General features: G+C 42.0%; 4 protein-coding genes and 1 long non-coding RNA gene across 18 annotated transcripts; 3 read left to right on the top strand and 2 right to left on the bottom strand.

Annotated features, from left to right (window-relative positions):
• Positions 1-15474: 15474 nt before the first annotated feature.
• LOC133387975 (uncharacterized) lies at positions 15475-31114 on the top strand. Its single transcript, XR_009763608.1, has 4 exons — positions 15475-15600; positions 26094-26295; positions 29303-29430; positions 30623-31114. It is a non-coding gene; the product is annotated as an uncharacterized LOC133387975 (long non-coding RNA).
• A 2582-nt stretch (positions 31115-33696) lies between these two features.
• Positions 33697-45181, bottom strand: THAP1 (THAP domain containing 1). 3 transcript variants are annotated; one of them, XM_061633961.1, is made up of 4 exons: positions 43791-45181; positions 40794-41068; positions 35246-35441; positions 33698-34229 (listed from the first exon to the last, which is right to left on the bottom strand). In XM_061633961.1, exons 2-4 carry the CDS (start codon positions 40841-40843, stop codon positions 33834-33836), a joined length of 642 nt encoding a protein of 213 aa, XP_061489945.1. In that variant the 5' UTR covers positions 40844-41068; positions 43791-45181; the 3' UTR covers positions 33698-33833. The 3 variants fall into 3 exon arrangements, with proteins under 3 accessions (XP_061489925.1, XP_061489945.1, XP_061489935.1); XM_061633951.1 differs by having other exon boundaries at positions 40561-41068; positions 43791-45179; XM_061633941.1 differs by lacking the exons at positions 40794-41068; positions 43791-45181 and adding an exon at positions 40386-40480 and having other exon boundaries at positions 33697-34229.
• Positions 43892-54277, top strand: LOC133387959 (transcription factor Jun-like). Of its 2 annotated transcripts, none has more exons than XM_061633927.1 (2): positions 43892-45837; positions 48720-54277. In XM_061633927.1, exon 1 carries the CDS (start codon positions 44290-44292, stop codon positions 45550-45552), a length of 1263 nt encoding a protein of 420 aa, XP_061489911.1. In that variant the 5' UTR covers positions 43892-44289; the 3' UTR covers positions 45553-45837; positions 48720-54277. The 2 variants fall into 2 exon arrangements, with proteins under 2 accessions (XP_061489911.1, XP_061489901.1); XM_061633917.1 differs by having other exon boundaries at positions 48620-54277.
• A 42683-nt stretch (positions 54278-96960) lies between these two features.
• On the bottom strand, positions 96961-142635 carry RNF170 (ring finger protein 170). 9 transcript variants are annotated; one of them, XM_061633835.1, is made up of 10 exons: positions 142081-142509; positions 138578-138619; positions 126826-126923; positions 125686-125787; positions 124209-124352; positions 123257-123332; positions 112904-113012; positions 112243-112316; positions 102959-103063; positions 96961-101296 (listed from the first exon to the last, which is right to left on the bottom strand). In XM_061633835.1, exons 4-10 carry the CDS (start codon positions 125697-125699, stop codon positions 101027-101029), a joined length of 792 nt encoding a protein of 263 aa, XP_061489819.1. In that variant the 5' UTR covers positions 125700-125787; positions 126826-126923; positions 138578-138619; positions 142081-142509; the 3' UTR covers positions 96961-101026. The 9 variants fall into 9 exon arrangements, with proteins under 9 accessions (XP_061489819.1, XP_061489828.1, XP_061489809.1 ...); XM_061633844.1 differs by lacking the exons at positions 138578-138619; positions 142081-142509 and adding an exon at positions 142543-142635; XM_061633825.1 differs by lacking the exon at positions 138578-138619.
• Positions 141841-274384, top strand: HOOK3 (hook microtubule tethering protein 3). 3 transcript variants are annotated; one of them, XM_061633790.1, is made up of 22 exons: positions 141842-142546; positions 164811-164896; positions 179044-179116; positions 187146-187196; positions 189117-189249; positions 195922-195989; positions 200039-200101; positions 207243-207326; positions 210980-211143; positions 212621-212761; positions 221902-222103; positions 223663-223773; positions 231355-231442; positions 234385-234454; positions 234712-234852; positions 236336-236423; positions 253701-253735; positions 254100-254182; positions 257520-257620; positions 258277-258381; positions 259158-259229; positions 266216-274384. In XM_061633790.1, exons 1-22 carry the CDS (start codon positions 142490-142492, stop codon positions 266354-266356), a joined length of 2157 nt encoding a protein of 718 aa, XP_061489774.1. In that variant the 5' UTR covers positions 141842-142489; the 3' UTR covers positions 266357-274384. The 3 variants fall into 3 exon arrangements, with proteins under 3 accessions (XP_061489785.1, XP_061489795.1, XP_061489774.1); XM_061633801.1 differs by lacking the exon at positions 187146-187196 and having other exon boundaries at positions 141841-142546; XM_061633811.1 differs by lacking the exon at positions 200039-200101 and having other exon boundaries at positions 141841-142546.
• Positions 274385-278821: the final 4437 nt, after the last annotated feature.

The following is a 278821-nucleotide window of genomic DNA, read 5'->3' as shown; positions in this document are numbered from 1 at the left end:
AAAGCCTTATACAGCTTGGGACCAGGATACCTGAAAGATCGTCTTACCCCTTATATACCCAGTCTATCACTGCACTCTGCACTCTCACATGGAGACAGGAAAATATAAAGCTGCTTTTTCTTGCCTGGGACTCACTTCCACAGGTCTTCTGGTTGTGGCCTGCTGCTGGCCTTCTTCACTACACACTCAGGAAAGATTCCTCTCTCAAGGCCTGGCCTCACACCATTCTTTTGCCTTTCTCTGTGGTAACAGCCACAGAAAATTACTCTCTAGTAGCACCTTGCCTGGAAATCTTAGGTGGTGTTCACTCATGCACTCACTCCACTGATTGTTACCTATCGCAAATGACATCAAAGTAGAAACTGAAAAAGAAGCATACTTTAGAGCTAATTGAAGGAAGATCATTTTCATAGATAGCACCCAAACAAGCTGTAGAACGTTGAAAAACAGGTTGCAGACATGTGCTTTTTGCCACACTAGCTCACTGCAGACAGTTCATTCATAAAACACAGCCATTGAACTCAAATTGGTGCCCCCTTCAGCTGAGCATGACACCCCCCTCAGCTCAGCACCCCAAATGACCGCTCAGCTCACCCACACCTAAGGCCAGCCCTGGCTGCAATTACATAATTCACTATTGTTACCTGCAGTTGAACACTGGATTGCTGTTGACAACAGTTTCGATTTATCCATTAAATAACACATTATGTGCTGCAGGAGAAAAATTCAGGGGAGGGGATTCAACACATTTGGCAACCATTTCTGGAAATGTTCTCTAGTTCTGCATTAATATTTTGGCTAGATCTCACCCATTTGGCAAATAAGAGTTTCCCCCCATGTACACACCTTTTCTTGTATTTTCTTTTCTTTTCTTTTGGGGCTCAATGTTCCTCACTCGCTTTCTGTTAATTATACTCAGTTGGGGGCATTGACAAAGAGTGTTTGGGGAGGGAGGTTCTGCTTACTCAGAGGTAATCGCACTGCTGGGCTTTTTTATACCACTATAGAAATTTATGTTTATCTCCTCTTAGAATTCAATAAAAATATTCATAACAAAAACAGTTGGGCCTGCCTTTGATTTCCAGCCAAAGCTAAAAATATTTTAGGCATGACCTTCTGTACTGTTCTCAGGGAAACAGTGCTTATGTTTGATGGTCGTGTGCATAACTATTTAAATCAAAGATTTATTGCTCCCCTTTTCCCCCAATAGACAGAGAGCCCAATAATATCTATCCATCTTCTTTTCAAACTCAGTTTTTACTTCCTCTGTCTCTGAAACAAAGTGTTATCATCGGAATTACTCAATATCCCTTTTAGAATTTTGTACAAAGGAGGCTTTGATCTGAGTTGCTCTGATCTATATCACGTACTTTTCAGCAGCAAGTTTAAAGGAGCAGCAACTGATCATCAAGATAGAAGGTTATGATCCAAAAATGAAAATCCGCTACCAGAGCAGGAACAGGAAACCTGTGGCCATGTAAATGTTGCTAGACCACAATTCCCATCATCCCTATTCGCCAGGATGGCTGGGGCTGGTGGGAGTCCAACATCTGGAAAGCCACAATTTCCCCGACCCTGCACTAAATGATGGATACTAGAGCAAGCTGAGGGAGTACTTACAAGAAACATCAGCTGGAGGGTATAGGGCTGAGAGTCAGAGCCTCCCAGGCATTCTGGTCTGTTTTATGTTGAAAGGAAATGACAAGGACAGATAAGGAGCTGCAACTAAATTTTGGACATTTCAGTCACTGTGGTGATTAGTAGGACTCAAGTGTCAGGGGAATGCTTTGACAGACTCTCAGTACCGTTGGCCTAACCCCAGTTCCAGTTTGACAGCACGTTGGCTGCTCATAATACTCTCGCAGCACTTAGCAGCTGGCCGCTGGTCACAGAGCTCTCTCGATAGTTCTCATATTCGCTGTCTGCATGGGCATGACATCCAGAGTCTGCCAGTTTGCTGAAAACAGGATACGATGTGGCAAGAGATACATAGACTTGTGTTTAAGCTCAGCTTGCATGAGATAGTGGCGAACCTCACAGGTTTTAGAAAAAAAGAAAAAGCTAATGCTAGATCTGCCAGTGTGGTGTAGTGGTTAAGGTGTTGGACTACAACCTGAGAGACCAGGGTTTGAATCCCCACATAGCCATAAAGCTCACTGGGTGACCTTGGGCCAGTCACTGCCTCTCAGCCTCGTGAAAACCCTATTCATAGGGTCGCCATAAGTTGGAATCGACTTGAAGGCAGTACATTTATATTTAGATCTGCATAGAGAACTAAAGAGAAACAGAGCACCCCATCCAGCCTCATCACCCTAGGACAATCTTTCTCGAAGGACCTCATCAAGTATATAGGGCCTCACATTTTGCCGTCTTGTACCGGCGTAGTTGACTAGCATATACTTTTTGTTTGTTTGTTTGTTACATTTATAGTGTGCTTTTCCTTCAAGGAGCTCAAGGCAGAGTGGAACATGAGTCACGACCTAGTGTTCCCAAAGCCTTGTGGCTGGTTAATGTACAACCCAATTATCGTATAAATTCATCTTCACAGCAATGCTATGAGAAAAGTACACTGTAGGCTCTGGCAATCAGTGGCTCCCTGTCAGTGGGGTAATGCCCAATGCACACACTTTTGCAAGCAATTTCCCCTAGTATAATGCGTTTTGTATGCTTTTTTCCTAATGTATGCGTTTTTATGCCCATTTCCCCCAGATATATGCAATTTTGTACAAATTGTTTGGCTGGAGAACTGCCTAGCAAGGTTCAGAGAAGTGCAAATTTCAAAGGATGCCTGTGTTTCGGTTCACATATTATTTCGGAAAGTGCAAATTAAATAGGTTTGCCTTTGCATGTGAGCCAAATCAACTTTCTCCTCCCTCCCTGCTGCCAGGTTGCTTGTTGGCTCTCTTGGCGCCTAGCAAGCAGGTGAGAATAACAATGAGAAAGAGGAGCAGCAGTCACCAGTAATAATAGCTGCGGATGTCAGTGGCAGGGTGCCCTGCCCAAGGACCCCCCAAAACCAGAAGCCAGCCCAACTGTCCAGTTTTCTCTGCTCAGACTGGCAGTCTCTTTTTCAGATTAATGAATTGGGAATTGTTGTAGCAGAGTCCCAGATATCTTTGTACAGAACTCATGTACTGGGGCGGGGGCGGGGGCAGGGGGAACAAGGAAAACATTGACTTTGACTGTGGGCACACTAGTTGCTTCAAAACACAGCTAGAATGGTTCTTCCGGCTGCAATTTGAAGTGATTCTGCCCTCAGCTGGACGCATCTCCCTGCCCCACTGGTGACTTAAGACCTTTCAGGACCACCCACAGCAAAGTGTTAGGCCAATCACTGTCTCTGCCTGAGCCTGCAGCAAAGCGTTTCCATTGGCCACACCTGCAGGGGAAACTGGTTGATCTACCAATCAATTGAGAAATCTGTCTGAAGCTGATTTTAAAAAACAAAAACAATCAAGCTGATCCCACCAGGTTTTAAAGTAAAAAGGGGTGGAGTTTGACTAGCATTGTGTGCCCCCATTTTCAGAAAAAAGAGGTGGAGACACACTGGAACCGGCACAACAGTAAGTGTCTCTACTCCCCGACTGGACTAGCCAATGTGGTGTTCTTCAGATCTTTTATTTATTCATTTATTAGAGTTCTATCCCACGCCTTCCTCCAAAAGAGCCCAGGGCAGCTCCAATTTCCATCAGTCCCAACCAGCAGAGCCAATGATCACAGATGATGACAGCAGTGGAGGCTGGTCCATTAGGGTGAATGTGATACTGCCCCACCAACTTCAGTCTGCCCTCAGCCAGCCTCACCTGTCTGCCTGCCTTCTTACAACCAGTATAGGGGATGGCCCTGCCTCTCAGCTTTCTCCTCTGCCTTAGTCTCAGTGTTCTTTCCTTGTAGAACTCAGCAGGGAGGAAGATGGAGACACACCTAGAATCAGTTGGCTCGGCCTCTCATTGGCTCTGGTTCCACCTGTTGTTGGGCTTCCTGTCTCCTGCCCCACCAGTCCCAAAGGACACCAGCCGCAACTGGATGGGAGTTGTAGCCCAGCAACATCTGGAGGGCACCACATTGGCTACCCCTACCTTAGAGAAACCAAGTGGGAAGCCCTCTTCCTCACAAGCTGCTGCTGCTGGTGGTGCTGGTACTAGTGTTCAGGGCAATAACAGTGCCAACACTTTCACAAGTGCGACTGGTGGGGACACGAGATAGGGCCTTTTCGGTGGCTGCCCCTAGGCTCTGGAACTCCCTCCCTAGGGAGGCAAGAATGGCCTCCTCCGTACAGTCCTTCCGCCGACAGCTAAAGACTTTTTTCCGCCGGCAGGCCTTTGGAACTGAAGGCTTTAAGGGTAGTGACTGAAGAGGGTGCTGTATGTTATTGTTTTACTTCTATGCTCCTAAACTGGGTTGCAGTATTTTAAGTGTATATCTAATTGGTTTTAACATCTTAATAGTTTAATCCTGTTTTGATCCTGATTTTATATGTTTATATGTTTTATATGTTTATAGGTTCTTAATGATTTGTACTTATTTTTATCTGGAAGCCGCCTTGAGTTCCAGTTTGGAAAAAGGGCGGGGTATAAATAAAGATAATAATAATAATAATAATAATAATAATAATAATAATAATAATAATAATAATAATAATAATAATAATAATAATAGGAAGAGAAAGCAGTCCTGTCTGCAGCCATGCCGATCTCTTCTGTGCGCCGCCCCTTTCCTCTGAGACTTGCCAGCCGTGCTAGCAACTGAACTGCTGTCCTCCCCAAAACAGCTGTCATGTAGAGGTTTTGGTACCCCATACAGAGGTTAGGGCTCTGCACAGCCCCCTGCCCCCAATCTGCCCTGTGGCTCCGATCCAGGGTTGCATTAGGCCGACCTGACTGGATTGATCCAGGGACCACTTGCCCTGCCTAGGAGCCACTCCCAAAAAAGTTCAGGGTGCGGGATTAATGTTTAATTATGATTTTTTAAAAAGTTAAACATACAACCCGAAGGGGGGCAGGAGAAGGAGACATTGCGTATCCTTTCCCCAGCCCCTCCTGACTGAGCGCAAGGGTCAATTTTGCAGGGTGGTGTTTTGCAAGGGGCTTTCCTTTAGAGAAGCCTCTTTCATCAAAGCAGCATCTGCACCCTACAGGATCTATGCCACCACTCAACAGCTGTTGAGTGGAGGCATTGATCTGTGGGACAGTGCTCAGGCAGGAAGGAGAGCCACCACACTGGGCCTACCTTTCTCAGCCTTCTTATGGGTTTTCCGCCTAATGGCTGCCTCTTCTTCCTGACTGGTGCCCTGACCCTTGACTGCCCCGGATCACTCTGGGGTTATCCAATCCGACCTGTAGCAATCCGTGGCTGTCTCATTCTGTCTCAGCCAAGCCCCAGAAACCTCTGAATAGGCCCAATTTGGCTCGGGACTCAGTGGAATCCAGTGCACAGCCCATGCAGAGGTTGTTGGTTGTTCTTCATATATGAGAATCCTTTGTATATCTGTCAATACTGCTTCCTGTATCTGTAATTCAGGACAGTTCTGGACAGGTGCAGCTATTCTTGGGCTCCATGCACACTGTACATTTCAAGCAGTATTATACCCCTTTGAACAGTCATAGCTTCCCCCCAAGAATCCTGGAAAGTGTAGTTTGTTAAGGGTGCTGAGAGCTGTGAAGAGACTGCTATTCCCTTCACAGAGCTACAATTCCAAGAGTGGTTTAACAATCAGTCCCTCTTTCTAGGGAACTCTGAATTAGGGTCAGCCCTAGCCAAAGTTCAGTTCAACCTTAAAGCCTAACAAATGTATTAAGGCATACTTTTTTTGGGGGGGGGAGGTAGAGAACACCCTGACTACATCAACAGGAAAGTTTAGCATGGGAGCTGCTAGAAAAGGAAGTGGGGACACCTAGTGGAGCTTAAGCAAAATTGCAGAAGCATCCCTCTGATCCCAAGAACACAGAAAATTCAGCACTGATTCCTATTAGTTCCTATCTTATCTGGAAGTCTTATTTAGGGACTCATTTCATAATTTTTCAAAACAAAAGTAACAAAATCCCAAGCAGCCTCAATGACTCTGACCACTATGGGATTTTTTTTATCACTTACTATGTGCTGAAGCAAAATTCCACCTTTATACATTTTCCCCATACTTGGAAAAACATTGCATAAAGTACTAGTTCCCCTCTATTCGGCACTGGTTAGGCCTCATCTCAAGTACTGCATCCAGTTCTGACACCACACTTTAAAAAGGGTGCAGACAAACTGAAACAGGTTCAGAGGAGGGCACAACGACGGTTAGGGGACTGGAAACAAAGCCCTATGAGGAGAGACTGAAAGAACTGGGCATGTTTAGCCTGGAGAAAAGAAGACTGAGGGGAGATATGATCACACTCTTCAAGTACTTGAAAGATTGTCACACAGAAGAGAACCAAGATCTCTTCTCAATCGTCTCAGAATGCAGGATACAGAATAATGGGTTCAGGTTCCAGGAAGCCAGATTTTGGCTGAACAATCAGTCAATCAATCATTTTTTACGGTCAAAGCACAGCAAGTGGATTGGATTGTGAAAGACCAACCCAAATTGTGTTTGCATTTTGACAAATTTGTAGGACAGTACAATATCTCAGAGAGGAGGTCAGGTCTGCTGCCCTGGTGCATTCACTATAGCTGCCCAATTTCCCTGCTTTTTAAAGTTTGATAGAAATATATATGGGCTATAGGTATGTTCTTAAACTTCAAGGTTTTTTGCCTATTAGTGAATTTCCCTGCTTTTTAATCCAGGAGGTAAGAAATGGGATTCTGTGCAAGTTTGCTGAGAATGGATTGATCATTTGCATGCTTATTGAGTTCAGTGGGATTTACTCCTCTGCAATCATGCTTAGGATAGGTGAAACTGACCACAGGGGATGGGGAAGGGAGGAGGAGGACGAGAGAGGGGAGCAAAGGCAAAGGGGAGGACTGGGATGGGAGCAGACAGGAGGGGGATGGGAGAAGGACAGATTTGATCATTTGCATGTTTATTGAGTTCAGTGCGATTTACTCCTGTGCAATCATGCTTAGGATAGGTAAAACTGACTGGGGGAGGAGGAAAGGAGGGCTGAACTGGGCAGGGGAGGAGGAAGAAGAGGGGAGGGCAGGAGGAAGTGAGAGGAAAGCAGAAGGAGGGGAAAAGCAGGTCTGATCATTTGCATGCTTATTGAGTGCAATCAGAATTACTCCTATGCAATCATGATTAGGATAGGTAAACTGACCATGGGGGAGGGAGAAGGGGAAGGAGTGCATTGGAGGGGGGCAAAGGAAGGGGGAGGAGAGGGGAGGGCAGGTTTGATCATTTGCATGCTTATAGAGTTCAATAGTATTTACTTCCATGCAATCATGCTTAAGATAGGTAAAACTGACCATTCAGGAGGTAATGCTGGCAGATTTTGATCCCTATATAACTGGTATTTTTCGGTTAGGGATTTTTTCATGTCAATACATTCATGATCAAACCAGGGCTTGGATTTACTAAAATTTAGTCTTACCAAGGTGTTAGCTTGCAAACAATTTTGTAGAGAGGAAGTCAGTTCTTGAAACAAGATTAGAACTGCTCTCAGGGAATCTGCTGTTAACATAGCTTCATGATGGCATAGACTTCTGAGTACAACAACTCTGTTAAAATGTGCCCTATCTTATTTGACCATTTGACACGTGTAGCTCTTATCTCTGCCTCAGAGATAATCTGCGTAAATGTTTTGAGATCCTGGTTTCAAGGATAAAACCATGGGTAAGTGCTCACTCTCAATAAGCTTGCCCACCTTGCAACAAGACGCTACATTTAATAAATCATACGAAACGATGAAATAATCAATTGTAGAGGCTCCCAGCCCTGAGGACGCGATAGTTAGAGCTCCGTAGCCACGCTGTTCTGCTATTCATTTTACCATCTATTTTAGCACTATTTTTATTTCATTTTTATCAACTTGGTGCATGGAGTTGAGTGGTAGTTCTTGCCCGTTCTTGCCCCGTTTTAATTAATGGAAGTTTGTTTACCTCAGGGCGTTGGGACGAAGAGTGCTGTGCAGGAGTGATTGTGGCAGCGGAGGAGATGGGAGACGAGCGGCGGCGAGCGGGCATTGTGAAGGAGCGGCTTGGCGGTAGTGAGAGTACCGCAAAGGAGCGCCCGGCTTTTGAGAGAGCTGCGGGAGAGCGGCGGCGAGAAAGCACCGTGTGGGAGCAACTCCACGCGGTGAGAGCGCTACGGAGGAGCCCCTGGTGGCGGTGAGAGCGCCGCGGGGGAACGCCCGACGCCGATAGAGACCGCGAGAAAATATCGTGGAGGAACGACTCCGCGGCGGTGAGAGCGCTGCGGAGGAGCGCCTGACACCGACTGTGGCCGCAAGGGAACATCGTGGAGGAACGACTCCGTGGCGGTGAGAGCGCTGCGGAGGAACGCCTGACACTGACTGTGGCCGCGGGAGAGCACTGTGAAGGAGCGCCCGACAGCGGTGAGAGCTCCGCGGGACGGGAGTGCCTGACGACGAGAGTGGCGGCGAGAGAGTGCCGTGAGAGAGCGACTTGGTAGTGAGGAAAGGAGCGCCCGGCAGCGGTGAGAGAGCCGTGGGAGTGCGGCGGTGAGAGAGCACCGTGTAGGAGCAACTCTGCGGCAGTGCGAGCACTACGGAGGAGCCCCTGGTGGTGGTGAGAGTGGGAGTCGTGTTCCATCGTTGGCATCTTCAGCCTCTGGCGCCGCGGCCTCGAGTTGTTCCTGGATCTGGCACTGTTTTCCGGGTTGGCTTCATTCATCGTATTCATTGCTTTTGGGCCCATTTACCATCTATTGTCGTTTGCCAACCGTCGTCATTGTTGTTGTCTGGTTGTATGAGTGGTTTGTATGAATGTGGGTGTGTTTGTGTATAGATTATGAGTTCTGTTGTTTATTTTATTATTATTTTTATTATGTGCCTGGGCGGGAGGATAGGGTGTGGGGAGGGAGGACCAGAGGGGGCCCCTATTAGCGTAGTGACGGGTTATGGGAGGTATGGCATTGTGAGGAGGACATGCCAGTTTAGGGGAACCCGGCCCAGACAACTGGTTGCTGTACCGTGTTCCAGTCCTCTCCACATCCACAGGATTGCTGGTAGTTCAATCAGCCAACTCTCGGATCTCCAGTTGCTGCTTCTTAATGCCAGATCGGTAAATAATAAAACCTCCCTCATCCATGATTTAATTATGGATGAGGTGGCCGATCTGGCATTTATTACTGAAACCTGGGTGAGCGATCTGGGAGGCATTAATCTCTCCCAGCTATGCCCACCTGGGTATTCGGTTCAGCATCTGGGTCGATCCAAGGGTCGGGTAGGGGGAATCGCTGTGGTCTATAGAAGTTCAATCCCTCTTGTTAGGCACCCTATCCAGGTGGCTAATGGTCTGGAGTGCCTTCACATTGCGTTGGGTCAACGAGACAGATTGGGAATACTGTTGGTGTACCATCCACCCTGCTGCCCAACAGCCTCCCTAACTGAGCTGGCGGAGGTGGTCGCGGGCTTGGTGTTACGATCCCCCAAACTTTTGGTATTGGGGGATCTCAACATTCATGCCGAGACCGCTTTGTCCGGGGCGGCTCAGGACTTCATGGCCTCCATGACAGCCATGGGGCTGTCTCAATTTGCTATTGGCCCTACGCATATTTCGGGGCACACTCTAGACTTGATTTTTGCCACTGGATCAGGGGATGGTGATCTGGGAGTGAGGGATTTTACATCTATTCCTTTGTCATGGTCAGATCACCACCTATTGAGGTGTAGACTCACAATGTTTTCTTCCCTCTGCAAGGGTGGAGGACCAATTAAGACGGTCCATCCCCGGAGACTAATGAATCCTGAGGGTTTTCAGAAGGCTCTGGGGAGTTTTCCGGCTGATAAAACTGACGCTCCTGTCGAAACCCTGGTCCATCTGTGGAATACAGAAATGACCCGGGCAGCTGACACGATCGCCCCAATGCGCCCTCTCCTTTGCAGAGCTCAACTGGCTCCATGGTTTACCCCGGAGCTAAGAGTGATGAAGCAAGAAAGGAGACGGCTTGAGTGCAAATGGAGACGAACTCCCGACGGCTGTAACCTTGCCCTTGTGAAGGTCTCTACCAAGCTCTATGTGAAGGTGGTGAGGGCAGCAAAGAAGCAGTACTTTGCTGCCTCCATTCAGTCATCTTCCAACCGCCCAGCGGAGCTTTATAAAGTTGTTTGGGGACTTTTACATTCTGGTCCTCAGAACGCAATAATATCATCAACAGCTCGCTGTAATGAGTTTGCGAGACACTTCCAAGATAAGATCACGAACATCCGCCGGGACCTTGACTCCAATATTGTAGCAGTTGATCCTAATGAGGTGTCCAGAGCACAGTCTTGTCCTGTTTTATTGGATGAATTTCAGTTGATACAGCTCGAGGATGTGGACAAGGTGCTTGGACAGGTGCGGGCGACCACGTCCGCTCTGGATCCTTGCCCCTCGTGGCTAATAAAAGCTAGCAGGAATGGAACAGCCGGATGGGCCAAGGAGGTTATCAATGCCTCTTTACGAGAGGGAGTGGTACCACTCTGTCTGAAACAGGCGGTGGTGAAACCGCTCCTTAAAAAACCCTCCTTGGACCCTGAAAATCTTGACAACTATAGACCGGTAGCGAATGTTCCATTCCTGGGCAAGGTTTTAGAGCGCGTGGTCGCTCACCAGCTCCAGGCTCTCCTGGATGAAACTGATTATCTGGATCCATTTCAATCGGGCTTTCAGCCGGGGTTTGGTACAGAAACAGCCTTGGTCGCCCTGTATGATGACCTCTGTCGGGAGAAAGACAGAGGGAGTGTAACTCTATTGGTTCTCCTGGATCTCTCAGCGGCTTTTGATACCATCGACCATGGTATCCTTCTGGGGCGACTTGCAGATTTGGGAGTTGGAGGCACTGCTTGGCAGTGGCTGTGCTCCTACCTTGAGAATCGTCTCCAGAAGTTGGTGCTTGGGGAGCATTGCTCGAGTCCCTGGGTACTCCAATATGGGGTCCCGCAGGGTTCGGTTCTGTCCCCCATGCTTTTCAATATCTATATGAAGCCGCTGGGTGAGGTCATAAGGAGATTTGGAGTGTGTTTCCAGCAATATGCTGATGATACGCAGCTCTACTTCTCCTTTTCATCTTCTTCAGGTGAGGCTGTTGATGTACTAGACCGCTGCCTGGCCGCGATAATAGACTGGATGAGAGCTAATAAACTGAGACTCAATCCTGACAAGACTGAGATGCTGTTGGTGGGGGATCTCTCTGCCCAGATGGTTGATGTCCGACCTGCCCTAGATGGGGTTACACTCCCCCTAAAGGAGCGGGTCCATAGTTTGGGGGTCTTATTAGATCCACTCCTGTCATTGGAGGCCCAGGTAGCCTCAGTGGCACGGAATGCGTTCTACCAGCTTCGGCTGGTAGCCCAACTACGACCCTATCTGGACAGGGAGAACCTTGCCACAGTTATCCATGCTCTGGTAACCTCTAGATTGGACTACTGTAATGCACTCTATGTAGGGTTACCTCTGAAGACGGTTCGGAAACTTCAGCTGGTGCAGAATGCTGCGGCCAGAGTCCTTACTGGGACTAAAAGAGATGATCATATAACTCCTGTCCTGGCCCAGCTGCACTGGCTACCAATATGTTTCCGGGCCAGATTCAAAGTGTTGGTTCTTACCTATAAAGCCCTTAACGGCATTGGACCGCAATACCTGGTGGAACGCCTCTCCCGCTATGTACCTGCCCATTCACTGCGCTTGACGTCGAAGGCCCTTCTCCGGGTTCCAATGCATATGGAGGCCCGGAGAGTAATAACTAGAGCTAGGGCCTTCTCAGTGGTGGCCCCCGAGTTATGGAACGCCCTCCCTGATGAGATACGCCTGGCGCCTTCTTTGTTATCTTTTCGGCGCCAGGTAAAGACCTACCTCTTTGCCCAGGCATTTTAAATTTAAATTTAATTTTAATCTGTCTCTGTCTTAATTTTGTTTATATATTCTTTATAGTGTATTGTTCTCATGTTTATTTGTATTTTAACCTGTTTTTATTTTTTGTACACCGCCCTGAGAGCTTGTTGCTATAGGGCGGTTTAAAAATGTAATAAAATAAATAAATAAAAAAATAATAAATAAATTCACCATTGCTGTCACCTTCTACACTCCCATTCAGAATTACTCGATCCAGTCTATTAATCATTTTCATTAGACAAAGGCCAGCCCTCCTCTTTGGACTGTCTATTGGGAACCATATGGGTCTCCTTGTGTTTGGGCAGACATTCGTGGAAGTGGGAATACAGCACATGATTGTTTTGTCTTCTTCTGGCATTTAGATCGCCTGCCACTTTCACAAAGGATTCTGGATACAAAGCGATCAATTTGGTAATATACTCTTCTAATTTGGACCAATTTTCCTTGCTGTTTATGTCACTGCGGGGGCAGGTAAACATTTATTATCAATAGGCTGATTGACCCATACTTGATAACCAAGGACGTTGCAAGGTGAACTAAGGGGGCTGGTATACAAGTGCCCACTCGAATGGTGGTGGATACCAGCACCCTAAGACCTCCTTTAGGGCGACCTCCCCTACAACTGGGGTCTGCATCAAGACAGCATGCAGCAAAGCCATTTAAAACCAGGCCCTCCTTTGCCCAAGTTTCTTGAAGCAATATAATTTCATGCATATTTATAAAGTCCAAGAAGGTAGAGTCAGTGACTTTATGCTGCCAGCCTGCGATGTTCCAGAACAGTAATGTCAGATGGTTCCTGGGCTCCTGTGATTTTTGTCACTCTGGGCCTGCCATAGGCCGCTGGAGATTTTTCTGGGTCTTCACACTTTGTGCAATTTGGTCTTTGTTCATATATCCCTCCCTTTGCAAGCATTGCCCACCCATATTTTCTGAGGAATGGTCATCCTTTCTCTGTTGTTTGAGGTTTTTTGTGGGGGGCATCTCGATGGTTCCAGATTCTTCCTCTAGGTATTCAATTGTTTCAAAACTAGATCTCAGCTTGATGACATTTGAATTTACCCTGGGTGCTTGATTTACTAAGCAACCAACAGGTTAGTTGACTTCTCCGGTGAGCCACGTTCCTCCTTTCCTAGGAATCTCATTTCAAGCCAAGTCGTAGGTTTGTTATACTCAGTGTTTGTAGTTGGTATTGTGATTATTAAGTCATTCCTAATGGGACTAATCCTTTGGTGGTAGATTGAGTTCTGCAGTAACTTGAAAACTCGAGGTGCATCTCTGTGCCACCAAGGTCCCTAGGTCAGCTTCTTCACTCCTTTTTGGGTTTTCAAGCAGTTGCGCTAAATCACCATGTTCCCATACTTTATTTGGGCAGCCTTTTGTCCTTATCTGCTGGTCTACCAAAAGTGATTTTGAAAGGTCTAGTCTCAGCATGATTTCATCTTGGGCCTCTAGAGGCAATGCACAAAAGGAGTCCAATAAAAAATTTTCTTCATTAACTAATTATTTCTCCTCGAAGAGGGGCTGCCTTGCTGCATGAGCCCAAGCATCTTTGTGCCCATCATGCTCACCAGTGTTCAGGGCTTCATTACTGTTAGATGTTTCAGTAAAGGTATCAAAATCGATTAGATTTTTGGGTTGACCGGTCTCTGTAACTGAGGTGGTTTCTGAGCTTATTTTACAGTATGTAACCAGAGCCTGGCAGGAAGCTAGGTTCTCAAAACTTGAAATTAAGATATTGCTCTCAATGAAGGCATCTCTAGAAGCAAGCACAACACTGACTAAACTCTGTTCTCTAAAGGTAGCCACTGCCCGTGCATGACTATAGTCATAAAATAGGTACTTCACGTGTACTATATCGGTTAAAGAAAATAGCCCCGGGAGAACTGTCTCCAGAATTTCCAAATTATGGGATTTACATTCGTGCTGAGTTAATAACCCATTGGCTTTGGGGTTAGGGTTGCCAGGTTCATGTCATGAGACTGATCCTGTATCTTTAGGAGAAGAGAAAGTCAGCCAAGTGCAGGTGTTCTTGCAACGCTGTAATGGGAAAACCACAAGGTGGAATTCTCCCTTCCCCCTGCACAACTTTTAAAGATACTGAAGACCTCTTGGAGGCTGGGCCTGGCAACCAAGAGGTCTTCTGTATCTTTAAAAGTTGTGGAGGGGGAAGGGAGAATTCCACCTTGTGGTTTTTCCCATTACAGGGTTGCAAGAACACCTGCACTTGGCTGACTTTCTCTTCTGCTAAAGATACAGGATCTGTCTCAGGCCATGAACCTATTTGGGGTAGTTGTTTAAAACTAACTTTTGACGATTCAGCACTAAATTCCAATTTTTGACAGTTTTGATCTGCTTTTGAAGTAGATTTCTTGTCAGCAGGATATGTGTCCAAGGATCTTGTATATCAGTCTTCCACACCTGGTCCTGCGATTGCATTGGTATAGTGTGCTGTGTAGAGGAGCCAGATTTAGTTTTAAAAAGGAACTTATAGTTGACCTCCACAAGTTCCTTACTCTTAACTCTCTCCCTGATATTTTGTTAACTTTCTGTTTAGGACTTTTCCTGGTGTTTTGTTCAACTTTTTGCTTAGGGCTTTTCTCTGATAATTTAAAAAGTTTTTCAAAATCCATTTTCTTACAGTGTGTTGACTTTATATTTTTAATATTTTTGCTCTTTTTAGAGTTATTTACCCCCTTCTTTGAGATACCAGTCCTTTTCATGATACACATTCTTCTACATGCTTTTCTGTTCGGCACAGTTTGCCTATTTGTTTCAAGCTTGGGGTTACACATATCACACAAATCCTTTTTCAAGCTTTCCCCTCCACTCTTCATTTTATGTGTTTCCACCAGAGTTGTTAGAAGACTGTTGCTCACAGATAAAAAGGATTTTATATGTTCAATCTCTTTCATCAGCAAATAAATGCAACCCTCAATTGATGAAGAATCACCTTGTGGTGACTCACTTTGAATTGATTGAGGGGTCATTTTGCTTTATCTTTTCCTCCTTGATGGCCAACTCCTCAAATTACTTAAGCATTAGGTCATTTAATTGGTGATTTGACTGACTGTCCTTTGCAGATGACTGAATTAACCCTATGGATGTCTTGTGCTCAGCAAAAGCCAGCTCAGCTGCTAAGTTTGCACAGGTTAAGATCTCACTATGAACTTGAGTATTTCCTTTACAGTCTAGAGTCCAATCTAAGATGGGACTTGGGGCATGTGAGGACATATGATCAAACATAAAAGAGTTATAAAAAAACTTCTCTGTTCACGAAAAATTGGGTGATTTTTGTCTGTTGCTTAAGTTTGTTTAAAGGGACATACCCTTCCAGGGGGACGATGCTCTGAGTCCTGTAGCCTTTTCTGGTGAGCACCATATCTTTTAATGCAGTTTGGCTTTTCAAGGTGAAAGTTTCAGCTATTTAAACTGTTTTCAGCAGTATAAATGCATCTGCCCCAATTTACACTGTTCACTGTTGCTTGCTGCTGGAAGGGCACCTTATCTCTTATTACTTCTCTTCTTCTACTCAAATCATTATGTTTACAAAAATATACAAAAAAAGACTTCTTTGTTTTCTCTTGTTAAGCTAGTAGAGCTAGCAGAGCTCGTTCCTGCAGCACAGAGGTGAGTATAGATAACAAATGTAAAAATATAATGTAAAAGGCTGCCATACACCAGATGTAATCATGTCGAACTCAGACAAAGTTAAAATAAATGAAGTAAAAGCCAAAAGTTAATTTTTTTTTTAAAAAATAAAAATTTAAAGTTTAAAAACTAAGTTTTTAAAAAGGTAGTAAAAGAAAAAGCATACATACACGCTCTCCTAATCAGTCTCTTATCAGCAAGTGTAATAAAATGTGGAGATTTGTGGAGCTCTGATCAAACACTCCTGCTCAGGCGCCAATTTCATTCTCGTTCCAATTTCAGCTGAACATCAGGAAAAACGTCCTGACTGTTAGTGGGGTATGACAGTGAAACCAATTACCAATAGGGATGTGGTGGGGTCTCCAACACTGAAGGCATTCAAGAAGCAGTTGGACAGCTTTAAGTTGGGTTCCTGCATTTAGCAGGGAGTTGGACTCAGTGTCCTTATAGGTCCCTTCCAATTTTACTATTCTATGATTCTATGAAAACTCCAGGGTTAAACTAGTTTACATTTGAGCCTAGTTGTTTGCAAATATTGTATTTTAAGGTGACCTTAGCTACTGTTTTCCATGATATTCAAAAGCACTACTGAGTATCTCTGTGATATTTGTTCTGCATGGGAATGCCATTGATACCAGACAGAATTCAGAAGTGAACTGAAACTGAATGGACTTTTGTGTGTTAGTGCATTTGCATTACAGACTGATTTACTAGAGAGTTCAATTAAGCTTCATATCTGAAATCTCTCTTAGTTCTGCAGTGAATATTTAACAGTTATCAGCAATTTAGGCAAAGATGCTCAAATTATAGGTTCCTAGTGATATTAAGCAATCAAAGATTAAGTTTTTAAAATAATCAGATTTCCCTCCAGATAAATTCATATTTCTCAAAACATAGTTTCCAATTCTTCTTTCAGCATATAGACAAAATATATAGCACGAATAGGATGTTGACCCTGTATAAACTGCTGACTTAGCTATCTATCATCTCCAGTGAATGGATTTCATGTTTTTCTTTCATCGTGCTATGCCAGACGTCTGGGCAGTGCAATTTCCTAAAACTTATTCCCAGATAAGTGTACACAGGATTACAACCTAAGTAATTTAATCACTGGTTCATGATGCATACATATTACTAGGTTATACAACACCTGATCACTCATGGCTGAATGTAACTGAATGTAAAGAAAGGAAGATAAACAGCTGTGGCTGCCTGCTTGCACAATGGACTTCTTCTCATGCAAAGAGAACTTCTAATTCCTCTCCTCCCCCTGCAGCCAACTGTGTGCCCCCAATATCTGCTCTGGAAGGTTGGGGGACTGGCACAACTTTAGATATCACCCACAATGTTTGAGATGTAAGAGGGGACATGATACAGGTGTATAAAAATATGTATGGCATGGAAAAAAGTAGATAGGGAGTAGGGTTGCCAGGTCCATGGCCTGAGACTGAACCTGTATGTTTAGGAGAAGAGAAAGTCAGCCAAGTGCAGGTGTTCTTGCAACGCTGTAATGGGAAAAACCACAAGGTGGAATTCTCCCTCCCCCCTCCACAACTTTTAAAGATACAGAAGACCTCTTGGAGGTCAGGCCTGGCAACCAAGAGGTCTTCTGTATCTTTAAAAGTTGTGCAGGGGGAAGGGAGAATTCCACCTTGTGGTTTTTCTCATTACAGAGTTGCAAGAACACCTGCACTTGGCTGACTTTCTCTTCTGCTAAAGATACAGGATCAGTCTCAGGCCAAGAACCTGGCAACCCTAATAGGGAGACATTTTTGTTCTTCATTCCTAATCCTAGATCTCAGGGACATCCCATTAAACTGAATGCTGGAAGATTTAAGACAGAGAAAAGAAAATATTTCTTCACACAGCGCATAGTTAAACAATGGAATTTGCTCTTATCAGATGTAGTGATAGCCTCCAATTTTGATGGCTTTGAAAGATGATTAGACAAATCATGGAGGGAATGACTATCAATGACTACTATCCACAATTGCTATTTTCTGCCTCCACTCTCAAAGAGGAAGAAGACTTCTCAAAAGCAATTGCTAGGATCACAATTGGGAAGTGTGCTCTTGCACTCAGGTCCTGCTTGTGAGCTTCCTATAGTCATCTGGTTGGCCACTGTGAGAACAGGAGCTGGACTAAATGGGCCACTAGCCTGAGCCTGTAGGGCTCTTCTTATAGACTTACATTCTTATCAGAAAATTCTATCTTGGGTGTAGGGTTACCAGGTCTCCAGTGTTTGGCCAGAGTCTCTGGTTTTTGGGGGTCCCCTCTGGTTCTCCGGCTAGCATCCCTTAATCTCCAGACTCTCAGCTTTAATATTAAAAAAAATTAAGTTTCTAGGTGGTCTGGTTCCTGAGATATACACCAAAACGTCAACTGCTCCCCACATGACTGTTAAATCTGTTTTACAGATCTTTATAACAGCTCCTAGCTCTAACAACAACTCCAATCAGCCCAATCCAGTGGCCATGCTGGCTGGGGCTGATGGGAGTTGTAGTTTTAAAAAGTAACTTTTCCAGGCTCTGGCTCTAACCCCACCTTTTCAGGATTGTAGCCAATAAATGAAGCCAGGGTTGTGACTTGTTGATCCAGACATGCCTAGGCTTAATTTCAATGTCAGAAAATGGTGGCTTTGCAGTTTGCGTAAGTAATATGGCTTAAAGGGTTTTTTTTTTCTCTTGTGTGCAAGAGTCAGTCCCTGGGCTATGAAATATGAAAGTATTTCATCCAATACTTGCTTTCCATGAACCTGGAGTAAACGCCATTGAACTCCATTAGGACTTACTTTTGAGTAGACATGGTTAGGATTGTGCTGTAAATTAATGGGACTTTTGAGTAAACATAGCACAGTCTTGTGTTTGTGTTGTAAATCTTTCTATCTCCCCCCCTCTCCAATCCTATTTTTAAAGCAATTAGGCAGGGTTTACCTAGGTATCATAGTTCTTATTATGTAGGAAACTAATACTGATTTTAAAAAATGTTCCTCAATGACCAACTGGTTTGACAATAAACTATTATATGGAGCCTTTCCAACAACCCTGTGAGGTAGGGTTGGTGATTGGAAACCAAGGCAGCTCACAATAAGAAATAAATCCCTTTAAAAACCAATAACCATAAAACAAGTATAAACAGTTGCAAAACAGCTTTAAGTGGCATGATTCCAATTTTTTTGGCTGGGTGAATGAAGTTTATTTATTTATTTTTATTTATTTATTATCTGATTTATATCCTGCCCTTCCTCCCAGTAGGAGCCCAGGGCGGCAAACAAAAGCACTAAAAACACTTTAAAAATCATAAAAACAGACTTTAAAATATATTAAAACAAAACATCTTTAAAAACATTTTTAAAAGCTTTAAAAACTTTTTTTTTTAAGAAAAGGTTTAAAAACATATTAAAAAGCAATTCCAACACAGACACAGACTGGGATAAGGTCTCAACTTAAAAGGCTTGTAAAAAGAACCTTATCACTTGAGGGTACAGTTTTCCCTGGTTGAGTAAGCCCCATTGAATACATTGGGACTTGCTTCTGAGTAAACAAACATAGGATTGCACTATAAATATCTTTACAGGTTGTTGTAAATAATGAACATATTTGATAGTCATGCTTATATAAATATTTTGTCATACTGTGCCCCAATAAGTATCTGATTTCACACTATGGTTGTACAATACTTCCTTTACATTTTAAGTATGCCTTGGGGTAGTCATGGTTCTCCATTGTTTTCATCCTGAGGGGCAGATAGGCTGAGAAATGGTGAGTAGCCCATGGTCACCCACTACAGTTTATAGCTCATTTCCATTTTGAAAAATTAATTAAAACAATTTACATGCAGGCAAAATTTATTAAGTGGATTCACACAATACGTTTAAAGCACATCCAACTCGCATTTAAAGCTCATGACTTCCCCTAAACAATCCTGGGAAGTGTCATTTCCCCTTCACAGTTATAGTTCTCACCACTCTTAACAAGCTACAGTTCCCATGATTCTGTGGTGGGATTCATGTGCTTCAAATGGGTGTTGAATGTGCTTTAAATGAATGGTGTGGATCTGCCCTAGGTATGATGTGCATTCAAGAGTGAATTGAAAAGAACAATTTTAAAAGATACTTCTTATTCTTACTCTTACTCATTTCTCAGACCTCTTTCTGAAGTGAAGGGTCAAATCTGTAAAGAGGTTTGGAGCAGCCACGTTAAAAAATAAGGGCAGGGCATTCCAGGCAGGGGGTTGCCAACCCTGCTTGGAGATGGATGTCTTTACAGAGGATCCCTAGTCAAGGTTTACCAACAGCACAATCCAAACTATATCTACTCAGAAGTCAGTCCTATTGAGTTCTATGGGGCTTAATCCCTTAGTAAGTGTGTTTAGAATTGCAGCCTTCAGGAGCATCCATCTTTACTCCCCAATGCTCCCATCTAACATCTCCAGAACACTAGGCTCTTTTGTCCCTACAGTGGCCTTCTGGTGACTGGCCTGGCCTGAAGGCACTTAAACCCTTCTTGCCGAAAGCAAGTAGGCTAGATTAAATGTTCCCTACCAAGGCTCCATCTTTTAGCGAAGATTTCTATTTTAATTTCCAATTAGATATTTTTTTTAATTGTATGCTCCAAGCAACTGTGATTGATGCTTAATGTATCGTGCTTAATGACATCACTCGGGCCCGCCCCATGACATCACTTGAGCCCGCCCCATGACATCATTCGGGCCTGCCCCGTGGCATCACTCAGGCCCGCCTCCATGACATCACTAGGGCCCACCTCTCAAATCTCAGGTTTTGGGATGCTTCTGACTTGGCAACCCTACTTGGGCGCATAATTTTGATGGTTCATCTACACACGCAAATGACCGCTTGACACTGCTTTCTCCTTGATTGAACATGCATATCTGAATAAGGCCCAGACTGCACACTTGATTTAGAAATGGGTCACACACATTAAAAGCATCAACCATACATCTCGGTCTAAAAGGTATACTTAGCATCAGCACGCACACACATCAACCTAAATTCAAAGCAGCTTCACACATTATTATTTTTAGATACATATGTGAGATTTTTGTAGAAATGTAATCCATGAATGAGACAGATGTATTGGAGCCATGTATATCACACAAACATACTCACCAAAGGCAGGACAGGCTGCAGTTTCCTGTTGTATACATATGATGGCAAACTCAGGTTTATTATTTATTTATTTTATTAATCACCTTCTATACAAGTATAGCAAGGCAATGTACAAGAAAAACATTTTAAAAGTTTAAAACACACACATACACACACACACTACACACGTCCATCCATAGCAGAGACCCATTCATCTAGCTAAGAAACCCCGAGGGAACAAAAATGTCTAATTATTTTCTGGAAGTGCAGACAATGGGTGCCTGTTGTATTTCGCCAGGAATGCTGTTCCACACAACAGGGGCAGCCACACTGAAAGCCTGGCCATGAGTTACTAAGAAGCAGACTTCTGAGATGTTTGGAACTTGCAGAAGTTCTCCTGCAGACCGCTTTGACCTACTGGATATATAAGGGGGAAAGTTTCTCAAGTGACCTAGTCCTGAGCTGTATAGAGCCTTGTATGATAGTACCAACTGTTGGGAATAAAGCATCAATGCTTGTAACAAGTAACCAAAACCAGTGAACTGGGGGAAGGGGGGAATAGAGAAAAAGGCAACCTATTCTTCCCTCCCTCATTTCTTCTTTAGAAACCACTTGTTGATACTTAGATTGTTTTTCTCAGGCTTTCCTCCCTTTTTCTTATGAGCTAGTGACTCCATAATGGTCACATGTACGTCTGCACTCAGAACGTACTCAGAATGCTTTTATTTTCCAGTAGTAACAAACCTTTTCAACCACCAGTCTTACCAGACTATTTATTTATGCACTCCACTGCTATATATACCAAACTCCATTGCCAACACCTTGACCCTGGCCTGGTAGTACATTAGCAACCAGTGCAAATTCCACAAGCAAGATGTTATATGCTGGCAGTGCTTGCCCCCGCAAGCAAACTAGCCACTGCATTCTGCACCAGCTGCAGCCTCCAGGCTAACCTCAAGGATAACACCACATAGAGTGCATTGCAGTAATCCAATTGCCATGCAATGTATGGAAAGGCCCTTAGTGATGAAAATGGGTTAAATAGTTTGCCATAATGTCATAATGTGTTGTCAGTGCCCTGCTCCTGTATTTTCATGTTCTTTTTCTTTTACCTTTTTTTCCCAGGGAGGAAACTCTACAACCCCCTCAAAGTCCCTGATTTCTATGTGTAGATTGACTGGGGTTGCCAGGTCAGAAGCATCCCAAACCCTGAGATTTCAGGGGTGGGTGCTAGTGATGTCATGCTGGCGGGCCTGGGTGATATCACGGGTGGCCCCATGTGATATCATAGGGGTGGGCTCTAGTGATGTCATTACGCTTGATACATTAAGCATCAACCACAGTTGCTTGGTGCATACAATTCAAACAAAAACATTTCTCTGGTTGGAAGTTAAGATAGAAATCTTAACTAAAAGATGAAGCCTGGGTAGGGAATATTTAATCTAGCCTACTTGCTTCTGGCAAGAAGGGTTTAAGTGCCCTCAGGCCAGGCCAGTCAGCAGAAGGCCACTGTAGGAAGAAAGAAGCCTAGTGTTGTGGAGATGTTAGATGGGAGCACTCAGGAGTAAAAATGGATGTCCCTGAAGGCTGCAGTTCTAAACACACTTACTAAGGGACTAAGCCTCACAGAACTCAATAGGACTTACTTCTCAGTAGATATGGTTTGGATTGTGCTGTTGGTAAAGCTTGACTAGGGATCCTCTACAAAGACATCCATATCCAAGTAGGATTGGCAGCCCCCTGCCTGGAATGCCCTGCCCTTATTTTTTAACGTGGCTGCTCCAAACCTCTTTACAGATTTGACCCTTCACTTCAGAAAGTGATTTGAGAAATGAGTATGCGTAAGAAGATTCTCTGCTCTTTCCTGCCTACCCTGTGAGTTACTATAAACTCACTTGGACAGCTAACCCAATACCAGTGAATAATAATTGACAAAGAGAAAACACACATGGCTTGGTCTACCTTCACAGGGAGCAGCTTGGGAACAATAATGGCAGTCACACTTCCCAGACTGTGAATTCTGTTTTACCACTATTGGGCAAGAAACAAACCGTCATGCAACCAACAAGGTGCATCATCAGTGGGTTTAAAGGGGTTCAGCTGAGCACAAGGAACCACTGTTGTTGCTTCTGTGGATGTAAGGGAGTGAGGTTGAAGGTAAATGAAATGCGGAAAAAAAAGACAATGATGATTTTCTAAATGCAATATCATACCAATCACAACAAGATTCCCATCAGTAAGGTAGAAAACTCAGTCCCCCACAACCAATCAGGATTCCTAACCAAAAATCAAAACTAAAAAAATCCTGGTAGCCAGTCAGCCAAGGTCACAGAAATCCCCATGCAGCACAACCTGACCCAGGGGCTGCAGTTAGTGCAGAATGTTGTGGCACGATTGCTAACATGAGTGAGATCCTATAAGCACATAATATCTCTGCTCTGAAATCTGCACTGGTTGCTGATGTGCTACCAGGCCATGTTCAAGGTGTGTTTTCCATGTGACGGGTTCCACATAGTATTTGTTCTGCTCTTGTAAGAAATCATTCCTTTAGTGTGGCAGAACCTACACTTTGGAACTCCCTGCTTATTGACATTAGATGCCTTCATTGTACTCCTTTCAGCACCTGCTAAAAACATTTTTGTTTAGGCAAGCCTACCCAGACACGTAGAAGCTATTGTGTTTTTATCTGTTTTTAACTCATTCTTGGTTTTATTATTTTGAATGTTTTTAAATACCTGCCTTTAACTGTTTTTGCCAATAAATTTTAATTCCTTCTGTAAACAACTTTGAGATCCTTCTGTAAACCACTTTGAGATTTTTTACAATAAAACTGTATATAAATGTTGTAAATAAAATACATAAATAAATTTTAGAGGCACTGCGGCCCTTGGGTCTCTTTCCATTTTTAGGAACAAAGGAACATGCCATACCGACTCAGGCCATTTGGTACCATCTAGCTCAGTACTGGTGACATAGACTAGCATTGGCTCTCCAGGCTTCCAGGCAATAGTATTGATTGGATTGGAGATTGGATTTTGGACATTTGCATGAAAAGCATATGCCTTCCTACTGAGCTATAGCCCTTCCCCTGTTTAAAAAAGTATCTTAAAATTGTTCTTTTTAATTCACTAATGAATGCACATCATACCTAGGGCAGATCCACACCATTCATTTAAAGCACATTCAACACACATTTGAAGCATATGAATCCCACCACAGAATCATGGGAACTGTAGTTTGTTAAGGGTGGTGGGAACTGTAACTGTGAGGGGAAACTACACTTCCTAGGATTCTTTAGGGGAAGTCATGAGCTTTAAATATGAGTTGGATGTGCTTTAAATCTATTGTGTGGATCTACATAATAAAGTTTGCCTGCATATAAATCATTTTAATTATTTTTTTAAAATGGCAATGAGCTATAATGTTTACTGGGTGACCATGGGCTACTTGCCATCTCAGAGCCTAATCTGCTCCTCGGGATGAAAACAACAGAGGGGAACCATGGCCACCCCAAGGAAGAAGGGCACACTTAAAATGTAGAGGAAATAATCATGTACAACCATAGTGTGAAATCGGATACTTATCAGGACATAATATGAAGAAATATTTATATAAGCATGACTGTCAAAGATGTTTATTATTTACACAGACTGTAAAGATATTTATAGTGCAATCCTATGTTTGTTTACTCAGAAGCAAGTCCCAATGTACTCAATGGGGCTTACTCAAACAGGAAAGCATGCACAGAACTGCAACTTCAAATGATAAGGAACTTCATTCACCCAACCCCAAATTCTGAATCACGCCACTTTAAGGTGTTTTGCAGCTGCTTATACTTGCTTTTATGGTTCTTGGATTTTAAAAGGATTTATTTCTTATTATGAGCTGCCTTGGTTTCCGGTAGGCAGCCCTACCTCACAGGGTTGTTGGAAAGACTCCATATAAACACACACACTGGAGATGTAATAATACATACACCACATGTAATAGTTTATTGTCAAAACCAATTGGTCATTGCAGAACTTTTTAAAAAATAAAATAAAATAAAATTGGTATTTGTTTCCTACATAATAAAAGCAGTGATACCTAAGTCCTGCCTAACTGCTTTAAAATAGGATTGGAGGGGGAGAGAAATATTTATAATACAAACATAATTCTTTGCTATGTTCACTCAAAAGCCCCATTAATTTACAATACTAACCATGTCTACTCAGAAGTAAGTCCTATTGAATTCAATGGGGTTTACTCCAGGTATGTGGGATTACTCCCAGAAAAGCAAGTATTGGGTTAAAGCTTCATATCGGGAAGGTTTTCAAAACACTGCCCTCTTCAACACCCCAGGAAAATTTAAACTTGTTTGATTCCTGCACACAAGAGAGAAAAAGACTGAAAGCTATATACTTAATTTATGAGATTTTCAGATAAACAGGAAAAAACAGCAGTTTTCTGGCCTTGCAATGGGGTCTATCTATTGCCTTGTCAATCACAAACCTGAATTCACTTATTGGCTACAAACCTGAAAGGGCGGGGTTGGAGCAGCCAGCTTTGAGTCATTTAACAGAAGTTGGGGGTGGCTGACATTCTGGCGTGTATCTTGGAAACCAGACCACCTAGCAACCTTATTTTTTAAAAGATGAAAGCTGAGACTCTGGAGATTAAAGTGACTCACTCAGAGACCAGCAGAGGACCCCAAAAATCCAGAGTCTCTGGGTGAAAAATGGAGACCTGGCAACCCTAAGATAGACCATGCTTGACTACATGATACATCATTTACAATCAAAACTGAATCTATGTACAGTTTCTCAGAGAGGCTTTTACTATGCACATGCACCTTTGGAGGGGCATCCTCAAGAGTTTTGCTTCTTCTTTTCAGATTTTAAGCGAACATCCTTTCCTTTCTGCATATTCACATGAATGAGGATCTGTGATGGTCTTGAAGCACTATTATTCTTGACCGTATAGAGTGCCTGCACCCCCCTGCTCATATCTCTCTCATATCCCTGGACCACGGCATTTGGGCTCAGCACCCGTATGGATATGTTAGGCTTTGGGGAAGAATCTGGCATGCCCTTCACCACTGCATATATATTAATATTTCGAATCCGTGGTACATTTTTGAAAGAAATAGTGCCTTTACGTCCCTCATGGAGGTCTGACTTTGCAGCAAAGATCTGGTGGATTTCATGCTCCTCGAGAGTCTGTCCCGACAATGCATGTTTCCAAGAGGTTTTCTTGATGGCAAATTTAGAACAGAAAGACTTTCTGGGTCTTTTTCCTGGACTTGCTTTCTGCCTGATTTGGTGCCCCCTCCAAGCAGCTTGGATTGTAGTGGCAGCATCCTGATATCTCCTATTCTTTATTCCAGTGGCAAAGACATTGAAAGAAGTGTAGGTGAACATTTCCGTATTGGGTCTGAGGGCAGACTCAATTTCAAAGAAGGTGACGTTCGGATTCAAAAGAGGGTAATCTTCTATGATGTTTTTTGGATAGTTCCTTGGTTTTTCGCTTGTGAGGAAGATGCTCTGGCTCTCAGGGTGTGCTTCAGATGCCACAACCAACTTCTGAAGGTAATTTAGGGGGCCTGGGAAAGACTTGCTCTTGTTTTCATCCCTCATTTTTTTCTTTAACATTCGCTGATCTGTCCTGCCATAACCATGGAATCCCAGACGCAATTCCTTCCGGGTCATGTAGCCTCTGAAAGCTGCCTTAATTTGGGTGGCAGCCTTATTCATTTTGTCAATATCCCTTCTGACTTGGCAACCCCTCCAGGCAGACTGGAGTGTGATCGCGGCCTCCTCTTCTCGTCGAAGCTTGTGACTTGTCTTTCGCTGACGCATTGGCAGCAGGGTGAGGACCTCATCCACACTTGTGTCGCTGGCAGTTCTTGCATAGCATGGATACTCCTGTTTATGAGTGAAACACATCTGGCGGGTATGATGTTTCATTCTTTGAGGAGACCTGGCCCTTCGGTCAACTTTACAAGAACAAACATACCTGGGAAGGGGCCTTGGTGCACACTGATCACCCAGAGAGTCTATGCTGTCTCCTGTAGAAACATTTGCTTTTCTATGGGAAACATATGGTTCATTTCTGTTAGCATGAGAAAAGGTATCATCTTCTTCACTTGAAGAATCCTGATCCCAAGAATCCTGATCCCAAGAATCCTCTTCAGTCATCTCAACAGAATTTTATCTTTCTTTTCCCACCACTGCAATCTTTGGGGACAAAGAAGCTAAGCCATTCCTACAGACAGATGTATCTTTCTCACTTCCTCTGCAAGCTGTCTGAATGGAAGAGAGAATTATTTTCATTTGTTTGACTTCTGCAGAAGGATAACTTTTCCACAAGATTATATAATCAGCTTGATGTTCAAAACTTTGATGAGAAAATGACTAAGGCTTCAAGCTTTAAATAGTTGAATCAAAAGAGTAATCAAAAACTTTAATTGATTCATCATTAGGAGTCCATTTTAATTGGTGAAACCAAATTTTAACCAGCAGGGGCACCAAAGTTGAGGTTGTGCTTGTTTATTTTTTTAGGCTATTTTAGTTCCACCTTATTAATATAATAGGTCAGGAAATTAAAAAAAGAAAATTGACGTGTGACAGACTAACATGGCCACACTTCTGAAAGGCGTTACCATGATAAGCAATAGTGTTTGTTTATTCAGTTGTAAGTAAAGACTCCGGAGGAGCAGGAGCAGGACAGTCTATCATTCTAACCAGCCACCCACAAGTATCTCCTAATGCCTCTTGAGTTTTGCTTAATGGTAGTCCCATTGTTTCTTTTGCTGGTGAAATCTATATCCATTTCCAGAAAAGTAACAATCCCCCAAATGCATTTTGCTTTAGGGTTGCCAGGTTCTTGGCCTGAGACTGATCCTGCATCTTTAGGAGAAGAGAAAGTCAGGCAAGTGCAGGTGTTCTTGCAACCCTGTAAAGGGAAAAAACACAAAATGGAATTCTCCCTCCCCCCCTGCACATTTTTTAAAGATACAGAAGACCTCTTGGTTGCCAGGCCCAGCCTCCAAGAGGTCTTTTGTATCTTTAAAAGTTGTGCAGGGGGAAGGGAGAATTCCACCTTGTGGTTTTTCCCATTACAGTATTGCAAGAACACCTGCACTTGGCTGAATTTCTCTTCTCCTAAAGATGCAGGATCAATCTCAGGCCAAGAACCTGGCTGAAGACATTATGCTGCCTGAAGCAGAATCAAAAATGGCACCCATGCACCCATGGGGCCAACACTAAAAAAAACACCTCACTGCACCCTTTGATTCCTGTATTTTATCTACCTCCTCCTCTCAGTGCTGCCTGAAGCAGATGATGTGACCCAACTGCTCCTGCTTAAGGTTAAAAAAGGCATCTCTATGCAACCAGAATCAGTCTCCAGCCTGGAAACGCTGCACTTGCCTTACAAACAATTTCTCAACTTTACTGTTTGTTTTTGCAAAGGGACTTATTGCAGCAATGTTCAACAGCACTGACGACTGCACTGGAGTGGCAGAGCAGGGATAGGGAGCATGGGGCTCCAGCTCCAACTCCCAGCAGTCCTTGCTAGCATGGCCAATGGTCAGGAAGCATGGGAGTTGGAGTCCAACAACATCTGGAGGGCCACACATTCTTCAGCCTTTTGGCAAAGAAAAAGAGAACTAAAGGAAAAGATGAGTAGGTCATCTTTTGTATGCAAGGGTAATATTTGAAGAGAAGCCACACTAGATTCTTCATCTGCTGTGTAAGCCCAGCTTCTTCACGGTTTCACAGTTTGCACAACAGACAGAGAGAAGCTGAACATTGGATCAGCCATCAGTCCCTTATGCTTCAGTTGGGTATCCCATTCTCAAATCCCCAAGTGCTTCAGGAGGGACATTTTTTTATGCATTCATCCGTTGCCTTAGGTTGTGTACACACATGGAGCCTTTGAAATGCACGGGGTTATTTGTTCACAATATGCTTTTATACATTGCGGATTGCAACTGTACACACCTTTACACAATAGCATCATCAAAAGTGGCAGCTTCTACCTGTGTTGTCTATACACTTAAGTGGGTGTGTTTTCAAGCTCCCCTCCATCAGTGTTTCCACAGACCTTTTTTGAAATCTATTGTTCACCGTCTTTCAAAATAGAGGAGCTGGAAACTAGTGTGTTGATATACTGATATACAGGGTTGGATAAGCAGCTAAGGGCATAATCCAACTTGCATTTACGTTGGACTGAGAGACGTTAGATGTGGCAAATCTCCAGCTGAGACTGCTGGGTCCTGGCTCAGCTGGCCTATGCTGGCAGAAGTCCCTCAGTTTGGCTGAGCCAGGACCCAGCCAGCTCAGCCAAGACCGGTTCAAGGGGAGCCAGCATAAGGCCCCAAAAGGTGGCATGTCGAGGACGTGTCAGGGGAGGGGCCAAGGTGAGGAGACTTAGGCCACATCCAACTCCTGCAGGTCCCAGTTCAGGCAAAAGTTACACCAGAAAAAAGGTCAGTCTAAGAAAATAATTGCAATAGAAGTTAATGGAGAGGGCTTACACCCCAGTAGGGGTATTTGGAAGAGCAGGCTTTTACTTTCTGGTCCCTGTGCACAGCTCCCAGCTAAGCCAGCTTTCGGCCAACCCAGGGGCTCCTGAATGGTAATTCGATGCGGCAGAACTTTACGCCAGCTTCTCTTGCTCCAGCACAACTTCCGCCGTCTTCCTCTGAGTTGGATTGCTCTGTAAGTTACTGTCTTGCTTCCTATTTTGCCTAGTTCATTCATAGACAAGTTAAACATGGTGAGGGGGAGTGGCACAGCTCTGCAACTTCAGTAGCTCAGCTGACCTGAGAAAACGTTCTCTGTGTACACATGTATGCAGCAAACGCTTGAGAAGTGCATTCTCAGCACAAAACAGATTATAACCATTCCAGCAGAATGTGCTTTACATTGACAAATAGTGTGGAACAAGGGTGGCATGAGAGTGACATGGTGTGTACAGCACTCCAAAAAAGTGCTTCCATCAAGCACTGAATGCCCGTGTCACACAGTATGTACATGCCCTTACTAAAAAATGAGAAAACCATTTCTAAAACTACTCTACAGAGTGGAGCAGTGATGTCCTGGTGGCAAAATATGCAAGAGAACTGGCAATGTCTGCAGCTTGCTTTTGCTGCAACTTTAAGGACCACTCTTTTTCTCAGTGCTCAACCCTGGAGAGAGAAAAATAAGTGCCCGAAACATGGTGAGGGTGATTACAAAGTGGCCCTACTGCTCTACAAAGGTTACATCTGTCTCCAACCGTGACCACTAGTAGCTGTTCACTAGTTGTTATCATTGTGCATCACCACTTTATAGCAATAATTAATACTTAGGAAGTGCTTATTTTCTAAGCACTTAGTACAGGGATAGCCTATGCGGTGCCCTCCAGCTGTTGTTAGACTATACCTCCCATCAGCCCCAGCAAGCATTTTTTCCAAATCATGCCCTCCAGTCCATCAGCTGATGTAACTTGTGACATCAGCTGATGGGCAGGAGGGTGGGCTCAATTTTGCATTGGCTGTGGATGCCTGTTCCCTGCTGAGAGCAGGCCCCACAGCCAATGCAGCAGGATTTAACCCCTCATTCCCGGTCAAATTTGGCCCACAAGGTGATTCTGGCATAGATCTGACCTGTGGAGCCAAAAAGGATCCCCATCCTGTTCTAAATATATTTATGTATTTATTCAGTTTATATCCCACTCTTCCCCCCAAAAGGAGCCCAGGGCAGCAAACAGGTGATAAAATATTAAAAACATCTTGAAAACAAAACCTCTTAAAAAACATATTTAAAAACGAAACCTCTAAAAAATACATGAAACGGCTAGGGTCATCCAGAGCCATGGAGCATGTTGTCAGAGGTGGCAGACCGCTCTGTTTCTCCTTTCCATCTGCAGATGTGGTCGTGGATGTGCCGGACTGGTGTCTGGCTTCAGTAACAGACTGGATGGGAGCCAAGAAACTGAAGCTTAGTCCAGAGAAGACTGAGGCACTGTTAACGTCTCCCTACATGAATCTGCCTAGCCCCCCTGCATTCATTATTTGAGGCCCTTCTTCATGTGCCCTCCCAGAGGGAGATGTGGAGAGCACCAACATTAGAACGGCCCTTTTCAGTATTAGCTCTCCAGCTGAGGAATGCTCTTCTCTGGGAGATTGGCCTGGTACCATCATTATCAATTTTTAGGTGCCAGATGAAGACAGGAACCTGTTTACCTATGCATTTAGGTTTTAATAGGGATCATATGGTATGCTGATACCCTAGCCTGTTTTGGTGTTCTTCTCTTAGTAGGGTGGAGTATGATCCTTCCTTTTACAATAGCGTTGGAGGAATTCGCTTCTAAATAATGTTGTTTTATGCCTTTGTTGTTTTAAATCTTTGTTTGTAATGTATGTTTTTTACAACTCTAAGTCACTTCAAGACGTTTTATGTAGTGAGCAACTAATAAATGTAGTTAATTATAATAATTGTAGTCCAGTGTCTGGAGGGCAGCACGTTAGCAATGCCAGACTTAATACCTATATTGAAAGATAAGACGACCTCTGCCTGCAGGCTCACGACGTCAGAGAAACAATACAAAAGCAAAAAAGAATGGAAAGGGGGAAAGGAAAGCAAGCATTGGAACAGCTGCTACTTATCCAACACCACTCACATTTTCTTAATGAGTATTCATGAAGCCATTTTTGAAGTCATAGTATAGGACATGCATGTGGGATAATCAGCTTACAATGGCTGATGATTGCTTCCTGCTCCTTACAAATCAAGTACATAATAAACAGTCTGAAAGGTTACCATTTTTAAGTGTATGCATAGCTATGGTCAATTCACAAAGCGGTGTATTTTTCCAATTAACTGTTTTCTTTTTAGTTTTTAAAAAATTCTACTGCAGTTTGATTAGGCCAGATAGTATAATTCACCATTACAATGAATAAAATATACTTATTTTACTAATGGGCCAGATTTTGGAGGGGGGGGAGAGAAGGAGAAAGAAAGAAGAGCACCTATTCTCTCTGCCCACCAGGTACATCTTCCCTACTTCCAGTGTTTAGGCAAGGTATAATGTTTGAATACCCTCTTCTCATGCAGAATCACATGTGTAGACCAAAATCACATGGTCAATTATTCTGAAAAAATGTGGTAATCAACCATCTATGCACGTAGGATACTATGTATTTAGAACATATTCAAATAACACTGGATGTCGGGGAGACTCACTAGATGAGTGGGGAAGGCAGACATGCTCCTGGTTCCTTTCCACGATAGGCTGGATCAGTTTTGGCAAATTGTCAGAACTATAATCAAATACTCTAAGGGAGAAAAAATGATCTAGTCTTGCTGCAGTGCTCTTTTCCTCCCAAGTGCTATTCCACATAGTCTTTCTACTTCAGAGAACTGCCCTCATATTGCTCTGCACAAGGCGCACACAGGATTGTGCCAATATTTTGTAAACAATGCATGGAGTAGCCTTGAAAATAGGCATCTCCCAGTATTCAGCTAAACATGATTAACAGCATTTATATTCATCTTCCCTTGTTTCTCCTATTACAAGTTGGCAATTTGTGTAGCTATTAAGTTTTTACATAATCATCTTATAATTATAGATTTGGTTTACCTTAACTTAGATGCCTTATCTTATGAAGAGCTCACCCACACAGGCTGGCAAGAAATCTATTGGAAACTTGGGCCAGATTATGACATCATCACTGACTAATTTAGATATCTCAGAGACCACATGGTTTGGGATGTTTATATTGCCAGATTTTTCTTATAATTATAGTCTTCTAAAATTAATTTGTTACTGACTGAACTCCACCAAAAAGGGAAAGTTCTCAAACATACCTAAGGCAAAAACATGGAGTAAAAAATGTCATGCTCAGTATTAGATGATCAGTGCTTCATTAGATGTTTCAAACTTTGATGAGATCAGAGCAGTTCCCTAGATTCTGGCAAGAAGGCTGCAGAGGGTAGTGAGGTGTAATCTTCTTCCCCATCTCCAAAAATGTCCCTGCAGAGTCCCTGGTTTCTTATCTCCCTTTTTGTTTTCAATGTGCATATGAAGCTGCTAGAAAAGAGTTTGTGCCAGCTGGGTGTCAATCAATATGCTGATGTCAGTCAAATCCGCTTCTTTTTCAACTGATTCTGTTCCTGGAATGCTATGCTTAGCTAGTATCTACTCCACTTTGAGTTCCAAATGAAGATGAGCTAACTGAGGCTGAATCTAGACAGGTTTGAGAAGGTGATGGCTGGCAGGTCTCATTATTTGATAGGGACATCCACTGCACATAGCATTCAGCCTCTTAAATTTGCAACCATGTGGAGCTTTAGGATCTGCAGCTGGACCTGCAAGCCAAGACTAGAGCAGAGACTAGATATGCCTTCAACAAGCTCTAGTGAAAAGCCTTTGAGCCTATGTATCTGATTGGGATTTAACAGTTATTCATACTTTCACAACCTCAGAGGCTGGTCTTATGTTTTACATGGAACTGCCCTTGACACTGAAAGCTTCAATGGTTGCAGACACAGCAGCCTATCTTTTTGGCGGTGGAGCTGATTTTGACCTTAATGGCTTGCCCCCTACATACCGTTGACACTGCTTTTCTCCTTTGTTTGATCACACCTTTATTGACCAATCAGAAGTGTCTTGACTGTGCCAGCTATTCAGCAAAGGACTGTGGCTCAATCCCAACTCCACTTCTCTGGGAGTAAGCCCCACTTAATTCAATAGAACTTACTTCAGAGTAGGCATGGATGGGATCATGCTGGAAGGTTTCAATCCTGTGCATACCTATTTGAATATACCCATTTGAATACAGTGAGATTTACATCTGAATAAAGATACATAGGATTATGCTGTGAGTGAAGTATGTTACTGTCAGAGGACCTTATCATGTAAATACCGCTACTATCATGATTGAGTAACCGATCAATAAAAATACCAAAAAGTCAAACCGACAAAGAATTCTTATATAGCAATATTTTTTATTATTATTTTCAAGGGCTGAAGTATCTTCTACACAGAACTAGAAAGCCATTGCATTTTTAAACTGAACTTCTGACTTAGTCTGATGAGGCTAAATTTGCCAGTACCCCATAAATATAGATGAAGCCTCCTAGGCAGGTACTTCTACAATTTCAAAATAGTCATTAGGTAGTATCACATAGCCACCTTTGCCAGACAACATGTCTTTTTCCTTCTGAAACTGAACAAGCTCTCGCAGTTTTTCAATCTGTTTCTCCTGACGCCTACATCGCTGCTGTGCAGTCTTAAGCTTCTTCCTCAGCTTATCCACCTGCTCTTCCAGCTGCTGAATTCTTTTTCTCTGATGTACTGTATCTTCTACAGTATAGTTGTGATCACAAAAAACAGCAATATTATTGGGAGTATGAAGCGGAGGCATTAATAATCCAATGCTTGGGTCTACTAGTCTTGGATCGGTTTGTAGCAGAGGTGGAGGTGAAGGAGAAGGGGGAGATGGTACTTCAAGTGGTTCTTGAGTGCCTTCAGACTACAAACAGCAAGACAAGACTGTTTTGTTAAAGGCATTTATAATTTTTAGGCAGCGACTACAGCAATTTACTATTCAATGTAATTTCTTTGAAGAAAATCATTTCACCCTTTTTCAGTTTTCAGTATCTATTCAAATAGCCAATTTTAATAATAGGTGGATAGCTTTATTTATCCATGGATATTTTGATATTATCAACTTTTACAATATTTAAAGACATATGGGCACCTCAGTCCTCCAGTTCCCACCCTGAACCAATACAAAACCCCGTATTCCCAAAAGATACCATTTCTTCTCACTACCAAGCCATACCTGAAATGCAACCACCACCAATAGCTTAATCAACACCACACAGACTTTTATGGTTTGAACACTTGTACTCCAACTTCCCTGTCTTGATGCATTATGTAGTACATCCATCTCATAAACCCAGGCACTTCTCAGGATGTATGGGAAAGAGAGATAAACCCTGTTATTAGAAAATCCTAAGGGACAGCAAAGAATGTTGGTGGCAGGAGTAATGCTGTTTCGCCAATGTACAGCAGCTTCTGGGATAAAAGCAATAATCAATTAAAAAATTGAGGATATTTTTGTGGGCATAGGAGTGCCTTCTTTTCAATTTTTCAGGTGTTCTCAAGCTCTTCTGGAATCCTACATGTTTGATTTATGGGGTTTAAAATTATCCTTTGCAGGCTAGAATGTCTAAAAGTGATAACAATACTTTCAAAGTTGCAGCCTATTGAAGAAGTTGCTTTCATGTTTTTTACAAAGAAGGTGTTCAATGAATAACTAATAAAAAGTATCCAGCACATGGAAGAAAGTGGTAGGTGGTATAGAGGCAATTCCAGTTAGCACATCAAGAAGCAGGAACTGAGTAATTCAGCCTTCTCCCATCTGGTACTGAGAACTGCTCTTCTCGCCACACAATATTTGTTGCTTAGAAGCACTGCTTATGCATAAACAAATGCATCTGTGAATAACAATTTTTTTGAAAAAAATCCACAAACTTCACTTACCTTCACATTTGGTTCTGTATGGCAAAATATTGTCGGCACAGCATTGTCTTTTAGTAGTTTGTTGTTGCATTCCCTTTTGAAGCAATCTGGAGTAAAATGTTCAGAACAAATGCTGCTATATTTTGTTGGTTTGAAATTTTTTCTTCTAACAGCAGCTTCCCATTTCTTACAGAGATCAGGTCTTGTGAGGGGAAACCTAAAAATAAAGCATACTTTCAGGAATTCTTTTATTTTTAATAGCTATCAAAACTTCCATCAGTATGGTTGATGGGACAGAGTTGTTGTTATTGCTGTTATTATTGTCATTTAAATTTATTCCCTGCCCTTCACCCCAGGTCCCAGGGTGGGTCACAACGGTTTTAAAGTACATCATTAAAATAGTTAACCACCACCTAAAATCACAACATCACAAACACAAAAACAAAGAATTACAAAGAATGCTGGAGGAATGGACTCTGTGCAGAAAAATTTTACGTTCCCATGGGGATCCTTAACATACTAACTGCACCCTGTAAGAAGAGACAAGGGATTAAGGCAGGTTTTGACTTTCATCCTTTTTCACTGTATCTTGATAACAAACAAGTTCATGATTTCCCTTTAGAAAACAACCACGCTATACTAGAGAGTTTATCTCATTTATGACAAGAATATATCATAACCCTGACCTTACCAATTACCAAAAAACTTACCTTACCATTTAAATTTTTAAAAGAATATTTTAATTGAAATTTTACAATACAGAAAATTCAAAGGAAATAAAAAACAACATGCAATACCTTATATGTAATACAACAAAGAAAATATAAATTGAACACCACAAAAAAAGAAAAATCCAATAAAATAAATTAGGATAGAACTTATATACATAAACTAAGAAAGCAATTCAGGGCATTTCATACCACTACAATGCAGGTTGCTATAACAAGATATTAATAAGTCCTTAAAGAATGTGACATCTTCTTCAGTAAAGATCAAGAGTAAAGCCCTAGGGGGCTTGGGATCAATTTGTGTCCAGTGATGAGTCCTATCTCATTGAAAACTTTTTTCCAGAAGTCTTGAATCACAGGGTATGTCCACCACATATGCAAGATTTATCAAATATTTTTCATATTACCCATATTACTATAATAAATGTGTATGAGCTATATTTTTAAGGATGCAGTCATAAGCAAACTTACTTGAAGGTAAATCTCATGGGAATTTAAGTAACCTAACTGAGAATAGGCAAGCCATTCCCTTTTTACCATCATCTAGCACCCAAAACATAGCTACCCACTAATATTGATAGGTCAGAAGTTGTTCTTATTTTAAGCGCTCATAAGTTTTAACCTGATTTATCTCCCAATTCTATTCTTTCTGGGTTTTCAAGTTAAACTGAATTCTTTTACCAAGAAAGCAAAAATTATTCCCCATCTCTTATTTTCCAACATTGCTACAAAGAGTTCAGCAAAACAATCCTATCCTTGGGTGATGTTGGTGGGGAGATCCCATGGCCAAGCAATTGCTGTATCCTTAGCCCTTCCAGTGAGGGAAAGAGAACAGAATGTCTCATTTTCCCTTTCACCGACTCCAGTGGGAGACAAATAAGTATGATAACTCCAAGGTTGGCATAGTTTGGGGCCAATTTTGTGAGTGTATCAGGAGAACCAGGAGGCTTTGTATCTCGTAGATCCACAGCGACTGCCAACACATCCCATTTCCCCCAACACTAGTGGATGAGCTGTCCACAGGTGTACCTGGGGCCTCTTAGGCATAAGAGCCATCCAAACCATGGACTTTCATTTTTGTCAGCAGGGTGGCACTTAATGCCACTTCCAAAGCCCCTCGGGTGGCCTTTGACCACTACATGGGACTGCAGGTGAACTAAAGTAAACTGATAAAGCAATGGGACTGCAATCTTAGAGAAATATTAAAGACAAGGTTAGGCAATTAATAGATTATTACATTTGCACACACTGCCTGTTCATCCTATGTGAACTAATATTTTGGGCTCTACAAGGCAACAGTAACAAACTACTCTAGAAGCTGGGTTCAAAGTGATGTAAAAATAAATAAAAACAGGATTTCCACACAAGCCATGCTTCTGGTTCCAATCAGAATTGTCCATCTACAAGAGACAAATGGTGTGAATACACAGGAATAATTGGAATATCTAAATAAAATATGTAGGGTTGGAAACTTCATTGTAGTGCTCTGAAATAACCATGCCCTTGAACCAAAAAATAATTCTGCTCTCTGACACTTAGATTATAATTATTAATTAGACTTTTAGTCCATCTTTCTTCCCAAAGGATCCCAGGGTGGCAAACAAATCAATAAAACAAGGAAAGGATTTTAAAACAATCAAATATCATCACTACTAATTCTCACAGAATAGAGCTCTGTGATTTGAAGAAATAATGAGGTAGCTGCCCTATCTGTGAGGGCAAAAAAGGAGGTCAACAGCAGAGAATGCTGGCATTCAGTGTATCCATTTTACTTAGCTGATTTATAAATAATAATTACAAAGAATATATTTTTTAAAAAAAATCAGGAACCTACTTCTTTTCAATCCAAATAATTCTAACCAACAGATTTACTTCCTCTCTGAAAAGAGAGGTTGTCATTGAGAAGTAAGAAAGAATAGTAAAAACAGAAATATTTTTGGCCAGAAAATGAGAAGAGAACTATCAAGCAGATCTTAAGCAAACTAAAGTGCATATTTGACTTGTTAAGACTAAAATAAAGGTGCTTTATGAGGAATGCAGAGAGCCACTGAAAGTTTAGAGGATTACACTTCAACTTGGCTCAACAGCAGGGCAATATGACCAATGTGACGGAAGATGATGTAGTTTCTTCAAGGTTATGAAATTTGCCACAGAGAACAAGCTGTGGACGGTGTGTATCCTAACAGTAAATGTTGGAGTGATCTTGAATGTTGGATGCGGAGACCCACAGATCTGCAAAATGTTGTGAAAATTTCACTGACCTCAAGGTCATAGATGTATAAGCCTAGAACTATTTTTAGTAAAAGGTTTGAAGAAAGGAGGTTATAACAGATGTTTTGAATGAGAGCAATAGATAACACCTCCACACAGAAAATACTGGTAAATCAGAGTGCAAGTTGTTTGCTCAATACAAAAGGAAATGTGGATTATGCTTCAATATTATGGAGTGTTGGACACTGGTTGGGAAAAACCACTTTAAAATGCTACATAACAGACACAAATTCAGTATGTTGCACTACAAATATCTTTATGATGAGAATATTATACTTGCTGAATTTCTCTCAGGCATACAGTCTTTAGACAGCTGTCCTTTTAGCCATCTTTAGTCTGCTTGTTACTTCACTAGAAAACATGGGATTGGATCCAGAGTAAGTTAGTTCCCATTAAAATCTATTGGAGCTTAAATTGTTGGATCTATCTTTCAAATTAATTTCCAAGGGTCCTCAGTGCAATGAATTTAGGCTGCAATCCAGTATGTGTCTACTCAAAAGTAACCTCCACTGGGTTCAATGGGACATACTCCCAGGTAAGTGTGTACTGGACTGCAGCCTTAGTTTAGTTCCGACCCATTATTTTTTCAAAGCACTGCAACAAAAGGAAACCTGTAAATTAATTTGTGTGCCCTTAAAAAACTAAGCAACATGTAGAACTTCAACAGGCAACACCTTTCTCATAACTGAATCTTCATCTGTAGAATTTCTGCTTGTCACAAGACTTTCCAAAGCCCAAGAAGCCTGCCAGGGGAAAAAAAAAAGCCATCTTTGCTTAGCTTCACATGTGGGCATAGTTATATTAAATAAGTGTAACAAAAGGGAGCCTGTAACCCCACCTACTCATTCTGAGTTCTGCATGAACTGGAAATCCTGCTAGAGAACTGTTTAGACTGCAGCCCCTTGACTGTGTGGGTGAGAGGGAGCATTTGAATTGCCCTACCTGTTGTGCCAGCCCATTTAGCAATTTTTGGAAAGCAACCTGGCAGCCGTGATTTGGCTAAAATGAGGGGAGTTGAGGATAGGGCTTGTGGATTTCATTAAAGCCCCTTTATATCACATCACCCCTCAGCAAAGTTGCCTGTGCTGATTTGCCAGTGAACGACTGTTGCTGCGTGAATCAATTGTGGACAATAATGGCCTTTGGCAGTAAAATTCCAAATGGTTGTTCTTGTGCCCATTTCCTACCACTTCATAGGAACACTAGGTATGGGGAACCTTCTGCCCTACGAATGTTACTAGACTGCAACTCCAGTCACTCCTGGCCAGAGCTGATGGGAATTGGAGTTCAACAGCATCTAGAGCACCACAGGTTTCTCACCTCTGATCGAGGGTCTACCCAAACGCTTAAAAATCACATTATTTATTATCAAACTTAGCAATGAGTACATCTTTTTAAAAGGGGGGTTAAAGGAAAAGGAGAGAAATGAGATATGAGGGTTCAAAGAAGAGTGGTCACTACAAAGCAGCACAGAAGCAAGAGGGGCAACAAGTGCAGCAAGACCTGCAGGGAAAGTCAGGAGAAAGGGGGCAACTGACAGATGGGGGTGCACAGACAAGTGGGAGGGGTGGAAACAAAAAAGGGGGAGAGTAAAAGACAGAGGTGCTGATCTGCACTAACTCAGAGAAATCTATGCAGTGGGAAATGAAAAAGAATAATAAAATATAGGGGTTCAGAAATAGATGGGGTGTTGCAGAACAGATAACATCCCAGGGTGCGTGTGCAGAGGCTATAAAAGGAACGAGGCTAAAATCCAGAGTCTGGTGGCATTTTTAAAGGCTTAAAGATTTATTTCAGCGCAGACCTTTACGAACCAGAACTCACGAAAGAGCCACAATACATCTGTAAAGTCTTCCAAAAAAAACCCCAAACCTCTTTTACTGTTGTTTTTTGTGCACACAAATATGAACGCCCTTAACCCCGCGGGTTAGAAACGTGAGCCAAACAATGTTTCTACATCGCTAATTTAGAGATACGGCCAATAACAAAAAAACAAGCAAACAAAATAAAAACAGCCCTCAGAGAGATTACAGTTGAGCTACCCTGTCAGTGACGGTTGAACAAGCGCACGCGCGTCCCAACACCGCTAATAAAGTACCTCTCCTAATCCCCCTCCTTTTTTTTAATAACCAGAACGCAATTGGCCCCGCCTTCTTCCCTACCTCTTCAGTGAAGGCCGCACAGTGTACTTTTTAACACCCCCCCCTTTTTGGAGCGCGCACGCGCTCTGACTCCGCCTCATGAAGCGAACGACATTTCTTTCCCGCCCGCTCAGACGGGTGGACGCGCGCTCTTCTCGCGCCCTCCTTCAGCTTTTCTGCCGCCGCCCCTACTCACTTGTGAAAAGAGACGGGCTTCTCTTTGTCGTATCGATTTCGGCAACGGTAGGCAGAGCAGGACTGCACCATCCTCTCGTTGCCGCCTCTCCGCCACCACTGTAATTTTTCGCGAGGTCGAAAACACAGTTAAAAACCTGCGTGGCTCTAAATACCTCCGTGAGGTCTTCGCGTCCCTTTTTTAAAATAAAAAACCCCGAAGAACGGCATAAGCTGGATGTGGCCTCTCCCTACCTCAACATGGCGGTGCCAGCTTCAGTCCAACTCTCGCGAGAACTCCGCATCGCTCTTTGGCTTTTGGTCACGCCTCGCAATGTTTGGGTGCGGGTGCGTCTCTAACTTAGAGCGGCCAATAGGAGCAGCAAGTCAGATTTTAACGTCCCTACTTTGGCTCCCTGCGCCTGTAAGCGTACGTGCGCCCGAGCAGTGGCTGGTTGCCTTCTTCAAATGGCATGGGTCGAAAGTCGAGCTTGCGCATCAAGAGTGGCCTCTACTTATTTGAAATAGTTCTGAAAGCGAAGTGAGATACGGGAGAAAGAATTAGACAATTTTTATAGTTCATTCTTCCTTTTAGGGTTGCATTCCTATTCCTACATCTTGGGAGTAGGTGCCGTTGAACTGAAGGGTACTTACTCTTAATTAACCAAGTAAAAGATGAAGCTGCAGATGTCCTTTAGCATTTAGAACTACTGTTCTCTGTGCCACCCTTCGCCTTCCTCAGGGAAGCTGTACTAACACGGCTTCGGTTTCAGTACACCAAAGTCACTAGAGTGGGGCTGCAGTACTAGGCACTTTTACGAGGGAAAATGCCCCACTGTTTTCATTTTGGCTTACCTGCAAGTAAATATGCATTTTCATTTACACATTTATATCCTGTCTTTTAAAGGCAGCTTTCAAATACACCAGAAAAAGGCAAAGAAGCATGGGATGGGGAGGGCTGTACAGCTGGTGATGAATTTTGTTGCTGGTATTGGTTTCTTTTCAGGGAGAAAAAAGGGTGTTACACATTTTTTTTTAAATAGACGGCATCATCCAGTGGATAACAAATGTTGAATCTAGACCTAGCATATTAACGGTCACTGATCCTAAACATAATGAGAAGTAGAGAGCAAGGGACATATCTTATTACACGGTCAGTCTTGTAAATCACTGCCAGGGTGGACAGCACCTCCACTGCTTCCCCACCATCACAACCCTATGCACCACCACACTTACCCCAAGAACCTATGCCAGCTGTTCAAAAAGCTGGGACTGACAACGTGAATTGCCTTGTGCACGTGCATGTTTCTAGCCTAAATGTAAAACAGTGGCACATTGATTCCGTGTATGTCTGTCTCTACATTTGAAAGCATGAATAAAAATGAGTTGCACACACACCCAGCCAACAGTCTCCTACATTGCAGTTTCCAAGCTGAAAATATACTGCAATGCTAGGGCAAGCTATGGATGAGGATATCTCATATCTACTCTTCTTGCCTTCAAGAACTGCTCATAAGGATTTTTGTAGCAGATTTTCCCACCCTTGGTGGGATGTAAATATAATAAACATTTCTATAAAAAGAGAGACATAGGATCTATTTCCAAGAAAACGTTAGATTGCAAATAGTGTGGTCTAACTTAAAGGATGCAATTCATGTGAGCTTTGCACACTGGGGTGAAACAAAATGCATAGTGAAAATAGGAAGTTTTCATATGAAGAGTTCATTGTCCTGCGTCTCCTTGCATGAAATGGTTCTATGTTGACATCACTCTTTTCTGAGGGTTACAGATGTGGGCATGGAAACATGCCAACGCCATAAGGGTGATGTAGTAACCCCTACACTCTTTGCAGCAGCATAAAGCTCCTTTCACACCTATGCGGTTTGCAGCAGCAAACACACCAGATGCAAGGACAAGAATTGAGATGTCCACAAGATCAGGATGCTTATCTAGGGTTAGATGTACAGCTGCACTGGATGGGATTATTCTCCGATGAAGGATCAGTTTTGTAATTTGGGGGATGTTCCAGGATTAAATATCGTCCTGAAGGCTAAGGAGTTGATGTGCAGGGAGTGCTTTGCTTAAAATGGGCTGGTGCACCAACTTCCCAAAGAAAACAGACATGGCCACTGCTAAACATGCCTTAGTCTAGTGGTTCTCACACTTTTTTCTCCAAGGAAGACTTGAAAATTGCTGAAGTTCTTGGCAGACCACTTAATTATTTTTCTGCCTGTTGTAGCAATTGAAATGTGCTGTGCTAAATGCTGTATGTTTAAAATTGTATTTTGATTGCTTCTTTTATTTCTTATATTGTACTTTATGGTATGATAATAATTCCATGCAAATTCAAATTGTAATGCAAGAAAATACAATAAAAGAAGCAATAAAATACAGTTAAAATCAGTATGAATATTTAATGCGGACATGTCACAAACCCCTGAATGAAGCTGACAGACCACAATTTGGGAGCCCTTGCCATAGTCATATCCAGATTACAATTGATTGCAATAGTCTCTTTTCCTAAACAGATTAGCCAGATTCATGGAGGATAAAGCTGTCAATGGTTACTAGCCTCCACTGTCAGACGCACTATGCCTTTGAATGCCAGTTGCTGGGAATCATAAGCGGGGAGAGTGCTCTTGTGCTCATGTCCTGCTTTCAGTCTTCCCACAGGCATCAAGTTGGCCACTGTGAGAACAGGATGCTAGACCAGATCGGCCTTTGGCTTGATCCACCAGGCTCTTCTTCTGAAGAAAGGAAAGTTCCATCTCCGTAGTACAGAAAAGAGACTGCAATCAGTGACAAAATTGTCACCTAAGGCAACAGCAAAGCAGCTTCAGCAATAACCAGATGCTGCTACTACCATCAACCTGAGAGGCAGCTTTAGTTCATGTTGCTGCAAGGTTGTTTTTTTGTTTGTTTGTTAGTCAAACACTGCTCTATCAGTCTGCCTGCTGTGACAAACTTTTTAAGTATCGTAACATGTCATCACTGTTTTTCAAAAGATCTGAAATGAAATCCACATCCCTCTGTGTATTAGGTTATTCTCTTGGTAAGGCACGTGTTCTGCCATTTGTCTCCAGGCGTTTTTAAAAGCTTGTGTGGATTAGCTCCAAAAGCGCCCTGGGAGATTTGTGACCAAAGATGCTCCGCAGGAACGACTAGTGACAAGGAAGAGGATATTCAATCTAAAAGGAACTCTTTCCATATATACATTTATTTCTTTTCTCTATGTCCCCACCCTAGACTTACCATCCCACAATCTATGGAGCAGTGGCGCCCTCTTTCCTTTTATTTTGTTTATGTTCGTCTCCTGTAAACAAAAAGGAGGGCAAGAACAGCAGAAGAGCCAGCCAAATGCCGCTTTGTCGTTCCGCCCGCCTCGGCTGCGCCGGAGCTAGAGGGCAGTGTGGCCGCGGCGGCCCCAGCCAGGAAAGGCGGAGCGGCAGGAACTACTAAGGCGAGGCGTTTTGACATCAGTTCCTCTGGCTGGAAGGGAGAAAGAGTTTTCTTCCCGAAAATGCCACAAGTCGAAAGCGGCGAGCCCTGGGCGGCTGCCCCGGGGCAGGAGATGGGGAGCCGGCCGCCACCCGTGAAACTCTGCTGCCGACGGGTTTGAAGCGGCGGACACGGACAAGCCTGCATCGCCACTTGCCCCTTGCTGGAAGCAAAGAAGTCTCAGTTAGTGGCGGCGGCAGCAGCAGCACCAGCAGCGACGTGGGCTCCGGGGCCGCTTGCTGTCCCACCCAGCATGAGCAGCGGCGGCGGGCGCACGGGCGCCCGCGTGGCTGTGAAAATGGAGGTGGCCCCCTTCTACGGCGAGGAAGGGCTGGAGCTACTCCCTGACTTCGTGCAACTGCCGGGCTTCGGGGGCGGGCCCGGCGCAGGGGGACCTTCGGGGCTTGAACCTGCTGAAGAAAGCGGGGCGGACCAGCAGCACAAGCTGCTCCTCGCCGGGAAGAAGCAGCAGCGGGACTTGGTAGCGGTGGCTTCTCCCAGCGTCGCCTTGCCACCGGCAAGTCCCTTCTCCTCGCTGCGCCCTCGGGGTGGCACCAGCAACGCCGTGCACCGCCTCATTCAGGAGGCGCCCGGCGGCGGCCCAGAGGTGGGCTCAGGCGTGTTGCAGCCTTTGCTGAAGCTGCCGGCGGCCGCCGATCTTGAACAACTGCTTATCCAAGCGGGTAGCCCGGGCCTTGCCGGTCCGGCCAGCCCCACCGGCGGAGGGCCCTCGGTGTCGGTAGCAGCAGCAGCCGGGGGTTCTTTCTTGTTTCGGTCCCCGCAGCACTCAGCCCAACAGCAAGCGGTGACGCAGGAGCAGGAGGGCTTCGCCGATGGGTTCGTGAAGGCTCTGGCCGACTTGCACAAGCAGAACCAGCTGCTCGGGGTGCCACCAGCGCCTCTCTCACCTACTCAACACCCGGGAGGGCCGTGCTGCCCTCCAGCCAGGCAGGAGCCCCCCGCCGTGTACACCACCCTGGGCGGCTTCAACCCTGCCAGCCCATCGGCCGGCGGCACTTTCTTCTCTCCCCAAGCTGTGGCTCGTCTTCCAGGGCCCGCCTCAACGGGCAGGGCTTTGGAAGAGCCGCAGACAGTGCCGGAGGCGCCCGTGGTGACGGTTCCTCCCCCTCCCCCTCCTGCGCTTTCCTCCGGGGAGTCCCCACCACCGCCTTCTTCCTTGTCACCTCTGGACGCCGAGAGCCAGGAGCGCCTGAAAGCTGAGCGCAAGAGGCTGCGCAACCGCATCGCGGCCTCCAAATGCCGTCGGCGCAAGCTGGAGCGCATCGCCCGCTTGGAGGAGAAAGTCAAGGCGCTCAAAGGGCAGAACGCCGAGCTGGCTGCCACCGCCAGCCTCCTGCGCGCCCAGGTCACGCAGTTGCAAGGCCGCGTCCGGAGCCACCTCTCCAGTGGCTGCCATATTAACGCCGCGGCAGCTGCTCCTACGCAGACCTCGGCGGTATCTAGCCAGCCCCCCGGCAGGGAAGGACCCACAGAACCGGAGACCAGTGCCTGCTGAAGCCACTCGACCCAGGACGGAGAGAAAAAGAGATGCATAAAACCTTGCCTTGGGTGGCAGCGGGGAGGATGGCCTCTTGATCCTGCGTAGAGGGGGACCATCCGTGACATAGCCACCTTCAGTTCCCTACTCTTTGGTTCTTAAAAGGTGCCATTCCGTCATCTCAAAAGCTGGGAAAGGGATGGGAAAAGAGATTCCACTTCTGCACGCCCATATGCACACCTGTGCCCTCTTACCAGCTCCTAATAGGGAGCAGCAAGAGAGACCCAACAGCCAGAGAGAAACGTAGGTGTACTAGAAGAAGGGAAAAGAGGTGTTGGGAGCAAAGGTCTCTGCTCTTCAAGGGATAGGATGGGACAACAGGAGCTTTGGACAGCCAGGAAGTGTTGTCTACTCCAGAAAGAAACTTTTAAAAAGTAGTCTTCTGTCAACCTTCACAAAATTGAGATAGTTTCAAGCATGTCCAGAAATTGATACCTTTCCTGCTAGTGACCCAAGTAATGAAAGTGACACTGAAGTGATTAATAACCAGATTGTGGTGGTGGTTTTTATTTATTTCAGGAGCACAGAGCAAATGCGCAAACTTCTAGGGAGATGAGGATGTGTGCCAAGCTGCACCAATTGATGCTATTCTGACAGTCCCCAGTTACATCAGGAAGCCTGAGGCTGGTGATCATCAGAAGCTCTAGCTTGAAAATGTGCTCACTTTTCTAGCTTCTCCAGTCTAAACATATATGGAAAGCTTTGCAGATCATACATTTTTAAAAAGTGTTTCTTGTTGCTGGAAGTCCAGAGATCTCTTCAAAGATTCCACCTGAGCTTTTGGTGTGGACAGAAGTTATCTTTGTGGAAGACTATACGTTTTTGAGATTCTTGAATTTATTTTCTGCAAAAGTTACCAGAGATGGTTTAAAAACTCCAGTATTTTTGGCTGCAGGCTTATTTATTTATTTCTATAAAAGGCTATGGATTTTCTAAGATAGGATATTAAGTGTCTGGTAAGGGGCATGTATGCATTCAAATTTAAATAGAGCAGGAATATCTTAACAGACAACAGTCCCTGCAGTTTGTCAATGGATAGTTTTGTGAAATGTTTCTTAAGAATTTGAGAGAACTGTAGCTAATGCAGGGCCATGTCAGTCTTATGTACAGAGAGATAACTTATTATTTTCTTGCTATAGATGTTTTCTAGAGTTGCTCAGAGATTGAGGGCCAAAATCTAAATGTTTAGGAGGAGACTATGTACTATAGAAGATGTGGCAGTGTAGTTTTTCTTGGTGTAATAAGAGAAAGTCTGAAAATGATTAGTTGCTATGAGAAGATTTTTGTTTCAGCTGAATTTCTGATGTGGGAATGAGCATTGCTGAAATACAGTAAAGAGGGTGTGCCACACAAAACTATTTATTTAAAACTTAGTGTTTTAAGAAAATGCTTTTTTCCCTAGATTTATGAGCTCCGTATTATTTCTTGCGCTAGCACAAATTTGGGGCATTGCTTATTTATTGTAATGCTTTAGAATGTTACATTTTCATTTTACAATGTGCAAAATGATAAAAGAAATGGTATTGGAAGAGTAAATACCAAATGCTTTGTTCTTCATGGTATACATTCCTGCTGTAATTGCTCTATATAGAAGTAAAGTACAATCCAATACGTGTCTACTCACAAGTAAACACCATTAATCACCAATGAGACTTACTCCCAGGTGTGTATTGGATTGCAGCCTGAGACTGTAACCCTGTGCTCACTTATCTGGGAGTAAGTCTTACTGAACTCAGTGGGGTTTACCGTTGAGCAAACATGTATAGGCTTGCACTGCCAGTGCTATGAAGAAAAGGGCTGGGGTTTTTTTTAAGTCAAAGCAGTTAATTCTACTGTAGTATGTTTGAAATAACTCAGAAATGTAGAAAAACTGTATAAGCTATTTTCTTGTGGTTTTCCTTGTAAAGTGTTTTCTAGCTCTCAGCGTGGGAGGAGGAAAGAGAAATTGGAAAAGCCTTGGTGGTTTTTTTTTAAAGTGAATTCAGCAAAGAAAGGATTACCTCTAAATTGTTTGAGAGTTTTGGTAGTTTTCTGGGCAAAGCAAGTCATGGATCATCCCCCCCCCCGCAAGCATAGTTTGGATGCTTCTCCAAATGCAGTTTTGTTATATCCTGTGATTTATTTTAATGAGCTCTAAAGATCCATGCAACAACAATCCTTGCCTGGAAATAATCTATAAAGAAAACGTAGTACTGTGACAAAATAAGTTTAAACAGATAATATGGATTATATTGTCCTGTTCCCACATGAGATTATCAGAGAAATCCTTGGAAGTAAGTTCCAATGAGTTCATTCAAACTTATTCCCAAGCTAACTATACCTAGGAGTGCAGGTCAGTTTAATGAAACTAGGAGCTTTTGTATTTGGATTCACATCTCTATAAACAGGTGAAATAATCCAGTTTATCGTTTTATAAATGGAGAAGGAAAACTCGAAGAAAACTTAATACTTATGATCATACCACCTTGCGTTAATTGCCAGTGTTTCATCAATAATATTTTTACTTTTACTATGTATCATAATTCTTCCCTTTTGGATGCAAGAACCTCCCTCACTTCAGTTTTCTTCAGCTTCACAAATAACCTTCCTTCAGTTTGCATGAGAACAATTTTTTTTCATAATTCAAAATCACCAATTTTTGAAGAAGTCATCCTTGAAAAGATGTATCTCATATATCAACGTTGCCAACTTTTCTCCTCCTTTTTTGCTGTCCCTCTTTTGATTATTTTCTAGTTCTTATATTTTGTGTGTCAGAAAAAGAAATTGAGCTTACATAATCACAAAAGATCATATAGGAAGGATGGAGACCTTATAAGCAGTGCCTTAAGTTTGATGCCTGAGAGATGCAAATTAGATAACAAGTTGTATTATAGGTATTCTGTTAACTAGGATAAGAACAGCTACTACATTTATACAAAGTTCAAAATGCATGATGTGTCAACATTTTCTCAGGTGGGTTCTGCTGGAATATTAAATCTCAGAAAAGAAGCTCAGGCTTCAATAAATCACGGTTGTTTCTTCTCAGTTGTATCCGGGACCTGCATCAAAACAGCAGCCTATTTCTTAACTTGTCTGAGGCTACAGAAGAACTCTGGCTTCAATAAATCACTGTTGTTTCTTTTCAGTTGTATCCGGGACCTGCATCAAAACAGCAGCCTATTTCTTAACTTGTCTAAGGCTACAGAAGAACTCTGGCTGTCTCAGAGGCTGGAGCTGAGACACTTCATTTTCTTACCTATTGCAATTGGCAAAGCTGCATGCTGCATCATTTCTGCCAAACGTGTATTTTGCTTCTTGAAATACCTGCAGTATTCTATGTGGTTCACTGTAATGTTGTCAATTACTTTGTATTTCCTATCTTTTTCCAGCCAGCTTTTCATAGTGTTGTTCACAGAATTTCTCTGAATGCTTCAAAACAGTTGGTTCCTTGATCTCATATTTGCAATATGACTTTTCCTATAGTTTTCTAAAAGTACCAACCATCTTGCCAGTGTTCCTGCAAACCTATTTAAATGCTGCATGTTTTAATTTCTGACCCACCAATAGCTCTCTTTCTGTTCCTCAGCCTTAGGCATTCAAGCTCATTTGGTGGTGTGTTTCATCTCACCCACCCGATTTCTGAGTACATCTTTTTTTAGCAGAAGCGAATTAGTACCTGGTTCATCATTCCTCTATGAAGTATTTTTCTCACCTATATCCCAATCTCCAGTTTGTTCTGGGTGCTTTTTGTGTGCAATGTGAATGGCCGTAATAGAGTTCTATGGTTTGTTTTCATTGACTCTTGCACTTTTAAGAACACCCTCCCCCACACACACACATGCACACACGGATGCAAAATTCTAGGCAGAATGGTACTCACCTGCATTAACACTTCATTAGGCAAATATTCCACAGTTTCTTGTGACCTTGGTGATTCAGGTGATATCCATTGTTGAACTGGCATGATGCTTTCTGCCAGTGAAAAGGAATTTGGGGATTTAAAACCTTTTCCTTAAATATAGAGAGGGCAGCTGGCTTTCCTGTGCACTTACACAGCCCACGCAAACACTCAGGTAGTAATTCACATAGTTGTGTGGCTAGAAGGGCTGACTAATTTGTTGCTAACTTAGTGAGTGACGATGTGTCACAACTCCTACCCAATTCCTCTTTTTAACACACTGGTAGAGTTCTGGCTCTCTTAGGGTTTTTTTCCTCATCATGGGGTAGGAGCCCAAGTTTAGGTGTGGAATTAAAATCTTAAAGTACTTGTGATAAGTTTTTGTAGAGCTAGATTATGAGGATGGTGTAAGTTTTTATAGCAAGCATGTTCTTCAGTTATGAGAAATGAATTGCTGGCTTTAACATTAAAACTGAATGGGGTTGGTGCTTTCCCTTTTTAACTAGTGCTGAACTGTTAACATGAACAGTACTAGGATAGTGTTTAGCGTTTGAAAGTACTTGAAATCAGTTCTTTGCTGACAATTGGAAAATCTACATACTTTTAAGTTCCATTAATAGCAGTCAGAGAGATTTAAGCATGTTCTTAACTCTGCCACTGAGATCAGTGGGATATAAAAGTACTAACTTTTGCTGAAACATCCCCTGGATTTGTATATTGCAGCCAGAATACATTTTAATAACATTTCTCTACAGAGGAAGGATATATAAAGCACACAGGGATATAAGTGAGGCTTATTATAACTTGCATTCTGTGCAAAAATGAATCCATTTTTAGTTATGCACTGTAACTGTTTGTTTAGACTGCTATTTAATGTTGAAGTGGCATGGCTCAGTGGCTGCAACTTAAAAGTAATTTCTGTTCTGGTTCAATTCAATTATTAGCCAAAAATAATAACTATTTAGCAATGATAGCCTGAACATAATTGGTTTCTTTAGTGCAGAGATACTTGATTTGATCACTAATCATAATTTCATGGATAACTAATGTGTATGTTTCCAGTCTGGCATTTGGATGCAGTCATTCCATGCATACGATGTGTCTGCATTTGTAAACACTATAGTAAGGAGTGTATACATTGGTTTTAGGTTGAAGGTTTAAGTAGGTTTAAATTTCTATGCATACTTAATCCTAGAAATGCTGATTAGCAAAGCTGCAACCTCTTGTGATAAGGCATGCGGAAGATCACGTTCGAGTGATTTTTTCAGAAGTAGGCACTTTGAGACCCAGTAATAGAAAATAGAAATAAAATGGGACCCTGCTTGGTGTTGGAATGGTCTGTGCATGTCTGTCAGCAGCTTCTAACATGTCATGTGCCTGATGAGCCTTAGCAGTGCAATACTAAATTATAGTATGACAGCTGACTAAACTGTTTTGAACCCAAATTAAGATTAATGGCTTGATATGGAACGATGTTCATGTGGGAAAAGTGTAAGTGTGACATTTTTCTTTTTCTATTTTGTAGCTTTTGCCCTTGAGCCCTTTTCTTATAAAACTTTTTATATAAAAAAAATACAACCCAACATTTCTTTAGAAGTAAGTCCTACTAAGCTCAAGGGGGCAGTACATGTGCACAAGATTGCAGTTTTTAGTGCAGAAGTGGGGAACATGTGGCTTTCAGACATTGTTGGATTCCCAATTCCCAGCAGCCCCAACCAACAGGGCCTGTGCACAGGATTGATGGAAGTTGTGGTCCAGCAACATCTGGAGAGCCGCAGGTTCCTCACCCCTGCTTTAGTGACTTGAGCATGGAGATGAGAAGGGTTGAATTTCTGGGACAAGGTTAAATAACAGTTGTACAGATTACTAGGTGCTAAATACACTCCATGCTCACCCATCTTTAAAAGGTACAAGTAGAGTCCTGCAGCTAGAGGAACACCAGTAGCTATACATGTAGTGGTAGATTGGGCTTGGACTGGAAGTACCTGGCTTCAAATCTCAGCTCAGCTGTGATAGAGCTCTCTGGGTGATCTTGGGTAAGTCGCTACCTTTCAGCTTAACCTACCTCACAGGATTTTTGTGAGGATAAAAGGAGTATACCTCCTGTACACATCTCCATTACTGCTTTGGAGGAAGGGCAGACTACAAACGTGTGAGAGAATTGTGTGACTTACCTGTCCTTTCAATGTTCCCCTGCACAGAAGTAGAGGATCAAGGGATGAGATAGCAAGGTCACTTTGGGGGAGTTCTGCCAAATAGTCTTTCCTCTAAGAAGGAAAGACTGTTGAAGGAACAGCTGAATTTTTTTGAGTGATTCCTTGGAAAATCCATTTCCTGCACTGATGACTTGAATGTTGCAACTCATGGCTGTTCACTGTTAATCAAGTAGTAGGTCATTTGGACTGTAGCCGTAGCAAACAAACCTTTTAAGTTATTCATAGCGATTCATAGCAGTTGAGACATGGCTTGGATTCTACAAAGTATTACACCCTATTCAAGTGGGATTCTTAATTGATGTGCAGGCTTAATTTTAATTTTTGAAAAGAAATCCATGGAAAAGTTGCTATAGATACTGTATGATTGAAGTATTCCTAAACATCACTTAAGATTTTATATACTCGTACCACAATATTTTGTTGCCATTTATCACAGTTTGTCTCATCTTAAGAACTTGTATGTTCACAGTAAGTTTTAGGATTAGGTCTTTAGCGCCAATTTTATAATTCAGCAGAATCAAATCATAAAACTTTTTGAGGATTGGACCTTTTCAGGCTGCAGGTTGGGGGTTGCATATCTGAATGCTCTTCTGTATGAGGGGAAAAACTTGCAATTAGAAAACTAGTGTATCAGGGACAAGGGTTCAGTGAAATCTTCTTGACGTTCTGTTTTTGGGGAGTTGAAATTAATTTTGTTTGCCATCTTTAGCCTGAAATTATATAATCCAGATAAAGATTTTTGCTACTTGGTTCTGCTTAACTGCCTGTTAAACATGACAAATTCTTCAGTCATCCAAAGTAGTACCAACTCTATCATCTGCTCGAACTGCAAAATGGTGACTCTCAACTTTCATTGGCCTCAGGAGTTGTAGTCCAACAACAACTTGACGGCTACAGGTTCCCCATCTCAGACAACCATTTGAAAAGTGATGACAAATCTTTGTATTACTTCAGACATTTAGATTATAATTCTTTTTTGTGAATCGTAACTTTTTTATATTAGATGCATTACTACTTGTGGGCTATGATTGAGAAAATGCACACCTGCGATGGAAAGAGCTTTGCCATGCACCGGCATTCACGAAGAAGGTTGTTGCTTGTTGAATCTATTTTCAGTTTCTACTTTTAAGACTAGTGACATCAACCTTCTTGATGGCCATTGGCTGTGCTGGCTTGAACTGATGGGAGTTGTAGTCCCACAGCATCTGGAGTGCTGCAGGTTAGTCATCTCTGGCTTAGGTGATGTGAAAAGGTGTTTTATCTGAGGGGGTATTCCCTGGGAATGTTTCTAGAACAAGGCTAGACATAGCTCAGTAGGGCTGTTCTCATACAACTAGTTGTTGCATAGTAACAAAGTCCTCCTAAACAGAAGTATAATAATTCCAAGCCTGTGATATAGGTAGCTGGCATCTGCAGAATTTTCCAGTTTAGTAGTAGTAACAAAGAAGGGAGAGTTCAGTTGCAAGAAAAAAATGCAAACGTTTACTTGCTAAGCTTAGAGTCCTTGAAAAATTGTAACTTAACATTTGTTTGGACATCTACAAGATATAGCCAGATTCTGAGGATGTGTTATGTGAGTTCCATTGATGTCACAGGAAATAAGGGTGTTTAGGATGGCTTGCAGTGCAATCTTATGCATGTCTAGTGGGAAGTAAATGGGAATTGCCTAGAAGTTCAATGGGAATTTGTTCAGTGGGACTTACTGTTAAGTAAGTGGTATAGGATTGCAGCCTTCCATATTTTAATAATAACGCTCTCATTCATGATTTTTGGATTGGATGGTGATGGTTTTATTTGTCAAAGAATGTGATAGAAAAATTTGACTGGGATGGAATATGTCACATATAAAACACAGGACTTAATGAAAATGCACCCAGGGCATGCCCATTGTGGCTTTTCAGCATTGCTGTTTATAGTGCGTAGAACCTGAAGATGTTAACATTAATTATTACTGAGGTAAGGTTTTTTAACTGATACTTCCTCTTGACTAAATGTACAGCTTGATTTTGTATTGTGTCGTATCTGTGTGTGACTTGGGAGGCAAAATGTACTTTGGGAATTGACTATTGATTTCAAGGATACTCCCAGTTCCTACTGCCAAACAGCAGTCAGCAAACCTCCTTTTTCTTTTTCTTTTGAACTGAGGTTGTGGATGACTTTATACAGTACAGCAAGTGGAGATTTTAGTCCTGCTGCTGTTGCAAAGAGGGCCTTTTGCCAATGACTTTATGGGAACAGGATCAGATCTCCAAATTTTTGTTGAGCACTTAAGACTGAAAGGCGCCTTGCCTTGTATGTGTATCTGATATGGTGCCCCAGTGTGTAGTGGCTTAAATGAACATTTTCTGGTTTTATCACCCTGTAACTAGGCTCTTTAAAGGAGACTGAACATTCTTAAGTGGGAGGTATAGGCGTTCTGGAATGTAGAACATTCTCATGCTGAAATTGTTTACATGAAAAAAAGATTACATGTATGACTTTGTAATCTGCTATGTGCAATTTTGTACATGTTGTGTTAAAACTAAGTTTATAAGATACTGTATGTATAAATACTTGACTGAGTATTTGATATAAATATCAGAACATTAAAATGGCTTTATATTCATACCATTTTTGTTGGTGTTACTTATTTTGCCTTCCCAAAGTGAAAGAGGTAAAGCTAAAATGGTTTGTAAATAATAATTCCCATAGTTACAGTGCAACAAAATTCACTATGATTATCCATTTAGAGTAATGACTAATTTTGTTACCTTTCATAGAACAAGTTTTAAAGTTAGGGGAGACCTTCAATAAAGATCTTCTCTCAAAACTAAACACTGACCCAATCTCTCTCTAGGCATTTCTGTACATAGCAAGCCATCTTGTGGGTAGGTGTTATTTTGTTTATGATGCTTACGCCTCTCTCTTCCTGTAAAGATCCTGGAGCATTATATATGTAGTTTCCAGGTAGCTGCCCATCCAAGCAGGCCCACACCCTGCTCATCTCCAGCAGTAAAACTCTTGTAGTGTGACTTGATGGTTCTTTTGACAATTACTTGTATGTGTCTTGCTTTGAAGGTACCTATTTATACTGCTCTGTACAGGGTAAATAGTTTATGTGCTAATAGGACCACAGTTGCTTCCACGCGATGCACATATAGAAGAAAACAGTAAAGTGAATGAAGTTCTGGCTCTTACATTTTTGTTTTGTTTAGCTACAGGTCAGTTAGACACCTTGAATGTTCCAAGTTAAGTTTTTAGAAACCTAGTTCTACAACACTGTAGCAGATTGATCTTTTTGATAGTGGTTCCCAAGTGTTCTTAATCTCTGGAATGGTCATAGCATGGCTCAATACCAAGCTATGTTAAACTTGATACAGATCCAATTCAGATGGAGTGCTAGATAGTTTCAGTAATAGACAGGTAACTTATTAAATGTAGAGATATGCAATATCTCTCTAGTGTTGGTCTGCGATTTCGTCTTGCAATGACCATGTGTTTGAGCAAGATGCACCACATAACTTCACATGTTGGTTCAAAGGATCAGAAAGGCCCAGGCCTTTAAAAAAGGCAGATACTTACATTGTACCTTTCCTCATAACAAATTACTGATGAAGGTTAAACTGAGAGATAGTGACACACCTCAGTTGGCGGCAGCACCTGAAGAAGGGCCTTCAATTAATATCGCAACAGAAGGGCAGGTCCATGTGGGCGAAGGCTGCTCCTCAGATAACCTGGTCTCAGGCCGCTCAGGGATTTTATGGCCAAAACCAGCACTTTGAAATGAAGCCTGGAAAGAAATTGATAGCCAGGGAAGCTCTTTCAATACTGACATAATATGCTCACAACAGCCATCCCAGTTAATAGTCTGGCAGTCTTATTTGGAACCAGCTGCAATTTCCAGGCTGTCTTCAAGGGCATACCCACATACAATCCATTATAGTTGCCTAGCCTGTATGTTACTTGGATCACATTTCTGTTCACATGGAAGTGCATTCTATCCACTATTAATAGGCATACACAACTTGCAACTCATCAGACCGAATGCATGGTGGCTTGCTAAATGCTTGCCAACTTTTGTATTTGCAGACTTTGGCCGGTTTTTTATGCCTGTATTGGAGCCACCATAGATAGGTTTGGGTTGGCTTGGTATTGTTCAATGGTGTTTCATTGCCACTTTTCATGACTTCCAGGTTGTATTCACAGCTTTTCTTACAAATGCTTTCCTTAGAAATGATGCCAAGGTTCTGGTGTTACTGGTGACATTACTGGAACTAGAAGCATCCACTGTGATTGGCTTGCAGATGGAAATTGTCACGTCCAATCTTGCTGTTGTTTACTCTTAGTTTATATAATAGCAAAGAAACAGTTATAAAATATAAAAACCATTCTTGCAATGTCTAATAATGCCAAACTTGCAGATACCAAGCCACAACTTATAAAGGGTTCAAAGAATGGCCAGTTTAATTAGGGTCAGAACTACAAGATGGCTACCTAGCAAATCCCTCCTCACTCTAAAATGTTATCTGTCTTAGAAGCAAAAGCTGTTTGCACACATTTCAGGCAAGTATTCTGTATGAAGTCTGGATAAAGAGGGTAGATTTACTGTAAATATCTCCTAGGTAGCTCTTCTCAAGCTGAATAGATGTACGCTGGAAGAAAGGGTACAGCCCCCGTGCACTAATATATATGGGTTAATAAATTCATGAATTTATTTGCAATGCTAGATTTACTTTTGAAGTGGTGGTGGTGGGGAGATGGCTAGTGTTACCAGGATCCAGAATGGTCAGGGTCTTCTCTTTCTACCTTTTTACAGATAACAGTTAGTGGAGAGATAATTTCAGAGAGGTTGCTATGCTTGACTGTTACAGTACTATTGCATGAAGTGTTAATAATAATAATAATTTAATTTATGTGTCGCCTATCTGGCCGATGGCCACTCTAGGCGACGTACAAATCAGTTGCAGTAAATGCAGCACAATAAAATACACATAAAATACAATTTAACAAGGAAACTATAAATAGGAATGATAACAGTTCAGAGTAATAGGCAATTAGTCCTGAAAATTAACCCTCCCCGGTGTTATTTTTGGTTGGCACATTTAACATATTATGAAGTGTAAATTGGGCTAAAAAGCCATTATACTCAAGAAGTCTGTGACATTTCTACGCAAAGCTCAAATAAATCCAAGTTAAACATAATGATCATTTGCAACAACAGTAATAATAGATAACACAATTTCTGTCTTTGCTATACTAATTTAAATTCTGTAGCAAGGGAGAGAACTGTGATCTCAATTAAGTCCTTAACTAATAGAATTTTATTTATAAGAAAAGTGTCATGAAATACACACAGAAATAAACACAGATATCTGTTGTTAAACCCTTACATTTGCATTTAAGCACCTCAGGGTGTTGATGGACTAAGCACAACATTCAAAGTCCTGGATTAAGGGCCTGGACAAACAGGAATGAGGTAGTGTCTGAGACTGCAGAACAAATATTTATCCACAAAGTACTTTGGCAGATAATTGAAGGGCGGCCTGTGCTGGGTGGAGATGTAGTTTGCAAAGAGACAAGGCTCTGCTTGTCCAGGTGATGAGAATTAACACAGTCCTGAAAAACTAATTGTAAAGAGGATGTGTTCGAAGCTACGGTATCCTGAATAGAACTATTCAACATTGACTAATCCGATACCAGGTCCAGATCTCTGGGATGATGTTATATTTTGGTTTAAATAACCCCAGCATATATTTTTTTATTTGATTTCTTTCATTTATATATCACCTTTTTCTTTTTTTTTATCATTAATTTTTATTCAAATTTTCAAAGACAAAAAACAAAACAAAACAAAAACAATTAAACAATAAAATAAAATGTTGACTTCCGATTTGTCGCAGATCAGTTATAGGTCTACAATATATAACAGTCCTGTCTCTAAAATTATATTATAAAATCACTTTCCTCCAGTAGTTATCTTAATTAATCATCAAATCTCATAAACATTACTTTATTCTTTCCACAAAAAGTCAAAGAGAGGTTTCAATTCCTTGAGATATATATCTTTCAATTTTTCTCCAAATAAACATGTCGCTTAATCCATCTGATTCAAATCTGTTAGGTCCAATAATTTCAATAGCCATTCTTCCATTATCTATATTAATTCCATCTTCCATCTTCAATAATCCTGTTAAGTCCAGTAATTTCAGTAGCCATTCTTCCATTATCAGTATCCCATAATAATCTTGTTGTCATAGCCATAGTCCAAATAAACATATCGATTAATCCATCTCGTCAAATCTGTTAGGTCCAATAATTTCCATAACCATTCTTCCATTATCAATATTAATTCCATCTTCCATCTTCAATAATCCTGTTAAATCCAGTGGTTTCAGTATCCATTCATCCATTATCAGTATCCCATGATGATCTTGCTGTCATAGCCATAGTCATATAACAAGAGTCTGATGGGAATTTCCCCCATCACAAATATGTCCTTGCCATCAATTCTGACTATGTTGCTGAAATATTGTTGTAAAGTCACATCTCTACTCTTCTTTTTTACAAAATGCACTGGCTCATCTCTTAAGAGTTTTTCCATCGTCACATATTTGTAGTTAATTCCATAGATTTTTTCTATGTCAAGCCCCATCACATCATTCCAGTCAAGAAAATTATCCAAGACATTGATGACTTTATCACTAATATCTTCATTAATTTCTTCGGAGACAACGTTGAATTCCAAACAGTAAACTTTATTTCTAACATCCGTAAACTCCAGATCTTTTTCCAATTCCATATTTGTTCCAGTCTCCAGGGCTTGTATCTTCCCTTTAATTTTTATTTTCTCATCTCTAATCCCATCAAACTCCTCTCTCACAGAATCCCCTATTTCTTTAAACTCCTGCGTCATTTTGCTAAATTCAATTTTCATCTCCTGTCTACCCTGTCTCAGGGTTTGTTTCGTTGTCTCAATCTCACTCATTATTTTCTGAAACATAATTTCTTCCATGGTCTCAGTCACTTCCCTGGTTGCCATTCTTAGAACCACAAAAACAAAAAATTATTTCAGCCACAATTGGGTTAATATGCCAGGCTTGCTGACATCATTGTCTTATCTCTTATATGTTCAGGAAAACAAAACAAATTTAGTTCCCAGCTTCAAACAGTTAGTGGCGTCGTGAACAAGCAGATTCGTCAAAATGAAATAGACCAAAAAAAAAAATAGTCCCAGACATATAATACTCCAAAATTCATAAATCAAATTTATTTATTTTTTCCCCTCCTCGAAATAGAAATCCCTCTTCCGTTAGTATCTTTAGAATGCACCTCCAGGCCAGCTTTTTGCAATAAAAACAAAGATAAGCTTTTTTCGATTTCTTTCCTCCTTAATTTCGTGAGTAAAAGAGAAGAGTTATAGCTCACCAGATGTTCTTTATAGCTGATTCATTGACAAATCTCTTTTTTGCTGCAACAATTTAAACCAAATAAAAAAAAATATAGAAAGAAGGATGCTTGCCTGTTAAGTTCCATTTTTCTTTGAAGAAAAGATAAACGTGTCGCTTAATCAGAAAGAGCTTGATGGAAGTCCATCCGCATTGCTGGCTGAACTTTCTCTCATAAATTAATGAAATCCAGTCCTCCCAACAAAAACAGGCTTTATGGTTAATCTCTACGTTTCTCCCTGCCCGGGAGAAAATCTTTACCAGTCAAAAAGAACGTTCTGACTGATTTTAGAACTGAAAAAGCTTCTTCTGAGACGAGAGCTCGACTCAGAGGCAGCACAGGCTAAGCCACCCTTCCCGGAAGTCTATATCACCTTTTTCTCAAAGGAGCAAAAGGTGGTGTATATGGTTCTCTCCCCATTTTATCCTCATAACAATCCTGTGAGGTAGGTTAGGCTGAGAGGCATGACTGGCCCAAGAGCACCCAGTGAGTTTCATGGCTGAGTGAGGATTCAAACCCTGGCCTCCCAGGTCCTAGTCTGATCCTCTAACCATTACACCACACTGGCTCTCTAGATGCACATCTTCATGTACCTTAATGACTAGTGGATATGTGAAATGCCATTTTTGGTCACTTTTGTCAATTTTTCTATTCTCTTATAATATTATTCTGTCTTCCAGACACGAGTCTGGCAACCACCCTCACACATGGTCATGATCTATAATAAAACAGACCACACCTAGCAGTAGGGGGTCTTTGACATTGCTCGCATGTGCTTGGATGATACGAGGCTATCAATGTTGAGCAAATATGCTTCCTGTAAGTGATCCTTTTCCTTTTGAAGGCATGTGCATAACAATCTTACAATGTAACTGTTAAGTTTTTAAAAACTTTTCTTGCAATTAGGTTGGGTTTCTGAGCCCTGATGAAGCTACATCGTGGGCTGTGCCCACATGCCCATCCTCAGTACATCTAATTCAGCAAAGTGGCTGGGTGGAGTTTCTGACCTCAGAGATGCATATATAGCTGCATGTGAGGGTGTGTCTAGCCTAGCAGCAATTGGGAATAACTTCCTAGGAATACCCCTCAAAGGGATTCAACAGAGTTCAGGATATGTATGGAGCCTTACCTCTTTCCACTATTTCCTAACATATTGGAAGTGTTTCATTTCATCAAGCTGTGGGTAGGCTTTCTTTGTTTTCTTTTTCTGGATAAAGGCCTTGTGCCTTTTTACTGTCATAACATTTTTCAGCATGGAGATGCAATGAAGGTGCACCTGCAGAATTTGCCTGTAATGCAGACTAGGAATCGTAAAGCAAGTAAGCATGAAGAAGGAAAAGAGTCCTCCCATTTTGAGGCTTTCAAAAATGAGAGAGAGGAACAGATAACTGCTTAGAGAACCAACACTGAGTTGCTGTGATTGTAGTGGGTGTGCATGAACAGATTTAAGGCCATCTGGTGTTTGACCCTCCCTCAAAGTAGTTAAATAATCTAACAATAGGCATAGCTTTTGTCAGCTGACTTCACCCCCATGATAGCAGTGGATCCAACCCTCCAAGATATTTTAACACCCAAAGCAGAAAATACACATCATTTTAAACTTTTTTTTTAACAACAACAAATCAATTCACTGACAACTTGTCTGTTGTTCAATGACAAAGCTACACTCTACTTCCTGGAGCGCAGAAAGCTGTCTTATCATCAGACCCTTGGTCCATCTAGCTCAATATTGTCTGCACTCAGTGGCAGTGGCTCTCCAGGAATTTCAGGCAGGAGTGTCTCCCATTTCTACCTGGAGATGCCAGGGTTTGAAGCAGGGATCTTCTGCATGCAAGGCAGATGCACTGCTACTGAGCAACAGCCCTTCCACATGGTAGGGCCAGCCCTCTGAATCACAACTGGTGGCTGTTAGCATCCTTCTTTTACCGTACTCTGTTACAACTGAAATTGAAGCCACAACTAGACATTACAGGATGTGGATGGCTGCCACTGAAGACGGTAGCCACATGCTGGCTGCTTCTCCATACACTGCCCCCCCCCACAACTAGTAATACAAAAAGCATGATGTCAGATCATCACATGGGATGTGTCTCCGCCCCTGCAAGTGGGAACCACTTACATGCAACAGGAATTGGGGAAACATGCAGTGCAGTGACATTGCAATACTAATGTAATATTACTAGGCACTGTAGGGGAGAGGAGATGATGGGGTACTGTTTCAGTGGCACACAGCTGTGTATCTCCCATTACTCCCTCTAATAAATTTACTGCCCCCGTGCTGACATGATGGGAGCATACAAGCATTCTGTTTCCTGACTCCTAGCAGAGCAGAGCAAAGCAGAGGAAGCTGTCTCAGTTGGTCTACAGGTGAGGACATATAAGCAAGCCAGCTTTCAGAGAGTGAGCGAACAGAGAGAGCAAACAGGAGTTTGACAAAGGAGTTCCACAGGGGAGGTCAAGGGGCAGGCCCCTAAAACAACAACAACAACAACAAAGGAACAAGAAAAATTACTAATTCTCCTTGTACAGCGCACAACATACCAGTGGGACTCTCAAGTTTACCCTGAAGTAGGACAGGACAAAGCACAGGCCACTCCAAAACAAGTAGTTAGAAAGAAACAAAAGGTAGAAGAGAGAATGAACGGGAAGGATACTCCAGTGGTGGTGACCTGCAAGGTGTGTGCCATATTTGTTTTCTTGCCTGAGAACAACACGGCGTACACGTGCAACAAGTGCAAGCTCGTGGTACCGTTGGAAGAAAAAGTGAGAGGCCTGGAATGGCGGGTGGCCACACTGAGGACTATAAGAGAAGATGAGGAGTTCTTAGACAGAACGCTGGAACAACAGCAGCAAAGAGAAGTGGAGGTGGAAGAGCAACAACATGTGGTAGCAGAAGAGGAGACTGCCTTGGAGAGGAACAACGAAGTGGAGGAAACCGTGGGAAAGGGTCTCAGTGGGTGACAGGAGGAGAAGAACTAGAAGACACTCTTCACCAGTGGAACTATGGAACCACTTTCAACCACTTGAGGATGAGACTGGAGGACAGCCTGTGGTGGAAGAATTACAGGAGACCCCGTGTGACAACGAGCAAGAGGCTGAAGCTTAATCAAGCAGGGGCAATGAAACCACACCCCACAACAAGAAGAGAAGAGTACTAGTAGTGGGAGACTCCCCACTGCGAGGGATCAAAACCCAAGTATGCCGAGAAGATCCATGGACTCGCCAGATATGCTGTCTACCAGGAGGATGGATTAGAGATGTGATGGAAGGGTTGCCATCACTCATCAAGTCCACCGACAGGTATCCCTTTCTCCTCATCCATGTGGGAACAAATGATACTGCCAAACGGAGCTATGAAGAACTCACATCAGACTGTGAAGCTTTGGGAAGGAAACTCAAGGACTTTGGGGCCCAGATAGCTTTTTCATCCATCCTTACAGTACTTCGAAGAGGAGTAGGAAGGGAAAGGGAAATATTCCGTGTGAATGAATGGCTACGAAGGTGGTGCTGACGTGAGAGATTTGGATTTTGGGACCACAGGCTATGCTTCCTGGAAGATGGACTGCTGGTAAGTGATGGGTTGCATCTCACAAGGACTGGGAAGAATGTGTTTGGCCACAGCATGGAGAAGTTCATCAGGAGGGTTTTAAACTGAATAAGGGGGAGGGAGACGTAAACATGGTGGTAACGACTGATGAAGGCTTGTGTACACTAATGGGAAGAGAGAGATCAGCTCTAATAGGGCCCAGTAACAGAAAAAAGTAGTAAAGAAGCCAAGCCATAAATCACATGGTCTTCGATGTCTGTATATTAATGCGCAGAGCATGGGAAACAAGCAGGACGAACTTGAACTCATAATACAGGAGGGCAATTATGATTTGATAGGTATAACTGAAACTTGGTGGGATGACTCCTATGACTGGAATACAGCAATTGAAGGATATAACTTGTACAAAAAGAACAGAAGGAATAAAAAGGGGTGGCAGAGTCGTGCTATATGTTAAAAATATATATCCCTGCACAGAAATACAGGAAGATGAGCTTGGTAGCTCCACCGAGAGTATCTGGATTAAAATTAATGGGGCAAGTAATAAAAGGAATGTGGTGCTTGGAGTCTGCTACCGACCACCCAATCAAGGAGAAGACAAGAATGTAACTTTTGAAAAGCAAATTGCCGATGTATCAAGGAGTCATGATGTAGTGGTAATGGGGGACTTCAATTATCCCGATATCTGCTGGGAGACAAATTCTGCCAAACACGGCCCCTCCAAGAAATTTCTGACTTGTGTTGGAGATAACTTTTCCTTACAGAAAGTGGAGGAAGCAACCAGAGGATCAGCTATCCTGGACTTGATTCTAAGCAATAGAGATGATTTGGTGGATGAAGTGGCAGTTAAGGAAACTCTGGGGGAAAGTGACCGCACCATACTTGAATTCTTGATTTTAACAGAAGCAAAAGCTGAGAGTAGCCATAGGTGCACCCTGGACTTCAGGAAAGCTGATTTCAATAAACTCAGAACAATTGTAAATACAAATTGTAAATACAACTGTAAGTATGGTTCCATGGCAAGCAACTCTAATGAGAAAAGGAGTCCAAGATGGGTGGGAGTTTCTAAAAAAGGAAATTCTTTTTTTTATCATTAATTTTTATTCAAATTTTCAAAGACAAAAAACAAAACAAAACAAAAATAATTAAACAATAAAATAAAATGTTGACTTCTGATTTGTCGCAGATCAGTTATAGGTCTACAATATATAACAATCCTGTCTCTTAAATTATATTATAAAATCACTTTCCTCCAGTAGTTATTTTAATTAATCATCAGATCTCATAAACATTACTTTATTCTTTCCACAAAAAGTCAAAGAGAGGTTTCAATTCCTTGAGAGAGATATCTTTCAATTTTTCTCCAAATAAACATGTCGATTAATCCATCTCGTTCAAATCTGTTAGGTCCAATAATTTCAATAGCCATTCTTCCATTATCAATGTTAATTCCATCTTCCATCTTCAATAATCCTGTTAAGTCCAGTAATTTCAGTAGCCATTCTTCCATTATCAATAATCCTGTTAATTCCAGTAATTTCAGTAGCCATTCTTATCCCATAATAATCTTGTTGTCATAGCCATAGTCCAAATAAACATATAGATTAATCCATCTCATCAAACCTGTTAGATCCAATAATTTCAATAGCCATTCTTCCATTATCAATATTAATTCCATCTTCCATCTTTAATAGTCCTGTAAAAAAGGAAATTCTAAGAGCGCAATGGCAAGCAATTCCAACAAGGAAAAAGTGGGAAAACTGCAGAAAAAGCCAATGTGGCTTAACAAAAAGCTTAGAGGTGACCTGAAAACAAAAAAGGACACATACAGGAAGTGGAAAGAAGGCCAGGCCACAAAGGAAGAGTACAGGCAGGTATCACGGAATTGCCGGGACGGTGTCAGGAAGGCTAAAGCTGAGAATGAGCTGAGGTTAGCGACCAATGCTAAAAGCAACAAAAAAGCTTTCTTCAGATACATACATAGTAAAAGACAGAGAAAAGAAATGGTGGCACAGCTACTCAATGAGGATGGCGAAATGATAACAGATGACAAAAGTCAGAAGTGCTCAATTCCTACTTTGGCTCAGTCTTCTCCCAAAAAAGGGTCTATGACCCTCCTGGGAAACAGGAAATAGAAGGGGCAGGATTGGAGCTTGAGCTTGACAGACAAACGGTCAAGGAATACCTAATCACTTTGAACGAGTTCAAATCGGCAGGGCCTGATAAACTGCATCCTAGAGTATTGAAGGAACTGGCTGAAGAACTCTCAGAACCAATGTCTATTATCTTTGCGAAATCGTAGAGGACTGGCGAAGTGCCAGATGACTGGAGGAGAGCTATCTTCAAGAAGGGCAAAAAGGAACCAGGGAACTACAGAGCAGTCAGCCTAACATCAATCCCTGAAAAAACTCTGGAGCAGATTATAAAGCAGTCAATCTGTAAGCACCTTGAAAACAATGCAGTGATTACCAGGACCCAACATGGATTTATGAAGAACAAATCTTGCCAAACTAATCTTATCTCATGTTTTGATCGAGTAACCTCCCTTGTAGACTGTGGGAATGCTGTGGACGTAATATATCTCGACTTCAGCAAAGTTTTTGACAAAGTGCCCCATGATATTCTGATTAGCAAGTGAGCTAAATGTGGGCTGGATGGAACAACTATCAGGTGGATTCACAGTTGGCTCCAGAATCGTGCTCAAAGAGTGCTTATCAATGGTTCCTTCTCAAACTGGGTGGAAGTAACGAGTGGGGTACCACAGGGCTCGGTCCTGGGCCCAGTGTTCTTCAACATTTTTATTAATGACTTGGATGAGGAGGTACAGAGCATGCTTATCAAATTTGCAGATGATAAAAAATTGGGGGGCATAGCTAATACCGTGGAAGACAGAAACAAAATTCAAAGGGACCTTGATAGGCTGGAGCATTGGGCTGAAAACAACAGAATGAAATTCAACAGGGATATGTGCAAAGTTCTACACTTAGGAAAAAGAAACCAAATGCACAGTTATAAGATGGGGGATACTTGGCTCAGCAATATGACATGTGACAAGGATCTTGGAATTGTCATTGATCACAAGCTAAATATGAGCCAACAGTGTGATGTGGCTGCAAAACAGGCAAATGCTATATTAGGCTGCATTAACAGAAGTATAGTTTCCAAATCGCGTGAAGTATTAGTTCCCCTCTATTCAGCACTGGTTAGGCCTCATCTTGAATACTGCATCCAGTTCTGGTCTCCGCACTTCAAGTCGGATGCAGACAAACTGGAACAGGTTCAGAGGAGGGCAACAAGGATGATCAGGGGACTGGAAACCAAGCCCTATGAGGAGAGACTGAAAGAACTGGGCATGTTTAGCCTGGAGAAGAGAAGAGAGAGGGGAGACATGATAGCACTCTTCAAGTACATGAAAGGTTGTCATACAGAGGAGGGCCTGGATCTCTTCTCAATCGTCCCAGAGTGCAGGACATGGAATAATGGGCTCAAGTTGCAGGAAGCCAGATTTCGATTGGACATCAGGAAAAACATCCTAACTGTTAGAGCCATATGACAATGGAACCAATTACCTAGAGAGGTAGTCAGCTCTCTGGCAATGGAAACATTCAAGAGGCAGCTGGACAGCCATCTGTCGGGAATGCTTTGATTTGGATTCCTGCATTGAGCAGGGGGTTGGACTTGATGGCCTTATAGGCCCCTTCCAACTCTACTATTCTATGATTCTATGAAGGCCACTGATAGACAAGAGGGAGGTAGCAGCAAATGTTGGGGGAATGTATATTTTTCCATTTCTGTGGACCGAGTACAGTAATGTAGAAAGGTGGTCTACGCATTGAAAATGTAATCAAACTCCAAGGTTTGCAGAAATGCATTTTAACCTCTCCCCCATAAACCCCTTCAAAAATAGTTCAGTGATTTGTGATTCCTAGCAACTGATATTCAGAGGCATACTCCTGACAATGGAGACAGAACATAGTCATTGTGGTTAGGAGCCATTGATAGCCTTATCCTCCACAAATTTGTCCAACCCTCTTTTAAAGCCATCAATGTTGGTGGCCATCATTACTTCTTGTTGGGAGCAAATTCTGTAGTTTAACCATGTGCTGTGTGAAGAAGGATTTTTGGTCTGTTCTAAATCTTCCAACATTCAGTAGGAATGTTTTAGTATTATGAGGGAGGGAGAAAAATGTCTGTCTATCCACTTTCTCCATACGTTGCATAATCTTACACACTTTTATCACATCCTCCCTTACTTTTTTCTACATTTTTGTAACCTTGCCTCATAAGGGAATTGCTCCACCCCCTGATCATTTTGGTTGCCCTTTTCTGAACCCTTTCCAGCTCTACAATATTCTTTTTGAGGTGAGGTGACCAGAACTGTGTACAGTATTACAAGTGCAGTTGCACCACAGATTTATACAATTACGTTATTATATTAGCAGTTTTGTTTTCAATATCTTTCCTAACATGTAACATGGAATTCACCTTTCTCACAACTGCTGCACACTGGATCAACATCTTCATTGTGTTATCTACCTCCGGTCTATTCCTGGTCAGTCACCACCACCAGTTCAGACCCGATTAGTATATATGATTGTGAAACTAGGAAGTTTTGCCCCAATATCTATCACTTTAAACTTGCTCACATTTGCCATTTTACTGTCCATTCACCCAGTTCCTCAGAATCCCTTTTGTTTTAATCTCCTTGAACAATTTTGTATCATCAGCAAACCTGGCTACTATCCTACTCACCCTAGCTCTAGATCATTAACAAGCAAACTAAAATGCACAGGCTCCAATGCCAGTCTTTGGGGGACTCTCCTTTCTACATTTCTCTGTTGAGAGAACTATCCATTTAGTCCTACTTTTGACTTACTGTTCTTTAATCAGTTCCATAAGAGGACCTCTCCTCTTATTCCATGACTGCTAAGCTTACTCAGTAGTCTTTGAAGAGGTACCTTATCAAAAGCTTTTCCAAACTTAAATAAACAATGTAAATTGGATCACCTCTATCTATATGCTTGCTGACACTCTCAAAAACACTAAAAGGTTAGCAAGATAAGACTTACCCTAGTAAGCTATGGCGGCTCTGCTTCTTGTTTTATATACTTGTTAATTCCATCTTTAATAATGCTTTCCACCAGTTTTCCTGGAATAGATGTTAAGCTAACTGGACTGTAATTTCCAGGATTCCTCCAGATCCCTTTTAAAAAATTTTAAAAATACATTCTAGTCCTCTCATACAGTGGCTGATGTTAGGGACAAATTTCATATTTTGTAACTCCTCCCCTTGAGCACTGTAAATCAAAGGAAATGTATGGATGTACTTCTTTCAGTTTACACTATTCCATTTCCTTGAAATTACTTTGAAGCAAGTTCTTGATAATCTCCAATCCATTTGACTGAATTTTAAGAAAACATTCAGTGTAAATGAAGCTTTGGTGTTAAGGAAGATGCCACTTGTAGATGCAAATACATTAACTATTGTCTTCTTCCTTTGAATGTTCAGATATACCGAACGCAACCCCCAGTACCCCAGCTAAGGTGCCCTCCCTCTTCCAACTGTTATCACAAGGCTCCTCAAAAACCATCTTGCCTTGAGAAGAGAAGAGGGTTAGCTTTCAAGAGGTTCCCCACCCCACCCCATGCCATAGCTGGTCTTTTCTGTGGTGTTACATAGCTTTGATACTTACTATTTTAATATTTTTTATGTAAACCAGTTTGTGAGGTTTGCCTGAAAAGCAGTATATAAATAAATAAATAAATAAAATTGATTAATCAATATTCTGCAAATATTTGATACGGAATGACAGCATTTAACACCCAGGCTTTTTTGCAGTAGAACCACTGGCATTGGACAGTATGTGATGACAACTAATAGGCAGCAGCAGTCAACATTTGCTGATATTGATATGGAACTAGAATGAAGTAAATTTTGCACAAATGTCACTGATGAACTACTGCAGAAAATGAAGGCAAAGCTACTCTACCTTGTTCCTTGCTCCCACTTCTCCCATGGAGAAGTTCCTCATTGCTCATCAGCTGTGCCCACTGGCCTGTGTGTGCTGTTGTTTAACGCCAGATCAGTACACAATAAGACCACACTCAGCCATGATTTGATCATGGATGAGGGTGCCAATTTAGTGTGTATTACTGAGACCTGGGTGGGTGAGCAGGGTGGAATTGATCTGACCCAGCTTTGCCCACCTGGATACTTGGTGTAACACCAGCACAGGCTGCAGCAACAGGGGGGAGGGGTTGCTATGATCTATAGAACTCCCTTCTCTGTCACCAGGAAACCGTTCTGTCTTGAAGCTGGCTGTGAGGGCCTGTACCTGGTGTCTGGCCAAGGACATAGTAAACTAGGGTTGCTGCTAGTGTCCACCCTGCTGCCCGGCAGCTTCTCTGACTGAGCTGGTGGAGGCCGTCTTGGCTGTGGTATTGGAGGAGCCCAGAACGATTTCAATGTCCATGCTGAGGCTGCCTGTAATGTTCTGGCTTGGGATTTCATGGCCTCCATGATGACCATGGGGCTGTCTCAAGTTGTTACCAGCCTCACACATAGGGCAGGGCACACCCTCAACTTGGTTTTTGCTCTAGATGGAGGAAGGGGTGTCTGGAAATGGGGGTGGTGGATGTCATCCTATTGTCATGGTCAGACCACTTCCTGGTGAAGTTTAGACTTATGGCTCCAATCCTTCCCTGCTGGGGTGGTGGACAGATTAAGATGGTCTACCCCCAGAGACTAACGGAATCCACTGGATTCCTGAATGCCCTGGGAGAGTTCCCAGTAGATAGAGCAGGTGACCCTGCTGAAGCTCTTGTCACTCTGTGGAACAATGAGACACGTCAGGCTCTTAACATGATTGCCCTTGAGCACCCTGTCTGGCATTGTGGAGCCTGGTTTGCACCTTGGTATACCAGTGAGCTAAGGGCAATTAAACAGGCTGGGCGACAGCTAGAGCACAAGTGGCAAAAGATGTGCTGTGAGACTGATTGGGCACGAGTAAAGCATCATAACCATGCTTACTGTGTGGCGGTAAGGGCAGCAAAGAAGGCCCACTTCTCTGCCACCATTGCATCCTCAAGTAGACATCCAGTGGAGCTTTCCCATATTGTCAGGGGTTTCCTGACATCAGCTCCAGGAAATGGAGTATTAGACTCTTCAGAGGCCCACTGTGAATTGTTTGCAAGGCACTTTGAGGGTAAAGTTGCTCACTTCCATAGTAGACTTGATGCTCCATCTGTCCTGCCCAAAGCTGAGGAATTCAGACTCAGACGGTTCTGTGAGTTTTTCTCTTTTTATTAAAGTGATAAGAGATATAAAAGCTTTACAACTCATCAGTCTAACTACACTTTCTAGGCACTTTTGCCCTCTGTGAAGCATCTCTTCACAGCTACAGACATTGACTCAGCAACACTCCCCTCCCCTTGCACCTCCTTAAGAAGGCTTGGATTTCACTCAGAAGTCTTTGGCTCCTCCTTAATGATGGTTGAATCTCCTGCTTCTGCCTCCACCACATGGGATGAAGGGGGCTGGGTCTCTGCTTTCCCCTCTGAGAGTGATGGACGGTCAGTTGGCTCAGCCGTGAGAACTTGAGGGGCGCCAGCCTGGGAAACCCAAGGTGAAGCAGGTGGCGCCTCCTTTGCAGACCCGGGCATGGGTGGGGTACCTGGAAGATCAGGTTTCAAAGGGGCAGTCACTGGCAGTCCTGGTTGTGCTTCGACAGGGGAGCCAGGGTCAGGGAAAGCCGAGGTGTTAGTGGCTGAGATTTGCGCGCTCTGGTCTTTCCCAACTGCTTACCCCCTCCCCAGTTCCTCATCACAGTCATCAATGTCCGAGGCTGACTCGTCAAATCCTCCCCTCCCAGCCTGGGCATGACACCATCCACATCTGCTGTAGTCCCCAGTGAGGGGTCCAGTGCAACATCTGCTGCAAGTTCTTGGGAACAGTTTCAGTTGATGCGGCCTGATGAGTTGGACAAGGTGCTTGTGACGTTGCAGCCAGCAACATTTCCTCGCAATCCTTGCCCTTCTTGGCTTATTAAAGCTTACCCAGGGAGTAGACCAAGTGGATCTACGGTGTGGTCAACACATTGTTGTGGGAGGGAGTGGTCCCAGCCACCCTGAAAGAGGCAGCGATCCGACCACTCCTGAAAAAGCCCACCCTGGACCCATTGGTATGTGACAACTACCGACTGGTCACAAATACCCTTTTTAGGGAAGGTGATTGAGAGGGTTGTGGTGCAGCAATTGCAAGTACTATTGGATGAAACAGATTATCTTGACCCATTCCAATCAGGGTTCAGGCCTATTTATTGGACTGAATCAGCCTTGGTTGCCCTGATGGATGACCTTTATCAGGAGAAGGACAGGGGGAGTGTGACCCTATTATTCTTACTTGATCTCTCGGTGGCTTTTGATATCATTGACCATGGGCCAACTTGGTGAGATGCATATTGGAAACACTGTTTTACAGTGGTTCTGAACCTATCTCCAGGGTTGTTTTCAAGAAATAGCATTGGGTGATTTTTTTTTTTTGCTCCCTGAGAGTTGTGCTGTGGGGTGCTGCAGGGTACTATCTTGTTCTCGATGCTGTTTAACATGTATATGAAGCCCTTGGGAGTGGTCATCAGGAGATATGGGACAATGTGTCAACAGTACACTGATGATACCCAGCTCTATTTCTTTGTAACATCTGAGTCAGGAGAGGCTGTGCAAGCCCTGGACCAGTGCCTGGACTTGGTGGTGGGCTGGATGAGGACCAATAAACTGAATCTGAATCCTAGCAAGACAGAGTCACTGTAGGTTGGTGGTTCCTGAGTTCGGATAATTGGTCAGTTGCCTGCTTTGGATGGAGTTGCACTCCCTCTGAAAGAGCAGATTCGTAGTCTGGGGGTGCTCCTGGATCCATCTTTGTTGCTAGAGGCCCAGGGGACCTCTATGGCTAGGAGTGCTTTTTGCCAGCTTCGGATGGTAAGATAGCTGCAGCCGTTTCTGGGCTGGGATAGTCTGACCAGTGTTGTCCATGCACTGGTAACCTCCAGGCTGGATTACTGTAATGCGCTGTATGTGGGGCTGCTCTTGAGGTTGGTCCCAAAGCTGCAGCTGGTGCAAAATGCGGCGTGACTCCTCACTGGGGCAGGGTATTGTCAACATGTCACCCACTGCTAAAAGAATTACACTGGCTGCCCATTATATACCAGGCCAAGTTCAAGGTTCTAGTTTTGATGTACAAAGCCCTATACAGCTTGGGACCAAGTTGCCTGAGATAATCTTACCCCTTATATACCCAGTCGATAAGTGTGGTCTGCAGGTAAGGGCCTCCTGCAGATACCATCTTATCAGAAAGTCCATTACTCACAACATAGGAAGTGGACCTTTAGTGTAGTGGCATCTAACCTTTGGAGTTCCCTCCCCTTAAATATTAGACAGGCACCATCTCTGTTAGCTTTTCAGCTCCTACTGAAGACCTTCCTTTCAACAAGCCTTTTAAGCAGAGACCTTATCCCAGTCTGCGTCTGTGTCAGAATTGATTTTTAAGGTGTTTTTAAAGCTTTTTTTTAAATAAAAATGTTTTGTTTTAATATAGTTTAAAGTCTATTTTAAGATGTTTTAGAGTGTTTTAGTGTTTTTGTTTGCCACCCTGGGCTCCTACTGGAAGGAAGGGCAGGATATAAATTTAATAAATAAATAAATAAATATAATTTTAAAAACTTTGGCTTAAGAATGTACCTATAGCTGCATATACTGCATATAGCTGCAGCTACACAGGAAGTGGATTGGATTGTGAAAGACCAATCAGCTGTCTTTATATTTTTGCTTCCTCCCTGCAAAAATAAAACTAGCACAGCACACATCTTGTTTTTGTTATTTGGGCTCATTGCAGGTGTTGCCATCACTCACCATATGCTCAGAGGCACATGTTACCAAATTCTTCCAAGCTACACAGGACATGGATTGAATTGTGATAGACCACCCAAATTGTGTTTGCATTTTTACAAATTTGTAGGCTAGTTCATTTTCTCAGAGAGGAGGACTGGTCTCCTGCTCCCCTGATGCATTCACTATAGCTGCCCAATTTCCCTGCTTTTTAAAAGTTTGGTAGACCTACATGGAACTATAGGTATGTTCTTAAACCACAGGTGTTTTAATGATAGAAGTTGCCACCTTTTTGTAATGGTGGAAAGAAATAGGATCCTTTTTCATTTTCCTAAGAATGCTTTGATTCTTTGCAGACTTCAGTGGGATTTACTCCTGCACAATCACACTTAGAATTCTACATTTGGTTTTCACCATTCATTTTACCAGTGACCATTTTGATCATAGTTCAGTTTTCCCACCATTTTTCACAGTGGCCATCTTGTTTGTAGTCCTTTTATTCCTGGTAGCCATTTTGATTGTAGTTCAAGTGCACAGTAATTGATCATAATGTTAATTTTCATAAATTTATTAAAATTCAACTGCTGGGGTTTTTAACTTGAAAACACCAGAAGCAGCATAATGGAGCAATCAAATGAATAGGACTACAAGTACTGCAGTTATTATGTCTCTGTTTTAAAATTTGAGCCCAAAAATTATGAGAACTTCTAGGGGGGAAAACCAAACCACGTCCGAGTTTCTTTATACCAGTTTTTTTTACTTTAACCTGTGGATTTTTCCCTGAGGTTTTTGAGTATCACTATGGAAACTGGCGTGCTTGTTAAGGAAGCATTTTTGAGCCCAACAGTTTGTACATTTCTGTTGTCAATTATGCTTATGCAACACCCCCCCTTAATAGGGGGTAAGCAACTTAACATGATGGAACCCTTTTTCTTTTTTACTTCAGCTATAGATACACACACTCCCATATGTGTATAATCAGGAAACATACCATTGAGCAAGTGACAAAAAATGAGCAGGCAAATGTCAAAAGCTGATGTCAAACTTTTGATGTTTGATTCTGAAGCAAACAGTGAAATGTTAATATCAAAATCCAAACTGCAGGGATTCCCCGCCTTCATTTCAGGTCTACCTGGGACTAGTGGCATGCAGATTCCAGAAAACTTTGAATGTCAGTAATCTTACTACTTCTCTATAAATCATAACAGTAGTAGCAATAGAAAGAGGAGCATATCTTCTGGGCTTGCTTCCTTTTCCTCTTATAGCAGAGATGCTCTGTTTGAAATAACTGTGAAGGGCGGCAGAAATTTCCCCCAAAGTTCGGTTTCCTCCATACGTGCATCTCCTCCATGCAGAAAAACACGCTCCTGTGGACTTGGAAAGCTACCTTATTCAGAGACAGGCCATTGGCCTATCTAACTCAATATGGTCTGCACTGTCTGACAGGGATTCTCCAGGGCAGTCAGACCGATTTTTCCAACTCTACTTGGAGATACCAGGGATTGAGCCTTAGACCTTCTGCACGTAAAGCAGATACTCTACCACTCTGCTGCATCCCTCTCCTGGATTTTTGAGCCTCTCATTTAACTGTTAAAGGCTAACAGCCTCTTTTTAAGGCTGATTTACACAAGCATGCATATAGCTCAGCTTATTCCTGGATGACATGCAGCTGACTATGTGAACTTCTTCCTCTAGAAAAAAATATTGTGCTTGGGATGAATTAATATCATGAAATTTCTTTCTGAGCTGTTTGATCTGTGGTGGTTGCTGCTTCATACCTGCAGTTACTGAATGTTAGTTAGGGATGGGTGAGAATTTTGATTCAGTTCACATTACAAGCAGAAGTTATCAAATTCTCACTTTCTGAAACAACGTGAGAACTGAAACACAGCCATCTTTCGAAGTTCACATTTATTAGAATTTGGGGATGCAGTTTGCCAACTAAACAATATTTACAAAACTGCATGTATTAGGGGAAAGGGTGCATAAAAATGAATATATGAGTGAAAATAAGAGGCAAAAAGGCAGGATGTGATGAGAAATGACTTGCAAAAATGTGTACCTGTGTCAAAACTGCCTACAAAAATGTGTTTATTTGGAGAAATTCACACTAAAATGGTGGAGAATTTTCATGAGGATCTTTTTTTAAAAAAATCGCAGATTGCTGTAGAAATGTAGACAACTGAATTTAACATTGGAAAAATGAGAATCTGAGAGAACCAAAATTGACAGATCTTTCCATCCCTAATGTTAATTGTTTAGTATGACAAGCCTAGTGGTAAGTGATAAAGGAAGGTTGTTCTCTGAAAGGGGAGAGTTCAGCTGTCAAAAGTTTTTGAAATGTTTATCTCTCTGTCCCTTTGAGGACTCGTAAGCATTGAGAGTTACCACTGAGGAGTGTTGACTTTCCCTGTGGCAGATGGACTGCTCACATGGCATACTGTCAACAGTGTGTCATCTATTTACATCTCTTTTTTTCTACATTAGCCACAGATGGCTTGGCATCATTTTTGAAAATATATTTAACAAATATCTAACTTTATTTTTCTAATTCTGTATTTAGACTTTGAGTCCATGAAATTTTCTACTTTGAGCTTTCAGTAGCTAGGAAGCTAATCGCTGTTGTACGACTGAGATCTATCATAATTAGGAGTGGAATCGCTTTAACTGTAGAATAATCAACTCAGATTGTAGTTAATTAATCAGTAGGGAAATTTTTTAATATGTATGTATTTATTTATTTATATTGTTGTTGTTGTTTATTTCTATCCCGCCTTCTGGCCAAAAGGCCCTCAAGGCGGCTTACAAAAAACACAAATATAAAAATACATCAATAAAAACAATACTATTTACAATAAGCAATACATAAATTGTATGTATACTTGATTCTGAGCCTTTGCTGTTTTAGACTGTGATATTTGATTTTAGACTGTGATTTTTTTTTTTTTGTACCATATTGTATTTTATTGTATCTATGTTCACCGCCCAGAGAGCTATTGCTAGTCGGGCGGTATATAAGTTTTAAAAATAAATAAATAAATATAAATAAATAAATGTGGGTGAGAAGAAGGATGGGCACAGGAGAAGTCCAAAGAAATGCATCTTGAGGGGAAAGACCTGGAGGAGAGATCCTTTCTCTGTGACGACTGAGATGATGAATTAGCAACACCATGTCACTCACAGTGGATTTTAGTCCAGCCACCATTGACTGCCCCAACCCAGATCATCAAATGGCACCAGTCTCTTTGCTCCGGACTCGCATGGGGCCCAGGGCGGCAAAAAAAAAAAAGCACTAAAAATACTTTAAAACATCATAAAAACAGACTTTAAAAGACATTAAATCAAAACAACTTTAAAAACCTTTTTTTTAAAAAAAAGCTTTGAAGACATCTTTAAAAAAGGTTAAAAACATATTGGGTTTTTTTAAAGAAAGGTTTAAAAACATATTAAAAAGCAATTCCAACACAGAAGCAGACTGGAATAAGTTCTCAACTTAAAAGGCTTGTTGAAAGAGGAGGGTCTTCAATAGGTGCTGAAAAGATAACAGAGATGGCACCTGTCTAATATTTAAGGGCAGGGAGTTCCACAGGGTAGGTGCCGCCACACTGTACAGGGCAACTGGTACTTTTGCTTGCCATTATCATGCTGTTCAGTCAAGACTGAGGGAATACATGATAGCACTCTTCAAGTACATGAAAGGATGTCACATAGAGGAGGGCCGGGATCTCTTCTCGATCGTCCCAGAGTGCAGGACACGGAATAATGGGCTCAAGTTGCAGGAAGCCAGATTTCGACTGGACATCAGGAAAAACTTCCTAACTGTTAGAGCCATACGACAATGGAATCAATTACCTAGAGAGGTAGTTGGCTCTCCGACACTGGAGGCATTCAAGAGGCAGCTGGACAGCCATCTGTTGGGAATGCTTTGATCTGGATTCCTGCATTGCACAGGGAATTGGACTTGATGGCCTTATAGGCCCCTTCCAACTCTACTATTCTATGATTCTATGAAATCCCACCATCAACTCTGATGGTGCAATTTCCCTGAGTGAGCAAATATTCTGTGCATATTTGACCTTCAACTCAGAGTTCAAGTCTTCATCTGCAAGGGAGAAAAATAGTCTCTCTGTGTATCATTTCATCTCTACACCATTCCTAATTTTATAAATCTCTGGCACATGCCCCATTAGTCATCCTTAAACTGAAGAGCTCGAAATGTTTTAGTAAAAGATTATATTGTTCCTTAACTAGAGATGATTAATCAACTAAAAATCAGTGGACAGTCTTAATGATGACACAATCATCCTGTGGTGGTTGGATTGTATGTAAAATCACAGATGAGCTATCACTGACTATGCTGCCCTGTCATTGCAGTTATCTGGCAGCAGTTCACAAGAGGAATAAGCTTTTCGCTTCATGCCGTTTCAACCTGTGCTGCTTTGTGCGGGGAATATTTAGCCAGTACTGCTGTTTATAAGAAAGGCTGCACTTGCTGAAATTCCCTCTTCTAAGGCAACATTAAAGAGTCTTGCCCTCAGTTGCATCTGGTCATCTGAAACTTCATTTCACTGAATACAGCAGCTTTGCATATAGCATGTGTGACCAGAGGTAAGACCAGCAGAAAATCATACAGCCATGCAGGGGGCAGCCTCCTGTGTGGATGGATGCTTTGGACTCACAGAAGACTTTCATAGGTGCATAGAAAGCAGCCTTATAACAAGCCACACCATTGGTCCACCTAGCTTAGTATTGCATACACCAGGGGTGGGGAATGTCTAGCCCATGGGCCAAATTTGGCCTGCCAGTCCTCCCCATTTGGCCTGCAAGGCCATTTTTGGGAAGTCACGGCCACCTGCCCTATACCTGATGTCATACATGATCTCTGGTGTGAGGCAGGTAAGGATGGGGCTTCAAAGGAGCAATCAGGAGTGTAAAGTGGGCTCCTGCTTATTTCTTTGCTGAAGCAATGTGTGCTCATAACTACCCATCAGCTAATAGGCAGTAGGAGCATGGCATTCTCAAGGAGGGAGAAGTGGTTTCCATTCAATGGAAACTCCCCCCCCCCCGTGTACCTCTCTGACACCCTTTGTGAGCTTCAAAGCTCTTTGCAAGCCTCTCCACACTTCTCCCTTGTACTTCCAATATTGGGAGTGGAAAGGAGAAGCGCAGGGAGGCTTGCAAAGCGTAGGGTTGGCAATGAGCCTTGTGCTGTGGTTCCCAAGCTTGTAAGGGATTTTGACAGGTGATGATGTCATGTGATTGACAAGTGGGTTGGCCCGCCCACCTGTCCAAGTTGGGCTGCAGGAGGGGGCCAGATAAAGATCTGGACCTTGGAGCTAGAAAGGTTACCCACACCTAGCTTACAGCAGCTATCTTTCTCCAGCTGGAGATGCCAGGGCTCAAACCTTGAGACCTTCAGCATTCAAAGCATGTGGTTTACCGCTGAGCTATGACCCTGTCTCTTAATTTTGTTGTTCAGTTAAGCTATTTTTCAGAGTACACTAGTAGTTCTCTCAGGATACAATAGTAGAAGTTCCTTCTCCACCATCTGGCTCCCGATTCCCCTTCAGGAAGAACTGAAGTGCTGAGTCTGCCCTCCAAAATCCTAAATATTTTGGTCTCTATTGTCTTTACATTCCAGTAATAGTTCTCTCAAAAAGCTCCCTTTACCTCCTTCCAGAACTACTATCCAGAAAATTCTGAAAGTTATCTACACATGGTTCCCATGGAAAGCCAGTGTGGTGTAGTAGATAGAGTATCAGGCTGCATAATGCTTACAAACCATACATTTAAAACATGTTTCCCATCACCACTGCCCTGAATCCTGGGAACTGTAGTTTGTTAAGAGTACTGGGAACTGTAGATCTGTGAGTGGTAAATTACAGTTCCCAGGATTCTTTGGGGGGTGCTTTAAACATATGGGGTGCACACAGCCTCAGACTAGAACTGAAATCACTCGGTTCTTTGACCTTGGGCCAGACTCTCTCAGAGTAACTTATGTTGCAGGTTGTTGTGAGGACAAAATGGGAAAGGAATAGGGAAGAGAAGGTGGTGAGAAGAAAGATGGGATATAAATAATATATATGTGTGTGTTGTTGATAACATCTTGTTGAACATAATGTGTGACATGATGTGGGCTGGATTGAACAACTATCAGGTGGATCCATAGTTGGCTACAGAATCATACTCAAAGAGTGCTTATTAATGGTTCCTTCTCAAACTGAGGGGACGTAATGAGTGGGGTACCACAGGGCTCAGTCTTGGGCCCAGTGCTCTTCAACATTTTTATTAATGACCTGGAAGGTGCAGTGAATGCTTATCAAATTTGCAGATGATACAAAATTGGGAGGCATAGCTAATATCTTGGAAGACAGAAACAAAATTCAAAGGGATCTTGATAGGCTGGATCATTGGGCTGAAAACAACGGAATGAAATTCAACAGGGATAAGTGCAAAGTTCTACACCTAGGAAAAAGAAACCAAATGCACAGTTATAAGATGAGGGATATTTGGCTCAGCAATACTACATGCGAGAAGGATCTTGGAATTGTTGTTGATCATTTGCTGAATATGAGCCAACAGTGCCATGTGGCTGCAAAAATAGGCAAAATCTATTTTAGGCTGCTTTAACAGACGTATAGTTTCCAAATCGCATGAAGTATTAGTTCCCCTTTATTCTGCACTGGTTAGGACTCATCTCAAGTATTGCATCCAGTTCTGGACATCGCACTTTAAGAAGGATTCAGTCAAACTGGAACAGGTTCAGAGAAGGGCAACAAGGTTGATCAGGGGACTGGAAACAAAGTCTATGAGGAGAGACTGAAAGAACTGGGCATGTTTAGCCTTGAGAAGAGAAGACTGAGGGGAGGGATATGATGACACTCTTCAAGTACTTGAAAGGTTGTCACACAGAGCAGGGCCAGGATCTCTTTTTGATCATCCCAGGTTGCAGGACACAAAATAATGGGCTCAGGTTACAGGAAGCCAGATTTTGGTTGAACATCAGGGAAAAAACTTCCTAACTGTTAGAGCGGTACAACAGTGAACCAATTACCTAGGAAGGTGGTGGGCTGTTCAACAATGGAGGCATTCAAAAAGCAGCTGGATAGCCACTTATCGGGTGTGCTTTAAGTTGGATTCCTGCACTGAGCAGGGGGTTGGACTTGTTGGCCTTATAGGCCCCTTCCAACTATACTATTCTATGACATGGCATCATCAAGCTGGGCCCTGCCTAGTCTGCATTAAGCAATGATGTGAGGCACAAGCAGGTCAATGCACAGTGTGATGGTGTCATGTCACATGTTGTGTTCAGCTGCACTGGGGGTAGCGAACATGGTGCTCTCCAGATGTTGTTAGACTACAACTCCCATGAGCACCTGCCAAAATGGAGTTGTAAATCCACATCCTTTTGAAGGCATCATGCTGGCTGTCTCTGAACTATTACAAGAAGGTGGTGTGTGAGGGGAGGAGGAAGCGAAACATGGCAACTGGTGATCTATTTCTCATCTGCTCATTCTGGGATAAATAGAGGGAAAAGATAATGTTTTCATAGAGCAACATAAGAACTTGAGCAGAACGCGTATCCCCACCACCACCAGGAATTTAACTGGGGCCCTACAGATGTTGGACTCCCATCAGCCCCAACCAGCATGGCCAGCGTTCAGGCATAATGGGAGTTACAGTCCAACAACCTCCCTGCTTCATATGAATCACAAAGGTGTGGGAGTGGAAAAGATACTGGGGCCCAGAGAGCTGTTGCTAGTCGGGCGGTATATAAGCTTAATTAAATAAATAAATAAATAAAATAAAATTTATAAGAACAAGCACTAAAAAAAAAAAACTTTCCAAAACACTGAGCTTTCTTACAGCATGCAGCCACGTTGCCAGCAGCTGTGAAATTAAGCAGATAATCTCCACTACTGGCCTAAAGTTTAGTGGTGGAATAGGAACAATATGTGTTAGATGTTCAAAAAAGCTGTGAAATTAAGCAGATAATCTCCACTACTGGCCTAAAGTTTAGTGGTGGAATAGGAACAATATGTGTTAGATGTTCAAAAAAGGTTTTGACATTGTTACAGTGGTCCTCTATCTCGTTGGCTGGGGTCATGGTAGCACCATTAAAAACAACACCACTATAGGCAGTGACCGCTCTTTCCATGGGTCTTCCTGTCCGAGATGAAACTGCTTCTTCTGCCCCAGTATCTTTTCCACTCCCACACCTTTGTGATTCATATGAAGCAGGGAGGTTGTTGGACTGTAACTCCCATTATGCCTGAACGCTGGCCATGCTGGTTAGGGCTGATGGGAGTCCAACATCTGTAGGGCCCCAGTTAAATTCCTGGTGGTGGTGGGGATACGCGTTCTGCTCAAGTTCTTATGTTGCTCTATGAAAACATTAATTTTGCCACCACCCTCAAAGGTTTTCCTGATTGCCCCCTTTTTTCCCTGTTCCGAAGGGAAGGGGCGTTTGCTCCATTCACTTCTGTGAAGTGATGGGAAAGGCGCTTCAACTGGGAAAACGGGGGAGGGGAAATTCCTCAGACCTAGGGTTGCCAGGTTCATTGCCTGAGACTACTCCTGTATCTTTAGGAGAAGAGAAAGTCAGCCAAGTGCAGGTGTTCTTGCAACTCTGTAATGAGAAAAACCACAAGGTGGAATTCTCCTTTCCCCCTCCACAACTTTTAAAGATACAGAAGACCTCTTGGAGGCTGGGCATTGTGTTCATCCTAGATTTTCTTGATTAGTTCAGAGCTCCCCAAAATTCTGGTGCCCCAAGCAGTCATCTGTTCTGTCTGTTAGGGTGGGCTGGCCCTGCGTTCCTGCCCTGATGTTTTGTGCTTTGGGGCATCTTATTTTCTGTGGTTTGAGCAAGACATGGGACCACTTCTATCTTTGGAGCTGTAAAACAAAAAAACTCTTACGTCATCTGTTATGTTTGTTTGTTTATTTATTTTTGCTAACGAAAGGAAAGAAGACAATTTTATGTGGATGTGGTTAAAGAAGGAGCAGTAGGGTTGCAAAACAAACAAAATCTCCAAAGTATTTCTTTTAACCTATTTACATGACTGCTTGCCATTGTTTTTTTATTTAGACTGTACCTGGTGCTGTGCCCTCCTTAGTGGCTGGTGAACCAATTCATGGCCAGAACCATTTACGAGACCCTTTCTTTAGCTTACGATTGCCTGTGTGTTAATCTGAACACCCTTGAACATTGATCAGGCAAGCTGAAAATACTGACCTCTAACTGCGGAAAATCTGGTAAGAAAGCCAGTTGCTCCATTGCATTCTTAGCAAGAAAAACATCACTTGTTAAAGATGGGAGGGTGGGTGGACGCCAAGCTAGTTTACATTTTCAGTCTCATTTAACGCCTCTCTAAAGCCCACTCACCCAATGACTAATCTCCAAGTTGATTCACCTTTCCCATCTTGATAGCTTTATTATCACCACATTGCCAGTATTTTCTTGGAGTTCAACTATGGGAGATCTGTGTACTGGGAGTGAGGAACCTGTGGCACTCCAGATGTTGCTGTACTACAACTCCCATTATCCCTCTTGGCTATGCTGGCTGATGGGCCTTGGAGTCTAAAAACATGTAGTGGGATGCAGGCTCCCCCCTCCCCTGCTGTATAGAATGAGTTCCCTGTAACGAATTCCAAGACTTGGCCACTCTCTCTCTTCTGGAAACATCTTTGACTTCATTAAGTCATTGTGCTGTGCGTGGGCTGCCTTGAAGAATGTTCAGAAATGGTGCAGAATGCAGGAGGCTTGCTCTTGCTGGAGGGTGGCAAACACATAATAATGCACATTCTTTATTGTCTTAATTGGCCACCAGTTTGTTTGCAAAATTCAAGTCACTAGTCCTGACCTCTGAAGCCCTAATGGCCTAGATCTGAAATAACCTAGAGAGCCTTTCCAGGAATTAATCTGGAGAATTGTTTATTCAGGTGCTATTACTGATGATGCCAAAGTTTTTATTCCTACTGAATATGGTCTTTTGAGTGGTGGCACCAGTGCTCTTAGATTCTTTCCATTTGAATTCACCAGGCTCTCTCGTTTCATATTTCAAAATGATCATCGAAAATGGTTATATTTCACCAAGCTTTTGATAGCTTTGGAAGTTGCTGGGTTTTAGTATATAGGGTTGTAGTCAACACAGTCATCCTATAACGTAAGGATTTCCAGCTGTGCAGTGCAATTTCCTATCTCCATGTATTCCTAAATCTCCTCTGGAGGGTTGGGGGGCACCTCAGAACTGATTTGGGAGCTGCATGAGGAGAGAGGGGGGAGTCCTGTTGTGCAGGTGGAAGTCCTTGTGCTAACAGGATGACTTCATTGGATACAACCCATTGGGTTTATTGGGTTGTGTTTATAATTTTAAAGTTTTTTTAATATTTTTGTCTTTTTAACTGCTTTGTGAGTTGCATTACTGAAAAAGCTGGATAGAAATTAAAATATATAATGGCCTGATTCATTTCTGTATGGAAACATTTCTTTTGGGGGCAAAGTAGGACCAAGCAATCAGACCAAGAATAATTCAGATTAATATAACAGTTGCCCCCCTTGCAGAAACAAGGGGAGAAGAGATTAAAAAGTACAATAGTAGATCTAGGCCAGCTTTCTCCAGTCGTGTGCTCTTTTTGGACTACAACTCCCATCATCCTTTACCATTGGCCAAGCTGATGGGGGAGGATAGGATTTGTAATCCAAAATATCTGGAAGGCATGAGGTTGGGGAAGGCTGATCTAGAGAGATATAAGGAGGGCTGACCAGGTGGGTCCAGGGAGTGGTAAATGCATCTTTGCATGAGGGGATGGTGCCAGCAGCCTTAAAGGAGGCAGTAGTGTGGCCACTATTAAAAAACAACACAGCCTAGGACCCACCCAACTGATTGCAACAGCTATCACCCAGTCTCAAATACTGGGAAAGGTGATTCCTGAAAGAGAATGATGATCTGGATCCATTCCTGTCTGGGTTCAGGCCTGGATTTGGGACTGAATCAGCCTTTGTCATCCTGATGGATGACCTTTACAGAGAGAAGGACAGGGGAAGTGCAACCCTGTTTCTCCTGCTCAGTCTCTCTGTGGCTTTCAACACCATTCACCATTTATTTATTTATTTATTTATTTGTTGAGTTTCTATACCGCCCGACTAGCATAGCTCTCTGGGCAGTGTACAACAGAAAAATATAAATATACACAATAAAAATCCAATAGCTCAGTATAAAAACATGTAAATGGGATCTAAAATCAATTTAAACACATTTAAAGACTAAAAGACTAAAATGCCTGAGAATAGAGGAAGGTTTTAACTTGGCGCCGAAAAGATAACAACGTCGGCGCCAAGCACACCTCATCAGGAAGACTATTCCACAGTTCAGGGTCCACCACTGAGAAGGCCCTAGTTCTTGTTACCATCCTCCGAGCCTCCCTATGAGTCGGAACTCGGAGGATGGTATCCTTCTGGACCATCTCTGTAGGATTGGCATTCGTGTTACTGTGCTGCGGTGGCTCCATTCATACTTGGGTACTACATTGTCCCCAGTACTATTCAACATCTGTATGAAGCCATTAGGAGCAGTCATCCAGAGTTTTGGAGCAAGGTGCGCTGATGATACCCAGCTCTATTTTCCCATTACATCTGAATCAGGAGAGGCTATGCAAGCTCAGGTGTCTGGATGCAGTGGTGGACTGGATGAGGGTCAAATAAACTGAGCCTGAATCCTGGAAAGACACAGGCCTTGTGGGCGAGTGGTTCCCATGACCAGAAGATAGGTCCATTGCCTGCCCTGGATGGGATTGCACTTCTTCTGAAGGAGCAGCTATGCCGTTTGGGAGTACTCCTCGATGAATGAAATTTATTTCGGTCATAGACCAGCCGAGTTTGTATAAATACCATACAGAGATTACATTTTACAAAAAAAAAACCACAGGATAAAAACGTGGGAATAAAGAGTAATTAACAATTAAAATATTTGCTCCATGTCTAGTATCTTTTTCCTACAAGTAATGGCAGCTGCACAAAATTTGGCTACCTTAATGGTGACTGTTGTATTACAGTCGGCTAACAGGAAAGAAAGATAACCAGCTTTGGAATCCTCTGAAAGTGCTTGTATAATAGGAGTAATAAAAACATAGCGGATATCTTGATAAAAAGAACAGTACAGAAGGACATGTGCTATTGTCTCTACCTCCCCATTCTCACATGGACAGACCCATTCACAGTAGGGAACTCCATTGTATCTGCCCTCAAGCAAAGTAGAGGGCAGGACATTATGTCTAGCCAGTGTGAACGCTTTCCTATATTTAGCGACAGTTAAATTTACCAGATAGGGCACAAGAGAGAAAACTCTACGATTCAAACCCGGGTTACGATATGCCGCAACCAAACTTAAAGCCGTTTGGAGTTTGACATCCTTGATCCGTTGAAGAATAGCCATTTTGGCCTGAGAAAACCCAAGTTCAATAAGTGCCTCAGGGGAAAAGCCAAGGGTATACATTTTATTATATAGTAAGCGCTTCCACTTGGTCTGAAAAGAATCTTCTAACATCAGAGGGGCCAACCCTAAAGGGATGAAAACCATCTTGAGCCAGTAATTGAATCTGTAGATCCAAACACAGGACTCTAAGAGAAGACCAGCCTCGAGGCGAACAACTACGTTAGGTACGCAGGGAGGGAGACAAAGTATGGATCTAAGGAATTTAGATAGAATAGCTTCCAAAGCCACAAAGTCCTCGAAAGCACAAAATTGTGCACCATACAGCATTTGTGCTATTACCTTGGCACTAAAAACCTGTATCGCAGAGGGAATATGTTGACCCCTTTTACTGTAAAAGAAGGACAACACCTTTATATTCCTCTGTGCGTTCACAATAGAATTGGTGATTTGTGGTTTCCAGGAGCCAGTAGAGTGGAAAATAATTCCCAGGTACCTATACACAGTAACCTACTGAATCCGATTATCATTTATTTGCCATCGGTGATTGGCCGCCTTCTTAGTGAAGATTATAACCTTAGATTTATCATAATTAATTGTCAGCCTTTCCTTCTTACAGTAGGAAGCAAGTGCCCTCAAGAGGCGTCGAAGGCCCACACTGGTTTGGGATAAAAGAACAGCATCATCGGCATATATGGACAGGGGTCTGTTAGCCAATTTGGGGGGATGAGAATTTACAAGCGCAAGGTGGTTGACTATCAAGTTGACATACAGGTTAAATAGGGTGGGTGCAAGGATGCAACCCTGTTTGATCCCATTAAAGGTGGGAACATGCTCCAACAAGTGCCCGACATGATTAAATCTAACCCTTAGACTTGTGTTCTCATGCAGGCTCCTGATTAGATATAGCAGCCTTCTATCAATGTTAGTACTCCCCAGCTTGAGCCAAAGTCTGTCCCTAGAGATTGAGTTGAATGCCAATTTGAAATCGATAAACGCAGCAAATAACCTTCCACTTGGAGTAGCGGTATATTTTTCGGCCAGGTGTTGAAGAACTAGCCCTTGGTCCGCGGTCGATCTCCCTGTCCTGAACCCCGCTTGTTCGTCTACTAGGATTTTCTCCTCCTCCAGCCAAGTAGTTAATTTTTCAAGGAGGTGTTTGGCGTATAGCTTACTAATAACGCTCAATAGGCTTATGGGCCTATAATTGGCCGGGTCAGCTCTATTTCCTTTTTTAAAAATAGGCACAACAATTGCAAATCTCCAGTCAGCCGGGATTTGCGCGGATTGATCAATAACAGTAAATAGAACTGCCAGGATTGGGGCCCACCAATCTGTATTCTCCTTCAGTGCCTCAGGCACTATGTTGTCACTTCCGGGGGCTTTTCCGGTTTTAAGCGTGTTAATTAGGGAGATGATTTCAGAGATAGTTACTGGAGGCCATTCCAGGAGAGAATGGAGCTCCTCCCACGGGATGCACAGGTGGCCATGTGACTTAGCATAGATATCACGAAAGTGTGATTCCCATGCACCTACTGGAATGTGGGAATCCATGGCCCTTAACTTGGATTGCCAGCCCTTAGCCACCAGTCTCCAGAATGCAGCCGAATCTTTCAGCCTGGAGGCTTTAATTAAATTTTGCCAGGTCACGCACTGTGCCTTTTTCTTTTTTTCAGATAGCAGGGTTTTATAACTTCTCTTCAGCGCCAAATGGGGCAGAGACAGGAGATCAAGGGCTCTGTAAAGCTTATATTTAGCCAGGAGGGAATTTTTCAAAGAACACATTCTTTGTCGTACCATGGTTTGGATACTAACTGCAAACCAGGGTGTCCGTCTGCTTTATTCGTGCTCCCAGTGTATCCTAAAGCATTGATAATCCCTTGATATTGCACTAGAATCAATTCCGGGCAGTTTGTTGACAACAGAGCATAGCGCTGGCTAAGGGCCTCCTCTGAGTTGAAAGGAGTGCTTTATGTCAGTTTTGGCAGGTATGCCAACTGTGACTGTTCCTAGACCGTGATATCCTGACCACAGTAGCCCATGCATTGGTAACCTCAAGACTTGATTACTGTAACATGCGTTATGTGGGGCTGCCCTTGTATCTGGTCCGGAAGCTGCAACTAGTGCAGAATGCAGCAGCCTGACTGCTTACAGGAGCGGATTACTGACAACATGTTACCCTGCTGCTGAAAGAGCTGCACTGGTTGCCAGTTTGCTACCGAGCCAGGCTCGAGGTACTTGTGTGAATTCACAAAGCCCTAAACAACTTGGGCCCAAAGTACTTGAAGGACTGCCTGACTCCTTGTTTCATCTCAATCACTAAGATCTTCCAACAGGGCACTTTTGGTGGCCCCTGAGGTTCAGTTGGCCTCCACCAGGGACTGAGCCTTTAGTGTGGCAGGTTCCCACCATGTGGAACTCCCTACCAACAGAGGTTCGACAGGAACCATCCTTTCTTTTTTTAGACCTCTCTTGAAAACCAAACTTTTTAGACGGGCATTTTAACAGGAATTTCTCTCTGACCAATGCAGTATGCTTTTATTGTTTTTTTCTAATGATGTTTTTATTGGTTTTTATATTTTTTGTGTGTCTTTGTATGTTGTAAGCTACCTCGATGTACTTCTATCAAAAGTGCAGCTTCAATCAATGTCAATGTACTGCCTTCAAGTCGATCCTGACTTATGGTGACCCTATGAAGAGGGTTTTCATGAGGCTGAGAGGCAGTGACTGGCCCAAGGTCACAGTGCGCTTCATGGCTGTGTGGGGATTCAGCTTATAAATACTTAAATAAATAAATAAATAAATAAAGGTAAAGAGTTATATATGATAACTTAACAGTTGGCACTATGTTGAAGGTTAAAGATAATTTTGAGTCCTGGATCTGCAGAAATGAAACTAGTTATTAATGGGAAGAGTGAACTTTTGCAATGAACTTTCTTTTAGGCTGTCCGTGGAACACATACATTTTTGGGGGAGAGAAGCAGAGCTGCAAATTGTTAAGTCATGGAGATGTGAATGTTTGTCCGTTTCTGGCTGAGTTTTTTTAGTTCAAAGGGTGACATGAAATACTTTACTCTCATCTGCTGAACTGGTATGGCCATTGTGTTTTCAATTAGGCTTACTCATTACGTGAGAGAACTGTGATGACTGAGTGACTGATAAATGGAGCAGTGCATCCTATGCAACTCTACTCAAAAGAAGTGAGTTCAATGGGGCTTACTTGCAAGGAAGTGGTCTTCAATTGGTCCAGACTTGAGACCCACCTCTGACTCCCAACTCACAACATGGGACGCACTTTCACATTTTCACTTTTGATGTGATGCCACATGATTGACAGGAGGGTTGCCCCACCCTCCTGTTAAAGTTGGCCCACAGGGTAGGACCAAAAAAATGAGTTAGTGGGGTGGTGGTGGTTTAGACTTGGCTAAGCCTCCCTCCCTTCCCCCACTCACCCTCTTTAGACCTGCCTAAGGCTTCCTCTGTTTCCCCCTCCCGTCCCCTCACCCCTTTAGACCTGGTTAAGTATTCCACCCATCCCGCAAGGAGGAGAGAAGCGACGGAGGGAGATAGAGGTGGATGGCCCAGGTGATTCATGCAGAAAACTCAGGACACGACAGGGCAGTTCCTTAGCAACTGTCCTGCTGCTGGCCACTTCCCTCCTTGTCCTCCACCACTGAACCTGCAGCAACATCAGTGCGGCAAGCACCGGTGGCTTAGCAGAGCAGGACAGTTGCTTTGGAACTGCCCTGGCTTGTCATTCGTTTTCCTTTGTGGCTTGCCGGAACCGCCCCTCTCTGCTGCCTCTGCCACCTCCTTTCTCTGCTGCTGCAATGAACTGGAAGCTTTCCTGGTGGTTGTGGGAGGCAGCAGGTTCAACTCCATCTAGAGAGGAGGCAAAAGTAAGTCTTTCTCCAACCCATCTAGCATGGCCTCAGGGTCGTAACCTATGCATTGAAGAGGTATGGGCTATAGGATTGGAACATAAATCCTGTCTCATGAACATTTTTGCAATTCCATGCCCCCAACCCAGCCCTAGCCATGCACAAGGATCATGCCCAGATGTTGCTGCATACCTGCCTCAAAAGGTATATCCAGCCAGGTGAGCAGGACTTGGATGACTATTGTAATGAATGTGGATGTACATCCAAATGTACAGCTGTGTTTGCATCAGCCTAAGTCTGCACATTGCTGGATCAAGGCTCATAAATTTTTAGTGATTTTCCTCCTCCTTCAGAGAAAGCTCCAGTAATAGAAGGGAAGCAAAATAAAAGTGTTATGGCATAACATTGTATTATGCAAAGATGACCAACTTTCTGGATTTTTGTACAGCTTGATAGCTAAAGGTGCTTCATGCCACAGTGGAAGCTTATTTTCAAATCCTGGAACGTAGCTCACACCTACCCACAGCATGGACCAGAAAGGCAAGAGCTTGGTGGCTTTAGAATCTGGCTAGAGGGCCTCCAGAGTTTCTGGAGCTGGCTTGTGAGAAGCAGACTGCTTCTAGAGTACTGATTATTTCCCTGATCTTCCCCCTCCAAATGGAAGGTAGTTGTCCAGATGAGGGCCTCACGCACACTGAGTAGCAGTGACACTCATCTTTCCCATCTCTTTTTCAAATTATTCTTTTGTGAATGCAGTGAAATGGTAAATGTCCAGTTTGAGAGATCTTCTGGTGTGTAACACCTTCAGTTCTCAACTTGTGGACTAGGACCCCGTAGGGCGACCGTGAGTTCAAGAAGCAATTCATTAAAAAATGAATTGCTAGCCAACGAAACGCTGCAAGAAGAAACTTCAGCAAAGAGCTGTTTGATTCCTGTCTCTTGGGTCAATCCCTTTTGTACTCAGATAGGCCCTGTTACCACAGCGGGGTAACCATGACACACTAAAGATATAAGAGCTGGCTCAGCTCCCCCCCCCCATCAATTGGCAACCCTTAAGCACAGGCCATTTGTTGACTGCAGCAAAAATTTGTAGGGAAGAGTGGGAGAAATAAAATTTGTTATCTGAAGCACAGCATATGCTTTGAGCGGAGCACAACAGCTTTCTGAGCCAAGCTATTAGTAACACCTGATATACCCACTACTACTCATTAGTCACCTGCCAGCAATGAGCCATTCTATTAGCATTCTCACTTTGCTTTGCTCTTCCCTCTCCTGCTCTGCCACTAATTAAGCATCTGTTCCTCATGCAAAAACAGATCATCTCCTTATGAAGGCACAAAACATTTCATTTTTAGACAAAAAGAAATCTGCTGTAAATAATAATTAAGATCCAGATTGTCACCCAAGTCCTTCCAAAAAATAAAAAAGTTTTTGTTGAGTTGGGGAATGTTCCTTTCTAGGGCTTGGGCTCTAGTCAGTTTGAATGACTCATGGCTTTTCTGTGCAGTATATGGGGGCATTGGTATACTACAAATTTAGACCTCTATTAAGTAAATTGGGCTAAACAATGGTGACTGACCCAAACCACTCAGTAAGCTTTATTAGTGAGTGGGGATTTGGACCAGGCTCACCAATAATATATATATGTTTTCTTGGGGATGATTTGGACTGAAGTAAATGAATGTCAAAATTATCCAGAGAAAGTAAAGATTTGGCTTCAGGGCTGGGGAACCTTTGGCCCTCCATATGTTTTTGTTGTTGTTGCTATGTGCCTTCAAGTCGATTATGACTTATGGTGACCCTATGAATCAGCGACCTCCAATAGCATCTATTATAAACCACCTGATTCAGATCTTGTAAGTTCAGGTCTGTGGCTTCCTTTATGGAATCAATCCATCTCTTGACTGGCCTTCCCCTTTTTCTACTCCCTTCTGTTTTTCCCAGCATTATGGTCTTTTCTAGTGAATCATGTCTTCTCATGATGTGTCCGAAGTATGATAACCTCAGTTTCATCATTTTAGCTTCCAGTGATAGTTCTGGTTTAATTTGTTCTGACACCCAATTATTTGTCTTTTTCGCAGTCTGTGGTATGTCCAAAGCTCTCCTCCAAAACCACATTTCAAATGAGTTGATTTTTCTCTTACCCGCTTTTTTCACTGTCCAACTTTCACATCCATACATAGAGATCGGGAATACCATGGTCTGAATGATCCTGACTTTAGTGTTCAGTGATACATCTTTGCATTTGAGGACCTTCTCTAGTTCTCTCATAGCTACCCTCGCCAGTCCTAGCCTTCTCCTGATTTCTTCACTATTGTCTCCATTTTGGTTAATGACTGTGCAAAGGTATAATCCTTGTCAAGTTCAATGTCTTCGTTGTCAACTTTAAGTTACATAAATCTTCTTTATGTCATTACTTTAGTCTTCCTGGTGTTCAGCTGTAGTCCTGCTTTTGTGCTTTCCCCTTGAACTTTCATCAGCATTCGTTTCAAATCATTCCTGGTTTCTGCTAGTAGTATGGTATCGTCTGCATATCTTAAATTATTGATATTTCTCCCTCCAAGTTTCACATTTCCTTCATCTTGGTCCAATCCCGCTTTCCATATATGTTCTGCATATAGATTAAACAAATAGGGTGATAAAGTACACCCCTATCTCACACCCTTTCCAATGGGAACCAATCGGATTCTCCATATTCTGTCCTCACAGTAGCCCCTCGTTCAGAGTATATGTTGCACATCAGGACAATCAGATGCTGTGGCACCCCCATTTCTTTTAAAGCATTCCATAGTTTTTCATGATCTACACAGTCAGTGGCTTTGCTGTAATCTATAAAGCACAGGGTGGTTTCCTTCTGAAATGCCTTGGTCTGTTCCATTATCCAATGTGTGTTTGCAATATGATCTCTGGTGCCTCTTCCCTGTCTAAATCCAGCTTGGGCATCTGGCATTTCTCGCTCCATGTATAGTAAGAGCCTTTGTTGTAGAAACTTGAGCATTACTTTACTTGCATGGGATATTAAGGCAATAGTTCGATAATTACTGCATTTCCTGGGATCCCCTTTCTTTGGAATTGGGATGTATATTGAACGCTTCCAGTCTGTGTGCCATTGTTTTGTTTTCCATATTTGTTGACAATTTTTTGTCAAAATGTGGACAGATTTAGTCTCAGTAACTTGTAGCAATTCTATTGGTATGCCATCTGTTCCTGGTGATTTGTTTCTTCCAAGTATTTTAAGAGCAGCTTTCACCTCACATTCTTAACATTTCTGGTTCTTCATCATACGGTTCCTCCATGAATGAATCTTCATCCTTGCATCTCTTTTATCGAGTTCTTCAGTGTATTGCTTCCATCTTCTTTTTATTTTATCTCAGTCAGTCAGTGTGCTCCCCTATTGATTATTTATTCAACATCCCTACTCTTGGTTTAAATTTCCCTTTAATTTCTCTAATCGTTTGGAATAGGGCTCTTGTTCTACCTATTTTGTTGTCTGCTTCTATTTCTTTACAATAACTGTTGTAATAGTTCTCTTTGTCCCTATGTACTAGTCTCTGTATTATTGCATTTAGGGTTCTAACCATGTTTCTATCTTCTTTTGCTTTCCTTCTCTCTAATCATTTTAAGAGTTTCTTCAGTCTTCCATTGAGGTCTTTCTCTCTTTTTAACTAGAATAGTCTTTTTGCATTCTTCCCTAATAATATAGTTCTTCTGGTTCTCTGTCAACTAAGTTTAAAGCCTCAGATCTGTTCCTTATTTGATCTTTATATTCTTCTGGGATGTTATTTAAATTGTATTTCGGCATTATGATTGCTTTGTTGTTCCTCTTTAACTTTACTCTGGTTTTCGATATTACCAGTTCATGATCTGTACCACAGTCTGCTCCCAGTCTTGTTTTCGCAGAAAGTATGGACATTCTCCATCTTCTGCTACCAATTATATAATCAATTTGATTCCTATATCCACCATTTGGTGATGTCGACATGTACAGTCGTCTTTTTGGATGCTCAAGCAATGTGTTTGTAAGAAACAAATGATTGGCTTCCCAGAATTCAATGTCTTTCTCTTGCTTAATTTCTATCTCCTAAATCCCATTTCCTCACAATTCCTAGTTCTTCTCTGTTTCCTACTTTTGCATTCCAGTCCCCCATGATTATCAGCACATCTTGTTTTGGTGTGTGATCAATTTCTTCCTGTACTTCTGCGTAAAATCTCTCCAATTCCTCCTCCTCTGTGTTTGCCATTGGAGCGTAGACTTAGATGATGGTTATGTTAATAGGTTTCCTGTTAAATCTCATTGATATCACTTGCTCAGACCTTGTGTTACAGCTTCTAATTGCTTTTGCTACATCACTTCTTACTGTTAAAGCAAACTCATTTCTTCTTAATATCTCATTTCCTGCATAAAATATTTTGTAGTTGCCTTATTGAAAATATCCCATTCCCGTCCATTTTAATCCATATTTTAATTCCATATGTTTGCTGAACTACAATTCCCATCATCCTTGATCATTGGCCACGATGGCTGGGGCTGATGGGAGTTGGAGTCCAACAACATCTGGAAGGCCAAGATTTTCCTAGCTCTGTCATAGTATAAGCCTCTCTGTGAAAGGAGTACATTTTTGCAGAATGGAAACAGACCAGGGTTTTGGATGCATACAGCCAAATAAATGGATAGAACCCTGAGGTAGAGTAGACAGTACCACTTCAGACTGCAGGTGGGAGATGCAACTTTTTTTAAAAAAAAGTTTATCCCTGTAAAAAGCAAATTGGCACATCAGGAAGAAATATTAGTTTTTGTTGTTACGCTGTGGACCTAAAGCTCCCTGACATACAAAACTGTGAGGAGGGCAACGAGGATGAATGGGGGACTGGAAATAAAGCCTTATGAGGAGAGACTGAAAGAACTGGGCATGTTTAGCCTTGAAAAGAGAAGACTGAGGGAAGATATGATAGCACTCTTCAAGTACTTGAAAGGTTGCCACACAGAGGAGGGCCAGGATCTCTTCTCGATTATCCCAGATTGCAGGACATGGAATAATGGGCTCAAGTTGTAGGACACCAGATTTCAACTGAACATCAGGAAAAATGTCTTAATTATTACAGTGGTAAGGCAATGGAACCAATTACCTTACGGAGGTGGTGGACTCTAACACTGGAGGCATTCAAGAGGCAGCTGGACAGCCACCTGTCGGGTATGCTTTAATTTGGATTCCTGCATTGAGCAGTGGGCTGGACTCGATGGCCTTATAGGCCCCTTCTAGCTCTACTATTCTATGACACGGGATCATCAAGCTGATCTATGATTCTATGAAAACGACTCTGGAGGTAGGATCAGAACCACTGCAGAACAGTGCCTCTGATACCCAACTCACCAAGTTGACTCAGAAGGATACCATGGTCAATGGAATCAAAAGCCAAGAGATCAAGAAAGAATAATAGGGTCAAACTCCCCATCCTTCTCCCAATAAAGGTCATCCATCAGGACAATCAAGGCAGGTTTAGTCCCATAAACAGGCCTGAACCCAGATTAGAATGGCTCAAGATAATCCAAGAGTACTTGCAATTGCTGCATTATAACCCTCTCAATCACCTTCCCTAAAAGGGGGATATTTGTGACTGGGCGGTAGTTGTCACAAACCAATGGGTCCAAGGTGGGCTTTTTCACAAGCGGTCCGATCACCATCTCTTTCATGGCAGCTTGGACCACTCCCTCCTGCAAATATACATTGGCCACACCTTGGATGCACTCAGTCATCCAGGGATGCACCTCAACAAACTCTAGATTAACTAAGCACATAGAAGAACAAGCCTTGCTGAAGCAGAGCCAGCATGGCTTCTGCAAGGGAAAGTCCTGTCTCAGTAACCTATTAGAATTCTTTGAGAGTGTCAACAAGCATATAGATAGAGGTGATCCAGTGGACATAGTGTACTTAGACTTTCAAAAAGCGTTTGACAAGGTACCTCACCAAAGACTTCTGAGGAAACTTAGCAGTCATGGAATAAGAGGAGAGGTCCTCTTGTGGATAAGGAATTGGTTAAGAAGCAGAAAGCAGAGAGTAGGAATAAACGGACAGTTCTCCCAATGGAGGGCTGTAGAAAGTGGAGTCCCTCAAGGATCAGTATTGGGACCTGTACTTTTCAACTTGTTCATTAATGACCTAGAATTAGGAGTGAGCAGTGAAGTGGCCAAGTTTGCTGACGACACTAAATTGTTCAGGGTTGTTAAAACAAAAAGGGATTGTGAAGAGCTCCAAAAAGATCTCTCCAAACTGAGTGACTGGGCAGAAAAATGGCAAATGCAATTCAATATAAACAAGTGTAAAATTATGCATATTGGAGCAAAAAATCTTAATTTCACATATACGCTCATGGGATCTGAACTGGCGGTGACCGACCAGGAGAGAGACCTCGGGTATGTAGTGGACAGCACAATGAAAATGTCGACCCAGTGTGCGGCAGCTGTGAAAAAGGCAAATTCCATGCTAGCGATAATTAGGAAAGGTATTGAAAATAAAACAGCCAATATCATAATGCCGTTGTATAAATCTATGGTGCGGCCGCATTTGGAATACTGTGTACAGTTCTGGTCGCCTCATCTCAAAAAGGATATTATAGAGTTGGAAAAGGTTCAGAAGAGGGCAACCAGAATGATCAAGGGGATGGAGCAACTCCCTTACGAGGAAAGGTTGCAGCATTTGGAGCTTTTTAGTTTAGAGAAAAGGCGGGTCAGAGGAGACATGATAGAAGTGTATAAAAGTATGCATGGCATTGAGAAAGTGGATAGAGAAAAGTTCTTCTCCCTCTCTCATAATGCTAGAACTCGTGGACATTCAAAGAAGCTGAATGTTGGAAGATTCAGGACAGACAAAAGGAAGTACTTCTTTACTCAGCGCATAGTTAAACTATGGAATTTGCTCCCACAAGATGCAGTAATGGCCACCAGCTTGGACGGCTTTAAAAGAAGATTAGACAAATTCATGGAGGACAGGGCTAATGGCCACCAGCTTGGACGGCTTTAAAAGAAGATTAGACAAATTCATGGAGGACAGGGCTATCATTGGCTACTAGCCGTGATGGCTGTGCTGCGCCACCCTAGTCAGAGGCAGCATGCTTCTGAAAACCAGTTGCCGGAAGCCTCAAGAGGGGAGAGTGTTCTTGCACTTGGGTCCTGCTTGCGGGCTTCCCCCAGGCACCTGGTTGGCCACTGTGAGAACAGGATGCTGGACTAGATGGGCCACTGGCCTGATCCAGCAGGCTCTTCTTATGTTCTTATGTTGAGAGGACACGTTGCTGGCCACATCATCGCAAGCACCGTGTCCACATCATCAGGCTGTATCAACTGAAACTGATCCCAAGAAGTTGCAGCAGACATTGCACTGGACCCATCACTGGGGAATACAGTACATGTGGATGGGGCATCAAGATTGCTACGGAGGTGAGCAACTTTATCTCAAAGTGCCTTGCAAACAATTCACAGTGGGCCTCTGAAGGGTCTAAAACTCCATTTCCTGGAGCTGATGTCAACAGATCACTGACAATTCGGAAAAGCTCCACTGGATGGCTACTTGAGGATGCAATGGTAGCAGAGTAGTGGGTCTTCTTTACCGCCCTCACTGCCACACAGTAGGCAGTTATGTTTTACTTGTGCCCGAGCAGCCTCACAGCACATCTTTCACCACTTGCACTCTAGCCATTGTCCAGCCTGTTTCATTGCCCTTAGCTTGCTGGTGTACCAAGGTGCAAACTGGGCTCCACAATGCACACAATTGTGTGTATAGGAGATGTACAGGAAGTTCTCAGCAGGTCAATGTGGAAAGGGCCTCCAAAGTGTTGTAACCTGTCCTGCGGCCTTTTGGTGAAGGGCAGATAAGAAATAATAATAAAAAAACTATTATACCAGTATCTTTATATACAGGCACTTAAATGTATTTTAAAAGACCTCAGAAAATTCAGCCAAACCTATAATATCAGTAAGCTACTATTCAAACATTTTAGAAGAAAGTGTCCTTAATGTATTGTAAAGTCTTGTGTTTTAAAATGTTTCAGTAAATAAACGATAAGATTATACTGTTACAAGTATGCAGAAATAAATAGACAGAGAATATTTTATCTTATTTCAAACATGGTTTATTATCAGTAAAAACATGAGTCCAATTATATTTTTGTGTAAAAGATCTATAGTAGCACGCATTCTATACCCCATAAATCTCTGGAAGCCATTTTAAATCCACTTTGGTCATTAATTGTTCCTCATATGAAAATCAACTCATATAGTACCTGCAATAAAGAGAAGAGTAGGTGGCCTCAAGGTAGAGTGCACGTGCAATAGTAAGCATTATGTAATCGTAAGTGTCTAATTATAATTCAACATTAATTAGCAGGAAAATGAAAGAAAAAAAGATAAAAGCTTTGTTTTTTTCTCTTCTCAAAATTTTTATAGCAAGTATTTCTAGAAAGGATGGCTGCCATTCCAAATCTGTTATTACTTTAATTCACTTATTTTGCATGTGATTGATTCCTAAATGTTAGGATTTCTGGTCAATGATTCTTCCAGAAAATGTTTAGAGCTAATACTGGAAAACCCATCTCGTCTTCTGAATGTGGAGTGTTTTGAAGTAAAACAGAAAAATACTCTTATCTGATTATAATACTGTATCTGGTGTTTGAGCTGAAATATGTTCCCCCATTTAATGGATCTTTGTTACTATTAGGAATGAATGAAATCGCTGGGTAGGTGCTCAGATACCATTCAGAGGGACATATTAAGATAATGAGTCATGTAAAATAGGATTTGCTTATTCATGCCCCACATCAAACATTAGCCATCAAGGCTTAGGAAAGTATCTATAGAGCAACACAGAAGACTTGTACAACAAGAAATCAAAATGGCCTATTATCCTCCACAGTTTAGGTTTAGAAGCAACAGTTTGCGTTTGAGATTATACAGAGATCATATGACTGTTTAGATTAAAATTAGGTACTGAGAATATAAAATGCTGATATACATACCATGAATTAAGCATCAATGGAAGTTCAAATAAGTGAGTAGAAAAAATAAACAAGGTGCCTGTAGTGAATAGGTACACAGATGCAAGTTTGGTGGGGAGTGGGGGGGAGGCTCCAATAATTAAGGATATGCACAAGACCAGAGATGGCAACAGGGAGCACTAATATATAATAAAAGACTTGTATTGTTTTCATGAGGTGCAAGAATTCTTGCAAAAATCTCGTAAGTTGAGTGCTGAACAGTGATGGATCACAAGGTGTTACGTAGACTGAGCCCACGTCTCACATCACCACCAGTGACAGACAGGGCAGATCTACAAAAGCCAGTTGGAAGACATCCTAAAATTATGTAAGAGGACTTATGCTGATAATATAGGTGAGACTTGAATGAAGAAAATTATCAGTGTGGGTAGGAAACAGGGCATTAAGGCTACTAAACTCTGTAGTTATTGTAATCAGCTGAAATATAGTCTACATAATAAAACTATTCAGACACCAGAAAATATATAAGGCAAATATGTACTAGGTTTGACTCCACCTCTTTGATTTTGCAACTGTTTTCGAGGAATATCAAATACCAAATCAGCCCTCTGTGCAAACTATTATATGATTAAGGCTCTGCTTCTTAACTTGCAGTAGTGGCTTAATACTTTCACCCCTGACTCCTACTGTAGTTAGGATTTGGGCTGGCCAAAAATAAAGCAAGATTCATATAGTGCATCAGGCTGGCATCATACCTGAGGTAGCCAACACATCACTATAACATACTAGTGATGAGGAGAAAGTAAGCAGAGGTATTAAAAGGAAGTAGAGGCAGCCTAAAAAAGTAAGAACTTGTGAGTTGCTTCTCTTCTTAAACAATCTCTTCTTCCCTTGTTTTTAACATTCATATCAAGTATAGATAGAACAAACCTATTGTAAGTCTCAGACTGAATTCACACATTCAAACATTTTTTTTCTAGCCATATTTTGGAGATTTAAGACTAAGTTTATAGAAGGAGTTAGCATTTGTTATGAATGAACGCAGTTGGGCATTTAAAGCGAACTTTGGCCTTGTTCATACACAAGAACAGAAGAAACCACCCCTCCCCCACTCTATAAAAGTTGTTATTCCAACGCACTTTATATATTTGAACATATTCATATGTCTACATTGACACTCAGAATCCCTGCACAGAAATGGATGCATGGTCAACACAGAGATTTCAAAATGTATTCTTATCTAGAATATATAAAGAAGGGGATCAAATATATTTTCAAGTACTTAAAAGAGTTTAATAGAAAAAGAGTTCTGTTAGTAATTGGGGTATAATGTTTTCTTTGGCAATTATTTCACCAAATTGAAGGGCTTACTCCATTTTTTAAAAAAAGCTAGTGTTAAATGCTCTTAGCCATGGTTACATAATTGATATCTCACACACTACTCTCCTCTGGCATGAATTCACCCTGCTATGGTTAAGGGTTGCATTGGTACTGACTTCAACCATGGTTAACACTAACCAGGTTTTGCCATTAAAACTATTAAAAACCAGAGTGAAGCTACTTAAAAATAAAAGTTTGATTGATATTAACTATAAAGATTAGCGCTGAATGCCGACATAAGCCTTCACTATGGTTAATGCTGGTATAGAAAATTCATACTAGAAAAAAGGAGGTGTATGAGATCCCATAGTCTGCTCCAGAAGATCCCATATCTGTGAAGAAGCTCTATGTCTCAGTGCCCTCATTCTCTCTCCCCTGTGACTATTTGAGGCAGGAACTGGCCAACCATCAAACAAGACTGCGACTTCACATTTAAGTGATCGAGGGCATTACGTGCACATTGGCCTCAAGTCCCCACATCTAATCTGTAGATTTGAGGGTATGTTTAGTAAGTCTTGGATATGCCACCTTTTTCTATGTATATCCATGTCCCCTCTTTTCTTGGACTGTTCAAAGCACCAGTGTCAATGTTCATTGTATGTCCAAGATGGAGGGAGCAAGCAGTTCACAGGCCAGTGCATGTCCAACTGCAGTCTCAAATGCAATACCATAAGGAGTGCTTTTGCACCTGGTTCAACCCTTTTCTCCTGCTTGAAGAACCATTTAAGTTTGATGGGGGGGATGTCTCAAACAAGGTGGTTCATAGCATTTCAGAGCCATCATGTGATGCAAACTTAGAAGGCATACAGCCTGATCCTATGCATGCTTACTCAGAACTGAGTTTAATACTCCCAAGCAAGCACAGGGTTCCCTAAAGTAAGAATATCTACCAGATATCTATAGTTCCCATTACCAGATGTTCTTTCAAGCACAAAATTCAGTTTTAGATTTTAGCTAATTGCTAGCATTTAGTATTTCACAAGATCAGGGAGCCTAGTTACGATTCAAGTTCAAAGTTTTACTTAATATTGCATTATACTGTATAGCCCCTCTTATTGTACAATATATCCCCTCTTGAGACAGGCTATCTTATATTTTATCCAGAACATCATGTTGAACCTGCAATGTAAAAAGCAACACACCTGCATCACACACTATCATCAGTCATGGTGTGGGCAGGGTCAAGATCACTTTTCCCAATGGACAGTGTACATTGCATGGCACAGATTTTATATGGAGAGAAATGCATGTAATTGTACATAGTTGCAGCTGAAGCAATACTGTACTTAGTAAGTTTGTGCAATATTATGCTGCTGCCAAGCTTGCATTTACTGCACAGGCAGAGATGCTACACAATTTTATTTAAAAAACCAACAATTCCCTCCCACTTCAGCACCCACAGAGACATTAAGCAGTTTTTGAAACTGTACATTGAATATGAAGCTGTACATTGAGTAGTGCCTTTACATGTCCAGTTAAATCAAATCCTTTTTTTGTGTTAAATATTTGAAAAGTAATTCCTTTATAAGTGGTGGCACCTTGAGTAACATACAATTACTCATCCATTGTAAACATATGTAAGCAATATATTACATCTTGAATTAAATCTCTTTTATATAACATACACTGAAAATCCAGTTCGCTATCATCATGATCACAATTTCCATGCTTATATAAGATGTTTAGCTAGAAGCGATTTAATAGCAGAAACTGAAAATGTGTCAGGATGATTACTTAATAGTGGCTCATTTAGTTAAGCATCCCCCTTAAGGCTCCTGAATGTTGGTCACTGATATTTGCCTTCATCTATTCAGCCTCTGTGTTACAACTTCTCGGTACATGATAGATATATATATGAGCAGCAAAAAGATCACAAAGAAATCATCTAACAACCCCAAAATTCCAAACAGGGCTTCAGGTAGAAAATCCAAGGGTGATGCCAGATACAACAAAGCTCCCAGAAGACAGAGGAATATTCTGATGCGGAACATCCAGAAGAGACCTCCAACAGAAAACATTTCTCTGAATGCATGACGCAATAATGTGGGCAAATCCATAATCCTTTCCATAATCTAAACAAAATGTAGAAAAACCATTTTTGGGTAAATGTTATACATGGTACATTTATCATAGGGCCTTCTGACACATGTTACAAGCTCATGCACATACACATAAAAACATGGATACTGTAATTCCCCTGCAGAGTGTGTCGTCATGACCCCCTTCCCCTTTATCACTCCCTTATAGATCTATATACTTACTCCTATGGACCTTTAATTGAATAGAAATAGTATCTTGGATAAGAGGTTTTTTATAGCAAGAAGTACAAGGTTAAACACATACATGGAACAAATAAAATATATTTCAAGGTTGTACATCTCAATCCAAAACATAATTAAATCCAAAATATACTTAAATAAGACTCAATATTTAAACATCACTTTCCCCAAGTGTTAAAATGCGTATATCTCAACAATTGTTACAAGAAACCCCAGAAGGCAGACCAATACCATTAATCATAATAGATTATTACAGTGGGGGAGACAGAGATTGTGGTTTGCCAAAGCATAGCTAATGAGTATATGGCTAGGGTGAGTTATCCAATAGGGACCTTTTGGCTCACAGATCACCCTCTTAACTACTACACAGCATAAAGCCTTTTCTGACTAAGCTTGCTGTGTTGTTTGGACAGCAGGAAGGTTGAATCTCTAAAGGGAAGACAGATAACAACAACAAAAAGCTGGGAACTCTCAATGCTTGGGCCTCAAAAGCTAGTATTTCTCAAGTAAATCCCATAGGTTATACTTGAATTTTCACCAACATTCATCAATTCAACAAGATTATTTGTATTGGGGGTCCACAAATTTGGCTGGCTTTGCCAAAGGGCAGGGTCTTGTTCCTTCATCTTTGCAACACAGTGCAAAGACAGACACAATCCCTTGCTCCCCTTCATAATTCCAAGTGGGGAGCAACGTTTCTTGCTAGAATTATGATGCATAGTGCAATGCGGAAATGAATCTGGTGTGCCTCTTCATCTTGGAAATAGAGAGGGGTGAGGTGGGGACTAATCCTAGTACAACCATGGGGACAAGCTCCTCCTCAGCTCCAAGGTTGGAAGGAGGGCCGGGCCTGTCTCTGAAGCACAGTTGCTTAAGAGGTATGCTGTATTGCTCACGGTTTTAACTGCACTATTTTTAAATTGTTTTTAAGTATCTTGAGTGTATGTTAATGTTTTAATGTTGCAAACAGTTTGATTTTAGCTTAATGCAGATTCTTGTATCTTTTTATTATATGTATCCACTTTTATCTGTAAGCCGCCTTGAGTTCCAATTTTGGAAAAAGGGTGGGGTAAAAATAAATATAATAATAATAACAAATAACCACAAGATCTGGCCTTTCCCTCCAAAAAGCTGAGGTTTGTCCTTTTGCTGTTCTGCTTCCAAGGCACTCCAACTGTCTTTGAAGAACAGTAGGAATACAAACCAGCTCTCCTTCCAAACTTGCCTCTAGGGAAATGGTAAGGGTTTCCCCTGTACTTACACTGCTGAGATGTCCCAAGAGCTCTGAAATGTGTGCTACAGAGGAGGAGGGAAAGATTCTCATCCCCTCTTCAGCCCTGAAGGCTGTAAGAACAGCAGGAGCTTGTCATATGAGCCATAGGACAGTACACTATTTGCCATGGAGAGTGGAATTGTGTACCCCTGGTCTAATTGATTCAATCTGCCCACACATACCGATCTTGGCTGTCCTGAGAATCTCCTGTTGTAATCACTGACATCCTGGAGCACCTGTGCTGCATCCTCTTGTTCCTCATTGAAGAGTGGTAAAAATAAAGTTGCCTGAATGCAATAGAAAATTAGTCATTCAATAGCTGCATGCATCTTCCCCCCCACTTTCTAATACAGTAATTTTAAAACAGAGGGGGGAACCTATGGTCCTCCAGATGTTGTTAGTCTCCCTGTTTCCATCAGCCCCAACCTGCATGACCAATGCTCACTGATAATGGGAGCTGGAGATCCATTGGTTCCCTACCCATTTTAAAAGGTTATAGAATGTTATACACTAAAAAATATCAACTAATGATGTGCTTTAGCATCAGAAGAAATCTAAGCTCAGATGGATGCAACTGTAGAGATATTCTTGCTAGGCCTCTCTTATTTATTTATTTATTGCATTTGTATACTGCCCCACAGCCGAAGCTCTTTGGGCAGTTTACAACAATTAATAACATTAAAAACAAATATACAAATTTTAAGGACACATTTTTAAAAAGCAATTTAAAACATATAAATAAATATAAAACCTTATAACCTCAGGTGTTACACAAACCATTGAGCTCAGAGAAATTTGGCAGTTCTGAAAATCAAGGTACTAAGCGCTTGCCAATTTGTCCAAGATATATAGGAACATTATCCATAGCCCAAAGCAAACCAGGAAATTTAGCCAACAAGATAAAGTCAGTATCTCACTATAAATATTCTTCTGGATGGTTGCATGAAGGAGACTTTAAAAAAAATAAACTATTACCTATGCATGAAATAATGTTATCAAGACTGTATGTGTCTCTGATCCCATTATACAGACACATGCATAAACACAAGTATTACCACAGAAGTGTGATTTTCTAAGAACTTGGCCATAAAGTCATATTCTGCCACAGGAACATTATTTTTTATTTTGATTATAAAGAAAGAATAGCGATAGGTCAATGAATCCCAATTCAGAATCAGAAGCGAAACCAGAGGTTTTGTTTATTAAAAAAAATTAGATGGTATCAGAAAACAAAATGGTTAATAGGTGTATATTTCATGCACAGATTACACAAGACACCACCGAACAAGATCAACAGCTTACACTTGCTTAATTTTGTGCAGAGGTAGATAGGGGCATGGGGAACATTACTATTGCTATATAAGGAGTGGGGATGGTCCTAGGGATCTATCAGACTCACTGAAGGCGTAAATGCAGTAGGAAAACTCAAATGTAAATGGCACAGGTTTGGGCCGTGTGAGGATAGATAGGCCAATGAGAGGGGCAGAATAGTTGATGCACCAATGATTACCTGTTCTAAAGCAGGGAGAAAGAGTAGGAGCAAACTTCCTGTGGTTCATGTCAACTCAAGAGTCTATGCCAAGTTTCTTAAGAGCTGCTAAGGATGAAGTTGTGGATGGTCAGACACTTTCTGGTTAACTTCTCTAATGAGGGCAAGTTCTAATTCCTAGAAGGGAGAGTGGCTAGTCTATGCATGGTGTATTCATCTGTAGTGCTTGCAAAAGCCCTATGCATAGCCAGCTCTATAATGAAATCCAAGAAGTGAAGGGACATGCTCAGGGTCGTTAGTTAACAATTACCACCCTTATTTGGGATTTAGTTGTAACCTGCCCTGAGACCTTTGGGGGAAGGGCTGGTAATATATTTTAATTAATTAATTAATTAATTAATTGTTGATGGGGTTACAGAATAAGCATCCCCCCTCAGAAATTTGATCAGACTATTGCCAGCTGGTCCTCCAAAATCTAAAGCATGTGCATTTGTCTTCTCTTCAACACTATCAGTGCTAACATACCAGTCACAAATATCACCTGAAGGACTAAAATCACCATAAAATCACCATAATAGATAATACAGTTTTGAGGTAGGTGACGAACCAAAAAGCACTTCCTACAATTGCCATTCTGCTGCAATTTGAGCAATTTCTTGATCAGTGTGCCGGATCTCTAAAGCTGGATTTTTGCCCATTGTCTTGAATATAACTAATTTCTGCTGAAGGGAGTAGGGAGAGAGTGTTTGTTTTACATTACAGAGAACTAAATCAAGAGTTGTTATGTGCCTTCAAGCTGATTTTGACTTATGGCAACCCTATTAATCAGCAACCTCCAACAGTATCTGTTATAAACCACCCTGTTCACATCTTGTAAATTCAGATCTGTGGCTTCCTTTATGGAATCAATCCACCTCTTTGCATTTGAGGACCTTTTCTAGTTCTCTTATAGCTACCCTTGCCAGTCCTAGCCTTCTTTTGATTTCTTGATTATTGTCTCCGTTTTGGTTAATGACTGTGCCAAGGTACTGATAATCTTTGACAAGTTCAATGTCCTCATTGTCAACTTTAAAGTTACATAAATCTTCTGTTGCATTAGTCTTCTTGACGTTCAGCTGTAGTCCTGCTTTTGGGCTTTCCTCTTTAACTTTCATCAGCATTTGTTTCAAATCATTATTACTTTCTGCTAGTAGTATGGTATCGTCTGAATATCTTAACATTGATATTTCTCCCTCCAATTTTCACACCTCCTTCATCTTGGTCCAATCCTGCTTTCTGTATGATATGTTCTGCATATAGATTAAACAAATAGGGTGATAAAATACACCCCTGTCTCACACCCTTTCTGATGGGGAACCAATCGGTTTCTCCATATTCTGTCCTTACAGTAGCCTTTTGTCCAGAGTATAGGTTGCGCATCAGAACAATCAGATGCTGTGGCACCCCCATTTCGCTTAAGGCATTCCATAGTTTTTCATGATAAAAGTTATTTCCTTATAGCACCTAGCAGTGGTGAAGAACTTCCAGCCTTACAGCATGCTCCTGATTCTTTCTTTTGAGGTTGAATTTGCCAGGTGATTGACAGGTGGGTATCCCCATTCACGTGTCAAAATGACCTGTGGGGGGTGGGCTTTTAGATCTCGCCACTGGCTGGATCCAGTACTTCACCCTTGCCTTATAGAGAGAAGCGTACAGTTTCATATGCCATATGGTTCATATAGGCACACAGACCTGAAAATCATAATCCATCACTACACTATTACAAAAACAAAAATTAATATATTGCAGTATGGGCATATTAATAATAATAAATTCACAATGAGTTCTAATGGAAACCCATCACTTACTGATGTAAACTACAGTTAAACCTATTTCTTCAGTTATATCAAAATATACAATCTTGGTGCACCTCCAAATTACTATAATCAGACACAAAACCTAAACAATTCCTTTTAATACCATCCTTAACATTCCGTTTCCCACCTTTAAAAAAAATTTTTTTACAGAAAAAATGGATTGGCATCTCAGTATATATACTGATTTGGTTTTGTATTTGAAAACCTAGGGGAACTGATGGAAAGAAGACTGTGTCTCTACTGTGATTAAAACCAAATATAGTGTGCTTTGTCATATAACACATTTACCAATTCCAAAGCCAATCCACCTGGTAAAAGATTAGAATGAATTCACTGGCTGACATCCATGCAAAGCTGTTCATGTCATCTACCCTAATGATATCAAATGATTTCTTGTGGAAGTGTCTGACTGCAGGCTAAAAGAAACAGTTCAGATTCTTGATACTATCAACTGATTGTTCTTTTCTATGATGGACTCTCCTACTGGAGAGCTCTTCAGAACTCCACAGGCAGTGTTCCAGACAGCCTCATGCTGTAAGGCCTATCACAGACTCCAAGGCCTATTGGAGGACACCAAGAAGCACAGGAAAGAAAAAAAAGCCTGTGTGAAGCTGCAAAGTTTTAAAAAAATGTATAAGCAAGAACAAACACCACTTAGCCACCTCTTACTTATTTTAAGGTAAGAAAGCGCAAAAGAGCAACCCCCCATAGGAATTACAGAGGTAAGTAAATCTTTTTTACTTCCTCCACAAAAAGCCTGGCTCAATTTTACTGGGAATTATTTTCTATCTGCTACAGCAGACCATTAGCTAAGGCTTCAATAAGATGGTACTGCTTTAAAAAGGAAACTCCTAGAACACCTCTCTCTGTGCTTCCATCTATAGACCTTTCTTTGTGCTTCCATGTATATAAAACTTTCAGTACTGCCCAACAACTTACCAAATTAGAAAAGTATGTCTTGCCAAATGGGTGCTTCCTGGACTTCTCTATACTTGTTAAGTGATAAAAACATATTTAAAAACTGGATTTTTTTAAAAGTTAAACGTGCCTTTTTGTGAGCTTGATAATCTACTGTGTCCTTGATCCTCACAGCGGTTATTCATCTTTGAGACCAGGCTAGGCCAAGACCTTCAATTTCTGAATTATGGCCTCACATTTCTGGTGACTGACGGCAGCTTTAGCTCAGTGGTTCTGGTCCACCAAGAAATGGGATGCTCCTCAAACTTCCTCTAAGTGCTTCTTCAACAAGGCTAGTTCTCTTTCTGCCTTCTCTGCTGAGATCACAGCCTGATATCAGTACTCCTATGCATCCGTAGGCAAAGTGACAGTCTTATGTTTCTCTGCTACAAAATTACAATTTCCCCTCTATTCAGCCATTTATCCACCTTGTGCGTCATACTCATTCCTTTCCCTAATTCCTTACATCTCTAAATTTGCATTTTCTCACCAACTGTCACAGTTTTTCCTGAACTCCTACAACACCAGAACAAGCATATCACAGACTCCATACTGCTCATGCATCCTTCTTGCTACCCTTGGGTTTGAACTCTGCTGTTCTGCATAAGCTTCACACAGAGACACAACCAGGTCCTCAGTCATAAAGCAAACCTACTGTCATGGGCACTTTCCTTGTTTAGCCACCCACCTTTCCAACTTGGTGGTTTTGCTCAACTGCTTCAACAGGGACTTGACGTTTACCAAAGCAGAGGCCATTTTTTCTTTTGACTTCTGATGGTATAGTCTTGGTGCTCGGCAATTAAAACCAGAGATTATATTACTAAGATTATGTAACTAAATCTCAGGACTCCCAGCTTCTTACAAGGCAATCCCAAAACCTAAAGTAAAAAATCCAAAAACTGGTTTACTTCCTAGAACCATCTCCCAGAATTCCCAAAGATTTCAAGACTGTGTTTTCTCTTACAATACTAATCATGAGACCAAAAAAACATACTGCAGTGCCTTCTTACTGTATCAAGGCAACACTATTCCAAACCAAAGGGCACCACACACCAGGTCCCTGAAATCAAACTGCATGGGAGTTTTTCTAATCTGAAATGCAAACTGGGTGTATGTGTGTATGCATTATACATAAGGAAGCTTACCCATGTGCTGCAGTTATTTGCTACACCTCTGCTATAAACCACCATTAAGGGTGTTGGTGGAGAGGGCAGTGTTAAATATATTCCACCCACAGGGCCAAAGGATACTGTAGTGTAGGAAAACTGTACCCCTCAGATAGCAGAAGGCTGAATCTCTACATGGAAGTATGGCAGACAAAAAAAGCTGGGAGTTCTTATACTCAATTTGGTCAGGCCTCATAGAATCATAGAGCTGGAAGGGGCCTATAAGGCCATCAAGTCCAACCCCCTGCGCAATGCAGGAATCCAAATCAAAGCATTCCCGATAGATGGCTGTCCAGCTGCCTCTTGAATGCCTCCAGTGTTGGAGAGCCCACTACCTCTCTAGGTAATTGGTAAGGTAAAACTTTATTGCTCAAGGCCAAAGGCCACCACAAAAACATACACCAATACACAATACATAATACAGACCATAAATTTTTATAAAATACAATTGTGAAATTTAAAATTGCTGAAGATAAACATACCATCCTATACGTTTCCTGGGTACCAAGTACAAGGGACAGCTCAGAGTATTTGTAGAGGGTAATTCAGATCTATTGGAAAAATTGCTTGCCCTCTTAGGGCCATAGCCCAAGTCAGTTTAAGAGGCTAATAAACCTGTAGGCTGGGGCTGTTTTCGGAATTTACATCTGATTTTTGCCGCAGCAAGGGCAAACTTGGCCACTTGCCGAGTGACGAAAATATCATTATCTGCTAGTAGCATGCAGACTTGTTCCAGGGTAGACCTATTCTCAAGAAGATGACTAATAGGAGCTAGGAACTTAGACCGCGGGTCATTATAAAGAGAGCAGCTCAACAAATAATGATATATGTCCTCAACATCACCTGACCCACATATACAAAATGGTTACAGAATATAAATATGGTTAATAGGTGTATAATTCATGCACAGATTTAACAAGACACCACCCCGTCTAGAGCAACAGCTCATACTTGTTTAATTGTATGCAGAGATGGAGGGAGGGGGAACAGTACTATTGCTGCATAAGGAGTGGGGATGATGAGTCCATTGAGTCCATCAGACTCAATGAAGGCCTAAATGCAGTGGGAAAACTCAGATGTAAATGGCACAGGTTTGGGCCACATGAAGATAGATAGGACAATGAGAAGAGCAGAATGGCTGAAGAACCTATAGTTACTTGTTCCAAAGCAAGAAAGAGTTAAGATAGAACTTTCTGTGATTCATGGTGATATCGGAATCTAAGTTTAGAGCTGTATGCCAAGCTTCTTGAAGCAGCTAAGTACAAGTTCTTATGTAGTCAGACAGTCTTTGGTTAAAACTAGCAAATTTCTAATGTAATTTATTTATTTTATTTATTTATTTATTAAATTTATATACCGCCCGACTAGCAATAGCTCTCTGGGCGGTGAACATAAAATAGCATAAAAATACAATGAATAACAAAATAATACTAAAATACAATCAACAATCCAATACAATAAACATTTTAAAAAGTAAATCAGTGTAACTTAAAATGCTTCAGAGAATAGGAAGGTTTTGACCTGGCGCCGGAAGGAGAGCAGAGTCGGCGCCAGGCATACTTCCTCGGGGAGACTGTTCCATAGTTCGGGGGCTACCACTGAGAAGGCCCTAGATCTTGTCATCACCCTCCGGGCCTCCCTGTGAGTTGGAACCCAGAGGAGGGCCTTCGTAGCAGAACGTAGTGCACGGGCCGGTTCATATCGGAAGAGGCGTTCCGCAAGGTATCGTGGTCCCGCACCGTATAAGGCTTTATAGGTTAATACCAACACTTTGAATCTAGCCCGGAAACATATTGGCAACCAGTGCAAGCTGGCCAGAACAGGTGTTATATGCTCGGACCGCTTGGTCCTTGTCAGCAATCTGGCCGCCGCATTTTGCACTAGTTGTAGCTTCCGAACTGTCTTCAAAGGTAGCCCTACGTAAAGCGCATTACAGTAATCCAAACGTGAGGTTACCAGAGCATGTACCACTGATGTAAGGTCCTCTTTACTCAAATAGGGACGTAGCTGGGCTACCAACCAGAGTTGGTAAAATGCATTCCTAACCACCGAGGCTACTTGAGCCTCAAGTGAGAGGGAAGAGTCTAAAAAGACTCCCAGACTACGAACCCAGTCCTTTAGGGGGAGTGTAACCCCGTCCAGGACAGGGTATATATCCACCATCCGATCAGAGAACCCGTCCACCAACAGCATCTCAGTCTTGTCTGGATTGAGCTTCAGTTTGTTAACTCTCATCCAGTCCATTGTCGCGGCCAGGCAACGGTTCAGCAAATCGACAGCCTCACCTGAAGAAGATGAAAAGGAGAAGTAGAGCTGCGTGTCATCAGCATACTGATGACAACGCACTCCAAAACTCCTGATGACCTCTCCCAACGGCTTCATGTAGATATTAAAAAGCAGGGGGGACAAAACTGACCCCTGCGGGACCCCATATTGGAGAGCCCGCGGTGTCGAGCAATGTTCCCCAAGCACTACCTTCTGGAGACGACCCGCCAAGTAGGAGCGGAACCACTGCCAAGCAGTACCTCCAACTCCCAACTCCGCGAGCCTCTCCAGAAGGATACCATGGTTGATGGTATCAAAAGCCGCTGAGAGATCAAGGAGAATCAACAGAGTTACACTCCCTCTGTCTCTTTCCCGACATAGGTCATCATACAGGGCGACCAAGGCTGTCTCGGTGCCAAAACCGGGCCTAAAACCCGATTGAAATGGATCTAGATAATAATTAGATAATAATAGATAATAATAATAAGTAATAATTTGCCTCTCACAGGCAAGAGAGGCTGAGACGTAGGACCAATGGTAGGCAAACCTTCCTAGATCACCTGGAGCTCTGCACAGTGCTGTATCCAAACAGGGTGTCCTTGAACCCTTCCAAAATGGTGAAAATGTATAAAAACGGTTTAACGAAAAGCACAACCCTAACTTTAAGATATGCAAACAACTATTAATTATTTTTCTGGTAAGGAGAGCATTTCTTGAGAATATGTTTTTGTTCTTGCCAGGATTAATGAACGGCCAAATGGATGCATGTGCCTGTGTACAGAAGTCAGGTGCAGAGAAAGGCATTTGCATCCATCTGCAGGTCTTGCTCCTTCTAGACAATGAAAATATGTTTAACTCTTATTAGGAGGGTAGCTAGTGTATGCCATGATATGCTTTCTTTGTTGCACTTGCACCAGCCCCATGCTTTGCATGGTCAGCTGTAGAGCTAAGTTCAGAGTCAAGGGGCATGGTCAGGGTGACAGGGCAGTTCAGTAAGAACTATTACCTACATCAGGGAATGTGGTAAGTATTTCATTTGTAGTAGTATGGACCTATTTATATTATTTTCAGATGTGATGAAGTAGGTTCTACTCCATGAAAACTTTTGCCACAATAAATATGCACGGGTGCTGTGGAATTATTAGTTGGTTTTGCTACAAGGATTAATGTAGCTACTCCTGTGAAATGCATAATATAAAATAAAGCCTAGATTTAGATTCTGAAGCAAATGCTACTGCACTAAAGGTATCAATGGTACTATTCTGTATATTCCTCAAACATAAACATGTAAAAACTTTGCAGGGAAAGTTATCCAACAAGCATTTTTTTAAAAAAAACCTCAAGGTGGAAGGGCCCTAGCTCAGTGGTGGAGCATCTGCCTTATGTGAAGAAGGTCCCAGGTTCAATCCCTGGCATCTCCTGGTAGCGCTGGGAGCAAACCCTGCCTGAAACCCTGAAGAGCTGCTGCTGGTCAGTGCAGACAATACTGAGCTAGATGGACCGATGGTCTGACTCAGTATTAGGCAGCTTCCTATGTTCCTAATGTAAGATTAAAAGAAACAGCAATGAGGCCTTTCTGAACTTGCCCTAAGATTGACTACCTGCACTTCAATTGATATGTTCTAAATTAAAATTCATCATACTCCTGTTACATGTAAAGCAAAGCAAAAAATTAGTATTTCTAGAACTATGGTTTGAATTTAACATCAGAATTTTAAATATCAGCTTATTACCGTCTGCCTGCAGATGGGGCAGTGTATCGCACCTAGCCATGAGCCACACCTCCAGTATGCAATAATGCAGGAACCTAAAAGAAATAATATTATTACTATCTTCTTAAACTGACAGTATTCCATACAGAAGTTGCTATTTCACTGAACACTCTAAAATTATGAGCTGATCAAAATGCTAAGCTGGTTCAACAATGACCCTTTGTTAGGGAAAAGGACTATTTTCTCCACAACACATTAAATCATTTGTCTTAACTCGGTGTCTTAACTCTTTACAAACAATATTAAAATATTGTTCATCTACATTTGTAGGCCATAACTAATTTTAAATGCCAATGATGCCTAACCTTCCTTTTGAACCTGTTTTACAGATATGCATAAAATGGTTTATATAAAGTGGCATATGATTAAAATGGACGATAATTTAATGTATTTGCTCAGCAGAAGGCTATAGCAGTTATCATTTTGAAATTTTTAAAAGTTGCATCACATGTATTCAAGACAGCTAGTATCAACTATGGTCAGTGAATGAAAACAATCAAAAGTGGAATTCCATGCTGCTGTAAACCCAGTCCATGTTTTCAAAAGCATCCTTGTCCTGCACATTTACTTAGCTCATCTTGCCAGCATGATAGAATGCAAGAACTTTTTTTTTTTTGCTTACCACAGAAAAGATGTCCACAGTTTGTTTCAGTGGGAAATGTAGCATGTTGTAAACACACTGGGCAGGTCATGTCAGTATAGAAATGTTGTCTGTCATCAACTACATTCTGCTGGAAGAAATGAGAAGTGACTCACATTACGGTACCTGCCAGAAGCTGCAAACTAATCCTATCCGCAAGATCAGAAGAAAATGTTTCAGACATGCGTATTTCCCCCTACCTTCTTTTCCTATTGATATATTAGTTATCACATATAAGAACAATAACACAGTAGAACGTAAAGGATACAAATCCCAACTTGTTAGGCTACACTCTGAAATGTGAGGGCTCCTTTCCTCACAGATATTTGTCTAAACTGAAGTCTCTTTCATTATCTTTTTCTTTGTGCTACTGTTTGATAGCCAAGACTAAGCAGGAGCAGAAGATTTTAAGTTTTTATTTTAATTGGGAGGGGCCACAGCTCACTGGTAGAGCATGTTACTTGATTACTGGCATCTCTGGTTAAATAATCTTAGAAGAACTGAGAAAGAGCTCTGCCCAGGGGCCTTGGAGAACAGCTGACAATCAGAGTAGACACCACTAAACTAGACAGACCAGAGTAAGCCAGCTGAATGTGTTTTAAATGTTTATTCTGGTTTAATTGGATAATTCATACAAAAACATATTTGAAAACACAGAGTGATCAACTATACAAAGCTTTTGAGGTGGAGTAATCATATAAACATTTTTATGTATATGTTTTAGAGCCAGTGTGGAGTAGTGGTTAAGGTGTAGGACTACAGGGTTCGAATCCCCACAGAGCCATGACGCTCACTGGGTGACCTTGGGCCAGTCACTGCCTCTCAGCCTCATGAAAACCCTATTCATGGGATCGCCATAAGTCAGAATTGACTTGAGGGCAGTACGTACGTTTTAAAAAAATTAACAATACATGAAATTTGACCACTCCCTGAATAGGAAATGTGCAAACCGAAGAAATGAATCTGTTTTTACATTTCCTAATTTTAATCAAAAGGACATTTGATGTTATTCTTGACCAACCTGTTCTTGGTCAGGACTCTTGGTTGCTTTTGCAGACTACCATGGCCACCCTTCTAGATTATCTCATTTCATTTTGTGACTATTTAGAAACTTTAGTGAGGGACATTTCATAGACTTTTAAAATGTCTAAGTAGGTATTATAGATTACATCACAATTATGTATTACACATGAGACCACATTATTTATTTATTAGATTTATATCCTGCCCTTCCTTACAGTAGGAGCCCAGGGTAGCAAACAAAAGCCCTAAACACGCTCTAAAATATCTTACAACAAAATATCTTTAAAAACATATTAAAACAAAACATATTTAAAAACATCTTAAAAAACAATTCCACCACAGACACAGACTGAGATAAGGTCTCTACTTAAAAGGCTTGTTGAAAGAGGAAAGTCTTCAGTAGGAGCCAAAAAGATAACAGAGATGGTGCCTGTCTAATATTTAAGGGGAGGGAATTCCAAAGGTTAGGTGCCACTACACTAAAGGTCCACTTCCTAAATTGTGTGGAACAGACCTCCTGATAAGATAGTATCTGCAGGCAGCCCTCACCTGTAGTGATCGACTAGGTATATAAGGATAAGATTATCCCAAATAACTTGGTCCCAGCTATATAGGCCCCAGCTATATAGGGCTTTGCACACCAAAACCAGAACCTTGAACTTAGTCCAGTGCAATTCTTTTAGCAGCGGGGTGACATGTTGGCGATACCCTGCCCCAGTGAGCAGTCTCGCCCCCGCATTCTGCACGAGCTGCATCTTCCAGACCAACTTCAAGGGCAGCCCCACATACAGCGCAGTACAGTAATCCAGGCTTGGAGGTTACCACTGCATGGACAATTGTGGCCGCAGCTGTTTTACAGTCTGCAGCTGATAAAAGGCACTCCCAGCCACTGAGGTCACCTGGGCCTCTAGCAACAAAGATGGAACCAGGAGCACCCCCAAACTACGATCTGCTCTTTAAGAGGAAGTATGACCCCTTCCAAAGCAGGCAACTGACAAATTATCCGAACTTCAGAACCACCAACCCACAGTGCTTCCATCTTGCTAGGATTCAGACTCAGGTTACTGGCCCTCAAACAGCCCACCATGGAGTCCAGGCACCAGTCCAGAGCTTGCACGGCCTCTCCCAATTCAGATGTTCCTGGGTATCATCAGCGTACTGCTGAAACTTCACCCCATATCTCCTCATGACCATTCCCAAGGGCTTCATATAGACATTAAGCAGCATCGGGGACAAGATGGCACCCTGCAACACCCCACAGCACAGCACAGCTACCAAGGGGCCAAAAGACAGTCACCCAATGCTGTTCTCTGAAAATGACCCTGGAGGTAAGATCAGAGCTCCTGTAATACAGTGTCTCTAATACCCGTCTCACTAAGTCAGTTCAGAAGGATATCATGGTCAATAATACAGTAAGGCCCTGCTTGTCGGCATCCTGCTAATATGGCACCAGAGGGGTGATCAGCTGGAGGGGGGGCTGGACCTCCATTAGTCTCCGGGGGTGGACCATCTTAATCTGTCCACCACCCCTGCAGGGAAGGATTGGAGCCGTAAGTCTAAACTTCACCAGGAAGTGGTCTGACCATGACAATGAGGTGACATCCACCCCCGTTATCTTCAGACCACCCCTCCCTCCATCTGGAGTAAAAACAAAGTTGAACAAAAACCTATGCATCAGGCTGCTGACAACTTGAGACAGCTCCATGGTCGTCATGGAGGCCATGAAATCCCAGGCCGGAACACTAGAGGCCCCCTCAGCATGGATATTGAAATCACCCATGACTATCATTCTGGGCTCCTCCAATACCACAGCCAAGATGGTCTCCACCAGCTAGGTCAGAGAAGGGCAGCTGGGCTTTTATGCTCCCTGACCCAGCCAGCAGCTGATCAAGAGGCTGCAAGATTGACTGCAGCCCCTTTCTAGAGTCAGGGTCAGGCAGGGGGTCCCAGTCCTCGCAGGGACCTCAGTTGTCTCGAGAGACAGCAACCCAGTGGAGTGAGCAAACAAGCATCCTAATGCTCAAATACTGACTCCCAGAGCAGGTTTTCTCCAGTTCCCCAGTGCTGCAGTTGTTCTCAAGGACCCAAAGGGCAGTCAGGCTTTTATGGCCCCTGATCCAGCCAGGAGCTGATGCAAGAGGTTGCATGATTGACTGCAGCCTCTCTCTGGAGTCGAGGTCAGGCAGGGGTCCCCAGTCTTTGCAGCACTTACCAGAGACTTCAGCAGCCTCAAGAGACAGCAATCCAGAGGAGCGAGCAAGCACCCGATGCTCAAATGCTCACTCCCAGGGCAGGTTTTCTCCAGTCCCCCAGTGCTGCAGGTGTAGTGCTTGGAGCTTCCACCCCTGTGCACTTACTGCACCTGCCCTACCACCTCATCCTAGGAACAGGAACCCCAGGCACCCCCTATGTTCCCTCATGCCTCTAGATGTTAGAGTGCAGGGTCTGCCATCGGCATGCTCACCTGACACCAGTATGCTTGGACTCCTCTGGAACTCACTTGTATCCCATAGTGCCTCCAGGCATTGGTGCATGGTGCTTGCCATTGCCTTGGTGGTCTGACCCTAGGCCACTTACACTCCTTGGGCAATCATACACACACACGCCTGTCAGCCATGTGCCATGCTCACTCTCGCACCACGCCTGGCTTCCACCATGGAATGCTGCAGGTTATCGTGCTGTAGTTCGCAGTGCCACTTGTCTGTGGCCAAGTGAACTGCAGTGTGACATTGTTATTATACAGGCATACGCCGCTTAACGTTGCTTCACTTAATGTCATCTCGCTATAACGTACACGCTCCATATGCCACCATACCCCGCTTAACATACGCGCGCTTCGCAATTACGGACACTTAATGGCATGAAGCCACTGCCATCTAGTGGTGATTGCAGTGCAGTTCATGCATAGACAATTGCTTCACTTTAAGTACATTTTCACTTTACAGTCCCATTGCGTATGTTAAGAACATAAGAACATAAGAAGAGCCTGCTGGATCAGGCCAGTGGCCCATCTAGTCCAGCATCCTGTTCTCACAGTGGCCAACCAGGTGCCTGGGGGAAGCCCGCAAGCAGGACCCAAGTGCAAGAACACTCTCCCCTCCTGAGGCTTCCGGCAACTGGTTTTCAGAAGCATGCTGCCTCTGACTAGGGTGGCAGAGCACAGCCATCATGGCTAGTACCCATTGATAGCCCTGTCCTCCATGAATTTGTCTAATCTTCTTTTAAAGCCATCCAAGCTGGTGGCCATTACTGCATCTTGTGGGAGCAAATTCCATAGTTTAACTATGCGCTGAGTAAAGAAGTACTTCCTTTTGTCTGTCCTGAATCTTCCAACATTCAGCTTCTTTGAATGTCCACGAGTTCTAGTATTATGAGAGAGGGAGAAGAACTTTTCTCTATCCACTTTCTCAATGCCATGCATAATTTTATACACTTCTATCATGTCTCCTCTGACCCGCCTTTTCTCTAAACTAAAAAGCCCCAAATGCTGCAACCTTTCCTCGTAAGGGAGTCGCTCCATCCCCTTGATCATTCTGGTTGCCCTCTTCTGAACCTTTTCCAACTCTATAATATCCTTTTTGAGATGAGGCGACCAGAACTGTACACAGTATTCCAAATGCGGCCACACCATAGATTTATACAACGGCATTATGATATCGGCTGTTTTATTTTCAATGCTATTGAATTGCATTTGCCATTTTCCCGCCCATTCACTCAGTTTGGAGAGGTCTTTTTGGAGCTCTTCGCAATCCCTTTTTGTTTTAACAACCCTGAACAATTTAGTGTCGTCAGCAAACTTGGCCACTTCACTGCTCACTCCTAATTCTAGGTCATTAATGAACAAGTTGAAAAGTACAGGTCCCAATACCGATCCTTGAGGGACTCCACTTTCTACAGCCCTCCATTGGGAGAACTGTCCATTTATTCCTACTCTCTGCTTTCTGCTTCTTAACCAATTCCTTATCCACAAGAGGACCTCTCCTCTTATTCCATGACTGCTAAGCTTCCTCAGAAGTCTTTGGTGAGGTACCTTGTCAAACGCTTTTTGAAAGTCTAAGTACACTATGTCCACTGGATCACCTCTATCTATATGCTTGTTGACACTCTCAAAGAATTCTAATAGGTTACTGAGACAGGACTTTCCCTTGCAGAAGCCATGCTGGCTCTGCTTCAGCAAGGCTTGTTCTTCTATGTGCTTAGTTAATCTAGCTTTAATAATACTTTCTACCAGTTTTCCAGGGACAGAAGTTAAGCTAACTGGCCTGTAATTTCCGGGATCCCCTCTGGATCCCTTTTTGAAGATTGGCGTTACATTTGCCACTTTCCAGTCCTCAGGCACAGAGGAGGACCCAAGGGACAAGTTACATATTTTAGTTAGCAGATCAGCAATTTCACCTTTGAGTTCTTTGAGAACTCTCGGGTGGATGCCATCCGGGCCCGGTGATTTGTCAGTTTTTATATTGTCCATTAAGCTTAGAACTTCCTCTCTCGTTACCACTATTTGTCTCAGTTCCTCAGAATCCCTTCCTGCAAATGTTAGTTCAGGTTCAGGGATCTGCCCTATATCTTCCACTGTGAAGACAGATGCAAAGAATTCATTTATCTTCTCTGCAATCTCCTTATCGTTCTTTAGTACACCTTTGACTCCCTTATCATCCAAGGGTCCAATTGTCTCCCTAGATGGTCTCCTGCTTTGAATGTATTTATAGAATTTTTTGTTGTTGGTTTTTATGTTCTTAGCAATGTGCTCCTCAAATTCTTTTTTAGCATCCCTTATTGTCTTCTTGCATTTCTTTTGCCAGAGTTTGTGTTCTTTTTTATTTTCTTCATTCGGACAAGACTTCCATTTTCTGAAGGAAGACTTTTTGCCTCTAAGAGCTTCCTTGACTTTGCTCGTTAACCATGCTGGCATCTTCTTGGCCCTGGAGGTACCTTTTCTGATCTGTGGTATGCACTCCAGTTGAGCTTCTAATATAGTGTTTTTAAACAACTTCCAAGCATTTTCGAGTGATGTGACCCTCTGGACTTTGTTTTTCAGCTTTCTTTTTACCAATCCCCTCATTTTTGTGAAGTTTCCTCTTTTGAAGTCAAATGTGACCGTGTTGGATTTTCTTGGCAATTGGCCAGTTACATGTATGTTTAATTTAATAGCACTGTGGTCACTGCTCCCAATCGGTTCAACAACACTTACATCTCGCACCAGGTCCCGGTCCCCACTGAGGATTAAGTCCAGGGTTGTCGTCCCTCTGGTCGGTTCCATGACCAACTGGTCTAGGGCATAGTCATTTAGAATATCTAGAAACTTTGCTTCTTTGTCATGACTGGAACACATATGCAGCCAGTCTATGTCCGGGTAGTTGAAGTCACCCATTACTACCACATTTCCTAGTTTGGATGCTTCCTCAATTTCATATCTCATCTCAAGGTCTCCCTGAGCATTTTGATCAGGGGGACGATAGATCGTTCCCAGTATTAAGTCCCTCCTGGGGCACGGTATCACCACCCACAACGATTCTGTGGAGGAGTCCGCCTCTTTGGGGGTTTCCAGCTTGCTGGATTCAATGCCTTCTTTCACGTATAGAGCAACTCCGCCACCAATACGTCCTTCCCTGTCCTTCCGATATAGTTTATATTCAGGGATAACCGTATCCCACTGGTTTTCTCCATTCCACCAGGTCTCCGTTATGCTCACTATATCAATGCTGTCCTCTAAGACCAAGCACTCCAGTTCTCCCATCTTGGTTCGAAGGCTCCTAGCATTAGCGTACAGGCACTTGTAAGCAGTGTCTCTCTTCAAGTGTCTTTGGCACTTGTGGTTAGGCCTGTGGTAATTTTGCTCTTCTGAATTTATATCCTGTGCCCCTGCTCTCACAATGCCTACTTCTAGGCCTACCCCTTTTAAAATTTCATCATTTCTTTGGTTTTTATCCCAGGGGGGAGGTTTATTCCGAACCGGACCTTTCTCAGCTCCTGTCGGGTTTCCCCCCTCAGTCAGTTTAAAAGCTGCTCTGCTACCTTTTTAATTTTAAGTGCCAGCAGTCTGGTTCCATTCTGGTTCAAGTGGAGCCCGTCCCTTTTGTACAGGCCCGGATTGTCCCAAAATGTTCCCCAGTGCCTAACAAATCCGAACCCTTCCACCCGACACCATCGTCTCATCCACGCATTGAGACTGCGAAGCTGGGCCTGTCTGGCTGGTCCTGCGCGTGGAACTGGTAGCATTTCAGAGAATGCCACCTTGGAGGTCCTGGCTTTCAGCATCCTACCTAGCAACCTAAATTTTGCTTCCAGGACCTCACGGCTGCATTTCCCCATGTCGTTGGTGCCAACATGCACCACGACCACTGACTCCTTCCCAGCACTGTCTACCAAACTATCTAAACGACGGGCGATATCCGCAACCTTCGCACCAGGCAGGCAAAACACCTTGCAGTCTACACGCCCATCACACACCCCACTGTCTATGTTCCTAATGATCGAATCACCCACTACAAGGATCCCTCCAACCCCTGGAGATATATCCTCGGCACGAGAGGATAGCTGCTCATCCCCCAAGGAATGGGTCCCTTCTAAGGGATCGTTTCCCTCTTCCTCAGCTGGATGCTCTCCTTCCCCGAGACCATCGTTGTCCATGATAGCAGGAGAGCTATCATCGTTGGAGTGGGACACAGCTATAACGTCCCTGAAGGCCTCCTCCACACACCTCTCTGCCTCTCTCAGCTTTTCCAGGTCCGCCACCTTGGCCTCAAGGAAATGAAGTCGTTCCCGGAGAGCCAGGAGCTCATTGCACCGAGAGCACACCCACGACTTCTGTCCAACAGGCAGATAGTCGTACATGCTGCAGGCGGTGCAAAACACTGGAAAGCCCCCACACCCCTGCTGGCTTCTTACCTGCATAGTTTTGTTTAAGGTTTATTACGTCAATGGGTTGGAGACTGCGGTTTAGTTGAGGTCAGGGAACAGACGGGCAGAGTGGGGGCCCTGGCCTCCTCGCCCTGCTGCCGAACTCGCTCTGCTGCTTAACTCGCCTTGACGCTTCGTCAGCTGGGGCTCTCTCTAGCTCGTGGAGCAGGCTCCCTCGCTAGGGTGCTCTGACTTTATATGTGTGGCTGGTTCCTCCCAGCTACTGCTGCCAGCCAGTGATGTGTTACTTGAGGCTGATGGCTATCAGCTGGGGCTTAACTCTTTAGTATTCTCTCAGGCTTCCTTCCTTTGAAGGCAGGAAGGCAGGCTTCCTTCCTTCCTGAGCGAGGGGCGGGGCTGTTTAAGCTTTTGGCTGCTTTTAATCTAATCAAGGGGCTGCGCCTTCCAGGCAAGTCTTTTGTGTTTGTTGTTTTCCCACCTAGAACAGCCTGACCTTTCTTTAACCTAGGGAAACAGAGCTTGTGGTTGTGTTTCAGGAAGGCTGAAGCTGCCCTTTTTAGCAAGGACTGAGCTGACTCTCTCCCTGTATGTGTCGGTGGAGTTTCCTTTTCCCCCTTCTCTCCGACTGGAATTTAGCCTTGTTTACAGTGTCCCCTGAAGCTTTCCTGCTAGGGTGGTGTTGAAAACTAGCTTTCTATAGGCTTCCTTCTCCTAGGATCTGTCTCCTAAGATATAGGTTCTTTCAGGATTTGGCTCCTAGCTCAGGGTGACCTTGGGCTGCCCTTATTACTTATTGCTCTGAGCTGTTTTACTTCAATTAAATAATGGAATAAATGGGAGCTACTTACCCTCTTTTCGCTCTGCTGCTTAAAGTGGGGTATGCCTGTATAGGAGGAAATTATAAACTGCCCACCATTTGAAAATATTGTGGCAATGTACAAAAGCAGTAAAAACCAAATACAAAGTTAATACAATAAGAATATATTAAATTCATCTTTATTCATCAGTCTGCTTCTGTGTTGGAATTGCTTTTTAATATGCTTTTAAACCTTTTTTAAAAAAACATTGTTTTTTTAACCTTTTTAAAAAAAGTCTTCAAAGCTTTTAATAAAAATGTTTTTAAAGTTGTTTTGTTTTAATGTATTTTAATGTCTGTTTTTACGATGTTTTAAAGTGTTTTTAGTGCTTTTGTTTGCTGCCTTGGGCTCCGGCTGGGAGGAAGGGCGGGATATAAATCAAATAATGAATGAATGAATAAATAAATAAATAACAGTCTTTAAAGCCAATGAGAACACTTTCCAACAATGTATCCTGAAAAGGCCTGGTTGGATAAAAAATCCTAAGAAGCCAACTAAAAGAACAAATTGTTCACGTTATCTTAATTTGCAGGAGGAGTGCATTCCAAAGCGTGGGCGCAACCACTAAAAGCTCTGCCCCGGGGAATCATTTAACAAACCTCTGGAGTGTGTGGCACCCACAAGAAGGCCTCATTTGATGACCTAAGGGACTGGGCAGGGTGATATAGGGAAAGGGCCACATCAACTGAAATTGATTCCAGACTGGACACCTGTAAAGGATCTGCAATAACAACTGCATCAAGGTCAGTACAGAGATGATTTTGCCCTCAAAGTGCTTAACAAAAGAGTTACAGCTGATCCTTAGAGGGTTCAAACCTGTGTATAGCAAAGCTGGTGTCACCAGATCATGGACCACTCTGAAGTGTTCTACAAGATGACCACTTGAAAAGATGATGGATGGGAGGCAGCAAAATAGACTTTCTTTGCTGCCCACACCACCACATGGGCAACAAGATTGTGTTCTAACTCTTCAATTGACTTTGCAGCAAATCTTGGGCTATTCAGGCTCTAGCCATAAGATCTAGCCTTCGAAGATACAGAATGGGTTGGCTGTCAGCATTCACATCTTTAAAGCTCCTCTTTCTCAGATGAAAGGGCTGCTGAGAATGTGAAAATCCCCTCACCTGAGAAGGGTTGGCTGTGCCTATGTTTTTTCTCCTTGTTTCTTCCTTAGTACCTTTCTTCTTTGGGACTGCACACATACAGTGCCACTGTTTTTTCTTTTGTTGGGTTTTTTACTCCCCCCCCCAATATTTTTTAAATTTTATTTCTGCAAATTTCAGGGCTCCCTTGAGTCTGCCCATATCTCCCTCTTGTGCATACATGATGCCATTTTGTTTAAATATGTATCAGCCCTCACCCCTGAAGTTGGAAAACAGAGGAAATAGTCTTCAGGTATTACTAAATGTTCATGAGATATGAATTATCTTCTCCAACATCCATGTATTATAGCCAGATTTGGCTCTAAAGAAGATGATGAGCAAAACATCTACAAGGCTCAAATTTATCTACATCCTGATGGTTTCATGAGGAATTTCCCAAGAGAGTTAGCCCCAAATGCAATTTATGCAAGGAAGAGCAGATACCATTATACCTGTCCTGATTGTATGTGTTGTCTAACTGCTCTCACTAGTTCTTGGTTTTCTGGATGAATATCTGGGTGCTCATTTCTGTAAGGAGAAAATACAAAGCATAAAATAATATTAATAAAATAGTTCAAAATCAGAGTAGGACACAATGGTATCTGTCTACCACATTCAGAATTCTAAGACATTCCATTTAACTGTATGATAATGGTATTTCATGCAGTTCTATGTTACTTGGCCAAGCTACAGAACAGAATCCATTGCCAAAAAAAATGGTAAGGTTTGTATTCAATATTAGAAATAGTCAACCCACTGAAATTAATGGACATGACTAACTTAGTTTCATTGATTTCAATGGGTCTACTCTGGGGAAAACTTGGCTACAACCCTAACTCTAATTAAAAAATATATTAGTACATAGATGTGAAATCTTTTTAAAAACCATCATTATTGCTGAGTGCTTAAGGCTGCACTCCTATACATACCTCCCTGAGAGTAAGTCCCACTGAGTTCAGTGAGAGTTATTTCTGAGCAGACATGTATAGGATAAAAGTAACACCGTTATTATTTTTTCCTACACGTTAATAAATTCTTGTTCCCAGCAAAGTATTTGTCATTGGTTTTCTTAATAGACCAGATACATTATGTTGGAGATGGACTATGTTAATGCTGAGTTTGCATGTTTAAACAGCACCAATGAAAACAGAGAACTGGTTTGGGGAAATATCATAGTTTCATCATGCTAGTTAATGCTCTGAGCTGGCTAGTCGAAGGGTGTGTTAACACAATCATGTTCTGTGACTGGTTTTTCAGGTTAGGGTGTAGAGTTCTGTTTTAACTCTGGAGCACAAGAATGCTTTCTCGGTCTCCTTCCCCAATTTGGTTAGTATAGGTGTGCTTTAAAAATATTCGTCTGATGTACCACAGAAATTTCTTTGTCAAGTACTACCAATATCTCACCTGAAAAGCACATATGCCAATGCTGCAAGGAATGTGAAGCTGAGAACCACTGCCAGCAACACCTGGTCACTTACTCCTTCAATCATTGAATCATTATCTAGCATCAATCTCTGAACTTCTGTTTCTTGGCTGGCCATTCCAGAGCTAGAACCCAAGAAAGACATGCAATCAGATGTATACATGCATGCAATTTTTTTCTAGCATAGCTCAGTCTACTCTAAGAAGGGATAAACAAAACAAACTGAAGCTTTCACTGGTCTTCAAACTTTGTTCTATTATAGTTTGGCACACTTCCAGAATTTCACACAGCCAAGATATCAGCTCCAAGGATTCCATGCCATACCTACCCCCTTACATTTCTGATGCGAGGGTTGGTGGGGATAGCCAACAGCTTAATGACATGGCCAACACAATCCTGTCTCAAATGTGTCACTAGTGGAAAGTGCAGACTTACAGTGCACACATGTGAGTGGTTCCAAATGACAAAGGAAGGGAGACAAGCCACACACTACATAGTAGGACAAACACATATATTTTATTTATTTAATAAATATATATATATATATCACTTGATTGTAAAAAAACTTCTAAGCAGTTTATAGAAGATATATAATATGTATATATAGTATACTGCATTTATAACTTTGAGGACATTAGTCCCATACACACAGAAATAAGTGATTAGCCCAAAATCAGTCAGTGAAGCTATGGCACAGAATTCTTAAGCAGAAATAAGTAGTAATAATCAAGTGCACCTCAGAGCTAGGGTTGCCAGGTTCAGGGCCTGAGACTGATCCTGTTTAAGAGAAGAGAAAGTCAGCCAAGTACAGGTGTTCTTGCAACACTGTAATGAGAAAAACCACAAGGTGGAATTCTCCCTTCCCCTTGCCCAACTTTTAAAGATACAGAAGACTTGTTGGTTGCCAGGCCCGGCCTCCAAGAGGTCTTTTGTATCTTTAAAAGTTGTGCAGGGGGAAGGGAGAATTCCACCTTGTGGTTTTTCTCATTACAGTGTTGCAAGAACACCTGTACTTGGCTGACTTTCTCTTCTCCTAAAGATACAGGATCAGTCTCAGGCCCTGAACCTGGCAACCCTACTTGCCCAAACTACTTCTGTCCTCCATCTTGACTCCTGCACATTTTTGTAGCATTACAAGCTGGCTTTCCTAGAGTTTTGGGGAAAACTCGCCAATAGTAAAAGCACCTAATAACACCAAGGCTTTGTAGTAACAGTGGTGAGAACAGCAAATGCATTTTAAATGGTAATTTTGTGCTACTTTTTTGCTTTCTGTGATCTACTTTAAAGTTTTGTTGTGATCAACAATTACTGTTTGGCATGGCCACAAGAAACAAGTATCAAAAATGCAGAGATGTCTATACAAGTTTTGCAGGCTTTTTTTGTGAAGTCTATCCTGGACAGATTAGCAGAAAGTGCAGAAAACAAACCAATACAAAGGCAAAAAACCTGATCTGCTACCTGGAAATTGGCATGATTGGAGGGTAAGGTTTTTCCTGGAAAAAGTTTCCAAAAAATATAGCTGTCCTGTGAAATGGGCCACCTGGAAGGTATGCATCACATCTGAATACAGAAATACACAATATGATGTTGGGAAGAAATTTACCAATTGGTGATAGTTGGCAATAAATTTTATTCTGGTTATTCATAAAAATCACACGATATTCATTCAAAACTCTGTTGAACACTTCTCAGTATAGCATTCTGAGCAGAATACTATATTTGGACCCAGGAGCAGTGTTAGACAAGTCAATTTCCCAGTTTTCTCAGTGTACCAAATTAGAGACCAACCTCACAGTGTTGCTGTTTATAATAAAGCAATAATTAAGAATAGCGGCAATAATAGTACTACTACCACCACTCATCAGCACAACATCACAGCACAGCAAAGTTAAAATGTTAAAGAATTCTAAATGCCGGTGTGTTAAATTCAAATGTCAGCATTGGAGACGTTCTAAAAATACAGCTTTGGGTATTTCTGTTCACTTAACATGGTTCAGCTGTAATGTTGAAATCTGATTATTAACCCAGTTGTAGATTCTTAATCCAGTTATAGCCATTCAATAATGCAAGCAAACCGCTTCTGCTTATTGAATTCAGCTCTGCCCCTACTGCTATGTCATCCTAAAAAATACATCCTAGTTTTTTTCAAAAAATTATAGAGTCTTTTATCAGAATATATTCCAGGGCAGTTTTTAAAAATTCTAGCCTATTCCCATAGAGTCTCCATGTCTCTTACCCAGGCCGAGGCTGCCAAAGCAGAACTAACTTGAGCCAGAGATAAAAAGCTTGAGGAACTAAATCAGGATTATCAGTTTTCTGGGCTGAGAATCCATTTACAAACTGGACTTCCAAACAAGACATATGGCTGAAAATCAGTCCTAGTACTATTAATTGGATGAGATAGTTAACCTAGTTTAAGAAAAATAAATCAGTCAACATTACTTCTGAACAAATCCTTAGAATTATCAGATAAACCTGTGTGCAGAAATTGTTTTTCAGATAACACCCTACATCTCAAAAGAACATTATGAAAATGCCAAATGAGGAAGTCTTTTATTTAGTGTTATGACATTGACAGCATCAATTTCTTCTATTTACCTCAGATGGAAATGAGAGGTCTTAGCACCATGTCATCAGCCAGCTCTCTTCGGACCAACAGCAAAAGCTTCACAAGCTGCAGCTGGGAAACCTCTGAGCTGTGCTTAGAAGAAGGGGACATTTTCAGGCTGCTTTTTAACTTACACTTTAGCATAGCACTCATTTACATTATTTACTCATCTGCTGATATAGGCTTGAGTAACATCAAAGCCCACACAGAGTAAAGTACAGCTGGATATAAAATAACTCAAGTCTGGATGAAATATGCTATGAAATCATCCCTATCCAGTCCAGAAACAAACTAAGCTACAAACATTAAGAAACTGAGGTGGAATTTGGCTAATTCAAAACTAGTAAACTGGATTGTTGTTTCCTTTCAATTTATGCTATAAAGTCATGATTACAACAAGCGAATAAACAAGCGTCCACTTAAAACTGTTCCTGTGTTTGCTCACTCTCCTTCTGTCTCCAAGCAATTTGAAAAAATATTAGCTACACCACAGTTCTAGCGCCTCACATAGTTAACTTGCAACTTTCTGTGCATCAGTATGGGAAAATAATTATTCATGTTTGCTAAAATTCAGAAGACCTGTTACCTAGTCCTCAGATATACAAAACTGAAAATGGAAATGGACTGCCTTCAAGTTGATCCCGACTTATGGTGACCCTATGAATAGGGTTTTCATGGTAAACAGTGTTCAGAGGTGGTTTTCCATTGCCTTCCTCTGAGGCTGAGAGGCCAGGTCACCCAGTGAGCTTCATGGCTGTGTGGGGATTCAAACCCTGGTCTCCCAGGTCGTAGTCCAACATTCTAACCGCTATACCAGTATGCCATAATCATAGACAAATAGCATTGGAAGACAGACCTCCAACTCCTCTCAAAATTCCTACCATAAGAAATCTTTTATTAACTCATTGGTACAGCAGATGTTTTACATGCAGGTCCCAGATTCAATTCCGGATGTTTCTTCATAGGGCTGGGAAAGACCTGTTTGAAACTCTAGAGTTGTGGACTCAGAGAATAGTAGACATGTATAATGGCCTGACTCAATTCAAGGCAGCTACCTGGCTACAGGATTTTTTTGATTTTGGTTTTTGGTTAGGAATCCTGACTGGTTGTGGGATGCTAAGTTTTCTGCCTTATAGGAATCTTGTGGTTGGTATGGCATTGCATTTCGGAAATCATCACTGTCTTTTTTTCTTTTTGCATTTCATTTACACCGCCCAGAGAGCTACTCGCTATGGGCGGTTTATAAATGAAACAAATAAATAATAAATAAATAAATAAATAAATTTACCTTTAACCTCACTCCCTTACATCCATACAGGCAACAACAGTGTTGCATGTGCTCAGCTCAACCCCTTAAACCCACTGATGACGCACCTTATCGGTTGCATGACGGTTTGTTTCTTGCCCAATAGTGGTAAAAGAGAACTCACATACTGGGAATTGTAGCTGTAATTGTTGTTCCCAAGCTGCTGCCTGGGAAGATAGACCAAACCATGTGTATTTTCTTTGTCAATTACTATTCACTGGAATTTGGTTGGCTTGCAAAATGAGTTTATAGCAGCCCATAGGGAGACAGAAAAGGGTAGAGAATCTTCTTACTCTTACTCATTTCTCAGACCTCTTCTGAAGTGAAGGATCAAATCTGTAAAGAAGTTTGGAGCAGCCATGTTAAAAGGGCATTCCAGGCAAGGGGTTGCCAACCCTGCTTGGATATGGATATCATTGTAGGGGATCCCTAAGTCAAGCTTTACCAACAGCACAATCCAAGCTATATCTACTCAGAAGTAAGTCCTAATGAGTTCTATGGGGCTTAGTCCCTTAGTAAGTGTGTTTAGAATTGCAGCTTTCAGGGGCATCCATCTTTATTCCTGAGATCTCCATCTAATATCTCCACAACACTAGGCTCCTTTCTTCCTACAGTGACTTTCTGGTGACTAGGCTGGCCTGAGGGCACTTAAACCATTCTTGCCAGATGCAAGTAAACTAGATTAAACGTTCCTTACCCAGGTTCTTTTAGCTAAGATTTCTGTCTTAATTTCCAATCAGAGAAATGTTTTTGTTTGAATTGTATGCTCCAAGCAACTGTGGTTTATGCTTAATGTATCATACTTAATGACATAACTTGGGCCCACCCCATGACATCATTAGGGCCTGCTCCTGAAATCTCAAGATTTGGGATGCTTCTGACCTGGCAATCCTAACTGACATGCAATTATATAAAACACTGATGGTAAAAGTTACTTTACCCAAGAAAAGAACACTATTTGTTCTTTATTTAAGAGGGCAATTCCTTTTCTTCATGTATTGAAACTGTTACAGATCATGTAATACTGCCAATTCCTAAACCAAGGGTTAAGCAATCATGAACAGCCACTCCCTTTTCCTTCCCAGTGGAGCAAAAATTCCTCCTGGTGAGCCTAACCAATGATTAGCTGTTATGGTGGAAGTGATATGAACTACACTTAGTGCTAATCAAGACATGCTATGCTTAAACCAGGATCGGAGACCATAATTTCAAAGAGGAGCCCTAGTTAACTCTAATCTCTAACCTGGTTAATGTTACTGTTAACGTAACACCTTACTGCAGTTACACTCAAAAGGGGAATTGCATTTGAAAATAGAGTGGAAGTATGCATAGGCCCTATGATTCAGCGTATTTTGATCCGGACTTGGTAAAGAAATGCACCCACGGTAGGGTTGCCAGGCTCAGGGCTTTAGACTGATCCTATATCTTTAGGAGAAGAGAAAGTCAGCCAAGTGCAGGTGTTCTTAAGAGCAACACTGTAATGGGACAAACCACAAGGTGGAATTCTCCCTTCCCCCTGCACAACTTTTAAAGATACAGAAGAAGTTGTGCAGGGGGAAGGGAGAATTCCACCTTGTGGCTTGTCCCATTACAGTCTTGCAAGAACACCTGCACTTGGGTGACTTTCTCTTCTCCTAAAGATACAGGATCAGTCTCAGGCCCTGAGCCTGGCAACCCTAACCCATGCAAAGAAGACAGAGACCACAAGCAACTGTAATCTCATCATTGTTTGAAAGTATAGATGGTACACAGACTGTTGAGTGCTGATAAGAGCAGAAACTTTTAGTTATATCTTGCAAAACTGTAACTACAATATACCATCAGAGTCATAAACATACTAAGATAGCAAAGTGAAGGGTGATTTAATTTACTGGCACTATGTCAGAAAACTCTTCATAATCTTGTTTATTTCCATTGCTTCTTGAAGAAGAACAAAGTACCACAAAGCAGTTACATTTTAATTACAACAGAGGCTTTTATTCTGATAAGCTCTGGGTTTTTTTAAAAAAAGCATTGAATTCTAAGGTCACAAAAGAATATGTCAGTGCAGATGTGTTATCTCACTAGGCTTCTGAATAGATAGTTAATAAGAGAAACACTGTAAAGACCTCACTGAACATTTATCATGTGGTAAAGCTGGAGCCTTGCCACATGGTATGGTTCAGACTTACCCCCAGTGCCTGACAGAATACAGTAAATAATTGTAACTGACCAGTCAAAATAAAACAAAATCTTAATTGCATCAGATTGGAGGCAAGTCCTGTTAATTTCCGTACAAGTGTTAAGTAATTCTGAATAATTTACTCTCATCTTTTATATCCTTCCAGAGTAACTACATTATACTCCTTTCATAATGTTAGATAAAATACATTTAGGCTGCAATCCTATACCCACTTACCAGGGAATATGTCCTATTAAACTTAATGAGACTTACTTTTGAGTATTTTATAGGCTTGTACTGTCAGACCGGCAATGGTTAACTACAATTTCTACTCTTCATGTAAAATCCACAATGAGTATGTAAGACTTTTAATATTTGACTATACAAGTTGCCCTTTTCTATAGCTGCCTTGAATACTTGGCTGTTAATCTGCATTCTTGAATTCACCAAGGCCATTTTTATAAAAATGACTTAAATTGGCTTTTGTATTGCTTGCATCTATGTGATGGGGAGAGGGGAAATGAAAAGCAACAAAAATGCATGTGTTATTCTCCATAGTACAGTCTACTAGGACCAGAGGGGTCAATTTAAACTGATCAATAAAGAAATAGTAAAAAATGAATTTGTAACATTTAACTGATTGCAAGCCACAGTATACCCCCATAGTTTTTGGAATCTCTTTACCCTGAACAGTTTGGCTATGTAGTAACCACAGGATAATTTTTAATGAAAAGAAATTGCAAGAGAGCTCTAGCATCCAAGGATGTCTATACGAGTAGACTTATAGAAAGAAAATGAGTTTTAATAAGTATGCTGAGATTCATATCATCTAACCAACATGTGTATAAGTCAGATGCCAACATTTTGTCCCATTCTTTTTATTATTTATTTATTTATTAAATTTACATATATGTATTTATCGCATTTATATACCACCCTAGCCAAAGCTCTCTGGGCGGTTTACAACAATTAAAAACATTGAAAACAAGTATACAAATCTAAATAATTAAAACCCATAAAAACTGAAAAGCAAGTTAAGAACACATGTTATTCAAATGCTGTTAAAGTGCCTGGGAGAAGAGGAAAGTCTTGACCTGGCGCCAAAAAGATAACAGGGTTGGTGCCAGGCGCACCTTGTCAAGAACATCATTCCTGTGTTTGCACACATATGCAGTGTGTTTTTGTTTTCCTTTTTGTATGTCGCTTTGAGTCCTATTTTTTGGAAAAAAGCGACTAACAAATGTTATTAATAAATAAAATAAATAATAAATTCCATAATTTGGGGGCCACCACTGAGAAGGCCCTCTCCCTTGTTGCCATTCTCTGAGATTCCCTCAGAGTAGGCACCCTAAGGAGGACTTTTGATGTTTTGTTTAAATTATCTTTTCTTTTCTTTTTCAGGATATACAGAAAAATGAACAGTTAATCAACAAACATGGAGTACATTGTATATACAAATGATGTTAACAATCCAAGCTTGTATCCAAACTTTAATAAAAACAAAATGTCTTTATTCTCTGTGCCCTCCTATAAGTTTCTCTGTGTTAGTGTGAAAGATAGACCCTCTCCATAGCGAGACCTGGGACAACGGGGGAGAGAAAACTGGTAGAGTTTTGCTAATAAAATCTATGAACGGGTACCACACTTTTTGTCAAATTTGTCTGTTTTTGTTATGCCGCGAACTTTTCTAACATGTCGCATTAGTTTTTCAGAAAGTGCTATTTCCCACACTCTGCCCATCCATCATTCGGTTGAAAGGTTGTCTGCTAATTTCCATTGAAGTGAGATTTCCATGCAGGCTGCCACTAGCAACAGGATGACCAGGTCTTTGTGCACAATGGGTATGTTCAAATGTCCTGTATAGGACACCACAGCCACGTCTGGAGCTAGCAATTGCCCTGTAATATCCGAGATTTTTGCAAAAACCACATCCCAGAACTTCATTACTGGTTTGCAGGTCCACCACATGTGGCAAAAAGGGCCCACAACTTCACACCCTCTCCAACATAGAGGGGATAGAGATTTATTTATATGGTATAATTTTAAAGGCATCCAGTGCCATTGGAAAAGTATTTTGAGAGCTGTTTCTTGGATTGTAGCTGAGGCTTAGACCATGGTTGATTCCACTGCTGCTCATCCATGCCTACAGCTAGCTCTTCCTCCCATTTCATCTTAAGACCTAAAGTGTTACCCATTGTGGCTGCTATAAGAACTTTATATATTGAAGCTGCTACACCTTTTGTCTCTGCAGCTGAGCTTGTACACATTTTCTCAAATGCTGTAAGTGTGCATTTTGTGTCAGCTCTTTCCCCTAATTTGTATGCTAATGAACGAATCTGGGCTATATGCATCCAGTTATAGGATGTCTGTCCCAGTTTTCTGTGCAGTGAGTCCTCTGATACGGGTTGGCCTTTTACAAGTAGATCCTGAATCTTATATAAGCGTTTCTCCTCCCATCCTTTGTACTGAGCATATTTGTCTTTATCCCTGAATTCAGGAAGGTCTAGGAAGAGGGTGAGAGGAGAAAGGCTGGGTGCTAATGTTTCCCCCCCCCCAGTTTCCATACCAAAAAGGTTGCCTGTAGGAAAGGGTTAGGAATCTGTTTTAAGTTGTGGCCATGATAGAGACAGAAAGGGCCATGCTCGAATTGAGGGTACTGATGTCGCCGCCTCCATGGTTACCCACGCTGTATCTTCAGAGTTCCTAATGATATGCAAAAGTTGTTTGAGTTGGAAAGCATCTTAATATAGTTTTAGATTAGGTACCCCCAGGCCTCCCATGTTTCTGTATCTGTATCTGGTTATTGCACTTGTTCTGTTGTATTAGTCCTTCGCAATAATTTTTTCTAGTACTTTCTGCCATTTGCCAAACCACTGTTTAGGTACTGAAATCGGGAGTACCTGGAAAAAACCCAATAATTTAGGTAAAATGACCATTTTGATGGCGGCTATCCTGCCCATCCAGGACAGTTTCAGATGCTGCCAACCCATCAGTTCTTTGACTATTGTCTTTGTAACTTTGTTGAAGTTGCACCACCTAAGTTGATTACAATCTTTAGAGATCAATACTCCCAGATAGTGGAAACCGCCATGGCTTAATCGAAAGCCTGAGGTTGTGCTTAACCGATTTTGTTCAGCCAGTGACATATGAAAGCATAACATTACTGATTTTGAGTAATTTATCTCTAAGCCTGCAACATTGCGATACTCTTCTAGAGCCTCTTTTGTAAAGGGGATTGCCCTGTCCGGATTCTTAAGCATCAATAACACATCAGCAGCAAATAAGTTAATAGTATGATCCTTACCGCCAACATGGATGCTCTCTATCCCTGGGTTGAGACTTACCCCTTGCGCTAAGGCTTCTATAGTGAGGACAAATAATAATGGGGACAGAGGGCAGCATTATTTAGTTCCCCTTCCCAATTCTATACGGGGAAATTCTAGACCATTGGTACATATTATAGCTGATGATTTTGAATATAGTTGGTCAATCAGATATGAAAACGCTTTTCCAAAGTTCATCTTACGCAACAACTTTTTTAGGAACCCCCATTCCACCCTATCAAAGGCTTTAAATGCATCAAGAGATACCAAAGCTGCTGAAAGTTTGTTAGTATTGATAACATGTATAATATTCAGGACCCTGTGTAATGAATCTGCAATATTACGTCTTGGCATAAACCCAGATTGATCTGGGGATATAACTTGTCTGATAAATACATTCAGTCACTTAGCCATTATTGAAGTCAACAATTTGGCGTCTTGACTTATAAGCACTATGGGGCGATAGGAGCTCAGTAACTGAGGATCTCTGTCAGGCTTTAGTAGTACTATTATTTTTGAGTTACGCCAAGTGTCAGGTGTTGTCCCCCCCGACAGAATGCTATTAAATAGTTGAGTCAGCCAGGGAGCAAAATCTGCTTTGAATGCCTTATAGAAGGTGCTAGTGAATCCATCATTGCCTGGAGCTTTGTCATTTTTCAAATTCTTGATAGCATCGCTGACTTCTTCAGTCATTACTGGTTGGTTCAAATAAGACATCTGATCTGGAGAGAGATTTTTCAATTCTATTTGTGACAGATACTCCTCTATTTTGTGGTCATCTGGTTTGTCTGACGTGTATAGGTTCGACTAGTATGTTGCAAATTCCTCATTAATTTTCCTGTAGTCTAGAAGCAAAGATCCATTTTCATTTTTAATTCCTGGGATGAGATTTCAAGATTGTTGCTTTTTGAGGGCATGAGCTAGTAGTTTAAAACCTTTGTCACCAAATTCATAATATTGTCTTTTTGTATAAGCCATTGCCACATGTGCTTTTTCTATTTCCAGGGATTGAAGTTCTCTTTGTTTAGTATTCAGTGTTTGGCCTATTTTCCTATCTCCAAACCTTTTCAACTCTTTGTCCAGTTTGTCTATATCACCAGTATACTTTTGACATGTTTTTGACGTTCTCTCTTGAAGAAGCTGGCTTCCTTGATGCAATGCCCCCTTACGACTGCCTTCATGGCGTCCCAAATCACGTGCAACCCAACCTCCGGAGTATTGTTTTTTTGGAAGTAATGATCAATGGTTTCCTTCACGTTGGATCTGAAGTTTTCATTAGCAAGTAAAGTGGAGCTGAATTTCCATGAGATAGTCTGCCTCAAAGTTGACTTTTTGTACAGTGTAAGTGATATTGGAATGTGGTCCGATACGTTTTTTACTCCTATTTCAGCCTCAGTTACCCGCTCCCATGCCTCTTTATTGATGAAAATGTGATCCAGTCTTGAATGTGAATGAAACCTGTGGGAGTAAAAAGTGTAGTCTCTTTCCGATGGATGAAGCAATCTCCAAGCGTCCAGCAGGTTGTGGGATTAAATAGGTCTAATATGTTGTTGCGGTCCCCTCGTTTACTGTTGCTGCGATCCAGCCTGCTATTGAGGCAGCTATTAATGTCTCTCCCAATAAAGATTGGGCCGTGGGCAAAGTTCTCTATAGTTTATAGAGTTGTTCTTAGATAGGTCAGTTGTCCTTTATTGGGAACATATATGGAACAGAAAGTTAGTTGCTCCCCTACAATCATACCATTTACTATTACATGGTGACCATTTGGGTCCGATAAACTATCACTCACCACTAGGGGGCACTTTTTAGCCACCAGGATGGCCACCCCCCTAGCTTTTGAAGTTCCTGCGGCACAAACTTGCTCGCCTATCAAGCCCCCTTTCAGAAGTTTGTCCTGAAATCTTTTAGCCTGGTGAGTCTCTTGGAGGCAAATTATATCTGGAAGTTCACGTTTGAGTGCTCATTTGACAGGGGATCCCAAGCCACTGACATTGAGAGAGAGTATCTTTAGCGTACTAATCCTCATGTTCATAATACTGAGAGGGGAGAGTAAGAGTGTTCAAACGCGGTTTAGCATTTTTGATACCAGAGATGATGCCTTGTCTGTATTCCAAACCTTATAAACCCACACGAGGAAAAAACTAAACAGAACAGAAACATCAAACAAACCATCGAGGGCAGTCCGCAGTTAGTTGACCACCATGAGACAGCGCCGAGAATTGCCTCAACCTGCTCGGGGGGGAGGTGTTAGCGGGGACTATAATTGCATATAGGTCCTCTCCCTTCAGACTGAGATGTGGCCATGATAGCCTATATAATTTACTCAATTAACCCTGCATGCTTGTACGTAGATCAGGATCGGGTGCAAGTATGGATAGGTGCACTCAACCATCACGGCTTGCCAGAGTAGGATCGCTGCTTCTGCTGCTCTCCCCTTCTGACTGTGCTATAGTGTCTTTTTGTTTTTTGCTGTTCTTGCTTCTTTTACTCCTTTGATGTTCCCATGGTTTGTTCCCTTCATCCGAGTCAGACTCATTCGTCCTGCTGTTTATTTTGGCCAGGTGAGATATGGAGATCGTAGAGTAATTTCTCTGCTTGCTTTCCTGTGCTTGCTGTAAAGAATTTCCCTTCGTAGATCACCACTAGCTTAAAGGGAAATCCCCAACGATATCTAATTCCCACCTCTTGTAGTGCTGCTGTATATGGTCTAAAGGGGTTCAGCTTGCAAGGCTTTGTATGTTTTTAAAGACATTGCATTAGCCTGTGCTCCTGTGTCAATCTTAAAGGTCACATACTTGTGATCATTTATGAGAAGATCCACACACCATTCATCTTCCAGAGCTGTAGAATTCAATGTGGCAATGAAGAAATCATGAGCATTTTTAGCTGTATCTGCTGAGAACGTTTGTCTGCCTTGAAGTTTTCTATCTCTAGTTTTACACATTTTAGCAAAATGATTAAGTTTGCCACATCTTCTGCATTCCTTCCCATATGCAGGACAAGCATTTATGTCATGATGACTGATACCACACTTGTAGCAGGCCTTTGCTGCTTTTACAGGCCTCTGCGGCATTTCCTTTTCTTGGGGGCTGGTAGTAGTGCCAAAGCTCCATTTGCTCTGAGGCTGGCTTACTTTTAGCTTTTCAAAGGTACTTTTGCCCTGTAAGGCATCCATTTGTTTTTCTGTTGCCTCAAAATCTTTCATCTGTTTTGCAGCCACTTCTTCTGCCCTGCATATATTCACTGCACACTCAAGGGTTAAATCACTCTCTCTCAGTAACTTGGCTCTCAATCTGTCTGTCTAAATGCCACACACTATGCGATCCTTAATAAGAGAATCACACAGCTCCCCAAATTCACAGGTTTGAGCCAAAAGCTTCAAATCAGTCACATATTGGTCTATCCTTTCTCCTTCACTCTGTATTCTAGTGAAGAACCTGTGCCTTTCATAAGTAACATTTCTTCTGGGCACACAATAAGCTTCAAATTTATTCATCAAAACTTGAATTTTATATTTATCTGCATCATCATCAAACTGGAAAGTATTAAATACCTCTCTTGCTTTTTCACCTGCCACATGCAGAAATAACGCTGACTGGAGTCTCTCATCTTTCTTATCTGCTCCACTTGCAATGCAGTACAATTCAAACCCTTGCTTCCATCTTCTCCAGTTCTCTGCTGCATTTCCTTCAAACACCAACTTTCCTAGAGGCTTCAACTGGTCCATTTTTCACTGCCTTATGTTTTTAGGTAGTCTTCTGACACCATGTAATATTTGCAAGATTTGGAATGAACCACAAATACAGGTTAGAAGGAACAAACTTTACTTCACAGTGTGTTGCAGCATAACCAAGAGCTCTACTTTCGTTTTCCTACTCTCATTACAATGGGAACTGTAATTCAGCAACATGTGTAGGGCCACAGGTTCCCCACATCTGTTCTACTCCAGTGGAATTCAGATTTTCTACCTTCAGGAAATTCTTTAAATATGCTTGTCTGCTGAGGAACCCCTGAGTATCTGCTACATTTTGGCCTTACCAACTATAAGCCCATATCAACTATATGCCCTAGGCCTATGGGATGCCAACTTTTTTGGGCTTGTGAGTACATTTGGAAATGTGAAAAACTTGTTGTGGGCACTACCACAAAATAAATGGGCTATTGTTAGTTATAAATGGCTGCTGTGGGGGCCTGTTTAATAATTTGCCTAAATACAAGGCAAAGCTAGGATCTAAGCCCTTGAACTCAAAACATTTTTTAAAAGTTTTGATAATCTGGTGCACAGTGGAACAGATAGCTTGGTTGGCACCCTGGCAGCCCTCTGGAGGCACCCTGGCTCCCATGGGCACCACTGATGACCCATTTCCAACTCTAGATAACAGGGAAAGATTGGAAGGCATAAGCTTTCATGGAATGTTATTGCAGTGAAGAACGCAAGAGTTTCTCAGAACACAGTTGGAAAAACAATGTTCTGTACCAGGGGTTTTCACACTTTCTACCTTCAGGGTCCTCTTGAGAAAGCTAAAATTACTGAGGTCCACCAGTCACAAAATGGTGGTGCATTGGCAAAGTCAATAACAGAATGGCAGCAAATGTTGGCAGATGGCAATTTCCAAAATACGATCAGATATTGGTAGAATCTGATGTTAGTAATTGCCTGCTGATTATGCCAATCTCTGCCTACATCTGCTGCCATTGTGTTATTGGCTCCAAATGAGGTGAAAGAATAATACAAGAAGGTAAACAGTACACATTTATCAAATGATCTTTATACATACAGTAAATTAGACCATATATATACATTTAAAATTAAGTAGAAATGTGATTGAAATAGGGATTAATCTGTGAACCCAAACTTGGTACAGAAAATAGCAAGATTACAGAAAGATTGGAAAAAACAGATACAAAGATCAATCAGGCTCCACTGAAATGAAGAGATGTGAAACACAAACCTTGATGATGTGAGGTGACAAACCTAAGGTTTTGCAGTGCACCTGTTGGAGGAAGGAAAGGGGGTACCATTGCTGGATTTGGTTTTGAAGACATCTTTCGCTGCAACAGTTTTCAACTGTTACCTTGCTCTGCCCCGCTATGCAAATTACCATGATAAATAATGTGCCTTATATTTTGATTTTCTCGAGTGAACCTGACCAGAGCTGGTTGGTTATGTGTGCTGAACTGACTACTGAACTTTTACTAGCATGAATTGGAACCAAACCAGAACAGCTGAACCTGAACCAAAAAAATTAATGGTTTTGTATTGTGCGTTTACACATGGGAACTAAAATGCAAGGGACAGCAGTAAGTGAGTCATCCTAAGCGTATGAAATGCACAGATGAATTCAAGACTCATACTAACTCAGATAAGATGCTTGATCTATTAATATGTTAATTCCTGTTGGGTATTATATCTCCGAAGAGCTTTGTGTCATTATGCCCACAGAATGTTCCCACTGTTCTCACAGCTCCAAGGAGCATCCCTTCCTAAGCAGGAGGACATCCAGAAAAACTACCTAACTAAAACTGTTTGTTCTTAAGCAAGCAAGAATAAGGAAGGACCACCACACCTCTCATCAGACAAGAAGAAACTACATTCACGCTGTGAATAAACTGGCAATTCAAAACAGGCTCTGTTTCCCCTCTCTCTCAACCCAAATTGCTTTCCTTCTCCATCAACAATTCAAATGTTTGTTCATGCCTTTTCTGACTGTGTGTTCACTCTTTCAATTTTTACAAAAAAGTCAACAGGGGCCTAGAGAGTTCCAATAACCATTCTGAGTTATCCTTCCCCAGGAGTTGGCTAAATAATATTGAAAACAGTTAAACGAACATTAGTAATATTGTACATGTTTGGACAAAAAGCAATTTCACTGTACTTCGTTTACTTGGTGTCTTTATTGCCTTGATAAAGATGCACACTCTTAAGAGCCTCACAACAATTATCCATGCAATAAACAACCTAAATATATTGGGGGTAGGGAGGTTTTTCTGGCCGGTAGGCCTGATCATTATCTCTTTGAACCCTAGCAGACCAAATGCGATGTCATAGTGGTATCAGGTGATGCTGTTCTTTGATTGTTGGGACTTTAAAGCTCAATGTGGGAAGGTCAGAAAGCCCTTCGCAAGCAGCTTCATGCAGCTCCTTTAAAACCCTGAAAATCAGAGATTTAAAGGAGCAATGAGGGGTGTTTGAAAACTCTTTGTAAGCAGCTTCACAGTACTCCTTAACACCTAGAGGTGTGAAGGAGAAGTGTGAAGCTGCTTCAAAGAGCAGCGCTGGGAAGGAGAAACAGTTTCCATTCAATGGAAACCTCTTCCCCCTCCTTGAGCAAGCCCATGTTGCCACTGCCCATAAGCTGATGAGCAGGTGAGAGCATGCCTTGCTTCAGCAAAGAAACTATTGTGAGCCCACTTTAAGTTCCTGATTGTTCTTTTGAAGCCCCACCCTTACCTGTATGACATCAGGTGTAGGGCAGGTGGATGTGTCTTCCCGAAAATGGCCTGGCAGGCTAAGTTTGGCCCACAGACTGGAGGTTCCCCACCCTTCATCTATATACACTATACAGATTTTAAAGGATAATTAAATATAACAATGTTGCTATACAGACAAAACAACATACTTTTTGCATATGTATAATTGAAATAGATATTCTCGTTAAAGACACCTTTTAAGAAGATCATTTTAAAATTAATCTAGAATGTCTAATGTAGGAATAAGAAAATATGGTCTGGAAGAACCTCAAGAGACACCCAGTTCAGCCTACATTTAAGTGGAGGATATACTCAAGCACCTCCAGGAGATGTTCACCTAGACTACATTTATTGGGCTGCTTCTCACATATTAACAATATCCAAATGCAAGTGCACTAGCCCTTTGTGATAACACTAAAGAAGCAGTGAAGCTAATTCAACCATCCTGTCACACTCAAAATCTAGGTGACAAGAGTATTTCACCACCAAACACATACTTATAGTTGGAATGGAAATTTGGTTCAGGTTAGAGCACATTTTCTGGTTGTTCAGCATGCAGTACAGGAGTGTGGTTTTGTGTGTATGGTGTTGCATTGAAGGGTAGATCCCCCCCATAATGTTTAGGGTACAGCATGGATTCTAGTCAGTTTTAGCTTTTATTACTATATAGCACCATCTGTGAACATGGTGCTTTATAAATTAAGACAGGTCTCTACTTAAAAAAAGACAAATAAATTAATAGGCAGAGAGGGAGCAGAGGTGGTACTACAATGGCGGACCCTAGCTCTGTAGTAACACATCTGGTTTGCGTGCAAGGTTCCAGGTTCAATCTCCTACATCTTCAGGTAGGGTTGGGAAACTGGGGGATGTTCCCAGTCTGTAACCCTGGAGAGCCACTACCAGTCAGTGTAGATACTGAACTAGATGACCCAATGGTCTGACTTGGTATAATGCATATGTAATAAGTAGGTATACTTGATATGCAATGAGTCGAGATAGCTGATTCAAGGAACAGATTTTGGGCACCATTAAAGATAGCAGGGTGGGAGACATGCAAAACAATTAGGGTTACTAACCAATTAACTGACCTCTGAAGCTGCTTTAACAGCAATTAGCAGGTGATAAGTTCCAAACCATGTTTTTATTTATTTATTTATTTATTTATTTTAGTAGGCTTATATCCCGCCCGACTAGCAATAGCTCTCTGGGCGGTGAACAGCAGAAAAATACAATACAATGTAAACCTTCTCCTTAGAACAGGAGTGGTGTATCTCTAGCCCTCTAGATCTTGTTCGGACTCCCAACTTTCATCAGTCCCAACCAACATGACCAAGGGTCTCGTATAATTGAAGTTGCAGTCAAACAATACCCAGAGGCACCTTTATAGTACAGGAGCAGACCATTTGTGGGTTTTCCCCCCTGGTCAGAAGGCAACCATAAACACAATCAACAGCCTTGTAAAACCTTAAAGATTAACACGTTTTGTCCTGGTATACATTTTCGTGGTCTAGAGCCGGCCACTTCTGATACAATATTTCCAAAGTTTATTAAAACAAATTCTGTAAAGTGTTTCTGTACTGCATGTACTGCCAAAAGAATGAGAGAATAAACTACCCCCGTTCATTTCAGTGCATCCTCCTCGCCTAACAAGAAATATTTTACTGCTGGGGCAAACTAATGCTGTCTGGGAGGATACGTGCGATAGGACGAAAGCGGCCCCTCTGTTACTTTCCTGGCCTGGTCACCCGAAAGAGAAGGTCGGATTCAGAATAAAGGGCACGTCCCGCAGTGAGGGCTGAGGAAAAGCTGTCCCAGCCAAAGTGGACAGGAGATGAAAGAATTTCCATTTACATGAGTGGGATTTCTCGGGGGCGGGAAAAGTGTGTAACGACGGGAGGGGAGTCGGCCCCCGCTCGAGAAAAGCGCCAAGGGGGCGCGGCAGCGGCGGATCGGCTAACGAGCGCTCGCCCGCTCGCCACAGTACCTCAGTTCCGGATGGCCGCAAGGAAGGCCTCACACAGCACCAGAAGTGGTGGCGGCGGCGGCGACGACGACAGTAGCAGCAACTTCCACTAGCCAACCCCAGCTCTGCTCCGCCCCGCTCGCCTCCGGCGTGACTGAGTGAGGCGGTCCTCTCGGCCGGCGGGCGCTTGCGCGGTGTTTGCCGGTGCCAACGGAGCGGGCGGATCCCTACGGGCCCGGTGACGTGTCTGCGCTACAGCCGCCCGGCCCGGCTCGGCTTTGCCGGCCTGGGTTGGGGAAGAAGAAAGAGGCGACGGCGAGGAGGAAAAGAGGTGTAAGCGCCTCTCAAAGACTCCGGCTCCAAGGCCCGGGCAGCAGGAGCAGCCGCAGCCCTTCCGCCACCTCTAGGAAAGTCCCGCCTGGCCTGCACCATGTTCAATGTGGAGAGTCTGGAGCGGGCCGAGCTCGGGGAGAGCTTGCTCACCTGGGTGAGTGACCGAGGTGGAAAGTGATAGCCGCTGCCGTCCAGGAGCTTTTCCTGCTTGGGCCTGTGCTTCCCTTCCCCTAGTGCTGCTTGGGGGGCTTCCTTCTCTTTACCTCAGATTTCCACTACCATTTCGGCCCTGTCATGCTAGTGTCAGTCTTGTGTTTTTTAGGCTGCTCCCCACGCTCTGCCTTACTCCCCCGGTGATGGGTCCAGTTCCTCTGTTGTATGTGTGTGCCTAATTCTGTGCATGTGTATTCACATGCAAGCTCCACTGAATTCAGTAGGACTCCTTCCTAACTAACTCTGCATATAATTGTATTATATGCATGTATCTGAAAACGTGCGTTAAATAGGTATACTTCTCAAAGAATTGGCTGTGTATGGCTCCCTGTGAAGGCCTAAATATTTTAGTGAGCGATAGGCTCTATCTCCTTTCTGTCCCATGGGCTGTATCTAACAAATTTTTACTCAGAGTAGACCCACTGAAATTAATGGGCCTGTTAGTCATGTCCATTGATTTTGATGAGTTTGCACTAACTAATATTGGATACAACCCATCTTTCTAATCTTTGGTGGCATTAATGTCATCAACAGGCAGCCTTGCTCATTTTGCAATCTCGCCCTTTATAGCTTCGCTTGTGAATGCCCCTTCTGTTTTTCTTTAAATCTCATCAGTCTCTTTCACTCTCCAGTATTTTGTACAAACTTGTGCAAAACTTTCTAGTTGTCATCATCAGCACAGTGGTTTGCACCTAAGTAGATTCTGCTACTTTGGTTTCACAAGACTCTTGGTTGATTTTCCTGCAACAGACTACCATAGCTATCTATCTGGGGAAAATAAAGCACTTACCTAGTCATGGTTTCCAAATGTTGTTGAGCTGCCCCTCCAACCACTCTGACTTCTGTGCCACTTACGAATTGGGGGAAAGAAATCTACCACCACACCCTGTTGTGGTCTGCTCTGCATATCTAAAATCAACAAGCCTTCCTCAATTCATTTTAAGAAGACTTTGCATGGATATATTTGGGCATAATTTCCACAGGGCTAGTTCTAAGGGGTATGAATACAGAGGTGCATTATTGAAGATATTTGGGGTATGTCCCATGTATATATGCTGCTCAGTCCATTGTAGAGCACTACGCAGGGAGAAAATAAGACCAACATGCATAGTATCTCTTAAAGTTGTTGTGGCCAATTTAGTCTGTATACTTTTCAGCCAGAAATAACAACAACAAATGTGAGCATGCAGAAAGCTGAGGTCCACACCTGATTTCCTGTGTTGCTGTATGTGAATCTCTGTTGAAAAACCTGGAATGCAATGCTTCTGGAAATAATATTCCCATTATGTGCAAGAGATAAAGTATTCTGGGAACATGTATCCAATGAAGTGCTAAGCAATGATCCTGTCAGTGCAAAGATTTCTGCTTGGGAAACGGGACTTTCCCCTGCACCCTCCCAAACTTGCTCTGGAGGGTTGAGTGGAGCCCTAGAACAGATTTAGGGACATGTGGGAGAGGAGAAGGGGAAGTCTCATTGCATAAATAGAAATCCTTACACTGACGGGATGACTTAGTTGAATACCATGTAAGATCTTTTACTCTTTTGTAAGTACAGTGTTCTGATTATTACTTCAATAATAACACATTTGGACTTAGTTTAATTCTTTTGATCACAGTTGGGCTATTTAAAATTCAGTTGGGTAAGATACTGTCTATAAAGCTGTGCATTGCCATTGATGAAATAGAGCAGTCTTAACCAGGCAGATATGCTGGTGTATCTCCTGTTTAAGTTAAGCTGCATCCTAATTGCTCCAGAGTGTGGGGTTGTGGGAAGCAGTGTAAGCCTTCATTTTCTCTCCTTCCACTGACTCCTATGGCCTGAAGTTTTATACCTGCATTTTTGGTGGAGTAAGTTGCACTGAACTCTGTGAGCAGGACCAATGGATGAAGGAAGTTAGGATGCAGCATAATTTTGTTTTTCCCTTTCCCTCCTCCCCCCGACACACCCCTCTTTTGCCATTTACACCAGTATAGCTTCCCTTGGCATAATTTATGTCAGCAGGACTTTCCAACAGGCAGTGTAAGTAGGTACGCCAGAAAGGAATCAAGGCCGGCTCATCTGTGATGTGAGGACATATCTCAAATCTAAACCTCTCCCAGCTGGCATATCTGGGTAGGTCAGAATTGCATCACTAGTCGAGAACATGTGATCTCTTGTTCCTTGAAGTTTACTACCTTCTAGAACTATATTACCTCAGGATTGTCTACAAAAAGTGCATGGACTTTAGGGGCTATAATATCCAAATAATTCATACTTGAAATATACCTATTGAAATCAATGGACTTATCTGCTCTGAGTATGACTTCATTCAGAAGTGCACAGTTCAATATTCAAGTCTGATTAACTTCAAATAGGTGTAGGTGTGCCTGATTTTCTCCAATTTTGCTCTTAGTTACACCTCAGTAGTTTATTCCATGTTGTAGTCACACATATGGGTAACTACCTTGTAACTGTATGAGCTTTAGTTTGCAATTGGCTGGTTTATTTAGGGTATATTAATCAGTTAGATTGTTTTGGAGTTCCTCTGTTGATTGAAATCCTATTAGGTAAAACGGGCTAAAAATGGCTTTCTTGTATTCTGAACCCACAGATACATAGTGGAAGAAAGAGCAACTTGGGTATATGCAGCTACAGCTGTAGTTTTTTTAGTGATGTATTTTCTAACCATTATTGTATTGTATTGATTTTAAATTTATTGATTTTCACTTTTATTTGGCCATTGTACATCAGCAGAGAAGGGCAGGATATAAATGTTTCTAGGTATAATTAATTAAATAAACCTATGTATGTTCAGAAAGGTCATTCTGTTGTGCTATCTCACTGCTTTCATTTTTAACAATTACGTATTGAATGTGTTATGTTAGTTAGCTCTATGGTTGGTGAAAGGTCCGCATATTATCTCCTGTGTTGTACTTGCTACCCACACTGTGTGTCCATTTCTGTGCTTGTAACACCATGTGTCTGTTGAAGGTGGCTGTTTCTAACTCAGACTCTGTTCTTCTGCATTAATGGAACATCCTGGGATGTCTGTCTGTGCTTTTCAGTTACCATAGTGTGATACTGCTTATTATACTACAAGAGTGTCCTCCTGTAATCTAGTCACCAGGCTCCATCAGAAAATGGAAACTCCAGCTACTTCAAGATGCTGCTGCTTGCTTGTTGACAGGTTTGAGGAAGCATGCTCATGTTTGTTTGTTTGTTTATATCCCGCCCTTCCTCCCTGCAGGAGCCCAGGGCAGCAAACAAAAGCACTAAAAACTTTAAAACATCATAAAAACAAACTTTAAAGCACATTAAAACAAAACATCTTCAAAAATGTTTCTTAAAAAAGTGTTCAGAACATCTTCTAAGATTAAAAACATTTTTAAAAAGGTTTGAGAACATATTAAAAAGCACTCATGTTGTGCTGTATTGAAATATCTGTTGGTGCCAATTGTTTCTAACATGTTTCTCCGAAACCCTGGAGAGCTACTGCCAGTTAGTGTAGACAGCACTGAGTTAGTTGGGCCAATGGCCAGAATCGGTATAAGACAGCTTCCTATATTCCTATCTCCACATAGCATTTTATTTCTTGCCATTGGTAACCAATTGATATATGATGTATTATGCTGCATCTGGAAGAAAGTTGAAGTTTTAGTGAGTCTCTAGGAAAATAACTTTCTGCAGGGTCAGCCGCTAGGAATACCTTTGCATTCTGAACAGTGCATAGATGGAAGCTTTCAGTTAATTTTGGAGATTGACTGCCTCCATCCCTAAGCTTCATCACGATCAGGTTATGTTGGATCCAAGTTGTTTAGGATTTTATAGATCACCTTCAGCACTTTGGAAGGAAGCAGAGGGCCAGCAAGACACTAGAGAGCTGGTGTGATGTGCTCTTCAAGACACATAGCAGTATGCATATAGGCTTGTAAATAGACTGAGACTTGATATGCTAGTAGTTGATCCTACAAATTACTCTCTTACTTTCATAGGTTTTGACATGACCTCAGTGGTTCTCCTAATACTGTCTTGTCTTCAGTATCAGAAACATCTATGGTTTGGAGGCATATTTAGTTATGCTCAGAGTAGACTCATTGAAATCAGTGGGACTTAGGTAACTTATTTATTAAATCTATATACTGCCTTTCTGCCACAGCACTCAAGGAAGTTTACCATTTTGAAATGCTGTAATAAATGATATAAAATGTAGAGCAACAGATTCCTCTCAGGCCAACTGATCATCTTTTCAGGAGCTAATAACACACACACCCTACCCTGGTACCTTCTCTTCTGTCTTCCCTCAAGGCACACAGGCTTTAAGTAGCCACACGGAAGGTGGAGGGAGGGTCTATCCCAAACTTAACTTAAAGTTAACTAGCATGAATAAGTCTGGATCCAACCCTATGTAGAGACAGCTGTGGGTTGCTTTTATTGTATAGAACACCAGAATTTGGAAATGATAGGCGCTTGCAGGACTTCTTTTTGTGTTGTAATGCAGTTCTCATGGAAACCAATCTCTGAAGCATTTACAAAATGGCGGTGTGAGCTAATTGGTGTAATCTGTGTGGGAAAAAACTTAAGTTATGGTTAGTATGGGACTGGTAACCGAGAACAGTAATCAAGGAATGCTTTTGAAACAATACTGTTATTGGGTTCAGTGTTGGAGTACTGCATGTCTGTGAACTATAGCACTATTGACTGTACCATTACCTTCGGAAAAAGTTTCTCAAACATAATTGTAGTCCTACTATAATTATTAATGTAAGGTTTTATTTTTTTAAAAAATGTTGACCTACGTAATTAAAATACGTAGCTGCATTGTACTGTTTGATTTTTTAAGTGATTGGGGGACAAGGCATATTAGCATACAAAATTTTGTAAGCTATAAGAAACAGAAGGATTTTTCTTCTGACTATTTGCTTGGTAGCAATGAAATTCACAAGAGAGTCTGAGTAACATATATCTGTTACACAGGGCTGCCAATAGGATTTCCTGGACCCAGTACACTGCATGTAGTTTGGGCCCCCTATGCCATCCGCCTCCTCGCAGTCTGTTGGCAAGAACTGCTACTTATGTACATATATTACCAATATGAACAGTTATTTTGAATCCACAATCTTGATTTAAAATGTATTTAACAGATTTTTAAATCTGCTTTTCAGAGTTCCTGCCTCACAAGGCATTTTACAACATATATAAATAGTTCAAAAACCATAATCACATAATTGTTAAATAACATTTGAACATTAAAATAACATTAAAAAATAGGAGCAGCTAAAAAAACGTAATGCAGCTTAACCAATTCTCAGCCTAACCTACCTCACAGGGTTGTTGCAAAGTAAAAGGTGGGGAAGACCCAGGAAGAAAAGCAAGGTACAAATGTATCATGTCATATTCACAAATCATTCAGCAAAGGGGACTGCTCACCAGCCCCCCCTCCTTGCCATCCCCAGGCAGCCTCACTCCCCTCACCAACTCCTACACCTTCAGGCAACCCTACTCCCCTCACCAACATGTTGGCTCTGCCTGTTCCTCTGCCACTGCTGCCCTGGACAAACAGTGCCACTGCACAGTGCAGCTAGGCCACTGACTGACTTCCTGCCTATCTGTCCAGGCTACCACTTTGCCTGCCCCACACTGCTGCCTATCTTAGACAAGTGCTGCCACTGCGCTGCGCACCAGCTGGGCAGTTGCCCCCCTGGCCAGACAGCGACTGCCACCTTGCCTGTTTGCCAAAGCAGGGGTAGGCAGTGCGAGAGCTGTGCAGGTAGGGGGAAGCTTTCACGCTACAGTTCATAGTGCCACCTGTGTGTGGGACTGCATACTGCAGCATGATATATCTTTATCTAGATATACTATTTTGGCAAGTAATTAAAAAACCCTGCATGTATGTTTTTATTATTGTCACTGAAATTGTTTACTGTACATGCCTACCAGGATCCAGCTGTGAACTTTTGTTCTAAATCTTGTGCTGGATAGGCACACAGAGAAAAAAGTGGGTGGGCAGACACACGTGCTGTTGCTGACAGCTATAAGCTTACTCAACTCATGTGTAGAGGCACACCATTAAGCAATATGCAGAGACAAGCAGGAAAAGACAGCTTTTCAGGACTTACAAGGAGTTCTAGCGATTGCCTGGAGTTCAACAAATCCCTCCTCAATCACAACTCTAACGTCTCTTATTGGTTAAAAACCTGAAAGGGCTGGAATTGGAGCAGCTGCTTAGCTCATTTAATAGAAGTTGCTGGGAGGGGAGCTGACATTTTGGTCTATTTCTTTTGATCCAGAGCACTTAGAAACCTACTTCAATTAAAAAAAATGAAAGCTGAGAATCTGGTGGCCCTGGGCCCAGTAGCACCTGACTTTTTTAATCCATCGGCCAGCAGCCCTGCTGTTACACATAAGCTTGAGTCATTCTTTCTCTTCCATAGCCTCAAATTTTTAAGCACTGCTTAGAGATGACTTACTAAGTTTTTTTTCTTTTTTCACTGACATGCCTATGTTGGACTTATGGGCTGGGATCCGCAGAAGAAATGTCATGAATGCACAGTAGAACATTCATCTGAATATCATATGTACGCACTCAGTGCATCATTGTGTGCACTCAATCACAGTGTTTCTGGAATAAGACAAAATGTATTTGAAAGTTGACTTTTAGAGTGGCTTGCTGGTTAGGGGTGGGGAGAACCCCCTTTATACATTAAAAACAAAAAAGCCCCAGTTCACACACAACGATCTTGATCTAACAAATCATGGGTTATTGGACTGAGCACAATCCATGTGTCAGTTCAATGCCTTTTCTTCTGTATCTTAATTCAGTATTTCCAAAGTTTTGATAGTTTCTTGTGATGTCTGAACCAGAAAACAGGTACAGTAGGGCCCCGCTTATATGGCGGGTTAGGGACTAGGCCCCCGCCGTAAAGCGAAAATCACCGTAAAGCGGAACCCATTGACTATAATGGGTCGCGTCGTGCAAAAATGCCGCAAAATCGGCTTTAAAATGGGGAATTTCCCCTAATTGAAAGCCACCGCATCAGCGGAACACTGGAAAACGGAACCGTAAAGCAGGGCCCTACTGTAAGTGATCCCTGTGGCACAGTATATTCAAACCACGATGTGATATCCTAGTTTGTAGGGATCAGTTAAACTAGCATTCCCAAATTTGGCACCCTCTGGATTGTTAGAGATTACAACTCCTGTTAGCCCCAAGAAGCGTGGTCAGTGGTCATCAGATGGTGGGAATTATAGTCCAGGCATCCAGAAGGTACCCGATTGGAAAAAGCTGAGTTAACCCATAGTTTCCTGGTTCTGATGTCACAGAAAACTGATTTAACAAAGCCTGTAAGTATTGAAATAAGGTGCACAGGAGAAGGGAGTGGGACCATGTAGGTACAAAACGTGCTCCTGGTAACATAAATCATGGGTCATTGGACTCAGATAGTGAAATCTGAACTGGGCCAGACAGTACACACACTGGGTCCAGGAATCCCTCTTGTGCATCTGCCCACATTGAGTTGAGGTGGCAAATATATTAATATGTCAAATTGCACAGTATATTTTAAAATGGATACTGAACCCTATCAGCCTTGCTTTCAGGGCAATAATAATAATAAAAGACTAATAGAGTAAAATTGATCAGCTGCATATGAGCAGTCTGCTTTTCTGTTGTTAAAAACTTTGAGCGGCTTAGATATTAAACATGAACAGCTGAAAGGAAATTTCCAGAGTTGCATTTTTATCCAAAGCTTATATATTATTATTTGGTGGTGGGGTGTTCCTCATTTTTTATTACTTAGGTGAGAATATGAGTTAAGCTTTTACTTGAGCTCCTGGTGAAATTTTTCACGTCCACCCAAATACTCTGTTTGTGAACATGCTAAGAACTGGTTAGGGCGGATTAAATGATCAGTAGGTCAACAGGCTTTTTTAGTTGAAACTGTTTCCATATAAAACAGATTTAGCAGTTGGGTGAACATGGGCAGGCTGAAATGTGTTCACATTCTTTTTCCAGGGTGTTAACTTCCTGTTTTAAGATGAGGAACTGGTTGAATATTTCCACTCTCCAGGGGTAGGAAATAAGTTTGAACATTTTGTATTTGTTCTACTTTAAAAAGATTGAAGATGTGCAATTGCTAAACATGCATTAACGCCCCATCCTACATAAGGACTTCAGTTTCTAAATACAGGTTGAGAGGGGTTGTTTTCTGGGCAGGTTTCAAAGCAGCTGTTTTGTTTACAGCATAACACAGACCAACATGCCTTGGGTATTATGACTTCTCAGATGTAAGAGTCCCTAATATCCACTCCCTATGAAGCAGGAAGTAGACATCCCTTAGCTATTCCAGGTGCTTCCCATTAATTTGCAGTCTGATGAGACCAGGACTGGAACTTTGCAAAAACAAACAGTAAAAGCTGCTGCCAAAATATCCCCCACCATAACTGCTAGTAAAACCCGGATTGGGTTGAAGGACGTGAGGGCTCTCGGGCAAAGTGCTTACCTTGGCAGCGCTGAGCACTGTAAAGTGGCTTCCAGCCAGGGCTGTGGAGTCGGAGACGTGGAGTCGGAGTCGGAAGCAATTTTGGATGGAGTTGGAGTCGGTAGAAATGTACCGACTCCGGCTTCAAAATAAAGTTTGATTGACAAATTTTTTAAAATATAAATTCAAAATGTCAAAGAAGCTTCCTATGAAGTCAGCTGTATTTGAGCATTTCACCATAATTCAAGATGGAAAACATTTTGTGTCAGTGTGTGACACAGGACCCAGATGAAGACAAATGCTGTGATGCCAAGATCAGCACATATTCAGGCAGCGATAAAAATGCTCCTATGAGAGCTTCCAATTTAAAAAGACATTTACAGCCCTTTCCAGGGCTGTGGAGTTGGAAGCAATTTTGGGTGGAGTCACAGTCAGAAAGTAGAAAAATAGAGGAGTCGGAGTTGAAGGTTTGGCGTACCGACTCCACAGCCCTGCTTCCAGCTACCATTTTTGTCATCCTCCCATCCTAGTCCCCAGGTTTTGTTTGATGTTATAGGTAAAAAATGGCTGCCACTGCAAAAATATTATGGCCAGACCACTGTAAGTTTTAAAAAGGTAATTGAAACGGAAGGCCCGGGGTGGTATTAGCAGTACCATCCTTGTTGCGGACGTGCTGAGACCCTGGTATCTCTCCAAAGATGCTAGGTGTTGGTGCTAGATTGAGTAAAACAACTTCTGTGGCGCTGTCATTATACTGAACATTTTTCTGATTTTGATCTATATCATTGGCTGCTGGCCAAATATAAGAAAAATACAACTAAGGACAAGATGACATAAGGTAAGTTCTACAAAATGTTATGGAAGGAGAGAAGGTAGCTCTGTAGGCAATAACTCCTTTTGGAAGAATGCACATGTATTTAGAACATATAGTCCTTCCCTTAGTACAAGATGATGAGCTTAACTGTGGGAGGGAACTTGAGCCCAATATTAAGTCCACCACCACCACCCAGATTTGTGGATCAAGGAGTTATCTAATCCCTTGCTTAACTCCAAAATAGCAGGCATCACTCCTTTGGTGAATGCCACTCTCTCAGGTTCTGTGTTCTGCAGAGGATGTTGAAGGAGTGAAGGAGTCCATATCCCTTTACACTTTTTTTTGCAGAAGTAGCATAAGTCTTTCTGCTTCTTCAAAAGTCTCAGGTGAAATTATTACTTCGCACAACATTTAAATTATGCATTTCACCACAGTGAGATATAGTAATTGTCATGGGCTTGCATGGATTGAAAAAAGATTAGATAAATTTGTGGAAGGTCGATGTACCAATGACTATTAACAATGTTTTGTTTTGTGGTGAACTTTTTTAGCTGCTGGAAAAACATCATTATTTATATAAATACATTCTAGCCAAGCTTTTCATGTTTAGAGGTCTTAACTCTTCTGAACATTGGATACTATGGATGGAGTGAAGGCAGCAGCAGGGAAGGGCTGTTACATTTATGACATGCTTGTTGGCTTCATGGAGGCATCTGGCTCACCCTTGTGGAAAACAGGATGCTGGACCAGATGAACCTTTGGTCTAATCTAGTAGGCCTTTTCTTCTAAAAGACCCAATTCCCATCACTGTCTCCCTGTCTCCTGCCCACCCCTGTCCAAGTTCTCTGGGACTCTGACTTATGGGTGGGGATGGAGGTGGAATAGTGATTACAAATAATGACTGGCTACTAAACAAAGCCAAAATTTGTGCACTCTTATCTAGGAGCCTGAATAACCCATTAAAATATCTCATGACTTCCTGGTTTATTTTAGATTTTAGAGCCACTTTTATTTGGCACTGCAGGCACACTGATGCTAAGGTGACTGCAATCTCTATAGAAAGGTGTGTATATTCTACTTTCAAAAGAAGATTCTGATCTCTAGTCATGTAGTGTAAATACACAAGGAAGCTACATTCTATCACTGCTCCTGTTTCTGAGGGTTTAGGGGTGCAGGTTTCATAAAATCATAGAATAGTAGAGTTGGAAGGGGCCTATAAGGCCATCAAGTCCAACTCCCTGCTCAGTGTAAGAATCTCACTTAAAGCATACCCCACAGGTGGTTGTCCAGCTGCTTCTGGAATGCCTCCAGTATTGGAGAGCTCATGATCTCTCTAGGTAATTGATTCCACTGTCATATCTAACAGTTAGGATATTTTTCCTGATGTTCAGCCAAATCTGGTTTCCTGTAATTTGAGCCCATTATTCTGCGTCTTGCACTGTGGGACGATTGAGAAGAGATCTTGGCCCTCTTCTGTGTGACAACCTTTCAAGTACTTGAAGAGTGCTATCATATCTCCCAATGGTCTTCTCTTCTTCAGGCTAAACATGCCCAGTTCTTTCAGTCTCTCCTCCTAGGGCTTTGTTTCCAGTCCCCGGATCATCCTTGCTGCCCTCCTCCAAACCTGTTCCAGTTTGTCTGCATCCATCTTAAAATGTGGTGTCCAGAATTGGATGCAGTACTCGAGATGAGGCCTAACCAGTGCCAAATAGAGGGGAACTAGTACTTCGCACTATTTGGAGACTATACCTCATTAATGCAGCGTAAAATAGCATTTGCTTTTTTTGCAGCCACATTGCACTGTTAGCTCATGTTCAGCTTGCAATCAATGATAATTCCAAGAACCTTCTTGCATGTAATATTGCTGAGCCAAGTATCCCCCATCTTATAACTGTGCATTTGGTTTCTTTTTCCTAGGTGTAGAACTTTGCACTTATCCCTGTTGAATTTCATTCCGTTGTTTTCAGCCCAATGATCCAGCCTATCAAGATCCCTTTGAATTTTGTTTCTGTCTTCCAAGATATTAGCTATCCCTCCCAATTTTGTATCATCTGCAAATTTGATAAGCATTCACTGCACCTTCCAGGTCATTAATAAAAATGTTGAAGAGCACTGGGCCCAGGACTGAGCCCTGCTGTACCTTGCTTGTTACCACCCTCAAGTTTGAGAAGGAACCATTGATAGTTTTCCCCTCCATACTTTGATATTTGCACTTAGGTGTACTTCTAGTACTACATAAATTGCCAGTTGACTCTTAAACTTGGGGACATTATGGGTAACCTGGTTAGTTCCAAAATGTATATGATTCAGACCTTGCTGAAAACAGCACTATGCTCAGTCCATGCCTTCTTGCTAGATCTGGACAGATATGGAATTGTGTGTAGAAATACTGTGGTGTTGGTAGGTCCCCAGATTTTCCAGGAATTTTTGTGGAAATATGACCATAATAAAAATAAATGTAACTCCCCTATAATGAATCATCACCATCAAGAAGTTTGAGAGTTGCCTACAGCATGCATCTCGCTGAATAGTACAATAACTCCTATCCGTCAGTACAAAAAAAGCATGTTACTATTCATTCATTCATTCATTCATTGCATTTATATACCGCCTCATAGCTGAAGATCTCTGGGCGGTTTACAGCAATTAAAAACATTAAAAACAAGTATACAAATTTAAACCATACCAAATGAAAACCCATAAAAACCGGTAGGCAAGTTCCAACACGTACTATTCAAATGCTGTTTAAAAATGCCTGGGAGAAGAAGAAAGTCTTGACCTGGTGCTGAAAAGATGGCAGTGTTGGTGCCAGGTGCACCTCATCAGGGAGATCATTCCATAATTTGGGGGCCACAGCCAGCCTCCAGGCTTCCCTCGGAGTAGGCACCTGGAGGAGGACCTTTGATGTTGAGCGTAGTGTATGGGTGGGTTCATGTCAGGAAAGGCGTTCTATCGGGTATTGTGGTCCCAAGCTGTGTAAGGTTTTATAGGTTAAAAACAGCACCTTGAATCGGGCTCGGGAACATACAGACAGCCAATGCAAGCGGGCCAGAATCAGTTTTATATGTTCGAACCATCTGGTCCCTGTTAACAATCTGGCCGCTACATTTTGCATGAAGTGCAGTTTCCGAACTGTCTTCAAAGGCAGCCCCATGTAGAGTGCATTGCAATAATCTAACTTGGAGGTTACCAGAGCATGGACAACTGAAGCCAGGTTATCCCTGTCCAGGTAGGGGCGTAGCTGGGCCACCAACCGGAATTGGTAGAAGGCACTCCGTGGCACCGAGGCTATTTGAGCCTCAAGTGACAGAGATGGTTCTAGGAGAACCCCCAAGCTACGAACCTGGTCCTTCAGGGGGAGTGCAACCCCATCCAGGACAGGTTGGACATCCACCATCCGGTCAGAAGAACCACCCACTAGCAGCATCTCAGTCTTGTCTGGATTGAGCCTCAGTTTATTAGCCCTCATCCAGTCCATTGTCGCAGCCAGGCATTGGTTCAGCACATTGACAGTCTCACCTGAAGAAGATGAAAAGGAGAAATAGAGCTGCGTGTCAACAGCATACTGATGGCAACACATTCCAAAACTCCGTATGATTGCACCCAACGGTTTCATGTGATGTTGAACAGCATGGGGGACAGAACTGACCCCTGTGGAACCCCATACTGGAGAATCCACAATGCCGAGCAGTGTTCCCCAAGCACCACCTTCTGGAGTCCCTTCCACTCCCAACTCAGCCAGTCTTCCCAGAATGATACCATGGTCGATGGTATCGAAAGCTGCTGAAAGATCAAGGAGAAACAACAGAGTCACACTTCTCCCATCTCTCTCCCAACAGAGGTCATCATACAGGGTGACCAAGGCTGTTTCTGTGCCAAAACCAGGCCTGAAACCTGACTTAAATGGATCCAAATAATCGGTCTCATCCAACAGTGTCTGGAGCTGGCCTGCAACCATTCGTTCAAGGACCTTGCTCAGAAATGGAACATTTGCCACTGGCCTATAGTTATTAAGATTTTCTGGGTCCTGGGAGGGTCTCTTCAGGAGTGGTCTCACTACTGCCTCTTTCAGGCCGTGAGTGGGGAATATATGCCATGAGTGGGGAATCTTTTTGGCCTGGTGGGCTAGATTTATCTCCTCCAACCCCTGTTGGCTAACTTTGACAGGTGGGTGGGGCCATCCATTTGTCAATTATCTGATGTCATGATTAGGTCAGGTGACTGATAGGCAGATGGTACTGCACACCTGTCAGAGTTGACCTGTGGGGTGAGGTCTGCTTCAGCAACGCATTCCCTGTAGGGAATGCATTGGCGAAGCAGCAACCAGGAGGACTGAGCCCTCCGCTTATCAGATGATGAGTAGAGGGTTCAATCCTGCTGGCAGCAGGATTCTGCTTATCTAGCATGTTCCCCATGGGAAACATGCTGGTGAAGCAACAACCAGCAGGATTGTCCTCTCCTCTCACCAGATGATGAGTGGAGGGTCTAATCCTGCTGACTGCAGGGGTCTGCTTCACCAGCACACTCTCTGCGGGTAACCTACTGGTGAAATGCATTGACATGGGAGAATTTTCAAAAAAACCTCATGTCACACAAAAATAATCTGTAGTCCCCAATATAATGCTTATATTACAAAATCACGTTGTTGTACCTTTATTGTATTGGATGGAAATTATTTTATAAGGTTTAGAAGATCTTGCCAGTTCAGTAGGTTTAGGACATATGCTGAAGCTGCCCACCTACAGCTGCAACAAAGAAAACCAAACCCACAATCTATGGAACAAAATTGGATTGTACAGTGTTTTGTGAACCTGTACCTTGTTTGCATTGGGCATATAATGTCCCCAATTTTCTTTTTCTTGTACAATTATCCCCTCCCCGGTTCTTCCATAGTTTGCTTTACCTTGGTGTGCTATTGTATCCTAATTGGTACCAATAAGGTTAATGCTAACCAGGATTACCCTTGTAACTAAGCCTTAAAAACAGGTTTGGGATTACCCTGGAATTTTGTTAGTACTAACCATGGTTAGCATCAAAGCACATGTAATACTACACCACTGTTAAGTGGAGGGAAGAGGATGTGCACAAGCCCACAGCTTATTCCCGATCTCCTGAACAACTTACATTCTAGAACATATATTTCATCATTGGAAGCATTGCTTTAAATTTTATAAAATGCATCACTGAATTTGTGTGTCTTCTGTTATCTTTTTAAATAAATTTTTATTTGAAGAAAGTTTTCTATATTATAGGATGTCAGCTCTACACTGCATCAGCAGTGTCCGGGGGGGGCTGGAAATTCCTGGGTCTTTGGCAGGGAAGGAAAGTCCTTAGCCAGCAGTCGGGTTGTAAATCTGCCAGGCCTATCCGAAGCGTACTTGCCGAGTCGGAAGTCCAGAAGCGAGGTCAGTGGAGGTGCGGGATCAATTGCCAAGGAGGTCAGTCGAAGAGATGCTGCAGGGAAACTAGGTCTACACAAAGCCACGCCTGACGTTGCAGTCAGCAACAAGCTGCAGCCAAGGTGTGCCTTATAAAGAGCAGGATGGACAGCAGGTGTGAGCCCTCAGCGTTTGGGCCTTAAGGAGACAGGCCTGCCTCTCTTCTGCCTGACCTTCTGCTGTCTACGTTCTGCAGGTGAGGGGGGAGTATCCTGTTCACTGTCTGTGTCTGGCTGCAGGGCCTCTGCTGTCCCTGGGGTGCTCTGCAGCTGAGGGGCAGAAGGAGCTGGATTCTCAGGAGGCTCCTCCGTGTCTCCTGCTGCTCCTGGGTCTGCTGCTGTTACTCCCGAGTCGTCCTCATCTGAGGAGTCCTCTGACGGGGCCATGACACTATCCCCCGCCCCACGACCAACCCTCCGCCTCCCACCGGGGCCCGGCTTATCCGGGTAGTGCTGGTGGAAGCGCCGGACCAGACGAGGGGCATGCACCTGCGCTGCATCTTCCCATGAGCGTTCCTCAGGGCCGTATCCCTACCAGTCTATGAGGTACTGGAGGCGGCCCCGATGCCTCCGGGAGTCCAGGATCTGCGCCACTTTGAATTCCTCTTCCCCGTTGACTTGTATCGGTGGTGGGGGCCGTGGTTGACTACCCAAGGGGTGAGGCGGGAGAGCGGGAGTCAGCAGTGATCTATGGAAGACAGGGTGAATGCGGAAGGAGGCAGGGAGTTGGAGCCGGAACGCCACCGGGTTAATTTGCTGGGTGATCCGGAAGGGTCCTGCATTCCGAGCCTCCAGCTTGTGAGACGGCCGTTGCGAACGCAGGAATTTGGTTGAGAGCCATACCCGGTCGCCTACCTTCAGCGGCGGGCCTGGTTGGCGGTGGCGGTCAGCAAAGCGCTTATACGCGTCCTTGGCCTGCTCCAGCTGCTCCTTCAGGACTGCCTGCAGGGCTTGCAACTCCTGCAGCATGACATCCGCAGCGGGGACCGGCGACGGGGGTCGCACTGAGGGGAAGAATTGGGGGTGGTAGCCATAAGAGGCAAAGAACGGGGTCTGGCGCGTGGAGGCATGCACGGAGTTATACGCGAACTCCGCCAGCGGTAACGATCCACCCAATTGTCCTGTTGGAAGCAGGTGTAACACCGCAGGTATTGTTTGACGGTGGCGTTGGTATGTTCTGTTTGTCCATCTGATTGAGGGTGGTGGGCGGAGGACAAGTGGATCTGGACGTTCAGGGCCTGAAACAGGGCCTGCCAGAACCGGGCGGTGAACTGGGCTCCTCGGTCAGAGATCAGGTGGTCGGGGAGGCTGTGTAACCGGAAAACCTGGGTCAAGAACAGTTGCGCAGTTTCTGGGGCAGAGGGGAGGCCGGCACAGGGGAGGAAATGGGCCATCTTGGTGAACAGGTCTACGACTACGAGGATGGTGGTCATTCTCCGGGAGGCTGGTAAGTCCGTGATAAAATCCAGGGAGACCGAGTGCCAGGGCCCGGGGGGGGTAGGCAGTGGGAGCAGGAGCCCCGGGGGCTTGCCGGGGTGGCTGTTGGCTCGCTGGCAGGTATCACAGGCCACTACATAGTCCTTGACGTCCGCTTGGACCCGGGGCCACCAGAAATCCCGTAGGACCAGGTGGAGGGTTTTATACGTTCCAAAATGCCCTGCCAGCTGGCTGTCATGGCAGAGGTGGAGCACCTCTCCCCGCAGAGCTCCCAGAGGAACGTACAACCGGTTCCGGTGATACAAGAGGCCCTGCTGCAAGGAAAAGGGGCTGTCCCGGGCGGGCATCCCTGACTGGAGCTCTTGCTGCTGGGCCAGGGCGTAGGGGTCCTTTTGCTGCTGTTCCTGCACCTGGTCCAGGAGGGGTTGTGGCTGGTGGGTAGCGGCGAAGTTCTCTGGGTGAAGAATTGGGCGAAGGGGGCGATCGACCTGCTCGGCTTGGTATTCTGTCTTGCGAGAGAGCACGTCTGCTAGGGTGTTTCGGTGGCCAGGGAGGTAGGTGACCGTGAACTGGAACCGGGAGAAAAACAGGGACCACCGGATCTGGCGTTGGTTCAGCCATCGGGCGCTTTGCAGGTGCTCCAGGTTTCGGTGGTCTGTTCGTACCTGGACCGGATGGTGTGCCCCTTCCAGGAGATGACGCCAGGTCTCAAAGGCTACTTTGATGGCCAGTAACTCCTTCTCCCAAATGGTGTAGTTCTGTTCCGAAGCGTTGAGTTTCCAGGAGTGGAACGCACAGGGGAGCAGGGACTGCTTGCTCCCCACCGGCTGAAGTAGGACTGCTGCCACTGCCTTATCGGATGCATCGGTCTCCACTATGTAAGGTCGGGTAGGGTCGGGTTGCTGGAGGATGGGTTCAGATGTAAAGGCGTGTTGGAGGTGCCGGAAGGCCTGTTGAGCGGCCTCGGTCCAAACAAACTTCTCTTTGCCTCGAAGCAGGTCTGATATGGGCGTGGTGAGTTCGGAGAAGTGGGAGATGAACCGGCGGTAATAGTTGGCGAAGCCCAAGAAGCGCTGCACATCTTTGGGGCTTCGCGGAGCTGCCCAGTGGAGGATGGTCTCAATTTTGGCAGGGTCCATCTGGATACCCGAGGGCGAGATCCGATGGCCTAGGAAATCCACGGTCGTGAGTTCAAAGGCGCATTTTTCGAGCTTGGCGAAGAGGCGGTGCTCCCGCAGGCACTGCAGCACCGCTCGAACGTGCTCCTTATGTTCCGAGGGGTTCCGCAAGTAGATCAGGATGTCATCCAAGTAGATCACCAGGAAGCGGTCTAGGAGGTCCTGGAAGATGTCTTTCATGAAGTGCTGGAAGACGGCAGGAGCATTGCACAAGCCAAACGGCATCACGGTGTACTCAAAGTGCCCATAACGGGTGCAGAAGGCCGTCTTCCACTCATCGCCCTCCCGCATACGCACCAGGTTGTAGGCCCCTCTCAGGTCTAGTTTGGTGAAAATGCGAGCGCCCCGCAGCCGCTCTAACAGTTCTGGGATCAGGGGCAGAGGGTAGCGATTCCGAACTGTAATCTGGTTGAGGGCGCGGTAGTCATTACACAGCCGGAGTTCCCCACATTTCTTTTTGACAAAGAGGACAGGGGCGGCTGCAGGGGACGTGGAAGGGCGAATGAACCCTCGGCGCAGGTTCTTGTCGAGGAACTCTCTGAGGGTTGCCAGTTCGGGTTCTGACAGGGAATAAAGCCGGCCCACGGGAATCTTGGCTCCAGGGAGCAGATCAATGGGACAGTCGTAAGGACGATGGGGCGGCAACTGGTCTGCCTCTTGCTTCCCAAACACATCTGCGAACTCCCGGTACTGTTCCGGTAAGGCCTCGGGCACGGAGCTTGCCTCCTGGGTCATCAGGATGCGCTCCTTCGGCCTCCAGCAGTTGGCTTGGCAATAGGGGGATCCGAGGGTCAGTCGGCCCGTGGACCACTGGATGATGGGGTCATGCCGCTGGAGCCATGCCAGGCCTAGCACGACCGGGAAGTGGGGTGCGGCAGCCAGGTAGAACTGGAGGCTTTCCTCATGCTCCCCCAGGGCCATGTCGAGCGGCACTGTCTCCTGTACTACAGGGCCCGAAGCGAGAAGCCGGCCATCAATAGTCTCCACCAGAAGGGGGCGGTGAATGGGTTGACTAGGAACCCGATGGAGCTTGGCAAAGGACACATCCATAAAATTGCTGGTGGATCCTGAGTCCAGCATGGCGGGTACTTGTAGGGTCCCCCTTCCGGGGACTGTCAGTGCGATCAACACGGTCAGATGCTTGGGCGGTGAGGAACTGAGGTGGCAGGCCCCTTGAACCATGAGGTTGCCCCGGCTCAGGGGCCTGTGAAGGCCGGGGCATGGGCGTTTCCCGAGGCAGGGGCTGTGGGTCGTTTCGCGGATCACTGGGCTGCAAAATGTCCCGGGGCCCTGCAATACAGGCAGAGGCCCTGTTGCCGGCGTCGCAGCTTTTCGGCCGCAGAGAGACGTGGCCGAGCCCCTCCCAGCTGCATCGGTTCTGCCGGGGGTGTAGGGTCCTTGCCGACAGGTTCCAAGGACCCAGCCACTGGGGCTGATGCTCTGTAGACTGGCTGGGGTCGGTTGGCAGCACGCCTGCTTTCCAGCCTCCCGTCAATCTGGAGACACAGGCATATGAGGGTTTGCAGGGTTCCAGGGCGCTCCACCCTAGCTAGCTCATCCAGGAGCTCATCCGACAGCCCCTCCTGAAACTGGTCCATGAGAGCGGCTTCGTTCCAGCCCAGGGTTTGTTGCAATAGACGAAAGTCTGTTACATATTCCCCCAAGGGGCGTCGGCCTTGCCGCAGCCTGCGTATCCGGCGGTTGGCTGTGGCAGATTGGACTGGGTCCTCGAACATAGCCTTCAGTTCTCTGGTGAAGGCGGCTAGGTCGTTGAGCACGGGGCTCCGCTCGAGGAGCAGGGGCGTGGCCCAACTAGCTGCCGCCCCGGTGCAGAGGTTAATCAAGAATCCCACCCGGGTCTTATCATCTGGGAAGGCCTCTGGGCGTAACTCCATGAAGAGCTGGGCCTGGGCCAAGAAGGCTGAGAGCTGGTCGGAAGCCCCAGTAAATTTCTCTGGGAGAGTCACAGGGCACTTGGCTCTCCCTGTAGATAGAGGGGGTGGGGCTGCTGCTAGCTGGGTTTGCAAGCCTTGGACAGCCAACAGCAGCTGGTCTACTTGTGAGCGCAAGAGCAAGTTTTCCTGCTGGAGTTGCTCCATGGTCAGCACTTCCCCCACTCCTTTGTTGCCTGCTTTGTTTGGGCTGACTGCAAACTGTCAGCTCTACACTGCATCAGCAGTGTCCGGGGGGGGCTGGAAATTCCTGGGTCTTTGGCAGGGAAGGAAAGTCCTTAGCCAGCAGTCGGGTTATAAATCTGCCAGGCCTATCCGAAGCATACTTGCCGAGTCAGAAGTCCAGAAGCGAGGTCAGTGGAGGTGCGGGATCAATTGCCAAGGAGGTCAGTCAAAGAGATGCTGCAGGGAAACTAGGTCTACGCAAAGCCACGCCTGACGTTGCAGTCAGCAACAAGCTGCAGCCAAGGTGTGCCTTATAAAGAGCAGGATGGACAGCAGGTGTGAGCCCTCAGCGTTTGGGCCTTAAGGAGACAGGCCTGCCTCTCTTCTGCCTGACCTTCTGCTGTCTCCGTTCTGCAGGTGAGGGGGGAGTATCCTGTTCACTGTCTGTGTCTGGCTGCAGGGCCTCTGCTGTCCCTGGGGTGCTCTGCAGCTGAGGGGCAGAAGGAGCTGGATTCTCAGGAGGCTCCTCCGTGTTTCCTGCTGCTCCTGGGTCTGCTGCTGTTACTCCCGAGTCGTCCTCATCTGAGGAGTCCACTGATGGGGCCATGACATAGGACAGTGAGTTTTTCCTTGCATCTTAAGAAGCTGTGTTATGCGGGCACATCCACAAAACAGATTAATGTGGATTCAGAACTACTCATGCCTGCCCCGTACACTTGATGTTCTTCTCATCCAAATGTCAACCCATGCTTTTTTTGGCCATTGAATCTTCATTTTCATGATCCTTCACTTTGCCCAGTGGTGGAGGCATTGTGACTTTAAGTTTCTATGGACAGTTTATTTTGGGTGTGAGGTGATGCTTCATTGGGTACCCTGTGTCCCCACACTCCCTGTTTCTGTTCGTTCTTCGCTTGAGCAAAACCCAGTCTTTCTTTCTGGCAGACCAAAGAATCGGAGCATATTACACCTGTTGCTGAAGGCATGTTTGCATTACAATTACACACACACTCATACATATATGCACACACACGTGTGCAGACACCCACCTGTTTTATATAGAACTTCTCCTTTGGAAGACAGCTATATTAAAAATAAAAATCAAATTGGCTGACATCTGCATATGTAAAATTGACTATGCTCGCTGTTTCAGTTAATAGGGTGTCTCCCCGCTCCCCATAGCTGCTTCTCTTGAGGTTGCGCTGGTTTTATCTTTAATTTTAATATATCAATTTAGTGCAAACTGATGTTTTGCAAAACAGGTGTATTTAATTTTTTGAAAAACACATTAGCTTATCAAGATATAAACCAGCCCAAAGATGCTCCTTTTTGCTGTTCATGTGTTGAAAAGGGGAGGAGTTGAAGGGCAAAGTTTGTATTGTTGTTGATACTATCATCATCAAAACATCATCACAGAGTTGGTGCCACATGCTGGGCTAGGAGGTGGGGATGGTGGCTGCACTACTAATGTAGCAGATCAGGAAGGACAAAATATGTATTTTCGAAAGGGTGTAATTTTAAAGCCAAAGAAGACTGGAGTGGTTATTTATAGCATGCCAGTGTGCAGAGAAAAATAACATTCACTTTTAGGATAGAGTAGGCAAAATACCTAATTAATTTTACAATTCCATCTTCGAGAATGCACACTTCCTGCAAGGATTTTTTAAAGGTGTATGTGTGCAGGTACAGAAATAGATACCCAGACAAGCAAAAGTGATGGAGGACAGGGAAGTAGTAATTGAGGAAAGGGGCAGTATACAGAGTACAGAAGCATCCCTATCAAGGACCGCCCACTGGTGCAGATGGGAAACAACAGTATATTTATCTGAGGCTGAAAATGTAAACCACTCCTGCATGGACACCGTTGCTCAAGTTCGCACACAGATATATCTGATCTTGTGCGAGATTTCACTCTTTGTCGCTGTTGCTGAATTTGATTGATAATAATTGTATTTTGTATTTTATTTCATTAGTGTACATTTTTGTATTTTAATCTTGGGAGCCATGTTTGGCCAAAAAGTGGCGTAAAAAAAACCTTTAGCCTAATGTAGCATTATATAATCTATGCAAATACTCATTTATTTTGTCTTCAGGTAAATTCAGTTGATCCATTTTCTCTACAGCAATTTTCTACTGTCAGCACCTGATGGGGACTTTATTTTATTAAAAGGATAAAAATGTCATTGGCTCAGCTATCATACCATCTAGGAAAAATAAATCCCTAAGTGACTGGACGGGATGAGAAAATCTAATGTTGATCACCTGTCTAAAGATCTATAGCAATCATGATTTGTGAGAACTGTACTCCAGGTATTAATCAAGATGCAAGGGATCTACAAGTCTCTAGTTAGGTTATCTGGAGGAAATCTTTCTATAAATAATACACCAGTGTGCATGATGCTTTACTGACCCACAACAAACAAACAACAAAACAAAAAAGATACCTGCCTCAATAAACTCACAGTCTAAGCTCATTCAAGAGGCTCTGAGAGTGACCACCTTTCAGAGGTAATGTTTGAATTAAGGCCTTCCTTCTTCACAGCCACTGTAGACATTAGCTGTCTAGTGACAAATTTGAGTACTAATCAGGATATTGGATTTATTCTTTTGGGCTGAATTGTATGCTTACTTTTCTATGCTATGTATAAATAAAATAAAATAATATTTTGAAGTTGCCTAGTGAGGTGTTGTCACACTTCTGAAATCTCTTGATGTGCTAACATAATGTAATAGATGCAACTTGACTAAATATATGTATTCCTCCTCAGATCCAGACATTTAATGTTGAAGCACCATGCCAGACTGTAGAAGATTTAACCAATGGAGTCGTGATGGCCCAAGTCCTGCAGAAGATGTGAGAGAACACTTTTTGTAAATCATTGTAAATGTGTCATTTTATTCAGTTTAGATTCTGTTCCCCCGCATCGTATCCATCCAATATGAACTTGCTCTATTATGCTGTGCTCTTACCATTCAACAATTATTTAACAATAAAATGTGGGTTTTATTAATGAATGTGATTGTTGGTATCTCAAACCTTTGTTTTAAACACAGAAAACAGCTATAAATGTCACTGTTCATGGTCAGAACACACATGTAATTTGGGAGGGCGTTTATCCTCAGTTTTAATGAGAAGACTATAGAGAAAATAAAATATTTATTTGAATATTTTTAATACATCAGTTCAATAGTAAACAATTCCCCCATTCACACCTAAAACCATAATGTTTGGTTTAGTAATTCATACTGTGTGTGAGCTGAATGCTTTGCTCTTCCCTTTGTGTGAACAAGTAAACAAACTATAGCTTAGTGTGACATCTGAACCTAGGATCATGGTTTGTTTTGCCCTAGCAAACCACAATCGCTACACCATAAATAAGCATGGTTTAAGATTAAGATACTCTGGACAAGAGGCTACTGTAAGGACAGAATATGGAGAAACCGATTGGTTCCCCATCAGAAAGGGTGTGAGACAGGGGTGTATTTTATCACCCTGTTTAATCTGTACGCAGAACATATCATATGGAAAGCAGGATTGGACCAAGATGAAGGAGGTGTGAAAATTGGAGGGAGAAACATCAATAATTTAAGATATGCAGACGATACCATACTCTTAGCAGAAACCAGTAATGATTTGAAACGAATGCTGATGAAAGTTAGAGGAAGGCACAAAAGCAGGACTACAGCTGAACGTCAAAAAGACTCAAGTAATGACAACAGAAGATTTATGTAACTTTACAGTTGACAATGAGGACATTGAACTTGTCAAGGATTATCAATACCTCGGCATAGTCATTAACCAAAATGGAGACAATAGTCAAGAAATCAGAAGAAGGCTAGGACTGGGGAGGGTAGCTGTGAGAGAACTAGAAAAGGTCCTCAAATGCACTGATGTATCACTGAACACCAAAGTCAGGATCATTCAGACCATGGTATTCCCGATCTCTATGTATGGATGTGAAAGTTGGACAGTGAAAAAGGCAGATAAGAGAAAATCAACTCATTTGAAATGTGGTGCTGGAGGAGAGCTTTGCGCATACCATGGACCGCGAAAAAGACAAATAATTGGGTGTTAGAACAAATTAAACCAGAACTGTCACTAGAAACTAAAATGATGAAACTGAGGTTATCATACTTTGGACACATCATGAGAAGACCTGATTCACTAGAAAAGACAATAATGCTGGGAAAAACAGAAAGGAGTAGAAAAAGAGGAAGGCCAAACAAGAGATGGATTGATTCCATGAAGGAAGCCACTGACCTGAACTTACAAGATCTGAACAGGGTGGTTCATGACAGATGCTCTTGGAGGTCGCTGATTCATAGGGTCGCCATAAGTCGTAATCGACAACAACAGGATTGACAAGCCAATCATTTGTTAAAGTGAAACAATCCACAATCCCAGGTTCATGTGTTTTGTTAAACTGTCCCCGTTGTTTCTTCACTTGCATGAAGGGAGGAGCTTGCACACAACATGATTTGTTTACTAAGCCAAACTTTATAGCTTAGCATTATGTGCAAATGTGGCCAATATTTAGTAGGTTGTTTTTTTAAAAAAATCTATAGTGTGCCACTAATGTACAGGATAAATATGGATCTCCTCCCATAGGAGCGCATTTTGACAGTAGGGTGGGCAACAAAGGAAGGGAATGGATGTTTTATGTATTTGGGTTTTTTTATGCAAAGCATACCCAATAAAAACAGATCTGTATGTTCAGTAAATTATGCCCACAGTGAAAGAAATAGGGCTGGTGTATTTAAGTGTTCATTTAATAATGTCTCCATATTGCTATTCTTCATAAGTAACATTGGTAATGACTTGGTTTATTGAAGACAGTCTAAATTATCCTTTTCATCCCAACTCTGTATTAGCCTTGAAGGGTGACAGCTCTGTCAAGGCAATGTTGGGGAAAGTGCTATTGTTTGCATAATATGTATTCTGTTATAAACAGAGGGACTCTGTTTCCTGCAGTCCTAAGTCTAGCATCTTTCAAGGACATTAAAAGTGCTTGGAGATGACTGAATGGTAGATTTTTTAGTACCTGGTTTTCTGTTGAGAATAAGCATTAAAAGGCAGAGGCAAAGTTGTTCAGAAGGAGAAGGTGAATGCATTTAGAATATAATAAAGCCCTGCACCTCTCTGTCTCTGTTCCACCTTCTCCTCCTGAACAACTTTGCCTCTGCAAGTGGGAGAGGTGTACAGTAGGGCCCTACTCATATGGCAGGTTAGGTTCCAGACCTCCGCCGGAAAGCGAAAAATGCCAAAAAGCGGGTCAGCTGTAGTGTGGGGGTCTGGAACATAACCCGCTGATCGCACCAGAGGAGGAGAAGATCAGATCTTCCCCTCCTCGGGCGCGATCAGCTCGAGCGGGAGTCTGATCATGCCAGAAGAGGAGAAGATCAGCTGTAGCACACTACAGCTGATCTTCTCCTCCGATGTGATCAGCTAGAGTGTGGGAGTCTCACCACCCCCTAGGAGGAGGAGATCAGCTGGAGCATGCTACATCTGATCTTCCCCTCCTCCGGCGCAATCAGCTGGAGTGCAGGGAGCTCCAGCCCCCCCTCCAGCTGATCGCTCCTGCTAGCACCCTATTAGCGGAACGCCGAAAAGCGAGGTGCTGAGAAGCGGGGCCCTACTGTAGTCCGAAATCAGAAAGGGGAGAGAAAAGTAAACAGTTGTGTTGGTAGGCTTACAGCCTTTCATCTCAGAGAGAGCCTCTCTAAAATGCTTCTTCTCATTGAACTTCATTGGTAAATAGCACAGATCTCCCTTGCACTAAGGAGAAAGCTGCAATCATTATGTATATATCATGTATCAACATACCCCATAGAAAGGGACAGAGAAGTTCTGGATTAGGGGTGAAAACCTCTGATCCCAGGGGGTCCTATTTGGCCAATAAGACCATTTTCCTCAAGCCACACCTACGTGCCCTTCAGCTGATGTCACTGATGATGCCAAGGTAGCAGGATTTAATTCCCCCACAGCAGCTGATGAGTGGGGGTTAAATTCTGCTCAGTTCAAGCAGTTAGGTATTCTTGTTTGAGCCTTTGAAAACCAGAGGCTCAAACATGAACATAGGGGCTGTCTGAGAACCCTTTGTAAACAGCAAAAAGGCTTTCAAACAGCGCTGCATCTTGAGCTCCCAACAATTGAAACTTCAGAGTGCAGCATCAGGTGATTGACAGGTGGGCAAGCCTGTCAAGGGTTCCCCATGACTGTCCTAAGTGAACATGGGGATTGATTGCACTGTGCTTTTCCCTGAGTAACATGACCATGTGGGTGGACTGCAGTTCAGTGGGACTGAAGAAGTTGCAGCAAAGTATAAATGAAGCAGAAGAAATTCCCCAGGCATGGAGAGTGAGAGAGAGTGGCAGCCATGCCAAAGAAAGATGAACCAAAGCTATCAAGGAAGGGAAGTTGGTTCTTCCCAATACCCATTCACTCTGCTGTAGCCCAACTTGGAGCTACATTTCCATAGACATTCCCACCATTTAATGGACATCTTGCTAGATAATATATTGCATTAAATGGGTAATGCACATTTGTGCTACTCATGTCAAAAACACAGAGAATTTACTGACAAAAATTATGAATGTGCTTTATTCACATCATGTCACAAATGGAAATCAAGTTAGCCCTTTCACTCAACCAAATGACTGTCAACTAAACCAAATTTGTGGGGGCTTTGCTACTGACACCTTACCTGCCATCCATTTCAGCCATCCTATTATTCACCACTGAAAACCAAGCTGTACTTCAGCAACTTTAACTCAGCTCATCAAAGATGTTGTGGTACTACTGTATTAGATGATAAAGTAAATAAAAACTTCAAATTCTTACTGATTTAAGAGTAGTGTGTGAAATTAGATGAACTTCTTATTTGATGGAAATTAAGTTAAGAATGTTGAATTATGAGATAAAGGTCTAGAGGCAGGACTTAATGAGGAGCTATACAGCCTTGGCTCAATGATTGGGGAGGATAGCCTGTAAGAATTTCATTACACTGGCCAGGCTTCTTGTCCAGTTGATCTCCAGTTTTGAATGTTTGTATTGACCCCCCCCCCAATCCTTTCCTGCTGCCTACCTGAACTGATGTAGGTGCTTTTGAATCTGGTATCGAGGACTCTCAAAATGATGGTACTGAAGTGTTGCTACATCCATGTGTAGCTGTGTTGAGGCAGCTCAGGATTTTTTTGATTGTCATGACAATCATAGGGCTGTCCCAACATATTGGCTCGATTGCATTGTTGCAGATCATGCTCTGGACCTGATGTTCTCATGGGAGTGGAAAGACTGTGATCTAGGTGTTTGTTTTTTTTAAACTCCTTATCATGGTCAGATCACTTATTGGTGAGCTTTAGACTTGCTGTAGTCACCAGGGCTGTGGAGTCGGAGTCGGGAGCAATTTTGGGTGGAGTCGGAGTCGGTACATTTCTACCGACTCCGGCTTCAAAATAAATTTTGATTGACAATTTTTTTAAAATATAAATTCAAAATGTCAAAGAAGCTTCCCATGAAGTCAGCTGTATTTGAGCATTTCACCATAACTCAAGATGGAAAACATTTTGTGTCAGTGTATGACACAGGACCCAGATGAAGACAAATGCTGTGATGCCAAGATCAGCGCATATTCAGGCAGCGATAAAAATGCTCCTACAAGAGCTTCCAATTTAAAAAGACATTTACAGCCCTTTCCAGGGCTGTGGAGTCGGAAGCAATTTTGGGTGGAGTCGGAGTTGGACAGTAGAAAAATAGAGGAGTCGGAGTCAAAGATTTGGCGTACCAACTCCACAGCCGTGGTAGTCACTTCTGTCTGTGGAATGATGGAACTTTTTTGAATTACCTGCTCTCTGCTGATGGATTCTTCAGAGTTCTTAGGAAATTTCCTCTGGCATGGCTGGTATTCCTTTCCACGTCCTGGTCCCTCTGTGGAATGTGGACAGTTGGCATGATTGCTCCTAAATGCTGTCTCCTATTCAATAGAGTTTGTTTGGCCCCTTGCTTTACTGGAGAGCTAGGAGTGATTATGGATGGAAAGATCTGTCAGTTTCGGTTCCCTCAGTTTCTCATTTTTCCAGTGTTAAATTCAGTTCTCTACATTTCTGCAGTGATCAGAGATTTTTTTAAAAAAAATCCTCATGAAAATTCTCCACCGTTGTAGTGTGAATTTCTCTAAATAAACACATTTTTGTAGGCAGTTTTGATAAAGGTACACATTTTTGCAAGCCATTTCTCATCATTTCATGCCTTTTTGCATGTTATTTTCACTTTAGTATTCATTTTTATACACACTTTCCCCTTATATAAGCATATTTGTAAATGTTGTTTAGTTGGTGAACTGCATCCTAAATTCTAATAAATGCAAATTTTGAAGGATGGCTGTGTTTCGGTTCTCATATTGTTTCGGAAATTGCAAATTTAATAAATTCTGCTTGAAATGCAAACTGAAGTGAAATTCTCACCTATCCCTAGGAGTGATGAAGTAGATGGGATGACATCTGGAATGCAGATGGCAGAAAACTCAAAACAAGTTCAATTCAACATTAGTGAAAGCTCATCTTAGAGCAGGGGTCACTAGCCTTTTGTGGCCAGTGGACACATCTGAAAGTTGAGAAAGTGCCATTCACAAAATGGCTGCCGTGGGGGCATGGCATAACACAAAATAGTTGCTGTGGGCTTGTGTAGCAGAGGCTGAGACAGGGCAAACAGGAATTGAGCAAGAAGAACAAATCATCTCTCATGCATTGTGGATTTTTGAGGGGATATTTACTGAGACCTTTTGCAAGTACCGTAGGAGGTACTGGCAATCCCTGTTTAGAGCCTATTCTGTTGGTTAAGTTGGTGGAGAAGGAATTTTCTGAGTGGTCCATGGCTGCCTTCAACTCTGCCCCCAAACGTGTTTGAAAGACATTTTGGACACCTGTTGTGAAGCAATTTTTAAGTGTTTTGAGGATAAAGTCTATCATGTCTGCAATTTGGATGTTACTTTATCAGCAGTTGTACAAACCCCAAAGCATGCAGAATAGCTGTTAATACCTGGAAGTTCTCTGCAGCAGACAGACTTAAATCTGTTCAATGAGGCCTTATCTATGTTTGAAGAGTAATACAATGCCTTGCAAAAGTAATCAGATACCTCACCAATGCTCTTATATTTTTGAATTACAAATGGGACATTGTAATTTTGTTCTGTATGGTATTTTATTTTGAAACACTGCAATTGACATTCAATTATTGTAAGATGACATTGGTTTTATGTTGGGAAATGTTTATAAGAAACAAAAAACTGAAACATGTAGCTTGCATAGTATTCAACCCACACACATTAATATTTGGTAAAGCCAAATGAGCAGGGGAGTTTATTTGGAAGAAAGAAGACATGGAATTCCTCTTGGCAAAGCAGATTCATGCAGCATTGAATTCAGTCCTATATTTCTCTATGCTGTTTATTGCCACAGAGAAAATTGGACAGTTTTTGAGACCTGAAAGACCATCTTATCTTTTATATGCCCAGTCAATCACTGCACTCTGCAGATGAGGGCCTCCTACAGCTACCACCATATCGGGAGGTCCGTTCCACACAACATAAGAAGCAGACCTTTAGTGTAGTGGCACCTACCCTTTGGAATTCCCTCCCCTTAAATATTAGAGAGGCACATATAAAAAAATTCACAACTGTCCAAAAGGAAGATACCTTTTGAGAATATTTATATTGAAGTCTATTTTAGTTAAGAATCACACTGATATTTTAACACCAATACAGAAGAGAGTCATCATAAAGATTTAATTAGTAATATATATTGTGAGGGAATGACAAAAAGAAATAATGGCATAAGCTTCCTGTGCTTCTGAAAATTCATTTTTTAAAGTATATGTTAAGGGGAATGTAAGTTGAGCAGTTAATGTGCAAAATAGCCAGCCATTATGCACATTCACCTGCTATCATGGAAAATGTGCACGTAATCCTTCTATCGGGAGGGAATTGTGTACATTTCCCTGTCAATATATCTCCAACAGTCCTTGAGGAATGGGCATATGTTGAGTGAATTCTGACCATTCTCTGGTCATTATGCATAGTCCCCAACAGGCCTTAGGGAATGTCAATATCTCAACTGCATTTTGTACATTTTCTGAGCAATATGACATTCTCCGGTCAGTATGCATAGTCTCCATAAAACATGCATTTTTGTCCTATCTGTTGTTCAGAGGTGTGGAAGGACTATGTGCACATTCTCCATGACACCTGGTGAAATTGCATAATGGCTGGTTGTTACGCACATTAACTGCTCCACTTATATTCCCTTTAGCGTATATGAAAAAGGGGGTCACATACAGGAGTCAATATATTTTGTGTGTCTTGGTAGCCAGCCAAAAATTGGTTGTTGCCAGGGCATACCCCTACCCAAAGAGCTAGGATCTTGTCCATTACCTTGGGCTGCATCTCAAAGATGCCGCAAAATGTCAGGAATAACTGAAGACCCTCTAATGTCCCTGCCATCCTCCCCCCACCCCCAGCTATGAACTGATATAGATGGGGTGGAAAGAAGCCTGCTTTGTCTGCCTCTGTAGCAGCCAGGTGTTTGGACCCCCCTCCACTCTATGGCTGAATGTGCCTCTGCCATTCCCCTTCATGTCAGAGCCAGCAAAGAGTGGTGGTGATGTGCTGACCTCTTATTGGTTCTGAGCTGGAGGGAGATGGCAGAAATACAGAGACATGTTAAACCTTGTGCCTATGTTTGATACCCATATCACCTAAAGCATTCTTATTATTGGGGGGCGGGATGAAAATAAAACTTGTATAACACCTCTCCTTCGGCATATCCTTAAATGGTTCAAGTATTTCCAGTCCACTGAGCGAGCTGAAAAGGCCCGAAAAACACTTGCTTACTAGAAAAATCAGTACACATTGTTTCATTTAACAATCAAAATGTAGGGCATGACAATCTTCCTCATAACATGTGGCATAGAATGTTGGGGAGCAGTATTTCTGCTGCCTATTTGGGCTTGGATTAGGGGGAAAGAGCCCTTCCAGCGATAGCCAGAAACATACCAACTGGTGTTGCATTGTGGCTTCAGGACATTGATACATGTATATGATACAGAAACTGAGATTCTGTGTTGCATACTAAGTTCCTACAAGACAGCAGCCTTATCAGCCACCACTAAAGTACATGGAAGTGAGTGTTTCATTCTATCATGTAGAGAGAATGAAAACAATTCTATATTACCCCATGGTTGAAAGCTAAGACCTGTTTTCATTACACAGCCTCTTGTAGGAAGCCTAACAGCCACCTTAACTGAAATTCTCCAAAAGTCACCAAGTTTCAGGATGATGTTTAAGTGAAATATGGACACTATACAACTCAGCTTGTATTTGCATATGGTGATGCTATTTTAGTAATTTCTATATGGTGCTCTCTATCTTTAACACAAATATGCTTTTGCTGTTCTCATTAATACAACCTAGAAATATTTGTTTTTTAAAACAAACTCTTTAGCCTTCTGGTGATGAGCTTCATAACAAATTATTTGGTCTCTACAATAGATTGTGGTAGCTCTTGGTTGCTGTTAATTGTAGCCTCGTACAAAGCAGTACTTGGTACAAAATTCATGTATAATGAGATATTAATAGGCGGCCTAGAAATAAAATTTTATTATTTATTTTATTATTATTATTATTAGTAACTTCATTGATAACTTGAGAGAATAGATGTTTTCAGAAGCAAAAAACTGTAACAGCAAAAACTGAATTTGAATTTTCCCAGAGCAAAATGGATCAGAAAATTATTACTGAATATATGCATATTTTCAGAGAATTTAAAAGAATATAAACAAAAAATGTTTTTCTCCCAACAGTGATTAAAAAATGTATGGTTTATTTTTTAAAAAACCTACTATACTATATCGAAATTACTCTTCCTTGCGTTCCTCTAAACAGGTATTGCAGAAATGAAGAGGCAGGCGTAATTGTTGAAGCGAAGGAGAATGTCCAAAGGACTGGCATGCTTCTAGATCAATAATATAAGTTGTTTCAGAATCAAATAGTTCTGGGGGGAGTAAAAATGCATGACAGCAGGAAGGTAGGTGTTAGACCAGTAATTCCAAAACTGTGTGGCAGAGTGTACTACTGTGCTATGAGATATAAATTAAGGGTGGAATCCAGTTGGTGCTCTTCTGCTCATAAAAGGGCTTTTGATCCAGTGAACACTGCCTCTAATGGAAGAGGAGGGGATTTATGAGGCACACTGGGGGCTTCAGGCATGGGTGGAATCAACAAAAATCCCCTCCCCTCCTCCTCCATTAGAAGGGATATTGATACAGTGAACACCTCTGCTCAGTTCACCTCTGAGAGCGCAAGGACACCAATTGGATTCCACACTAAATATTTGAAGGCTTTGTTGAGCCCGAAGTACCCATCTATAGCAAAGGCTGTCTGCTGCATCTCTGCATGAGCCGCTGCTCTGGTCTTGCCTCTTCCCAGTCAGGAGATACTCTGATCAATAATTTGAGCAGAAACATGGGCTTCTCTGTGGGTGAGTAGTTCTTAGTGGTGTTATACTGGGAGTCACCAATCCGGCACCCATGAAGGCCTTCATTGGCACCTGGAAGAGACCCAGACTTTGAATTTTCATTTTTTAAAAAAATAAGTCTTTAGCTCTCCTTGAAAAGAAGTTACGAAGCAAAATGTGCAGGTATTCTAATCCATTTCTGTGAAATGAGCTGGCCTGGTGGTGCCTGCCTATCAATATTTTTACCTAATGAGTGAAGTCAGAGCTGTGATTGGTAAGTGAATTGTTTGGACAGCAGGCAATAGGAATCCCTGGAGTCCTAAGAGCTTCTATTTTCCCCTCCCCTTTAGAGCACTTTTCCTGCTTCTGTCTTATTTTCTAGTAGGGCTTGGAATCTCCCTAGTTTGCCTTTCCTTTTTCCTAGTAACCAGGATGCATCTTCCTGTGGTGGATTTGTCTGAGATAAGATACTCCCTAGAACAGGGTTTGCCAACCTTTTTTGACCAGTGAGCACATTTAGAATTCTGAGAGTGTTGTGGGTGAATGTTAAAGAATCCCCTCCCCAAATAGCAAATACAAAATGTGAAAACTTTGCAAAGAGGCTTAGGCATGTCTTCAGCAGAACAGAAGCTGATATCCAGTCACTCATTAAGAATTCATTGTATAGCCGTTACAATACAGTGTACAGTATATGTCTACTTCTTAAGTAAGTCTCTTTGTGTTTAGTGGAGCTTACTTCCAGGCAAATGGGTACATTATGACAGCCTAGGCTTTGGTTTAGGATAAACATTGAGGAAAACAGGTTTCATGTGCTTTTAAAAGTTGCATCTCCTCAATCAGGACCAGCAAGACATAGCTGACTTCCTATGATAAACATTAGGTTTTCGGAGGGGGGGGGGAGGGCACCAATTACTGTACTCTCTCTAATTATGTTTTATATCATCCCCCACAAGGCAGCCATTTTGTGTTATGCCACACCCCCATGATTATCATTTTGTCTTTGGCACCCTCAGCACTCTCTCAAAATTCAAAATGCTCCTCCTAGTCCAGAAACACAGCAACCCCTGCGCTAAACACTCTGAAAGTAAATCTTTTCAGTTGTGAATAGAGTGTTGTACCGATTTTAAATCAGAAAAAATGATGTCACATCTTCCAGAATCTAGAGAAAAACACTGTTATCAACCTTCATAAAGAGAGTGAAGGGGAAATGAAAATGTGAACAGACACTTTCACTGAAATCAATGCATTTTGCATGTACATGTGCTTAGGATTTGACCTCTTCAGGAAGAACAAGTTCAGATGTGGTGATTTGATGCTGTACCTGTGCTGAAATTCATGCGTGTAAAAATACACTTGAAAAGGAAAACTGAATTTCAGTCATTTAGATAATGTGTTAATGGTAAATAAATGACATTGTTTTTACCCGTTTACTTGTTGAGAATAAGCTTGGTTTTACACAAAAGTAAAGGTAGCCATGTTGGCCCCATAATAAAAAAAATCCATATTAGGGCAATACTATTAGCAGCTGAAAATCACAAGATAGTGCATAAGCTTTTACATTCTCCAAAACTCTTCATAAAGCTAGATGGCAAATACAGTATCTTTACAACAAAGTCATCAGAACATTTATTTTTTCTCCAGGTATCCTGTAATGACTATACTGCATGTGCTATAGTGCTTTATGTAGGCTTGACAAGATCCTTAAAAACTTGGTATTCCTAGAAGAAAAGGAGAACATCTAAATTAATTTCATTGTGCTTGGAGAAGTAACTATCTTCCGTGAAACGATGTAAAAACAATGCAATTCCAGCATCTTACCACCTTTATGTTAAAAAAAAAAAATACAGAGTGTGTACTCTGATAGGCAAAAGAAAATACTTCATTTTAGTGATCTTGTAGGGTCAGTGGATTCCATGTTCAAACAAATGTGGCTTGTGTCAGTTTGGTCGTTTACATCTGATGATAAGGGAAGGGGGGAGAAAGTCTGCTCCTTATACAGTCCTGGGGTAAAAATACTATAGGAGCAGGGCCGTTTTCATTAGGTCTCTTAGAATTTATAATTGGATTAGTGAAGAATCTGTACTTTTTTGATCTTGGAAGAGAAAATGGAGGCACTTATCACTGGGGGGGGGTTAGTTATCTAGCAGTAAAGTCTGAGTTGGCAAAGGAACCATCTTTTAAGTTGTTATAATTCCATAGAGTATCTAGTAAGCCAGTGGGTAGATTTTAAACAAAATGAGAAACCTGAGGATATTGAAAATTATTTATGTTGAAAGGCATTTAATCTATTTTTGAAAAAGGATACTATTGCTGAGCAGTCAAGGGAGGGGCAGTAATTTTACTGTGTCTCTGTACTAGATGATTGGATCACTTAGTCTCCCAATGGAGAGAGACAAAAAATTATCTGCTGTCTGACATGACTCTGCATGAGTCAGTGCACTGGACTTGTCTCTCCAAACAGATATAGTTTGTACTGTATAGTGAACAGAAGGACCTAAATTTAGGGATATGGGTGGATATTTTGAAAGGAAAAATACTTAAAAAAATAAGTTGTAGTACCTATACACGATTGCTATCATGCAGAGTGTTGAAATACACTGATTACTTCTTTGTGCATGTAACAATTGGAGGAAAATGTTTAAAAGGTTTGAAGTTTTACTAGCATTTATAGGGATTAAAGACTGGAAGCCAAGTAACTATAGGCTCACACAAATCTGTGTTAGCCTGATGGAATTTTGACTTTGAACTGGTTATCTCCATGTGGTATCAGAAACACTTCTTTTGAAACTTCCATCAGACTCAAACTTGTTTTGCCATGAGGCATAGAGTCCTGGGGAATGGAGGGAACCGTTTTTCAAGAAATTCAAATCTATACCCAATTTGGCCTCACTGAATTGTTGTCATGGTTCTCGGCACCTTGCCTATTATTTTACATTAGTGGCATTTTATTTATAAGATTTCTACCCTGCCTATCTGAGACTTATGACCCACTCAAGGCAGCTTACATAAATTAAGATCATGTGTGGGTGTGTACTGCCTTCAAGTCGATTCCGACTTATGGCGACCCTATGAACAGGGGTTTTCATGAGGCTGAGAGGCAGTGACTGGCCCAAGGTCACCCAGTGAGCTTCATGGTTATGTGGGGAATCGAACCCTGGTCTCCCAGGTTGTAGTCCCACACCTTAACCACTACACCACACTGGCTCTCAATTAAGATCATAATCCCAATACAGTACAGGAATAACAGATTAAGAAATAGTCCTAAACTCAGACCCTTACCTGGCTGTGCAGCAAAAACCTGCCAGTATTAAAGTCTTCAGTGACTGATGGAGATGACAAGAGAGAGGCCCATTAGAACCTCAAAGGGCAAGGTGTTCCATAATCTATTGTAGCTATAGAAATTGTCTTTTCTGAGAAGTGTGTAGATGCTCACTGTACAATTCTACTTTCTAATTTTGTCCGCAGTTAAGAGAATAAAATAGGAAGGCTTTGCAATTAAAAATATTTGAATTGGCAAAGGTACCAAACATGTATTTGGAGGGTATTTTTAAGCTTTTTTATGACTTTCTCTTTAAATGTGTAAAATATATTTCTCTGTTTGTTATTCTGTTTGTTAGCATTTGGACAGATACTGAAATTCATTTTGTGTTGTGTGAAAATACCTGTTTTATCAGGCAAGTCATTTTCAAACTTTCTAGCATCTAGAAACCCTTTTCACATCGTATTTGCTAAAGAACTCTTGTCTGTTCTCAGTGGACTTATGTACAGAGAAGCAGTGATATGGGATGGAAAAATTTCCTGTGCTTTACTTTTTTTTTTTCCACAGAAAAAAATCATTTTCTTAACTTCATCAGTAACATAAATGAGTGTCAATTTCATATATGATATTAGGCAAGCTTGGCAGTTTCAAAGTTTTTAGCTTTGTTTACTAAATCCAAGGAAAATAAACATGCTACATTAGATCATCCAAGGGCATATGAAAAATGTTTGATGCAAATTTTCCAGAATACCTTCTTCATGGCTGTGGAAAACTCTGGGAAGTGTTCCACAGCACACACTCGGTTATGTAAGGTGGTGACCATGTATGTTAGGCCTCATCATTGCTCTCCGTGCAGTGAAATGATGTGCCCTGTAACACACCCAATACTCCCCTGAAGCTTCAGATAAAAGTAGTTTAACAAAAAAGAACGCAATACGCCGTGATAGGTAATACAGGAACTGTAGAACATTAGTTAATAATCAGATACTTTAAGATGAAGCTTTAAACTTTGAGAAACTTTTTTTGTATAAAGCAACTAACAAATGCAATAAATAATAATAAATAAACTCCTAAAAGCAAGTTCTGTTTGGGGTGGCAATCATGTTTTGTATTCCAGGCAAGCAAATAGAAATGAAATGCAGAATATTATCAAGCAATGTGAAAAGCTGTAGGTGGCGGCAATCAAGAATCTGCAAGAGATACTGCTCACTAACATTCTACATTTGTTTTTTCAGAGATCCAACATACTTTGATGAAAACTGGTTAAACAGAATCAAAACTGAAGTAGGAGACAACTGGAGATTAAAGGTATAATTTGCTGTTTAACTCTAATATTAGGCTTTAATTCACAAAATATTGCAGTTAATTCACAAAATACTGCAGTATAATACGCATGTGTGTTTGGATTTTAAGTTGCCTTCCCAAAGGTTCAGAGTAGGTTCCATTAAAAAAAACCCCAATATCAATCAAAACCAAGCCAAATCAAATATATAATGCTTAATTATTATTCAAGTCTCATGTTTTAGGGTCTTTTTGTCCCTAGCATGCCACTCCCCACTCCATGTATTGTTTCCTGAAAGGGGTAGAGAACCTTTTCTCTTCCAAGGGCTGAATTTCCTCAGGGGAAAGTGTTTGGGGGCTGCATGCCTGAAGTGGGTGGAGCCAAAACAAACACCACATTCTCACACCTCCTTCCTTTTCTCAGTTTGGCTTCTGTGCTGTGCACTAAGAAAGGGGCTCTCCTTTCTCAGCACACAAAGATGAAACTCAACATTCAAGTCATGCAGAAGAGATATCTTTCCACAATTCCATCTTGCTGTGGAACGGAACAGATGGGAGGGTGGGATATGGTATAGGGGAAAGGAGGAGTGGTTTAGGCCTCTGGACCAGAGGTTCCCCATGCCTTGCTTATAGTAATTGACTGTTTGGTGGTAAATTGGGGGAATACAGTACTTCTAGTGCCTTGTGGGAGGGGTATAAAATACTGCAAGTTGGTGAAAATTCTAATTTTACTATACAATAACTACTTTATGTAGATGCAGAAGTGTTAACCATTCAGAATTTTTGTTCATTTCTCCATGAGATCTTGAATTGAGAGGAAAACTGCATAGTAGAGATATAGGGGGTCTGTTCAACCACATGGAAATGAATTGTAGGAGTCATTGGAGACCTTGGCTAATATCCTTGTAGGCATATACTTCTGAACTACCAACATTCACATAAAATTATAGGCTTTCATGCCTCTAACAGCTTCCTTGATTCTGCTTGTTAACCATGCTGGCATTCTCTTGGCCCTGGTTGTACCTTTACTGATCTGTAGTATACATTCTAGCTGAGCTTCTATTATTATTGTTTTGAATAATCTCTAAACATTCCGGAGAGATCTGACCCTCTTGACTTTCCCCTTCAGCTTCCTTTTTACCAATCCCCTCATTTTTTGAAAGTTTCCTTTTTTGAAATCAAATGGTATTGAACTTTCTTAGTAATTGTCCTCTTACATATACATGGGCCTGTTCAGATGCCGGTGTAATCTGGATCTGAGGCTTTTTGCAGATCCTTTTAATTTGGACCATTTGCATGAAGTTTTTGCCAACACGATTTCATTCAGCTGCTTTTGCCTTTAACTCCGGATTAAATAGATGTGACAAAAACCCGAAATTGCTTTTAAAATCCGCACCTGCTTCGGTGCGCTTCTAATGTGTATTACCTTTTAAGCGCCTTTTTTTGGCTACGCAGTTTCTTTGCCATTAGATCTTCCCTTTTCTCCGCCCCTTTAACTGTCTCTGGGTGTCATTTTGTTTCCTGCCATTGACGAAGCAACATCTGGTTGATCTTGGCTTCCTTTCTCCCGCTTTCCCCCAATACATTTCCTTCCCCGCTCCTTTAAACAAAATCACATTCCCCACCCCTTCATTCTCTTCTGCAGCGACACCAACAACTCCCCGAGGGTCGCAGGGGAGATCTGGAGCTCGGGAAAGTCCTTCCTGGCCACCAGAGAGGGAGACTTCAGCCTTGGCTGGCTCTCTCGCTTGAGCTGTGGGGGGGGGGGTCCTCAAGCAGCTACGCAGCACTTGCTGGAGCTACACCCAGGCTTGGAGCATGTGCAGCCACGGCGAGAGGAGGCTGGCGAAGGCGCCGCTGGGGTAATTTATAAGTGCCCAAAAGTGCAGGAGAAAGGGGAGCTGCCTTGTTATCTTAAATGGTCAATGCTTCCTTTAGTAGCTGCTTTTAATGTCTCTCTAAAGAGATATTAAAAGTCTCTAAAGTTTGGGGTTTTTTATGTTTCCCAGAACGCATGCTGAGGCTTGTCCCAGGGTGCCAAGGGAAAACCAATCTCGTGCAGGGACAGCCTAACAGCCATGGGTGGGAGCAGGGGGGATGGGAGAAAGCCTCTTTCAAGCGCCTATTCCTCCCTTCGTTTAGGGAAACATCGCCCATTCCCCGCCTCCGCAGTTAACATTCTAATGTGTGGGCGTGGCAACAAGGAAATGTTGATAGCACACGCGTGTGAATGCTAAAAAGAAAAACAGGCAATTTATTCTTAGCGAGGATGGAAGTATGTGAACTGTCAAAATCAATCGCTATGGAAAAAGCAGCATTTTTAATGTGGATCTTGGCTCATATGTGAACCAGCCCTATGTTAAACTTGATAGCACTGTGATCACTTCTCCCAAGTCAGTTCAACAGTGCATCTTGCACCAAATCCTGGGCCCCACTTAAGATTATGTTTAGGGTTAACTTCTCCTCAGTTTGGTTCCGTGACCCAATATTCTGGGGCACATTCTTTAGGGTACTTAGAATTTTACCTCTTGCCGTGACTGGAACACACAGATACCCAGTCTATGTGACGGTATTTGAAGTCATCCATTACTACAACATTTCCTCCTCCTGGATGCCTCTTTGATTTCGTTGTCCATTTCAAGATCATGTTGGGCCTTTTGGTCAAGAGAGTGATAATTAGTCCCCATTACTAAATTACTATTGGGACCCAGTATTGCTACCCACTGCAGTTCTGTGGCACTGAAAAGATGTCAACAAAGGCACCAGGTGGACCTTGCTTGGAAGCACATTACACAGAAGGGGAGCCACAACTGAAAAGGCTCTCTTGTCACCATCCTCCAAGCCTCCTTCAAAGGGACCTGGAGAATGGCCTCAAAGATCTAAGGGTCCAGGTAGGTTCATACTGGGAGAGGTGTTCAGAAGATTTTGGGGTCCTGAGCCATAAAGAGCTTTAAAGGTCAAACCAGCACTTTGAAATGGGCTCAGAACCAGTTAGAGTCCAGCTGTGGATTTGGAAAACCCAGTTTTAAAATATTTATTTATTTACTGTATTTATAATCCATCATTTACCAAAAGGTCCCAGGCTGGGATATATACACTTCAAAATAACAATTAAAACAGTAAAACAGAAATTAAAACATAAAAACCTGTTCAGGAAGAATATAAAAATAATGCAGAGGGGAACTAGATTTCATTCAATCACACACACCCCAAACAACCTGGCAAAAAGGTGTGTCTTAACCTGTCTCCGAAAAGGATACAGTGATGATACCTGCCACACCTCTGTTAGGATAAAGTATAGAATTACAGCCATTACTCTTTTTTCATTTTTGTATTGCGTATTTTCGGTTCAAGAATTCTGTATTATTGCAGTAGTACATTAACTTTATCCTATGGATCTAGTGAGAGTTATTGTAATTCCTTATATCAAATACAGAGTGAGTTGGGTATAATAAATGTAGGTGAACCATTGCTACCAAGTTAAAAACACTTTTTCACATGGTGGTGTGTACACTAGGGATTCATAGCTGGAGGCCAAGGCCAAATCTTTCTCCTCTTGCTCTCCCCCCCATCCCACCCCAAAATGCACTGCAGAATATCAGCTGGCCCTGAGTTGCCAACTGGGAGGCAAGAAGGTGCATGTAGGAAGTGGAGGCTGTGGTAACATGATTTGCTTGGTAAGAATGACCCTGTCCCACTACTCTCCATTTCTTTCTCCCAGTGTCATATCCATCATACTAGTTGCTGACCAGGAGTCTACACCACAGGCAAAAAGACTGAATTAATCCTCTCTGTGTTTGCAGTTCATGCTTGTAGAAGGCAAAGGCTAAAATTTATTTCTGTTGGGAGCCTTTTTTCAGCCTAATCTGCTGATCTGGAGGTAAAATGGGAGCTTCTGTCTTGAGACTCAGATTCCTCTTGGCCAGTAGAAAATCAAACTGGGAAGGAACTGTTACACCTTGTATCCATCATTCTATATTTATTAATCTTGAAGTCTCAAAAGCATTTGCTGAAATGTTTGCTTAATTTTTTGTTGGTGCTGCTGCTGTCATAGGGGAAAATGATACACTATAAATTACTTTTTCATTTGATTGTGTATAATCTGGCCTGATTCGTGGTTGATTTACACAGAGTTCTTGGCAGTTCTCATTTACATGCAGTAAATGACTCTGTCCTTGTAGGACATAATGAATGCAAAAACAACTTGAGAGAAAATGGCATTGATGATAGACATAAGTTTTTATACCCATCCATTATCAAATAAAAATGTCATAGCACAAATAGATGCTTGTATCCGTATATCTTTAGATGATAAACTCCTTTCCCCCCATTCAAGTGGATAGAAAATGGGAAATTTGTCAGGAAGATGAAAGAGAATTGTCTTCATTTTTTGAAAAAGTCATACATTTTCTAGCACAGCTAAAATATTGCTGTTGTATTTCATTCTTTGACAGATGCTTGAAAGTACAAACTAACCAAAATACATGAAATGATGTCAGGGTAGAAGCAATTTGAGCGGTTTCTCTGTACTTCATTAGCAGTTACTCTACACATGGCCAATGTCCTTATGAAGACCTAATAAAGATTTGGGTGTGGTAGAGGCCTCACAGCTTTCTAAATTACTTACAAGTTGGATACACAGTAGAATCCTGGAAGCAGTGTTGCCTGTGGGTCACTCTTGGTTGTCTAAATATGTCTTGGAATTCATATTACCAGCTCAGGCAGCATGATTGAAAGCCAAGCTGCATTATGTCTTATTTATGCAAGTTCTTTATGCAAGGAAGGATTTGGTGATTTTCTCTTTGGGAACAGAGATAAAAAAGCTAAGAAGCTTCATTACAGTCAAAACATCTTACCCCTTGAATATTTGAAATAATACTTTAATCTTTCAAAAATAAGATATAATTGAAGATAATATGGGCTAACTGATGGTATGCCATCAGATAGAGGAGTAAAAGATAAATTCTCAACCAAGGAACTGTTTTGTGCACCATCAGGGACATTAAATACGTTGCTCTTGGTAGGTGCTATAGTTTAATTGGAATTATCTTGCGATCTTCTGGCACTAAAGACTACAGCCTATGTTGGTACCATTTTTTTCTCATGTTCCATTTAGAAATAATTCACATAGTTTATAGCAGTATTTTTTGTTTTAAAAAGTGAGTTGCAACAACGAGTACCTGACAAAGCAGGCAATGTGCATGATCCAGAAATAAATATGTGACAATCAGTTGTCTAACTTTTTCAGTAAAACATGTCTTCTAATCAGACTGTGCTTCTTAAATTCTGTGTTAATTTATTTATTTGATTTATATCCAGCCCTTTGTTCCAGTAGGAGCCCAGGGTGGCAAAAGTTTGGTAATTAATCTTAACCGCCTCCATTTACATTTGAAAATATATGTTCAATAAAGTCTTTAGCTTCAGGGTCTATGCTTATTTGCACAACTATACAAAGCATTTTATTATAGTACTGGCAACTGGTATTGAATCCCCTTTCATGGGTCCTGATTCTTGCTGAGAGCATATTCTTGGAGTTTTCTGTTTAAGGAATTTGAGAACGAGCAAAAGCCTGAGTTTATATTGGCTAATGAGAAAATTTAAATTATTTGGAGTTTGTGGTCTTTATAAGTTGGAAAAATGATGTCAAAATGCCATTCAACTTTTTTTAATAGAATGACATTTTGACATCTTGTTTTCAGCTTATAAAGACCACAAATTCCAAAGAATAAGGACCATGAAGTCCAAAGAATTTCAGAAGTGAAATAGAAAAGGGAACATACTAATTTAGGTTTAATACTAAAACTGTGATGCAGAGAGTCCTTTCGGTGATTTTATTTTGTGATTCTGGTTGTTTTATTTAATTGTTTTTAACACTGTATTTTAAGATTGTTGTAACCTGCCGTGGGACCTTGGATGAAGGGTGGTCAATAAATGCTAATAATAATAATATAAATAAATAAATGTCAAACATGTCTGCTGGTTCTCTTGTGCATAAGAACTTGTTGCTGTCTTCCCCTGCTGTGCTGAGGTTGCTTTTGAAGCTACGCCAATTTGAACAAGTACAGTGCCTTGCGAAAGTAATCAGACCCCTGACCAATGCTCTCATATTATTGAATTACAAATGGTACACTGTAATTTCATTCTGTATGACATTTTATTTTGAAACACTGAAACTCAAAATCAGTTATTGTAAAGTAACATTGGTTTTATGTTTGGAAATGTTTGTAAGAAACTAAAAAATTGAAACATGTTGCTTGTATAAGTATTCAACCCCCACACATTAATATTTGGTAGAGCCATCTTTCACTGCAATAACAGCTTTAAGTCTCTTGGGGTAGATATGTACCAGCTTTTCACACAGTGTTGGAGGGATTTTGGCCCATTCTTCTTGGCAGATTCACTCCAGGTCGTTCAGGTTGGTTGGACTTTGCTTGTGGACTGCAATTTTCAAAGAACACCACAGATTCTCAATGGGATTGAGATCAGGACTTTGGCTGGACCACTGTAGGACATTCATCTTTTTGTTCTTGAGCCACTCTAATGTTGCTTTGACCTTGTGCTCGGGATCATTGTCCTGCCAAAAAGTGAATTTCCTCCCAAGCTTCAGTTTTTTAGTAGACTGAAGCAGGTTCTCTTCCAGTATTTCCCTGTATTTTGCTCCATCCATTCTTCTTTCAATTTTAACAAGATGACCAGTCCCTGGTGATGAGAAGCATCCCCACAGCCTGATGCTGCCTCCACCATACTTCGCTGTAGGGATGGTGTGTCTTGAGGCATGGGCAGTGTTAGGTTTGCGCCACACATAGTGCTTTGAGTTTTGGCCAAAAAGTTCTGTCTTGGTCTTGACCACAAAACCTTTTCCCACATCACAGCTGGGGCACTCTCATGCTTTCTGGCAAACTCCAGATGTGCTTTCAGATGGCACTTTTTCAGTAACGGCTTCTTTCTTGCCACCCTCCCATATAGGCCAGTGTTATGCAGAGCTGTTGATATGGTTGACTGGTGCACCATTACTCCACTGCCAGCCACTGAACTCTGTAGCTCCTTCAAAGTGATAGTTGGCCTCTCTGTTCTTCTCTCACAAATTTCCTTCTTGTTCGAGCGCTGAGTTTTGAGGGACAGTCTTTTCTTGGCAGTGCCTGGGTGGTCACTGGGATATCCAAACACTTAGTTTGTACCCTTTTCCTAATCTATGCATTTGTATTACATTATCTCTCACTTCTGTAGAAAACCCTTTGGTCTTCATTTTCATTCAGATCCACAGCCTGACCAATGATCCTTCAACAGTGGGCTTTTTATCCTGACAATGTGACAGCAACTTTAATGGTTCACAGGTGGAGGCCAATAGTAAAGTAACTGTGTCTTTGATAGGGCAGTTTCTTTCATCTGGGTAAACTGGGAGCTTCCATAGCACAGGGGTTGAATACTTTAGGCAAGCAACATGTTTTCAGTTTTTTATGTTTCTTACAAACATTTCCCAACATAAAACCAGTGTCACCTTACAATAACTGATTTTGAGTTTCAGTATTTCAAAATAAAATATCATATAGAATGAAATTACAATGTACCATTTGTAATTCAGTAATATGACAGCATTGGTCAAGGGTCTGACTACTTTTGCAAGGCACTGTGGCTACTACCAAGAAAGGACTCAAAAACCCTGATGTGTGCATAGAGTTCACAGTGTGGCCCAAACTGAATGCTTGAATTCTGACATACAGAAAGAAATCATAATTATTTATGGGAAGAACCATGAGATTATAGGTCCAACCCTCAAACCCGTTAGTGTAAGTAGTTGAGATACCTGTTGGCTTTCTTCTGTCCCTGTGAATATGAACAGAGAAAAACTGTAAATAAAAATAAAATTAATAGCAGAATCATGATTTTATGATTGGCTGCTTTAGGCAAAAAAAGCTTGCAGTCTTAATGATTGGCTGCTTTCGGCAAAAATGGCTTCTGGCTAGATATATATGGTAAACCGCAACACGACATTGTGCTTCTGTATGGCCTCCTATCACAGTTTCTCAATATGTATTTTTCCCTTCCCTTTTAAAAGGTGAGCAATCTGAAGAAAATTTTGAAAGGAATTTTGGATTATAATCATGAGGTAAGGTCTTTTATTCAGTTACACAAACTGATTCCTTCCACTACATTCTCTGTACTTCAGAAAATTTCTTCCTGCTTTCTAACGCTTTCTAAAGGGAAACGGTCTACAACAAATACATTTTAGAATTCCCTGGTATTCTAGTATGCCACTGTTTTGGAGGGAAAACCCCCATAAAAATACTTACTGATCTAAATCTTTGAGCACATGTTCAAATGTTGGTGGCTGAAGATACTTGTTAACAGTCAGTTGTAGTCTCTTTAAGTTTCAAATTGGCCAGGTGATAGTAGATGTCATGACCTAGACCCCACGGGAGCCAGGTGCATGCTTTGGACCCAATTCCCCACTCTGGGTAATTGATCCGGAACCCAATTTCCCCCCTTGCCAAGGCTATGCAAACCAACACCAACCCTGCAAGGTAGAAGATAGGCTGCCACCACCCCTTCTACTGGTTCTCACTCTGAGTTAGGGGAAACGCAGAGCCCAGACATAGGTAAACCAAGGATTCCTAAGAACAAGAGCCAAACAGGCACTCCTTGTCCAGAAGCCTCTGGTAAAGCCAAAACACACTCTTGGTAGATGTGGTCAGTGGTCAAGGTGCTGGATCCAGAACCAAATTGTTCTCTCTCAATGAACACACAAAGGTAAATAAGAAGTAGCTTTATTAATAAAATATAAGTGCACAATTAATAGCAGCAAAACAATTCCTCAAAACCCACATCCAACCAGGGATTTAGGTAACGCATACAAGAGAGTTCAGACACAACCAAAAATAATAAAACTAACTGACCTATTCTACTTACTTGAAGAGGTAGTTGTTGTAAATCTCATCCCTCCTTCAGAGAGACATAAGTAGGGTAGTGAAGGCAGTGGAACCCCACTCAGGTAACCACCCATCTAGATGGAACCCAGGGGAACAAAGACTATAGGTGTCACCCCCTATACTTAAGGAAAAAACCCTAGCAACGGTTCACAATGATTCAGCCAATCGGGGCTTTCTCATGAAGTAATTTTCCCGAAGCTTCTTCACTTTTCGCACCTTAGCAGGGCCCCCTCCCTTCCTGAGCTCAACTCTTCTCAGGCCCGCTTGACCTTGAGTACCAGGCTCTCACCAGATAACAGAGATAACCAGGTGTGCTTCTCCAGCTCTTAATTGGCGACAGCTGAGAAACGAAACTTAAAAGTTTTCCACTCACACAGAGGCCCATCTCCTCCCAATTCTCTGCATCTGAGCCATGTTGCAAAAAACATGTTAAACAATATTACAATTTCATGACAGTAGATAGCTGTGCTTTATGTTGTTAGTACTACTTACTTTATTAGAAGAGATATTTTGCTGTTTACATTAGAGAAGGCTGTACTTAAACTGTGTTTTCACGAAAATAATAGAATACCAGTGTAGATTTGTATCTTGCCCAAAAAACTTAGTGAGCCAGTTCAGTGGGCTTGAATGAACATCACAGTTCATACAGAAGTATGAACATTAGTCCTGCAAGTAGAAGGCAACTGTTGTACGCAGGCCTGCTTTGCTGCTTTTAATTGTCCAGTTCATTTTGTCTGAAGTCTTTAGCTGAGGGCTGAACTAGATGTCTGGAGGCAGACTGGGTTGCTGCCATATGGGGTGAGAGCATGGATTGTAGTCTAGATGCTTATGTGAGAGAGCTTAATGGCTTCTTTCCCCTGCTGTTTGGTAGAGTGGGTTGCTGGGTACAAGTAGCAGGCAAGGGAAAAGTTTCTGGTTCCTATCTTCTGCTTTTCCACTGTGGATAACGCCCTTCTGTACCATTAGTGTGCAGTTGCTTAGTGGCCTAGACCTGTGTCTAAAGGGCTCGTGTTTGTCCCTGAGATTCGGAAACTTGCCAAGATCTAGTGATGTGCTCTCCATATCCTATTTGCCATGTCTGCATTTTGGTATTTTCATAGATTTTGGGGCAGCAGATCAATGATTTCATCCTTCCTGATGTCAACTTGATTGGGGAGCACTCGGATGCTGCTGAGCTTGGAAGAATGCTTCAGCTTATTTTGGGCTGTGCTGTAAACTGTGAACAAAAACAAGGTCAGTTAAACTTTATTTCAGAGGATGCATCATTCAGACTGGACACAGAAAACTTTTGTTTGTTCATTTAAAATTTTTTAAATACCCCGCAATCAAAAAATCTTCTGAGTGGCTTACATGAAATAGTATATTCATAAGAAAATATCCATTAAATTAAATTAACAGACTTTAAATACACAAAGACACAATAAAACGATCAAAATATGCATAAAATCAACAGTTTTTAAAACATGACATATCATCTCAAAGAGAGTCCTGTTTATTTTTAAAATATTTATTTTGGAGACATGGGAAAATAAGGGCTGTTACATGACAGATGCATTTATAGTTTCCTGATGTGTTTTGCAACATGGTTGCAATATTGAGCTGGTAAAATGTGTGGGGTGTACACATGCTTAACTCCTATGCCTCCAACCATTTTTCTACTCCAGTCCTCCCTCCCTCCTTTTCCATCTGGAGTGCGGGGGAGATATGGTATCTCTATCCATACGTGTGCACATATGTGTAACAGCTGGGAGAGGAGGGTGTGATTTTGAGCAGAAATGAGACCAAAGAGAGAAGATTTGAGCAGGTACTCTTATCTCCTGCCCTTCCTTTGCTATTCTTTTTCTTGGTTGCTTTTGAAGTGGTGGGAGACTAAATTATTTATTAAATATTTCTTGATTAGATTTCTATTCTGTCCTGTGATTTAGAGGGATCCCAAGGTGGCTTACATAAAATAGGTGGTTTCTACTCCCTATGATACATAACATTGCCCTGAGGTAGTATATCTTCCCCACCCTCAAACAGTTCTCATTAGGTCATTCTGGTTGATCCCATTGCCTTTCATCCCATCTCACTCTCCCAAGTGCTGGCAGTAGGGTGGTCTGTTACCTGCTTGAGTGCTTTTACCCCCAGGATTGCAGGTCTTTCCAATACCAAAAGGCATAGAGAGGGAAGCCAAGAGCAGCAGGCTATGCTGGATGAATAGGTGATACATAGCTGGTTGAAGGGCTTTATAGCATGCTAGCACTGGTTTTATTACAGAAAATAATTCTAGACATCTGGTATATCTAACTCATTAAAACTAACTTCACACCATATGTCACATATCATCATGTGAAACCTGAATGTGGATTGTGTTCTTCTGAACCTAATGTCCATGATATTCACAATTGGAATATAAGTCAAAGTGAGCTTTTAAAAAGTTGGTTTTATCTTTTAGACTGCATACAAATATATTTTTCCAAAGAATTGGAGGTGGTATTGGTGAGACATCCTTGCCCACAGTACAAAAGTCACATTTTGCTTCCTTTCTTTGTCACTAGTCAAATTGATTTTGTACCATATTGTTTCAATCTGTACTCTAGAAAGCTGAAACTAGTCCCCAAAAGCATGACCACCACTGCTGCTATAGGTATGTATAGAGGAGTGTGACTGTTGCAGGCTGGGCCGGTGCTACCATTAGGCCACCTAGGCAGCTGCCTAGAGCGCAGACCTCAGAGGGGCGCAGTACTGACCTTTGAGGGGCACAGTTTTATGCACATTAGTATTTTTAACCCTTGGAAAAATGCAACTAAAATAAATTTAGCAGTTTCAAGTTTTGTGTTTTTCATTTTTTCTACAAGACATCTGTTTTTGAAAATTGAAGTTAGCAATTGTTTGGGGGGGGTGCAAGTAGTTAGCCTTGCCTAGGGCGCAAAATAGCCTGGCACTGGCATTGGTTGCAGGCATCTATCAGCTAGTGTGTGTGATGAGTTTACAACTGAGGTGAAACTAATGATTTTTTTTATTGCCATGTGCACAGGATATTTGTTTATCCACATGAACATGATGTAGCCCTTTGAAAAGAGGTGGGGTGGGGATAAAAAGTTATCTTCCTTCAGCAATGCTCCATCACTCAAGAACAATTCCTCCTCTCTAAGTGTCTTACAGGAGCTAAATTGATAAGGCTGAATTGCAAGAAGCTTCTGATTTATCATTTTCAAATTCTCCTCCCCCTTTCCACAGATTTGAATAGAAAAGGAAGTAATCACTACTGGTTTTTCATTCACACATCACAGTAAGCCAAATTATGGCTTCCTGGGGCTTCATGAACAGGATGGCTCCCACTTTACTTCTCCTTGGTCCTTTTAGCATAGCGTTGCACAGCAGATAAGCCAAGGTTTGGTGTGGCATGGCCTCCAAATCCAGGATTGTGATTAAGGTCTCTCTTCCTTAACCATAGTCTGTAGCCAGAGTTTGTCCTATGGTTGCAGATCATGGTTGAGGAGGAAAGACCCTAATGACGATCCCAGGTTTGGATGACATGGATATATGCTTCTCTGAGGGAGCCGGCACATTTGCATAGTCCTGGGAAAAAATAGTTTGGCCAGATCGGTGCATAATAAGATCTCCCTCATTCACGATTTAACTGGGGATGAGGCCGCCGATCTGGCATGTATAACGGAGACCTGGGTGGGTGAGCAGGGGGGAGTCAGTCTCTCCCAGCTTTGTCCACCAGGGTACCTGGTCCAGCATCAGGGTAGACCTGAGGGTCAGGGAGGGGGTGTTGCTGTGGTCTATAGGAGCTCCATCTCCCTCTGCAAGCACCCTGTCCATGTGACTACTGGTCTGGAGTGTTTACACCTTATGTTGGGTCAGCGGGACAGAGTGGGGATTCTGTTGGTGTACCGCCCACCCCGCTGCCCAACAAACTCCCTAGCTGAGCTGACGGAGGTGGTCTTGGGTGTACTGTTGAGATCCCCCAGACTGTTGGTTCTGGGGGATGTCAACATCCATGCTGAGGCCACCTTATCCGGGGCGGCTCAGGATTTCATGGTCTCCATGACAACCATGGGACTGTCCCAATATGCCATTGGCCCAACACATGTAGCAGGGCATACTCTAGATTTGGTTTTTGCATCTGGACATGGAGTTGGTGATCTGAATGTGGGGGGCCTTACATCAGTCCCTCTGTCATGGACAGATCACTGCTTGCTGAAGTTTAGACTTACAGCGGCTTTTCCCCTCTGCAAGGGTGGGGGACCTATTAAGTTGGTCCGCCCCCAGAGACTAATGGATCCGGATGGTTTCCAAAGGGCTCTGGGGAGTTTTCCGGCTGATAGGGCTGGCGCTCCTGTCAAAACCCTGGTTGAACTGTGGAATACAGAAATGACCCAGGCGGTGGACATGATTGCTCCTGAGCACCCTCTCCTGTGTAGAGCTCATACGGCTCCATGGTATACCCCAGAGCTGAGAGTGATGAAACAATATAGGAGATGGCTTGAGTGCAGATGGAGGCGAACTTCTGGTGGATGCAATTATACACTGGTAAGTGCCTATGGTAAGGTGTATTTAGGGGCAGTGAGGGCAGCAAAAAAACAATATTTTGCTGCCACTATCAAATCATCAATCTGCCGCTCTTCAGAATTGTCCGGGGGCTATTACACTCTGGCCCCAGGGACATGGTAAAACCATCTGAGGCCCGCTGTAATGAATTTGCTAGGCACTTCCAGGATAAAATCTTTAGTATCCGCCAGGACTTAGACTCCAGTGTTATAGCAGGTGAATCAAGCAAGGTATCCAGAGCACGGCCTAGTCCTGACTTCTTGGATGAGTTTCAGTTGGTGCAGCTTGAGGACGTTGACAAGGTGCTTGGACAGGTTCGTGCAACCACTTCTGTGCTGGATCCTTGCCCTTCTTGGCTAATAAAAGCTAGCAGGGATGGAACAGCTGGCTGGGCCAGGGAGATGATTAATGCCTCTCTGCGAGAGGGGGTGGTCCCTGGCTGCCTGAAAGAGGCAGTAGTGAGACCACTCCTAAAGACGCCCTCCCTGGACCCAGAAAATCTTAATAACTATAGGCCGGTAGCAAATGTTTCATTCCTGGGCAAGGTCCTGGAATGAGTGGTTGCAGGCCAGCTCCAGACACTTTTGGATGAGACCAATTATCTGGATCCATTTCAGTCGGGTTTCAGGCCTTGTTTTGGCATGGAAATAGCCTTGGTTGCCCTGTATGATGACCTTTGTCGGGAGAGAGATGGGGAGTGTGACTCTGTTGATTCTCCTTGATCTCTCAGCGGCTTTCAATACCATTGACGATGGTATCCTTCTGGGGAGACTAGCTGAGTTGGGAGTGGGAGGTACTGCATTGCGGTGGTTCCACTCATACTTGGCAGGTCGCCTCCAGAAGGTGGTGCTTGGGGAACATTACTCGGCACCCTGGACTCTCCAGTATGGGGTTCCGCAGGGGTCAGTTCTGTCCCCCATGCTGTTCAACATCTACATGAAACCGTTGGGTGCGGTCATCCGGAGCTTTGGAGTGCGTTGCCATCAGTATGCTGATGACACGCAGCTCTATTTCTCCTTTTCATCTTCTTCACGTGAGACTGTCAATGTGCTGAACTAGTTCCTGGCTGCGACAATGGACTGGATGAGGGCTAATAAACTGAGGCTCAATCCAGACAAGACTGAGATGCTGCTAGTGGGTGGTTCTTCTGACCGGATGTCCAACCTGTCCTGGATGGGGTTGCACTCCCCCTGAAGGACCAGGTTCGTAGCTTGGGGGTTCTCCTAGAATCATCTCTGTCACTTGAGGCTCAGGTAGCCTCAGTGGCACGGAGTGCCTTCTACCAACTTCGGTTGGTGGCCCAACTACGTCCCTATCTGGACAGGGATAACCTGGCTTCAGTTGTCCATTGTCTGGTAACCTCCAAATTAGATTACTGCAATGCACTCTACGTGGGGCTGCCTTTGAAGACGGTTTGGAAAATGCAGCTTGTGCAAAATGCAGCGGCCAGATTGGTAACAGGGACCAGACGGTCCGAACATATAAAACCGATTCTGGCCCGCTTGCATTGGCTGCCGGTATGTTTCCAAGCTCGATTCAAGGTGCTGGTTTTGACCTATAAAGCCTTACATGGCTTGGGACCACAATACCTGATGGAACGCCTCTTCTGATACGAACCCATCCGTTGATCAAAGGCCCTCCTCCGGGTGCCTACTCCAAGGGAAGCTCGGAGGGTGGCAACAAGGGAGAGGGCCTTCTCAGTGGTGGCCCCCAAATTATGGAATGATCTGCCTGATGAGGTGCGCCTTGGCGCCAATACTGTTATCTTTTCGGCGCCAGGTCAAGACTTTCCTCTTCCAGGCATTTTAGCATGTGTTTTTAAATTGTTTTTATATTGTTTTGGATTTTAAAATTGTGTTTTAAATTGTTTTTAAAATATGTTTTTAAATTGTGTATTTGTTTTAATGTTTTTGATTGCTGTAAACCGCCCAGAGAGCTTCAGCTATGGGGCGGTATACAAGTGCAATAAATAAATAAATACATCTGTGGCTAATGCCACGTTTGTATCATAAGAACATAAGAAGAGCCTCCTGGATCAGACCAAATGTCTCATCTAGTCCAACATCCTGTTCTCACAGTAGCCAGCCAGATGCCTATAGGACACCCACAAGCAGGACCTAAGCAGAAGAGCACTCTTCCATCCTGCGGGTTTCCAGCAACTGGTATTTGGAAGTATACTGCTGCTGCCCATGGAGGGAGAGCATAGCCATCATGGATAGTAGCCACTGATTACCTTATCCTCATGAATTTGTATAATCAGCCATCCACGTTGGTGGCCATCACTGCCTCTTGTGGAAGCGAATTCCATAGTTTAACTATGCACTGTCTGAAGCATTACTTTTTTTGTCTGTCTTCATTCTTCCAATATGCAACTTCATTTGATGTCCATGAGTTCTACTGTACTGTGAGAGGGGGGAAAAGCTTTTCTCTATCCACTTTCTCCACGCCGTCCTTAATTTTACGTGCATCTATCATGTTACCTGTTAGCTGGTTTTGACCTACAAAGCCCTATACGGCTCAGGTCCAGGCTATTTGACAGATCGTATCTCCCTACGTGAACGTGTCCGGGATTTGAGATCTTCAGGTGAGGCCCTTTTTGTGCTCCCCACACCTTCGCAAGTACATATGACGCGGACACGAGATAGGGCTTTTTCGGTGGCCGCCCCTAGGCTATGGAACTCCCTTCTGAGTGAGGTGCGATTAGCTCCCTCCTTGCCGTCTTTCCGGCGACAAGTAAAGACTGTTTTATTTCAACGGTCATTTGGGATAGAGAACGACCAAGATTAAATGTCATGGGATTGGTGTCTACAGTATATGATTTTATTATTTTAAATTGTCTGCTGTTTTTAACGTATGTTTTATGGTTTTTAATTTTTCTCATAGTTTAATTCTATTTTAATTGTATATTTCTGTATATTTTAATGGTGTTGTTTTTAGTTGTAAGCCGCTCTGAGTCCTATTGGAAAAAGGGCGGGGTAGAAATAAAGTTTATTATTATTATTATTATTATTATTATTACCTCTTACCCATCTTTTCTCAAACTTAAAAGCCCCCAATACTGCAACCTTTCCTCATAGGGGAGTTACTCCATCCCCAACTTTGGTTTCCCTTTGCAGAAACTTTTCCAACTCTACAATATCCTTTTGGAGGTGAGGCAACCAGAACTGTACACAGTTCTGGGGAAGTTGCTTCCATTATTGTACAAAAGTAGTCCTCTTTATATGGCCTCTGCTTCACTTATATTTAAAAAGAAAAACTGATAGGTGAAAGCTTTGAATACTGTAGGAAGTGCAGAAATACCGTACTTATCCTTTTGATTGTCCTAAGCATGAGTGATGACGTGCCAAAATTGCTCTCTTACAGAGTATATCCAGACCATCATGATGATGGAGGAGTCTGTTCAGCATGTTGTCATGACAGCCATTCAGGAGGTAAGGAGCTGGGTGATGGTAAAATGGAGAGCGAGCGAGCGGTTCAGTACAACTGCTTCTTTCAGCTTAGCAGAAAGAAACAATTCACAGAAAGGGCATGGTGTGTAACACTTTTAGGAAATCAGAATTTTCTCATCCACTTTTCTAGATTTGAAGAAAAGTGGAATGATTTAATACTTAATATTCATTAGAAATTTTATTTTGCCTATCAAATTGCTAATGTATATAAGTATTCAATCAGTTGTTCCATTTTTCTTTAAATCTGGAAGATTTCAACTTCTGGATACTGATAGTAGGTTCCTTTCTTATCTCTCCTTCCCTGTGGCTCCCACAATACTTTAGAATTACTGGTTTAGTTAGCAATAGAAGATTTGATAACTGAATTTCATTTCCATTAATGATGACTAGGCTCTCTAAGGCTGCAGTCCTTTACACACTTATCTGGGTGTAAGTCCCATAAAATTCAATGAGATATGCATAGGATTTTGCTGTGATTGTCTTTAGATGTTAAGTGGACATTGTTTTTTAAACTGTGGATGACTAGTTTTCTGGTTAATTGTAATTGGATTTTCATTATTTGATACATACTATCTGAAATATGTTAGCATGCTGGTGAATAATGATTAATTAGCATGATATTGGAATAAGGAGGAAAATCAGTGGACAAATCTAACCAAAGTTAAACATGTTTAAGTCCCCTTAATTTAAGTTAGAGATTTTAAACATGTGTATAAATATCTACCATTGAAATTAACTGGGACTGAAAAGTCTTTTAATGCTGGTTGGACCATGTTCCAGATTTTGGTTTAGCAGCCTAAGATATTCTAGAAACTGACATGTTGTAATTGATAGATCCTGGTGAGAAGAGGGGAAAATAGCAGTGTGGAGGGAATTCATTACAGCTTCCTATTTTAAAGTTAAGAAGACTGATCGGCCATTATAAAATGGTTCAGTTGAAAGGGGTGTAAATGCTTTAGCATTAAACCTTAATTTGGACACTTCATAGGGTGATATGTTAAGCAACATTTTCTTTGAATCCTGCTGCTTCAGAATGACCTTTCAGTGTATGAGCTTAGGAGTCGTTATTTTTCAAATCACCTTTGTCACTCCACTGCGGCATATTGGTTGTTCTGCATATAGTTTGAAACAGGATTCATAACTGGTTAGTCAACAATGGACAGGTTTTTCTTGGGAGGGACAGGTAATCTTATTGAATACTTTACCAGCCTTAAAGCAAATTATTCCATATGAAACATCAGTATTCCTTCTAAAATAACTCTCAGAGCACCAACAGGCATGCTTAGAGAAAAACTTAAACCTTAGTAGGTTGCCAAGTGACACAACAAAAGCAGGATTCTAGGATTCCTCCCACACTAGAGCTCTTTAGTACATTGCTTTTCTGTAATTAGCTGGAAGTGGAATTAACGGCAGAGGTTAAGTACAACAATTAATATAGCACTTTAATATTCAGCAGTGCACTTCCCTATCGTTCTGTAATATCTACTCATAAGTAAGTTCCATTCAACAAAGGTCCTTTTTAACGTCAATTGAAAAGTCTACTGTTTACAAGTTTTAGCCTTCGAGGTTTTGTTTTTATATTTCTTCCTTTGATCCCAGCTGAAGAATTAGTTATGAGAAGACTTTGATCTGGACCTTGAATAGTCACTCTGAATTGCCTCAATATTAGTTTCTCCCACATGGGGGGGCGGGGCAGTTATTATTAATTTCCCTCCATGCATTTTTCTTAGTGTTATTTTGCCACTAAAAATATAATAAATCATGAGAGGAAACAGTAATTCAGTAAAAATAAAGTTTAAATTAAATCACTAATTAAAGCCTACCTCCTTCTCCCAGGAGGAAAAACCATCATTGGGGCAACTAGAGGCTTTTCATCATTAATCTCCTAACCCAGAACAGGAAGTGATACAATAGAGTTTACAAAGAGGAAGTGTTCGATTTAAAGACATAGGATCTTTGGAAAGTTTTAATAGTGCTTTGCCTGTGCACACTGGACAGTTGGTGCTACAATTGCATTTTATCTCACACAAAAAAAATCACCACAGATCTGGTTTAAAAAAGCACAGGGAGGATTGCAACAGCTTAACAAAGATGTCAAGTAAATACTCCATTAAAACCGAGTGGACAAAGGTATAGCATGAAAGCAGCATTTGTACTATGAAGCTAAATCATCTTGGTGCTGAAAAGAGCATTCTCAAATAACTGAGTAAATAGTTTCACTGACTCTTTGACTTTTGTCCAGCATGAGGGCACAGTAAATAACAAGCACATAAAAGGTTAGAGAAAGCCAGTGCCTTGCACATTAGGTTTTAGTCCTTTTATAGCAGGGATCGGGAACTTGAAGTTCTCCAGATGTTGTTGGGCTACAGCTCCCATAATCCCTGCTGATTGGCCATGCCAACTGGGTCTGATGGCTGTTGTCCAACAATATCTGGAGTGCCAAAGGTTTCCCATCCCTGCTTTCTAGCACTTGAGCTTCTTTTACAAAATCAACAGGGAAGGAAACATTTTGGAACAAATATGGTGTGAGAACATGTCTGGTATAGGTACGAGTACTTTTGAACATTGTCTTGTAAAGTACGTTTCCTCCATCTTGTGTTTAAAAATTCTCATCCCTCTATGTTTAAAAGTTTCTGGTATCCAGGAAACTTAGGAAAAACCCTAGATTTTATGGTAAAGGAAGAAGACAGCAGCAATTCCAGATTCCAACAAAGTGAAGTAAACTTCAAAACTACTGAAAAGCCTAATTACTGAAACACACACTTGAAAGTATCTTGAGCAGAAGAAGCAAATAGAACATTGCTATGATGAAAGACTTCGTATTACAACTGAAACTCATCAGGCGTAACATTTTCTGGGTTGTTTCAATAAATAACAAACACAAACAAATAACAATGGTTTAAGCAGAGGTCCCTCATACTAAAGTGTTACATGATTGGAATGTGCCTAGACTAGAATTCTAAGTATAATCCACCCACTTATTGGAATATTGCAAAACATATTGTATTGGGTAATCTCAGTGGTTGTACTGCATATGGTTAAATATAATAATATTAAATTAAATACTGCTCAAAGAAGTGGATTTCCATGCCATCGGCACACTTCATTCTTGTAGCAGCCTCAGCTTAGTTTAAGATAAATTTTTCTGTTAATCTCAGACAATGTCCTAAAGGCATCTTCATCTGTTATCGACCTGATCATAGACAGTAAGGTTGTGTCTGCTTCAGCAGTTTTTCATACAACCTAGTCCTAAAGTTCATGTGATATGGGGATACAGTCTACATTACATCTCATGAACTGGCATTGTTTGAACTCTAGTCCTGGTTCTGATGTGCAAGATCAAGCAAAAAAGGCATCCAAGCATTTTGCACTAAAGGTGGTGAGCCAAGTCACACATTTTCCCTTTTCCTGGCCTTTGGTTTCCCCTTTCTCCTTCACTATTGGAGCGAGTAGTTTTTGTGTGTCCGTGCGCGCTATTGCATCCGTGCACCCATTCAGGTATTGACTGTCTGCTAGCAGAAGCTGAAAACCTGGCTCTTCCACAGTCTTTAAAATGGGTCTGATTTTATGATCCTCCCTCAAGGTAATTTACACTTTTGATCACCACACTGCATAAAACCAGGAACATGAATAGGTGCATACAGTTGCAGGTCTCGTTATGAAAGCTTGGTGTTGATAATTAATACAAGAAAAGAAAACGCTGAACATTCTCTTCCGGGAGTGCAAAGTATGTCTTTCAGGTAAATCTACAAAGGTAGCTTTGGGATAACATGAAATGTGGTATGCATATTGATGTACTGTAGACACGAGGTGTCACCACCACCCATCCTCCTCTCCAAGAAAGGATGCAAAAGAGCATCTGTTCTTGTGGAATCACATAGTAAAAATAAGTTACTTTCTTGTTTACCTCTGACTTTCTTTGGGACATATATACATACTCCAAAGTTTCCTTAAATTTTAGACTGTCCTGTCTCTTAAATGAATACCAATCAATCTTTTGCTTTTTCTAATTCAGTGTAATCTAATTGCAGTTGATGAGTAAAGAATCTCCAGTCTCTGCTGGAAATGATGCTTACGTTGATCTTGACCGACAGGTATCTGATACTAGATGTTTCTTTCTTCCTTTCATTAGTGGAGCTCAGTGTGCAATTTTCTTGGTATATTGTAAATGAGCTACAGCTTGTTTTTGTTTTGCTTTTTCTAGTTTGTATCTATAAAAATGTATTGAGAAAATTCAAAGTAAGTGGCAAACAAATCAGTATAATTGCAACATAACCTATTATTTGCTGGTGAACTTAATAGAATCAATAGTTATTCCATAGAGAAGTAACATCAGTAAAATACTGCACATTATTTTCTTCTTTTAGCAGGCTCACCAAAAGGCTAAGCAAGAATTACTGTGCAGCCTTCTGGTGGTTTGAAACCGATCTCCAAAATTGTGGCTAAAGTGAAATTTTCTCCTTCTGCAGCATGCTTCCCTGTTAAAGCTAAAAAGGTGTTGAAGGTGGGGAAGCAGATGCTGTAAAATTGACAGGGACATTAAGTAAAAAGCAATGCTTTTTCATACTAACTGACTGACTGATTAGTTTCACTTGCAGTGCTCTTTTCCTTCTCTGCCAACTGAGTGATCAAGCTGGCTCTGTGCATCTTCTTAGTAATTAATGCTAGAAAATAAATGCTTTGACATATAAAACACTGATTATTTTAAAGAAATGTGGCTTATGTCATTAATCCCATTGTAGCAGAACTGTATGTAATAGTTTACAATACACATTTAGGCTACTTCTTTTTTGTTAACATTTATGTGCTTTTGTTATGGTATAATTCTGTCTGAAGGTTGTAGATACATTGACCTTGTTCGCATGTCATGGTAAGCCATATTCTGAAACAATTGTTTACATGAGTCCTGGCTTCTGCCAGGTTTGTTTTAGAGAGTTCACATGTAATGCCATGGTTTGTTTCCTCCTAGCTTGGCTAAGGGAAGAGTGAGGTGGGTACAGTGTGATCAAACTATGGCTTCTCATGATGCGCGAACCAGGTCACAGGATACTATAAAAGAAATGGAGCATTTGTATGTGGATAATACAGGTCTTATTTTACTGAGTATTTTTTTTAAACAAAGGAACAGTTCAACACTGAAAAGCTTTTGAAACTTCCCTGAGCGTTTTTGAATTTCTGTAATTTGTTTAATATGAGGGAAATGTTTAACTGAATATCGCACTTGGCTAGGAACCAGCTTCTGGACATATAGTCAGTACTCAAACTGCCTTTGTCCATCCTCAAGCCATTCTTGCAAACAACAGAATGTTATTAAAAAGGAGGATATTATTGTTCATTCTAGTTATAATGAATTTCATTTATAGAAAATGGGTAAATGCTATGATACTTGGGGAAGAACTGGTAGCTCAGTGGTGCAGCACATGTTTCACATGCAGAAGGTCCTGGGTTCAATAGTTGATGTTTTCATTTTGAAGAGGATTGGGTACCAGGTGATAGGAAAGACCTCTATCTGAGAGAGCCACTGCCAAGTAGGCAGTGTTGGACTAGATAGACAATAATAATAATAATAAATAATAATAAATTTTATTTCTAGGCCGCCTATCTGGCCGCACAAGCGACCAGTCTAGGCGGCGTACAAGATAAAGTAAAATACAACATACAAACTACATAAAAACCCAAGAACTACAATATAAAACGAAACCAAACCCACCCATAGCTAAAACCAATGGCACCCAAAAGAAAAAAGAAAAAAAAGCAGCAAAACAAAAGACAAAAACCCAGGCCACCTCAGCCAGCCAGCTTATGTATCCCTCCAAGAGGGACAGGTGATGGAAATTAGTCACAGCTGGCTGGGTACCTGGGACCTGGTCCTGCCAGGCAGCAGTCCCACTGGGAAGGGTGGTGGAGGTGGTGTTCCAGCAGCAACAGCAGGCTCTCCTTCTCTGGGTGGCGATGTTCTCCTTCTTCCTGCAGGCACTGGGTATCACAAGTCATCTGACCTAGTATAAAGTGACTTGTTAGGGTCGTAAATAAGCCAGGACAGTGTTCCCCCTAGTAGGGATGGAACCAGGAACCTATACTGGTTTTACCTTTATTCCTTGTAGTTCATTTCCCAGTCTTTTGTGTTATATAGAATAGTAGAGTTGGAAGGGGCCTACAAGGCGAGCCCCCTGCTCAATGCAGGAATCCAAATCAATGCATTCCCAACAGCTGCCTCTTGAATGCCTCCAGTGTCGGAGAGCCCACTACCTCTCTAGGTAATCGGTTCCACTGTTGTATAGCTCTAACAGGAAGTTTTTCCTGATGTTCAGTCGAAATCTGGCTTCCTGCAACCTGAGCCCATTATTCTGTGTCCTGCACTCTGGGACGATCAAGAAGAGATCCCGGCTGTCCTCTATGTGACAACCTTTCATGTAGTTGGAAGAGTGCTATCATATCTCCCCTCAGTCTTCTCTTCTCAAGACTAAACATGCCCAGTTCTTTCAGTCTCTCCTCCTAGGGCTTTGTTTCCAGCCCCTGATCATCCTTGTTGCCCTCTTCTGAACCTGTTCCAGTTTGTCTGCATCCTTCTTGAAGTGTGGAGACCAGAACTGTATGTAGTACTGAAGATGAGGCCTAACCAGTACTGAATAGAGGGGAACTAATACTTCACGCGATTTGGAAACTATACTTCTGTTAATGCAGCCTAATATAGCATTTGCCTTTTTTGCAGCCACATTGCATTGTTGGCTCATATTCAGCTTGTGATCAACGACAATTCCAAGATCCTTCTCACATGTCGTATTGCTGAGCCAAGTATTCCCCATCTTATAACTATGCATTTGGTTTCTTTTTCCTAAGTGTAGAACTTTGCCTTTATCCCTGTTGAATTTCATTCTGTTGTTTTCAGCCCAATGCTCCAGCCTATTAAGGTCCCTTTGAATTTTGTTTCTGTCTTCCACGGTATTAGCTGTGCCCCCCACCCCAATTTTGTATCATCTGCAAATTTGATAAGCATGCTCTGTACCTCCTCATCCAAGTTGTTAATAAAAATGTTGAAGAGCACTGGGCCCAGGACCGAGCCCTGTGGTACCCCACTCTTTACTTCCACCCAGTTTGAGAAGGAACCATTGATAAGTACTCTTTGAGTACAATTCTGGAGCCAACTGTGGATCCACCTGATAGTTGTTCCATCCACCCTACATTTAGCTAGCTTGCTAATCAGAATATCATGGGGCACTTTGTCAAAAGCTTTGCTGAAGTCAAAATATATTACGTCCACAGCATTCCCACAGTACAAGGGAGGTTACCCAATCAAAACATGAGATAAGATTAGTTTGGCAGGATTTGTTCTTCATAAATCCATGTTGGGTCCTAGTAATCACTGTATTGTTTTCAAGGTGCTTGCAGATTGACTGCTTTATAATCTGCTCCAGAATTTTTCCAGGGATTGATGTTAGGCTGACTGGTCTGTAGTTCCCCAGTTCCACCTTTTTGCCCTTTTTGAAGATAGGGACAACATTAGCTCTCCTCCAGTCATCCAGCACTTCACCAGTCCTCCATGATTTTGCAAAGATAATAGAGAGCAGTTCTGAGAGTTCTTCAGCCAGTTTCTTCAATACTCTAGGATGCAGTTTATCAGGCCCTGCCGATTTGTTCAAAGTGATTAGGTATTCCTTTGTCTTATCAGTCTCAAGCTCTAATCCTGTCCCTTCTGCTTCATGTTTCCTGGGAGGGTCATAGACCTTTTCTTTTCTTTTTTCTTTTTTTTGGAGAAGTCTGAGCCAAAGTAGGAATTTCTTTGTCATCTGTTATCATTTTGCCATCCTCATTGAGTAGCTGTGCCACCATTTCTTTTCTCTATCTTTTACTATGGATGTACCTGAAGGAAGCTTTTTTGTTGCTTTTAGCATCTCTCGCGAACCTCAGCTCATTCTCAGCTTTAGCCTTCCTGATGCCATCCCTGCAATTCCATGATACCTGCCTGTACTCTTCCTTTGTGGCCTGGCCTTCTTTCCACTTCCTGTATGTGTCCTTTTTTGTTTTCAGGTTATCTCTAAGCTTTTTGTGAAGCCACATTGGCTTCTTTTCCTTGTTGGAATTGCTTGCCATTGCGCTTTTAGAATTTCCTTTTTTAGAAACTCCCACCCATCTTCGACTCCTTTTCTCATTGGGCTCGCTTGCCATGGAACCGTATTTACAATTGTTCTGAGTTTATTAAACTCTGCTTTCCTGAAGTCCAGGATGCGTGTATGGCTACTTTCAGCTTTTGTTTCTGTTAAAATCAAGAATTCGAGTATGGTGTTGGTCACTATCCCCCAGAGTTCCCGTAACTGCCACTTCATCCACCAAATCATCTCAGTTGCTTAGAATCAAGTCCAGGATAGCTGATCCTCTGGTTGCTTCCTCCACTTTCTGTAGGAGAAAGTTATCTCCAGCACAAGTCAGAAATTTCTTGGAGGGGTCGTGTTTGGCAGAATTTGTCTCCCAGCAGATATCGGGATAATTGAAGTCTCAGGTTCCTACTACATCCTGCCTCCTCAAAACATTGGCAATTTGCTTTTCAAAAGTTACATTCTCATCTTCTCCTTGATTGGATGGTCGGTAGTAGACTCCAAGCACTACATTCTGTTTATTACTTGCCTCATTAATTTTAATCCAGATACTCTTGGTGGAGCTACCAATTTCATCTTCCTGTATTTCTGTGCAGGGATATATATTTTTAATACATAGCGCAACTCCACCTCCCTTTTTATTCCTTCTGTTCTTTTTGAACAAGTTATATCCTTCAGTTGCTGTATTCCAGTCATGGGAGACATCCCACCAAGTTTCAGTTATACCTATCAAGTCGTAATTGCCCTCCTGTATTAAGAGTTCAAGTTCATCCTGCTTGTTTCCCATGCTGTGCGCATTAATATACAGACATCGAAGACCATGTGATTTGTGGCTTGGCTTCCTTACTACATTTTCTGAGGACTGTTACTGGGTCCTGTTAGAGCCGATCTCTCTGTTCCCGTTACTGTACACAAGCCTTCATCAGTCGTTACCACCAAGTTTACATCTCCCTTCTCCTTAGGATTCAGTTTAAATCCCTCCTGATGAACTTCTCCATGCTGTCACCAAACACATTCTTCCCAGTCCTTGTGAGATGCAACCCATCATTTGCCAGCAGTCCATCTTCCAGGAAGCATAGCCTGTGGTCCCAGAATCCAAATCTCTCATGTCGGCACCACCTTCGTAGCCATTCATTCACACGGAGTATTTTTCTTACCCTTTCTACTCCTCTTCTAAGTACTGTAAGGATAGATGAAAAAACTATCTGGGCCTCAAAGTCCTTAAGTTTCCTTCCCAGAGCTTCAAAGTCTGATGTGAGTTCTTCATAGCTTCGTTTGGCAGTATCATTTGTTCCCACATGGATGAGGAGAAAGGGATACCTGTCGGTGGGCTTGATGAGTGATGGCAACCCTTCCGTCACATCTCTAATCTGTCTTCCTGGTAGACAGCATATCTGGCGAGTTCACAGATCTTCTCAGCATACTTGGGTTTCAATCCCACACAGTAGGGAGTCTTCCACTATTAGTACTCTTCTCTTCTTGTAGGGCGTGGTTTCATTGCCCCTGCTTGATCGAGCTTCAGCCTCTTCCTCGTTGCATGGGGTCTCCTGTAATTCTTCCACCACAAGCTGTCCTCCAGTCTCATCTTCGAGTGGTTGAAAGCGGTCCCATAGTTCCACTGGTGAAGGGTGTCTTCTAGCTCTTCTGCTCCTACCTGTCACCCTTTTCTACAGAGTTTCCTCCACTTCATTGTTCCTCTCCAAAGCAGTCTCCTCTTCTGCTATCACATGCTGTTGCTCTTTCACCTCCACTTCTCTTTGCTGCTGTTGTTCCAGTGTCTGTCTAAGAACTCCTCATCTTCTCTTATAGTCCTCAGTGTGGCCACCCGCCATTCCAGGCCTCTCACTTTTTCTTCGAACAGTGGCATGAGCGTGTTCTTGTTGCACGTGTACACCATGTAGTTCTCAGGCAAGAAAACAAACATGGCACACACTGTGCAGATCACAACCACTGAAGTATCCTTCCCGTTCATACTCTCTTCTACCTTTTGTTTGTTTCTAACTACTTGTTTTGGAGTGCCCTGTGCTTTGTCCTGTCCTACTTCAGGGTAAACTTGAGAGTCCCACTGGTATGTGGTGCGCTGTACAAGAAGAATTGGTAAAAAAAAATTTAGGGACCTCCCCCTTGACCTCTGTTGACCTCCTTTGTCAAACTCCTGTTTGCTCTCCCTGTTCACTCACACTGTTTGCTCGCTCTCTGAAAGCTGACTTGCTTGTATGTCCTCTCCTGTGGACCAGCTGAGACAGTTCTCTCTGCTCTGCTCAGTTAAGAGTCAGGAAACAGAATGAAAGTCCCAGCATACACAGCTGCTGCTTGTGGCCCTCAGCAGTTCGCAGGCCATGCCCTTAAGCCAATAGCTATCAGGCCACACCCTTTCCAATCAAGCTGCTATGGAGCCCTGCTGAGCACACGGTTTAGAGCACATGGCTTCAGAGCACACGGCTTCACAGCCCTCTTGGCTTTTCTCTTTTCCTCGCTACAGCTCCTTTGTCAAACTCCTGTTCGCTCGCTCTGTTCGCTGTCTCTCTGAAAGCTGGCTTGCTTGTATCTTCTCTCTTGTGGACCAGCTGAGACAGCTCCCTCTGCTCTGCTCAGTTAGGAGTCAGGAAACAGAATATGAAAAAGAGTTCAACAATATTCATTCCTTGCATCTATAAAGAAAAGTGTTTTTTAAAACTTAATAAATTTTATGAAATAGGTTTTTTCTGGTATGTTGTAGGGCTCAGTGTGAATATGTAAATCGTGTCTGTTTCTTGTTTATATGTAACTTCGTGGCCTAGCCATGATAATAGTTGCCTTTCTAATATATTGTAATTAGTTATAGTTATGTGCTGTAATCCAAAGAAGTCATCTGTGTATGACGGAGGCGATCATGTGCATCTGCTGCTTTCAGACATTTCTCTCAAATATCTCCTAGCCCGTAAGAGGCAAGCCTCTGCCAGTTTTTCTCCTTTCTCGGACTGGGAGGTTTTGCAGAGAACCAATCAAAAAGACAAAACAAAGCCGTGGCTTGCAGGCATAGTTTCTTTGTATATTGTAAGTTTGTACTTGTACATTAATGACTTTTTTGGATTATACCTCTAGAAAAGTATTGTATCGTAATATTTTTAGTAAATTGAAATATATTGTTTTAAAAACACAGTTGAAGAAAACAACAGAAGAATTAAATGAAGCCTTAGCAACCAAAGAAGAAATTTCTCAGAGGTGCCATGAACTTGATATGCAGGTAAACAGACTACTGCACAGTAAGCTCAAAATAAGATTTTCAGCATTCTGAATCTCGGCTTGTAGAACATGTACGATTTTTGTAAAACGTATCATAGAAATGACTGTTTCTTTAAAATGCATTTCTCAGGTAGAAGACTGAACAAGTGTGGCTTGATTCAAGCATGGTTTTACTATGGTTTGGTATTACATGCTTAGTATGACCGAGTGGATCCAGGGTGTGGACAACATGTCTTTGTGAGGGGGAGTGGTCCCAGCCGCCCTGAAAGAGGCAGTGATCTGACTGCTCCTGAAGAAGCCCGCCCTGGACCCATTGGTTTGTGATATCTATCACCCGGTTGCAAATGCTCCCTTTTTAGGGAAGGTGACTGAGAGCAATTATAAGTTCTCTTGGATGAAATAGATATATTGACCCATTCAAATCTGGGTTCAGGCCTGGTTATGGCACTGAATTGGCCTTGGTTGCCCTGATGGATGACCTTTATCGGGAGAAGGACAGGGGGAGTGCAACCCTGTTATTCTTACTTGATCTCTCAGCAGTTTTTGATACCACTGAACATGGTATCTTTCTGAGCTGACTTGGTGAGATTGGTATCAGCGGTGCTGTTTTACACTAATTCTGATCCTATCTCCAGGGATGTTTTCAGAGAATAGCATTGGGTGATTGTCTTTCAACCCCCCTGGCAGTTGTGCTGTGGGTTGCCACAGGGTACCATTGTGTCCCCAATGCAGTTTAACATCTATATGAAGCATTTGGGAGGAGTCATCAAGAGATTTGGGGTGAGCTGTTAGCAGTGCACTGATGATACCCAGCTCTATTTCTCTGTAACATCGGAATTGGGAAAGGCTGTGCAAGCCCTGGACCAGTGCCCGGACTCGGTAGTGGGCTGGATGAGGGCCAATAAACTGAGTCTGAATCCTAGCAAGACGGAGGTGCTGTGGGTTGGTGGTTTCTGAGTTTCGATAATTAGTCAGTTGCCTGTTTTGGATGGGATTGTACTCCCTCTGAAAGAGCAAGTTTGTAGTCTAGGGGTGCTCCTTGGTATGGAAATATGCAGAGTAACTCAGCGTCTGAACTGTGTGTGCCGGTGTGTGTATTTACTTTTACCCTGCATTTCACCCTGCATTTAGATCACTGGGACTTAAGACTTAGTAAAATAAGAAAAAGCTACTTATTTATAGAAATACATAGTAGATAGGAAAGGCATACGTAGTTCTAAGAAGTTGGAGGCACAATGCCCAGATTTGGGTATTGCCCACATTGCTCAGGAGAGAGAACAAAGACAGAGATGTCTCCTCTCTCCTCGGACAGTTGAAGAAGAAGTCAAAGGAAGGAGAGGAGCAGATAAGCTTCCCTGAGCATATCAGCCTACAGCAGAAGAAAGTTAGGTAGAGAAGAGCACAGGTAGGCAAGCCTAGCCAGCTGGAGGACCTAACTCTATCTTCCTTCTGGAATACAAACAAAGGACCCCAAACAGGATTTGCTCTTGCTCCACTTCCAACACTCCTGGATCCATCTTTGTTGCTAGAGGCCCAGGTGACCTCAGTGGCTAGGAGTAGCTTTTGCCAGCTTTGGCTGGTAAGATAGCTGTGGCCGTTAAGGACCGGGATAGCCTGACCACTATTGTCCATGCACTGGTAACCTCCAGGTTGGATTACTGTAATGGGCTCTATGTGGGAATGTCCTTGAGGGTGGTCGGAAGCTGCAGGTTGTGTAAAACGCAGCGGCACGATTGCTGATGGGGCAGGGTATCGCCAACATGTCACCCAACTCCTGAGAGAATTGCACTGGCTGCTCATTAGCTACTGGGCCAAGTTCAAAGTTCTGGTTTTGGTGTACAAAGCCTCATGCAGCTTGGGATCAGGATACCTAAAAGATTGTCTCATCCCTTATATTCCCAGTTGATCACTGCACTCTGTAGGTAAGGCCTCCTGCAGATACCATCTCATCAGGAGGTCAGGAGACACCTTAGGAAACAGACCTTTCATGTAGTGGCACAGGCACTTTGGAATTCCCTCCCCTTAAAGAGGCACCATCTTTGTTATCTTTTCAGCGGCTATTGAAGACCTTCTTCTTTCAACAAACCTTTTAAGTGGAGACCTTTTCCCAGCCTGCTTCTGTGCTAGAATTGCTTTTTAAGATGTTTTTAAGGTTTTTTTAAAGAAGTTTTAAAGGTTTTTAAATACTTTTTAAAGATGTTTTGTTTTAATATGTTTTTAAATCTTTTGTTTTTATGATATTTTAAAGTGCTTTTAGCGTCTTTTGTTTGTTGCCCTGGCTCCTTCTTGGAGGAAGAATGCGATATAAATTTAACAATAATAATAATAATAAAAAAGCTTATCTTCTTCCTCCTGCTGCTGTCCTTGTGTTCTCCCTGACTCCTTTCATAGCAAACCATAATCTGCCCAGTTTAGGTGTTAAAACAAACCATGATTTGTTGCAAAAGAGGAAGTCACAGAGGAAGTCATCTGAACCATGTTGGTGGTTTGCCCATCTACTCCTAGTAACTTAAAATATATTATTTGCTATGGGTTGTATCCAACTAAGTTTCACTCAAACACACTGAAAGTAATGGGCCTAAGTTAGTAATGTCTGTTAATGTCTGCTCTAAGTATGACTGAAGTTGAATGCAGCTCTATATGTTGTTGGGTCACTTGTATTTAAAGTTGTATTTTCTTCCTTATGGGTGCAAGCTTTAAGCAGAATTCTTCTATACTCTTCCGGCCTTTTTCGGGTCACTGACCCAATAACAAAGGTGCTGGTTTTTTTCTTCCTTTTATATTCCATTGGTTGTCCCATTGTTAAATTGTTATCCTGGTGACAGAAGATTAATAGCTTGCCATTTATATCCTTGACTGAACTTCTAAATGGGCATATTGTTATCTTTTTTTTTCCTATACAAAAAGGAATTTGTATGACATGAAATAATACATGGGGGAAATCTGAAGAAGAAATGTCTTAGCCATGCTGCAAATCTCTAGTTTTTAGTTTGGAAGCTTAATACATTACATGAAGTGAAAGTTTTTGCATTTTCAAGAGCTCCGTGCATCTACTGTTATGGAGTTGAGTGGATATGAAGGTAGCATCAAATTGGCTTTATTTGTAAATAATTTATATATGTAATCTTTATGTAGCATTCCAGAGGATTCTTCACCTTATCTCAGTAATCCTTAAAATAACACAGTGTAAATCGGTCAATTGGGCAGTAAACTGATTGACATAAATACAGATATGAGAGGGGCTTGCCTAAAGCTGCTGGTATCTTGCCCTATCTAGGTTTATTAAAAAGCCAGTCCCTCTGATTTAATTAGGCCTTACTCCCAAGTAAATATACATAGAAGGGCAAACTAGTGAGTTCATGGTAGAGGCAAGATATGAACGAAGGACTTCATGATTCACATTTCACATTCTTTAGGGTCAAACTAGACATTAAGTTACATGTGTCTTTGTATTTATATCTAGCTTTTGTTCGCAGCTGCAAGGAGCCCCATTTGGCTTTTAACCCTTTCCCTTTCACCATGAAAATTCCATGCATGCATCTTAAGCTGCTATTTGTCCCAAGTTTCTGCATTGGTTCTCTCTAGACTTATCAGTGGCACTATAGCTTGTTTTTAGCTATGCATTTCTGTATTGTTGTTGCATTTTGGTAATAGGTTGCTGCACTGCAAGAGGAGAAAAGTAGTTTGCTAGCAGAGAACCAGGTCTTAATGGAACGCTTGAATCAGTCTGATTCCATAGAAGATCCCAACAGCCCAGCAGGACGTAGACATCTGCAGCTACAGTCACAATTAGAACAGCTCCAAGAGGAAACTTTCAGGTAAGAGTTGCATGACAGAGTAAAATCAGCAACCACTGGAAGCAGTAGCTGTTTCTGATTCATACTTATTTAATTCCTGTTTGCCATTAGGATGAATTTGGTCCAATGATATCACCTAGTTTAGTTATATTTTAATAACATCACATTAGGTAGAGAGTTTTCTGACTTTCTATCTGCTGCAAGGGGAGGAAGGACCTATGAAATGCGGAGCACAATAGTTTGTTTTTAGATCAGAAATAATGAAATCTTTGCCAATAATTTTGATAATAAAAGCAGTTGAATTTTCCATATGTGATGTCAGGTGCGGGGCAGGTGGAGACACAGCTCCAAGTGCACTATCGGTAGCCTTAAAGTGCACTCCCAATTGTGCAATGGCAAGGGAGGATTGCTGTCACTATTAGACAGCTGATTGGTGGTGAAAGCAAGCCCTGGGGAACTCAGTAGTGCAGCCAATCACAGGAAGCTTGAAGCGAGTGCCTATCAGCTGAGAGGTGCTTACTCCAAGCTCTGCTTTTCTTCTGGTTTTGGCTGGCTGCAGAGTTCCCACTGGGGGACTCGATACCCAGCCAATCCTTGAAGGGGCTTGCAAAGAACTGAGCAAGACTCTTTGAAAAGCCCTTGCTCCTTGCAAAGAACTCTGCTCAGCTCTTTGATGCACCAGTAATCAGCTGATCAATGGCACTTCAAAGCATCATGCAGGGCTCTTTGAAGTCCTGACAATCATTGGAATGTCAGAGTGCCCCATCGCCTGATATCCTTGTGAGATAAGGTGATTGACAGGTGGGTGGGCAGGGTGATTGACAGGTGGGTGGGCCCTGCCCACCTGGCCCACATGTTAACTTTGGCCCCCAAGGGGTAGCGGGAGATAAAGTTCTGGCCCACCAGCCAGATCCAGTTCCTCAGCCCTGAGTTAGATGGAAGCTCGTGAACTGCATCGGGCCCACAGAGTGTGGCTCCTTGTCTCTTTCCTTGCTTTAAGGAAAGAAACTTATTTTCAGAATGTGTGTGCCTGTGTTAGAGACAAATTCCACACTTTAACGTTATGTCACTCTTTCTCAGTTTTGTATGCAGTGCCTGAATGAATGTGCTTTGTAACTGTGAAGTTTTTCTTACAAGATGGCACCAAATTATTATAGTTCTCAATGCTAATTTGCAAGTAGATCAGTTGATATGGCAAAATACACTTCTGGTAGTCAGATCGCCTCTGAGAAATGTGAGTGAGACAACTCTGGCACACTATTTTTGAGTTTTGACCCCAATAGTCCAGGGGTTTTTGCTTTTTAAAAAAAGCTGTTTGTCACCAAAATAGAATCTTCAGTCAAGGTGTTACTTATCAATTGTGTCCTTTCTGTGCTTTTTGTTTTCAGGTTGTAAAAAAGGAATATCTGTAGATCCTCCTTAGTTGCTGTCATGCATATTTGTGTGTGTGTTTGTGTGTCTTTGTCTATTTAAAAAAAATCTGTTCTGGTGTTTACAGATTAGAAGCAGCAAAGGATGACTATCGTATTCGTTGTGAAGAGCTAGAAAAGGAAATTGCAGAATTGCGGCAACAGAATGAAGAATTAACAAATCTGGCTGAAGAAGCTCAGTCTCTGAAGGATGAGATGGATGTACTAAGGTATGCCCGTTCTCGACCCTTTAGGATGCATATCTGTTGTAAATGAAATCTAAATTAGAAACATCTCTCAGTTTTTACAGTTCTCTTTTAGAATGCAATATCATTAAAATACATTGTCACAAAGCATTAATTGTATTGTTACTATCAAAACAGTTTGTAAAGGCAATTTTAAGAACATAAGAAGAGCCTGCTGGATCAGGCCAGTGGCCCATCTAGTCCAGCATCCTGTTCTCACAGTGGCTAACCAGGTGCCTGGGGGAAGCCCGCAAGCAGGACCCGAGTGCAAGAACACTCTCCCCTCCTGAGGCTTCCGGCAACTGGTTTTCAGAAGCATGCTGCCTCTGACTAGGGTGGCAGAGCACAGCCATCATGGCTAGTAGCCATTGATAGCCCCGTCCTCCATGAATTTGTCTAATCTTCTTTTAAAGCCATCCAAGCTGGTGGCCATTACTGCATCTTGTGGGAGCAAATTCCATAGTTGAACTATGCGCTGAGTAAAGAAGTACTTCCTTTTGTCTGTCCTGAATCTTCCAACATTCAGCTTCTTTGAATGTCCACGACTTCTAGTATTTTGAGAGAGGGAGAAGAACTTTTCTCTATCCACTTTCTCAATGCCATGCATAATTTTATACACTTCTATCATGTCTCCTCTGACCCGCCTTTTCTCTAAACTAAAAAGCCCCAAATGCTGCAACCTTTCCTCATAAGGGAGTTGCTCCATCCCCTTGATCATTCTGGTTGCCCTCTTCTGAACCTTTTCCAACTCTATAATATCCTTTTTGAGATGAGGCAACCAGAACTATACACAGTATTCCAAATGCAGCCGCACCATAGATTTATACAACGGCATTATGATATTGGCTGTTTTATTTTCAATACCTTTCCTAATTATCGCTAGCATGGAATTTGCCTTTTTCACAGCTGCCGCACACTGGGTTGACATTTTCATCGTGCTGTCCACTACAACCCCGAGGTCTCTCTCCTGGTCGGTCACCGCCAGTTCAGACCCCATGAGCGTATATGTGAAATTAAGATTTTTTGCTCCAATATGCATAATTTTACACTTGTTTATATTGAATTGCATTTGCCATTTTTCCGCCCATTCACTCAGTTTGGAGAGGTCTTTTTGGAGCTCTTCGCAATCCCTTTTTGTTTTAACAACCCTGAACAATTTAGTGTCGTCAGCAAACTTGGCCACTTCACTGCTCACTCCTAATTCTAGGTCATTAATGAACAAGTTGAAAAGTACAGGTCCCAATACCGATCCTTGAGGGACTCCACTTTCTACAGCCCTCCATTGGGAGAACTGTCCGTTTATTCCTACTCTCTGCTTTCTGCTTCTTAACCAATTCCTTATCCACAAGAGGACCTCTCCTCTTATTCCATGACTGCTAAGCTTCCTCAGAAGTCTTTGGTGAGGTACCTTGTCAAACGCTTTTTGAAAGTCTAAGTACACTATGTCCACTGGATCACCTCTATCTATATGCTTGTTGACACTCTCAAAGAATTCTAATAGGTTACTGAGACAGGACTTTCCCTTGCAGAAGCCATGCTGGCTCTGCTTCAGCAAGGCTTGTTCTTCTATGTGCTTAGTTAATCTAGCTTTAATCATACTTTCTACCAGTTTTCCAGGGACAGAAGTTAAGCTAACTGGCCTGTAATTTCCGGGATCCCCTCTGGATCCCTTTTTGAAGATTGGCGTTACATTTGCCACTTTCCAGTCCTCAGGCACAGAGGAGGACCCAAGGGACAAGTTACATATTTTAGTTAGCAGATCAGCAATTTCACATCTGAGTTCTTTGAGAACTCTCGGGTGGATGCCATCCGGGCCCGGTGATTTGTCAGTTTTTATATTGTCCATTAAGCCTAGAACTTCCTCTATCGTTACCACTATTTGTCTCAGTTCCTCAGAATCCCTTCCTGCAAATGTTAGTTCAGGTTCAGGGATCTGCCCTATATCTTCCACTGTGAAGACAGATGCAAAGAATTCATTTAGCTTCTCTGCAATCTCCTTATCATTCTTTAGTACACCTTTGACTCCCTTATCATCCAAGGGTCCAATCGCCTCCCTAGATGGTCTCCTGCTTTGAATGTACTTATAGAATTTTTTGTTGTTGGTTTTTATGTTCTTAGCAATGTGCTCCTCAAATTCTTTTTTAGCATCACTTATTGTCTTCTTGCATTTCTTTTGCCAGAGTTTGTGTTCCTTTTTATTTTCTTCATTCGGACAAGACTTCCATTTTCTGAAGGAAGACTTTTTGCCTCTAAGAGCTTCCTTGACTTTGCTTGTTAACCATGCTGGCATCTTCTTGGCCCTGGCGGTACCCTTTCTGATCTGCGGTATGCACTCCAGTTGAGCTTCTAATATAGTGTTTTTAAACAACTTCCAAGCATTTTCGAGTGATGTGACCCTCTGGACTTTGTTTTTCAGCTTTCTTTTTACCAATCCCCTCATTTTTGTGAAGTTTCCTCTTTTGAAGTCAAATGTGACCGTGTTGGATTTTCTTGGCAATTGGCCATTTACATGTATGTTTAATTTAATAGCACTGTGGTCACTGCTCCCAATCGGTTCAACAACACTTACATCTCACACCGGGTCCCGGTCCCCACTGAGGATTAAGTCCAGAGTTGCCATACCTCTGGTCGGTTCCATGACCAACTGGTCTAGGGAATAGTCATTTAGAATATCTAGAAACTTTGCTTGTCCCAAAATGTTCCCCAGTGCCTAACAAATCCAAACCCTTCCACCCGACACCATCGTCTCATCCACGCATTGAGACTGCAAAGCTGGGCCTGTCTGGCTGGTCCTGCACGTGGAACCGGTAGCATTTCAGAGAAAGCCACCTTGGAGGTCCTGGCTTTCAGCATCCTACCTAGCAACCTAAATTTTGCTTCCAGGACCTCATGGCTGCATTTCCTCATGTCGTTGGTGCCAACGTGCACCATGACCACTGACTCCTCCCCAGCACGGTCTACCAAACTATCTAAACGACGGGCGATATCCGCAACCTTCGCACCAGGCAGGCAGAACACCTTGTGGTCTACACGCCCATCACACCCCCCACTGTCAATGTTCCTAATGATCGAATCACCCACTACAAGGATCCCTCCACCCCCTGGAGATATATCCTCGGCACGAGAGGATAGCTGCTCATCCCCCAAGGAATGGGTCCCTTCTAAGGGATCGTTTCCCTCTTCCTCAGCTGGATGCTCTCCTTCCCCGAGACCATCGTTCTCCATGATAGCAGGAGAGCTATCATCGCTGGAGTGGGACACAGCTATAACGTCCCTGAAGGCCTCCTCCACACACCTCTCTGCCTCTCTCAGCTTTTCCAGGTCCGCCACCTTGACCTCAAGGAAATGAAGTCGTTCCCGGAGAGCCAGGAGCTCATTGCACCGAGAGCACACCCACGACTTCTGTCCAACAGGCAGATAGTTGTACATGCTGCAGGCGGTGCAAAACACTGGAAAGCCCCCACACCCCTGCTGGCTTCTTACCTGCATAGTTTTGTTACGTCAATGGGTTGGAGACTGCGGTTTAGTTGAGGTTACGGAATGGACGGGCAGAGTGGGGGGCCCTGGCCTCCTCGCCCTGCTGCCGAACTTGCTCTGCTGCTTAACTCACCTTGACGCTTCGTCAGCTGGGGCCTTGACGCTTCGTCAGCTGGGGCCTTGACGTTTCGTCAGCTGGGGCTCCCTCTAGCTCGTGGAGCTAGTTAAATCATTTTCAGATCTTTAGAAACAGCATATAAAACTGGAGTGGTTTCATAAACTCATTTGTAGACATGTATTTTTTTGGAAAAAAATATAATTTCCTTAAACTACTTTTATTGTGAAAAATTTGGTTTCTTAATTTCTCAATTAAAGGATTTATTTCTATTTATTGAGTCTATGTATAAATCACTAACAGCAGGTCTTGAAGCAGTTTACAATTCAAAATACACTTCCGGGAAGGGTGACTTCGCTTGTGCCTGCTTTTGGGACGGGCTCCCGCCTCAAAAGAAGCTTATTCAGATATAAATCAGTCAGAACATTTTTTTTTTTTTGACTGATGAAATTTCTTCCGGGCAGGGAGAAACGTAGAGATCAACCTCAAAAGCCTGTTTTTGTTGGGAGGACTGGATTTCATTAATTTATGAGATAAGGTCCAGCCAACAATGCCGGACGGACTTCCGAACAAGCTCTATCTGTATAAGCGATACGTTTATCTTTTCTTTAAAGAGAGAACGGACTAACAGGCAAGCACCCTTCTTTCTATTATTTTTTTTACTTGGTTTAAATTGTTGCAGCAAAAGGAGATTTGTCAGATTGATCGGCTTTGGAAAACTTCTGGGTGAGCTATAACTCTTCTCTGTTATTCACGAAATTAACAGCTTATCTCTGTTTCTGTCACAAAAAGCTGTCCTGGAAGTGCATTCTAAAGATAATAAACAGAAGAGGGATTTCTATTCCTGATTTCTATTCCGAGGAATATTATATTGGCTGGGACTATTCTCTTTTTGGTCTATTTTATTTTGACGAATCTGCTTCTTCACGACGCCACTAACTGTTTTGATGCTGGGAACTAAATTTGTTTTGTATTCTTGAACATAGAGAGATAAGGCAGGCTGCTCTGTTTATACTGTGATGTCATCAAGCCTGGAATATTAACCCAATTGTTGCTGAAATAAGAAGTGGTTCTTCTTTATTTTTGTTTTGCTTTGTTTTCGTGGTTTTAAAAATGGCAATCAAGAAAGTGGCTGAGAATCTGGAAGTAACTATGTTTCAGAAAATAATGGATGAGATTGAGATAACGAAACAAACCCTGCGACAGGGTAGTAAGGAGCTGAAAATTGAACTGAGCAAAATGACGCAGGAGCTTAAAGAAATAGGGGATCCTGTGAGAGAGGAGAATGAGATCAGAGATGAGAAAAGAAAAAATAAAGGGAAGATACAAGCCCTGGAGATTGGAACAAATGTGGAATTGGAAAAAGATCTGGAGTTTATGGATTTTAGAAATAAAATCTACTGTTTGGAATTTAATGTTATCTTTGAAGAAATTAATGAAGATATTAGAGATAAAGTTATCAATGGCTTGGATAATCTTCTGGACTGGAATGATGTGATGGAGCTTGATATAGAGAAAATCTATGGAATTAACTGCAGCCATGTGACAATGGAAAAACTCTTAAGAGATGAGCCAGTGCATTTTGTAAAAAAGAAGAACACAGATATGACTTTACAACAGTATTTCAGCAACTTATTCAGAATGGATGGCAAGAAAATATTTGGGATAGAGGAAATTCCCATCAGACTCTTATTATATGACTATGGCTACAACAGCAAGATTATTATGGAATACTGATAATGGAAGATTGGACACTGAAATTACTGGACTTAACAGGACTATTGAAGATGGAAGATGGAACTAATAGGGGTAATGGAATAATGGCTATTGAAATTATTGGACCTAACAGATTCTGATGAGATGGATTAATCGATATGTTTATTTGGACTATGGTTATGACAATAAGATTATTATAATTATTAACGAGATGGATTAATTGACATGTTTATTTGGAGAAAAATTGATAGATATATTTCTTAAAGAATTGAAACCTCTCTTTGACTTTTTGTGGAAAGAATAAAGTAATGTTTATGAGATTTGATGATTAATTAAGATAACTACTGGAGGAAAGTGATTTTATAATATGATTTAAGAGACAGGATTGTTATATATTGTAGACCTATAACTGATTTGATATGTGACAAATGGGAAGTCAACATTTTATTTTTTTTGTTTAATCATTTTTGTTTTGTTTTGTTTTTTGTCTTTGAATGTTTTATGATTTTGTTTTCTATGTTTTATGAAAATTTGAATAAAAATTATTGTACAATTCAAAATACATATTACAGTGGTTCCGTTCCTTTCTCTCCGATAGGTACCAACAGGTAGCGTTGGGGGAGGAGGTATCAGACCCTTGGCCTCTCAATAGTGGTGTGCCACAGGGCTCTATCCTCTCTCCCATGCTATTTAACATCTATATGAAGCCGCTGGGGGCAATCATCAGGAGATTTGGGCTGCAGTGTCATCAATATGCGGATGACACTCAGCTCTATCTCTCGTTTAAATCTTCACCAGAGTTGGCTGTGGAGACCTTGTCTAAGTGCCTGGAATCCGTGAGTGGATGGATGGGAAGGAACAAGCTGAAGTTGAACCCTGATAAGACCGAGGTACTACTTGTGGGGGACAAGAGAAGGTTGGGCGACATTGACCTGAAGTTCAACGGGGTGAGTCTACCCCTAAAGGACCAGGTCCGCAGCCTTGGGGTTGTGCTTGATTCCAGGCTGTCCATGGAGGCTCAGATTTCGGCAGTGAGACGGGCAGCCTGGTACCAACTACACCTCATACGAAGGCTGCAACCCTACCTTCCTGTTCACCAGCTCCCACTAGTGGTACACGCCCTGGTCACCTCTCGTTTGGACTACTGTAATGCGCTCTACGTGGGGTTACCCTTGAAAACGGTCCGGAAATTACAACTGATACAAAATGCGGCGGCTCGACTACTTACGAATAGTCGCCGCCGAGATCACATCACACCAGTGTTGTTCGACCTACACTGGCTACCAGTTGTTTTCCGAGCCCAATTCAAGGTGTTGGTATTGACCTTTAAATCCCTACACGGTTCCGGCCCAGTTTATCTCACGGAGCGCCTTCAACGCCACCAATTATGCCGCCCGACAAGATCGGCCACACGGCCTTCTCTCAATCCCGCCAACAAAAACAGCCAGATTGGCGGGTACAGGAGAGAGGGCATTCTCAGTGGCGGCCCCCACTCTTTGGAACTCCCTCCCACAAGATCTCCGGCACGCCTCTTCTTTAAATGTGTTTCGGAAAGCCTTAAAGACCTGGCTCTTTCAGCAGGCCTTCGGGGTATCTGGGGAGGGTTAATTGTTATAACTGAAATGCCTCCTGCCCAGTTTTAATATTGTTGCTGCAGATGTGTTGTTTTTATATTGTATTACTGTATTTTATCAATTGTATTTTAACAATTTTGTAAGTCGCCTAGAGTGGCCATTGGCCAGATAGGCGACGAAGAAATTAAATTTATTATTATTATTATTATTATTATTAATAAAAATATATAAATAAACAATAAGCACAATTTCAATTGATTTACATTAAGAAAAACCCAAATACATAAATACACAATATCCAGGATATAAACAAAACAGGAGAACATTTTGTAAGTATACCCAATCCTATATTATTAAAGAGTTGAATCAGTTTCTGCCTCTCAGCAGACGCAGCCCTAGTTTGATACAAGATGAGGTAGCTGACTCAGGTGGCAGATGTTCGATGCCATTAAGGGTAGCAGACATCGAAGCAGATAGATGCCACACCTGAGGCACAGTACATAGGAAAGTGCTACAGCACGCATCCAGTGCTATGTTTCTGCACAGCTTTTCATTTCAGTACAGGTTCCACAGGGAAACTTCCCAGTGAATTGTGTCCAGTGGAAATCAATGGCAGTGGGTGCCATTGGATTAGCTCCATCAGGTTGCAGTGGTATATTAGGCCAATCCTTCCTCTGAGGATGGTGTAATACTTGAACCACAAAATTTAGAAGCAAGTTCTAGGGCCATTTCAGGAATATCTGCTTGGAAACCTATTCTGCCAGTTTGCCATGTTGGTACTAGAGATGTGAAGGCCTGGGAAAAAAACCAAAACTATTGGGAAAAACCTTTTTTTCCCTTCCCCCCCCCAAAAAAAAATCCTGGTTTTTTTTTCATGCTTTCATATCTCTAGCTGGTACCAAACTAGAGTTATCTATTTGTGTTACCTTGTTAAAGTGGGCACAAAATCTGTGAACATCTTGTCCTTTGAGAAAGCTTACAATGTCTGTTTTTCTCTTTCCCCCTTCCCTGGTACAAAATGGGTGGCAAATTGACTGTTAACAGTCAATCAAAATTGCATCTTCATTTGTGATATGCACCTTTCCTCTGGAAACAGATGCAGAAATCACGAGGCCAGGAATAGGATAGCGAAGCTTCCTAGTATATAAATTTTGAGGAAGCAGGGTGGTGATGGTAGTAGGCAGGTGGGAGATGAGAGGAGCAGGTGGTGGCGATGGTGATGATGATGATGATGATAGTAATGATGTATCTAAAGCAGAGGCACTTAGTGCTAAGGGGTCTCATATGGCACTCAGTGCCATTTCTTGTGCCTCCATATCCCTTTAATTTCCAGTTTCCATCCTTGCTAACCACATGACTTACTTCTGAGTAGCAGTAGTCCTGGGTCAAGTGTAACTAAACCATTATGTAGGGTAGGTGTTCATAGCACTATGGAATGAATGCAAAGAGTGTTTGTAGCAGAGCATTTGAGATTGCTGGTGATACTAAGCAAAACAATTTTTATGTATTATATTTCAATTTGTGACGTCACTTTGAGGCTTTTTTATTATATAAAGTGACTGATAAATAACTGCCTGTTTAAGGAGAACCATTCTCATTATCCCTCACCATTGGCCATACTGTCTGAGGCTGATGGGACTTGTAGTCCACAACATCTGGGGAGCATCACATTGGCTACACCAGCTCTATTACAATACATTGCATGTGGGGCTGACTGACGGGTTTATTAGAAGGGGTGTACAGAATGTATGTTGCCAGTTCTGAATTGGCCAGACTGGCTTTCTGTCCATTTCGGAGACAATTCAAAACAATAGTTTTAACCTTTAAAGCCCTACATTGCTTGGGACTAGTCTACTTAGTTGCCTCCATTTGTATGAATCTGCCTTGTCATTTAAGATCCACCTCCATATCCTCCCAAATTCTGAACTAAGACTGCTGGTGAGTAGTCAGTGGAGACAGAGCATTTTCAGTTGTTCCCCTTGCTTCTTGAATCCCCAGAGAGATTGCCTGGTGCCATATTTTGTCGTCTTTTAGTGTCAAGTGAAAACATTTTTATTTGCCCATTCTTTTTAGATTGATTGGCTTCATATGCTGGAATTCTATTGCTATTTTGTTGGTGTATTTTTTTAAATTCTTTGTAAGACTTTCTGAGAGCTTTGGCTGAATAGCAACTAATAAATACTTAAAATATATTTAGAAAAGGGTTTCTACCTATAGAATCTCTGCAACATCCTTTCCTTCAGGCATTCCTCTGACAAAGTGGCCAAGTTAGAAAGCCAGGTGGAATCATACAAAAAGAAGTTGGAAGATCTTGGGGATCTACGACGGCAAGTGAAGCTCTTGGAGGAGAAGAACACAATGTACATGCAAAATACTGTAAGCTTAGAAGAAGAGTTGAGGAAAGCCAATGCAGCCCGCAGTCAGCTGGAAACATACAAGAGACAGGTGAGAACAGAACTGAATGAAATTACAGTCACTGCATTTTCCCTCACTTGCAAATCACTTTACGCTAGTCATCTTGCGGTGTCTTCTGTTCCCCAGCCAAACAAATGGCCAGGAAATGCCTCTTGGAAAAGCTATTTAACTGACTACATATAGACTTCAAAACTTTCCCAAATGCGTTCATTGTGGGCATACAGTAAAATCAGTGTGATATGATAGATTGAAAGTTTCACTTGAACTTGGAATGCTTAGATTTAAATTATTTCTCATAGCTACAGAGCTCACCGGGTCACCTTGGGCTAAAAAAGTGTGACATGCCCAATTTACACCCAGCATATTATATGGATAAAATGGCAGAACCCTGTGTATGCTGTTTGTTTTAAATTTGTTGGATGAATGTCAGGATTATAATATATAAATGAAAGTATAGAAAAATAAAAATACCTACAAAAACTACACAAATATGTCCACAATACGAGTTAACTTTGTTAGAAGAAATGGTTATGTTATGTTTTTCTCATATCCTTTGCATTTTTATGTGGAGTTGGTTTGACTCCCACCTACAAGGAATTGGAAAGTCCATCAACAGTTAATCTACTTTAAAGAGCTCTGAACACACCTTTTACTTCGTTATGATACGTCAAACAGATCCTCTACAGCACAGAATATCTGATTAGTGCATTTTTTATTCAAGGTTTTGAATTATTTTTCCTCAATTAACAATTTTCACTGGAGGCTGTTAGTTGTTCATGAACAATACAGTTTTGCATATCTCCAGTAAATTGCCAGTTCTTATCAACACTTGAGGTATCTTTTTAATAACCAAGCAATTTACCCAACTCCCAGTATCCCAAGAAGACAGCATTCAATAACAGAAGCAAGTAGACTTTTATGACAGGTGTATCTTACCAAACACAAAACTAGAATATATTAAAAATTAAAATGAGTGTAAAGATTTATATCTTTAAAGAGTCTGGTATGAAATCAGAAAACAGTTAGGACTATCTCCCCTCATTTCACCTTTCTATAATGAATTCTTGAGCTACACGTCAAGCATTTTAGGGAATTTAACAACATAGTATCAGGTATAAATTCTATGAAAAATTTGATGGATGGACAAAATATATTGTCCTATGAGGAGGTAATGAGAGCCATGGGAGGTTAAGATCACCTTTATTCTAATACATTTACACCAGAGAAGCAATGTCTTTTTACTTAATGAAACATTAAGAGAGAAAAATAAATTTGAGATTCTTTTTATATCCACAGATAATGAAGGAGGATTGGAAGACAAAGCTGGCATATTTATAAAGAAAGGGGGGAGAAGATATAGGTCTGGAACTGGCTAATCCATGCTTAACTGAAATCAGAAGTGAAAGTTTCCAGTCTTGTCATGGATGCACCAGAAGAAGAGAGTGATGAGGAATACACAAGCCAAGGCTTACTCATTCTCATAACAATAAACTATTGTTCATTGTTATGTATGAATGTGGCCACTGGCTCTCATGGTGATTAATACGCTTGTCTGTTAATAGTGGTGTGATCCCTTTTTGCTCTTACAGGTAGTTGAACTCCAGAATAGATTGTCTGAAGAATCCAAGAAAGCAGACAAATTAGAATTTGAGTACAAGATGCTGAAAGAAAAAGTAGACAGTCTGCAAAAAGAAAAAGATGTACGTATCTAATTGTTGCTCTTTCATCCTTAATAGAAGCAACTTTATAAAGTTTCTGTCTTAAAGAGTTTGTAATTGATGTTGTGTCCTTAAATATTAGGCTAAATGTCTTTATCTGTGCTGTAATGTAAATTACCTAAATGCTTCTAAGAGCCTCTTCCAGCTATGTTCTTGGTTACCTGCCTTCCACCTTTGTAATTTGAACTATTTCTTTGACCTCCACTTCCACTCACGGTCTCAATGACAGTTATTTCCTTGTATTTCTTCTATCTTTTAATTACCACAACTCTGGTTTTCATACAGGGCTCCATCACTGTTTCACATGTCAGTTCACATGTAATGCCAAACCATGGTTTCCCCAGAATTCATTATTTGACAAGTGGAGGGCAAGTGAAGCCATAGTTTGCCAGTTCAGTGACAAACTATTGTTTGTCACAAACCAAGTAACTAATCAGAGAGGGATGGGAAGGAGAGAACATTGTGAGCACAGGGCTTATTCTTGTTAACATCAAACAATGGTTTGGAGTTATGTGTAAACCAGAGCTTGGAAGGTTACTTTTAAAAAGTAATAAATTACAGTTACAATTACATGGCCCCAAAAGTAGTAATTACCATTACAGTTGCAACTGCTCTGAAAGTAACTGATTACTTTGCTTTTCTCAAAAGTAATCACTACAATTACATTTCAGTTACTTTTTTAAAAAAAAGCCTACAAGGTGCTGGCCTTGGCTGCTGCACATCTAAGTAGCCTAAAACAACATTAAAAAATAAACACACACATACAGAGGTAGTAGAATAATTCTTTTTATCCATAAGATAGCCATGGTGGTCTCTCCGCTGGTAAGGGAGGACCACTAATCAGATCTTTGCACGTCAAACCAAGTGCAGCCCCCCCCCCTCAGCCAGCAAGCATAATCTCTCTCACTTAACCACCTCCCGGACCCTGCCATGCCACCAACTAAGGAACACTCACCCAAGCAAACATTTTCCTGAGATGCAAAAAAGTTAAAATACTGCAAATGCAGCACAGTAGCTGGAGAGGGTGGTGCAGGCCACTTTGTGTGCCAAGTGCAAACACAGTATTCACAGACACACACTCACACATATTTCATCTTTCCCCTCCACAGTTCTTTATCTCCATTCTGCTACTGCCTACTTCTCTATCCATATTCTTGCCCTCTGGCTCCTTTTTCCCTTCACTCCATTCTTCACCACCACCATCCATTTTTTTAAACAACTGTTTTCTCCACTCCACCCGGTCTCACTCTCCACCTCCTCCCTTGTCTCCTCCTACCCACCCACAGAGCATGAGGGAAGAGCGACACTGTACAGAAGCCCAGTTTGAGGCACATGATTTTCATCCACAAATCAGAGGAGCAGAAGACTTTCCCTGCTCCCCCCCCCAAGTATTGCCCAAAAGTAATGCTGGAAACATTACAATTATCCACAGAAGTAATAAAATTACTCCTAGTTCTATTACAATAAAAATGTAAAGGAATTACTCACTCGTTCCTCAAAAAAGTAATGAATTACAAGTAATTTGTTACTTGTGACGAATTACTTCCAACCTCTGGTGTAAACCAACCCATTGTATCTGTTAGTGCTCTCATTTACACCTGTGGTTTCAGCTATCATGTTTATGCAAATAATTCTTAGATCTAGTTCTCATACCTGACTTGTCTTCCGTGTGATTTCTTTTATTAGCTATATGATGTTTCCTTCTGAATGTGGTGTCTCCCATCTGACTTTATGTAGTGAAAACTGAAATCTTCACTTTCTTGCCCTCCTATATGCTTTTCCATCACTATTTATGATGCATTTATCTTCCTTGTTTCCAGTCCTACAACTTAGGTGTCATGATTAGCTCATCCCTGTATTCTTTCTGATATGCATTCAGGCAGTCTTACACAATATTGTAACCTATTCAGTGTTGACATTTTCTCCTATAGCCTTGCTGTCCTTTTATTTAGAATATCTTTCACAAAATATTTACTTTCCTATCACAAGGATCATTGTACTCTCCTCTTTAAGTCTGCTACTATACTTTGAGTCTCTGTTGACATAGTGCATAAAATAAACTTATAAAAGTTTCCAGTGTGCTGGCAAAAAAGTGAATTCAGCACAGCAGTCACTGCTTTTCTCCTTCTTCTGATGCAGTATATAAATGATGCACAAGTGTACTTGCACAACCTTAGGTGGGAAAGCACTTGTTTCATTAAATACAGCAGGTTCTATTGAGTGAAGGTGCTTTGTCTGTGCCATGCATTAACATATTGCTCCTAGTCTGTACTTTATCTTCAAAAACCTGATTCACTTTCCATTGTCCCCTCTGCTTGGTACAAGCTTATCTTTCTTTGTAGACCTTCTTTTTTTTGAACTTCTGTTTCATGCTTTTTCTCATTGCTTCTGGCTATCTAGTCCCTGCTTTTCCTATCTTTGGAGGCACCTCACTTCTTCCCCAGAAGAGTCTTTACTTCATCTGTCCAGTGTTGTCTTTTACCCTACTTGACTCTCGCCATATTTGCTGCTGCTGTGTCAAAGCCTTCTTCCTTCATCTTTGTCTACTACCTAGATAGAAATAAAATTACAGTTAAACATATTTCAACATGGTTTTTGTTTGTTTATTGATGCCCCCCACAATCACCATAGTATAGGGCCTGATTGGATTGTTTCTGAACCAAAATATCTCTCTCTCTCTCTCTCTCTCACACACACACACACACACACACACGACAGTGACTGCCTATCTTTTTATTTTTATTTAAATATTTGTAAACTGCCATTTAATATAAAATATTGCAAGGTGGTATACACACACACATATAGTGACTGCCTATTTTTTATTTTTATTTAAATATTTATTTTATTTAAATATTTGTAAGCTGCACTTTCAATATAAAATATTGCAAGATGGTATTTTTACATTCATATATGTTACTAAATGCAGTGGCTTGTGGCTGAAAATGGCAGCCCCTTGTAAAGCCCCCCCCCGCAGCCTTCCCTCCTCTAATGCCTAGTTCAACTTGTCTCATCCTGATGTTATGTTGTGTATTTTGCTGCGCTCAGTCTACTTCATAGGTTGACACCAGGCAAGGAAATATATATTATAATGAAGTGGGACATTTTCAGAACATTACATTGGCTATTTTCCTTCCCCATATCTTTTGGGACTTGCTAATTATACAGCCATGAGAGTGGTTGTATAATGTAGCCAGCATGGATTTTTCACATTCCACCATGTTAAATTGAAAATATCCTCCATGCCATTCTGCTGCTTCCCATAAGCTCATTTCAGAACAACATCTTACAAAACTTATAGTCCTGAACTTGCTTGCTTAACAACTCTCTTAAGTTTTCATGGCGATATACAAAACAGTCAGAGAGAATCGAGAGTTCAAAGTGGAAAACAAGAGGGGAAAAATCCAGACCCCTGTTGGACTTTTTTCTGTCAGTGGTCTCATGATTTGTTGAAATTAATTAAAAATCAGCCATGTTCACAGAGTACCAGTAATCTAATTACTGAACTTGCCCCATACTCTGACCTTCATCGTCTGCAATTTAAAAGTTAAAAACATGCATGGGTAATTTTTAATTAATTTAAGAAATTTAACATTGAAGTCTATGATAGCACAGGGCATGCTCAATAAGAACCAACTGTCCATGTTCTAAAAGCCAGATTAACAGCTGTTTGGCTTGGCTAATCGGGGCCACACCCACACCAGACATTGTTTCCACTTGAGACAGACATGGCTTCCCCCAAACAATCCTGGAAAGTGTAGTTTGTGAAGGGTGCTGAGAGTTGTTAGGAGACTCCTGTTCCCCTGACAGAACTCCAGTGGCCAGAGTGGTTTAACAGTCATCCCCCTCTGCTCTCCCCTCCTCCTCCTCTCTCTCTCTCCCTACTTCTCCCTTCCTACTCCCCTCATCCTCCTCAACCTCTCCCCACTCCAGCCCTCCCTCCTCTATTGCTTATCCTAAGCATGATTGCAGGGGAGTAAACCCCATTGAAAATAAGCATGAAAATGATCAAACCTGCTGCCCTCTTCCTCCTCTCCTTCCCTCTACTGCTCTCCTCCCCCCTCTTCCCCTCCCCTTCCCTCCTCCACCCCATTGTCTGTTTCACCTATCCTAAGCATGATTGCAGGGGAGTAAATCCCATTGAACTCAATAAGCATGCAAATGATTAATCCATTCTTAGCAAACTTGCACAGGATCCCATTTCTTACCTCACAGATTAAAAAGCAGAGAAATTCACTAATAGCCAAAAAAATCCTTGTGGTTTAAGAACATAGCTATAGCCCACAGATATTTCCATCAAACTTTAAAAAGCAGGGAAATTGGGCAGCTATAGTGAATGCACCAGGGGAGCAGGAGACCTGACCTCCTCTCTGAGATATTATACTTCTCTACAAATTTGTAAAACATAAAAAATGAACATATGTTGCTTACATAAGTATTCAACCCCTGTGCTATGGAAGCTCCCAGTTTACACAGATGAAAGAAATTGCCCTATCAAGGACACAGTTACCTTACCATTGGCCTCCACCTGTGAGCCATTAACATTGTTGTCGCATTGTCAGGATAAAAAGCCCACTGTCGAAGGGTTATTGGTCAGGCTGTGGATCTGAATGAAAATGAAGACCAAAGAGCATTCTACAGAAGTGAGAGATAATGTAATACAAATGCATTGATTAGGAAAAGGGTACAAACTAATATCCAAGTGTTTGAATATCCCAGTGAGCACAATTGGATCAATAATCAGGAATTTGAAGCTGTATCACACCACCCAGACACTGCCAAGAAAAGGCCATCCCTCAAAACTCAGTGCTCGAACAAGAAGGAGACTTATGAGAGAAGCCACAGAGAGGCAAGCAATCACTTTGAAGGAGCTACAGAGTTCAGTGGCTGGCAGTGGAGTAATGGTGCACCAGTCAACCATATCAACAGCTCAGCATAACACTAACCTGTATGGAAGGATGACAAGAAAGAAGCCATTACTCAAAAAGTACCATCTGAAAGCATATCTGGAGTTTGCCAGAAAGCATGAGAGTGCCCCAGCTGTGATATGGGAAAAGGTTTTGTGGTCACATGATACCAAGATAGAGCTTTTGGCCAAAACTCAAAGCACTATGTGTAGCGCAAACCTAACACTGCCCATGCCTCAAGACACACCATCCCTACAGTGAAGTATGGTGGTGGCAGCATCATGCTGGGGGATGCTTCTCATCAGCTGGGACTGGGCACCTTGTTAAAATTGAAGGAAGAATGGATGGAGCAAAATACAGGGAAATACTGGAAGAGAACCTGCTTCAGTCTATTAAAAAACCGGGAGGAAATTCACTTTTCGGCAGGACAATGATCCGAAGCACAAGGCCAAAGCAACATTGGAGTGGCTCAGGAACAAAAAGGTGAATATCCTACAGTGGTCCAGTCAAAGTCCTGATCTCAATCCCACTGAAAATTTGTGGCACTCTTTGAAAATTGCAGTCCACAAGCGATGTCCAACCAACCTGAATGACCTGGAGCGAATCTCCCAAGAAGAATGGGTCAGTATCCCTCTGAGACTGTGGCAATGCTGGTACATACCTACCCCAAAAGACTTAAAGCTGTTATTGCAGCAAAAGGTAGCTCTACCAAATATTAATGTGTGTGGGTTGAATACTTATGCAAGCAATATGTTTTAGTTTCTTATGTTTCTTACAAACATTTCCCAACATAAAACCAATATCACCTTACAATAAGTAATTTTGAGTTTCAGTTTTTCAAAATATACAGAACGAAATTACAATGTACCATTTGCAATTCAATAATATGAGAGCGTTGGTCAGGGGACTGATTACTTTTGCAAGGCACTGTATATACCAACTGCATAATAAGCACTTTCAAAGACACACTTACTGGTATTTCATCTCTTTTTTTAGTTTTCCTTTGCAGTCCTTCATATGAAGGAGTTTTATTTATTTATTATTTATTTAATTTAAAATATTTCCAACCCGCCCTTCTACTCTACGGTAGGCACTCAGAGCAGCACACAATAAAATCATACACAATAAAAAAAATTAAAATAAATAAAAATAAATAAAATACAGTTGATAAATATGGAGGAGTGATATTAAAAGCATCTAAAAAGGTAAAACTAAAAAAAGGGGGAAATAAAATCAGTTTCAGGCTCTGCCTTCAGTTCCTCCCAAAGGCTTTCCAGAACAAGATGGTTTTCAGAAGTCTCTGGAAAACTATCAGGGAGGCAGCAAAGCTGGCTTTTTGGAATAGGGTATTCCAAAGCTTTGGGGCTACGGCTGAAAAGGCTCTCTCCCACATGTCTGCCAATCTGATATCTTTCCTTCTAGACACAAAGAGGAGACCAGAGGCAGTTGATCTTAAATCATTGGCAGGTACATATGGGCATAAGTGGTCCCTCACGTACATTGGTCTAAGGCTGTTTAGGGCTTTAAAGGTCAGAACCGACATTTTGAATTGGACCGAGAAACAAATTGGGAGCCAGTGGAGTCAGTAAAGCACAGGAGTGACATAATGCCAGCGCCGCAATCCATTTAACATACTGGCTGCTGCATTTTGAACCAGTTTCTGAACTGTTTTCAAAGGCAGCCCCGAACCGTAATTTCCGAACCGTTTTCAAAGGCACCCCCATGTAGAGTGTGTTACAGTAATCAAGCCTCAATGTTACCAATGCTTGTGTCACTGTGGCCAAGTCACTCATTTCCAGGAATGGGCGCAGCTGGTAAACTATTTTGATTTGGCCAAAAGCATTCCTGGCTACCACAGCCACCTGATATTCAGACAGCAGGGCAGGATCCCAAACTGCAAACCTGATTCTTCAAGAGGAGTGTGACCCCATCCAGAACATGTTGCAGCCCTATTCCTGGCACAGTTTTTTCTCTGAGCAGCAGAACTTCCATCTTATCAATCGTATCATCTTACTAAGTTTCAGTTTGTTAGCCCGCCCCCAGCCCTTCACAGCTCTAGGCACCAATTTAGGATGAGCACTCCCTCCCTGCAATCAGGTGGTAGGGAGAGATACGAGTTGGGTGTCATCAGCATATTGATGACATTGTACTCCAGATCTCCGGATGACCTCTCCCACTGGTTTCCTATAGATGATAAAAGAGCATAGGAATGGAATCCTGCAGAACTCCATAGGCCAGTGAGCAGGGGGTCGAGCAATAGTCTCCCAGTACCACTTTCTGGGCCCTGTCCGCCAAGTAGGACTGGAGCCACCATAGAAAAGTGCCTCCCAATCCCAGTCCAGCTAGATGGTCCAGAAGGATACCATAGTTGATGGTATCGAAAGCACCGAGAGGTCCAGCAGCCCCAACAGAGATGTACTTTCCTCTGTCTGATGCCCAGCCTAGGTCATCAAGCAGGGCAACCAAGGCAGTCTCTGTTCCATGACAAGGCCTGAAGCCTGATTGGAAAGGGTCTAGATAATCTGATTCACCCAGGAAAAATTTGTAGATACGTACATAATTAAACCTCTTACATGCAGTGGTAGCCATTTTTGTCCTGCTTCATAAATTGACTTGTAGAATTAAGTCAAATATTTGTCTCTTTTTCTTTATGTAGAGGTTAAGGACGGAGAGAGATTCCCTAAAAGAAACCATTGAAGAGATTCGGTGTGTACAAGCGCAAGAAGGGCAGCTTACTACTTCAGGTAAAGAAGAGATACTGGGATTTTCCCTTGAACATCCTGTAGAGTGTAGTGTGTGAAATAAAATATCTTTGTTCTGGCATTTAAAGGAATAGGTTGATGCAGTTATTCAGGAGCAGAGTTAAGTGTGTCCCCCACCCTAGTCCTTTGTTAATTATTCCTTTATTGCTCTTCCCACCTGTAAAGCAATTTTGCCTCTTTTGGGTCCCAGTGATCTCTCTCCCCAAACCTGGAATGAAAGGTCACCCACTGGCCAAACATCAGCACGTTCCAATTCGGGGTAAAACTCCACTCTGAACCATGGTACACTGCCACCACTCCTAGAGGTCCACCCAGTCTGGGCCAGGAGAACTCCCAGACTGCTGTAGGACACCCCAAGATTCTACGAGGCAAGGGCTACGTGTGCACATTCTGCCCACAGAATCTTAGAAAGTTACTCGGGCTTTGCAGTCAAGGTACTGGAATGAGGTTTCTGAAAGGCTATACCCAATACAACATACCCCAGTAAATATAGAAGTATTTTATTAAAAATTAAGAACAATACATAAGTGAGAACGATGCACAAAACCAGGCAAAATAGGTCAAAAGATAAACAACAAAAGTTTAGTAGAAATACTGGGGGGAAATACAGGCTAAAAGAACAAAGACTAACTAAACCTAGCTAGTACATATCCCAGGAACCTGACTAACAGTACTTCACATGGATAGCATGTCCATAGATCAACGTTCCAAGGAAAGGCAAGACGCATTAAGCCTCTGCATCAACCTGGCAAGAAGCATACAGCATCAGCAAAGACACAAGCGGTCAAGTTCCGCTTATAACAAGAGAGTTTGTAGTAGACCATCCAATCAGGAGACTAACAGGCTGGAAACTTCCAGGCAGTTACATCTCATGACCTCACAGCTGAATCCAGTGTTTCCAGCTCAGCCTCTAGTTAGCCTTGTAGGAGATAATAGATGGTACTCCTTTACTGCTAATTAAGAGAGGAAGACATTCTCACAGAGTTATCTAGCTTCTTTACCAGAGTTCTGTGCCTCACCAAACCCTGGTCAAGAGCAAAGTATAGGCCTTGACATTACACCACCTTTTAGTTCATATTGGATGGAAGAAATAAATTTGTTTGGCATTGCCAGAGAAAAAGGTCATTTGCTTTATGACCCTAGGATGTAAGACTAGATTCCTTTCTTACAAAAGAACAAACATGCAGATAGAGATAGAGAGAGATTTAAGATAGTATAAACTGGGGGTTTTTTCCTCGGAGGACTTAATTCTGGAGATTAACTAAATATCAGCCACTCCTTAAAGATTTCAGTATCCCGCAATATCACAAAAATCGCACACCAGGCTTTTCTTTTTAATTACACAGTGGTTTGTGTAACAAGTCTCTTGAAATATAGGACATTTGCCTGTTCATCTGAAGCAAACAGTACATGCAGACCCAGAGATTCCAACTCAAAATTCCTTAATTCAGGATTCCTAGATTCCTGTCAGGTAGAGCCTAGCCTAAATTCAGTTATAGGTTATATCAGTTATGTTTGCAACAAATCTGCTTTTTACTATATAATGATAAGATTATAACATGGATCCATATTTAGCAAGTATTTTCACAGTGACTTTAGGAAAGTTGGAATATATATAGAAATGTATGCGAAATGATTTATTTCTGCTCTGTCCTAGACATTTCCCAGCTTGACCTGGTAAATGTTTCATGGACTGGGTGAAATTTGAATTGTTTTTGATAGGCATTTGGTGCTTCTGTATATAATGATGAATGTCAGAATGAGTAAGTCATGAGGTGTGTCGTTATTTATACTAAGGGGCTGTGGTAAATGAGGATGACATTTTGTTAACTTCCATGGCCATTCAGTTCAGCGTCAAACATTTTCTGACATTTTCTTCTGATCTTCTAATGTCTTGTTAATTACTGGTGAATGTCTAAGGCTCTAAGCTTATGTCACAATACATTTGTTAGTCTTTAAGGTGCCACAATACTTTGGATTTTCTTGCTGCAATAGACTAGCATTTCTACTTTTCTAGAAATAAATTCATGCAGTTTATTACACTTAAAACCTGTAGCCTGTAATTTTATTAGGGATCCCTAAATATTGAGCTAACTTCCAACAGTGGGTTATGTGGGCCTTGTAGGTGAATCCAGATGGCCAACAGTTGCTCTGGGAAGTCCCACATCACACACAAAGCTAAATGAATGTTACAGGCCTCTAAACATGAATTGGGACATCTCAAAGGGTGGTATTCAATACTAGTCCTGCTCAGAGTAGACTCATTAAAGTTAATAGAGTTCATTAATTTCAGTGGGTCTGCTATGAGTAGGACTTAGTTGAAAACAACCCAGACTTTCTAGAATTTTGCTATCTTATTCTGAATCCTTTAGCTGAGTATCTTTCTGTTTAAATTCAATATGTTTTTATTTTATTTTTTAAATGAATTATTTCATATATTTATTAATTTATTTATTGTATTTGTATACTGCCCCATAGCCAAAGCTCTCTGGGCGGTTTACAGTGACTAAAAACATTAAAAACAAATATAAAAACACATCTTTAAAACACAATTTAAAACACAATTTAAAAAATTTAAAACAATTAAAAAAAACATGCTAAAATGCCTGGGAGAAGAGGAAAGTCTTGACCTGGCTTCGAAAAGATAACAGTAATGGTGCCAGGCGCACATTGAGATATTTCACATCAAGGGATAATTACTGTATCTTTTTTTCAGTATTGCTTAATCTTTCAAAACACTAGCAACATGATCCACCGAAATGTATACATCTCGAAGTCCCATTGATCTGAAAAGGAGAGTTCAGCGTGTTCTTATATTTCTCCCACTGAAAATAATGGGTTTTAAGTCCTAGCTCAGTCATGTCCTGAGTTACAGCCCTGCATGGTCTAAGCATTTTCTTTTTCTCTCTCACTCCCCAAAACAGGATTGTTGCCACTGGGAGGTCAGGAATCATCTGACAGTTTAGCAGCAGAAATTATTACCCCTGAAATCAAGTAAGTCTATAGTTCTCATAAAGAGGAAATTCAGGTTGGGCCACAGGATTTAGCTTTATATTTCATTAATGTTTTCATTAGTACCAAGATAAGCAGTTACTTTCCATCTCAGCTCTGTTTATAATCTTTTTTGCTTCTAAGTTTTGGTGAATCTGTTTTTAAAACACCATTGTTACTTTCTGTGGTGATATTAGTGATCTGTTCTTCTAAGACTCATGCTTGATAGTTTCTAAAGGCTCTCATCTTGCTTATCCAAGGGAAAAACTCATTCGCCTTCAACATGAAAACAAGATGCTAAAGCTTAACCAAGAAGGATCTGATAATGAAAAGATTGCCTTGTTGCAGAGCCTCTTGGATGATGCCAATCTCCGAAAGAATGAATTGGAGACTGAGAACAGGTAGGAAAGGGCTGTTTTTCCTTCTAAATATAGTACTTCACCCTCTCTTTAGTGCTAGTTCCCCTATGCCAAAGATTATGGGCTCTGTCTCTTAACAGAAGAAACTAACCCCTTTAATATATTCTCTATATCTTTCATTGATGTTATCACATGACAAAAGTTCTGTTTCTGCAGTGAATTCCACAGTATTTTAAGGGGAGGCACATGTGCCTGTGGTAAATGTAATATTTGAAGGCAAGATGTATGTACTAACACTGAAAATTTTGAATAAGGCCATTATCTGCAGATATTTGGTAAAACACTTGAGAGCCACAGCTGACCATTGATCCCTGGAATATGTTTCTGGCATGTTTGCAGATATTTGTATGCCCCCTTCAAATGCTACTGTGTTCATCATGGGGACATGACATGGACATACAGCATGCATCTATGTTTGTACAGTGTATTGCAGCCCTACATTTGAACAAAATGCAAAAAGACCCATGTTTCAAATGTGGGTTGAACATAGAACATCTCATGGCACATGCTATGTGCTTTCCAAGTGAGCTCTAAAATCCTTCAAGCTTGAACATGGATTTCTCCTTTCTTCTCTCCAATCCATTAAATACCATACTTTCTTGCTGGTGAGGTTGCACTTTTAAGCTGGGGCTCTAGGAAGTGTTCTAACCATAAGCTTTATCCCACCTGAAAGACATGCCTCTTGAGTATGCACACCACTGCATTGCTATGTAGGCTGCAGAGAGTTGTCTCAAACTCTACTCTTTTGTAGTCTGAGATAATGGCATTTTGGAGAAATGAGAGTTCAACACAGAGTTTTAATGCTGTGCTTCAGGAGAGTGTCCCCTTAATTTTCTAAGCCAGAGGAATTTTCATATACTATGCTAATATTTTCTTAAGTCTTTCTGCAGTGATTCTGCTTTGTGAGCCAGTTGCAAGGTGTTGTATTCAGCAATAGGTGGCAGTCATTGTTTCTCTTTTAGTTTCCCTTCAATTCATCACATTATAAAGTTTGGATGCTTGGGAAAGCCCTATTGTCAGTCTGCATTTTGTTGGAACAAAGGAGAAGGCTTTTTCTATTGCCATGCCCAGACTTTGGAACTCCCTGCCCAGAAAGGGTTATTTTGCCTTCTCTTTGTGGGCCTTCTGCAGTAGTGTCAAGGCCTTCCTGTTCAGTTTGGCCTTGCCATCATTTTCTGCCTCTTAGATTTTTAGTGCTACTATGTTTAACTTTTTTAATTGCGGGCTTGTTATTTTTGTCGTGTTTATTATTTCTGCTATTAGCCACCTTGAAATGCACAAGGAAAGGTGGGAATATTAATATTTTAATTAAATAAATACTGTGTGCCACTTGTGCAAATGCTGTCTAATGGAGTTGTACAATGAATACTAGATATTTACAAAGTTGGCAGAATGTGAACAAATTAGGAGAAAAAAATAAGACTAGTTGTTTCTGAAAAGACAGATTTTTTTTGTTTATTTCTAGACTTGTAAATCAGAGACTGCTTGAAGTACAGTCTCAAGTTGAAGAATTGCAGAAATCCTTACAGGAGCAAGGTTCAAAAGCCGAAGATGTAAGTGGAAGAAGACAAAAACTCATGCAACCTATTTATAATGATGCTAAATTTTCTAATGCCTGCTATTCTAACTCAAGCTATCTTAAATTTTCTGCAAAGCTTCACTGTCTTCAAATGTAAAAATAAAATAATGTGCTTCTCTGGTTCCAACTTTAAATGGGTGTGATCCAAGTTTCACTTTCTCCTAAGAAGCATCCTGCTACTGACAAGCCTAGGGAGCATGCCCCACTACCCCAGACAAAGGTGAATTAGGAGTGCAGCCAGTCTGTATCTCTTGCATACCCAGATTTCTCCCAGCAGGAAGGGCAGACTACACCACTCCAAAGGATTTGTTTTCTTCTTGATGCACTCTGTCTGTTATACCAGACCACAGAGAATTGTTCAGAAGAAGATTTCTCCTGTGCCACTCCCTAGCGTAACCCACCTGACCTTGTCCCCCCCAAAAAAGGCTACTGGGAAGGGAACGACTAAATCTGTTGGAAGTGGGGCAAGAGCAACTCCTGTTTTGTTCTTTTGTTTAAGCTCCAGAAGGAAGATAGAGCTGGGGTCCTCCAGATGGACAGGCTTTGTTTACCATTTACCTGTGATGCTCTGACTGACTTCCTTCTGTCGCTAGACTGTGACATCTTTAGGGAAGCTTACCTGCCCCTCCTCCTTCCGCCCTTTTCACTCCTTTTTCTGCAGCTGACCAGGAGAGAGGAGCATCCCTTTGTCTCTGTCTCTCTCTCTCTCTCTCTGAGCATGGGGCTGACTCCTGCACCTGGGAGTTATGCCTCCAACTTAGCTAGTTAGTTAGAACTAGGTATGCCTTTTCTATCTACTATGTATTTCTATAAATAAAGTAGTTTTTCTTATTTTACTAAGTCTCAAGTCTCAGTGATGCTGATGCAGGGTAAAAGCCTGCTTTCTTAGGCAAATGCACGCACACGCCGGTGCACACGCATTCCAACATCTGCTGTTACTCTCTGCTGCTGTGGTGCTGCTTTTAAACGAAATTAAGCAACACAACTACGCACAGGCTGGCAACAAAATCATACCTTCAGATTTCTATCTCAGATGTTCCTTCAGTAGTTTTCAAAGGATCAGATGGAAAGGAGCTAGAATGGACATTTGCATCTGGGGAGCCAGGTGGCACCCAACTACAGTCATCCTGCAGGCTAGGAGTTGCCAATGTCAGTGTACCTGCAGGTCCCCAAGTGTCAAAATGTTTGCCTTTTTGAAAACTATTTGATGCAAAAGTTTGTCCCTTGACAAGCAAGGTATTTGTTGTGCATATTCCTTAGAACACCTTAACCTGCTACAAATTAGGAGGGGTACCATTGGCTAAACTGATAGGATCTCAATAATTGTGGGCTCTGCATAGAAATACCCATCCCTGCCATTGTTAGTTCTGATTCAATGCACTTTGCCAGCAAAGAAAGAGGAGGGTGTTAAGGTTCCCTCATCCCTTCTTAAAAAGGGAATTGGTATTATTCGAGTGGATTGATCATTGTTTGGGATGTACACTGTGCAGGACCACTTTGTGCACTCTAAAGCAGGGGTGACTGACAGGTGGCCCTCCAGACATTGCAGAACTATAACTCCCATCATCCATGGCCATTGGTCATACTGGCCAGGGCAGGTGGGAGTTGTAATCCAGCAGTATCTGGAAGTCCACAGGTGTAACCACCTATACTTTTCAAGTATTGAATGAAGACCGTCAGTGCTCTAGTTTTTACTTGTTTTTAGAGATATGTATTGTACAACCAACCACAGTTGATTGGAAAAAACATTGTTTTCTGTTAATATGTATCATTGTTAGATGGGCTGTTGTGCACATTGTCTTAATTGTTTTTGTTCGCTGTTGAGTATAGTCATATAAAAAAAATCATCCATGCAGGAAACTGAGAAACTAACTCTCTTGGCTGAGTCACCGTAAGCAGATGCCATCATCTTCTGAAAGTCTAGTTTGAGTTGGTATTTATGTATGTGTTTTATTTAAAGTATCTCATTAAAGCATTTGTGAGGATGCTAATTCATATACTTGAAATGGGTTTGTGTTAGCTTTCCACAGCTCTCTACAGCAGTGTTTCCCAAACTTTTTTTATTTTTTTGTTGCTGGACTACAGTTCCCATAATTCCTGACCATTGGCCATGCTGGCTGGGGCGGATGGGAGTTGTAGTTCAGCAACAAAAAAATAAAAAAAGTTTGGGAAACACTGCTCTAGAGGAGGAGACAGGAGGAACAAACCCTAGAGAGCAGAGAGAGAAGAAAATATGTTCTCTTCCGAAAGATACTAAATAGTTTATTCTGTTGGCTGCTGTTTGCTTTGTACTAATCTGTTGCCTCTGTCTCTTGGCGTGGGTTTCTGCTCAAGGCTATTGTGAGTATGGCTTCCTATTTACTTCACTCTGCTCTTAGCCAATACACATTTGTGGTTCTGATGTTTTGTTTTCAGAGAGGTTTAAATGGCTAAAATTCTTATTCATGTTTCCTTTACACATTCTATGTGTTGTGCATCTGTGGTTTACCAATACCTCAGGGGCACACATATGCCAAATATTTTTGTGTGTTGTTATTGCACCAAGTTTGTTGCATGCTCCCCCTTGGAAGTAGTTCGCAGACTGCAAATGAACAGTAATTAACACTTTTACATTGTAGCCCTCTATTTTCGGGCAGTTATTTATGACATCCTGAAGGCAGCACCCTACTTTAAAAATTTATTTATTGGAATGTTCTCACAAGTTCTTCCAGTGACAAAAATGCTGGCTTGGACTGTAAATCCCTTACTTCTTTGTAAGTTGGGATGCCTAATATGTTAAAAAAAAATCCTAAATGAACACGCTTCTGTATAGTAATAGAGATGTGAAGGCCAAGGGGAAAAACAGAAAAATGCAAGAAAAAAACTTTTTTATGGGGAGGGGGACTTCCCCCCCATATTTCCAGGGGTTTTTTCAGGCCTCCTCTTCTCTGTGGAGGAGTTGGAAAAAGCTCATGTGCAGATAACCATGTATGACTCAATGGTACTTGCAGCCCCCCTTGCTGGTCTACATGTAAGGGAGGGTATTGGTAAAGCCTCACATTGGTGTATGATGCGTATGGCAGTGTGCATCTTGATTTCATGTACAAGGTTACTACATAAGACTTGTGTGTTAATCGAGACCTGGGCATAACGTTTTTCAAGAATTTTTGGAAGTGGTTTAATAAATGCATGTATATAAACTTAAGGAAAAAAAGCCCATACTTAGTCAAGGCAGTGCATTTAGATCAACGCTGTATGTAGACTGTGCATACTGTATGGCTTATAATAATAGGGCTATGTTATCTGTATGTAGAGTCTATGTTTTTGTTTTTAGCGGCACCAATGACTTCTGTTGACCTATCTAATGTTTTTAAGAAGTCACTGATGGTAGTAGCTATGTGATAGTTGACAAAATTATTGCCAGAGCAGATCATCTCCAGTATGTCACACAGTATGTCCGGTGCAACTTTGGGTCAGTTCTTGCAGCAGGTACTAAATGAGGCCCATGTGAAAGTCTTTCTCCTGTGCATGTAAGATGCTCTCAGGTGGGACTTGAGCGCCACCTTGTGGTTGAAGGCAAAATAGCACTGTTTGATTTCCCTTGTATCCTCTAACTTTCCCTTAGCCTCAGAACGCCAGTTCTATTTGGCCTTCACAGTTTGTGGTTGCATACGTAGTGCTCTCTGCTCCCTGTCTTGGTTCCTGCTTCTTTCAGGCTTGTATTTTGTGTGTATTTGTGTAGGTTTTGCTAGCTAGTCTTGTATTTTTGTGTGTTACTAACAAAAAAAACCCCTGTTACTGTCTTGCCGTTTCGTTCTGCGTCAACCCCTTCCCATTAAGCCATGCTGTTAAGCCAAGCCGTGAGACAGCTGTATTTAGCTCCCTGCCTCCCACCTGGCAACAGCAGCAGTTGCTTATTGCAATGGGGAAAGGTAAAGAAAAATTGTCCATGTTGTCTAGAAAGTCCCAGCCGCTACCCCTTTATCTTACCGACCAGCACCTCTGAATGAGATAGGAGCTGCAGCGGGAAGCCAGGCAGCTAGCTCCATCCCCTCTTCCAACAGGCTAGAGGGTGTTTTGGCAGCTTCTTTATTAGTCGGGGGGCTATGACTATATCTGCAGTGTCCCTCACCTCAATACTCCAGCCTTTCCCCACAATGTCCCTGCGGGGCTGAGGAGACCCGGGCGATGGACCCATGTTTTCCCTGGAGCAACAGTCAGCTCAAAATGGAGGATGCAAGGAAGGAGAAAGGGGAGAAGGCTTTTTGGTGGGAAGCAATATAGAATGCCAGGGAAGGTGCTGCTTGCTGAGAGATCAGGAGCAGTTGTCAGAGGATGAAGGCGAACAACACGGGAAGGAGCTGGCAGCAGTTTTTTCCTCAAGCTCATCGATTGACATTTGTAGGCTTTGGGAAGGCTGCCGTACCAAATTGTCACACAGCCAACACAGGCTATGAGACCAACTGAAGCACAGCCAATACAGGCTATAATCCCTATGAACCCTCCTCACAACCATCCCTCGTGCTCAGGGAATTTACAGATCCCTCAGCCGGTTCAGTTACACCTTGCTCCTGAGATGCTATTAAAATTAAAGGATATTTTGTTGGCAGACCTGGCTAGAAACCTGGCTGCTATTTTACAACCCTTGAGGACCCTCACCCCCAATGCTAATGTGGATATGGCAAATAATGGGTTGGTAGCCAATGCAACTGACAGGGGTCAACCCTTACTCTTATCAGCTGCCCATCAGCCTCAGTCTAGTCTGTCTCAGTCTGCACAACCCATGCTCCCTCAGGCTCCACAGTCTCTTGTAAGACATCAGCCTCAAAGAGACTGTGGGAGTTCTTCCATGGACCCTCACGCTGTATACAGAGGCAGGGCATCTCGCCATTCGGAGGTGTTAGACAACATGGGCACAGAGTTAATTGTTTTAGATGAGGAGAAATGGAATGGCACTTCTGTCTCAGTGTCTTCAAATCAAGTTTTTCAGGAACCACATTATCTTCCACTGTTATGCAAGGCAATAGAGACACTCAGCTACCTCAAGAGTGGCAATAGTTTGCCCAGATCCCAAGCCTAAATCCAGAGTGGTCAAAGTCCCTTCCATGCTTCCTAAGGTCATCAAAGCGGAATTTAAGACTCCCTTGCAGTTTAAGAAGTTGGTCCCAATGGCTAATAAGTATTATCGTCTGGACCAGGCCATTATGGATCAATTGAAACTCCTGCTCATAGATGCTCCCATGCAAGGTTTAGTGAATCCCTCCCTGAATCTGAAGGACTCTGACATGCAACTGAAGGATGTGGTTGAAAAGAGATTGGATTTGGGATTGCGACGTGTGCATGACGTAAGTGCTGTCTCTATAAGGGCAGCAGTTTTGACTTTGGTGTTTGCACAAGCTACTCTTCTGCGGTTAGAGCGGTTTGACAACTCTCAGCAGGATTCTGCCCAGATTCAGAAAATCCTTTTGAAGTTTTCTCGAGCAGTAGCTTTTATGGCGGATGCTTCAATGGATGCAATCCAGTTTTCGGCTAGGACATTGGCAGCAGGTGTGTTTACCAGAAGGACTCTGTGGCTACATCATTGGGAAGCTGATGCCACAGCCTGCTCGAATTTGGCTATGGAGCCCCACTTGGGGTGAAAACACTTCGGTGAAGGAGCCTTGGAGAAGGTTTTGGTTGAGTCTAGTGACAAGAAGGAAACTATGCCATCTACAAAGAAAAGGGAGGACAAATGTACCTTTCAAAAATCTTACCATCCGTATGCTCCAGGCCAACCCTCCCAGTCCTTTCGTACCCCAGGTCAGTCTGGAAGGGGTAGAGAAGTTCAGTCCTTTCGTCCTTGGGCCGCACAGTGTTTTTCCTACAGAGGACAACGACAGCAGTACGCTGGAAAGCCCAGTTCAGGAATATCGACACGGACACACAAACATCAGTTCTGACTACATCCTTCCTCCAGTAGGAGGCCGTTCACAACTTTTTTCAGACAAGTGGAGCAACATCTCCCAGGCTATGGCCTGAAGGCACATGAGGCCAACTCCCTGCTGAATCTAAACAGGGTCAGGTCTGGTCAGTGCCTGAATGGGAGACCGCCTGGGAACCATATGTAAGCGGCCTTGGGTTTCATGAAAAAAGGCGGGGTATAGACTTCCGGGAAGGGTGACTTCGCCTGTGCCTGTCTTTGAGACGAGCTCTCGTCTCAGAGGAAGCTTTTTCAGTTTTAAAATCAGTCAGAACTTTTTTTTTGACTGGTAAAGACTTTCTCCTGGGCAGGGAGAAACGTAGAGATTAACCACAAAAGCCTGTGTTCGTTGGGGGGACTGGATTTCATTAGTTTATGAGAGAAGGTTCAGCCTGCAATGCCGGACGGACTGCCAAACAAGCTCTAACTGATTAAGCGACACGTTTATCTTTTCTTCAAAGGAAAACGGATTTTAACAGGCAAGCATCCTTCTTTCTATTTTTATCATCTGGTTTAAATTGTTGCAGCAAAAAGAGATTTGTCAATGAATCAGCTATAAAGAATCCCTGGGTGAGTTATAACTCTTCTCTTTCATTCACGAAATTGAGGAAGGAAATTGAAAAAGCTTATCTTTGTTATTATTGCAAAAAGCTGGCCTGGAATTTGTGCATTTTAAAGATACAAACGGATGAAGGATTTCTATTCCGAGGAGAAAAAAAATAAATAAATCTGATTTATGAACTTTTGGAGTATGATATGTCTGGGACTATTTTTTTTGGTCTATTTCATTTTGACGAATCTGCTGGTTTACGAGGCCACTAACTGTTTTGATGCTGTGAACTAAATTTGTTTTGCGTTCCTGAACATATAAGAGATAAGGCAGGCTGAGCTGTCTACACTGTGATGTCATCAGGCTTGGAATATTAACCCAATTGTTGCTGGAATAAGAAGTGGGTTTTTTTTTCTTCATGGTTTTAAGAATGGCAATCAAGAAAGTGGCTGAGATTCTGGAAGTAATTATGCTTCAGAAAATAATGGATGAGATTGAGATAACGAAACAAACCCTGAGACAGGAGATGAAAACTGAATTTGGCAAAATGAAGCAGGAGCTTAAAGAAATAGGGGATCTTGTGAGAGAGGAGGTTGATGAGATCAGAGATACAATTGGACAAGCATTAGAAGATGAAAAAAGAAAAATTAAAGGGAAGATGCAAGCCCTGGAGATTGGAACAAATGTGGAACTGGAAAAAGACTTGGAGTTTATGGATATTAGAGATAAAATTTACTGTTTGGAATTCAACGTTGTCTCTGAAGAAATTAATGAAGATACTAGAGATAAAGCTATCAATGTCTTGGATAAATTTCTGGACTGGAATGATGTGATGGAGCTTGACATAGAAAAAATCTATGGAATTAATTACAGATATGTGACAATGGAAAAACTCTCAAGAGATGTGCCAGTGCATTTCGTAAAAAAGAACAGAGATATGACTTCACAACAATATTTCAGCAACACACTCAGAATTGATGGCAAGGAATTATTTGTGATAAAGGAAATTCCCATCAGACTCTTATTATATGACTATGGCTATGACAGCAAGATTATTATGGGATATTGATAATGGAAGAATGGCTACTGAAATTACTGGACTTAACAGGATTATTGAAGATGGAAGATGGAATTAACATTGATAATGGAAGAATGGCTATTGAAATTATTGGACCTAACAGATTTGATGAGATGGATTAATCGACATGTTTATTTGGAGAAAAATTGATAGATATATTTCTCAAGGAATTGAAACCTCTCTTTGACTTTTTGTGGAAAGAATGAAGTAATGTTTATGAGATGTGATGATTAATTAAGATAACTACTGGAGGAAAGTGATTTTGTAATATAATTTAAGAGACAGGTTTGTTATATATTGTAGACCTATAACTGATCTGCGACAAATCGGAAGTCAGCATTTTATTTTATTGTTTAATTATTTTTGTTTTGTTTTGTTTTGTTTTTGAAAATTTGAATAAAAATTAATGATTAAAAAAAGGCGGGGTATAAATAAATAAACAAACAAACATCACTCCAGATTGCTGGGTGGTGCAGATGATTTTACATGGCCTCCGCTAGAGTTCACCTCCACAGAGATTTCTCCCACCCCCCTTTCCATTGAATCCAGACAAGAAGACCAGGATTCAAGAGGCAATTCACCATCTCCTGTCCATTACAGCAATCAAACCAGTACCTTCAGGGGAGTGTTACCAGGGTATTTATTCCATTTCTCTTTACAGTGGCCAAAAAAGAGGACTCATTCCAGATGGTACTCAATCTCAGCAGGTACATCCAATATTGCAAGTTCAGGATGGGAACCCTGATGTCTATCACAATAGAATCTGTGGATGACAATCAATAGATCTCAAGGAAGCCTATCTGCATGTCCCGGTATATCAAGGACATTGACGTTACCTCAGATTCATGGCCAACAACCCTACCTAGACAACCTATTGATTCAATCACCATGAAATTAAAAGCTCAGGAGGACCTTTCTTGCACTCTGACATGCATCAAAGGCCATGGTTTCCTGGTCAACCAGCAGAAGAGCCACCTCCATCCATCCCATCATAGTCTACATCTGGGGGCCAAAATAGATATGGAGGCAGGAACTATTGTGCTATCGCCAGAGTGAGTGGCCAAGATCCAGTCGATAGTGCACTCTATCAAGTCAGCCCACACCGTGGTTCTCATGAGGCTGGGCAAAATCCTGGGTCTCATGATTTTGGTGATTCAGGTTACCCCTTCGACAATCATTCACAACCTCTTCAGTGGGCGTTGTTACCATTCCAGCGCGATAGAGCATCCCAGTGCCAGCGCTGGGTGTTGATGTTGCCTCAGTATGGTACTCTCTTCACTAGTGGCTGCGGACCTTGAATCTGCAACAAGGGGTGTGTGATGTTCCTATATTAATGTATATATGGTAAGTGTTGGTTGTTTAGAAGATACATGGTAAGTGGAGTGAAAGAGGAGGGGGAGTGAATGGGCAGTAGAATGCTAGATGATTGGCTGAGTGTTTAAAATGGCTGAAGGTATAAAAGGAAGAGTGAGAGTGGAATCTAGGTGTGGATGAGGTGAAACTGAGTGGGTTGCTTGGTGGGGTTTAGAGAGTTGTTTGCCAGGAGAGAGTGGAGAAGGAGGGGGGTGGAGTTCGGATTAGTATTGAGTAAAACCATATGCTTATGTGCCTTAAGAAGAAATCTTGTTAGCTTTGTTATCTTTAATAAATACTTAATTTGGTTTACCAAAGGCCTGATCCTTGGCTGGGGTTTCACAGACCAGAAGGGAGGGTAAGGTAATGACCAAGGCTGAAGGGGAACTGTAACAAATGGTGGCAGCGGTGAAGAGAATAACAATACCAGTATTCAGAGTCTCTGGGAATACTAGTATTAGGACGTGACTGGTGGTTGCCTAGCAGGGGGATCTGTTGAGATCTGTGCTAGAGCAGGGAGAGAAACAATAAAAAAAGACAGTCCGGACTGGTGGAGTCCCTGGTGGTGCCTAGTGACAGGCAGTAGCCACGCGCAGGTAGGAACCTGACAGGGAGAGCCAGGGAAGGGCATCACAGGTGGTGGTAGCGGTGGGATACGAACAACAGAGAATCCAGATACGAACACAGGAGAATACGTCACAGGTGTTGGCTGTAGCAGTGAGATACGAGTACTAGAGAATCCCTACCAGTGGTGTGGCAAACAGAAATAACAAAACAAGATTACTTGTGAGAGTGACTGGCAAAGAGTGTGTGGCAAAGAGTGAGTGACCATGGCTGAATATATAAAAATGAAAAGAGAGGAGCTGGTGGAGAAGTGCATAACATTCAATTTACCTCACGAGGGTAAAGGGGTAGATGAGTTGAGGGTAGCACTTATAGGATTTGCAACTGCCCAGCAAAAACAACCTGTCAGGGAAGAGACCCCAGAAGGATATTTAAGCAATCCCGCTTATATAGAGTACTTGAGAGAGAAGTTAAGATGGGAGGCTGAGGAAAAAGACAAGCAGAGGGAGTTGGAAGCTGAGAGATTGAGGAGGGAGGCTGATGAGAAAGAAAAGCAGCGGGTCTTTGAGGCTGAGGGAAAAGATAAACAGCGGGAGCTGGAAGCTGAGAGATTGAGGATGGAAGGTACAGAGAAGGAAAAACAGAGGGAGTTGGAAATTGAGAGAATGAGATTGGGGTTTGAGGAGAGGGAGAAGCAACGAGCATTGGATGCTGAATTACAAGTAAAAAAGTTAAAATTTGATAGAGAGAAATTTCACTCTGAGGAGACAAGGAAAGAGAGAGATGGAGCAAAAATAAAAATTACTCCAAAGGACTTTGCTGTCTATGAGCCTGGTCAAGATCCTCAAATTTACCTCAGCACCTTTGAAAAAGCAGCTCAGTTGTGGGGGCTACCTGAAGATAAATACATGCAGTATTTATCAAACCTGATTAAAGGGGAATTGGCTGAGGTATACCAATATTTTCCCTCAGACAGGCCCGTCACCTATGCTGAATTCAAAGAAGCAGTGTTTAAAAGATTCAGACTGGGGCCTGATTATTTTAGAAAGCTTTTCAGAAACTGCCAGATACAGACAGGGAGGTCTTTTGTGGAGCTGGGGGCAAAACTGATGGACATATTTGGGAAATGGCTGACAAGTGCCAAAGCTCAGTCTGTGGAGGAGGTGAAAAACCTCATGATATTGGATCAATTATACCATCAGTTACCACCAGAAATAAGGCTCCTGGTCAAAGACCGTTCCCCTACATCGGTGCAGGAGGCCGCAGAGATGGCGGATCACTTCGCCTCCAACAGAACTGGCTGGGTGGGGAAAACATCAAGAGATTTTAAACCCAGACCATATAACACTGGCAGAAGGGATGTGGTACCACAGAGAGTGAGTCCTCCAGTAAAATCTGAAGGGCACAGGACACCCCAGAGTGGATCTGTGTACCCTAAAAGTGAGGAGAAATTATGCTACAAATGTGGTAGACCGGGGCACCTACGTTTTCAATGTGAGGTTGCCAACCCCATTAGTAATCCTGCTCAGACAAGGGCAGTGAAAACAGAGCCCAAGGCTTTAGAAACAGCGAAAAAGGTTCAGTTCTGCCAGATAAACTGGACAGAAGTAACAGACCTTGATTCAAGTCTGAGAGAGGAAGTGAGTGTACAAGGGGCAAATTATTGGGCATTGCTTGATACTGGTGCCGCTCAGACATTACTGAGGCCAGATTTAATAAAATCTGAGGTAATATTACCTCAGGAAACTGTGACTATCCAAGGAGTGAGGGGTCAACCAGAAAGTTTGCCTGTGGCCCTGGTGGAAATGACTTGGAGAGGCCGAGAGGGCCGATATAAAGTAGGCATTAATGCCCAGCAACAAGAACCAGTAATACTGGGAAGAGATGTAATGGGAGCCCAAGGAAAGATCTATGTAGTGACCAGACAGCAAATTGGCAGAGAAAAAGAAGCCATATTAAGGGGGGCTGAAACAAACAGGGTGGAATCTGTTAACCAGCCTCAGGTCACCATAGCAACCACTAGCAGACCTGCTGAAGGAGACAAACTGTATCAGCTGGTCTCTGGAGAAGAGGCAGATCAATTCAGGGAAGAGCTGCATAAAGATATCAGTTTGAATCAAATAAAGGAACAAGCTCTGACCCAACAGATTCCTTTCACTGACAAACTGAGGAATCAAGTTGTGTGTGAAAATGGGATTTTATATAGACTGTGGATGCCTGCTGAGAGAAAGGATGAATGTGAACCAGTGAAACAAATGATGGAAGTGGTGAAAGAGAATCTCAGTCAAGCTCAGCAGAAGCAAAGTTACTGGTATGACAGAACAGCCAGGGAACGTGTGTATGATGTGGGAGATATGGTTATGGCGTTCATACCCAGGAAACATGACAAATTACAGGCTACCTGGGAAGGACCATATACCATCAGAGAAAGGCTTGACACAGTGACGTATGTAATCACCACAGACCAATTAAACAAAAGCAAAGTGGTTCATGTAAATATGTTAAAGCCTTACCATACCAGGGATGCACAGGTGTTGCAAGTTACCTTATTCCCTGAGGGAAGTGGGCCTGAACTTCCAGATTTGGTACAGGAAAGCAAAGACAAAGGAGGGGTAGATCAAGTGGAATGGTCAGAGGAGGTGAAGGAGGAAGTAAAAGAAGAGATTCTGAGAGTTTTGAAAACCTATAGGAATCTCTTTAGCAACAAACCTGGCCGAACCAGTATAGTTATACATTCCATTGATACTGGAGATCATGCCCCAATCAGATCCGTTCCATACCGTGTGAATGGGAAAGTTTTGAATGAGATCAAAAGGGAGGTGGAAGATATGCTGGAATTAGGAGTGATCAGGGAATCCATCAGTTCCTGGGCCTCAAGTATTGTCCTGGTTCCGAAAAAAGATGGAACGACAAGGTTTTGCATTGATTATCGGCTAATCAATAAAATTACTGTCCCAGATGCGTATCCTATGCCTAGGGTAGATGCAGTGTTAGAGTTATTGGGGGCAGCAACCATTATCTCTACGTTAGACCTCTGTAAAGGATTTTGGCAAATGGAACTAGACGAGCAATCCAGAGCCAAAACTGCCTTCAGTACACCAGATGGGTTATATGAATTTGTGACCTTACCCATGGGACTAAGGTACTCACCAAGTTCATTTCAGAGGCTAATCAATACTGTGTTGCGAGGCATGTCAGATTTTGCAGTGGCCTATATCGATGACGTGGCCATTTTTAGCAAGTCGGTGCCTGAGCATGTCCAACACCTGACAACAGTATTGGAGGGCTTAAGAAAAGCAGGCCTCACAATAAAAGCTAAGAAATGCCAGTTTGGACTAAAGGAAGTAATCTATTTAGGACATAAGGTGAGGAGTGGGAAAATCACCCCCTTATGGAGCAAGGTGGAGGCAATACAAGCGTGGCCGATCCCCTTAACCAAAAAACAAGTAAGGGCATTTCTGGGTGTGGCTGGATTTTATAGGAAGTTTGTGAGAAATTTTGGGGAAATAGCAACCCCCTTGCATGAATTAACAAAGAAGAAGTGTTCTGAACGTGTGGTATGGACGGATGAATGTCAGAAGGCTTTTGATCTACTGAAGCAAGCCTTGTGCCAAGGACCCATATTAATAGCACCAGACTATGAGAAACCATTCATCGTGGCTACAGATGCGTCAGACCTGGCGCTGGGAGTCGTCTTGCTACAGGAGAGAGAAGGCACCAGACATCCAGTGGCGTACCTGAGTCGCAAGCTGACGCCAAGGGAGAAAAACTATTCGTCGGTCCAGAAGGAGTGCCTAGCGGTCGTGTGGGGACTGAACAAGTTGCGCCCATACGTGTGTGGACGAAGATTCACAGTGACTACGGATCATCGGGCCTTGTTATGGTTGCAGACTATGAAAAACCATAACACTATGCTGCAGAGGTGGTCCTGGGCCCTACAGGACTATCAAGTGGACTTCCTGTTCATAAAAGGCAAGGACAATGTACTGGCCGATGGACGTTCCAGGCAAATGGCTGGGACTGCAGTGACGTGACCAGACAGAGGAACAAAGAAAGACATTTTCCCCATAGAGACTTTTATTTGTTAACGCGACGTATAAATCCTGGAACAGGAATAATACTCTGCTGTTGTTTTAAGGGGGGGGGAATGTGATGTTCCTATATTAATGTATATATGGTAAGTGTTGGTTGTTTAGAAGATACATGGTAAGTGGAGTGAAAGAGGAGGGGGAGTGAATGGGCAGTAGAATGCTAGATGATTGGCTGAGTGTTTAAAATGGCTGAAGGTATAAAAGGAAGAGTGAGAGTGGAATCTAGGTGTGGATGAGGTGAAACTGAGTGGGTTGCTTGGTGGGGTTTAGAGAGTTGTTTGCCAGGAGAGAGTGGAGAAGGAGGGGGGTGGAGTTCGGATTAGTATTGAGTAAAACCATATGCTTATGTGCCTTAAGAAGAAATCTTGTTAATCTTGTTAGCTTTGTTATCTTTAATAAATACTTAATTTGGTTTACCAAAGGCCTGATCCTTGGCTGGGGTTTCACAGACCAGAAGGGAGGGTAAGGTAATGACCAAGGCTGAAGGGGAACTGTAACAAATGGTGGCAGCGGTGAAGAGAATAACAATACCAGTATTCAGAGTCTCTGGGAATACTAGTATTAGGACGTGACTGGTGGTTGCCTAGCAGGGGGATCTGTTGAGATCTGTGCTAGAGCGGGGAGAGAAACAATAAAAAAAGACAGTCCGGACTGGTGGAGTCCCTGGTGGTGCCTAGTGACAGGCAGTAGCCACGCGCAGGTAGGAACCTGACAGGGAGAGCCAGGGAAGGGCGTCACAGGGTGCCCTTCAGGGATCCCAAACAGACAGTAGTCACAACAGATGCCAGCCTAACAGGCTGGGATGCTGTGTACCAGCAACATGGTACAGGGGAACTGGATTTTGGAGGAGGCTGGCCTTCGCATCAGTCTCTTGGAGCTACGTGCCATCAGACTAGCCCTGCAATACTTTGCACGAGGACTAGTGTGCATCGACAACATCACGGCCAAAGCTCATGTGAACCAGCAAAGAGGAACGCCATCCTGACTTCTTCAGAAAGAGGTGGACATCTTGATGACTTGGGCAGAAATACACCTAAAAGAACCAGAAATTTTAGAATGTGAGGTGAAAGCTGCTCTTAAAATACTTGGAAGAAACAAATCACCAGGAACAGATGGCATATCAATAGAGTTGCTACAAGCTACTGAGACTGAATCTGTCCACATTTTGACAAAAATTTGTCAACAAATATGGAAAACTAAACAATGGCCCACAGACTGGAAGCATTCCATATATATCCCAATTCAAAAGAAAGGGGATCTTAGAGAATGCAGTAATTATTGAACTACCACCTTAATATCCCATGCAAGTGAAGCAATGCTCAAGATTCTACAACAAAGGCTCTTACCATATATGGAGTGGGAAATGCCAGAGGTCCAAGCTGGATTTAGAAAGGGAAGAGGCACCAGTGATCATATCGCAAACATACGTTGGATAATGGAACGGACCAAAGAATTTCAGAAGAAAATCACCCTGTGCTTTATAGATTACAGCAAAGCCTTTGACTGTGTAGATCATGAAAAACTATGGAATGCTTTAAAAGAAATGGGGGTGCCACAGCATCTGATTGTCCTGATGCGCAACCTATACTCTGAACAAGAGGCTACTGTAAGGACAGAATATGGAGAAACCGATTGGTTCCCCATCGGAACGGGTGCGAGACAGGAGTGTATTTTATCACCCTATTTGTTTAATCTATACACAGATCATATCATACAGAAAGCAGGATTGGACCCAGATGAAGAAAGTGTGAAAATTGGAGGGAGAAATATCAATAATTTAAGATACGCAGACGATACCACACTACTAGCAGAAACCAGTAATGATTTGAAACGAATGCTGATGATAGTTAAAGAGGAAAGCACAAAAGCAGGACTACAGTTGAACATCCAAAAGACCAAAGTAATGACAACAGAAAATTTATGTAACTTTAACGTTGACAATGAGGACATTGAACTTGTCAAGGATAATCAGTACCTTGGCACAGTCATTAACTAAAATGGAGACAATAGTCAAGAAATCAGAAGAAGGCTAGGACTGGGGAGGGCAGCTGTGAGAGAACTAGAAAAGATCCTCAAATGCAAAGATGTATGACTGAACACTAAAGTCAGGATCATTCAGACCATGGTATTCCCGATCTCTACGTATGGATGTGAAAGTTGGACAGTTAAAAAAGCGGATAAGAGAAAAATCAACTCATTTGAAATATGGTGTTGGAGGAGAGCTTTGCGCATACCACAGACTGTGGAAAAGACAAGTAATTGGGTGTTAGAACAAATTAAACCAGAACTGTCACTAGAAGCTAAAATGATGAAATTGAGGTTATCATACTTTGGACACATAATGAGAAGACATGATTCACTAGAAAAGACCATGATGCTGGGGAAAAACAGAAGGGAGTAGAAAAAGAGGCCAAACAAGAGATGGATTGATTCCATAAAGGAAGCCACAGACCTGAACTTACAAGATCTGAACAGGGTGGTTCATGACAGATGATATTGGAGGTCACTGATTCATAGGGTCTCCATAAGTCGTAATCAACTTGAAGCCACATAACAACAACAAAATGGGTCAGCTTGGGTATGTCCCACCTGAGAGCATCTTACATGCACAGGAGAAGAGACCTTTGGTCTTACCGTAAAACGGTCTTCTATGTGCATGTAAAGATGCTCTCAGGGCCCTCCTTGGGCTGCATATCTCTGGGACCTTATACATGTTCAGGTTCTTCCTGTATTCTTTCTCATTTTAGCAGAGAGTGCTATATTTGCATACACTGTTCTTTAGTTCTTTTTCTTATGTATTGCTTGTCATGTAAGAACTGGCTTTCTGAGACTAAGGGGAAGCTAGAGGATTCAAGAGAAATCGAACAGTGCTATTTTGCCTTTGACCACAAGGTGGACCTCAAGTTCAACCTGAGTGCATCTTTACATGCACGTAGAAGACAGTTTTATAGTAAGACCAAAGGTCTGTTCTTTATCTGTAGCAGAAAGTCCTCTCCTTGCCGCTTGACCTTGCTTCCAGCTTGGAGAGGGCAGCTACTATACATTGACCATCCAACAGTATCAAGGATTATTTCATCTTGCCATGTGGATGAAAGAATAGGTAGCTGCTACAGATGGGGTGGTACATGTAGGACCTTGCTTAGAAGCTGCTGTGTGAACTGGAAATGAAAATCTGGATAAGAGCTATGTTAATTGGTACATGTGTGGTATGAAACAGAACAAACTTATTTTTAAAAGGTGAAAGTTTGGTGAAATTGTTGAAAAAGGTGAAATTGTAAGAATGTTAGTTCTGCCCACAAAATACATGTATATGCAAATGTTGGCAACAAAACCCAGTTGGTTGCTTTTGATAATGGCAACTTATTTTTTTGCTTGCAGTGGTGGGTTATATTTGAAATAGAACAGGGGGTGCTTAACCCTTTCCTTGCTCAATTCTACCCACCCACCCCTGGTGGGATTCCAGGTGTTTATCTTTGTGAAGACGTGTGGAACACCATGAGAGGAAAGCAACTTAGGGGTTCAGCAAAGAATAAAAAGATTAAGTACCTCATTCCTTATCCCCCAGCCTTCCACTGGTGGTTTGTTGCACATGTTTGCTTGTAACTTTTTGTTTTACTCTGTGCTCAATCTATACCACTAGGAATGCTTCAAGTAACACTTTTTTATTTTGTTTATAGTCGGTCATTCTGAAGAAGAAACTTGATGAACATCTGTAAGTAGAAAAAAAACTTCGCTACTACTTTCATAAGAATAAAACAATATTTTTTATCCCAGGGAGAACAATTAAGAGTGAACTTGAAGCAGCTTAATACATTAAAGATAAAGAACCTGAAAAGTACTTGATCATTTAAAAGCCATTCTTATTCCCCAATCCTAAACATTTTTGCTGAAAAGTTAGTTCCGTTAGTTCAGAGTGTCTTGGAGATGTATTGTTAGCATTTCGCTTATAGGGATCAGAAACAGTATGTGTTGCTAAATTTGATAGAGGTTTTAGATCATTGTTTTGAAATAGGAATTCTCCAATGAAGAGTAGTTCAGCAACTGGTCATTCTCTGGATTTCACTTTTTTTTAATAGTGAAAAGCTGCACGAAGCTAATAATGAGCTTCAGAAGAAACGAGCTATCATTGAAGAGTTAGAGCCTCGATATAACAATAGTTGTAAGTAGCTTTATATTTTGCATCATAAAATATAACTGATCTTTATTTTGGTAATCCTAAAAACACTTTCTAAAAAATGTGAATAAAATCTTAAACACAGCTGTCAATTTAGGGCTTGGCATTTGGTTTAACTACTACATAGCATCTAGTTATTTTGCTTTAAATAAGCTAAACCCTGATAACTTTTTTTCTCATTTGGATAATACAATATAGTATTTTTTTTTAACTATCATTCACTCCTAAGTGGTGGAAGTGACACAAGTAACCTCTTTCTTTGTAATATACCGCTACCGTTGTTCGTTATTGTGGAGACAGTTTATCTATAAATAATAGCACAGCTATAAGGGCAGCCCAAGTAATTTTGCTGCCTGAAGCAAAACAGCAAATGGCACCCCCCTCACTTCCCCAATCCTGATTCATAGTATACAAGACTGGCCGTGTCACTTTTGGCACCTGATGTAGAAATTCCTCAAGTGTTCCTCCATAAGAGTAAAAATAAATAATTAACAATTTGCTGCTATTTCATGACACCCAAAATCACCTGCCTGAGGTGGACACTATACTCTGCTTGCCATGAATAATCCCAGTACATATGCCAGAATTAGGCTTGTCAATATATTAATTTTGGATGTCCTGTCCTGTTTCAGGAATCCATATGCACATCATTTTAATAGTGTATTAAACTCCCTAACAGCAGTTTAATTTTGTATGGGTCCATGACCCTTTAAGAATTTGTTATAATAAACTACATAGGTGAACCCAAGGGCAAGTATTGGGCAAAAAGCAAAGGCAGAAATTTTAAAATGTTGAACTCAATAGTAATAATATAATACGTGCCTTGCAGTTGTAATCTTAATGTGTTTTGATTCCCCTATTACAACATTGCATGCTTTGAATATCTTGGTTTGGCATAAGTCTGGCATAAGTGGGTAAAAACAATATAGTTTTAAAAAGATGATACAGCTTTAGGTTGGATGCGTCAAAGTCTGCCCTCCTCCACATGCCAAAAGAACTTGATGGATTTACAAAGGATGAGAAGTGGGAAAGTCAATAAAATCAAATGTTTCCATCCTGATATTATGTCTTCTGTAAGCCAGACCTTGTTTGCTTCTCATTGTGGCTTTTATTAATTGAAATGTAGAAGTGGCGAGGGGAAGAGCAGGATTTGTGCCTTCAAACTATGGGCATTAAGGCTGCAGATCCTAGGAGTAAGTACCATTGAAGTTGGTGGGGCATTTCCAAGTAAATATCAGTAAAAGTTTGAGACACCTCACACTTATTTCATATTCCTCTTCTCCTGTCTCTCAGTTGAGGTCCCAGCTGAAGGGCTTTGGCATCACCTGTCTCAAAGGGGTGAAGATTGTCCCTTCAAGGTGAAGGAGAGGTAGTTTTAATCAAAGCAGGAGAAGGGGTTAATAGAGTGAGGTGCATGGCATGAGCTGCTGCCCAACCATGAATCCAGTGGAAAAGCCCACCTCTCACTGTATCTCATCCTACCGGGGTGGGACTGCTGCTCATGGTTTTCTTAAACAGCAAAGGAGGAAGCAGCAGGCCAAAGTACTCCACATTTTCTACACAAAAATAGCCCCCAAGGTCCAAGCAATGAAAGAAAGGGACTTACTTCTGGTTTGCTTTGCTGTATCTTCTTCCCACTCCCAGTCAAAGCCCACTGCAGGCGCAACACACACACTGTCCATCTCTGCATGCACTCTCTCTCACACACACAAAGACAGAGAAAAAGTGGGGAGGCACTTGCCAGTAGCTGCAGCAACTCCTCCCTCCCCCCACTACCAAGTTCAGCGGTGGTGAGAATGGAGCAGTGGGAAGCAACAGAAGAGGGATCAGTCAATTTGGGAAAGAAAGCTGGCTAGAGTGAAACTGGACTGAAGTGTAGCCCCAGCCAAGTTTCAGTGGCTGCCATTTTTGTCTGTCACTTTGGCTGATAGGCTAGTCCAGGTCTGGGCTTCTTCATTCTACTGCTATTGGGGGAGGGGGGAGATTAGATGGAGGCGAGAAGCAGGCAGCGGCAGCCTGGCATCAGCAGCAAGCAGGACACAAGAAGGGTGTACTGATCGCTGCCTCAGAGATCTACTGTCTGAGGCAAAGGTTTCTGGTTGACTCATGATAGGTCTGGGCCTGTTCAGCTGGCTAGAATGTTCTGAAGACATGAATGGAACTAATCTGCAAACACTGTGTGATCTTTTCAAACATGACTTTCTATAGCTAGTCCATTTTGGTTGTGCATTAAATTTGGATACTTCTCAAAACAAATGTTTGTGGCTTCCATATGTAAAGGGTGTGAATAAAGATAGTAATGGTGTCATTCACTTTTTATTGAAATCAACAGCAAAGCTCCCACTTATCTCTACAGGGGTGTGTTTCACCCAGTTCTTAGAGTTCCTTATTCAAGAGCCTCCACCATTTATTTATTTACTCTGCATTTTTTTAATACTGCACTTCAATTCACAATTATCATGGCAATTTAGAGAAAGGAAGGCACTTGCAAGAAGAGAACTAATGTATCAAATCAGGGTGGCTAACCTTCTTGAATCCACGGGGGCTGCATTGCCACCTTGCAGCCCATCTATGAGCTGCACGCTACAGTGTTGAATGTGACCAGAAAATGTGTGTGGCCACCCTACAGCTGGCAGTTGCATACACACACCACACCTCACATCCACAGCAAGGGACACACACATGTACGCACTAGAGCACACACACAGGCAGACAGATAGCTCAGAACTGGGTGCAGTGATTTAAACTGCAACGTGTGTGGGCAGGATGAGAGCTCTGAAGTCACAGCAAGGCAATCCATTCATGGGAAAAGAGGAGGAATGGGATGAGGAATGCCACAGAACTAAACGCAGACAGGCAGTCAAGGAAGGAAGTAGCAAGCCAAGGAGGAGGAAAATCAGGTTTGATGTACTGGGCTTCCAGGTATTCCCCTGCATCACCATTGTCACACTGGGCAGAGAGATTTCAACCTCTCTGCTCAGCCTATCCCCACTTCCCCAGATCATCAATCATCTGATGAGCCCGGGAGAAGGCAGTCTGAATCCCCATTGTTGTGCTGTGTAGAGAAGCTTCAACCTCTCAGTCCAGTGTGTACATATAAATACGGTACTCTCTTGCTTGAACAACATGTTAATGTGCAGTGGGGATGTTTGGGGGAGAAGAAGGGCATTTGCAAGCCAGAAGTTCTCTTCCACTGGTAAAAGTATTAGAATGTTGCTTCAAAACAGTCTTAATGGGATCCTAATTTCTTAAATGCACTTAAAAAGGTGTTATGTTAAGCTGTCATACATATTCTGAAATGTGGAATCTTCTCCTAATAAAGCACTCAAAATAGAAGAATTACAAGAAGCTTTACGTAAAAAAGAAGAAGATATGAAGCAAATGGAGGAGAGATACAAAAAATACTTGGAAAAGGCTAAAAGTGTAAGTATCTTCTGCTCCTCACATGTTCCTTAGACTTGTCCTCCCTCTGCAGTATTAAAAAATTGATCAAGCAGTATTAATATTGCACCAATCCTGCAAGAGCTGAACTGGGTATCATTTTCCTTCCAGGCATCATTCAAAGTGTTTGTAATTACTTTTAAAGCGCTAAATGGCTCCAGTCCAGGATACCTTGGGGACAGCTTCACCCAGTGCCCATCCTGCTTGCTTCATAAGATCAGAAGGAGAGGCTTTGGGTGGAAACACAGCTGAGTGGGACAAGAGAGAGGGCCTTCTCAGTGACTGCACCCAGACTATGGAATGCCTTGCCCTGTGAAGTGCAGTTGGCACCTTCCCTCACTGTTTTTCACTCATTTTGTTACATCTGTTCTTGAATTGTTTCAAATGGTATTGTTTTTAAGTGTTTAAAATGTGTTTTTGTTTTTAGTTGTATTTTTTATCATAGAAGTGTTTGCCACCTTGGGTTTCTTTGGTAGGAAGGATGGAATATAAATGTAATAAATAATAATCTCTGTCTGCTGCCTTGCAGTCAGTTCCACTCAGAATAGACAATGCTAGGATAGATGGGGAAATAGTCTGACTTATAATGCAGCTTCCTATGTTCCTAGGTTGAGTTGTTTGGTTCTTACCCCTTACAGGTTATCCGTACTTTAGATCCCAAACAGAACCAGGGATCAGCTCCTGAGATTCAGGCACTGAAGAATCAACTGCAAGAACGTGAAAGAATGTTCCATTCTTTAGAGGTAACTTATGCTGGGTTAGCATAAATTGTTTTTAACTAATTTTAATATTTTTACAATGTTATCACCAAGGACCTTATAGTGAAGAACAGGTAAGAAGTCAAATAAGAATAAGAATAACAGCAACAACTTGTAGTGCAGTCCTATCCATGTTTTCTCAGAAGTCCCGTTGATTTCCAATTCTTGGGCAAGAGTGCAGTCCTAACCTTCCCTTAGTGTTGATGACTGGTGGTGGTGTTAGGATTAGGAGTAGTTGTCTACTGAGAGGAGTACTGCTGGTTGGAGGGAAAGCCCCAAAACCAGGGTGCGGCACTAGCAGCTTTGGAGCTGGCATAACAAAAAATTACAACCAACCAACTACCTATTGCCTTGGCTGGCACATGTAAGCAGGGTGTCAGATGCAGCAGTAGACATGCCGCTCTGCTCCTCCCTGGCCCCAAGTTTGGATTGCTGTGCCCTTGGGCATAGAATTGCAGACTTATTGATATTGTGCTCTTGAATGTTTACTGTTGGGTTAAGTTCTCATCCTGGGCGCTTAATTTGAAGTAGCAACCTTAAGGTAAAACAGGCAGCCATGTACCACATGGTCACTAATTTAAAATGTTCTTCATGTTGGTTCTAACCACATGAGGAGCCAGGTGTCTATAGTCTCCAGCACATGTTCCTACAAGTAAAAAGAAGTAAAATGTGATGCACTTAAACTTGCAACACTGCAGAAAAGTCTCTATATCATGAGCATCAAATAATCAAAAGCACTTGATAATCTTTTTTTTAATTAGAAAGAATATGAAAAAACGAAGAGTCAAAGAGAAACAGAGGAGAAATACATTGTCAGTGCCTGGTACAATATGGTAAGTAGTCCAAAGTAAACATAAGCCCTCAAATATGAATGATATGCTGCCTGAGTTTGTACTGTGTTTTTCTGAACAAGGGTGACTTTCAAACTTGAGGGCTTTTGTTTGATTACCATAGTTACTTCTCCCATGCATGTACGATGCTCTCAGGTGGGACTAGAATTCCACCTTGTGGTTGAAGGCAAAATAGCACTGTTCAATTTCTCTTGAATCCTCTAGCTTTCCCTTAGCCTCAGGAAGCCAGTTCTATTTTGCCTTCACAATTTGTGGTTGCATGTTTTGTGCTCTCTGTTCTCTATTTTTATTCTTCCTAATTTCAGGCTTGTATTCTGTGTCTTAGCATATATTTTTGATCTGTCTAATCTTGTTTGTCTGTTACTTAAAAAAAAAAACTACGCCATTGCCGTTTGGCCTTCTCGCCTTACCGCAAGTCCTCAGTCCTCCCATTAATCACCAGCCCCTTTTTAGACCCAAGCCACACTACAGCAAGCATGCTCCAAGGTGTGCTATCTCACAGCCTGCCTGTTTTCCCCAGTGGGAAGCCTTTGCCGGGCAACAGCGGTAATCCCATTTGCTTCCTGCAATGGGAAAAACTAAAGAAAAATCAGCCATGGCACGTAGGAAGTCCTGTCCGCTGCCACCTTTTTTTTCATTGGCCAGCATTTTAGAACATTGCGGCAGCTGCATCGGGAAGCCTGGCAGATAGTGCCAACCCCACTCCCAACATACTGGAGGGGATTTTGACAGGAAGACAGGCAGCTAGTGCCAGCCCCTCTTTCAACAGACTGGAGGGTGTTTTGGTGGCTTCTTTAATTATGGGGGGACCCTCCAGCTATATCTGCAGTGTACCTCACCCCAACGCTCCAGCCTTTCCCCATGGCATCCCTGCGGGATCACGGAGACCCGGGCGATAGGCCCATGTTACTTTCTCTGGAGCAACACTCAGCTCAAACTGGAGGATGCAAGGGAGGAGGAGGAGGAGAAGGCATTTTGGCGGGAAGTTATATAGAGCATTAGGGAAGGTGGTGTGTGTTGAGAGACCAGGAGCAGTTGTCAGATGAGAAAAGGGAGCAACAGAGAAGGGAGCTGGCAGCAGTTTTTTCATCCATCTCATTGGCTGAGATGTTTGTGGACTTTGGGGATCCTGTCCTGCCAAGTGAAACACAGCCAGTACAGGCTATGAAGTTGTCTCATAGCCATCCCTCGACTTCGGGGAATTTACAGAACTGAATCCCTCCCCCCATTCATTTACACCTTGCCTCTGAGATGTTGTAACAACTAATAGACATTTTGCTAGCAGACTTGTCTATTACTGTTGTTGTTGTTGTTGTCTTTATTTATACCCAGCTATCCTTCCAAAACTGGAACTCGCGGCGGCTTCCAGATAAAAAACACATATAATTAAAACATACAGAGTCTAGATTAAAATAAAATTAAACTAATTCCAATATTAAAACCATTGTCTAGAGACCTGCCTGCTACTCTACAACCCTTGAGAACTCAACCCTTGGGAACTACCAGTCCTAATGCTCCCTTACCCTCATCATCATCCTCAGCCTAGTTTGTCTCAGACAATCTGTAGTCCTTCAGGCTTCGCAATCTTTATCAACGCATCACTCTCAAAGAGACCATAGGAATCCTTCCCCTGACCCTCATGCCATATATAAAGGTAGGGCTTCTTGCACTTCAGAGGTTTTAGATGATATGGACACAAAGTTAATTGTTTCAGATGAGGAGGAATGGAGTGGAGCATCAGGGACAGAAGAGGTGTCTTCTAATCAGGTTTTTCAGGAACTACGTTATCTACCACTGTTATGCAAGGCTATGGAGGCATTAAATTTGAACACTTTAGAGGATCCTTCCATCCTGGACTTGGCTTCCTCAAGAGTGGCGGCAGTATGCCCAGATCATAAACCTAAGTCCAGGGTGGTTAAACTTCCCTCCATGCTTCCTAAGGTCATCAAAGCGGAATTTGAGACTCCCTTGCAGCTTAAGAAGTTGGTCCCAATTGCAAATATGTATTATCTCCTGGACCAGTCCATTATGGATCAGCGGAAACTCCCGCTCATAGATGCTCCTGTGCAAGGTTTAGTTAATCCCTTTCCAAATTGAAGTATTCTGATGCACAACTGAAGGATGTGGTCAAAAAGAGATTGGATCTCGGACTATGGTGGGTGCAAAACGCAAGTGCTCTTTCGATAAGGGCAGCGGCAGCTTAACTTCAGTGTTTGCACAAGCTACCCTACTGTGGTTGGAAGAGCTGTTTGACAGCTCTCAGCAGGATCCTGCCTGGGTTAAAAAAAAACCTTTTGAAGGTTTCTCGAGCAGTAACCCCTCGAGCAGTGGGGTTGGAGTGGGGAGAGCACAGAATGTGGCACTGTGCTGTTGACCTTAGAGATGCGGCCTCTGAAAGGCTCTCCACGCTTGGGCCAAGTTTTCTGGCAAGTTACTAGCCCAATATTAGGCAAGCAGAATTGCATTAGAGTTACACACACACACCATTTTAAAACATACCCATCACAGTGATGATTAATGGAAGGTTGTTTCTTAGAACAAAGGTAACAAAAGTGGTGATTTACAGAAATTGGCAGTTGCAAATGAATAAGGAAAACTCAATAATTCAAATTGGGAGTGTACTTAATCATCACGAGAAGAAAAAAATCTGTGATCAAAACAAATAATATCAGTGATATGGTAACAGTAGAAAATAGATAGAACAAGAAAGCGGTTGTCATGTTAGACTTTAAAGATAAAATTGGGTCTCTTGTCTGGTGGCAAGATTAATGTATACATTACTGAAGGCTTCTGTTGAACAAACTGATGACTTGGGGAGTCAGAAGGGACTGCTTCACCAGTTCTACTGCTTCATTAATTAGCCTAAGCCCTAAGCATTCTTAAAAACTCCCTAACTGAGGTACAGGAGATGGTTAGTCAACTTATGATGCCAAAAAGTGAAAGGCCTAATAACTTGTAGTTTTATTTGTACCCATATTTAGTACCATATATGATCTCTTCATCTAAAAAGTGCCACCGAAATACTACTTTTTAACCCTCCTTTTGATTATTTGACGACGATGATGATTGGGTTGCTTTTCTCACCAGGTGACCCAAAGTGACTTACATAACCAATTAAAACAACAGAATCCATAAAATCTAAAAATATCTCTGACAATTAAAACAAACACAATCAATACAAATAAAGGGCAGGTATACCAGTCCTGCCCCACTAAAAGAGGTCATCAATGGCCAAAGGCCTGGGTGTAGAGGAAGGTCTTTGCTTGGCACCTAAAGATGAATAAAGATGGTGCCAGGCAGAGAATCCCACAGCCAGGAGGGGTGGGGAACCACTGAAAAGGCTCTTTCTTGTGTTGCCACCTTCCAAACCTCCCATGGTGGGAGCACATGAAGAAGGGCTTCCAATGACAATCACAGGCTCCAGGTTGTTTCATATGGGAAGAGGCAATCCTTGAGGTGTTGGGTTCCTGAGCTGTATAAGGCTTTATAGGTGTTATGCCTCCATCGGATGAGTCCTCGGAGGAGAAGGAGTGGAGTGCCACAGCAGACCCAGAAAAGAGAACAAGCAGAATCTCCAAAGTCACAGCTCCAGAACTCCCGCCACTGGAAAATGTTCAGGACACAGCTGGAGCCCCTCAGTCAGACTCAGAGAGTAAACAGGAGGCTTCTCTGCCCCCTACAGAGCAACGACACCAGCGAGTAGCAGAGCAATGCAGGCGTTGTGGCCTTTTTTAAAGTTGTAAGCTCCTGGGAGCCAGAGGGTTGATTGCAATCACATGCACCAGGGATTACAGTTTAAAAGGCAGTGAGAAGCCTTTTGCCCTCCGCTGGAAGCAACATGGGACACCAGCATCAGATCTTCACCTGCTTTGCCCATGACCTGGACCCTTTTAAGTATATTGGACCTGGGCTACCTGCTGGACTACACTTGCAAAACCCTAACCAGTATTGTTTTCAGGAAAAGATCCTAGCTCCTGCTCCCCCTACCCTTTCCTTTGTTATCTCCAAGCCTCACCAGATTTGCAACCCAGCCATTGCCTGGCCAGCTGCTGGTTAATTGTTTTACTCCACCCTCAATCACCCCTGTATAGCCAGCAAAGACTGACAATAGGTCAAAACCAACACTATGAATTGAGCCCAGAAGCTAAGTGGTAGCCAGTGCAATTGGACCAGAATTTGTATTATATGTTCAGACTAACTTCCTCCGGTCAACAATCTGTCCACTGAATTCTGCACCAGCTGCAGTGTCCCAACCACTTTCAAAGGCAGTCCCACATATAACACATTGCAGTAGCCTAACCTAATGGTTACCAGAATGTAGACCAGTGATTCTCAAACGGTGCGCCCAGGCACACTGGTGCGCCCTAAGAGGGGGCTAGGTGTGCCTCAAATATTATGAAAGTATATTTTAAAAATGAGAAGAAACCCATTTGTATAGGGTAAGTAATAGTTTTCTATAGTATATTTTTATTCATAGTTTAAAATACATTAATATATTTTTAATTTTGTACTCGAAGTGCGCCAGAAAATTTTTATATGTTTTACAGTGTGCCGTGAACCAAAAAAGTTTGAGAACCACTGATGTAGACATAAGAAGTTAGGCTATCCTGTCCAGATAGGGGCACAGTTGGACCACCAGCCGAAGCTGATGGATGGCACTCCACACCACCAAGGCTACTTGAGCCTCAAGCGACAGTCATGGATCCAGGAATACCTCCAAGCTATGTACCTGCTCCTTCAGAGAGAGTGTGACCCCATCCAGAGCAGGTCATATCCCATCCATCTGCCACACCTGCAGATGTAGAAGGGAAGTAGAGCTGTGTGTCATCAGCATATTGCTGACAACATACTCCCAAACTCTGGGTGATCCCGCTCAGCGGTTTCACGTAAACATTAAATAACATGGGAGATAAGATCAAACCCTGCGGAACCCCACACTGTGTGGGTTCTACTGGGCTGAACAACATTCCCCAAGCATCATCCTCTGAAAATGACCATCCAAGTAGGACTTGGACCACTGCAAAGCAGCAGCTTCAGGTCAATGATAGCAAATGCTGCTGAGAAATCAAGGAGAATTAACAGGGACACACTCCCCGTGTCTCTCTCCCAACATAGGTCATTATACAGGGCAACCATCAGCAACCATCATAGATTGATGACAGGTGTGAGCTAGAGGAAATTTAAACATTCTTTCCACAAGATGATTCACCTTTCTTTTGCTTCCATATCCAGGTCTGTTTCTATTAGCTGTACCATTATGATTGTCAGACATACATATTTTAAAAACCCTCAAAGTGACTGGCTGATTTTGCCTGAGGCAGCAGGGTATAAAATTCAGCTTCCTGTTAATCTCAGCTTTCATTTTTAAAAAGAGCTTGTCTATGATGCTGTACTGGAACATAGGTGTGCAATGAGCCTAATGATATTTCAGAAGCCAAAGTGGGAGCTCAGTAAGATTTTCAGTCATTATGGTAGGATGGAGAGTCTGTGTTGTTTTCACACCCGTGTGTGTGTAAATATATAAAACTACCCCCTGCTTTGTACATGGACAGGACAGACACATGAGTAAATACACTTGGCTGTCCCATCATGTCTAGCTTGGCTCTTTGATGTGGAAAGTGAGATGTAATGAGTTAGCAACACACAGCAAAGGTAAGATGGGAAGCTTTTTAAATAATTGTGTTCACAGTCATGCTGTGATGTGATGTGTGGGCATATATTTGCCTTTATTTTATTGTAACACCCCCATTTAGCTTTACAATCTACTAGCAATAGTAGGGTTTATATAGATAGCAGGCAGTATCTGAAAAGGTGTAGTGCATGAGAAGAGGGGCCATGAGCATCTGCCTTCCCCAGAGTCTTATATCACTTTACAAGCCAAGGATGAAGCTTGTCTGCATTCCCACCCTAATCAAGACATGGTCATGGAAATAAAGAGTGGCAAGTTGTCATAGCTTCGATAATTGAATAACATCTCTTTCTCATTCCATCAGTCAAACAGTGCAAAATGAAAGGCATTGATGAGGATAAAGCTGGGTTCTGGGGTGTGCTTTCATTTCACCCCAGGAGTTACCCATAGGTAGGGGTTGGGCAGAAAGTGTCAACTCAGCTATGGAGAACTTGTATAAGTGCACAGGAAGCAACCTTTGTGGAGACTCTGTTATAGTTTCCTTAACTCTTTCAGCCTTTCTGAAGTTTAATTGTTCACCACTGCCATTGGAGGTCATGAGTGCCGGTGTGTTGTAGTGGCTAAGAATGTGATCTGAGATCTTCCCATTTCCTCTCATCCCTGCCATGAATTTGCCAGATGGCCTTCAGCAAGATATTTCCTCTTGGCTTCATACTTCCCATATGCAGATGATACTAACCTCGTACCTTACAGGATGACTTGTAAGGATTACTGAGGCAATGTTGGTGAAGTTCTTCGAACTCTCAAAATGTGAGATGCAACTGTTTCACCGTTGACTTCTGCCACACTCAGCCCAAAAATCTGTGTGGACCAAGAGGTTTGGAAAAGGGATAGCTCAGCCAAATCAGCACACCATGGTAAAACAATGCATGCTTTTATTAATACCTCTTTCATAATCTTAGAAACCAGATCATCAGTGAAGCTGAATGTTGGCAGAATTGGGACAAGCACACAGCACATAGTTAAGCTATGGAATTTCCTGCCACAAAAGATAATGATAGCCTGCACCAACATGGACACCTTTAAAAGGAAATTAGACAAATTTACATTATTAGTGGCTACTAGTCATGATAGTTATTAGTTCCTGTGTCAGAAGTAATATGTCGCTGAACACCGATTGCTAGGGAATGTGAATGGAAGAGTGCTATTGCACTAATGTTCTGTTAGTGAGCTTCCCATAGAGGTATCTTTCTGGTCACTGGAAACAGAATGCTGGATGAGATGGGCCTTTGGTATGATCTAGGAGGGTTGGTCTCACAACTTACTTTTCTCTCCATAGGGGATGACTCTTCATAAAAAAGCAGCAGAAGACAGACTTGCTACTACAGGTTCAGGACAGTCCTTCCTGGCTAGACAAAGGCAAGCCACCAGCACAAGAAAAGCCTATCCAGGCCATGTCCAGCCAGCTACAGCAAGGTAGAAGCAGGCCTTTCCTTTTGAATGGAAGCCATCCTGGGATCAAGGCCTACTTCTGTTATAAGTGACAGCATTTCAGGAAATTTAGCCAGCATCATTTCTGTAACTTTGTCCCTTGCTACTACAATTAATGTCTCATTTCAGGAAGGTTTTTTTAAAAAAAACAAACGGTTTTTCAATGTTTTTAATTCACTTCACTCTTATTTTCTAGAGTCTTCTTCCTTTTGCCTTTTAGTGTGCCAAACTGTTGGAAAACACCTAGTAGATTGTATTAATGAAATCTCCCTCTCCTCATGTTTGTATGGAATTGTCATCTCTCACCTGAAACCTGATTATTGCTAGGTAACAAACTGAAAATGTCCTGTTGGCAAATGATGTTGCCATCCTTTCCAGTGCTACAGTTGTATAAAGGGAATTACTTACATTTTCTTTCTCACTCCAGTCTGAATTGTTTAAATTATGTGATGGAATTTGCAACAGTGTTGCATAGAATTATTATGAAATGTATTAGCAGCAAACATCAGATGCTGGCAGAAGCTGTAACCTGGCTGCAAGTACCTGATCAAGCATGTTCATCAATTTATATTGTGCTTCTGTTACTCCTCTTGCCTTTCATTTGGACAGGCAAGCTAATTTTTGTCTGTCCTTTTTCTTTTGACATCACCAAGGTTAAATGATTTTAAGATCTTGTTCTGTTCTTGGTTTGTGCAATTATAGTGGAATATGACAACCATTTATTGCACTGTCAGTGTTTTAAAGGCTTCCCTGTTACACTAACCATGTGGAGAACTGGCCATCCATGCTTTTCCTTGCCATGTTATCACACTTCTCAAACTGTTTGGAAGTCCAGGGAAATGGGGCCATGATAGCATTCTATGGCTGGATCCTACAAACAACTGGTATTCCATGTGGTTAAACCATCATGGGGAAAATTTATTGTGACCTGTGTAGAACAGGGCCCTCCTGGCCCTCCAGATGTTATTTGAGTCCACCTCCCGTGAGCTCCAGCCAACGTGGTCATTGGTCAAGGATGATGGTAGCTGTAGTTCAAGAACATCTGGAGGGCCACAAGGTCCCTATTCCTGCTGTAGAAAGTGGCCATGCATTTCCCCTTTGAGATATATTGGGTTGATTTTCATTAGATGTATTTGGTGGATGCTGTCTTCGTATTGCCATCCACAACTGAAGTAGAGATGTGAAGGCCTGGGGAAAAAAGGAAAAATTGGAGGGTGGTGGGAATGGTTTTCTCCCTAATTTTCCCCATTTTTTTTCCTGGGCCTTCACATCTCTGCAATGAAAACTATTGTTAATAGGTCAGTAAGAAAGACAAGTTCATTAGTTGCCTCAGAGATGGCACGTGCCTTCAGGCTTGGTAATTCTGACATGAAAACTCAGTCCTTTTTTGCCAAATCTTCATACCTACCTATATAGTTAATGGGTCTTTGTGATGAAGCAGGGTTCCCTTCAGGTTCTGGTCTTGCCATGTATTGAGCTCTAGATGTTGAGCTGCTTACAACCTTTTCAGATTAACATTTGAGATGTTGGGGATTACTCAAGAGGAGTATTTCCATATAGATTTGCCATTAGAGTAGGTTAGAGGTGGTGCTGAAATATCTTAAAGATATTTTTCATGTGCCAACTTTCAACAGAGAGCACCTTTTGCTGTATATCCTTCCAAATGTAGCTCATGATGACTTTTTTTTTTTGAGAGGAAGAGTCAGAGATGGCTTTCATTTGGAAGTGTGCTTAGGTTTTATTGTCATATTGCAGTATAAAATGTTTCTTTTCACTCTCATTTTGTGTAAGAATGCATAGTACATCTTAATTAAAATGTTATCTTTATTCAGCACCACCCTAGCACATAAAAGCAGCTCTTAAAGTTCAGTGATGTGTAGAATAATGCTTAAAATGAAATGTGGTGGTGGACCTCTGTATAGTATGGTTTCAGTGTTAGATGAAACAAGTCAGGTATTCCCCCAGTAGGCATAAAAATAAAAATTCCTCTTAAAGATCATTCACTTGGAAACTGGCTTTTTTTTTTTTTTTGCAGTAGTAAATTTGAAGCAGGAGACAGAAGATTGGAGGTGTTTGTGTGTAGTTTTCATTTGCACTACAAGCAAAGTTATGAGATTGGCATCCTGGTTTTTTGCTGATTTGATTGGTTAAGTAGTATACTGCATGTAAAGGAGCAGCGATTCGTCTTGAATCAACCAGTTTTAGAGTACACTTACTATCCCAGGACTTGGATCCAGTCAGGTAACTTATCTAGCATTCTTAATTTTACCAGGTGGATGCTTCAGTATGCAAAAGTTTCTTATTCTGCCAGTGATGGCAGGAGAGGCTTTTCTTTTCTTTTCTGTGGACTGGTGTGCATCTGAACTATTCCCATTATTTAGTTCTGTGCCTGAAAGAAACTTTCACTTTATGAATGGATCCAACTAATTTTATTTTTCATTTTTTGATTTCTTTTCTGGCTTTGCTTTCTCTGCTATTTGAGTGATTGGGATTTTATCTGTCTTCACTAGCATCTTTTGTTTCTCACCTAGCGAATGTGAAAGCAGCTTCTTTCTCCACTTAGGTTGGCTTATTTCTTGTTTGTTTTTGAAGTGGTAGGCTGGTTTATTATCCATATTTTGAAATATCAAGTTGCCTTAATTAAAAACTGCCAAAAAAAATACTTTGATGCCTTGAGAACTGAACATGCATTCTTGTAGGTCATTAAAAAAACAAGGAAAGCAACCAGCAAGGAAGAGATACCAAGAAAGTCAGTTGCCCTTAATTCCTACTGAAATAAATGGGACAGTGGAGATTAAATCAGGTGCCTTTAATTTCCAGCGAACTTAAGTGCAGTTGGTTTTTTCTGTACCAGGGTCATTGTGTCTTGCTGCTATAAACAGGTTTTGAGGCAAAGACAGAGAGAAAAACTTTCTAAAAGATTTGTCTTGAGTGGAATAGAAACGATCCATAAGCACTTCAAGCAAGTTCCCTCTTTTTTATATAAACAGTTTCACAGAATTCGCCTCTGTTAGAGCAACAGTAACATTGGCTTTCACTTTCTCATTCCAGAGGTGTTTGTTCTTACTGTGGATAAAATGGGCTAGGCAAATAGAGTGAGATTTTATTATAAGAATAGAGAAGTTCCTGTTTTCCTAACTGAGCATTTAGTAACGTGCTCTGAGCATTACTAGGTTTGTCTAAATGTATACCTTCAATTAGGTTGAATTCAGGCAGTGACAGTTACCTGTCTTCATTGGTTTGTTGTAGGCTAGAGGAGGATGGGGATTGTTGTGAAGACAAGTTGGCTCAACTGTACTGCTGAAAAAAACCCACCCTTCAGTTTTGTATGTTCGTAGCTTTTGACTGTCCAAAAGCCTAGTATAATTTTAACTTTAAAATTAAGCAAAAACTTTTTTGTATTCAAAAAATTTCCTTTTCATGCTAATTAGAGCATTGGTAGATTTTATCTGTCTTGTATTCTTTCTATTGAATTAGGTTTTTAATCAATGAGAGATTTGAAAGACAGTTGCAATTGAATATTGGAAACTGAAGGGAATCTCTGAAATGTGTGTCAGTTCAAAAGCATCAAATTATTTTTATGACTTGCAAACAGACCAAATATATTATATTTCTGATTGTGTTGTCTAATAAGTCTTAATAGGGAAGTTGTAATTGGGTAGAGAAAAATCCAGCACATAAGGTGACATCTAACAAAGTTCTTTGTGTGTGTTGCTGAAAGCACACACGGGATGAGGGAGAACATGTGCTGTATCTCTACCTGTCAAAGAGCATAGACAGACAGGTAAATGTGGGATTTATCCCCTGTACACACTTTTTTACAGAAATGCTAGGAGGCATTATTCCTTAACTAGAATGTTCCATTTCAGATCAATTTTACATAGTATGCATTTCAGCCAGCCTTTATCCTTCAATGAGCTTCGTGCCACAGGCTACTGACGTAACAACCCAGCTCACTTACACAAACAGATCATGTCTGAAGATGCGTTTGTGGCCTGAATGCAAACTAGAAATATCCTGCCATACTGGTTCTGTATAGGATCCTGGAAGTCTGGTTGGAGCATCATTCAGGCTGATCCATGTTATCAAAAACACATCAAATGAAGTGAATACTCATCCATGATAGCTTATGCCACAAAATACCTGTTCGTATCTAAGTTTCTACAATACACTTTGTTGTGTTTACTGTCAGCAGACTAATATGGTCACTCCTCTCAAAATACCATGTCAGTTTAAGCCGGACCTTTATAGAATCTTGGGCAGATCCCCAGCCAGAGTTCGGCCACTTGCAGCTAGAAAGAAGTCAACATCAATGAGAGAGAGACATTACATATGAGAGAGGCCTTGAAATTTCTGCACTGGAAGCAATTCTGACTTTTTAAGATGTACCAAATTTCTTGCAATTTTTACATGTTCTCAGCCAGGCTTTGAAAAAGCCACTTGCCTGATAGCCTGCTGCAAGGATCACCTCCAGGCAACCAGACAAGGAAATGGGAAGATCATTGGCTCATTTTTTTCATGCTGTCACTGTGCTACATAACAGGTGTGCACTGGTGGCCCGCTAGTAAAACATTTTGTGGGTTAATGACTTCTGTGGGCTTATTAGCAAAGGAGCCCTCAACTCTTGGTACCTTAGCTTACCTCTGAATACTGCTTACCATGAAAACCCTATTCATAGGGTCGCCATAAGTCGGGATCGACTTGAAGGCCATTTCCATTTTCTTTGTCACAGCAAGGTGGCAACATGTGACTCCATAAACTCTATGTGTTTGCTAAACTTCTTGAAGCATTTCTAAACAGGGTAGTAGTTTTTATGTGTCTTTTTTGTTTTATACATTTCAACAGCAATTAAATATTTGCTGCTTCTAAACTTTGATTTTGATATGCTTGCCTGACCTGCTGCACTGTTTGGCAAAACAAGGGCTCTTTTGACCATGCCTTCTTTTTTCTTTTTTTGTTCAGCCAACATAATCAAAACCTATCATTTTAATTTGTCGTTTTAATATTCCTTGGCACCTGTTTTTCCAAAGTGAAAACTTGCTTGCAAGGAAGCTTATCTCTATGTGCAATCCTACTATTTGCCACTTTCCCATCCAACACAATAATGCCCTTAGTCCTTCTCAGCCATCAAGACAGTGAAACCTGATATTCACAAATTCTAGAAAAAGGTGTTGGGCAGATTGTCAAGTTCCTGTAGCACTTCCATTGCTGCTGCTACATACATTCTTCCAGTTTAACAGTATTAACATGCAAGTCTCTTGCAACATTTTCTATTTACTAAGCTAACAAGTTCACATTAAATCTTAAATGTATTTTATAAATGCACCTTTGTTTACTGCTATGATTTTAAAAATGCACTAAAGGAGCCATGTTGTTCAATACTATATATACACACCTTTTTTTCATCCCAGCAAAGTCAAGACAGACTTTTTCTTGGAGAAAGCATATAGGAAGTGGTGCCTCACCTCTTCTAAGTTTTTTATTTGAAACTCCAAGCCTTGACACACACTATATGCAATATTTTATTTATTGATGTTGCATACTGTCGTAATGTGTATAAATCTTTTTGCTTTTTCACATCTCCTTTTACATTTGCTTTTAAAAGCCTCTCTTCCCATCTACGTATCCATGTACAAACAGCTCCAGAAAGGAAGATAAATGGAGATCGCTAATATAAAAGAAGCATACTTTTCCTGGATTTCAGTGTTATATGTGACCTTTCTGAATTACTATTTGGGATGTCTGTATTTATCTTAAGTTATCTCTTTGTCATCCCTGTCTGTACTTCCTTTCAGATTGCACTAATGTCTTTCTTTACATTATGAATTATTGCTGTTATTCATGCAATACATGTACAATATGTTGACAGTATAACTCAGAATGCTTTGTGCTGCCTTTAAACAATTTTTAAAGCTGCTTTTTTAAAAAAAGAAAAAAGGTTACACTTAAGCATATGCTTGTGCTGCTGTAGATTGTTTTGTATTGAGGCAGATGTAGGAAATGTGGCAGTATGATAGAATACCTGAGGAAATATTGTTTTGTGATTGTGTTGGTATATTTACTGTTATGTTTACCATCCCATGGATTGGAGAAGGATCCTTTCAAACTTCTGGTCAGCAACTAGTTTTAAGGGAGGGCTGCTTTGAGGATGGAATGTAAAGTGGTAGGCCAGACCTCACCCTCAAATTTTTCCAAAATGCCAGCAAGTTCCATTGCCAGGGCCACCATATCTGCCACACACCTCTTGGTTGACAACTGGGGTTTATCTTGGGACTGCGCAGTCTTTCCCAACCAGTGTGCCTCCAGATGTTGTTGGACCACAACTCCCATCAGCCTCAGCCTGCATTGCCAATGGTCAGGAAAGATGGGAATTGTGGTCCAACAACATCTGGAGGCACACTGGTTGGGAAAGGCTGGCTCAGAGGGACAGGATTTTGCCTCAAGGCCTCCAGTTGCTGGTCTGTACTTTTAAGCTGTAGGAATGACTACATGGTTAAGTGAAGAAAAAGAAGTACTAAGCACGGTATGGTTTTAAGAGCAGACTTTTTCCAGCAAAGCCTTACACCTTTAGACCTGGTGCAATTTAGCCTGTGCCTGTGCAAACAGAGGGGAAAGCTGTCTGTTCTGCAGGATCAAGGCCTGTGTCTCCGTTGTAACCCTGCAGAGAGATTAAACTGAGGTTGAGTGGTTTGGCCAAGGCTTAAATGGACATTGCCTCTTGCTGGGCACCAGCAGCCTTTAAGCATAATCTCTTCTAGAATAAGTTGGTTGTGCACTGAATTTAATGATCCAGTGACAGTCTAGGTGTAAAGAAATGAATTGATCCTTGACCAGTTCTAAGGTAACATCAAGCAGTTCAGTGGAAATGTGTAGTTCTCCCTAGCTTTCTCCCAGATAGGACTGGTGGCAAAAATTCTCATTTGCATCCACCCCATCGGTAACTCAGCTAAGGAGAGGAAAGGAGAGCAAGGTCAAGATTGGATTTTTGTTCTCCTGCAAGCTTAGGCCAAGAGTCAAGGATGATGAGACCTGCATGTCTTTCACTGTTGCCCACTTGCATGTGGGGATACCTCTTTTGACGTCAAGACTTTTCTTCTAGGGAGGAGCCACTAGTGAAACAGCTGGGTTCTTGTTGGCTTAGTTACTTGGATTGTATGAGGCAGATCTGTATTGTAGGACCTAGTAGTAATTTGGCATTCAACGTTTGAACGTAGGACTTGCTACATGCTTTTATAGACAGTGCCTGTGTAAGTATCTAACTCACACAATGTGAGGGCGTATTCTGCCGCCTTCATTGCTCCAATACTTCCATTCATGAGATACCAGTATCCCCTCCTACCTTTGCCTCTCCTGCATAATTTCTGTGTTGTTTGCAAGGAATTGACTGGTGTGGCTGCTCTGGAGGTTTTAGTTTGTGCTGCTGTTAACATACATGTCCAGAGGTCAGGGGCTTTTTGTATCTGCCTCAGGCTTTTTCGCCTACTAAAAACATTTTAGACCACTAGATGGAGTAGAGGAATGCGAGATTATAACCTCCAGTAAGCATTGTTGGCTGTCTATTTGAAACTGTTTGCATTTTTTTTAGCATTGCCCCCATGGAGCAAGAGCAACTTCCTGAAATCCTAGCATGTTATCAACATATTGGTTACTGTGTGTTATGTAATTTTTTGGTTGTGCCCCCCCATTTTTTCAATAGCAACTTGTTTGACAGTCCTAAACTAGGTGTTGATTGGTTATCAAAATTACTGTTTGTGAAATTGCCAGTGATAGTTTTTTCTGTTACGAGAATAAACTGCAATCACCAAATATTGATTCTCTCCCCTACCTATGAACTGTACCCTTTATCTACCATATCGTCATGGTAGTGATTTTAATATGAATGTGTATATAGCCAAGTAATATGGTCATAAGTTCAAAGTATCCTGGGTTTTTTTCCTCAGTTCAAAAACAATGCTTCCAAGGCTACAAAACCAGTGTACAGTTGTTAAACAAGTTGTAAATAAAGGCTTATATAAAATATGTGCTGTTTTTTATTACATGAAGCAATTTTATTTTATCCCTATTAGGAAGGTTGAAACAGCAATTTGTCAAAGTCCACTCAAATATTTCATGATCAACCAAGAAACTGAATGCTGGTTTCCTTGAGTGAAATCCAACCCTATATTACAACACTGTATATTTTGAACCAGTTCTGGCACAAAGCAGATTCAAACAAGTTGAATATGTAAAGCCATATTCTGTACAGTGGTCTTCTTCCAGATGCTTTGAACTCTAACTCCCATCAGCTCAGGCTTGCCACATGTGGGCTTGAGCTAATGGGAGTTGGGAGTCAAAAACATCTGGAGAATACCAGGTTGGCAGAGGCTGCTATACAAGAATTTGAGGCCAGCCTCAAATTACCCATTATTTAAGAGCTTCACACTCAATGACTCCTAAATGTAGAAAGGGCAGCAGGTTGCTTCTGACTTTTGCCTTAGAGCTTTGAAAGTTTGGGGAGTGATCTTTCACAGTTGGCAATATATTTGTGTGAAGTAGTGGTGCTATTTATTACATTTATACCCCGCCTTTCTTTTCATGATAGAAACCCAAGGCGGCTTACATATGGTTCCCAGGCGGTCTCCCATCCAGGCATTGACCAGACCTGACCCTACTTAGCTTCAGCAGGGTGCTGGCCTCATGTGCCTTCAGACCATAGTCTGGTGTGAACATTTAATGTTTACTCCCTAATTTGAACATTCAAAATTATTTTTATTTACAACATGCTAGCTCTATATTTTACATCAGCATTTACATTCACAAGCTTAGGCTCTCTTTACAATTTACAAAAGATGGGGTTAGGGTTAGGGTCCTTTGTCATGGGTGAAATGTTTCCATCTGTTTTGAAAAGCATTTGTATACTAAAAGGATGGAGAAAATGTGTGCTGGGATCACCCAAAGTATACTGTGAGATGAGGCGACAGATTCCTTGTTTGTAGGTGAATGGCTCCTTATGTGACATGTTTTGGCAGTGGTCAAAGTCGGTCTTCAGAGGTGTTCAAAACTTACTTTATTCATTTTGAACTAAATAGGAAACAAGGAACCAATCTCAGCCTTATCACCACAAATTAAAAAAAAGATGAACTGAATTGACCAGGGTTGGACTTGATGGCCTTATAGGCCCCTTCCAACTCTACTAAAGTGTTCTATGATTCTATGAACACTTTGAATCTGTGCTGCTTTTCAAGGCACTTGTAGTTATCAACCTAGAATATCTAGGGAGGGACGAAAATACAAGCGTGTTCCAGAGGAATCAAATGTTAACCAGAAAAAAAGAAGTCTCAAACCCTCAAATCTGGAAAGAGAACTCCTGTGACTAGTTGAACAGACTTCCAAATTATATTCTGTATTCAACTTTCTTGCCAATTTGTTTTGCCCTAGTTTGAAATTGCCTTTTATGGCAGCTTTGTTATCTTGGTAAGTATGTAAGACTAATTTGGTCTTCAACTTCCTCTAAGTTGGGTTTTACAGAACTCTTTCCTCCACCCTCCCAATATATATTATCATTGTTGAAGTGGTGTCTTCGGCCGAGTGGCGATATAGCGGAATTGGATGGCTGTGGCTACTTTTGTCCATGTTGCTTTGTTCAAACAGGCTGTAGGTAATTTCGGTAAACTATACAAATGCAAAGCTAATGTCTGTGGACAAGTTGCTTGTAATTTAATTCTTTGAACGCACTCCTCAAAGGAAGTGCTAAATTTGAGGTAACCCTGAACAAGTTCAAACTGTGGATGATAAAAGTTTAAGCTCGGATTTCTTGAAAGCCTAACTAAAGGTAAGTAACAACTAAGGGTACAATCCAACTTGCATTTACGCCGGGCTGAGGGGAATTGGATGCTGTGCATCTCTAGCTGAACTTCAGTCAACCGAGACCAGCACAAGTAGAGCCAGCATAAGGCCTGAAAAGGGTGTGTGTCAGAGGAAGGGCCAAGGAAAGGGACTTACACCACATCCTACTCTTATTTGGAGTGCTCCAGGAAAAAGTTACACCAGTAAAAAGTTGGTCTAAGAAAATAATTGTGTAAAAGTCAATTGAAAGGGCTTACTTCCTGGTACAGGTATCTGGGAGAGCAAGCTTTTACTTTCAGGTCCCTGCCCACAGCTCCCAGCTGAGCTGGCATTCAGCCAACTCAGAGGCTCGTGAATGGGAATTGGATGCAGTGGAACGTTATGCTGGCTTATCTTGCTCTAGCCCAACGTATGTCGTATGCGGGCTTCCCGAGTTAGATTGCTTTGCCCATGCCGGATGGTCTTGGACTTTTTGATATCCAATTCTACTGCAATCTATTGCTTGCATGGACCAGGTAAAATTTCAGGGCACTGCAAGAGGTAGGCATGAAATGGAGGAAACAATGTTAAAACATCAGGCACAGAAAGAGGCATTCATCAAAAGTTGTGGAGTCACTGGTATTTGTGAAACCCAACAGTCATTGTGCCTGCTCACTGGAGTTTCTGTGTTGTCTCTTGTGCTGCAGTGGATCACTTGTGAAACTCTTAGCTTGTAAGATTCTACAAAACAAGGTAAAGCCCTCTGCCTGTGATGCAAATTTCTCAATATAACCCGATTATATTTCTCTAGTATATTTGGTATGAACAATAGACAGAGACAGATAGGCTGTCATACACATGGAAGAGTTAGGCCCAGGCCTGATTTATTGTTTTTCCTTGGACTGACACAAAGGAGGAGTCATAACTGAGATAATTAGATAAAAGCAAAATATGGTGTTTCTTGTCACTGACTTAGATAATCCCATAATTATAGCCAGCTTCAGAAGAGTATTTGCATTTCACTATCTAGCACTGGACCTGGTAAACCTAAACTGTTGAATGTTATTTAAATTAGTGTTAAGCTGACATCTGTTGTGATTTCTATTTGCAGATATGAACACAAAAACTTACATTTCTTTGAAAGCCTTGTTTTGTATAAGACTTTAAATTGTGTACATGCCATTAACAGTGGAAGACAATCGGAGTTAAGTGCAACACTGGATCAACATGTTAGCATACTATTCCGGTCACGGTCAAGTGTAGTGACTGGAGCTTGCCCCCAGCAATAAGCATTTATTAGCGCATTAATGTGAAAATGACACATGGCTCATCTGCAGAGAACTACACCCAGAGAAGTGGACTTAATCCCAATTTCAAAGATATATCAGAACGGTACCTGAAATAGTTTGCATTTAATTTGTAATCTGCATTTCTGAGAAGTGCAGCGTCACAATCTTCAGCATCAGAATCTGCTCTGTATCATGCAGCTACTTGCAGGTTTCATTTAGGGAGTTTGTGAGTGCCTTTACCTCCCCACAAAACTCAATATATCATCCTGCTGAGGTTAGGGCGTAGTAACTGGTGAAGGCCTTTTTGGGTAAAGCAGTCCACCTCTGCCACAGCAATGCTTATTTAGGGCCCACTATTACGTCCTTCTCATGCTGAAGATTTTTTTTAGAAAACAAATTACCTATTCACTTCTAACCACTGGTTGAATCTAATTTTAGCCTGCTGCTTTCATGTGTTATGATTTTAATGGTATTTGATGGGTAGCGACCCTGACAGCATTACTGAAGAGCAGGATGCCTACTTTTTTACAAAAAAATTAACAAAGCCCAGAAATGTAACTATACAGTATTTGCACTTCAGGATGTTAATGACAGTTCAAGTTTCAGCAACTGAAGCTGCATTTATCATAAGAAAACAGGCACTCACAACATCCTAGGTTCAGTACTGTCTCAAACCTGTACATTTGACACGTTTCTTTTTCAGTCAACAAGTAGATCTCATGAATTACCCTAACACATATAGCTAAGACTGTAGACTTAAATTCTAAAAAAATTAATTCATTTGAGCCAAACTTCTCCAGTGTAAGTCTCATTAAAATGTTACTGAAGAGAATGGCTGGAATCAATGTGTCTGGATAACACAACACCAAAGAAGAATCCACTGAACAACAGTCTTGAAAATGCTTTATTGAACTGTGTGTCTTATTGTAATGTGCAGGTGTGTTTGAAAAGACTACAGCTTGAAAACTGGTTTTGAAAATCCTCAACAATTTTTTTAAAAAATCCCTAGCAGGGTTAAACTCCCAAGATAAGAGGGCAGCTGCAAAATTCCCCCTTAGAACATTCTGTTGCAGAGACTAAAAAGAAAAACAAATCTAGTACTGTATTTTATATAGAAATAATGAGTCAGAAACTAAAACTTGTGGGTGGGGCTGTTTACCATTTTAGATTAGAATCTGTCCTTTTAAAAACCCCATTGTACTAATTAAGTCTGTAATTTTATTCTAAGATGCTTGTAATGTAACAGAAATGGAAGGGTGCAGAAGAAAGGGTGAAGTAAGTGAGAGAACTGGAGAGAAACATGATTATGGTCTAAGCCTAGTTTAGATTTAATCAGAAGCTGTGTGCAATTTTGTCTTTAT

This window comes from Rhineura floridana, chromosome 1 (assembly GCF_030035675.1).
Source record: "Rhineura floridana isolate rRhiFlo1 chromosome 1, rRhiFlo1.hap2, whole genome shotgun sequence".
In the NCBI taxonomy this organism is placed as follows: domain Eukaryota; kingdom Metazoa; phylum Chordata; class Lepidosauria; order Squamata; family Rhineuridae; genus Rhineura; species Rhineura floridana.
Note: the sequence above shows the minus strand (reverse complement) of the source record. Positions and strands in the feature narration are given on the sequence as shown.

Excerpts from the sequence above, each read along its gene's own strand:
- THAP1 (XM_061633941.1), bottom strand. The coding sequence starts at position 40,465 with ATGAGGCGGAGTCAGAGCGCGTGCGCGCTCCAAAAAGGGGGGGGTGTT. Across the intron at positions 35,442-40,385 it reads GTGCGGCCTTCACTGAAGAG|GTTTCCCCTCACAAGACCTG; the intron begins GTAGGGAAGAAG and ends CTTTATTTTTAG. Across the intron at positions 34,230-35,245 it reads ATACAGAACCAAATGTGAAG|TCTGAAGGCACTCAAGAACC; the intron begins GTAAGTGAAGTT and ends TGCTGTTTGTAG.
- LOC133387959 (XM_061633927.1), top strand. The coding sequence starts at position 44,290 with ATGAGCAGCGGCGGCGGGCGCACGGGCGCCCGCGTGGCTGTGAAAATG.
- RNF170 (XM_061633844.1), bottom strand. Across the intron at positions 123,333-124,208 it reads TTGGCATATGTGCTTTTCAG|AAATGAGCACCCAGATATTC; the intron begins GTGAGATATTGG and ends TTCTCCTTACAG. Across the intron at positions 113,013-123,256 it reads AACACATACAATCAGGACAG|CAGAATGTAGTTGATGACAG; the intron begins GTATAATGGTAT and ends CATTTCTTCCAG.
- HOOK3 (XM_061633790.1), top strand. The coding sequence starts at position 142,490 with ATGTTCAATGTGGAGAGTCTGGAGCGGGCCGAGCTCGGGGAGAGCTTG. Across the intron at positions 200,102-207,242 it reads ACGTTGATCTTGACCGACAG|TTGAAGAAAACAACAGAAGA; the intron begins GTATCTGATACT and ends TTAAAAACACAG. Across the intron at positions 257,621-258,276 it reads ACTTGGAAAAGGCTAAAAGT|GTTATCCGTACTTTAGATCC; the intron begins GTAAGTATCTTC and ends TACCCCTTACAG.